The sequence below is a fragment of the Chrysemys picta genome, chromosome 1 (genome assembly GCF_011386835.1).
Source record: "Chrysemys picta bellii isolate R12L10 chromosome 1, ASM1138683v2, whole genome shotgun sequence".
NCBI lineage: Eukaryota > Metazoa > Chordata > Testudines > Emydidae > Chrysemys > Chrysemys picta.
Window position 1 is genome coordinate 302,963,486 of NC_088791.1, and position 268,231 is coordinate 303,231,716.

General features: G+C 43.0%; 3 protein-coding genes across 44 annotated transcripts; 2 read left to right on the top strand and 1 right to left on the bottom strand.

The window, feature by feature from the left end:
• The first annotated feature begins 112,235 nt into the window (after positions 1–112,235).
• SUPT20H (SPT20 homolog, SAGA complex component) lies at positions 112,236–173,184 on the top strand. 41 transcript variants are annotated; one of them, XM_005286576.4, is made up of 25 exons: positions 112,236–112,362; positions 113,859–113,963; positions 118,434–118,469; positions 119,599–119,657; positions 119,737–119,803; positions 139,281–139,410; positions 141,651–141,754; positions 142,457–142,573; positions 142,767–142,820; positions 143,692–143,831; positions 145,487–145,643; positions 145,752–145,808; positions 146,211–146,282; positions 147,636–147,793; positions 150,055–150,087; positions 151,317–151,434; positions 153,839–153,947; positions 154,207–154,365; positions 156,159–156,471; positions 158,068–158,222; positions 161,326–161,381; positions 163,776–163,901; positions 171,040–171,145; positions 171,714–171,841; positions 172,645–173,184. In XM_005286576.4, exons 2-25 carry the CDS (start codon positions 113,961–113,963, stop codon positions 172,780–172,782), a joined length of 2,595 nt encoding a protein of 864 aa, XP_005286633.2. In that variant the 5' UTR covers positions 112,236–112,362; positions 113,859–113,960; the 3' UTR covers positions 172,783–173,184. The 41 variants fall into 41 exon arrangements, 38 of the variants coding, with proteins under 38 accessions (XP_005286633.2, XP_042698708.2, XP_023960676.2 ...); XM_042842774.2 differs by having other exon boundaries at positions 172,648–173,184; XM_024104908.3 differs by having other exon boundaries at positions 156,402–156,471.
• Positions 173,113–195,041, bottom strand: EXOSC8 (exosome component 8). Its single transcript, XM_005286572.3, has 11 exons — positions 194,941–195,041; positions 191,607–191,643; positions 189,745–189,808; positions 187,392–187,465; positions 185,994–186,039; positions 183,878–183,983; positions 183,745–183,790; positions 177,757–177,853; positions 176,718–176,838; positions 173,921–174,027; positions 173,113–173,324 (listed from the first exon to the last, which is right to left on the bottom strand). The coding sequence occupies exons 1-11, from the start codon at positions 194,955–194,957 to the stop codon at positions 173,209–173,211; spliced, it is 831 nt and encodes a 276-aa protein (XP_005286629.1). The 5' UTR covers positions 194,958–195,041; the 3' UTR covers positions 173,113–173,208.
• A 4-nt stretch (positions 195,042–195,045) lies between these two features.
• Positions 195,046–238,608, top strand: ALG5 (ALG5 dolichyl-phosphate beta-glucosyltransferase). Of its 2 annotated transcripts, XM_005286570.5 has the most exons (10): positions 195,046–195,181; positions 200,832–201,003; positions 207,997–208,043; positions 209,032–209,100; positions 211,029–211,121; positions 214,283–214,396; positions 216,413–216,472; positions 219,746–219,897; positions 236,449–236,534; positions 237,368–238,608. In XM_005286570.5, the coding sequence occupies exons 1-10, from the start codon at positions 195,116–195,118 to the stop codon at positions 237,478–237,480; spliced, it is 972 nt and encodes a 323-aa protein (XP_005286627.2). In that variant the 5' UTR covers positions 195,046–195,115; the 3' UTR covers positions 237,481–238,608. The 2 variants fall into 2 exon arrangements, with proteins under 2 accessions (XP_005286627.2, XP_042698718.2); XM_042842784.2 differs by lacking the exon at positions 216,413–216,472.
• The last annotated feature ends 29,623 nt before the right edge of the window (positions 238,609–268,231 follow it).

The window sequence follows — 268,231 nt, forward strand, 5'->3', positions numbered from 1 at the left end:
GAAACAACTACATGGAAAAACAGTGTTATCTAGTGGGTAGGGCACTGGCCTCAGAAGAGCTCGGTTCTATTCCAGGCTCTAGCACTGACCTGCTGTGACCTTAGGCAAGACCGTTCTGGGCTTCTGTTTCCTGTCACTCTGTCTGCAGTATCTGTTTGGACTGTAAACACTTCAGAGCAGGACACTTTATTACTATGTGGTTGTATAGTACCTGGCATAGTGGCATAGGTGCCAACTCCATGGGTGCTCCTTGGCTAGAGCACCCATGGGAAAAAAATAATGGATGCTGAACCCACTGGCAGCCCTACTGATCAGCTCCTCCCCCTCCCTCCCAGCACCTCACATTCACTGCAATCAGCTGTTCAGCAGCATGCAGGAGGCGCTGGGGGGAGAGGGCAGATTTAGGGCGGGGCATGCTCAGGAAAGGGGGTGGGGTAGGGTGGGAAGAGGCAGGGTGAGAGTGGGGCCTTGGGGGAAGGGGTGGGGTGGGGTGGGGTGGGGCAGTGCGGGGGTTGAGCACCCCCAGGGAAATGAAGAAGCCGGCACATGTGCACAGTGGGGACCCACTCTTTTGGGGACTCTAGGTGCTGCTGTAATCTTAACAGTGAAGCAGTAAGATAAAAATTAGGCTGTTTTCTTCCTACAATTAATGGATACAAGAAAGGGTTTTGTATAAGGGAAAGGTCTGAATATGCCTGTGGCTTGCATACTCCCATAGTAGGCAATGCATGCAGCTAGCTTAAGAGCTATTAGTTAATCCACACAGCTAATGTGCACAGCTCTTAATGTTCGTAAAGTAGTTTTGAAAATGAAAGGATAAGTGCTATGTATTGATATTTAGATTCTTCATTAGAGGACTCAAGTACCAGTCTTGCCTGGTTGTTTGTTTTGGTTGGATAGTTTTAATGCTCAATAGTTACACTGCTGTTGCTTGCAACTTATATAAATAAGGTGGCTATTTCTCTACATTCTTTCCTTGAATCTTCTGTATGCTATGCTGTTGTAGCTATGTCAGTCCCAGGATATTAAAGAAACAAGGAACAAATACAAATATTTAGCTGTGACAAAATATTTAGCTGTGACACTCTGAGAACCTTTCCCAGACCTGCGGAAGAGCTCTGTGTTGCTTGAAAGCTGGATGGATGGATCACTTCATGATTACCTGTTCTGTTAAATGAAATTAATAGGCAGCAGGTCTAAAACAAACAAAAGGAAGTATTTCTTCACACAAAGCTCAATCAACCTGTGGAATTCCTTGCCAGAGGATGTTGTGAAGGCCAAGACTATAATAAGGTTAAAAAAAAACCCTAGATAAATTTGTGGATGACAGGTCCATCAATGGCTATTAGCTAGGATGGGCAGAGATGGTGTCCCTAGCCTTGGTTTTGACAGAAGCTGGGAATGGATGACTGGGGATGATGGATCACTTGTTCTGTTCATTCCCTCTGAAGCACCTGGCATTGGCCACTGTCAGAAGACAGGATACTGGGCTAGATGGACCTTTGGTCTGACCCAGCATGGCTGTTCTTATGTCTCTCTCCCCAACAGAATTTGGTCCAATAAAAGATGTTATCTCACCCATGATGTCTCTTGAATCTTCTGGCATTCAGGGAGGCAACAGAACTGGAGGGGTTATATGAAGGAAGTTGACAAGCCACAGCATATCTATTGGCTCTTGATTTCAGCAGTAAGCGGATGCCATGAAAGAGGGAAAGTGTAACAATAAGGCTGAGAGCTTGATTGCACAAAAATCAGGACAACTGGTGTTAAGGTTCCCAGATGAAATTTAACTCTCTCATTTTAGGAAACGCTCTCTATCTCCCCTATTTCTCCTCTGTGCAGCTGCAAGAGGCCCTAAACCCAGCAGAAATGCTATAGTGTGAGGGCAAGACCACAGAATATGGAAAGTCTGTGCAAATGGATTCCACATCCCCTATCTGTTATGGAGCACTGATCCATGGAACTCCTCTCCCAACTGTAGAAAGGGAATTGGGCATAAGTCACATGTCCAGTAGGTCATGAATTATTCAAAATCCCTGTGTAAAAGCAATGAGCTATGGCTGCTCTATCTATCTAGACTTTAGGGTACTGTCCACAGTGTGGCTGTGTAAATGCTCCATGTTTTGGCCTCACGTTAATGGAAAATTCCATCTCCCTGCCAACTCCCATATAATTCCCAAGTGCAAAGCCCATTTATTTAGGTAAAATTCACCTGTGGTTCAGAGGGTCAGTGCAAGGCTGTCTGTTTTATTTAAGTATCAGAGGGGTACCCGTGTTAGTCTGGATCTGTAAAAAGCGAGAGTCCTGCTGTGGCACCTTATAGATTAACAGATGTATTAGAGCATAAGCTTTTGCGTCTGACGAAGTGGGTATTCGCCCACGAAAGCTTATGCTCCAATACGTCTGTTAGTCTATAAGGTGCCACAGGACTCTCTGTTGCTGTTTTATTTAAGACCCACATAGGAGCTACTTAGGGATGACGGGGTGGTGACTGAACACCCTAGTAAGGACTCCTTAATGACATCTTGGTACAGTGGAAGGTAGGCTACTTGGGCTGGTGCAAAGGGTGGTAGTAGGGAGGCAAGAGGTGGGACCATCGGATCTGCATTTATGTTTATTATATGGCTCCACCACATTGTGCAAGTGTCAGAGGCATCTACTGATGCTACTCCAACCTGTAACTGCCCCTGGCACACTCTGGTCCCAGGTGTTGGCTTTCATTAGCTAGCTCAATGCACTTGTCCTGCCTGGATTCTGAATATTCTGACTGCAGTAGATTTCACTCTGTGGGACTAACTAGCACTATGCAAGAACTATATATTCATTTAACTTTTAAAATGTCCCAAAAATTAATACAGAAGCAGCAGAAGTGCCTTGGGGAGGATCTAGAAAATTATTGAGTCTTACACTATTTGATTCTTTCAAATAGGGAAGATCTCTAAGTGTGACCAGCATGCCAAGTATTTTTCTGGACAGGAGGAATCTTTTTTAAAATAATGTAAATAGTCTGAATAGCCAATTTTTTCTCAAAACAATTTCTGCTAGCTAAGACTCTGTTCTGTGTTTATTGCTTTGTGATTTATGATGGTCTTTATGATTATAATTGATGACAAAAGGTAAGGCTCAAAGTTAACATCCAAAATGTCTTCGTCTAGTGGATATTCTTCATTCTCTTTTCAACATTCCTCTAGATAATAAAATCCACCATGAAAAGATAGAGGAAATCAAAGGGAAATAGCCTAGTAATGATAACAGGCCAGGATCCAGATATAGCTACAAATTTATCTCCACACCATAATGCTGTTCTGCTGAAGCAGTGGGAGGATGGATAAGGAAAAGAATAGAAAGTTTACCTAGTAGGCATATCACTCACCATATGATTAGACCTCAGTAATCCAGAGACACGATGTACAAACTGATCCAAAAAACTGTTCAACGAAAACAATTTGTTCCACAGGAAGGACATGTTGCAAAAATTGGAGACATCTATCCAAACTAAGGGCTAGTCTACACTTACCGGCTGGTCCGGAGGCACGCCATCGATGTTCTGGGATCGATTTATCGCGTCTGGTTAAGACGCGATAAATCGATCCCGGATCGATCCCGGAAGTGCTCACAATCGACGCCGGTACTCCAGCTCTCCGAGAGGAGTACGCGGCGTCGACGGGGGGAGACTTCCGGCCGCGTCTGGACCGCGGTAAGTCCGGACTAAGGTACTTCGAATTCAGCTACGTTATTAGACCAGCCCTAAGGAACAATGTAATTTTTCCAAGTAGAGTATATCAAATAACAGTGGTCTGCTCAAAGTAAGTGGTGAGCCAACCATCCCTAGTGGCCCATATTGTTAACACCAGGTCCCAAAAGAATGTAGACCAAGGCTCCTGTTATAGCAACATTTGTAATGTGAATAGAACCATCAGAGTCATAGGCAGGGTCAACACAATGGGAACATTTTTTAAAATAAGCTTACATTAAGATACAAAAAAAGCAAACCAGGAGCCTGATCTGTCTCCCACTGAAATCAATTACTTACATAGGATCAGATCTCAGGAGTTTCATTCTTCTCTTAACTACTCTGGCATCAGGCAAAAAACTGTTATGAATATGGGGAGAATTAGACTCCAAGCTCCTTTTGAGAATCATCATTTGTTCTATCATTCCATGACTCACCGACAAATAGAGTTTAGAGCCATTTTCTCTTTTACTGTTAGTTTTAGCAGCTGCATCTGTCACCTAAAATTCTTGGAAAACTGGCAAAACAATAAAAACATTCAGAGTTTGCAACCACCTACAGCCCGAGTCTGCTCTCATCTACACAGTATAAATCAACAGTAACACAGCTTAAGTCAGTTAAGCTACCTGGTGATCAAACTAACATACGTGAGATCAGAAATCAAGCCCATGCTATTTTTCCCCCTTTGCACTATTTCTCTTCCCCACCACAGCAAAGATCAGCTGAGGACAGGGGCACTCATCTGCAAACAGATCACACTGAAATATTTTGCAATTCATTTATTTATTTTTGTTCTTTATTTGCTTAATTTTGTACCCATTGTACTTGTTATGCTGTATTTGTCTGGCAGTATGCAGGCACGACTGCCAGCATGCTAAGACGGAAGCCAGATGCTTCCAAAGAAGGCCAGTTTTTTTAAACTACATCCAGAGGGTAAAGACGTCAGACTGGCAGTTACCACTGCAATGGGGGGTAGGGAGGGGAGGGAGGGAGGAGAAAAACCAGAAGTGGCTTTCTAAACTTTCAAGTCTAACACTATGGAAGTCCTAAATAAAATGGAGGGCGTTCTTGAAAGTGCTGGTAAAAGAATACAGTGATGTTATTTCGAGCTGACTATGGGCATATGTTGTGAGATGCTGAGCCACTGCAAAATTTTGAGCAGCCTCTACTACCACGGATTCCACTGAGAACTGAGGGCACCTTGCAGAAGGCACTCAGCACCTTGCTTTATTACACCTTACGAGTAACTTATAGACTCCTTGTGGTGGCATTGGCAGTGCAATGTGACATTGATCTGTGCATGAGGACATTTGAATTCTTTTATTAGCTTTGCCACGGACATATTAGGTGTCCTTGGGCAAGTCACAACCCACCCCTGCTTCAGTTTAGCCATCTGTAAAATAGTTATAATATTTAACAACAGTACTATACCTTACAGGGTGAAATGAGTGTTCAAGTACTTTAAGATCCTCAGCTGGAAGGCATTATGTTAGCTAAAATTATTATTAATAAAGACAAACCAAACGTTCAAAAAAGTGAATCTTTCATTAGTATCATGACCAGTGCCAGCTAGATAAATGTCACTTGTAAAGGTGTTCCATTGAAGATGTTATGATGTGGAAAAATATATTTTATTTTGACTTTACAACTCCAAAGGTGTCAGGAGAAAACCTTAGCAGGATTTTATCTTAAGTTCACTGAACTAATTACACATTTGTTATGCTGCTCCTGAACGTTTTGGTTTGTCTTTATTTTTCCCCCATTTCTTGGTTTCAGTGTGTTTTTGTACAATGAGATCCTGCAAATATGTGCTCTTGTAAAAGAACAAGATGCTTTAGTAGAACTTTACGCCTGGCAGAATTTTCACTTCCTCGCATATCGGTTCCAGCCTTTATAATTTGTGCTAGAGATCATTTGGCAATACTGTCTCTGGGTAAAATATTTTTAATCTACAACATTAATAACCTTCTGAGGGCCCACCCAAGATGTTATTTGCATATTTACTGCCCACTTATAAGGCCAGATTCAAAATGTTGAAATCAATGGGAGTTTTCTCACTGACGTTAAGGGCTTTGGATTAGGCCTAGTACAGTGACTGTTACTGTGCTGGCTGCGTCTGTGTTTGTTCCACATACTCAGACAGCCCCTAAAGGGTCTGGCCTCTCCCAGTCTTTGGAAGTAACTGAGAGGAAGTTGAACATATGTGTTTCCTGCCTTTGGCCTGGTCCACACTAACCCCCCATTTCGAACTAAGGTACGCAAATTCAGCTACGTTAATAACGTAGCTGAATTCGAAGTACCTTAGTTCAAACTTACCGCGGGTCCAGATGCAGCAGGCAGGCTCCCCCGTCGATGCCACGTACTCCTCTCGCCGAGCTGGAGTACTGGCATCAACGGCGAGCACTTCCGGGATCGATCCGGGATCGATTTATGGCATCTAGACAGGACACGATAAATCGATCCCAGAAGATCGATTGCTTACCGCCAGACCCGGAGGTAAGTGTAGACCTACCCTTAGAAGCTGTTTCTACCAACAGCAGGAGGGTGAGGGCTACTTTTGTCCCTTTGTCCACGAATTAATGGGTAGTATTAAACTAATTGGGGCTCCTGCAGGAGCACCAGAACCTGGGTAGAAGGGGGCGTGACCGGTGCTGGAACTGTGGCCCTGCCCCCTGTTCCTCTTCTTCCCCCATAACCCCACCCCCTGGACAGGCCAGAAGCTAGAGCCAGGCCATGGTAAGAGCTGCTCAGGGAGACCAGGCCACTGTGGGGAGCCCTGGACCCTCTGCATGCCTTGGGCAGGGGCCAGCATGCCCAAGCAGCCCCCAGCCATGTTCCCTCCCCACCCCCGCCCAGGCAAGCCCCTGCCAGTGGGACCCAGGGCAAGGGCTCCGTCCAGCCTCCTGCCCACTCCTTGGGACCTGCAGACATGCTCTGTGGGCAGAGGAGGCCCTGGCCTGGCTGGGAGGCAGCAGGGAACCCCGGGAAGGTCACAGGCAGTGAGAAGCCGGGCAGGGAGGGCTCCTCTGGCACAGCTCCTGTTGCTACTGGCCGGGCCTCAGCAGCCACCACATTCTGCCTGGATTCACTCAGTGCCTGAACCCGGCTCCCACTGCCAAGCTGCCCCTGCCAGGTCCCTCCTGCTCCTGGTGACAGGCTGCCCCTTCTGCTGCCTGGGCTTTGTGCCCAAGGCAGCACCCACATGCAGCAACGCTCCTCCTGTCACCTCTGGCCTGAGACTTGCAGTTGGGGAGGACAAAATTATGCCCATGCTGTTGCTGCCACTCAGCACCTACCCAAGGCTACTACACCCATGTTAAAAAATGGGAGGGCATGGTCCTCCCACTTTTAAAAGTGGGGGGCATGGCTCCTTGGGTCTCCCCCTGGTTCTGGTGCCCTTGACCCCTGCAGAGTGTGGAGGTCCCAAATGTTCTTTGTGCTCAGGGCCCCAATAAATCTTAATCTGCCTTTGGTAGCAGGCATTTACTGCACCCCACTCCAGAAAGTGGCAATTTAAGAAGAGAAAGGCAGTGAGTTGTGAACTTCTGGGGTTGCCTAGAAAGGCTTCCTTGGGTCAGGCGCTGATGGAACCAGTGAGACTCAGCCCTCCAGCAGCTAGCAGGACTGGACTCAGGCAGCTGCCAATCAGGGTCCAGGAGTCCAAATAAAAAGGGTTGGCTGCTTCTATCAAATGGCAGTTCCTGGGTAATTACCTACTGGAGATGGTGCAGCTCTCTCTTTAGTCTGCTTTGGAGATATTTGTCAAACTATTATCCTGGGGTTTTTTTCTGTGCTAGACTAACGTAGTGTTTTATTGCAGATGAGGGAGAGAATAATTGGTCATCTGAACCATAATGTTCACATTTCCTGACTGATTTCAGCAATCTCAGATTAGATGACAAAATGTAAGGGCTCATTTCCCTTCCACTAAGCATATTCCAGGCTGCTGGCCCTCAGGAGAGCTAAATCTGCCCCAATCACAAATGCTGCAATGCAAGCTCCATGAAACTCCCCCACTGTGACTGAACCTGGGAGCCACCCAAAAGTGAGTAGGGCTGGCCTGGGAGGGCTTCATGTCAGGGCAGCCAAAGAGGCACTGATCCAGCATGTTCTCTGGGTAGCCTCCACTGGCAGGGCTCCCTGGGGATACCTGCTTGATTAAAAACTGCCCTCATCCTCCAGACCCCTAGTGCTGCTGTCAGCCTCTCAGAGTTGAATCTTCCTTCTACCCCTATATTTACAGGGATGAATCTGGCTCTAAATATTTTTGAAACTAGAATATACTCATCTTGCATCACAAATACCACTTTAATTAAAAAAATCCAGCAAAATTAAGAGTAACCCTAAAGGAATACTATGGAGCAGGTAGATGCCTCATCTACATGTGTATATAACACCAGTTAAGGATGAAGCTAGCTTCCAAGCCTGATTTTTCAATACCCCACACCCAGCTCCCAAAAAGAAGACTGTGACAGTGGCAGACCAGGTGCCAGCTCAGGCCAAAGCCCCAGGCCAGTTTACTTGTGTATTGGTATAGATCAGTGGTTCCCAAACTTGTTCTGCCGCTTGTGCAGGGAAAACCCCTGGCAGGCTGGGCCGGTTTGTGTACCTGCCGCCTCCGCAGGTTCAGCCGATCGGGGCTCCCAGTGTCTGCGGTTCACTGCTCCAGCCGCCGCTTCCAGCAGCTCCCATTGGCCTGGAGCAGCGAACCGCGGCCAGTGGAAGCCACGATCAGCCGAACCTACAGACGGGGCAGGTACACAAACCAGCCCAGCCCGCCAGGGGCTTTCCCTGCACAAGTGGTGGAACAAGTTTGGGAACCACTGGTATAGATCAATGTAATTGTTGAGTGTGTTTGATGTTTAAACTTCATGAAAATTAATGGGATGTTACTTGCATTGTTTTCACTTATCTGTATCCTGCTATAACGTAATATCAAATATTTACATTGTGTATACCCCTGTAACTAAAAAACCCATCAAACGAGCCGTTAAATGAGAAAGAAGCCTTGTGGAATGGAAATTAAGAACTTTAATGGAAAAGTGCTAATTTCAAAACTAGTGGTCATTTTGTGTGATGATCGGTGGTCAAAGACTCTAAAAACCTTCCTCGCTCTCAGTTAAAGGAAAAGCCCACATGGATAATGACCCTGTCATATCCTCTTCTCACAGAAAAGAAGCTAAATATGGGTTTAGGGAAAGATCCTGCATCTCTGGATTGTTTGGATTCTAACAGAGCAGAATAACTAAATGAGAAGACTGAGATCCCCAGAGTTATTCTGGGGGAGCCCTGAGAAACTTTTGTGAAACTCTGCTACCATTTGGAATTACAAACCGTGACTCACCTGTGCATATATTTTACTTGCTTTAACCTCTCAGTAATTCTCATTTCCTTTTCTTAGCTAATAAACCTTTAGTTAGTTTACTATAGAATTGGCTACCAGCATTATCTTTGGTGTAAGATCTAGACTACTAATTGATCTAGGGTAAGTAACTGGTCTCTTGGGACTGGGAGCAACCTGATGTAGTGTGATTTTTGGTTCAAGTGACCATTTATCACTAAGTCAAATTGTCTGGGTGGCGAGATAGACTGGAGCATCTAAGGGAACTGTCTGTGACTCTATCGTAAGACCAGTATAGTGATCCAGGTGTTCACATTTGGTACTGGCATGGTGAACTCTAATTCTAGAACACATTGCCAGTTTGGGGTGTTTGCCCTGTTTTCTGTCAGTCTGCCTTGAGGTAGGCACTCACACTTGTGAGCCACTCCAGACAGCGTGACAATGATAATACCTCTGACTTTCACACATTCTCTCATCCCAGGGTAATATTTTGAGACATTTAGGAAAAATAAACAGTTTTCAAGCTATGACACCTCTCCCCTGCCTTGTACCTGTGTACACCTGTGCAAAGTGGGTATGTAATGCTACTAAATCAGAATGGTGGCATTTCACACCCACTTTGCATTCAGTTTGCATTGACGTAAATTACATCACAAGGGACAGGGCAGTAGAGAATCAAACTGATAGTAAGGAAGGCACCTGGCTTTATGGGTGGAGAGATACTAAATACATAAATACTAGTAACATTTTTTAAAACTAGCTGATGCATTTTTGAAGTAGTTTGCAGAATATATGGCATATACAGGACATGTGAGGGTGTGGAGAGCCTTAAAGATTTTATCATTTGATGACCTGCATAACTCATTTGTGCTTCCCGCAAATACGAGTAATGCAGCTGTCCCATACTCACACCAATAAAATTTTCTACCACACTACATCATCATATATTGCCTATATACATGACATAACACACACAGCAACATTGCACTGTTATATTCTTAACCAATAAACATGTTTACACAAAGGTCCAAATTCACCGGTACACTCCAGCTTCTTTCCACCAATTCAGTGATGAAATGAAGCTATTGTGCTGGCTATGTCTACACTAGGAGCTAGGGGGTGCAATTCCCAGATCACAGAGACATACCCACACTAGTATTAGTAGCTGAGGTCGCATGGGCAGCCACAAGCAAAAAGAGAGTACTGTAGTGAGGTAGTGTGGGCAGCAGCAAGCCTAGGCATGGGCTGGCCACACCGTGTACATACCACAAAGTGCAGCCGGGTCTGTTTCCCCACATACCACTGCCCATGTTACCGTGGCTACACTACTAATCACTGAAAGCTGTCTAGTACTGTATGATGTTCATCGCAACTACAGATATACCAACACCAAGCAAGCACATCATTTCTTAGATTCCAAGGCCAGAAGGGACCATTGTGATCATGGAGTCTGACCTTCTGTATAACACAGGTCACCCTAAATAGTTCTGTGATGGGATGTGCAAACCCCCACACTGTGCTACAAGGGGTTAAGGGATTATTTTGGGCCGAGTCAGCCCCACCCCACCACCCCTGTAGCAAATGTTCCATCTGGTGCAGTAATTGAAAGGCAGGGAAACAGCTCATTTGGTGGCAGAGCTGGAAGAGAGCAGACCTGCTCTCCACATCTCCAACAGCACAGAGCAGAGGGAAGTCTGAAATCTGACACAACTGCCCCAAAGGTGTCCTCCCAGAAACAGAGAGGGAAGTATTCCCCTCTCCTCCTCACGTACATTGGCAATCCCCTCTTATTTTCTTGATTTGGACACCACCAGCAGGGGAAGCCTTGGACTAAGCTGACCTGGGGAGGGTGAGGGGGAGAGATAGGAAGTGGCCCAGGGACAGTAGTCTTAAGCAGCCTCAGTTGCCTGACCACTGGTAGCCCAAAGGGCCCTGGGTCAGAGCCCGGTAGAATATGAGGGCCCAGGCTCCCCTATCAGCAATCCCCCTGCCAGCCATGGGTTGCAGCCTTGACCACTAGGCCACACTGCCCAACCAAACCCCAAGAGAGGACTGTCACAAATTCCTAGGGCATCTGTTTTAGAAAAACATCCACTAAAAATCATCAGTGATGGAGAATCCACCACAACCCTTGCTCAGTTGTTCCAATGGTTAATTATTCTAATTAAAATTTATGCCTTATTTCCAGTTTGAGTTTGTCTAGCTTCAGCTTCCAGCCATCGGATTGCGCTATACCTGCTAGATTGAAGAGTCCATTCTTAAATATTTGTTCCCCCTGTAGATACTTATAGACTGTAATCAAGTCATCCCCTAACCTTCTTTGTTAAGCTAAATAGATGGAGCTCCTTGAGGCTATTACTATAAGGCAGATGTTCTAATCCTTTAATCATTCTCACACCTCTTCTCTGAACCTTCAATTTATCAACATCCTTCTTGAACTGTTGGAACCAGAACTGGGCACACTATTCCAGCAATGATTGCACCAGTGCCAAATACAAAGGTTATATCACTTCTCTACACCTACTTCAGATTCCCCTTTTTATGCCTCTGTAACGGGGCAGGACTCACCACCACAGCACCTCCTGCTGGCCATCCTGGGAATTAGCTCTTGTTTCACCAGAGTGCCCTCATCTAGTGGTGTCTCGCCCGTCATCACTCTCGCCTCCACCTCTAGGACCCAGATCACTCCCCAGATCGTGGCATCCTCTTCTGGACACAGCCCTCTGGCTGTGCCCCACTAGATCTCTCCCCACTTCCAGGGGACCCAACAGTCCTCAGTCCAGCCACTCGCCTCAGTGGCAAACTGCAGTCCATGCACTGGCCACTCCCCTCAGTGGCAAGTGGGTGGGGCAAAAGGGGGAACCCAGACCCACTCTCTACTCCAGTTCCCGGCCCAGGGACCCCTATAGCCGGCAGCCATGTACTGCCCCTCCTCCTACTCTGCCATCTGTTTCTTTAGGCCACTTCCCAGCAGCCCTGGCACCTTCTTCATCCTTGTATCAGGGTCTCAGTCTGGCAGCTGTCAGGCTGGAGCTCCCTCTTGCTCCCCTGACTCTGCCCAGCACTGCTCTGTCCATGGTACTGTCTCTCTCAACCCTCCTACAGGGCAGCCAGTCCTCTTCCTTTGGCCTCCCAGAAGAGACTACCTCTATTCTGCTCAGCAGCCCTTTTTATATGGTCAGCCTGATTCTGACTGGCTGCACCACTAAGCCTTCTCCCTATTGGCTGGCTCAATAAGCCCTCTTCTAATTGGCTGGGTTCTACGCAGCCTCCTCAAGCCTGCTTTAACCCTTCTTCTGCCTGTGTGAGGCAGCCACCCCACCACAGCCTCCAAGGGTGACTGTAGCCCTTTTGGTCACAGCATCACATGGGAGTGCATGTTCAGCTAATTATCGACTACGACACCCAAATCCTTTTCAGAGTCACTGCTTCCCAGGGCAGAGTCCCCATCTTGTAAGTATACCCTACATTCGTTGTTCCTAGATGTATACATTTACATTTAGCCATATTGAAATGCATGTTGTTTGCTTGCACCCAGTTTACCAAACAATCTAGATCCCTCTATATTAATGACCTGACCTCTTCATTATTTATCACTCCTCCAATTTGTGTCATCTGCATACTTTATCAGTGATGATTTTATGTTTTCTTCCAGGTTATTGATAAAAATGTTAACCAGCATAGGGCCAAGAACAGATCTCTACATGACCCCACTAGAAACATACCCATTTGATGATAATTCCCCATTTACAATTATATTTTGAGACTTAACAGCTAGGCAGCTTTTAACGCATTTAATGTGGCCATGTTAATTTTATATCATTCTAATTTTTTAATCAGTCTAACGGAAAACAGTGGGAAGTGGCAGCCAACTTTATTAGGGGCAACCTCACTTCCAGTGCAGATAGACTATGAGGAAATGGCAGCCATATTGCTGACTTCAGTCCCATTGACAGTAATAGGTGATGCTGTCATTTTAAATGACGGAAAATTTGTGAGTTGGCAGCTTTTCATCGTATTTTCAAAGGACAGGTTAAAAAAAACAAAAATCACTAGAGTCGTAATAAAATCATGAGAGTTGACAAAACTTTCATTCCAGGGATTCTGAAAGGCTGTGCTAACCCCCTACTAAGGGGACCACAAGGTCATGTAACAGCATCTGTAAGGGTGCCTAAGCACTGCACAATACTTATTGGTGTGGAAAAGTTCAAAGCCATAAAGGTCAGTTACAGACCGCCCAACAGTCCGAGGTCTCACAGGACTGTCCCACTTTAACCCACAAAACTCCACAAAGCTCCTGTCCCACGTGGCTGGCTGGACTTGGCTCACTGCTCAGGCGTGGTGACCTGGCCCCTGGTTCATGGGTTCACAGTGCTGTTAAGGTGTGGCCTGGCTCCCTTGAGGGGGACATGGCCAGGCCAAATTTGAGTGAGTGGGGTTGTGACCCTGCATTCCAGGAGCTAGGTCGCAATGCCCAGAGCAAGGAGCTGAGCCCAGCCAGCCCCACGGGACAGGAGGCACCACTATGATGTGAGTACAAGGCATGGTCACTCTGACTCCATCCTCTCCCCTGTGCCTCTGACTCCCCAGGGGCAGAACCCAACACCCTCGGGGCCTTCCACATTCCAGGGGAAGCACCCACGGGCAGAACCCATCCCACTTTATCCACTTGAAATGTTGGGAGGTATGCAATTAGGTACCTTTTGGTAGCTCTTCATACAGAACTATCCTGGATTAAGACAACCAACAAACCAGAAAAAAGGAAAACAATGGAAACAAATTAGTGATCAACCAAAGTTCCCTGTAAACAAACCAATTACATTTAATTGTTTGAGAGGAATTGGAATTGCATGTATTTTCTTTGTTTTCCCTTGTTTGCAATGGAAATTTATAAGGAATTAATTACCTTCAAAAACGCAAAGGGAAGCTTTGTGGACCACCTGCCACTTGTTGTGTAATGTAATTCTACAAGATTAATTAAAGAATTTGGTTCAGACTATACACATGAAAATGGATCCCTCCGCAGAGGCGAAATTCAAAGGACATCTCAGTAAAAGAACAGCTCTTTACTTGTCACATAACCCTAGAACAAGGGAACATACTGAAGCTGAAAGGCTACACATTTAAAACCAATCCTCTTTTTGTGACATGCATTTAGCCTGTGGAACTCATTGCCACAAGACTTCACTTATTTCAAGTGTTAAGTAGGATTGTAAATAGGATTAGGCATCTGTATTTTCAATGAGAGCATCCAGTTATGTTAGACAGGATAAAAATGTCTAAAATTGTTCATACCTAAGAGCATAAACCAACTGCTACCAGCCAGGGTTAGGAAGAAATTTCTCCTGTGGGCATATTTTTCCATAATTGTTCACTATGGCATTTCTTGCATCTTCCTCTGAAGCATCTAGTACTGGCCACTATCTGGGATCAGATACTGGGTTGGATAAGTCAGTGGTCTGAGCTCCCCCATGGATGACACTGGAGTTCTACCCTCTATCCTTGAAGATCTCAGATATCTGGAAGGAGAACAAAACCTCTTGCCTACATGTTGCTGTCTGACCCTCCAGCTCTCAGCACCACGCCCTGCCTTCTCTGACTCCTAAAGAAGTCATACTTCTAGGAGCTTCCCCAGCTGCCCACTGAAGAAGCTACCGTAGGTTCAGTTTGCAGTAATGGACACTCATTTCCAGCCCTTTTGTGAGGGAAGAACCAGACAGATTTGTTTGTAGTCCTGCCCCACTCTCCCCACATGCAGAACTGGAACTCGGGATCAACTCAGAAGGGCTTCCACAACGTTGGGTGGATGTATGCTACAGAAGTGGCTTTCTGCCAACATCTACAAGTGCAGACTTCCCTTGGGTCAAGAAATTGGTAGAGAGCATAAGAGCATCCCATGTAGTGGAGATGCATCCAAACCAAAACCCCATATTCAAACCTCTCCAAACAAGAGATGACTAGAAACCCAGCTCAGGAATCATTTGCAAAATTTGGATTTATCTTTCTAGTGGGCTAACCAAATGTCCTCGTAAAGTGGAGGATGTTCAGAATAGGCCCAAGCCGCACAACTTGAATCTGGATCCCTGTCTCTAATATTTAGGCACATTACACTGACTGTGTAGCAGCTCAAAGGTCAGTTTTTCCTTAGGGAGCTCCTTTCTAAATTGTTCAGTAATGCAATGTCATTTTGGAAACCAGTGTTTTAATGAAACTGGGGTCTCTTTCTTCCAAAATATCTTTTAAAAAATCAGAATGGTCCAGCAATAGATAAAGCAATGTTTTCATTAAGCAAACAATCAAAATGCCAAGTTTATATGTCCCTGAGAAACCAGAGCCTGGCTCTCTAAAGGATGTAGTCACTACTAGTAACTTAAGCAACTACCACTACACACAGAACAAACAATTTTTCAAATAGATCTCTATTTCTGCACAGCGTCTATTCTCTAGAGGAACTCAGGCAGAGAATGCCAGCAAGACTTTCCCAGAAACAAGTTGTTCTTAGAAATAGTGCTCACACTAGAGGGGGGGGGGGGGGATGAAATCAGGAGGCCAAAGGAAAATGAGTACAACGTCCCATGATTTATAGTGTCTGTCAGGAGGGCAGTGTTATTACAAGAAAATAAACATGGAAAATGGTAACCGAATGCACTCCAAGCACTTACTGAATATACACACACTAACACCTCATACCCCGCATGGAAATCTGAAATTTTAAATGCTGGAAAAGACAGAAAGGAATCCATGACAGGATTGGGGGGGTGGGAAACAAATGCCATATTGAGCAAAAGCTACCAGTAGTCATCCACAAAAAGCTGGTCAGGACTTGAGTTTGACTTCGTTTTGCATATTGTTGCAAAAAAATGTGACACCCCTCCCTCCTCCTGTGGAATTGTGGTACAATAAAATATGGACTGTCTTTGTAATGGAAAAGCTCTCACACCAACTACATACACAAAAGACGCACCAAAAAGAGGATAGGTATATAGAAATTTGGTCATCCTTTCTAGCACGCTCAGTGGAAGAGGACTTCCCAGCCAGCAAGCCACAATCTGTAGCCAGGTTCTTTGACTATTAATCTGATCCTGAATAAGTAACATACAATGTAATATGATGTATTATTGTAATTTTGCCTTAATAAAAAGTTTCCAAAAGAAAATCTGGTCAGGAAATCAAATGAAACCAATTCTGAATACACAATGAACTGCTTCCTAAACGCTCCAACCAGCTTGGCATGAGCTTGCTGTGCTGTCTCTGTTCCCTAGCTAATTCTTAGCCATTGGCACCAACAAGTGGCTGTGTTAACATGAGCAGCAAGATCAACAGGTCACAGCTTGTAGGTTCTCTTTATTGATCCCCTCCTCCAGGCTGGAAGGTCATTATCTTTGCAAGTTTTCGATGCTATGTGGTTTTAGAATATATTTTTTTAACTTGCTTGGGGTGTGTGACGATGCTGCTTAAATTCAGTAACTCTGCTTTGTTGCATTACAGGAAAGCTGCTATTTCTCTGCAGTAAAAAATATGCCCCCTAAATAAGAAGTTTATAGAACTTCCTCAGGCCCTCTGTCTTTATTGACTAGAAGCAGACCTATTGCCCAGCTAAAGGAAATTATTTATGACTGAATGCACTAGAAGAAGGTCCTTCTTCCTCTTTGGTGACTTGAATAAGCAGACAAAGAAGTTGGTGTAGAGTGGGCAAAAGGCGTAACAGAAAAACTAAGCTCTACGTGAGAAAATGGAGGACAAGAATACCAATCTAAATTTAGAGGCGATGCAGAAGCTATAAAATAACAACACCAGAAGTCCCACAGCTGCCTTCAAGTTTACTGCAGAATTTGACACAGACCATAAGAAAGGGGGAAATTATATTGAATAATACTGTAGCAGGGTGCTGGTGCAAAAGCACCTAATTAGCCCCTGCCCAGTTAGCTCCAATCAGGGGAAGCAGATTGGGGCTGATGGAAAAGGCCTGATTCTGGCCTGAGGATTGGCAACACCTGCTGGCCTGACAAGCCAAGAGCTATAAAGGCTGGGAGGGAGCCAACAGGCAGTGGGCAGCCAGGGAGAAATCAGTCAGGGAGGGAACTGGAGGCCTTCTAGCCGAAGGTTGATTCTGCCTATAAAGGAAGTGACTAATCCTGTAAAGTTTGTATATAGATAGACACTGGTGGTGGGATAACCTTAAATAAATAAAGACATGGGTGTTGCACAACCCTGAAGCCTCTCTGAGCCTTATTGGGGGCAGCAAGCAGTCCCCAGGAAGAGGGGCGGGTCATGAACCCTGTTACAAATACCATTTTTAAAGGCATCCACTGCTTTGTAATCACTGCCCATTGATAGTGATCATGCATGTGCTGTACATGCCACCATTCAGGCTGCTGTTTGAAAGAAAAGGAAGACATAGTACTGAAATTGTACTGTGTACAGTACCCTCAACAGTCGTGGGGCAAGGTTCTAGCATATTTCAGTAAATTTCTGGTGCAGCAGAAATTCCAGTTGGTTCTTGAGGTTCAATGGCAGTGCAAATATGCTTGGTCCATCTTCATGGCTGACCCATCCATTCAGCAATAGGAAGAAGAATGACCATTAGCAGAAATATCTCTCTGGCATAGATTGCCAGATTTCCTCCACAAGACTGGAAAGCCGCCTCTCTTTTCCATACTGGTACCTTAACAATTGCTGTGTTCTCCAAACGTAAGACAGCTTTAAAGAAGAAATTGCAAACTGGTAACATAGTCCTTGGAAAGAATTGTCATCTCTTCCACCAGCCCACCTGTGAAACATTATGAAAATTTTAAATTTTTTAAGCATTAGTACATGTTGTCATTGTCTGGAGTGGCACACGACTGAGTGCCTACCTCAGGACAGGCTGTCAAAAACTGGGAACATACCCCAAACTGGTGGTATGTTCTATAATTAGATTTCATCAACACAGTAACAAATGTGAACTCCTGGATCACTATGTTATTCTTACCTTGGAGTCACAGACAGTCACCTTAGACTCTCCAGTCTATCTTGCCATCCAGGCAAGCTGGATTTAGTGATAAACAGTCACTTACACCAAAAATCACAAAATATTCAGGTTGCTTCCAGTCCCAAGAGATCAGTCACTTACCACACATTGATTTGTATCTCCACTTTTGTCCTATGATGGCCACTTAATTTTTGATGGGCAGGAGGGATGATTCCCCTGCCTGGGTTCACAAGTTCGGAGCAAACATTTTCAAAGTTATACAGCAAAACTTACATATTTCCTTATAGAATGGAAAATAAACATTACAAGTGAGATTAATGCACACAGCAACTTACAAACATTTCATAGAATCTAAACAGTAAATGCATTCTGATGAGACTAATACCTATTTTCAACAAAACTAACATAGGTGAGCTGGTTTAGCTTCCAGCTATGAGTTTGTCAGTTCTTAGCTAATGCCTATGGCTGTGGCCAGAGCTGGCACTTGGTTTATCAGCATCACACATGTATCTTACCATTAGCAGCCTCTGCTCCTTCCACAGGAGCTGCAAAAGTTGTCTGAGAACCAAAGACACATTAACAGTCACATTCCTGGAATGCTGAAAAGTATCAATAGTGTGGCCTTCTACAAGAACAGTTTTGCCTCCATCATTCCCCGTGGTCAGGGAATGAGAAAGGAGATGTTTGCAGAGACATTAACATTTGGCTGTGGTTCACAGACTCGGTCCTGTTATGTTATGTTGGTCTACATTTCTTTTTTTTTTTTTCTAATTGTATTTGCTTGTTCCATATGGTACTTCTAATCAATGTTATCGTTTCCTTGACTTGTGCGTGGACCCTCCTTCCTAAATATGATGAACATGAGATGTTTTCAAGTTTGGGATGGAGCCTCACAATTCACAGCACATGAACTGGAATGGTGTAATCATCTGGTGCCATCATTACAAGGGAGGGATGGAGAAAGTGCAATTATAGATTCATAGATTCTAGGACTGGAAGGGACCTCGAGAGGTCATCGAGTCCAGTCCCCTGCCCGCATGGCAGGACCAAATACTGTCTAGACCATCCTTGATAGACATTTATCTAACCTACTCTTAAATATCTCCAGAGATGGAGATTCCACAACCTCCCTAGGCAATTTATTCCAGTGTTTAACCACCCTGACAGGAACTTTTTCCTAATGTCCAACCTAGACCTCCCTTGCTGCAGTTTAAGCCCATTGCTTCTTGTTCTATCCTTAGAGGCTAAGGTGAACAAGTTTTCTCCCTCCTCCTTATGACACCCTTTTAGATACCTGAAAACTGCTATCATGTCCCCTCTCAGTCTTCTCTTTTCCAAACTATACAAACCCAATTCTTTCAGCCTTCCTTCATAGGTCATGTTCTCAAGACCTTTAATCATTCTTGCTGCTCTTCTCTGGACCCTTTCCAATTTCTCCACATCTTTCTTGAAATGCGGTGCCCAGAACTGGACACAATACTCCAGTTGAGGCCTAACTAGCGCAGAGTACAGCGGAAGAATGACTTCTTGTGTCTTGCTCACAACACACCTGTTTATACATCCCAGAATCACGTTTGCTTTTTTTGCAACAGCATCACACTGTTGACTCATATTTAGCTTGTGGTCCACTATAACCCCTAGATCCCTTTCTGCCGTACTCCTTCCTAAACAGTGTCTTCCCATTCTGTATGTGTGAAACTGATTTTTCCTTCCTAAGTGGAGCACTTTGCATTTGTCTTTGTTAAACTTCATCCTGTTTACCTCAGCCCATTTCTCCAATTTGTCCAGATCATTTTGAATTATGACCCTGTCCTCCAAAGCAGTTGCAATCCCTCCCAGTTTGGTATCATCTGCAAACTTAATAAGCATACTTTCTATGCCAATATCTAAGTCGCTAATGAAGATATTGAACAGAGCCGGTCCCAAAACAGACCCCTGCAGAACCCCACTTGTTATGCCTTTTCAGCAGGATTGGGAACCATTAATAACAACTCTGAGTACGGTTATCCAGCCAGTTATGCACCCACCTTATAGTAGCCCCATCTAAATTGTATTTGCCTAGTTTATCGATAAGAATATCATGCGAGACCATGTCAAATGCCTTACTAAAGTCTAGGTATACCACATCCACAGCTTCTCCCTTATCCACAAGACTCGTTATCCTATCAAAAAAAGCTATCAGATTGGTTTGACACAATTTGTTCTTTACAAATCCATGCTGGCTATTCCCTATCACCTTACCACCTTCCAAGTGTTTGCAGATGATTTCCTTAATTACTTGCTCCATTATCTTCCCTGGCACAAAAGTTAAACTAACTGGTCTGTAGTTTCCTGGGTTGTTTTTATTTCCTTTTTTATAGATGGGCACTATATTTGCCCTTTTCCAGTCTTCTGGAATCTCTCCCGTCTCCCATGATTTTCCAAAGATAATAGCTAGATGCTCAGATACCTCCTCTATTAGCTCCTTGAGTATTCTAGGATGCATTTCATCAGGCCCTGGTGACTTGTAGGCATCTAACTTTTCTAAGTGATTTTTACTTGTTCTTTTTTTATTTTATCTGCTAAACCTACCCCCTTTCCATTAGCATTCACTATGTTAGGCATTCCTTCAGACTTCTTGGTGAAGACCAAAACAAATAAGTCATTAAGCATCTCTGCCATTTCCAAATTTCCTGTTACTGTTTCTCCCTCTTCACTGAGCAGTGGGCCCACCCTGTCTTTGGTCTTCCTCTTGCTTCTAATGTATTGATAAAAAGTCTTCTTGTTTCCTTTTATTCCCGTAGCTAGTTTGAGCTCATTTTGTGCCTTTGCCTTTCTAATCTTGCCCCTGCATTCCTGTGTTGTTTGCCTATATTCATCCTTTGTAATCCGTCCTAGTTTCCATTTCCAATTAATGTTATGTGCTCACAGAAAGCATTGCTAATCCTAAATGCAGCAGAACTCACAACACAGAAAATGGGTAGATAAACATCTTTATGGCTTGGTTCACACGCAGAAAGATGAAACACAATTCAAGTAACACTATAGGCATCTGCCACTACCCAGTGATTAAACAGACATTCCTCCCCCAACCTGGACCAGTTTCAACCTTGGGATTAGTGCATCATAACAGTCACTAAGTGCAGTTAGCATTCCTGACAAAGAACTGTTTAAAAATTAAATTGGTGCATACACGCGGGTGCACACACACTCCCACAAATGAATGTTGATACGTTTGTTAAGAGAGATTGAGTGCTTCTGATAAGAGAATTATAAACAAGTGTGAACCATTAAAGCAAAAGCACTGCACAATGACCATATTACACCACCCTCCACAGCACAAATCCAGCCCTTGTCAGAGACTGGGACATGGGCAGTCGTGCCTCATGGTTAGAGCAGGAGTCAGGTCTTCTGGTAGAGCAGGAGTTGGTAACCAGGAATAGGAGCCAAAGTGGGAGGCCAGGTGCCAGAGCCAAGGGTCAGAGCTGAAGTCAGAAGTCCAGAGTCAGAGCTGAGGTTCAGAACCAGAGTCAGAGGCCAGATGCTGGATCTAAGGGTCTGAGTCATAAGTCAGGAATTCGGAGCAGAGGGTCAGAGCTGGGTTACCTGGAGTGAGGCAAGGCTGGGACCAAGGCAGGAGCAGGAGTGGGAACAAGCAGGCACAGGATCTGTCACAGCCATAGGCAAATGTATTGAGCAACTGCTGCGCATCTGCTGCTGCTGGCCTTAAGAGCTGGTCTGCTGGCCCTTGCCACCAGTAAGGCAACCAACTACAGGCCAACTGTGCCCATTAGTCTAGGCCTGGTTTGGCATCAGTAATTGGACATGGGAGAGATCTCATTTCTTGGGAGACAGGATTAGGGAGGTAAATGGATCAGCAGCCTAAAAACAGAAAGTCTGTATTAGCTAAGATAAAAGGGAACACCCAGGGAGCCATTTATAATGGCCAGGATAAACCTAGAACATGAGATGAAGTAAAGAGGAAGTTGTGCATGGACAGAACATGAGGTACAGGGATTGGTTCCTACAAAGCAGCCAATCCGAAAATGTGTGACGCAATGTATAATAAATGCAATGCAATGTGGAAATGAATATAAAGGAAGAGGTTTGCTGTGTAACTTTTGATGTATACTATGCCCTATACCCTCACCAGCCCCCATGTTTGAGTCTGATCAACTCAGCATAGCTTTGCCCTGTGCCAGATAAAGGAACCTGAGTGACAAGACTGGAGTCGAACTGAGTTCCTCAGGAACTAAATGACGCCAGGAGGGAACACTTGGCTCATGGAACAGGTTGCCCAGAGATTGACTCTGCTGCCAGCCCTGATTCCTAACAACCCTAAGGTTGATAACCCAGTGTAGGTGCCCTGTTCTAATTGTCTGAAATGTGTGAATTGTCACAGGAATGAGTGGCTAATGGTTGTTGGCTACAGGGGAACAAAACCCTCACAATGCTATGTAGCCCCACAAGTATGTGCCAATGTTCCCTCATGCACTTTTCCGGCAGCTACATGGGGTGTGAAGGCGTCCCTTGGCACAGGCAGATTGCACTATCTGCTTCCCTGCTATGCCAAGATTTGTGCACATATGGCATCCCTGATTTCCCTTGCCCACTGGGAACCAGGACCAGTGTGCACGTGGGTGGGATCTGGCTGCTAATACAGAATTTGTGAACCAGACATAGTGTGTCTATTTGGAATGGAACCACTCCCCTTTACCCTCACAAACATTAGAGAGTGGGTAGCAGGTAATGATTATGCAACTAGCATTGGCCACATTGGCATCCAGACAGATGTTTAGGCAGCACCAGATGTCAGCCTACCAAAGAGGCACTACACTGCCATTCTGCAGCTACACAGTTTGTCACTGATTTCTCTTTTTCCTGGGTCACTGATGTCAGGCTAGGGGTTCATAAGTTAGGAGCAGGTAAGCAGGGTCCCCCAAAATAATGGTTAGCAGAGACATACCACGGAGAACCACATCATTCCTAAGGAATAAAATCCTTCCTTCCCCTTCAAGTACAATCCTGATCTCCTCAGCAGCCTGTCATCATGACCCTTTCCAGTGTTTCCCACATGAATCTGTCTCTATGGGCCACAAAACCTTGCAGAACAGGTGAATAGTAATCTTTTCAGTTTACATACTCGCCCCTTTTGGAGAGCAAAGTAATGGGATATGGGTTCCATCAATCGCCCCTGCACAGTTCAAAAACCCTATCTTCTGAAATCCAGCTATTATTTCTGGAACTTTTCCTATGGCAGTCACCCATGGACAGATCGGTGTTAATTTCCTTGCAAACCTGCACAACCATGACCCTGTCAGTGGACTTTCCAACCTGGAAGTGGTTTGCAAGGGACCGATAGCAGGGCCAATGCAAGGATATTTTGCACCCTAGGCGAAACTTCCACCTTGCGCCCCACCCGTAACATCGGTTCATTGAGGGGCAAATCCCAGTGAGCCTTTCTAGACCCCAGGGGCCAGCCGTGCCCAGGGGCTGCTCCCCAGGCCAGGTTCCTCCCTCCCCGCCCCCTGAACTCCTCTGGAGGGTGCACAGCCCCCCCATGAACCCTCCCCACCCCACCCCGGCGGCCCCTGCCCCAAGTCCACTCACTAGCTTTGCCAGGCTTGGGCTGCTGCAGCAGCTTGGCAGGGAGGAGCTGCCTTCTGGGGGCTCCTGCAGCAGATGCATGTGGGCAGAGGCCCCCGTGCGCCCCCCCGGCTCTCCCCTTGCCATGCTCAGGCTCTGCGGCTCCCGGGAGTGTGAGCCACCACCGCCGCTGCCCCTCCCGGAGCAGACTCAGGGCCCCGCGCCCCGACGGCAGCTCACATGCCCGGGAGCCGCAGAGCCCAAGCGTGGCGAGGGGGGAGCTGGGGGGCGCACGGGGGCCTCTACCTGCATGCATCTGCTGCAGCCTGCAGGAGCCCCCCGGGGGTGCGCCAGGCCACAGCCTGGGCAGTAGCGGCAGGGGGCGCGGTTGCTTCATGCTAGTGGCGCCACAGACTTTGCTGGGCTCCTGTTCCCCTGCGCTGCACCAGCTCCTCCATGGCTGGGGCTCGCCGCCGCCGCAAGCTGACGCTCTGGCTCTCCGGTGGCTCCGGAAGGCAGCTCCTTCCTGGCAAGACAGGGCACTGCTTTTTGGTGCTCCCCCAGGGCCGGCCTTAGAATTTATGGGGCCCTTTGCAGTATTATTAAACTGGTGCCCCAATGCCCGACGGCAGCCTGAGCTTGCAGCACGGCAGGGGCGGAGGGACAAGGCAGAAAGAATAACAAGACGCCCGGCCCACCTCACAGTGGCAGAGAGTCACAGTTCCCCGCAGAGACCCCTGTACCCTCTCCCTCACGCAGAATGGACATGCAGAAGGTACCTAATTAAAAGCACTAAACTTGGGAATAAAAAATGTCAGTCACAGGTTTTTTGATATGCCCTGAAGTTTGTCAGACATTTATTTGCAAAAACTTTGTAGTAAGGGCGAGTCAGCTGTCTTGCTGAATACAACATTAAATATTATGGAATACCTGATGCAGCTCTTCTCTGTTTTACATTTTCTTAATCAGTATTTCTAAGCTAATTTTATATTTTAAATGTACTCTTAAGCCTTCATAAAGTAATTCCAGATTACTACATATTTAGCTCACTGAAATAAACATTATTTTAAATTAATCAGTCACAGAGGTTTAGTGTGTTCATAACAATGTTCATTGCTTTTAGAAAAAGGGAACACTAATTTACTGTGTGTGGTCTCCATAACAATACACATGTTGATGAAATTTCACCAACTTTAAAAAATATGTTTCCAAAGATTTTAGGCAGAACAAAGGATTTGTATCTTACTAAGGTACTGATTTTGCTTAAAACTAGTTAATCAGATAGAAGTAAAGAAAGGGAAACTCTTTGTCCAGCTATCTGGAAGCAAAGGGCTGTTGCTTCCTTCAATGGGCGGGGGAGGGGAGGAGGTGAAGGGAGAAATGGATGGACAGAAAGGACAGGAAGACTTCGGAAGTAAGTTTTTTTACTATAGTAATTAAAATGTGCATTTTAGATAAGGGTGGTCTTTTGAAGGATTTATTTAAAAAACTGTATGTCTGAAGATACAAGCATTTAAGGCTAAAGATGATTGTCCATCTAAAAATCTATGCAAGGATTTTTTAGAGATGTGATTTTATCATCGTCACCAACTCACTAATGAAATATTTTTAAAGCAAATTTTAAACGAAGGTCCCGTAGACTGACATGTTCTGAGTAAATATTACAGTCATGCACAACTGTTTTTGTCAGTACATTCAGAAACTGACAGTAGATACCTGGGGGTTGCCAAATGCCTGTTAAATGTCTTCATTACATTTAAGAACCTTGAATGGCTCTTTAACAGTTTCAGTGTTGTGCTAATAGGTCTGGCAGGCTGGAGACTTTTTCTCTTTTAACTACTAGATCCCCTTCCCAGGAAGACTCAGAGCCTGCAGGAAGGGTCAGAACAGAGATAGGAAAACCAGTAGGGTGGACACTAAGACCCAGTGGTGCCCCCAACCACTTGCCGCCTGAGGCAACTGCCTAGTTCGCCTAGTGGTTGTACCGGCCCTGCACACAGAACCCTGCAATGCACCTGAAATGTTGTGTAACAAAACCAGCAGCGTGGATGCAGATATACGTGTGTACACTGCTTTACGCTCATGTTCAGCACAGCAAATGTCGGGACACAGCAGAGGTATAGGGAACATGTGCAAGTATGTACACAATTAAGTAACCGAGTATGTGGGCCAGTGAAGACCTAGCCAAAGAGCAGTTAGTTCCATAACGTGAGCTAGCATGTTGTCCTTAGTTAACAGCATAATAAGCAAAGCTAAGAGGGTTTCTTATCAAGATTAAGTCTCAATGATGCATTTAGCGGCTGGTTTACATAATTTGAAATGAACTGTAGTGCAGAAAGAAAGAGCCTTGATCTGCTCTTTTTTGCCAACAGAAAATTAATTACTATAATAATGGATGTGCTTCAGGGATCTGATGTCACTGATGGAAAATTAGATAATAGGAACTGGTAAAGAAACTCAGCTTGGATTTCAAACACTTATCTGCAGTATTCTGGCAAAAAAAATACATACATATATATTAAATCTGTACTCTAACTAAAGACTGCACAGCCCAAGGGGATTGGTAATGGGATATAATGCACAGCCTTTCACCTCTTGACTGCTGGTCTATGTCCAGCCCAGATCAGTAGTGAGTGAAAGTTGTTCTCATCTGGTGGCTATTTAGTAGCCAATGTGACACACCACACACACACATGGTAGTCTTAGGCCACTCCCCAAAAGACAAACTTTCACATTACATATGGACTTAATCTCTGCACAGACACCATGAGAACCGACATGGCCCAGATTGTGTCCCCTAGACCTGTGCACGTGGCAGCCCACAGAAAGTGCGCAGAAGGAGAGGTCAGCTGCCTCTGCAGCAGCATTCCCCTCCCTGGGAACCCAGGGAAGGCAGCCAGGGGCAGAGAGTCGAGGGAGACACCCTCACCGGCCCTACAGAGATTATCTGGAAAAGTCTACATGGTTTCAACCTGTTCTATGGAGCTTCTCCACACTGGGGAATCCTCTATCAGTGGGGCTCTAGGGTCAACAAGTGCCAAAGAAAGCCCGTGAAGTGCAGGACCGATGGAGCGGTGCTACCAAAGAGCTGGGGGAGAGATTCCTGGTGAGGCCCATAGTCAATGTGTGAAGTTTTGTGTCTCAGGTATATCCCCTGGACTTGTGGACAGAACCACAGCTCATTTGGAGGGGTGTGTTTTGTCACCCTGCAAGACAGGATAAATTGGGGGATGCTTTGAATGGACATCTTAAGGAGCTTCTCTCCCCTCCTACACTCTCCAGTACCTCTGTGGGAAGGATGATTTAGTGCCAGCGACAGTAATGGTACTTTGTTGGCAGTCTCAGTAGATAGGCCAAGGACTGAATGAATACAGAGCCCGAACTCTCATCCCTAGAGTAGAGCTGCAACACATTGGCAGAGCACGGTATGAAGATGCTTGTAGTGCCACTGCTTGTGATGTGGATAAAGAAAGAACGGTAGTCCATGGAGGTATCAGTCTGGCACCTTTCATGAGCTCTTCAGTCACACAAACAGTTTGCACCTTTAAAAATAAGTCAAATCTGTGACTGGATGGTCAGAAAAGGATAGCATGGCACTCCCTAGTGTAGATGTGAGATTTGATTTCTAAGGCTCCGAACTGCTCAGGTGAGAGGTGCTTAAAGCTCCTAGTGCAATGTGATGATATTTTATGCAGAAGTCTTCTCTGCATGAAAATTCTTTAAAACCCTCCATTTTTAACACTGTGGTGAAAATTGCCAGCTGTGATGGGGTGTACTCCCCAAACCGGCCCTGCAAGAGCTAAATTAGGTCAGATGGGCCTAATCCAGCCAATCAACCTACAAAGGAGGGGAAGAGGGAGGATTTAGGCTGTGTAGAGGTTGCTAATTAGGAGGAAGCTCACCTGGGAGGGAAGAGACATGGCTTCTAGAAGAGAGTGGGATCTGACTAGGAAGGTTGGAGAATGAAAAGCTTGGAGAAGCATGGTAGGAAGTAGTTCAGGGGCAAGAGCAGTAAGGTAGATGTAACCAGGGGTGATTGACCCTTCCTAAAAGTGGAGGGTCATGAGGCCCTGCACTCTATGTGGCTGAGGCGCTATGGGGAGCCAAGCCAGAAAGCCTGGGCCCTCCACCTGCCTGGAGTTGGGGGCCCCGAGAGCAGCCCCCAGCTTGTATCCCAGCCCTCTGCCCAGGGCAGGTGGAGAGTCCATGGCATCCCACAGCTGCCTGGGCTCCCCAGGCAGCTCTTAACAGGACAGGCTCCAGCTTCTGGCCTGGCCAGGAAGAAAAGCCATGTGGGGAAGAGGAGGGGCAGGAGTCTGGACCCGTGGCAAAAAGTGGATGGACCAAGCCTGTCCACTTGCAAAAGTGGGAGGGACACCCCTCTTCCCCCCAGGTGTTCTGGCACACTTGGATGTACCTGTAGACCTTAACTGCTCGCTGTAGGGCTCTGGACTGGAACCCAGCGGAAGGCTGCCGGGCAGGGCAGTGGGGTGAGGACTGCCTGATGCTGCTGGTGCAGAAGGACTTTGAAAGACTCCCCCGGAAGGGGAAAAGACTGTCCTGGCCAGAGGGCTGAGTAGGGTTACCAACTTTCTACTCTCACAAAGCTGAACACCCTTACACCCCTTTTCTGGGGCCCCCCACTCCATCTGCCCCCTCCCCATCGCTTGTTCTCCCCACCCTCACTCACTAATTTTCGCCAGGCTGGCTCGGGAGTTAGGGTGCAGAAGTGGGTGAGGGCTCTTGCTGGGGCTGCGGGCTCTGCGGTGGGGCTGGTGATGAGCGGTTTGGGGTGCAGGAGGAGGCTCTGAGTTGGAGGGGGCAAGGGGTTTGGAGTATGGGGGCTGCAGGCTGAGGCAGGGGGTTAGGGTGTAGGAGGGGGTGTGGATTCTGGGTGGGGCCTGAAATGAGGGGTTCAGGGCACAGGAGGGGACTCTGGATTGGAGCTGATGATTTAGAGTGCATGAGGGGGCTCTGGGCTGGGAGTTGGGGTGCAGGGGGTGAGGACTCTGGCTGGGCATGCAGGTTCAGGGGTGAGGCTGGAGATGAGGGGTCTGGGGTGCAGGAGGGTGCTCTGGGCTGGGATCGAGGGGTATGGAGGATGGAGGGGGATCAGGGCTGGGTTAGGGGTGCAAGAAGGGGTCAGGGGTGCAAGCTCCAGGCGGCACTTACCTCAAGCGGCTCCTGGAAGCAGTGGCATGTCCCCCCGCCCAGCTCCTATGCAGAGGCGTGGTTAAGCGGCTCTGCACGCTGCCCTGTCTGCAGGTGCCACCCCTGCAGTTCCCATTGGCCACAGTTCCCAGCCAATGGGAGCTGCAGAACTGGTGCTTGGGGCAGGAGCAACATGTAGGAGCCAGAGGTGGGACATGCCGCTGCTTCCGGGATCCACACGGAGCCCATGGCAGGCAGGGAGCCCTGCTGCGCCGCCGACTGGATTTTTAACAGCCGGGTTGGCAGTGCTGACCGGAGCCTCCAGGGTCCCTTTTTGACCAGGAGTTCCAGTTGAAAACTGGACACCTGGCAGCCTTAGGGCTGAGTCATGAAGTAGCTGTACTGTGCTCCTATGAGTGGAAGGAAAGCTGTGTGTTGCAAGAGACCAAAAAGAGTACTGAACTGGGTGGAGCTAATCCCCAGAATCACCAAAGGAGGCGTCACTCAGCAGTGAGTAGAATGCCCCATGACACCGGCTAATTTCCTTTTCCAAGGTGTTTCTCTCGGCAATGATTGTACGTAGCAAAAATAATTAATGGTGTATTATTTAGCCCATTCTCTTGCAGCCCTGTCTACTCCAAAAGGAATGCAGTCTAGGGAGAAAAGCACTTTATGTCTTTAAAAAATGAATGCAGTAGTTCAGGTCAATACAGTATTTCTGGTAATTTCTAGAAAATCAAGAATCCTCCCATTGGCAGAATTTACCATTCATTACCACAATAGAACGCAAAAGGGGAAGTCTTTAAAAGCGTTACGCACAGTATCATTTATAGGCATTTCTGTCGAGAAGGCAAGAAAAGCCGAAAGGGCTTTGGCTTTGTGCTCCTGCTATCTGATCACAAAACAGCTGGCTCAGTTTTTTCCATTCGATTGAACACTGTCCCGTGAAGAAAAGCAGACAGATAATTCACGAGGGCTCCTCCCAGGAAACCGCCTGTGAAGTTAGAAATGTTACGTAGAGGCATAGCACACACTCAATTTAAACTGAATGCCAAAAATATAAGAAAAAGGGCACTATTGCTGAGTCTCTAAAGCAAAAGAGTTAATGCAACTGGGATGAAGTTAACCGTGGGGTGGTGGGTCAGTGCAGGCTCTTAAGCCCTGTGTTGGGGCTGTCTATCAAAGGTACTTGTGTGGCCTTACACACAATCCTATGAGTGTTATTATGCCCATATAACAAATGGGAAATTGAAGCACAGAGAGACTGTGTGACTTGCCCAAAGGGAAATCTGTGTCTGCCCTAACCACTGGACCATCTTTCTGTGAGCTGTGCTCAGCCTCCATGCTCCTTGCACAACACAGAAGGGATCGCCAAACCAGGCTCATACACTGCCTTGTGGAGTGTGCTGATGCAGGAGGATCAGGGGTCGGGCCATGTGATCTATATTGAAATAGTTCCCGTGCCTCACCAAAGTACATAAGTGGTGCAGAGGGGCTGCAACTGCTGCTCCCACCTATACAGGAGTAGCATGTGAGGCAATGCACTGTATCTCCATGTCTGGTCCCAGATTTGGAGATGATTTCCCCATCCCAGCTCCTTCCACATACATCACCTGCATAGAGTCCAGTTACCCGAACTGTATTTGGGTTAAATTAATTTCACACGAAGGCCTGATCCAAAGCCTATTGAAGTCAATGGCAGTCATTCCATTGCCTTCAATGGGCCTTGGATCAGCCCCCAGGAGAACCAGGGAGATTTTATGTAAAAGAATCATAGAACTGTAGGGCTGGAATGGACCTCAAAATTATCAAGTCCAGCCTCCTGTGCTGAGGCAGGACCCATGACACCTAAACCATCCCTGACAGGTGTCGTCCAACCTGTTACTAAAAGTTTCCAATGATGGGGATTCCACAGCCTCCCTTGGAAACCTAGTCCAGAGCTTAACTACCCTTATAGTTTTGGTCATATCTAATCTAAATGTTACTTGCTGCAGATTAAGCCTATTACCTCTTGTCCTACCTTCAGTTGACATAGAGAACAGTTGATTATAATCCTCTTTGTGGAAGTGGAGAAAGGGATAAAGGGATTTTGAACATAGAGATTTTTGTCTCTAGGAATAGAGCAAGAGTCAGGCTAACAAAGTCAGGCTGACACTGACTCTAATAACGCGAGACTTGAAGGCAGGGCCAAGGCGGGTGGAAGGCAAGTAGAAGGCGAGTGGGAACAGACTGTAAGAGATACTGTTTTGACCTTGTGTTAGATAAAAATAGAATGTAGACTGTGGCAGAAATTAATGAGAAAAGTGAGCTATCAGGAAGAAATATGTATAACAAAATGCAGCTGTTGCTCATTATTGTATGTAATGAAAGGTATAAAAGCTTGCTTAATTGTTTATCTAACGGAGATCTGCCTCGGGAGGGGGAGACCTGCCCGTGTGTACTCTCCCGTGCATATTGCAATTGCTCAAAATAAACCTGCCTCTGGCTTGTTGCTCCAAACTCAGAGTGAGGACTCGTTTTTCTCCCACATCTTTATAACAGCCCTTAACATACCTGAAGGCTATCATCGGGTCCCTCCTCTGATTTCTTTTCTTGGGACTAAATATGCCCAATTATTTTAACCTTTCCTCATAGGTCAGGTTTTTTAAACTTTTATCATATTTATGCTTCTCCTCTGGACTCTCTCCAATGTATCCACATCTTTCCTATAGTGGGGTTCCCTGAGTGCAGGACACAGTACTCCAGCTGAGGCCTTTCACATTGCCAAGTAGAGTGGGACAATTACCTTCCATGTCTTACATACAACACTCCTGTTAATCCTCCCCAGAGTGATATTGAGCTTTTCCACATCTGAATCACACCAACTCATTCAATGTGTGATCCAGTATAGCCTCCAGATGCTTTTCAGCAGTTCTACTACCTAGCCAGTTATTCCCCATTTTGTAGTTGTGCATTAGATTTTTCCTTCCTAATTGAAGTACTTTGCACTTGTCTCCATTGAATTTCATCTTATGCACTTCAGACCAATTCTCCAGTTTGTCAAGGTTGTTTTGAATTCTAATCCTATATTCTAAGTGCTTGCATCCCCTCCAATCTTGGTGTTATCAGCACATTTTAAAGCATACTCTCCATTCCATTATCCAAATTATTAATAAAATTATTGAGTAGTACTGGACCCAGGACTGATCCCTGTGGGACCCACTCTATGCTCTCCAAGTCTGACTGCGAACCACCGATAACTACTTTGAGTATGGTTTTCAACCAGTTGTGCACTCATCTTATAATAACTTCTAGATCACTTTTCCCTAGTTTGCTTATGAGAATGTCATTTGCCAAAAGCCTTACTAAAATCAAGATATCACATCTACCGCTTCCTCCCACCCACTGGACCAGTAATCCTATCAAAGAAGGAAATTAGGTTGGTTTGGCATGTTTTGTTCTTGACAAATCCATTCTGGCTATTTCTTATAATCCTATTATCCTCCAGGTGCTTACAAATTGATTGTTTGATAATTTGTTCCAGTGTCTTTCCAGGTATCAAAGTTAAGCTAACTGGTCTATAATTCCCCTTTTAAGGATATGTATTATGTTTTCCTTTTGCCAGTCTTCTGGGACCTCACCCATCCTCTAGGCCAGGGATCGGCAATCTTTGACATGTGATCCGCCATGGTAAGCCCCCTGGCGGGCCAGGACGGTTTGTTTACCTGCTGCCTCCACAGGTTCAGCCGATCACGGCTCCCACTGGCTACAGTTCGCCATCCCAGCCCAACAGGGGCTGTGGGAAGCGGCGGCCAGCACATCCCTCAGCACGCGCCGCTTCCCGCAGCCCCCGTTGGCCTGGGACGGCGAACCACAGCCAGTGGGAGCCACGATTGGCCGAACGTGCGGATGCGGCAGGTAAACAAACCGCCCCGCCAGGGTACTTACCCTTTCAGGCTGCGTGCCAAAAGTTGCCGATCCCTGCTCTAGGCATTCTCAAAATTCTAACGGTTCAGAGATTACTTTAGTTAGTTCCTTAAGTACCCTAAGATGAATTTTATCAGGCACTGCTGACTTGAATATATCCAACTTATCTAAATATTCCTTGACCTATTCTTTCTCTATTTTGGCATGCATTAACAGCCTGCCAAAAGCAAAAAAGAAGTATTTAAATTGTTTCCATGACTAAAATGGCATCCTAGATTTTGGTCTAATACTTTTAATGTTACTGAGTAGTCTTTTCAAACAAGAATATGCAGAACTGTGAAACAAAGTGGCCCATTTTGTGGCAGAAAATCTAGTGTATTCCAAGGAGGCCCTCTGCAGGTATCTTTTTTAAACTACACTCACTAGCTCAAGCATTACCTTTGTATCCCACCCCAGCTGGGACGATTTAAGGGATTTTTTCCCCTCAAAACAGGCTAAAGTTCAATGCATAAACAAATGTCTTTGCTATCTGTATGTTAACCAAATTATGATTCAATGCAGGCAATAGAAATGGTGTGGCTTTTCCTTGTCAAGAAAATAAACAGAATTGAATGACAAAGTCCAAACCACAATATGTCTCAGAGAAACCATCATCCTTTGAGACTAATAGAGATTGGGGGAGAGGCATAATTAAATATTCCCTCTAAAAGCAGTTGTATTTTTTTCCTAGAAATGTATATGTAAAGGCACAGGACTCACCCCTGCGGCGCCTCCTGCTGGTTGTCTCTGGGAATTAGCTCATCCAGCCTCCGGAGCACCCTCTGCAGGCAAGTGTCCCGCTGCTGCTGTCCCCATGTCCCTCCCAAGACCCAGTGCCCCTTGTCTTTGGGGTGCTGCCCCTTGGCAATACACCTGCAGTCTCAGGGTCTCCCCACTCAGGGGAACCCCCAACCCTCTATCCCAGCCTTGCCTCAGTCATGGGCTTCTGCCAGTCACCAACTAGCCCCCATTCCCTGGGGCAGACTGCAGTATAGGCCACTCATCATCAGCAAGGTTGGGTTTGGACCTGCTGCCTTGGCCTAGCCCTGGGCTGCCCTCTGCAACCCTCAGTAACCATTGGTCTTCTGCTAGGCCACAGCCTGGGGCTTTCCAGGCTGGAGCCCCCCAGCTCCTCTGCCTTTCCCCAGCCCTGCTCTACTCGGGTACTCTGCTCAGGTCCCTCCCTCTCAGAAGCTAGAGGGAGTCTGTGCCAGCTCCTAGCTCACTGGCCTTTTATACAGACCAGCTGTGGCCTGTCTGGGACATGGCCGCAGCTGCGGCTGCTTCCCCAATCAGCCTAGTAGCTGCTTTCTCCCAGCCACAGCCCTCCCTAGGGCTACTTTTAACCCCTCCTGGGCAGGAGCGGGTAATCACCCCGCTACAGTATAATGTATGCTGGGATGAGGGCAGCTAAAGACAGTGTGTGACTTTTGATAAGTGCCTGTCTCCTCAGAGAGAAGAAATATTGTGTATCATAAAAAGATTGACACATGCTGTAGATCTCCTCCCTCAGGGAAGAGTGCAGAGAAAGCATCTTCAAAGAAAACCAAGCATCTCACGCAAGAAAAAAATCAATCCACCTTTGCCTTAGTGAATCTGAATTGCCTTTGGTATATTCTAACGCTCACTGCTACCCACAGAGCTCTCATGACAATGAAATACCTTCTGGCTCTGATGACTGACAGCCCAGGAGGAGACTGGTGACATGAAGTGATGGGGGAAATGGCAACTCACCTACTGCACTGCAGTGTGATTGCTTGCCTGTAAATAAAATAGACACCTGAGATACAGTAAGAACATCCAGGGATATTGCTGTTCTATTATAGTAGAGGATGCTGTTTTCCCATAAAAAGAGTATTTTGGCTTCATTTTATGTTTACTTGGCATTTCCTTGAAGTTTAGATGGAATTGATAAATTAAATTATTGCGAATTCATTTCCCGCATTGAGCTATGATGACGAATCACTGAAAGTTAATGGCACAGATCCGCAACTAGTGCAATGCCATAGCTCTGACTGCAGTTTACACAAGCTGAGGATCTGGGGCAATAAATTTCAAGAAGAATGTAGCAATGTCTTCTAGGAAGACACGATGGGTGAGGCAATATCTTTTAATGGACCAACTTCTATTTGTGATTTAAATAAAATAATAAAATAAAAGCGATTTAAATAAAATATTTCTCAGGGGATTTCAACCATGTAAATCCTGCCCTTTTAGGGCTACAATGGTCTCAATACAGCCCTCTACCTAAGCAGAATAAACTGGATGGATATATAGGAAAGATAGAGTAGATCAAATAAACTTCCCTATCTTGGATTCTCAGCTGCAGAATAGGTTGAATGAGCCACTTCAGCTTGAGGAAATCCATTGCAGCTCAAACAAGACAGCTCCCTGGATCCAGATGGGTTTGGGTGAAAATATATAGCTCTTTAGTACCAGTCCTCTTAAAAGTACACAACTAGTGGTCTGAAAACAGCTTCCTTCCCAGGCCCTCTAATCTAATCTCTCCTTCTTCCTAAAGCCAAGAAGGATCCTCAAGTGTGTGACTTTCACCACCCTTTCCTCTCTTCCTGAAGCTAGGCATCAAGACACTTGCTAAGATAATGGCTGATTGACTCAACCCATTTCTCCTCATCTTGATGAAGCAGTTTTTGTTTCTGACTATCATTCACGCATCACTGTCAGGCAACCATTGCATTTCCTGGCCTCTCCATATACTCCAAATGATGCTTGAGTAGTGGCATCCCTGAGCTGCAACTTCAAAGTGCTGTCTATGCAGCTATTTTTAGAGCACTAGTGCAGTCCCCACTAGCCCAAGTTTATCAACCTGGACTGGGAGGCTCACTCCAAAATGCAGTGTAGACATACCCTGCCAGGTGGGAGATGGGTCCTGGAAAAGCCAAAATTCAGGTGAAAAAAAATCAGTAAAACCCAAATATTGGCTGTTTCAAAACCCAGGAATGTTTTAAAGAAAACTGGTAAATACCAAAACCAAAGGGCCCTAGAATCATATGGTATCACATTTTTCAGCTGCTCATAACTTTCTTAAGCACGTTCTGTTTCAATCAGACATTTTTCCTGTTTTGTCTCAGCCTGAGGATGTGGGGGGATTTTTGTTTGTGTTTGTTTTGGGTGAGGAGGGCAGGGCATGGAAGTTTGCCAAAATCTGTTCAACTGTTTTTGAGTTCTGCATCTGTATACTTGTCCCACATGTTCCAATCAGAAACATGCATAATGGAGATCCAAGATGGTTCACACTAAGCTTGTTTGTAGAATTCACTGAGATCTAGGAAAATAAATCAGGTTTCAAGGAAATTGGTTCAGAATAGTTTTGTGGTTATGAGGGATACACTTTTTCATGGACCTGCAAGGCAGCTTTATTGCAGGGTTTGTTTGTTTTTTCCTCCATTTAATTTAGATCACAAACTGCCCACTTTTGGAAGGGAGAGAACACCTTATAGTAAAGAGAATTTTATAATCCTCAGTGGGATACCAGTGTGATTTTCTGTTTGGATTTTTAAATGGAAAGCAGTGTATTTTTAAAGGATTAAGCAGCAGTTCTGCAGAAAAGGACCTGGGGATTACAATGAACGAGAAGCTGGATATGAGTCAGCAGTGAGTCCTTGTTGCCAACAAGGCCAATGGCATATTAGACTGTATTAGTAGGAGCATTGCCAGCAGATCGAGGGAAGTGATTATTCCCCTCTGTTCAACACTGGTGAGGCCACACCTGAAGTATTGCGTCCAGTATTAAAGGGATGTGGACAAATTGGAGAGAGTCCAGCAGAGGGCAACAAAAATGATCGGGGGCTGGGGCACATGACTTACGAGGAGAGGCTGAGGGAACTGGGCTTATTTAGTCTGCAGAAGAGAAGAGTGAGGGGAGATTTGATAGCAGCCTTCAACTACCTGAAGGGGGATTCCAAAGAGGATAGAGCTAGGCTGTTTTCAGTGGTGGCAGATGACAGAACAAGAAGCAATGGTCTCAAGTTGCAGTGCGGGAGGACTAGGTTGGATGTTAGGAAATCCACTATTGGATCCAGAATCTCCATCCTTAGAGGTTTTTAAGGCCCAGCTTGACAAAGCCCTGCCTGGGATGATTTAGTTGGTGTTGGTCCTGCTTTGAGCAGGGGGTTGGACTAGATGACCTCCTGAGGTCTCTTCCAACCCTAATCTTCTATGGAGTTGCATCTTAGCACTGCAGTAAAGATATAGGTGTCTTCTTGTTATAAGGGGCCTGCTGATATGACTCTGTTACTCTAGTCTTACATATTCAATGGTGTAACTCTATTGACTTCGGTGGAGCTCCTCCTGAGTCAGATCAGTGTGAGTGGGTGGAGAACCAGGTCCCTTGGTTCCTCAAGGCACTGAAAGCCTTGTTTTGTTCTTGTTTGTATAATTCCTTAATTTTAATTTGCTGACATAAACTTGTGCCAGATTGCTCACGAGATTTGAACTTTTGCCTGCATTTGATTTAGTCAGAGAATTACTGTTCCCAGAGTGTTAACTGTTTTTTTAATTAAATTATAAACTCTTCAGGCCAGGGACCTTCTCTTTGTTTTGTGTTTGTACAGCACCTAACATAATGGGAGCCTGATCCCTTACGTGGTCCATAAGTGCTACTGCGATACCATTTGACAACAAAAAATGATAACCAGGCAGCCTTTAATGTGTGTAATGTCTTATTTCACTTTCTTCAGCCAACTTTTATCACAGGCAGCTCACATGCTTCTCAAGTTTTCCAAAAGGCAATTCAGTTTTAAAGTGCTAGTTTTGAAATATGAGAAGTTAACTATTTCATTACCTTTTCAATTTCTTGCATCAGATTATAATCCAAAACATCTTGACATCTTAAATGACCGCTTCTTGACGCAGCTAGTCCTGGAACCCACAAGAGGAAGGCAATTCTTGATTTAGTCATAAGTAGAGCACAGGATCTCATCCAAGAGGTGAATGTAGCTGCTTGGTAATAGTGACCATAATATAATAAAACTTAACATCCCTGTGGTGGGAAAACTCCACAGCAGCCCAACACAGTAGCATTTAATTTCAGAAAGGGGGATTACACAAAATTGAGGAAGTTAAACAGAAATTAAAAGGTACAGCGCCAAAAGTGAAATCCCTGCAAGCTGCATGGAAAATTTTTAAAGACACCATAATGGAGGCTCAACTTAAATGTATACCCCAAATTAAAAAACAGAGAACCAAAAAAGTGCTACCGTAGCTAAACAACAAAGTAAAAGAAGCAGTGAGCCGCAAAAAGGCATCCTTTAAAAAGGGCACACTGTCGACTCATATCCAGCTTCTCATCCACTGTAACCCCTAGGTCCTTTTCTGCAGAACTGCTGCCTAGCCATTCAGTCCCTAGTGTGTAGCAGTGCATGGGATTCTTCCGTCCTAAGTGCACGACTCTGCACTTGTCCTTGTTGAACCTCATCAGGTTTCTTTTGGCTCAATCCTCTAATTTGTCTAGGTCCCTCTGTATCCTATCCCTACCCTCAAGCGTATCTACCACTTCTCCCAGTTTAGTGTCATCTGCAAACTTGCTGAGAGTTCAGTCCACGCCATCCTCCAGATCATTAATGAAGATATTGAACAAAACCGGCCCCAAGACCGACCCTTGGGGCACTCTGCTTGATACCAGCTGCCAACTAGACATGGAGCCATTGATCACTACCCGTTGAGCCCGACAATCTAGCCAGCTTTCTATGCACCTTATAGTCCATTCATCCAGCCCATATTTCTTTAACTTGCCGGCAAGAATACTGTGGGAGACCATATCAAAAGCTTTGCTAAAGTCAAGGAATAACACGTCCACTGCTTTCCCCTCATCCACAGACCCAGTTATCTCCTCATAGAAGGCAATTAGGTTAGTCAGGCATGACTTGCCCTTGGTGAATCCATGCTGACTGTTCCTGATCACTTTCCTGTCCTCCAAGTGCTTCAGAATTGATTCCTTGAGGACCTGCTCCATGATTTTTCCAGGGACTGAGGTGAGGCTGACTAGCCTGTAGTTCCCTGGATCCTCCTTCTTCCCTTTTTTAAAGATGGGCACTACATTAGCCTTTTTTCAGTCATCCAGGACCTCCTCCGATCACCATGAGTTTTCAAAGATAATGGCCAATGGCTCTGCAATCACATCCACCAACTCCTTTAGCACCCTTGGATGCAGCGCATCCGGCCCCATGGACTTATACTCATCCAGCTTTTCTAAATAGTCCCGAACCACTTCTTTCTCCACAGAGGGCTGGTCACCTCCTCTCCATACTGTGCTGCCCAGTGCAGTAGTCTGGGAGCTGACCTTGTTCATGAAGACAGAGGCAAAAAAAGCATTGAGTACATTAGCTTTTTCCACATCCTCTATCACTAGGTTGCCTCCCTCATTCATTAAGGGGCCCACACTTTCCTTGACTTTCTTCTTGTTACTAACATACCTGAAGAAACCCTTCTTGTTACTCTTAACATCTCTTGCTAGCTGCAACTCCAAGTGTGATTTGGCCTTCCTGATTTCACTCCTGCATGCCTGAGCAATATTTTTATACTCCTCCCTGGTCATTTGTCCAATCTTCCACTTCTTGTAAGCTTCTTTTTTGTGTTTAAGATCAGCAAAGATTTCACTGTTAAGCCAAGCCGGTCACCTTCCATATTTACTATTTACCATCTTTCTACACATCGGGATGGTTTGTTCCTGCAGCCTCAATAAGGATTCTTTAAAATACAGCCAGCTCTCCTGGACTCCTTTCCCCCTCACGTTATTCTCCCAGGGGATCCTGCCCATCAGTTCCCTGAGGGAGTCAAAGTCTGCTTTTCTGAAGTCCAGGGTCTGTATTCTGCTACTCTCCTTTCTTCCTTGTGTCAGGATCCTGAACTCGACCATTTCATGGTCACTGCCTCCCAGGTTCCCATCCACTTTTGCTTCCCCTACTAATTCTTCCCGGTTTGTGAGCAGCAGGTCAAGAAGAGCTCTGCCCCTAGTTGGTTCCTCCAGCACTTGCACCAGGAAATTGTCCTACACTTTCCAAAAACTTCCTGGATTGTTTGTACACCGCTGTATTGCTCTCCCGGAAGATATCAGGGTGATTGAGGTCTCCCATGAGAACCAGGGCCTACACTCTAGTAACTTCTGTTACTTGCCGGAAGAATGCTTCGTCCACCTCATCCCCCTGGTCTGGTGGTCTATAGCAGACTCCCACCATGATATCACCCTTGTTGCTCACACTTCTAAACTTAATCCAGAGGCTCTCAGGTTCTTCTGCAGTTTCATACCGGAGCCCTGAGCAGTCATACGGCTCTCTTACATACAATGCAACTCCCCTATCTTTTCTGCCCTGCCTGTCCTTCCTGAACAGTTTATATCCATCCATGACAGTACTCCAGTCATGTGAGTTATCCCACCAAGTCTCTGTTATTTCAATCACATCATAGTTCCTTGACTGTGCCAGGACTTCCAGTTCTCCCTGCTTATTTCCCAGGCTTCTTGCATTTGTGTATAGGCACTTAAGATAACTTGCTGATTGTCCTGCTTTCTCAGAATGAGACAGGAGTCCTCCCCTCTTGTGCACTCCTGCTCGTGCTTCCTCCAGGTATCCCACTTCCCCACTTACCTCAGGGCTTTGGTCTCCTTCCGGTGAACCTAGTTTAAAGCCCTCCTCACTAGGGTTAGCCAGCTTGCTTGCGAAGATGCTTTTCCCTCTCTTTGTTAGGTGGAGCCCAACTCTGCCTAGCAGTCCTCCTTCTTGGAACACCATCTCATGGTCAAAGAATCCAAAGCCTTCTCTCCGACACCACCTGCGTAGCCATTCGTTGACTTCCAGGATTCGACGGTCTCTACCTGGACCTTTTCCTTGCACAGGGAGGATGGACGAGAACACCACTGCGCCTCAAACTCCTTTATCCTTCTTCCCAGAGCCATGTAGTCTGCAGTGATCCACTCAAGGTCATTCTTGGCAGTATCATTGGTGCCCACGTGGAGAAGCAGGAAGGGGTAACGATCCGAGGGCTTGATGAGTCTCAGCAGTCTTTCCGTCACATCGTGAATCCTAGCTCCTGGCAAGCAGCAGACCTCTCGGTTTTCCCGATCGGGGCAGCAGATAGATAACTCAGTCCCCCTAAGGAGGGAGTCCCCGACCACCACTACCCTCCTCCTTCTCTTGGGAGCGGTGGTCATGGAACCCCCATCCCTAGGACAGTACATTTCATGCCTTCCAATCAGTGGAGTCTCCTTCTGCTCCCTCCCTTCCAGATGACTGGAGGATAGCTAATGTGAAGCCAATTTTTAAAAAGGGCTCCAGAGGTGTTCCTGGCAATTACAGACTGGTAAGCCTAACTTCAGTACTGGGCAAACTGGCTTAAACTATAGTAAAGAGTAGAATTATCAGACACATAGATGAATATAATTTGTTGGGGAAAAATCAACATGCTTTTGTAAAGGGAAATCATGCCTCACCAATCTACTAGAATTCTTTGAGCGGGTCAACAACCATGTGGATATAGTGTACTTAGATTTTCAGAAAGCCTTTGACAAGGTCCCTCATCAAAGGCTCTTAAGCAAAGTTAGCTGTCATGGGATAAGAGGGAAGCCCCCCTCATGGATCAGTAACTGTTAACAGTAACAGTTAAAGATAGGGAAAAAAGGATAGGAATAAATGGCCAGTTTTCAGAATGGAGAGTGGTAAATAGTGGTGTCCCCCGGGGTCTGTACTGGGACCAGTGCTATTCAACATATTCATAAATGATCTGGAAAAAGGGGTAAACAGTGAAGTGGCAAAATTTGCAGATACAAACTACTCAAGATAGTTAAGTCCAAAACAGACTGCAAATAGCTACAAAGGGGTCTCATAAAAGTGAGTGACTGGTTAACACAATGGCAGATGAAATTCAGTGTTGATAAATGAAAAGTAATGCACCTTGGAAAACATAACAAACATAACTATACATATAAAATGATGGGGTCTAAATTAGCTGTTACCACTCAAGAAAGATCTTGGACTTATTGTGAATAGTTCTCTGAGAACATTCATTCAATGTGCAGCAACAGTCATAAAAGCTAAGAGAATGTTGGGAATCATTAAGAAAGGGATAGATAAAAAGGCTGAGAAGATCATATTGCCTCTCTATAAATCCATTGTACGCCTACATCTTGAATACTGCGTGCAGATGTGGTCGCCCCTTCTCAAAAAAGATATATTAGAATTGGAAAACATTCAGAAAAGGGAAACAAAAGTGATTGGGGTATGGAATCACTTCTATATGAGGAGAGATTAATAAGACTGGGACTTTTCAGCTTGAAAAAGAAATAACTAAGGGGGGATGTGATAGAGGTCTACAAAATCATGACTGATGTGGAGAAAGTAAATAACGTGTTATTTACTCCTTCTCGTAACACAAGAACTAGGGGTCACTAAATGAAATTAATAGGCAACAGGTCTAAAACAAACAAAAGGAAGTATTTCTTGGGACAAAGCTCAATCAACCTGTGGAACTCCTTGCCAGAGGATGTTGTAAAGGCCAAGACTATAATAGGGTTCAAAAAAGAACTAGATAAATTCATGGATGACAGGTCTGTAACAATGCTGGTTCTGGCGGGACCCAACTGAGAGTGCCAATTCAGGACAAATTGCTTAAAACAAGGCAGTTACAGCCCAAGACTGGGGGTTTTCCACCTCTAAGGCAAACCAAACCAGCCAGACAAAGAGGAATTTGGTCTCACCCCACTGGCTAACCACAAATCACACAAGCAATTCCCTTAGACACACCAGTTTCCCAGTATCACCACCAGTGCCACTTGTTATGGGGACAAATGGTTATGAAAACCAATACCCCAGTAAAAGAAAAAAAAGGTTCTCTTGATCCCAAAGGACCAAGCCCCAGACCCAGGTCAATATACAAATCTTATACAAAATACAGATCTTACCCACAAATCACACTGTTGCCAATCCTTTAGAATCTAAAAACTAAAGGTTTATTCATAAAAGGAAAAAGACACAGATGAGAGCTAGAATTGGTTAAATGGAATCAATTACCTATAGTAATGGCAAAGATCTTGGTTTACTCTTGTAGCAGTGATAAAATAAACTGCAGGTTCAAATCAAGTCTCTGGAGTACATCCCCAGCTGGGATGGGTTGTTCAGTCCTTTGTGTAGAGCTTCCGTTTGTAGCAAAGTCCCTCCAAAGGTATGAAGCAGGATTGAAGACCAGATGGAGATGAGGCATCAGCCTTTTATAGTCTTTTCCAGGTGTAAGAACACATCTTTGTTCTTACTGTAGAAAATTACAGCAAAATGGGGTCTGGAGTCACATGGACAAGTTCCTGCATACTTTGCTGAGTTATAAAGCGTATCTGCCTTCTCTCAATGGGTCAATTGTATAGCTGATGGTCCTTAATGGGCCATCAAGCAGGCTAGGCAGAGCTGACACCAACTTGTCTGGGATGTCACTCAGAAGCATAGCAGAAGTTTGAAATACAGACAGTATAGGGCCAATATTCATAACTTCAACTACAAAATGATTCACATATACAGATAGCAGAACCATAACCAGCAAACCATAACCTTGTCTTAGATACCCTATTTGACCCCCTTTATACAAGATTTGGTGCCACTACAGGACTTTGGTTGTAACAATGATTTATACAGTCCCAGTTCAAGTCAATAACGTGACAAGGTCCATCAATGGCTATTAGCTAGGATGGGCAGAGATGGTGTCCCTAGCCTTGGTTTTGACAGAAGCTGGGAATGATGGATCACTTGTTCTGTTCATTCCCTCTGAAGCACTTGGCATTGGCCGCTGTCAGAATACAGGATACTGAGCTAGATGGACCTTTGGTCTGATCCAGTATGACTGTTCTTATGTACATAGCTCCAAGACCCTAATCCAGCAATGAGCTATGTGCAGGAGAAGCCCTTCACCTGTGGAGATCATTTCATGGCTGACACCCAAGAAATTACACTTGGTACAACAGCAAATGTTTGCTTTCCCCAGAACTGCTTTGAAGGATTACTTTCCCTCCATAATCTCTCTTTATATGGGAAAATAGACTATACAAAGAACCAATTCAGAAACAGAAATCTAAGAATATTGGGCACTGAGGAGGACATCCCAGGAATAGAAATAATACTGGGAATTTATGATTCACTAACCACTATTTTTAAACTAAATTTGAACCCTCATTAAGCATTGAAAAATGCAGCTGCAGCTCTCTTTAGGCTGCTTTGGAGATATTTGTCAACCTATTACTCTAGGGGCTTTTCTGTCCTAGACTAACATAGTGTTTTATTGCAGATGAAGAAAAGAATAATTTGTCATCTGAACCATAATGTTCACATACTTCCCAACTGATTTCAGCAGTCACGGATTAGGTGACAAAATATAAGGGCTCGTTTCTCTTCCACTAAGCATATTCCAGGCTGCTGGCCCTCAGAGGTGTGAATGCCCCAATCACAGGTGCTGCAATGCAAGCTGCTTGAAACTCCTCCACTATGATGGAACCTGGAGCCATGCAGCCCCCAAAGTGGGTAGGGTTGGCCAGGATGGGCTTGGTGTTAAGGCAGCCAAAGAGGAACTACTTCACTGGGCAGCCTCCACTGGCAGGGCTCCTGGAGAGTACCTGCTTGATTTAAAAACTGCCCTCCCCTAGCCAGACCCCTAGTACTACATTCATCCTCTCATGGCGTTGAATCATCTTCCTGCCCCTACAGTTACAGTGATGAATCTGGCCCTAAATGTTTTTGACACTAGAATTTACGCATTGGGGTACACATTTAAAAAAAAAATCCATCCAAATTCAGAGTAACCCTAAAGGAATACTATAGAGCTGGTAGATGCTTCGTGGTTAAGGATAACTCATAGAATCATAGGACTGGAAGGGATCTGAATAAGTCATGTAGTCCATTCCCCTGCACTCATGGCAGGACTAAGTGTTATGTAAACCATCCCTGACAGGTGTTTGTCTAACCTACTCCTAAAAATCTCCAATGATGGAGATTCTACAGCCTCCTTAGCAATTTATTCCAGCGCTTAACCACCCTGACAGTTCGAAAGTTTTTCCTAATGTCCAACCTAAACTGGCCTTGCTGCAATTTTAAGCCCATTACTTCTCATCCTAAACTCAGAGGTTAGAGAATATTTTTTCTCCCTCCTCCTTGTAACAACCTTTCACATACTTGAAAACTGTTATGCCTCCTCTCAATCTTCTCTTCTCCAGACTAAACAAACCTAATTTTTTCAGTCTTCCTTGATATTATGATTTCTAGACCTTTAATCATTTTTGTTGCTCTTCTGTGGACTCTCTCCAATTTGTCCACATCTTTCCTGAAATAATAACTGGACACAGTACTCCAGTTGAGGCCTAATCATCACAGAGTAGAGAGGAAGAATTGCTTCTCATGTCTTGCTTACAACACTCCTGCTAATACAGCCCAGAATGATGTTTGCTTTTTTTGCAACAGCGTTACACTGTTGACTCATATTTAGCTTGTGATCCGCTATGACTCCCAGATCCCTTTCCGCAGTACTTCTTCCTAGGCAGTCATTTCCCATTTTGTATGTGTGCAACTGATTGTTCCTTCCTAAGTGGAATACTTTGCATTTGTCCTTATTGAATTTCATCCTAGTTACTTCAGATCATTTCTCCAGTTTGTCCAGATAATTTTGAATTTTAATCCTATCCTCCAAAGCACTTGCAACCATTCCCAGCTTGGTATCATCCGCAAACTTTATAAGTTTGTGTTAAACTGACTCATTTAGCTTGTGATACACTATCACCCCCCAGATCAGCTAGGAGGCTAGCTTCCAAGACTGATTTTTTTTTAATAGCCCACACCCAGCTCCCCAAAAAGAAGGTGGTAACTCACACACACTATCTCATCCCTGGGTAATATTTTTGGAGACATTTAGAAAAATAAGTAACAGTTTTCAAGCTATGGCACCTGATTCTCCCCTGCCTTGTACCTTGTGTACACCTGTGCAAAGTGGGAGTGTAATGCTACTAAATCAGAATGGTGGCATTTTGCCCCACTTCGTATTCTGTTTGTATTGGTGTAAATTACATCACACGGGGCAGAGCAGTAGAGAATCAAACTCATAGTAAGGAAGGCACCTGGCTTTATGGGTGGAGGGATACTAAATACATAAATACCAATAACATTTTTAAAAACTAGCTAAAGCATTTTTAAAGTAGTTTTCAGAATATGTGGCATATACAGGACATGTGATGGTGTGGAGAGCCTTAAAGATTTTATCAGCATTCATTTCAGATGACCTACATAACTCATTTGTGCTTCCTGCAAATATGAGTATGGGACAGCTGCATTACCCATACCAATAAAATCTTTGTACCATACTACACCATCATATATTGCCTATATACATTATATCACACACATAGCAACACTGCACTAATATATTCTTAACCAATAAACATGTTTACCCAAAGAGCCAAATTCACTGGTGCATTCCAGCTACTTTCCACCAATCCAGTGATGAAATGAAGCTATCATCCTGACTATATCTACTCTAGGAGCTGGGGGAGTGCAATTTCCAGCTCACACAGACATACCCACACTAGCTCTGCTCAAGCTAACATGCTAAAAATAACAGTAGCTGAAGTAGCATAGGCTAGCTACCCTGAGTACATACCACAGGTTTGTACTCAAAGTGGCTAGACTGTTTCCCACTCACCGCTGCCCACGCTACTCTGGCAACAATAGTGAAAGAGTCAAAGAGAACAATAGCATTGTGGAATGCTAGTTCAGTGACCGTTAGTGTGAATGTCTACTTGAGCTGGGAATGACACTCCTACCTGCAAGTGTAGACATACCCTGTGATGGTTTAACTGGCCAGTTTGCGGCAAAGTATCTCACAACAGCCAGATTATACCAAAGAAGCTTGCCCAGAGTATGTAATAGGTGTATATACACACACAACCAATGCTTTTCAATGTGCCACTCTTTTCCCCTCTAGTGGCTGGGCTACACACACAGGTGATCAGCCTGCTACAGCATTGGCTTCACAGCTCTATCTTGTTTAGCTCAGGCAGTATAGGCCCATGTTTATAGAACCGGAGGTCCTGGGCTCAGTGACCCACCCATGGAAGATTACATACACTGTTATCAACAAAGCTTTTTTTATATATCATTGAGCTTCACACCGAAGTGCCAACTTGACTGGTGCTTTAGCCATCTCAGCCATGGTGCCAAAACTGATACAGACGCTTTTGCATTTTTTAAATTATCATCATTGTTTATCAGACATAATTTTAATGGCATCACTGCCATAGATATCTCAGTTGCATACAATAAGACACTGCAGACAGGATTGTTATGATATATACACACTTTGTTTTATGTTGTTCATGACAAATAGTCTATACAAAAGGTTCCCCTTCTGAGAGCAGAGGACTGAAGTAGATAGAAATAGACCAGAAATGTTCAAAGAGAATTAGATTCAAGGTTATAAAGTCAGAAGGGACCACTATAATCATCTAGTGTGACCTCCTGTATAACACAACCTATAAGACTTCTCTGAATTAATTGCTGTTTGCAATACAGCTTATCTTTAAGAAAAACATTCAATCTTGATTTAAACATTTCCAGTAATACAGAATCCACCCCATCCCTTGGGCAGTTGTTCCATTGATCACCCTCACTGCTAAAAATGTGTGCCTCATTTCTCGTCTGAATTTGTTTAGTTTCAACTTCCAGCCTTTGGATCTTATTATACCTTTGTCTGCTAGGTTGAAGAGCCCCCATTATCAAATTTCTGTTTCCCATGTAAGTACTTATATAATTGAATTTGCAAATCTTGTGTTTTATTGGCATGCAACCTTGAAATCTCTACTGGCTGTTAGAGTTCTAACAGCTACAGCCTGACAGTTGACAGTGAGCATAAGTCAAGTACCAACAGAATATCTTGTGTTAAATCCAAGTTTTTAACTCCTGGCAAGAACTCCCAGCACTGGACCAAATTCAGAACCGGTCAGTTAGACTCAAGAGACTCATAACTAAGTATTCTGTGCCTCAGCTTAGAGGACAGGAATGATATTCTGACTTTATTAAAGCAGAAAAGGCATATAAATCAAAAGCGCAAACTAGGAATAAAACAGAAGGAAATAAATTTAGCAGTGATATAACTGTATAGAATATTGGGGTGGGGGATGAAGAAAGGAGAAAATTAAAAGTATAGAGCAAAACTACCTAGAACCTAGGTTGTTTCCATAATGCAACTGTTATTCATTATGAATTTGAGAAATGCTTCTATGAACTGATAAAATGCAGTTGCATTGTCTGATATATTGACTATTAAAGAACACTATTAGATTACTCTAACTGTGCAAAAGAAACCTAGTGTCATGCACAAATCACAAACTGTAATTGGCACTATTCTTTCAGAGTCCCTTCCAACCTAGGTTCAAACCTATTAATCAGGTGGCCAATGGGAATAAGAACAAACCTTTTAAAAAAAAACCTTGAAATTCATGCCACTAAACCAGACAGACATTCAAAGGTTTTCATGCTCAATGCTATGACTAAAACAGAATAGTGTGGGGCTGATTCTGATCTCATTTACACTGGTTTCACAGCTGTGTAATTTCAATAACTTCAACTCCTGCTGTACACCTTTGCAAGTGAGATCAGAATCTGCCCCACTGTTCATTCTGGTTTACATGACGTTAGAAATAAAAATTATACAGTTGAGAATTTTATAGATGCATTAGCCTGAATAGATTCCAGCAGGCCCTCCAACGGGAGGTGGAGAGCAGGAGGTAAAGGGGGCAATTGCCCAGGGGCCCAGGCAATTTAAAAGGACGGGATTTGGGGGGGGCCCCAAAGGCTAGTGTGATTGGCCAGTGTGCGCGGGTGGTCCTGGAAGTGACCCCAGCTCTCTCCCCAGAGGTATAGTGGCTCTTCAGTGAAAAGTAATCAACGTGGGGGGTTTTTATCCTCAAAGAAAGCAAATATGAGTCAAATTCTTTTCTTTCTTCTTCAGAGCCCAACGATGGGTGGTGAAGATCAGTGTAGTTCCACTGACTTTATGCCAGTTTACACCAGCTGACTACCTGGCCAAATAAGATTGTTCCTTAAAGTAATGGAGCTAGAAGAGAGAATTTTGGTTTCTTTTCATGGAAAGCCTTCAGCTACCTCGGCGATGAAGAATTGTCTCCAGGAGCACTGGCTGAGCAGCAAGCTGGGGTGTAAATCTACAGTGCTCCAGCTTGCCATGCACTAACTATCCATGTGGACCCTGCTGCTGAGCACTAAAAGTTCCCTAGGCTATGACCACACTACAGCTTAAGTCGACATGAGTTATATCACTCAGGGGTGTGAATTAGCCCCCGTGAGCTGCTGTAAGCTCTCTGTATAGCTGCTCTAAGCCATCAGGACAGAACTCTCCCATTGGCTTAATTACTCCAGCCCCCACGAGTGGCAGTAGCTATATCAGCAGGAGAAGCTCTCCTGCCAACATAGCGCTGTCCACACCAGCGCTTAAATCAGCATTCATTATGTTCTCTGGCTAATTCACAACCCTGAGCGACATAATTTATGTCGACTAAAGCTGTAGTGTGGCCATAGCTCTAGTATGCTTTGACCTACTGCTGTTTCAAACTGCAGTAATAAAGTTCATGTTACCGCATATGCACTTTAAAAGGCATGCAAAACTGCAGGACTTGATAGGTAAATGTGCCTTCTCTCTACTTCTCCTGTTGTGAGTTGAAGAGGAAAAGAGCTAAGAAGTTGCAGCAGAGCACCACTGTTTCATCAGTTGAGCGCAGTGTACTAGAGCCTGAGCTGGCGTAAGTTGGCATATCTCCATTGAAGTACATGGACCTGACAATTCTCATTTCTTTGGAGGGAGAACCCCAGGGTTTTTGAGTAAGTTATAAACAGTTTTTAAAGGATTTCACTTATGGGAAGAGTTATGCTGACCCTTTAAAACTGTAAGAGTAGTCAAAGAATCCTATATTGAGAAAAATTCTTCTTGATATGAAAAGTATCAGAGGGGTAGCCGTGTTAGTCTGAATCTGTAAAAAGCAACAGAGGGTCCTGTGGCACCTTTGAGACTAACAGAAGTACTGGGAGCATAAGCTTTCGTGGGTGAGAACCTCACTTCTTCAGATGCAAGTGAGGTTCTCACCCACGAAAGCTTATGCTCCCAGTACTTCTGTTAGTCTCAAAGGTGCCACAGGACCCTCTGTTGCTTGATATGAAAACACACTCTTAACTAAATAGATAGTGATGACCCCAAAATAGTTTAAATATCCACTATCATCCTAAAAGAATTGTTGCACCTATCTGATCACCCATGTGCAATCCAGATGAAACAGAACAGATGGTAAATAAGCCCTGAATATTTTAAGTTCTAAGGCTTCTATCTTGGATCTGTTTACAGATATGTAGCTTATCTTAAATGCATGGAAAGAAAAATGGGTTCGTGGTACTGCAGTGTTCAATTTAAAACATATGCATGTGTCACCTCACTAATCCCTGAAACTCCACAGTCCTTGGTAAATCATGAAGAAATGATAATGATGATGATGATCCACGTACCATTTATCCATTTTTATTTTTTGAAAGTAGAGGAAGCACAGAGGAAGAAAGAGGAGAAAAAGAATGTTAGCAAAAAAACTGAAGAAAAAAAATCACATAAAAATGTTCTGATTCACATGAACTGCAGTGTCTAGACAGAAAATATGATAAGTTATCAGCAGCCCATTAACTTAACATATGGAGCTAATGTAGTCAGATGTAAGCAATGATTTTTTTTATATTTGCACCTGGCATTGTCACTATCATTATAAGCCAGCAACTGTAGACAGACATCAGGTTTGCAAGTAGCCTACACTCTTTGTTTAACCAGTCATCTGTCTGCTTTTCATAATTCTTTGTCTGTGAAACCTGTGTACATTGACAGCTTACTACATGAACTCTTCCATTTAATTCAGACCAGATCCAATTGAAGAAGCTATAGAGTAAAGCTGCTTCACTAGAGAATATAGAACCCCTTGAACTCAAAAATTGTAAGAAACTTTCCTTGTTGCCCAACTCTGGCTTTGGAGTTTTCCTGACTGAAAACAGGCCATTGGGCAGGATTCATCCCTAGTGTAACTTCATTAGGTCCAGAGGAGATACACCAGGGAAGAATTTGGCCCATTATGTATCAATGGAACAGAGTATAGAATCATAGAAGGTACCAGAGGTGGAAAAGACCTAATTCTTGTGACTGAAGCCTAGGGCAGTGAGATCTGGGCTCTATTCCTGGCCTTCCCACAGACTTCCTGTGTGACCTAGGTGGGGCAAGCCATCTGGGCCAAATTTTTCAAATTTGAGAGCATTAAAACAGGCAATAAAAGTCATATTTAAATATGCAGCTTCATTTTCAAAGGATCTGAGCACTCAGAGCTCCACCTGACTTCAACTGAAAGCACCTTTGAAAATCAGACCACATATTTTAAGTGCCTAACTAGATTTAGACATCCATGTTTGTCCTTAACTTCTCTCTAACTCAGTTTCCCTACCCATAAAATTGTATTAATATTCACCTACAATACCTCATGGAGGGGGAAAAAGGGGGAATTGAGGCTTAATTCATTCATGTTTGAGATTCTAGGATGAAAAATGCTAAAGATCAAAGTTTTATTATTGCATATTGCTCCTCTTATATTTTTCTAGTGCTTTATGCAGTACAGTTTTTAAAGTCTTAAGCAATGTGGTTGTTTACATCAAGCATTTAAAATGCAGCACATCCCTATTGTTTTGCTAAACCCAGAACTGCTAAATCACACTAAGGAGTTGTCGACACAGGGTGGGGAGTTAGTTCACAAAGTGGGTCGACAAGCATTAGTGCACAATACACAACTCACATTAATAGTGGGTGCACAGGACAGCTGTGCTCTCTTTCAGTTTGCATCACTGTGTATACAGGGTGGGGGCTTGCTGCATACTAACCATGTGGCATTCTCAAAGGGTATTCCCTGGTCCTTTGCTTCACTGCTGAGCTCTGTGCATTCTGGGATTTTTTCACTGTGCATTGTGGGATGCATAGCGGAAGCCAGGCAAAAGCCAGGGGGATTCTGGGACTTGGGGAGCAAATATTTTAAAAATGCCATGATTCTGCTCTCTCCAGCCCATGTGGCCTCTCTTTCTGAGTGGGCTAGTGCCATTTTTGAATTGCTGTCAGCCTGCATGGACCCAACAATGCTTCACATTGATATGCTGAAAACTGTGAATAGGTAGAGGCTGCTTGAGTTGTACTTGAGGTCTTGAAGCTAGCTGGCTTCAGTTTTGGACTTCACCCACCTCAACACTGAGCTGATTATGTAGCTGCAGCAGCAGCTCCTTCTCCAACAGCAGCAGTTTCAGCAATAGTAACGGAAGGAGGACAAGGAAGAAGAGGACAACACCAAACAATTGCTACTACAGGAGCTTTCCCCCGAGCAGCTTCACACCATGCAGCATTGTTTCTGGGCTCAGGAAACCAGCATCAGCTGGAGGAATACAGGAGTGAATGCACAAATCTGGCCCCATACCAGTTTTTAAAGTGGGGGAGCAGACATCCAGTCAACTTCCTCCAAAAGCAATGGAGGTCACACAGGTAAAGAGACAGTATTACTAGACAAAACAACGAGGATTCCTTGTGGCACCTTAGAGACTAACAAATTTATTTGGGCATAAGCTTTCGTGGGCTACGAAAGCTTAAATTTATTTGGGCATAAGATTTCGTAGCCCACGAAAGCTTATGCCCAAATAAATTTGTTAGTCTCTAAGGTGCCACAAGGACTCCTCATTGTTTTTGTTGATACAGACTAACACGGCTATGACTCTGAAACCTGTCAGTATTACTAGAGAAATTCTCCAGTCTCTACTTTGATTTTTTAATCCTTATTCTGAATAAGCAAAACTCACTCCCTGAGATGGATGTTGCGGACCCTCAGCTTGCTCAGTGAAAACCTAGGATTGCTAAAATGATGCCCTGGCAAAAAGTGTGTGTGTGTGTGTGTGCGCGCGCGCGCCTCAGCAGAATCATACCTCTGAGGTAGACAACAACAGTAAGCATGTGCAAGATTGGCTACTGAGCATACGCAGTAAGGGGTGAGTTAACTGAGTAGCTAGTTGGTCATACCCCACTCACACCAGTCACAACTTGTTTTAAAGGTCAAAGCTGTCAATTATAGCTCTGAGATAATAGTTGATACTGAGCATGTGCAAAACATGCCCAGACAAAGACCTGACAGCCAGTTGCACAGTATATAAAGCCAGACACTTAGAGCAGGGCAGTCTGTAGACAGGGAGAGACGAAGATCTGTACTGGAGAGAGAGAGAAATGCAATCAAAAGAAGATGAAAATCAGCAAGAGGAGCTGTCAAGGCTCCTTCCCCACTCTGAACTTTAGGGTACAGATGTGGGGACCTGCATGAAAACTTCTAAGCTTAACTACCAGCTTAGATCTGGTCCCCTGCCACCACTCCCAATGGGCTAACTCCCTTCCCTGGGTAGCCTTGAGAGACTCTTCCACCAACTCCCTGGTGAACATAGATCCAACCCCTTGGATCTTAATACAAAGAGAAATTAACCATCCCCCCTCCTTTCTCCCACCAACTCCTGGTGGATCCAGACCCAACCCCCTTGGATCTAAAAACAAGGAAAAATCAATCCGGTTATTAAAAAAGGCTTTTAATTAAAGAAAAAAACCAACATCATCTCTATAAAATCAGGATAGAAAATAACTTTACAGGGTAATCAAACTTAAAGAGCCCAGGGTACCTCCCTCTAGCCTTAGGTTCAAAGTTACAGCAAACAGAGGTAAACACCCTAGCAAAAGGTACATTTACAAGTTGATAAAACAAAGATAAAACTAACACACCTTGCCTGGCTGTACTTACAAGTTTGCAATATGAGAGACTTGTTCAGAAAGATTTGGAGAGCATGGATTGATGTCTGGTCCCTCTCAGTCCCAAGAGCGAACTCCCCCCAAAACAAAGAGCACAAACAAAAGCCTTCCCCCCACCAAGATTTGAAAGTATCTTGTCCCCTTATTGGTCCTTTGGGTCAGGTGTCAGCCAGGTTACCTGAGCTTCTTAACCCTTTACAGGTAAAAGGATTTTGGAGTCTCTGGCCAGGAGGGATTTTATAGTATTGTACACAGGAGGGCTGTTACCCTTCCCTTTATAGTTATGATAGGAGCCAAAGAAAAGCTGCTGCAGAGAAAAAGAAGAAAACCAGAGCAGAGCAAAGCTGACTGACCATGAGCTAAACAGCAACAGTGATTAAAGATTAACAAACCAGCAACAGTGATTTTAAAGCAGTTGTCCCCAAACTGCAGGGCTTGCATTCGGAACATTCAGGGGGCACGGTGGGGCCTGGGCCAGCCCTCACGGGAGGTGTGGAGGAAGCACCACCTAGCCCTGCTCTGCCCCCAGCTCCGCCACAGGTCCGGCATCAGCCACCGGCTCCTGGTCCCAATCCCAGCCGCAACTTTGCTCCCATCTGCGGCTCCCGGCTCCTATATCTGACTGCGGCCCCACTCCCAGCTGGGGCCCCAGCTGCAGCACCAGTCCTAGCTCCCAACCCTGGCAAGGGGTGGGGGAAGGGCATGGACAAAAAAGTTTGGGGACCACTGTTTTAAAAGGATACCAATAATTTATAAAGTAAGCTTGCCCGTTTTTAATATAATTTTAGTGGAGTATAGTTTAGCATAGTATTTAATATGCTTGAAGTGAGTGTGATTTAATTGTATCTTACTTATGTAAAATTTAGCTGTTCTTAAAATTATACTTTATCAGTGATTTATTACAAATTGGCCATTTGTAACAAAGCACTTCACTTTGAATCATTTAAACTATGCGCTATGGCAGTTTGAATACTCTTTAACTTGCAATAAAAGATTGTGTAAGGGATTTTGTGCATTGTTTAGGATTTTTAGATTACCCTTGAACTGAGTACATTTTGAAATAGGATTCCAGCATTCACAGAAATGTGGAGTTAGTGCACTGTAATTAACTCAAGTTAATCCAGAGTAAAAATGCCTGGTGTAGACAAGCTCTTAGAAGCAGACAGATGGTTTTATAATTAGGAATCAACCTACTTAGTCAGTTAGATAATCATATTTACCAGAATATGTGGTTTCATGTTCATAAGAATTGGCATCTGGATTAATCTTGGATTAATCTTGGCACTTAACTAGCAACATTCTTATTAAAATAGCAGTTCATTCCCACCTTCCTCCTCCTCTTGACTGTCTTCTCCATTTCCTGAGAAAGCCCAACTGCCTGACCTGTTGCTCATTGTCCCCACTGACTGAGATTTTGTAGCTGTAAAAAAAAAAAAAAGCAATTGGAAATGCCTGGGATGGTTGTTTCCCCCTCCCCCCTTCTTAAGAAGGTTTATTACATAGGCAGATAAATATCATAAGAATGCAGTCATGTGCTTTCACTAACTGAAATTATTTTCAAAGTCAGAAGATGCAAAAGAAATCATGTGAGGAAGCCATAACACAAAATAAGGATGATTCACACTACTTTGAGAAGGTTTGGACAGTCATCAAACCAAAGTATTCCCCATTGGTAAATATTTTATTGTTCACTCCACTTTCACCTGTCATAATAAAGTCAAACTATCACATCTATGGACCATGTTCAGCCTTTACTCACAGCCCATACATCTTGGAATTTGTCAGAATTTTAGAACAGTCACTAGCTGCAATTGTCATCAATAGTAAGTCTCCATGAACTTGGTATTCTGTTCTCTTTTATGTGAAGAGAAAGTGCACATCCTTCAACCACATACAACTAGGTGGAACTCTAAGGAAAGTGAGCCACTTACTTTATGGAAGCAAATTGGAAAAAGAGGCACATAAGTTAAAGCTGCTGCTCATATCACTCCTCATCCATTAAATGTAAGTCCTGCCCCATGATTCAGACATATACAGCTATATTATTTTTATCTTTAGTATTGATCCAAGTATTTTTAAATAAATATAGGCTAGATTGACTGTAGATCCTATTACAGCACCAATAAAGGGTAAGAATCCTGCAGAGATGAGCAGACTAGGGTGGTTTTGGATTCAAAGTCCTGAAGAATATCTAATATCTCAGGAATTATGTTTATCCCAGATTCCTCTGTGACTATTCTATTTGTGTCTTTAAAGTTGCTTCTCCCTCTTCCCCTCTACCTCACTCTGGAATGACTCACCTTAAGAATTTCTTTTCTTACTCAGCATCCCATGGAATCATAAAAGTGTAGGACTGGAAGGGACTTCAATTGGTCATCAAGTCCAGTCCTCTGCACTCAAGGCAGGACTACATAATAACTAGCTTGCTTCCCCGACACAACACAATTGGCACTGAAAGTGTGGTGTTGGGCAGCTGTTAGCATGAATTGCTACAAGAACAGATGTGCTCACAGAATTTGTGTTTGAGTTGTTGAAAGGATCCACTCCCTCAGTTATTTGCAAAGAGCTGGGAGAGCAGTATTTGGAAGACATCCTGTCCTAGTTTGAATTTAGGTGATGAAAACACACTTGAGTCAGCTCTGCAGAGGAAGGGCCACTCCCAAACCCTGCTTCTTAGAAAACATCAAACTAATAGAATCTGTTAGTAGTGATTACCTTACATAACACTGTACAAAAGTTAACTGGTTAATTTATTACTTGTAAGATGGTAGTACTCACAAATCCCAACCAAAGTCAGGCCCCCATCATGCTAGGTACTGTACAAACACAAAGTGAGAAAAAGAGCTGGCAGTCTAAAGAGGAGAGAGATAACTAACAATGGATGGAAGTGGAACAGAAGCACAGGAGGTAGAGTGATTTTCCTGCAGTCGTACACCAGGTTAATGGCAGAGCCAGGAATTAGAACCCAGGCTCCTGACTTCCAGACCAGCTCCCCAAACCATGATGTCTCCCCAGATCATGCTCCATCCTCTTCAATCAACTGAGTTTAATAAGACTTTTAACTTAGTAAGGAATATAAATAATGTGGGTAAGTGATGCATATTGTATCAAAATACAATACATATTGGAACTACATAGTTAGGCTTGGCAGAACTTGTCAAAATTCTAAAAAGAATAAAAATCAACATTTTAAAGCATTTTTTCCAATTTTATCAATTTAAATTTTCACAACTGTGGAAAATTATGGATTTTAAGCAATTGTGTTGGTTTATTTAAATTTTCAGTTACAGGAAATTATGGGAGACGTAAGTGTAAGCAGGTTCCCCCTCCAGCCCTGGAATTCCTAGCTGGGAAGCCCTTCTGGTGATTAAACAGCACACACACTCTGCCAGGGTATCTTCACCAAGTGTTATTATTTATTGCCTTATGCTCCAGATACAATGCAATAAAGCAGCAGACAGAAGGGGCCTCCATCCTGTTCCCTGGTTCAGCCTTTTATACTGCTTAATTTCTTCTCTGAGCTATTCAGCCAGTGAGCTAATTACCTCCTTAGCTCATCAGATTCCCAACAGATACAAGTGATCCCCCCCTAACCTTCAAAACCCAGTAAAACTACCTACCTCCTCCTACTTTAACTAACCAGTGCTTGTTGTGTTCTAAGTGACCAGGGTGCTGGCTCCCAAAAGGGATTCTATTTATCATTATCAGCAGGCTATGATAGATGGCTTTTAGCAGCTGCAAATAGAGCCCCTTTGGAAAGTCACACAATAATTATTTGATAGTAGATGTTGACATTCAAAAAGTTAGTTTTATAAATGGTAAAACACAAATTGTTAACATCACAGGTGAAAACATACGAAGTAAATATCCTTAAATCAAATTCTAATAAGTTCTCAAGCAGCATTTTTCTTATTTTGCCTCCCTGTAAATTTGATTATTACCAATGGAAATATTTTTTCACCAGTTTCTGTGTGTATAGTGAAATTGAGGTTTACTGACATTTACCAATAAAAATCAAATCCTTCCAAGCCGGTATGTTATCTGGCCTTTTCCCAGCCCTGCTCCACTTTAGGTACTTGCATCAGCTTCCCAGCAGCCAGGCCCTTCTCCCTCTAGAGACAGAGAGAGACTCTCTGCTCCTGGCCCACTGCCCTCTTATAAGGGCCAGCTGGGCCCTAATTGGGGCCTGGCCCCAGCTGAGGCTGCTTCCCCAATCAGCCTTTCCCCAGCTACAGAGTTGTTTTTTAACCCCTCTGGGCAGGAGCAGGGTGACCACCCGACTACAGTAACAAGTAAATATACATGTGTACACTAGGTACCCTTCACTTTATTTCTTTGTGTCCATACCTTACAAATTAGTTTTAAAAAAACAAAAGGAACCTACCATATCAGGCTTTCATATAGACACCACTGAGACTAGATTATGTCATGTTTCTATTTGTTTCACTGTTGTAACAAAAGAAAATGTAACGGCTCCCTTTCTAAGCTCTGATCTTAAACTAATGGACCTTGATATTGCAAAAGCTTCAGTAGATTGTGATCAAAAACATTACAAGCCATATAAGGCCTGATTTTGCTCCGACTGAAGTCCATGGCAAAACTCTGACATCAGCAGTTCAGGGTCAAGCCCTCAAGGTTTATAGGCACCTCCCAATGATGGAATTCTGAGCACACAAAAGGGATAGTATATGGCGATACATGTGTTGCTATTTTCAAGGTCCATTAAGGATGGAGTTTCAGCCTTAACTTTAAGAACATAAGAACAGCCATACTGGGTAAGACCAAAGGTCCATCTAGCCCAGTATCCTGTCTTCCTGCCAGGTGCCCCACAGGGAATGAACAGAACAGGTTATCATCAAGTGATCCATTCCCTGTCACCCATTCCCAGCTTCTGGCAAACAGAGGCTAGGGACACCATCCGTGCCCATCCTGGCTAATAGCAATTGATGCACCTATCCTCCATGAACTTATCTAGTTCTTTTTTGAACCCTGTTATAGTCTTGGCCTTTACAACATCCTCTGACAAAGAGTTCCACAAGTTGACTGTGCGTTGTGTGAGGATGTAAGGATGGAGTTTTATCCTTAACTTTGCATTTCCGCGATTAGGAGTAACTTAAGTCAGATCATAGAACATAAAATAGATTTAATCTGGCCAAGGTAGGAAAATTGTAGATATTTTTGAACTAGTGAGATTGTGGATCAAAACTCCTGAGTATACAGGTCACCCCACCCCCAATGCTATCTCCAAATAATATGAATGCTGCATCTTCAGAAAGTACGTAACCAAAAAGCCCCTTTCAGGCACTAAAAAAATACAATAATAAAATAATTATTAATAATGTGCTAATTGTCAGGAATTATATTACAGTGTCAAAAAATGCTCATTGACTCACAGGATGACAATGTAATTCCCAGAAATACTGTGTTCCCAAAAAGGGCAGAGCCAAATCTTTCTTTAATACAGTGCAATTAAAAAAAACAAAGCTGTAACTAACAACATCATCAGTTATCCTCAAACTGTTTAATGAGACTGTAAAGAACATCTACTTGTCATTCATTTGCATATTCAGCTTGGTTATAAATAACAGATTTCCAACTAGCTTGTTTAATACAATAATCTAAATGTTTCCATATGTGAGTGACCTCATTCTAGTAAACCCAGAAAAAGGCAAGGGATGCCAATGCAGATTGTTAAGCTTCTTCCATAACAATATTTATGCAGAGCAAATAATTAAACACTGCAAAAGCATTATTAGAGATCAGTAAAAAGAAACAGCTGTATGGTTCTACAGTTCAGATCTATGTGCAGCTAATTTCTGCACCTGTACTAGCTTAAGTAAAACTAAGGAGCAGTGACCTGCTCACAAATGAATCAAAACTGGTAAACGAGAGCCTCAGATTTCTCAAACTTTCTAACCTGAGTTCACTGCTGTTTCAAAAGTATGTAAAAAGTGAGCTTACATCAACCCTGCTAGAATTCTTACCATTGCTGTGCCAGGAAATATAAAATTCTCCAGGTCTGGGAGCCAACAGAGCTGCTAGAGTTATATGGTAACATGCAGAGTAACGAGATCACTGATTCATAAGCTCATTGGGCCACATTCTCAGGTGATATAAACCAGTGTTGTTCCATTGACTTCATGGGGGCTATATCAATTTACACACGCTGAGAATCTGGCTTTATTGTGTATTGAGTTTTGAGGTAAATATGAACATCAGAGAGAGAGAGAGAAAGAGGAATGATCAAACCCCAAAGGGATAGAGCTTCAGAGAAACTGAGAGAGGACTGTGCCCCCAGAGGAGTTGGGGTTTGTGTGGGTTGTTTTGTTTTGCATGTGAGCTTTAGACTAAAAGATGTGGGGGAAAGAGAAATAGACAAGTATCATAATGACTCACCCCCAAAAAACCCATATTAGAGATCTGGATGAGTAGTAAATTATCTGACACACCTTTTTGTTTGTAGGTTTCTACCAATACCCAATCAATTGTCTGAAGCCAAGTATATCAAATACACACATGCTCAATGATATCACATCCAAAAGTGCCACCATAGGAAGCAACACGTCCTGGAATTAAGTCACCACATCAGTGATCAGTCACATCACTGCTGTCCCTCCCAGATACACTACTGTCAGGAATAGTAACTACTTTGAGTATTCAAAGCTAGATCAAGTAACTAGTCACTCAGCCTGCATTTTCCCAGAGAGGCTTAAGGGCTTTTCTTCTGAGGGTCAGAAAAACTGAGAACAGAGGAAAGAAGCACACCAAATACAGATCCATTTATATGAACAATAAAGGAAGAAAATAAATGTCTTCTTCATAACAGAGAGAGAACATTAATTGTTTGTATATTTTATTCTTTAGGATTTATTTTGTTTTATTACATTGGACACAAGTTCGTACACAATACAGTAGAGAAAATCTTAGTGGTGATTACAGTGTAAACTTACTGTACATGAAGGGCCAAATTCAGACATGGTGTAAACAGATGCAGCTCCATTGACATGCAGACAAGACCTAAGAGGAGTCAATGGAGCAGCACTCCGCTGGACCCACTCTTTCATCTCAATCAGATCCCAGAAACACATAATGAGGGGCTACTCTACTGCACCAAGGTGCCTCACATGGCCAGTCCCACAAGGTTCAGTGCTTTCACCCCCATCTTCAACATATGTATATGAAGCTGCTGAGAGAGCTTGACAGACACCATGGACTCCATTATCCTCAATATGTGGATCACACGCAACTATATAAAGCAACAGAGGGCCCTGTGGCACCTTTAAGTCTAACAGAAGTATTGGAGCATAAGCTTTCGTGGGTGAATGCCCACTCACCTACGAAAGCTTATGCTCCAATACTTCTGTTAGTCTTAAAGGTGCCACAGGACCCTCTGTTGCTTTTTACAGATTCAGACTAACACGGCTACCCCTCTGATACTCAACTATATGTCTCCTCAGCTGAATAGCCTCAGCTATTACCAAAATGTCTCAGTGGCTGGAAGAAAAACAGCTGGATGAAAAACAGCTGGCTCATATTTAATCCAGGAAAAACAGATGTGATGGTGGTAGGAAGAGAGAGCTGGTTGATACACTAATTTCACACTGTAACAGAGGCCTGGTCTACACTAGGCGTTTATGTCGAAGTTAGCGCCGTTAAATCGAATTAACCCTGCACCCGTCCACACTGCGATGCTATTTAGTTCGACATAGAGGTCTCTTTAATTCGACTTCTGTACTCCTCCCCGACGAGGGGAGTAGCGCTAAATTCGACATGGCCATGTCGAATTAGGCTAGGTGTGGATGGAAATCGACGCTAATAGCTCCGGGAGCTATCCCACAGTGCACCACTCTGTTGACGCTCTGGACAGCAGTGCGAGCTCGGATGCTCTGACCAGCCACACAGGAAAAGCCCCGGGAAAATTTGAATTTGAATTCCTTTTCCTGTCTGGCCAGTTTGAATCTCATTTCCTGTCTGGACATCGTGGCGAGCACAGCAGCACTGGCAACGATGCAGAGCTCTCCAGCAGTGATGGCCGTGCAGTCTGTGAATAGAAAGAGAGCCCCAGCATGGACTGATCGTGAAGTCTTGGATCTCATCGCTGTGTGGGGCGATGAGTCCGTGCTTTCCGAGCTGTGATCCAAAAGAAGGAATGCAAAGATCTACGAGAAGATCTCTAAAGACATGGCAGAGAGAGGATACAGCCGGGATGCAACGCAGTGCCGCGTGAAAATCAAGGAGCTGAGACAAGGCTACCAGAAGACCAAAGAGGCAAACGGACGCTCCGGATCCCATCCCCAGACATCCCGTTTCTACGAGGCACTGCATTCCATCCTCGGTGCTGCCGCCACCACTACCCCACCAGTGACCGTGGACTCTGAGGATGGGATACTGTCCACGGCCGGTTCCTCGGACATGTTAGGGGACGGGGAAGATGAGGAAGGAGATGAGGAGGGCGAGGCAGTCGGCAGCTCTCACAACGCTGATTTCCCCGACAGCCAGGATCTCTTCATCACCCTTACAGAGATCCCCTACGAAGCGTCCCCAGCCGTTACCCCGGACACAGAATCTGGTGAAGGATCAGCCAATAAGTGTTGTAAACATCTAAACATTTATTTTTAACAAAACAGGAATATTAACAATTAAAATAATGGGTTGTTCATGATTAGTGTGCCCTAGGCGCTTAACGGTTTAGTAAGGGGCAGTGCAAGTTTTGAAAAGAAATCTAGCAATGTCCGGTTTTCAGTGATTGTCCTGCACAAGCCGCTCTACTGTTTATTCCCTGCTACTGCAGCTACAGTAAAATGTGGTCTATGTGTCCGGGGATAGAGCAGTAATCCTCCTGGGACATCTCGATGAAGCTCTCCTGGAGGTAACTTGAAAGCCGTTGCATGAGGTTCTTGGGGAGAGCGGCCTTATTGGGTCCTCCGAAGTACGACACGTTGCCGCGCCACGAGATTATCAAGTACTCGGGGATCATTGCTCTGCACAGCAGGGCGGCATACGGCCCTGGTCTTTGGAGGCTTTCCCGGAGCATTCTCTCTTTGTCGCTCTCGGAGATCCTCATCAGGGTGATGTCGGCCATGGTGACCTGCTTTTAATTAGGTAGGGGAATGTTAGTGTTGGGACTGCTTTCCCGTTCCTTTACAGAACTGTAACCGCTGGTTTGCAGCCACGCGGTGGAGGCGGGAGAGGGGCAGCCGAAAGGGATCGTTCCCGGGGACAGCCGCGAGGGGGTGGGACAGGGGCAGAGTTCCCGCTTGCCGGATTGCTGGCAGCAGGGACTGACATTGATTTAAATGTGAAATGAGGCCAGTGGTAATATAAAAGTTTTAAACTGCCACAAGTGTACGGCTTACCATGTCTGCCTGCAACAGAAATTCCGTTGTGCTGCCTCGCTTCTCAAATGTGCTGTTCAAGACCTCAGGCACTGAATGCGAAGGCCGAGAATTCGACCTTGTGCTGAGTGTGCATGTGAAAGGTGCTGTGCATGGTCTTGTTCACAGAGAAAGACTATGTTCTTTGTTCACAACTACATTTATCTTTCTGAGGAATTTACTCCCTTTTTCCCATTTCCACAGCCCCGTCTGCGACTGTCTCACAACCTAGCCTGGAATCACACTCCCAGAGGCTAGCGCGGATTAGGCGTAGGAAGAAGAGGACACGGGAGGACATGTTCTCTGAGCTTATGGCCTCTTCCCAAGCCCAGGCAGCACAGCAGACCCAGTGGCGGGAGAACTTGACCCGAATGCACCAAGCCAACATGGATCGGGAGGAGAGGTGGCGGCAGGAAGACCAGCAGGCGACTCACACGCTGCTTGGACTACTGAGGGAGCAAACGGACACGCTCCGGCGCCTTGTGGATGTTCTGCAGGAACGGAGGCAGGAGGACAGAGCCCCGCTGCAGTCCATCTCTAACCGCCCTCCCCCGCCACCAAGTCCCATACCCACCTCACCCAAAGTGCAAAGAAGGAGAGGCGGCAGAGTCCCTGCTAAGTCTCACTCCACCCCTGCAGAGAGCTCTAGTAGCAGAAGGCTCTCATTTCCCAAAATTTGAAAAGTTCTTTCCTTCCCGCCTGACAGAAGCCCACGTCCAAGTTTCACCTCCCAATGCCATGTGTAGTTGATAATAAAAAATTCGTTTCTGTTAACTACTGTTTCAATCATGTTCTTTTGGAGGAGGAGGGGAAAGGGGGTTGGTAATTGGACAGGACAGTCTCCTTTGGCAGGGTACATAGTCGGGGGCAGGCACAGCAGCAGGGCACATACACAGTGCAGTGATGCAGTGACTAGTTACCCCGGTTAGTCTGGGAGGTTGTTTTGATGTAATGTTGGGGGGGGGGGGTTGCTCTGTGACTTTGTGGCGGGGGAGGGCAGTTACAGATCTTAAGCGCCGGTCCTTAGGCAGGATCACAGAGCCACACAGCATGGGATCTGTAACCGTCCTCCCCCTGCCACAAAGTCAAATAGACCCCCCATACACACAGTCCCGATCAGGAGGGTTGACAGGCTCCGTTGAAACAAGCATCCCACCGCAGCGGAGCCTGTCAATCCTTGAGTTTAGAAGCTGCATTCGCGTCACAACACTACACCCGCTCCGCACCACAGTCTGCGTCCCAGTTTTAAAAAATTCCCGCGAAAACAGTATTAAAGAAAACGGTGTGCATTAACAAAGTAGAACTATTTTTATTTCGACACGTGTGTTGGAGGGGGGGTGAAGGGGGTATGTAACTGGATAGGATAGTCAACATTACCTGGGTAAAGAAACGGGGGCAGGTTTAGCTTCTCAGTACACAAACTATAAAGTCACAGGTTACCCTGCTCACTCAGGAACTTTGCTTTCAAAGCTTCCCGGATGCACAGCGCTTCCCGCTGGTCTCTTCTAATCGCCCGGCTGTCTGGCTGTGAGTAATCACCAGCCAGGCTATTTTCCTCAACCTCCCACCCCGCCATAAAGGTCTCCCCCTTGCTCTCACAGAGATTGTGGAGCACACAGCAAGCTGCTATAACAATGGGGATATTGGTTTCGCTGAGATCACAGCGAGTCAGTAAGCTTCTCCATCTCCCCTTGAGACGGCCAAAAGCACACTCCACCACCATTCTGCACTTGCTCAGCTGGTAGTTGAAGAGTTCTTTTTCAGTGTCCAGGGCGCCAGTATAGGGCTTCATGAGCCAGGGCATTAGCGGGTAGGCTGGGTCCCCGAGGATGACTATAGGCATCTCCACATCCCCAACAGTTATTTTGTGGTCCGGGAAGTAAATACCTTGTTGCAGCCGTCTAAACAGACCAGAGTTCCTGAAAACACGAGCGTCATGAACCTTGCCCGGCCATCCCACGTAGATGTTGGTAAAACGTCCCCTGTGGTCCACCAGTGCTTGCAGCACCATGGAAAAGTAGCCCTTTCGGTTAATGTACTGGGTGGCCTGGTGGTCCGGTGCCAGGATAGGGATGTGAGTTCCATCTATGGCCCCACCGCAGTTTGGGAATCCCATCGCTGCGAAGCCATCTATGATCGCCTCCACGTTTCCCAGGGTCACTACCTTTGGCAGCAGTACATCAACGATTGCCTTCGCTACTTGCATCACAACAACCCCCACGGTAGATTTGCCCACCCCAAACTGGTTCGCGACTGACCGGAAGCTGTCTGGCGTTGCAAGCTTCCAGAGGGCTATGGCCACTCGCTTCTGTACACTCAGTGCAGCTCGCAACCGGGTGTCACTGCGCTTCAGGGCAGGGGACAGCAACTCACAAAGTTCCAGGAAAGTTCCCTTCCGCATGCGAAAGTTTCGCAGCCACTGGGATTCATCCCAGACCTGCAGCACTATGCGGTCCCACCACTCAGTGCTTGTTTCCCGTGCCCAGAATCGCCGTTCCACGGCATCAACATGACCCATTGCCACTGTGATGTCCTCGGTGCTGGGTCGCCTGCTTTCTGACAGGTCTGTGCTACTCTCAGACTTCAGGACATCACCGCGGTGCCGTAGCCTCCTCGCCTGACTTTTCTGCATCTGCCTCAGGGAAACCTTTATGATAAGCTGCGAGACGTTGAGAGCGGCCACAACTGCAGCGATGGTCGCAGCAGGCTCCATGCTCGGAGTACAGTGGCGTCCGCGGTGTCAATGACTGGAAAAGCGCGCGAACTGTTTTCCCGCCGGCGCTTTCAGGGAGGGAGGGCGGTAGTGATGGACGGATGACGACAGTTTCCCAAAAGCACCCTCGACTCATTTTGTTACCCAGAAGGCATTGCCGGCTACACCCAGAATTCCAATGGGCAGAGGGGACTGCGGGAACTGTGGGATAGCTGACCACAGTGCACCGCTTCGAATGTCGACGCTTTCACCATTAGTGTGGACGCACAAAGTCGAATTACTGTCCTTAGTGTGGACACACACGTTCGACTTTGCAATATCGATTACAAAAATTCGATGCAAGTAAAATCGAACTACTCTCGTAGTGTAGACAAGGCCAGAGACAAGGAATGTCGTCTTCTGTCTTCTGCTGGCTAGGAGAATCCAATCCTTCATTGCTGATGAGGTCTTTGCTACAGCATGATCTTTACAGTCATCATCTCTGGATTACACTATTGAAGCTCACTCAACCTGGGGCTGACTGTGCCTGCCACATAGACAACTCATTCTATACACAGCAGTCCACTTGTTAAATGACACAGGCTGACATGAACACATCATGTCTGTGCATACACACTCTATAGCTCTTTCTGCACCAAATTTGTGATATTACTGCTAATTTAAGGGCCTCAAAGTCATGATCCACTAAAACAGATGCCACTCCACATAAATACTGTGTTGAGAGAAATACCAGAAATTAAAGCACTATGGTCAAACAGTTCTCAGCAGGAGGTCCCCGAATATGTGAAACAGCCTAAATCTTACCATATTTAGATCAAAATGCAAGATCCACATTTTTGCTCAAGCTTTCCCCAGTAAGAAAATTAGAGTATACGAGGGAAGAGAGGAGGAGGAGAAGAAAACGGGTGTATTAAATAAAATCAAAAATGAAAAGCTTGGAATTATGGAAAGGCAAAGGGACAGATTCTTTGCTAGTGTAAATCAGCAAAACTCCATTGAAGTTAGGGGATCTGGAATTTGAATTAAAAAGCTAATTTCCTTCTAGTCTTTGTTAATTATTGTTGCAATTATTATTCCAGCAGTGCCCACAATGTGCTAGGAGCTGTCCACACATACAGGAAGATTGTACCGGTCCTGAAGCACTTACACCTACTGGTTTACATTTGTATTCATACACTGACTTTAGTGGAGTTCTGCCAACAGAGCATTTTGGCCCTGAAAAGACAAGCCGCATAGAAACATGTGTGGCACAGGGATTCCATCAACATATATATATATATATTTCTACACATTTTTAAATACAGTTGTTTTGTTTCACATCAGCGATACCTGGCTGCCCCTCAATTTATTCTTCAGCTAATTTCCTATAGACACCACAGGAGAGGCAGGTCTTGGGGAGAGATGTGAAGGAAAAGAGGGTAGTGGGTTTATGGTTCAGTGCAAACTATCTAAATTGATGGGGTTGGACCTGGGCCCAGATCCTCAGAAGTAATTACATGCCTAACTCTGATTTCAGGGGAAGTTATGAGCCTGAATACCTTTGAGAATCTGGCCCATGGGGGGCCTAATCCTGTAACTGACAGCCGACATATGGACTGCTGTCCATGTTGTCAGTTGCAGGATTGAGGCCATAAACACTACAACAAGTGTCTTATTATTAGGAACTATCTCTTGAATACCAGCAATATTCTTGGCACTAGGGCTGGCTCCAGGCACCAACTAAAGAAGCAGGTGCTTGGGGCGGCCAATATCAAGGGGCAGCACTCCAGCCACTATTGGGGCGGCACATCCGGGTCTTTGGCGGCAATTCTGCGGCGGGTCCCTCGTCTCTCTCGGAACGAAGGACCTGGCGCCGAATTGCCGCTGAAGACTGGAGCGGCGTGATCGCTCTGCTGCAGCTTTTTTTTTTTTTTTGCTGGGGCGGCGGAAAACCTGGAGCCGACCCTGCTTGGCACTGTACAAGACATGACCTGAAAACAGTTTATAATCTAAAAGACAAAATCAGGGGAATAATCATTTCCCTCGATCTACTGGCAGTGCTCCTACTAATGCAGCCCAATATGCCGTTAGCCTTCTTGGCAACAAGGGCACACTGCTGACTCATATCCAGCTTCTCCTCCACTGTAATCCGCAGGTCCTTTTCTACAGAACTGCTGCTTAGCCAGTTGGTCCCCAGCCTGTAGCAGTGCATTGGATTCTTCCGTCCTAAAAGCAGGACTCGGCATTTGTCCTTGTTGAACCTCATCAGATTTCTTTTGGCCCAATCCTCCAATTTGTCTAGGACACTCTGGACCCTATCCCTACCCTCCAGCTTATCTACCTCTTCCCCCAATTAGTCCAATTTAGTTCCAGACAAAAACAGCCTCCCACTCAGAGATGGAGGCAGTTAGAAAACTGGATAGTGACTCAGTGAAAGGAGGGAGAGGCGAGAGAGACAGGGGGATGTGAGTCAGAAGCAAAGTCTGGTATACAGACAGATTATTGACAGCAAACTTCTGCCTGTCTCTCTGGTAACAAAAGAAAAGGGATGTTGTGTCAAAGTGTGGGTTGCAAAACAATCTTCACTTCATGCAGCAAATAAAATATGAAGTGAACATATTTCAGCCATGAGTCTATCTTCAGTCAGGATCTGAAGAGGGAAATGTAAAGTTAGTGCAGGGAACTGTGAACTTAGTTAAAGCAAATAGTAATACATAACTTTCTATATATAAAAGTGGGAGTGTCCCAGATAAAAAAGCATTCAGAAACAAGCATAGAAATTAAGGTTGAGGAATGCCGCAAACCTATTTGAGGCTTAGTACTAAGAAATAGAGCTTGTCAAAAAAAATGGAAAAACAATTTTGTGGGAAATGTCAAAATTGATTCCATTTAACAGGGTTCAAAACAGAATATATTTTTCATTTTAAATTTATTTCTATAAAGTATTTTTTGAAAAAAATTGAATTTCCAATTTTTTGAATTTTCTGTTTTTTTTCCCACGCCCACTTTTCCTTTTTGCCCCCGAGAGCAATAAAATGGATGAAGTCCATGGTTTTTCCCCAAACTTTTTCATTTCTCTTTTTTTCATTTTCTCTTTTGCCACTTTGTAACTTTTCCAAAGTTGAGGGAGTTTTGAAAAGTTACAGAGAGAGGGAAAAATTGAGGGGGAAAAAAATGGAGAGGGAAAAAAAAAGTACAACCAAAAGAGAATAAATCTACCCATTCTATTGTGCTCATTGACAAAGAGGAATAAAGGACAAAAGGAGGGAACAGGGGGAGAAAGAAAACAAAATCAAAACTATTTAGTCCACCTCATGCCAGGATTGCAGGGTTATTCCATTTGGAAAATCTGTCCAGTCAATCTCCCAAGCAAGTAGGCATCTAGCACTTATCCATCTGCAGTGCATCTAAAATAAAAGCCATATGACATTTGCTTTTCTTGATGTGGGCCAGGAAGGGGAAAGTCTATTCAGCAGTAAAGTGTACTAGCAGAAACATTGCTGCTTTCCATCTAATGACCATTCCTCAGTAGCAGTAATTATATCCCTTCTGTAACGTATTTACTGTCTTTTGAAGCTATTGCTTTCAATTCTGTAGAGCTATATAAATAATTCTCTTTAATAAAACTTATCTTTTTATGACATGCCTGTTCTTTGTTGCTCAGACAGCCTAGTCATACCTCTCAAAATAACAAGGCCCAAACATGAAACGCAACATGGGACATAGACCCAAAATAAGGGACAGAAAGAGAATATTCTTGCAAGAAACTTCAAATTCAGCGGGATTTGGTCCTTTAGTATAAATAATTTTCTATAGCTGTTTCATGAATAATTTTTACTGATGTAAATAATGTTTACCGTTAAAAGTAAATGTTCTATTGGTGTGGGCAAGGGAAAATTTGGAAATAAAATGAGTGGTGTCCATCAAATTGTAGGATATTTAGACATTTGAGCCTAGGCCTCCATGGAACACTGCATTTTAGGTGTAACCCTTCTGCCAGTCTGAGTTGGCAGCAACAAGGGCCTGGTTCAGTATCTAGGGGTTCCGTTTCAATAGCGCAATGCAAAACCAGCTCGAGCCCCCACCCAGTGACCTGGGACAATTACATACCACCCCCCGGGTACCTCTAAGAGGCAATACTTCCCCTCTCGCAAGCACAGAGTCTGAGTGTAGCAAAATCCTTTTAATAAAGGAGGGAAACAATGCGGCATTATGTTGGGGAAACACCACAAACAGGATTCATAACACAAACCATGAGCAAAAGACCCACCCCAAGTAAGTTTGGCAGTATCCTTTTCCCCTCAGGGTCTTAGGTCCAACACACCAAAAGATTACCCCAAAGTTCCAAAAGTCCAACACCCCAAAAGGCTCTTGAGTCCAGCAACCCAAAAATCACCCAAAAGTCCAACAACCCAAAGACTCTGTCCCTGGTCAGTGCAACCCCAGAGTTCAAAAGTTTATCTGCAGAGTTTTACCCCCCCAGCCTGGGTGGAAATGGGGGTGGGGGCAGGGGCACACGGAGTGTTAAGGGGCACCTTACGTAGTCCGAGGCCGACTGCCCTGCCTCTCCATGGGGTTCTGCTGCAGCCTTCACCATGAGCCACTCCACTCCACCAGCTGTCCCCTTAGGGTGACCAGATGACAGAAGTGAAAAATCGGGACGCGGGGGGGGGGGGGGGGGCGGAGCAAAAAACAACAACAAGCCCCTCCCCCGTGCGCGCCTGGACCCCCCCCCCCGCCCCCCCCAGCACCAGAGGGTGCGCTCAGGCCACGTCCCCCAGCCCCCTCCCTCCACCCGCTCTCGGCCAACTGCCACTCGCCCCCTCCCGCTCTGCTTGGAACGTACCAACGCTGCAGATGGGGCTGGGGAGCCGATGACCAAACACACGCCTCCCCTCACACCCCACACTGGGGCTGGACCGGCACGTGTGGGAGAACCCGCCCGACAGGACGCCGGGCTACTGGCCCTTTAAACGGACGGAGAAACGTCCGGTTCATGGCCGGATCGCGGTGCCCACAAGTGCAGCCCCATGGCCCTGCCTGAGGGCCGGCCCCGAGAGCACTGCCTCCACCGCGGCCTCCCCATGGGTCTCCCGTCCCTGCAGCATCATCACCCCACCCCGCACGGGCTACCCAGAGCGGCATCGGACCCCCCGTCCTCCCTCCCAGAGCCTGCCTGGCACAGCCCCTCCCCGCCCCCCCCCTCCGCCCGCAGTGCTAGCCTCAGGATCCAGCAGGCAGGTCCCGTCCGGGGACCCCAGCACCCCGCACCCACTTACTGCTGCACTCTGGGTCGGTGCAGCGCTTGCACTCGGCGAAGCACTGGTCCAGGTGCTTGGCGGCCAAGCAGAGGGGCCACTGTGCGGGCAGGAGCAGGGCAACTAGGGCGAGGAGCAGGAGGGAGAAGCGGGGCCGTGCTGCAGCCATGTTCACAGGGCTGGCAGCGGGGGGAGGAGGGAGCGTCCCTCTGGCTCCTGTCCGTGTAGCTCCGGCACGGGTCAGGTTGAGGGGCGAGGGGGGGGGGCGGGCGGGGGGGGAGGGCTCGCTGCTGGTGCCTACAAGCCCCGCCCCTGCCTTTGTGCGTGCCTGGGGAGTGGGGCTGCAGCACTCTGCAGGCGCCTGCCAGCCAGCAGAAACTCAACTGCACTGCCCCAGGGCCCGGAAGAAGACATGAGCAGTGCTGGCTTGCCGCGGTGCCCCCGATATCGGGACAAAGTGCGTCCCGACCGATGTAAGGTCGGGACGCGGGACAAGTCCCCTAAAATCGGGACTGTCCCGATCAAATCGGGACGTCTGGTCACCCTATGTCCCCATGAACTGTTCCACTCTGCCCCGCTTCACTCCACTCGCCGTCCTGTGGGCCACTCCAACCGTCCCACAAACTGCTCAGCTCCACTCCGCTTCACTTCACTCCACTCACCATCCTGTGGGCCGCTCCAACCGTCCCACAAACTGCTCTGCCAGCCGCATAGCAATATCTTCAGGCTCCCCCACTAGTTAACACAGCACTCAGTGATCTCAGCTCTTAGTAATTTTAGCTCTTTAGTAATTTCAGCATGTAGTTGGGGAGCCTCAGTGCTGGTGCACCATTGGCCCAAGGTGAATTCAGCACAGCAGCCTGTAACTAGACTCTTAATGGAATCAAAATTAGCTCTGTCATTCAACAGTGGAGGGAGAAGGAGATACAATTGGTGTTTCAGGCCCTCAAAGGGGACCCATACCATCATATACAAATACTTGCACCCAACCTCTCTCAATTCACTGGGTTTTGGAACCCATGTCCCTTGTCTAACGAGTGCTACTAAGGCCTGGTCTACACTACGACTTTAATTCGGATTTAGCAGCGTTAATTCGAATTAACCCTGCACCCGTCCACACAACGACGCCATTTAATTTGAAATAAAGGGCTCTTTAAATCGATTTCTGTACTCCACCCCGATGAGCGGAGTAGCGCCAAAATCGATTTTAGTATTTCGAATTAGGGTTAGTGTGGCCGCAATGCGATGGTATTGGCCTCCGGGAGCTATCCCACAGTGCACCATTGTGACCACTCTGGACAGCAATCTGAACTCGGATGCAGTGGCCAGGTAGGCAGGAAAAGCCCCGGGAATATTTGAATTTCATTTCCTGTTTGCCCAGCGTGGAGAGCACAGGAGACCACAGATAGCTCATCAGCACAGGTAACCATGCAGGCCGATAATCGAAAAAGAGCACCAGCATGGAACGTACGGGAGGTACTGGATCTGATCGCTACATGGGGAGAGGATTCAGTGCTAGCAGAACTTCATTCGAAAAGACGAAATGCCAAAACTTTTGAAAAAATCTCCAAGGGCATGATGGAGAGAGGCCACAATAGGGACTCAGATCAGTGCCGCGTGAAAGTCAAGGAGCTCAGACAAGCCTATCAAAAAACAAAGGAGGCAAACGGTCGCTCCGGGTCAGAGCCGCGGACATGCCGCTTCTATGCCGAGCTGCATGCAATTCTAGGGGGGGCTGCCACCACTACCCCACCTGTGACCGTGGATTCCGGGTCGGGGATAGTCTCATCAGCTACACCTGAGGATTCTGCGGATGGGGAAGAGGAGAAGGAGGAGGAGGAGGACGAGCTTGCAGAGAGCACCCAGCACTCCGTTCTCCCCAACAGCCAGGATCTTTTTCTCAGCCTGACTGAAGTACCCTCCCAAGCCAGTATCCAAGACCATGACCCCATGGAAGGGACCTCAGATGAGTTTACCTTTTAAAATATAAAACTTGTTTTAAAAGCAAGCATTTTTTAATGATTACTTTGCCCTGAGGACTTGGAATGCATTCGCGGCCAGTACAGCTACTGGAAAAGTCTGTTAACGTGTCTGGGGATGGAGCGGAAATCCTCCAGGGACAGCTCCATGAAGCTCTCCTGGAGGTACTCCAAAAGCCTTGCCACAAGGTTTCTGGGCAGTGCAGCCTTATTCCGTCCTCCATGGTAGGACACTTGACCACGCCATGCCTGCAGCAAGTAATCTGGTATCATTGCCTGACAAAGCCTGGCAGCGTATGGTCCCGGTGTTTGCTGGCATTCAAGCAACATCCGTTCTTTATCTTGCTGTGTGATCCTCAGGAGAGTGATATCGCTCATGGTAACCTGGTTGAAATATGGGAACTTAATTAAGGGGACAGAGGTGGCCGTTCCTACTGGGCTGTTTGCCTGTGGCTGAAAAGAAATCCTTCCCTGCAGTTAGCCAAGCGCAGGGTGGGGGGGTAATTGGCCCTGAGCTTTTCGCGTTTGGCTAGCAGGGATCTTCCCTGATACCAGCCATGCAGTGGGGGGAGGGGTACAGTGATCATCCCAGAGAATTCATGGCGGGGGGGGGGGGGGGGGGTTAGTTTGGTTTCTGCAGGGATCTTCCCTGATACCTGCCACGCAGTGGGGGGAGGGATAAAGCGATCATCCCAGAGAATTGGATGCAGGGGGGTTAGTTTGTTTTCTGCTGCTGAAGGTTAACAGGAAAACCGCAGCAGTCAACGGGCTTTGCTTGGTATATGGGAAAGGAGGGCACAGAAGCCGAAAGACAATGGCTTACCATGGCTGCATGCAAGCTGAATTCTATTGCCTGGACCTGTGTCTGTGATCTCTAACACCAAAGCCACAGGCACTCAATATTAAGACGGAAATTGCGACCTTGTACTGAAATCACATGTGCTATGTAATGTGAATAGTGTTTTTCACCAAGAAAGAGTATAAGCATTGTTCTGTAAAATGTATCATTTTAAAAACTTCTCTCCTTTTTTTCAACCCTCCCTCCAGCAGCTGCAAATTTTTCAAGCCTCCCTCCTCTGTCCCGAAGGCTATCTCAGATAAGGCGGCGTAGAAAGAGGATAAGAGACGACATGTTCACTGAAATAATGGAATGCACCCGCAATGAAAGAGCTCATTTGAATGAGTGGAAGGACACTGTAACTAAATTTAGGAAAGATGCCAGTGAACGCGAGGTCCTGAGGGACGCTCGAGATGAGAGGTGGCAGGCTGCAACGCTGGGGCTGCTGCGTGAGCAAACGGACATGTTCCGGCGTCTGGTGGAGCTTCAGAAACGGCAGCAGGATGACAGAGTGCCGCTACAGCCCCTGTATAACCTCCCTCCCCCCTCACCATGTTTCATATCCTCCTCACCCAGACGTGTAAGAACGCGGGGGGGGAGGCTCCATGCACCTTCCCACTCCACCCCAGTGGACAGCCCAACCAAAAGGCTGTCATTACATTGAATTTGTTCAGCGGCCTTTTACTTCCCTCCTATCCTCCTCCCAAACGTCACCAGATTACCTTGTTGGTTCTCTCCCTATGTTTATAATCAGTTAATAAAGAATACATGATTTTTAAATGATAGTGACTTTATTTCCTTTGAAAGAAAGCTGGGGGAACGGGGAGGGTGGGTTCCTTACAGAGAATGAATGAGTCAATAAAGGGGGCGGGTTTTCATGAAGGAGAAACAAGCAGAAATTTCACACTGTAGCCTGGCCAGTCATGAAACTGGTTTTCAAAGCCTCTCTGATGCACAGCGCTTCCTGGTGTGCTCTTCTAATCGCCCTGGTGTCTGGCTGCGTGTAATCAGCAGCCAGGCGATTTGCCTCAGCCTCCCACTCTGCCATAAAGGTCTCCCCCTTACTTTCACATAGATTGTGGAGCACACAGCAAGCAGAAATAACAATGGGGAGATTTCTTTGGCTGAGGTCAGAGCGAGTCAATAGCGATCTCCAGCGACCTTTTAAACGGCCAAATGCACATTCTACCACCATTCTGCACTTGCTCAGCCTGTAGTTAAACAGCTCCTGACTCCTGTCCAGGCTGCCTGTGTATGGCTTCATGAGCCATGGCATTAAGAGGTAGGCTGGGTCCCCAAGAATAACTATTGGCATTTCAACATCCCCAACGGTTATTTTCTGGTCCGGGAAGTAAGTCCCTTGCTGCAGCCCTTTAAACAGAGTAGTGTTCTTGAAGACGCGAGCATCATGAACCCTTCCCGGCCAGCCCGCGTTGATGTTGGTGAAACGTCCCTTGTGATCCACAAGTGCTTGCAGCACCATTGAAAAGTACCCCTTGTGGTTTATGTACTGGGTACCCTGGTGCTCCGGTGCCAAGATAGGGATGTGGGTTCCATCTATCGCCCCACCACAGTTAGGGAATCCCATTGCAGCAAAACCATCCACTATGACCTGCACATCTCCCAGAGTCACTAGCTTTCGTAGCAGCACCTCAGTGATTGCTTTGGCTACTTGCATCACAGCAGCCCCCACAGTAGATTTGCCCACTCCAAATTGATTCCCGACTGACCGGTAGCTGTCTGGTGTTGCAAGCTTCCACAGGGCTATCGCCACTCGCTTCTCAACTGTTAGGGCTGCTCTCATCTTCGTATTCTGGCGATTCAGGGCAGGAGAAAGCAAGTCACAAAGTTCCAAGAAAGTGCCCTTACGCATGCGAAAGTTTCGCAGCCACTGGGAATCGTCCCACACCTGCAACACTATGCGGTCCCACCAGTCTGTGCTTGTTTCCCGGGCCCAGAATCGGCGTTCCACGGCTATAACCTGCCCCATTAACAGCATGATCTCCAAAGCACCGGGTACCGCGGTTCAATAGAATTCCATGTCCATATCCTCATCACTCTCCTCGCCGCGCTGCCATAGCCTGCTCCTCGCCGCCTGGTTTTCCAGGTTCTCGTTCAGCATAAACTGCACAATAAGGCGCGAGGTATTTACAATGTTCATGACTGCTGTCTTGAGCTGAGCGGGCTCCATGCTTGCCGTGGTATGGCGTTTGCACTGTTCACCCAGGAAAAAGGCGCGAAACGGTTGTTTGCTGTTGCTTCCTGGAGAGGGGGGAGGATATACCCAGAACCACCTGCGACAATGTTTTTAGCCCCATCAGGCATTGGGATCTCAACCCAGAATTCCAATGGGCGGAGGAGACTGCGGGAACTATGGGATAGCTATGGGATAGCTACCCACAGTGCAACGCTCCGGAAATTGACACTAGCCCCGGTACATGGACGCACACCGCCGAATTAATGTGCTTAGTGTGGTTGCATACAATCGAACTTATACAACCTGTTTTCCAAATTCGAATTATATAAATTCGGATTAATCCCGTAGTGTAGACATACCCTTAGTTGATGGTGAGTCCCTCTGTCATAAAACAGTTCCACTGGCCTTGATTCACATAATCAGGGTAACAACACTTTATTCTTCCTGCCCCAATAACAGAGAAACTGGGGATCCCACAGCAGCCAAAGTGACCATTTGGGTGGCTGTGGGCTCATGCTAGGTGGGGTGGGTGTGCCTATGCAAACAAGACCAGCCCCTGAAGTTCTTTTCCACAACTCGCCACAATTCACCACCAGATGTCAGGGTAGAGCTCATCCTGACTCTGCTTACATAGGTATATATTTATACAAAGCAGCCTGCTACTTGTAACAGAATGTGCTGAGCCTCTAAGGACATTCTATGCTGCGATCAGGACAATCTGTGTAGGCAAAGCCAAGCTAGCTATACTCAAGCTAGCTCACTAAAAATAGCAGTGTAGCTGCAACAGCATAGGTGGTGTCATGGGCTAGCCATTCGGGTATGTACTCAGGGGCTTGGGCAGAATTGTACTCGGGTGGCTAGCTCATGCTGTCACAGCTATACTGCTATTTTTAGCAAGCTAGCTGAGGTATGCCTACCTGTGCTGCAATCACACCTCCCGATGGCAGTGTAAACATACCATTAGGTTTACAAGGGGAACCTCCTGAGCCACTACTCCTCCATTCCAGGAACAATACTTTTTGGATAGAAGACGCAGTCACTGAGGGAGTGAAAGCAACCTCATGTGTGGAAGTTGTTATTATTACATGTATTGCAGTAATACTTAGTGGCCCTAACCAAGATTGGGCCCCATCTGTGCTAAGCATTGTGCACACATACAGGGCCGGCTCCAGGCACCAACACAGGAAGCAGGTGCTTGGGACGGCCAACGGAAAGGGGTGTCACGTCTGGGTCTTCAGCAGCAATTAGTCCCTCTCGGAGGGAACAACTGGCCACCAAATTGCCGCCGAAGAATGAAGTGGCGCGGTAGAGCCAATCGCGGCTTTTTTTTTTTCCCCTTGGGGCGGCAAAAAAGCTGGAGCTGGCCCTGCACACATAAGAGACAGCTTGTGCCCAAAGAGCTTACAATCTAAACAGACAAGGCTGAAAAAGGGTGGGAGAAATGGAGCATAATTATTCCCATTTTACACATAGGGAACTGAAGCACTGAAAGATTATAATGATTTGCCCAGAATGTCTGTTCTACAGCTAGAAATTGAATCCTCATTTACTGACTCCCAGTCTAGCATCTTAACCATAAGACCATCCTATCTCTGCACTTTTAAGTCTTTCTTGCAGCCATGATGGCTTGGACTGTGATCTTATCTGCTCATAACCTAAGCAGGATTGGACCCAGACAGTATTTGGATGGCTAATCTCCAAAAAAAAAAAAAGCCAAGTGCAATACAGGAAGTGGAGCTGGTGAGTCAGTATTGAACCAATGCTCTGACATTTCTGGTTCTGGAGGTGTCACCGTTTGACTCAGATAAGATATATAATAACCTAGGTCCTGACCATTTGCCCCTTTCATTACACTTTATAGAAATCTAGGGGTACTAACCATAGGGTCCTGACCAAATTCCAACTGAAGTAATAACATTCTGCATATGCTAATTCCCCTCTATTTCAAATGGATGCTATATTCTCCAGCACTTACTGTCTTAAACTACTGTCACATACTGTTGTCATGTGCTGTTAAATAGATGCTGCATTGCAACACAGAGGCAACTGCCATTCTGTGCTGCTTGACACTATATAAAAGTAAGTTATTGTAGTGAGCATACATTTCAGACAGGAATGTTAAGGGACTATGCCTGACTCCTCCAGCATACAGCTGGACTAATTTCAAGAATTTAAATTTTATGTCTAGTGATTCAGACCAATGTTTGCTGAGGAGTGGAGAGATGTTTTATGATGAAGTCTTGTCACAAAACTTGCAGAACAGGCTGGTAACTGGAAACAGCTGAATTTTTGCTGGAGAGGTTGAGAAGGTGAAGTCATCTATTCAGAGATGGACCATCAAGAATTTATGAGCTCTACAGCACTAAAATAATCAAGTTTTTGCTAAATCTTTATTTATATTAAAATAACAATGACATAATGGCTTAAATCTTTCCTATAGAATGTTCCTAAAGCTCATTACAAAATTATGATTAATAATCACTTTATACACAACTGAAATGGAGCTGAAATGTATAATAAATAATAATGATGTTTTACTGTATGACTTTTCTATACCAGGTCTGTAGCACCATATTGGCTGACTTCACTTCAGAGTTACTATATTTTGTTCATAAAAATAAAATATTTTTAATATTGAATGTAGTTTTATATCCATGGGTCTCAGAAGCACATCCAGATTTTAAAAACTTCGTGGCATACAAAGAAGGGGGCAAAGGGATAGGGCTCACGATGGGTTTGAGAATAAGAACAAAGGCTCATATCCTCAAAAGGCTTGAGGCTTTTACCTCCCATTGAAATCACATTGAGGATATGTGCCCAATGTCTTGACACAAGCTATTATGGGACCCTAAAAAACCCCGATCCATCAGTTTGAACTTTGCTGTAGTTCAATTTTCAATGGGATGCTCAACTTCTCTCCAATTAAGAATAATAAAGCTTGATCCTGCAGTCACAAGAGGAAGGGTTAGTGAGATAGGCCCATATTCTGCATTTATATTGTACTTTTCATCTGTGGATCTCCAGGTGCTTTACAGATATTCATTAAGGCTCCCAACACCCCAAAAAAGTTGCAGTACCATTTTACATACAGGTAAGTTAAAGCACAGGTAGGTTCCATATCATATCCAAGACCAGACAGTGGATCAGTAAAGAATTGATTTAGCTGCAAGTCCTGTGAATAGAATGAGTCTTGTGGTCTAACTGGAAGAACACACTGCCTGCCCTTCCTCGGTATTTTACTTATGAAGTGATAGAGAAACTTCTTTGACTATGCACTGCCATTATTATATATCAGCTAAGGCTTTTATACCAGGTAATTTAACTCCTAAGTGATGGGTCAAAGCTTCACCAGATGAGCAATTCATCCTCTTGATACCAATGCCACCAGAAATTAAAGACGAGGGTGCTGGGGCCAGAAGGAGTATGGCAAGGAGTACAGACTTTGGAATTAGAGAGTGGAAAAGCAGCAGGTTCCACTGGGGAACCAAGAAAACCAACTGGCTCTGGTGAGAGGAAGGGAGCTAGGCCTGAGCTCCTGAAGTGCTATGACAAAAGCCCAACCTAGTATGTGGGACAAAGTAACCAATTGCTTCCATCACCTCACTGATTTGCTGAATTCTCCCGGTCAGTCACAGCTGCAGAGGGTTCTGTCAGTTGGAAACCATGCTGCATCATGCAGTAGTTTTTTCCCTGTGGGGACCCTGTATATTACTATCATGTTCTGGGGTGCAATCCAGACCAATGAGGGGTTGTCACCACTTGCCCTGTAATCCTGGGTGCTTTAAATACTCCGTTGCTGACGCTCCCTGCAGTTTGCCTCCTGCAGCAACACAGTTATTCCTTGGTTTCCTCCAGTTTGGTTACACCTGGCAAGATGACCCCAACACCCTTCAGTCCCAAAATTTTCCAAAACTGTGTGCTCTGCAATGTCCACTCCATTCCTGGACCATTCAGAGGAAAAATAAGGTTTGCTTGCTTCTCTGAAGAGACAAAATGCATAGTTTATCACCAGAGACGACCTGTGCCTGCTGATATTGGGGGCAGAGTGAGGGCATCCGGCTTCAGCAATATTACTGACTATGCTCAGTCTGTGTGAGCATGCTCAGTACAAGCCAAGCAGCAAATCTAGGGGGGCACGTGGCCCTGCATGCCCCCCCACATGTTGCCTCTGCTTATCCCTTTAACTGTAGTTAACAATCACTTCCGTTCAAACACGGCATTGGATGGGGTTAGATTAAAGTAAATTATGTTCTTAAAACAAAATATAGATTATGTTCTGAAATCAAGTTTATTTAATTACCAAGTGATAGGTTTTAAGTGAGATCAGGTATAAAAGATTGAAATGGTTACAAACAAATAAAAGTGACAATCACTTTCTAATGCTAAGATTTTTCCAAGCTATTGTCTGGGCATTGGGTAAGACTTTTACCACACACTTCTTCCAGCAAGATGGCTGATCACCCTGGGGGTCAGGATCTCTCCCCAAAGACAAAGTGCTCAGTTCCTTTGTCTCCTTAGGTGAAAAGATAACTTGGGATTTTTTGCCCCTCTCTTTTATAGTCCAGTGAACCTTTGAAATGGATCCTTCTAAAGGTTACCCCCCAAAATAAAGTTCATTCAAGCTGTGAGGAAGAAGACATGGAGTCTGGTGATGAAGGAAGTTCCATGTTGGTTTCTTTCCCCACTGGTGTTATAATGCAAATTGATCAGTTCCTGTCCCTCCAATGCAAATGAATGAGCACTTGACATGTGTGATGCTGTATGATTGAAACATGACCATTTATATCATTAACATTGCCACTGTTAGACAATTGCAAAAAATCTTGTAGAAAGCATATCAGGTAGGGTGTCAATGGAAAAGTTATGACTTGCTGAGTATGATTATCCTTTATATGCATGTATTATTTTTCTATCTATAATTATAATAATTAATGGAGATATCCTATCTCCTAGAACTGGAAGGGACCTTGAAAGGTCATTGAGTCCAGCCCCCTGCCTTCACTAGCAGGACCAAGTACTGATTTTGCCCCAGATCCTGAAGTGGCCCCCTCAAGGATTGAACTCACAACCCTGGGTTTAGCAGGCCAATGCTCAAACCACTGAGCTATCCTTCCCCCCTGAAGTTATAGATATTGACTATGGCCTTGGCTACACTGGCAATTCACAGCGCTGCACTTGCTGCGCTCAGGGGTGTGAAAAAACACACACACACCCCTGAGCGCAGCGAGTGCAGCACTGTAAAGCGCCAGTGTAATCAGCGCCTGCAGCGCTGCACGCTCGCTCGCAGCGCTGCAAGCTATTCCCCTCGGAGAGGTGGAGTACTTGCAGCGCTGCGAGAGAGCTCTCACAGCACTGGTGTAGCCAAGGCCTATGTACTGGCATCCTATATATGTACTGTATTCACAAGTAGCACCCACGAGGTAAAATCTACATTGAAGCCAGACAGCACATTGTGAATGAGCTATTCAAGTTGATGGCCCATTAAAGAACACTTAGCTCTCACAATGAATCACAAAAGAAGTTTGTCCCCGTCTGATGAGCCTTCTTGTGGGTGCTTTAACCAGAATATGGGTAATGGCTGCTCCTGTGAGTCATGTAAGGGCATGTGACTTGTTCATGTGAAGCTGGACTCCATCTTGTGCCTGTAATTTTCCACAAACTAAGACTGAGCTGAGAGCATTCCTTCCACATGTTTAAAGGCATAAAAGACCCTGGAAGCATCTCCATTTCCCTCTTTCCTGCTCTGATCTCTGGACTATGAATTTACATTAAAAGGGGCATTCCAACCCATGGACTGAGGACCTTCCAATCTTTTGGAAGTTACCAGAGACTTTACAAGCCAGAAGTTTATTCCATCACTGCTTCAAACCTGATACAAGACCTCTGAAATGGTTGTTATTTGATTTCCTTAACCATTTTAACTCTCTCATCTTTCTTTTCTCTTATAAATACATCTTTAGATACTAGATCAGGAGTGGCCAAACTTATTGACCCTCCGCGCTTCATACGATAATCTTCAAAAGTTCGAGAGCCACAAGACACGCACAACCTGCCCCACGGGGTGGTGCCTGCCAGGGCACAGGACTTCTGCCCCAATGTCCCTCCCTGAGGCTAAAGCCCTTAGACCACCCTCCCTGCAGGGCAGAAGCCCCCAGCCCCACCACCCCGACGCAGGGCAGAAGTGCCGAGCTCCCCCTCACCTAGTCTGGTAGGTGGAGAATGGGTGGTGGTGCGGTGCCTGGGGAGCTCCATGAGCCACACTTTAACCGTAAGAAAGTCACATTCTTGGCCATGCCTGTAGTAGATACTAAAGCAGGGGTAGGCAACCTATGGCACGTGTGCCGAAGGCAGCACACGAGCTGATTTTCAGTAGCACTCACACTGCCCGGGTCCTGGCCACTGGTCCGGGGGACTCTGCATTTTAATTTAATTTTAAATGAAGCTTCTTAAACATTTTAAAAACCTTATTTACTTTATATACAACAATAGTTTAGTTATATATTATAGACTTATGGAAAGAGACCTTCTAAAAATGTTTAAATGTATGACTGGCACGCAAAACCTTAAATTAGAGTGAATAAATGAAGATTCGGCACACCACTTCTGAAAGGTTGCCGACCCCTGTACTAAAGGATTGGCAATAGCATGATTATTGGGTAAGGTCTGAGTTATATATTGACATGGCTGTGTAGCTGATCTCTTGGGATTAGAAGGACCCTTTGTTTGATTAAATTGGTTTTAAATAACCACTCATCATTAAGTCTAGTGTCAGGATGGTGAAACAGGAGCTGGGATGCCAATGGAGACTTCAGTTTGGATTTCTTGTTAACCAATGTAGTGAGAGAGAAGTTTACTTTTGTTTCTGGCTTGTTATGTCTAATAATAGAATAACCACCAGTTTGGAATGAGTTCGCCGTATTTCTCAGCAGTTCATCCTGAATTTGGAATCTCAGCTGTGACCCGCTGAGGCACAGTGACAACATGTGACTGTCAATCGATTCTGATGACACCTGGCTGGAGTGTCATATTGTCCAACCTGCTTACCCACTCCCCAGACTTTTCTGGTAAATACATTTTAGTGCCACATTTTCTTTACATTTATATCATCCCTTGGTCATTTATCGTACATACACCACACAAAAATATTAATGATCACTGTGTTATTATGTAGTGTTCCAAGGATACTCTACATAATTTATATCAGATACAATGTATTACATTAATGAATTGGGGTACACTGAACTGATCAGGCCAACTGAAACTCTCTACCAGATATCAGAGAGCCTCTTGCCTTCTGGCACTGGGATGCTCTTAGGGTACACCTCTCCCCTTACAAAGCTGCAGGAGGGTTAGCCACTGGCTGAACTAGAGAAAGTAGGTCTGAACCATCTCTACTGGATAGAGCATCTGCCATCATATTTTCCTACCCCTTCATATGTGCCTTCTCCATGTCATATTCTTGGCACATCATGCTCAATCATAGTAGTTTTGAATGAGATCCTTTAGTTGTATGCAATCAAACCAATGGAGAGTAATCTGCCCTTAGATTACAATTATCTCAGTTATACATGCAGTCTGTCCTCCAATCATCCATCTAATCTGACTGAATACAAGGTCATCCAGAAGCTGATGGGTCATTTTCCAATGGAGACCACCACTTCTGCCCCACACAAATACATTTATATTACAATGGCTATGCTGCAAGATTTGTAGTAGTTGTCCATATAGTCTCTGTTATGATAATCTGTACCATTTTGCCCTGCACAACCTGTAGGTAATTTAATTGTCTCCACATAACTTCTCTTAAATTTTGTCCCTTGGGAACAGCATGATATACTGATGATGATAAAGCTCTGAGGATGGACATAAGGACTTCTTATGCTAGGTATGCTACTAAATGTGCAGACCCCTTAAATATTATTTCAGCCCCCAAAACATTATCATTAAACTGCCCAGAAGCATAACTACAACTTACAGTATTACATTAATTAACCTCCATCCCTCATAGCACTTCTACAAGAATAGTTCTAGCAAATATTATGAAAGTTCGCTGATTTGTCCTGGTGAGTATGAGTTAGGGTTTTTAAGTTTTAAATTATTAATATTTAAAACATTAGGAAGCAGAGAAATCTTATTGTATCCAGCATTTTAAACACTTTTAGACATTTAATCATAGGGATGAAACCAATAAGTTTCAATAAGACTGAAACAGGGACCTATAGAGACATTAGAAACTTAAAAATGTATTAAAGGTTCAACCTTTCTCTACTTTTTAAATTGTTCTGCAGAATTCCATGGCAGGGATATAATTCTCTATTAAGTACTATGTGATGGTAAAAAATGGAAAAGTGATATTTTTCTATTAAATTCTATAGGACATTTTCATAAGGCAAAGTTATTTCTTAGATGTGAATGTAATACGAATTCTTCAACCTAAAAAGTCTATTTTGCCAGTCATGAAACTGTTGGGACTATTTAATACTAACTGAATGAAACAGAACATTTTTACTTGTCTCTAAAATTTATAAACTGCTGATAAAATTATCACTTGCTGTGACAGCTTTTAAAAAAAATTAATACAGATCGCTGGTCAACTGTACCTTCGTAGTACCGCCCTGACCTCTAGTGGATTGAATGAGTTAGCTGTAACAGCAACAGTAAATGCTAGGTAGGATTCTTGAATATTTTCCTTTCAGATTGGAAAATACAGAAGTCACAATGCAGGCAAGCCAGAAGCCAAAAATCTGTGAGTTGAATTACATGAAATGAAATTAACAACAGGCCAACAGCATTTCTGCCCATGCCTTATGGCAACATCCAACTGGTTAATGAGATCTTTATGAGAGTCAACACATGAATGCTAATTCCCATTCTGAATTCTGTCTACTAGATAAATTAGCTACTTCATCGTTCTATTTGCTTTCTGCAGTGGAAGCACTACCTCTAGTTTGATTTGCTGATCTTTGACCTAGATTGGATTCAGTGGAAATAAGGGCAGGGTAAGGAGTAGGATACATTGCAGGTTCTTAAAACCTAATCCCAAAGGAGATGTGAAATAATCAATTTTCATTAACTTCAGTGAGAGTTAACAACACTGTGCATCTCCCAGGATACACCCCATTTTGTATAGTGACCCCCCGAAGGGTACACCACACAGTCTACTTACAGTTACCGCAGAACATAAGGACCTGTGCACTAGAACCCAGGTTGGCAAAGCCTAGAGTGGCTGATATTTCCTCATTGCCAGCAGGAGGCAATGCAGAGGTACACCCAGGGAGCACTGTGGAGAGTAGGTGCTGCAGGAAGTACCATCTATGAGACCCAGAGTGACACTACCTTGCAGACCTCTGATTGGCCAAGTGCCCCTACTTATCCCCCGAGGTTGCCCAAGGAAGTTGTCTGGGCAACCACATGGACCTTGGCCTGCTGCAATATCAGACTTCACTTAGTCTCCTGATCTTTGGTCCCTGACTCCAGCCTGACTCTGACCTTGTTTCCTGCCTCTCAGTTCTAACCCAGTACTGCCTCTGATCTCCCATCCCTCATGGGCATACCTCTGCCCATTATGACCTCTAGGCAAGACTGCCTATGCCCTGGTCCCATACACAGGCTAAAGAATATGCTGCTTTATTGTTGGAATTACATAGTCAAAATGGTGGTACAACTCCAACCAACAAACTGGAAGTAAGGTCAAAAAGTAAAGCCAAGCTCCAGCCCATAATACTCTGAGTGACTCAGTTAACCCCTTAATAGTCACTTTACTACATCCCTCCTCTCCTAATTTACAGCATGGATGAGGTCCATTAAATAACCTGCTCTTCTTTCTTTCTTTCTTTCTCCGGATAGCAGACCTCCCCAACTGCCAGTGAAATCTCAGGTTTTGGGGAAACTCTTCCTCCAGTCTTTAAGTTTGACAATTCAGTAGATAGCTCAGTGGTTTGAGCATTGGCCTGCTAAACCCAGGGTTGCAAATTCAATCCTGAAAGGGGCCATTTAGGAAACTGGGGTAAAAATCTGTCTGGGGATTGGTCCTGCTTTGAACAGGGGGTTGGACTAGCTGACCTCTTGAGGTCCATTCTAACCCTGATATTCTATGTTTGGCCACCACACATATGTCTGAGCCAAAGATTTCATGCATGAAATGCCCGGATGTGCTTCATGTAATTCAGTCAGGACTTGATCCCATCTTTGTGGGGGGATCACAACTCTTGTGCCCCACAGTATACATCCATTCTGTATACTTATTTCTGTACCCCTGGTCCTAAGTAGGTGAAATTTTTTTCCTCTTACTCTGATTTGGACACCTGTGTGATATGAGCTGAATTAGCTGGGACAGAATAGGATCCCATCTAGAACATTTTCTTATCTGGGGAGCCTTTACTGGGGTCTGGTCTAGGTCTTCCATGAGTAGCACAATTTCTCCTGGTGGTTCCATAGAACCAAATGGTTCTGGTAATGGTAATCAGCGGAGGGCATCAGCATTGGCATGCTGATGTCTGGCCTTATAAACTATTTTATACTTATAGGCAACTAATGTCAAAGCCCAATGCTGTAACTGGGCTGCTGCCATGATTGGCACTCCTTTACTTTCATTGAAGAGTCCCACCAATGGTTTGTGATCTGCCAGAATAGTAAAAGCGTCTCATATACATACAGATCAATTTGTTTTATATGCCCAAAACAACAGTGAGACTTTCTTTTTCCAACTGGAGTAACCCCATTTAGCTTTTTTCAGAGTCCTGGAGACATAGTCCAGTTGGTCTTTTTCCAACATCTCTCATTTTATGAGACATAACTGTCCCCATCCCATATGACAAAGCATTGCAGGATGAATTAATTCTCTGCTCGGGTCAAAATGAACAAGGAGCTCTGAGGATTTGAGTAGCTTTTCTGACTCCTGGAAGGCTTTCTCCTGTTTCTTTTGCCAATGCCAAGGGATCACCTTCCTAAAACGGTGGTGTATTCTAAATTTATCTAGAATATTATCTAGAATGTGTCAGACCTATCTATCTAGGTCTGACACATTTGGAAGAAATCTGTGATAGGAATTTTACATATCTAAGTAGGCTTTTAGCTCAGTGGTGTCCTGGGGGCTGGTGCTTGTTCAGTAGTCATGACCTTGTCGGCCAGGGTGAACTCCCTCCTTGTCTATCCTGTAACTCAGTCCTCCTCCTATCTCATTTGCTGGTATGCCTGTGACATGTCCAGCTGATTGAATTTTTGACCTCCACCTAGCACTGCAAGTCTTCTATTCACGGAATGAGGTAACTGTCTAGCTTAGGAACTTGATTCACTATTACTTTATAATCCCCACAGATGCAAATGGTCTTGTAGGTTTAACTATTAGTAATATAGGATAGCCCATACCAAAACTGCGCTGGTGAAATAATGCCCTCCTTTTCCAACCTGTCCAACTCAGCCTCGATTTCTCTGACAGCATGAGGTGTAACGCTGAGCCAGCGAAGGTTAAACAATCAGCAAGCTAGGTGACCTGTAAGCAACACTTAAGGACATATCAAAAGGGTATTGCAATAGAAACCAGGGACATTCCTTGCAGATAGTTATCAAATCTATGTTAAGTAGACTAGAATCCTTAAGGTTTGCTTGTATTGTTAGAGAATCAAAAGGTGGATGCTAAATGTATTTGTCTGTGTTTACCTATATCTTATGAGAAGTTTACCTATATCTTATTAGAAAAACAATGTAAACAAATTAGCTTGTAGATGCTAATTCACTTTCATGTCTTAATTGCCTTCTATTATGCATGCAGATGGTTCAGTTAACCTGAGGATCAAAGATGTAAAATACTGCAGGAAACTAATAGTATTATTTACATAGTTAAGATTAAGACAATGTATGCTGTAATGTAATAATGGCTAATTGCCTGATGTGAATGAATGCAACTAGTTTATCTGTGCATGCATAGGAAACAAAAGATTAGCTTCAAAGCAACGCTCCACAGACAATATACACTGGCTATTCTTCCTTGGGGGTCGGGAGGGGGAGGTCCTGTTGTGACAACAGGCTTATCAGCTTGCTTAAGAGCTATAAAGGAAAGCCCCAAGCCTTATCCTGCCATCTGAGGTTGACTTAAACTTTAACAGGGAAGATCTAAGACATAAAACTGAGGTCTTCAGGTTTACCCTGATTACCCTGGAATTCTCATGGAAGAATTTAAAGAGATTCTACACCTGGACTGCCTATTGGACTATAACCTTTTAAACTGATTCCAGAAAGACTTTTACAAATGTGCAGCCTCATCAGCTCTACTACCACACTGCATAGCACTTCACAAGCCTAGCATCACAGATCCATGCTAAAATCTATGCTTACACATTGCTGATAGACAAACATAAATAACATGTAAAATTAAATTGCCTTCTTCAACACAAAAGTAATGTGTTTCATAATTATATTTATCTGTTCATATTTCAGCATTAATTTGTTTTTTCCTATTACTGAGAAAATGAGTAATTGTCAGAATTTGTCTGTTAGACCTGTGAGTACGTGCCTGTGGGCATGTTGCTGTGTTAGGCAGGAAGAAGGGAAATACGTGGCCTAAATTGTCAGAAGTGACTTGTGATTTTGAGTGCCTTAAATTCAGAGTACCTAACTGGAGACACTTTAGAAATACAAGAGTGCTCAGCACATTCTGATAACCAAGACTTTTTAAGATGTTTCAAGTCAAGCACCCAAAAATGGAGGCACCAAAACCACTAGTCATTTCTGAAAATTTAGGCCACAGTATTTATTGGCTGGCTGATCTCCATTGTTTAAAAACAATGGAAGTCCTTTTTGTGTTCTTTTTCCTGTGAAGCTGTTTCCTTGAAGGTAAGTGATTCTTGGGGGCACCAAACTGAATCTACAATGACTGAAAAGCTGTCCAATGTTTATTTTACTACTGGTAAAACTCTCTCTCAACACCCAAACTATAAATCTCTGTCTACGAAAGCTAACTCATAGAATCATAGAATATTAGGGTTGGAAGAGACCTCAGGAGGTCGTCTAGTCCAATCCCCTGCTCAAAGCAGGACCAACACCAACTAAATCATCCCAGCCAGGGCTTTGTCAAGCCGGGCCTTAAAAACCTCTAAGGATGGAGATTCCACCACCTCCATAGGTAACCCATTTCAGTGTCAGAGGGGTAGCCGTGTTAGTCTGAATCTGTAAAAAGCAACAGAGGGTCCTGTGGCACCTTTGAGACTAACAGAAGTACTGGGAGCATAAGCTTTCGTGGGTAAGAACCTCACTTCTTCAGATGCAAGTAATGGAAATCTCCAGAGGCAGGTATATATCAGTGTGGAGATAACGAGGTTAGTTCAATCAGGGAGGGTGAGGTGCTCTGCTAGCAGTTGAGGTGTGAACACCAAGGGAGGAGAAACTGTTTCTGTAGTTGGATAGCCATTCACAGTCTTTGTTTAATCCTGATCTGATGGTGTCAAATTTGCAAATGAACTGGAGCTCAGCAGTTTCTCTTTGGAGTCTGGTCCTGAAGTTTTTTTGCTGTAAGATGGCAACCTTTACATCTGCTATTGTGTGGCCAGGGAGGTTGAAGTGTTCTCCTACAGGTTTTTGTATATTGCCATTCCTGATATCTGACTTGTGTCCATTTATCCTCTTGCGTAGTGACTGTCCAGTTTGGCCAATGTACATAGCAGAGGGGCATTGCTGGCATATGATGGCATATATAACATTGGTGGACATGCAGGTGAATGAGCCGGTGATGTTGTAGCTGTTGTCTCAGCTACAACATCACCGGCTCATTCACCTGCATGTCCACCAATGTTATATATGCCATCATATGCCAGCAATGCCCCTCTGCTATGTACATTGGCCAAACTGGACAGTCACTACGCAAGAGGATAAATGGACACAAGTCAGATATCAGGAATGGCAATATACAAAAACCTGTAGGAGAACACTTCAACCTCCCTGGCCACACAATAGCAGATGTAAAGGTTGCCATCTTACAGCAAAAAAACTTCAGGACCAGACTCCAAAGAGAAACTGCTGAGCTCCAGTTCATTTGCAAATTTGACACCATCAGATCAGGATTAAACAAAGACTGTGAATGGCTATCCAACTACAGAAACAGTTTCTCCTCCCTTGGTGTTCACACCTCAACTGCTAGCAGAGCACCTCACCCTCCCTGATTGAACTAACCTCGTTATCTCCACACTGATATATACCTGCCTCTGGAGATTTCCATTACTTGCATCTGAAGAAGTGAGGTTCTTACCCACGAAAGCTTATGCTCCCAGTACTTCTGTTAGTCTCAAAGGTGCCACAGGACCCTCTGTTCCATTTCAGTGCTTCACCACCCTACTAGTGAAATAGTGTTTCCTAATATCCAACCTCCCACTGCAAATTGAGACCATTGCTTCTTGTTCTGTCATCTGCCACCACTGAGAACAGCCTAGCTCCATGCTCTTTGGAACCCCCCTTCAGGTAGTTGAAGGCTGCTATCAAATCCCTACTCACTCTTCTCTTCTGCAGACTAAATGAGCCCAGTTCCCTCAGCCTCTCCTCATAAGTCATGTGCTCCAGCCGCCTGATCATTTTTGTTGCCCTCCACTGGACTGTCTCCAATTTGTCCACATCCCTTCTGTAGTGGGGGGACTCATCTGTGTTTGACAATGGGTATGTCTACACTACAATGTAAGCCCAGGGCCAGTGAGACTTGAGTCAGTTGACCCTGGGTTAGAGAACCCCAGGCTTGTGTGTCTACACTCATTGTTAACCTAAGGTTAGGGTGACCATATTTCCCAAAGGGAAAATGAGATACTCCCAGCAGCTTGTTTGAGCACCCCTCCCCCCCATACCACCCCTGCCTCCGCAAGGCTGTTGCCCGGTCACTAGAATGCTGCCACTTTCACCCCCCCAGCCCTGCCCCCTCTGTGCAAGTCTGGCATTTCTGCTCACACCTCTGCACATTACTCTTTTACAAAAGTGGGCATGTGTCCCATTTGCTCTTGCCAACTGATCAAGTCGGCAAGAGCAAATGGGACATATGCCCACTTTTGAAAAAAAAAAAAAAAGTTGGGATGGCCGGGACAAGGCTTAAAAAAGGGACCATCCTGGCCAAAATGGGATGTATGGCCACCCTACCTAAGGTTAAGAATTTTCTAACCAAGGCTTGAACGTGGAGCTCTGGCATCCACACCGCAGCATGCAGACCTGGGTCAAACCAACCATATCCCAGACTCCCTAGCGCCCACCTGAAATGTAGCTGCTCTTGCCCTTCTACCATGATGCACTATGGGGACAACTGACTGTCCACCCTGCACATTACAGGAAGTTTGATCAGCCTTCCAACACATCCTGCTGAGCAGTCATTTTGGTCAATGCCCTTCCAGCTACCAGACCCAGCAAGATGGAAGAGGCACTTTTTGAAGAAACTTCTCTTCCTTGTGTTTTCACTCCTGTATCAGGAAATGGACAGAGCTTCTATGAGATGCTAGTGGACACTTCAACATTTTCTGATGCACTAAAAGCACCTGATAAAACTTATGATGGAGAAGGAGTCAGAGGAGGAGGAGTACCCAGGCATGGCAGCAGGGGCGGCCCTGCCAGCAACTGGCACCCTAGGCAAACCATGCAATCGGCACCCCACTCCCCAAACCCCAAGGGCAGATCTAGGCTGAGGTTTTTGGTAAACATTTTGACCCTTTTTTCCTTTTAATGATTAAGCGTTGTTGGTTTTTTTTAAACAGAGGCTTAATTATTTGGTTTGTCCGTCTGTCTGTCCAACCAATGTTTCTGAGATCAGATAATTTCATATCTCTATTTTTTCAGAATAGATTTGTACACAACAGCTAGCTGATATTTCAGTTCGATTTTAAATAAAAATGCATTAAAATATTAATTATAATTACTATTACAAATCCAAAATAACCCATTAAGCTATTCTGCTTTAACTGCCATTACCACCACATCCAATATAGAAAGAAATAAGAAAACTCTTCAATGAACTTTAACCTGTATTTACAAAATAATCTGGAAAAAAAACACACTGTGCTCTTAAAACATGACTTTTCTTGCTTTAAGTTTTGAAAATTCAGTCACTAGTTCTTTTAGATCCAGTTTTCAGGGCCGGCCCACAACATTTTGGCACCTGAAGCAGGGAGCACAAATGACGCCCCCATGCCCCCTCACTTGGGCCAAAACTTTGAAAGGTCTCAATTCTGCCTTCTTCCTCTTCTACTCCTCTCATGGTACTGCTCTGCTACCTACCCCAATAAAGGAGAAATAACAACTTAAAATGCCTTGTTCAAAAATTATTAGTAACACTTAACTTTCAAATGCCTGAACAGCAAATGTAACTTTTTTTCTCTGCATAGTAAATACTGTCATTTTTATCTGTTTGAATAATCAAAGTGGTGCTTTCCGTGCCTTCTTGGTTGCAAAGATTTGAACTTCTTCCTGCTGAAGGTCCACAGTCTGGGCCAGCTCATGCTCTATTGAAATGGGTGCAAGGCCGACCAGCCTCTCCTGTGTCATTGTGGAGCATAAATGTGTTTTTATTAACTTCAGCTGGAGAAGCTGCGTTCTCCACTGGCAACTGTTACAGGAAGTCTTAGAAGTATGTGCAGGGCAACAAAAGCATTTGGAAAGAGGGTGGTCATCTTATTTGTGCACATATTCCAGAACAGCCTTTGGAGTTGATCCTGCTGAAATGTATCTTGAAAGGGCTTTCAGTTCCTCACCTAAATCACTCGCATCAATATTGCGCATGTCATCATGTGTCAACACTGTCTCTAGTGCCCTGCATTGCTGGTGTAGGTCTTCTTCGGGTACAGTGAGGAGTTTTGGAATATCATACAACATCCCAAATATACTGCTGTGTTCCTTGAGCTGCATGAAACATTCTTCAACTAAGGCTGGGTCTACACTACCCGCCTGAATCGGCGGGTAGAAATCGACCTCCCAGGGATCGATTTATCGCGTCCCGTTGGGACGCGACAATCGATCCCCGAATCGACGCTCTTACTCCACCAGCGGAGGTGGGAGTAAGTGCCGTCGACGGGAAGCCGCAGAGGTCGATTTTGCCGCCGTCCTCACAGCGGGGTAAGTTGGCTGCGATATGTCGAATTCAGCTACGCTATTCACGTAGCTGAATTTGCGTATCTTAAATCGACTCCCCCCTGTAGTGTAGATGTAGCCTAACTGTATTGCACAATCTAGCACCTGGTTAAAGAATTCAACTTTTAATTGTTGTTTCGGTTCTCTTATGGGATTATCCCATGCCTCGTAATCAAAATGTCTTCTTCTTTGGTGACTCTTGTATTCTTGAATGGGTGGGAAAATAGCTTCAGTGTGAAGTTCCTCTGCCAACTTCTGTGCACTCTTCAGAACGTTTTGAGATCCCTCATCTGACCGGTAAGACTGTAGGTATGATTTTGCTTTGTCCAGTTGTTCCATTGCTCCAGATATATCAGGGTCAACACCTTGGAGTCTCTTGCTTACAACATTTATTTCAAACAGTATATCATGCCACAGCACTAAGCCACACAGAAATTTGAAGTTATGTATGTTTCTGGTGATTCCATTTCCCTCTGCCACTGTTCTCCCACAAACAGTTCCTGTCATAGCATTATCCTCCATAATGGCAACTATGGCATCATCTATCTTCCCAATTTGGTGTTTGATAGGCTTTATCGCCTCCACTCGACTTTCCCATCATATGGCACTCTGTGGTTTCAGTGTCAGAGAGGATGTTCCCAGATGTTGCTTCAAAATTTGCCATCGATGAGTTGATGCAGAGAAAAATACATAGATGAAAAATTCAGCAGCCTCACTGGAAGCTGATGCTGCATCACTGACCAGCAAGTTCAATGAATGAGAACTGCAAGGGACAAAAAAAGCTCAAGGGTTTAACTCTCAGATCCGTGTCTGCACTCCTCTGTTCTTTCCTCTCATGTTGGCACCATTATCATAGCCCTGACCTCTCATGTCAGCTATCGCAATTCCCATATCTTCCAGCTTTTTAAGAAGCACATTTGTCATACCAGCTCCTGTAGTATCATCAATGTCAATACATTCTAGAAAATGCTTTCTTACATTCACCATTGCAGGGACATTTTCACTAGGTTCTGTTGTTGTTACAAAACATACCATTAAAGTAATTTGTTCCATATGGCTGATGTCAGGTGTGCAGTCCAAAATAACAGAGTAATATCTTGCTTACTTCAGATCTGCCACAATCTTCTGTTTGACTTTTGTTGACAGTAACTGTATGATCTCATTTTGAATTGTTTTTCCAAGGTAGTGGTGTGTGTACATTTCTTCGGTGGTGACTCTTCTTAGATGCTCCTGGAGTACAGCATCAAACTCAGCCATTAGCTCCACAATTTTAAGGAAGTTTCCATTGTTTGGCACATACCGCTGATCTGAAGTGCTACGCAGTGCTAGGTTTTGAGTAGCAAGCATTCTCGCAATGGCAATGAGCCTTTTCAGAACATTTTGCCATGTGATACAGGAGGGCCAGGGATCAGTGGGAGAGTGGGAGAGGGGAAGTATATAATCCCTATGTTAATTAAGGTGTGGTTCCCTGAAGACTAGGGAGGGTTGCTACAGGTTAATTGGAGTACCTGTAGTCAATTAAGGCCCTGTTAACAACCTAATAAAACCCCCTGCTTCAGGCAGTCAGGGGAGAAGGAGGAAGAAGAGAGGACTGGAGCTTGGAGGTGTGCTGTGAGACTTGGAAGATCAGAAAACCGGAGTAAGGGAGACCCTGCCCCAGGAGGGGCAAAGGGTGGCATCTTAGCCCCCCGCCCCTCCCCCAAGAAAAACGCAGGACCGGCCATACTACATCTGCCATCTTGTCACAGCCAGTAAAGAGACTCTGATGCTGATGCTGTCATCAATCTTCCCTTGATGCTCATCATCTATGGTGGCCTTTAGCCTTAGTCTCATCTCAAGCTCTTTCCACCTATGGAATGCTCTCTGGTGATTTGCTGCCTTCTCATGGCATGCCAGATTTCTAGTCAGATTTTTCCAGTCCTTTGTTCCTGTAGAACCCAATGTGGCTGGAACATTAGACTGGAAGAGTTTGCAACAAACACAGTATGCAGGGTTCTGGGTTTTTGAGTACATAAGCCATAGCCTCTCCATTATGTCACCATTGGGGATTTCACGCCAGTAATGTGTTGGATGGAAACTTCTATTTTCATTGTCTTTGGGGAACATAAAGTTTTTCACTTGCTGTGGCCAATGCATTACAAGGAAGTCCCTCAGGCTACTGTTCAAGTGGATGCACAATCCTGGATCATCTAGACTTAAGGAACTAAACTCAGCAGCAGCTGTTTCTTGTGCCTCCACCACACTCTTCTCTGATCTACACTTTTCTTCAGGAATGTGCATAGTTACATCCATTTGAGATGGAGATATGGATGCTGCAGTAGCTGCCAGGTCACCTGCACTCTGACTAACTAGAAGATCAGGCATCTCCTCACCACTCACATCCTCACTGGGGCCGGAAGGCTCACTGTGAACATTTGTGTCTATGTATCTCAGGAGAGCTCCTTCCTGCTTCGATAGAAAGCAAAGGAAGCTTTTCTTTCTTTTTCTAAATGCTGCCCCAGAGGGGCGTTTTCTTCTTTCACTCATGACTGCAGTTCTGTGCCAGCTATAGTGGCTCTCAACACTCAGTTGAAGGGGACAAATAAACAGGCTGGTAGCAGGGCCTGAGTGAGGGAAGATATCAGCGTCTTAAGGGCCTAACTGGCTCCTACTTCTTCAGTTGACTGCCTGTTCTCCTCAAGTAGGTTTAGGGAAGCAGCAGGAAATAGGAGAAGTTGGTGTTAATCAGTCCAGGCTCCTGGGGGTGTTAGAGAGGTACATAAGAGGCTCCTCTTCCTCTCTCTCTCTCTCTGCAGCTCCTGCTGTTGTCTGTTTGTGACATTGCAGTCTATATAATTTTATAAAAATAGGCTAATGAGTGAATATAATGTAACTGGAATATGCTTCATGCAAAAGGTCTCTTGTAAGGTATCATTACAAAGCTTATAATCTACTGAGTGTGATCATCCTATTTGTATAAATGTACCACTCTTGTATCTGAAACTAGAAATATAAAATATAACTCTGAGGGCCTATTGTAATTATGCAAAGTGTGGGCCATTAATGGTGGTTTGGAATCGTGATGACTCCCATTAACCAGGACAATTGTCTGCAGATGGGTGTGTTTTACCTGTCAGTCTTCCTGTATACCTGTGTGCTGGCAAGTGGACAATGAAGTCTTGCAGTGACATGTGATCACCTGAACTGGAATCCATCTTTAACCCGGTGTCTCTCTCACAACGGCGTGTTGAGACAGAAAAAAACATAAACACGTTGCACCAGGTCAAAGTAACTGTTTGCCTCCAAACAGCATCTAACAGCTTCATTGACAACCAAATTCAGAGAATGCACACTGCAAGGAATGAAAAAGGCTCTAGGATTTATTTCCATCATTCTCCTTTGCACAACATTGTCTTTACCCTTTTTATTACTCCCATTATTATAGCCTTGGCCACGTAAGTTTTCAACAGATAATGACATTGTTTCAAACTCTTGTCGAATAGTTTCAGTCATAAATGCTCCAGTCGTCTCCTTCAGTGGTACGAAACCTAAAAAATGTTCCTTTATGAGCACTTCAATATTGTCTTCATCTGCAGACTTTTCCATATCCACAAAATGAATGATCATCGTCATTTGTTCAACATGACTCACATCTGGTGTACAGTCCAGTATTATTGAAAAGTATTTTGCAGAATGGGCAGCTTCTACAATTTTCTTTTTAATGGCATTTGCTAGGATTTGAATCAGATCATTCTGCATATTTTTCCTAAGTAATGAACCTGTGTTTCATGATCAGTTATTTTATGTAGATGCTCCTTCATGACTGGATCAAACAAAGCTAGGTATTCAACAAATTTTAAAAAGTTTCCATTACCTGGAGTGTATAATTTTTCATTTCTACCGTGGCATGCTAAATTTTGCCCACTGAGAACTCTCACTAAAGCAATCAGATGCTATAATATTTGTTGCCAATATTCTTCTTTTTCCCTGATCACACACAAATTTTCTTCATTGATAGTTTTTCCTTTTTTCAATCGTAATTCGAGTTCTTTCCAATTTTGAAAACATTCCAAATGTTCTGTACTTCTTTCATGTGAAGAGAGAATTGATGATATGTTTTTCCAGTCCTTCGAACCGTTTTCAGTAAGTGATGTACCAATTGCTTGATTTCTAAACAACTTGCAGCAAAAGCAAAACATAGAGTCCTTCAACACTGAATATTGTAACCAGTTTCGATGAATTTCTTCCACATTCATGAGTTTTCTTTTGTAATGCTGAGCAGAGAATTTTCTTTTATTTCCATCCTTAGGAAGGGAAATTCATGAACTTGTTTAGGTCCATGTTCCATGAGAATTTGCCACACACACTCATCACATCTGGGCCATGAAGCTGGGGTCCCCATATTGTAACTTGTTTGTAACTTCCTCATCCTTTCTTCCTTCTACTTCATTTACTTCAATTTCTGAAGGTAAATAAATTTTCTCCACTTCCATATCAGTCTGATGCTGTGAGCTGCCTTCATCTAGAAGTAAGTTTCCATCATCTTGAATTTTCAAACTGTTTTTTTGTGGATGTGAGCTGCTCTCATCTCAAAGTAATATACCTTCATCTTGATGTTCCAAACTGCTTCCATGCGGATGTGAGCTAACCTCCCTCCAAGTAAAATTCCTTCATCTGGATGCTGTGAACTGCTTCCATCTTTATTTGGATTAAAGAGAAGATATTTCAGGAAGGGTCACTGCTGTTTTGCTTGGTCCTTTTCCTTCTCAGCCTTTTGTTTATGATACTCAGCTGCTGAGGGTTTTCTTTTTCCTCTTTCTGCCATGGAGCATTTGAATATTGTTATGTACTGTGCTCCCGACTGCAAGCATTATAGTGTTAAGGATGGCTGACACACCCACCACATGGTTGGTGATTTAAACCACATTGCAGCCATCCCAACACATCTTTTCACTGCTTAAAGGTTCAATGAATAGTAACATACACTCACTTACCTATTAAACAGTTAGTTACAGTGTTTACATGGAAACAAAATGACCTTTTTTGACGTTATAACCCGACACAGGTTGTTTGGAAAGTAATCCCCTTCCTCACGGTTACCTGCTTCAAGTGTGGCGTCATCACTTTCGTAGTGTATTAAGCATTAACACTGTTACTTTTCTTTTATGGACCTTATTTATTACATGTGAACCAGTTATAACAAAGAAAAGTTCATAATTATACAGCCCGCTAATAATGCTAAGGTTTAATAACGCTTAAAGATATTCACATTTTGGATTTATAATGCTGAAAGATGTTATTCTTTATTATTTGGCACCAAGAAACACAATTTTCCACAGTAGTCACTCGATTCCTAACCATCTACCTGTGACGTGTGTTAAAATGACCATTTGACATGTATTGACTCGCGATATCTCCGCTCTACATGAATTTCTGGCTGTGCGACCTCGATGTATATTCGAGTTAGTGTCACTAGCATTGCAGCTCTTGCCACTAGCGGATGTGTTTCATTGTGGCTGAGTTATTGCTTATCAAAATTGCAGAGTGTCGCAAATTGAAAACAAAATCACTAAAATATTATTTATTTTTGCAGTAAATAAAAGATTTGACATATTAATAAATTCTCAGAAATGTAGAGAAATGAATTATCATTCATATTCCCCCTGTACGCACATGGGAATTGAAATAATGACATCTTTGTAATTTTATTTGTATTTTTTTTCATCTTTCTTTTTTTTTTTCTTTTTCTTTTTTTTTTAAAATTTGATATTTTTCCTTGAATTTGGCGCCCCATTTAACTTGGCACCTTAGGCGACCACCTAGTTCGCCTGTATGGACGGGCCGCCCCTGCATGGCAGACTCAAACTGGCTGATGTTTCTCAGTATAGCCTCTGATGCCCCCTATGTAGACCAGAGCTTCTGGAGCAGGGCCACAAGCACAGACTGGTGGGATCACATCATCATGCAGACCTGGGATGACCAGCAGTGGGTTCAGAATTTTTGCATGAAGAAAGCTACATTTCTGGAGTTTTGTGAGCCACTTGTCCTGACCCTCCAGCATTAAGTCACACTCATGAGGACAACCCTGCCAGTCCAGAAGCAGGTTGCACAGCTGTCTGGAAGCTGGCTGTCCCAACCGCTACAGATATGTTGCAAACCAGTTTGGTGTTGGCAAGTCAACTGTGGATAAAGTGGTTGCGGAGGTTTCTGAGGCAATCAGGTGTGAGGTTTACCCCAAAGTGGCAGGAGCCATTAATGGGACTCGCGCCCACAGTTTGCCCTCCTCAAGGAGCACGAGAGTACATAAACTGCAAAGGGAACTACTCCATTGTTATGCAGGCCATTGTGGAACACAGAGAGTGATTTATGAATGTCAATGTGGATTTCACCGGAAAAGTTCATGAAGCCAGGGTTTTCCACCAATCAGAAGTCTACATTCATGGACAGGCTGGGACACTATTCCCATCAAATGACATTGTCATTAATGGTATTCCTGCCCCCACTGTTATTCTGGTGCATCCTGCATACCTCCTTTTGCACTGGCTTGTGAAACTGTACCCTTATTTCAGAGGCCCTGGAAAAAGACAGTTTAATTACACTTGAAGCAGGTGTACAATGGTTGTTGAAAGTGATTTTGGCAAATTCAAATCCCATTGATGATGTTTACAGACTCATTTGGATGCCAGTGTCATCGATTCTGTCTGCTGTATTGTGGCTTGCTGTGCTCTTCACAATGTTTGTGGAGCCAGAGGAGAGCCATTTCCGCCTGAATCAATCTATGACAGTGAGGGACCACTGAACTGGTACCATCTGCCAGAAAGTACATCTATCACAGCTGGAGCTGGTTGCATCTGGGCAACAGAAGTCAGGGATGCTTTGTGCTCCCATAATTACAGACTTGCATGGTCCAATGGAAGAGGGGGGATAGTACCTCTTTGAATGTGCTTGTGAGGGGTGTGGTAGGAAGCTGTGGAATTTTAGTGCCATACAATGTGCTTATGAATGACATGATCACTTATGAAATGTGGGGAGAGTGGTTATTCACAGTATGGGTTGATGTAAGGAAGTGATTGAAGTATGAATTGCTATAGGTAACTATGTTGAGGGATAGTCTGCGTACTAATTTCTAATTGTCCCTGATCATGTGCTTACCTTTATTATTTTGAATACACATTGTATGGAGTGAAGCAGTGATAGAAATAAACTTTCTTGATGAAATAAAAAACTTTATTTATAAACATGTATTAGAAAAGGACAACATTCACTCATTCCCAGGCAGGCCAGCTGCTATTACCATGCCAATATACCAATAACAACAGAACCTTACAGAAACCCCCCCCCCCCAATAAAAACAAAGTACACGAACAAGTAAGAACAGTGAAACCACATAAAAGACAGAAACCCTCTGCCACATCCCTGACCTCTTGGCCACCAGTTCTCCTTTCCCAGTTTGCCTGTACACAGGGGAGGAGGTCAATATGGAAGGCTGGATAGGCAAGGTTGCATGGATCACCCAGCCATGGAATCTTCCAAGCTGCTTCTGGACTGCCGCACAGGGTAATAGGCAGGGGACTCAGGCCATGGTGTGGGTGATGCAGCAGGAGCAGCTACTCTTGCAGTCACTAGTGATAAGAGACACTCAAACAGCTCTTTCTGCTAAGCTCTGTCCTCCTCCCTTAGCCACCATTCCTGTGTATGGCATAAGTGCCTGCTCCCATGCTGAAATTCCATCCTCAAGCTGTGCAGCCAGCCTGAGCATTTCCTCTAGCTGCAAGTCCCTCTGTCTTTGGTGCTGGGCCTGCTTTTGGCCCTCTCCAGAATTTCAGCCATGAGTTCATCATAGAAAATTGCAGCCAGTAGAGGTCATGGTGCCTGGAACAGGACAAGACACAGAGGGTTATTGACACAAATAGCTCACTACAGGCGCACAGAAAAAATCCTAATGGAATGTCATGTCAAGGGTGTAAAATGACACTTTTACAAATTGAACGTCCAAATATTGTGAGAAGGATGCTTCAGACCACAGAAGCTCCCTAGACACAGCTTGGTTAATCACAGTGAAAGAATTGCAGGCACAATAGTAAGTTAAAAATGCAAAGCTGCTTTTTTTATTTTTAGAAAATTGCAAAACTACTTGGGTTTGGGCAGGGGTTGGAGGCAGGGCTGCTCTCAGTGTCTGTGCTACAAAATCTTTTTCTATGATTTCAGGCCTTCCACATTTTGGAGGATATATCATTTTTGTGGTGCCCAACTGGCAAAGGGAGATGCTATTCCAAGCTTGTGGTGACAAACCAGCAGTCTATGCCACAGAAGTATTCAAACGTACAGTGACTGAACAGGACACCTATGAACAGTGTGGGCTGATCAGTTACTGAGGTGGCACTGGAAAACACCATTCCCCGAAATGTGACTACCTATCTGCAGTTCCTGCTTCAGGAAAAGTTTGCAGCTACCAGTAACCAGGATTGGGTCAGAATTCATGAGGGAATCAACAGGATGCTGCATTAGATTCCATGTGGCTTAACCTGTTATGACTGCGCACAAACACTCAGAAATCAACAGCCTTTCTTCTCCACGTCCCAGCACATTTCTGGACAAAATTGCAAACCACAGTCATATTTGAGACAAATGCTTTTGTCACCTATGGACTTCATGGACTACCTCTAACTGAAATGGACTAGATTTGTGAATAGAACACATTTCCCCAAACATACACACACAGTTCACTGTATCCAAGTGGCTCGATAGAATGGTTACAGAGTCGCATACTTATAGGCCCGTCAATGTACAGTTATTATTTTTAAGAAACAGGAATGGCCCTAGTAAAAATCTGTGCCCTTCCAGTAAAAATACACTTTAAAGGTGTTCTTTACAGTTACCATGTCCTGGTTGCCATTTTGAACTCCATGTGGTGGTTGGGAGAGCCATGTCGCTGGCATACAATCCACCATTAGCAGATATACACTCCTAGACGGGGCTTCTCAACTTTTGCATTGGTTCATAGAGGGGAAATCCCTCCCATTACTGTATTAGTGAACATTAAAATGGAGCCAGAAATTTGCCACCTCACTGTTTACCCCTTTCTCCAGATCATTTATGAATAAGCTGAATATGATTGGTCCTAGGACTAACCCTTGGGGAACACCACTAGTTACCCCTCTCCATTCTGAAAATTTACCATTTATTCCTACCCTTTGTTCCCTGTCTTTTAACCAGTTCTCAATCCATGAAAGGATCTTCCCTCTTATCCCATATCCCATGACAACTTTGATGAGGGACCTTGTCAAAGGCTTTCTGAAATCTAAGTACACTATGTCCACTGGATCCCTCTTGTCCACATGTTTGTTGACCCCTTCAAAGAATTCTAATAGATTAGTAAGACATGATTTTCCTTTACAGAAACAATGTTGACTTTTGCCCAACAAGTTATGTTCTTCTATGTGTCTGACAATTTTATTTTTTACTATTGTTTCAACTAATTTGCCTGGTACTGACATTAGACTTACCAGTCTGTAATTGCCGGGATCACCTCTAGAGCCCTTTTAAAATATTGGGGTTACATTAGCTATCTTCCAGTCATTGGGTACAGAAGCTGATTTAAAGGACAGGTTACAAACCATAGTTAGTAGTTCCGCAATTTCACATTTGAATTCTTTCAGAACTCTTGGGTGAATGCCATCTGGTCCCGGTGTTACCAGGGCCGTCTTTAGGCCAATTCAGCCGATTCGGCTGAATTGGGCCCCGCGCCAAGAGAGCCCCGCGCCACAGCTCTCCACCCCGCCCCCAGCTCACTTCCCCCTCCTCCCCTCTCCTGAACGCTCCGCCCCCTGCTCCTCCCCCGCCCCTGCTTCCCGCGAATCAGAGGTTCGCGGGAAGTCTGAAAAGAAGAAGGGGCGGGCAGGCAGCACCTGGTAAGCTGAGTCAGGGGTGTGGGAGGGGGACGTGAGAAGCGCTCCGGGGAGGCGCAGCGCGGCCCAGTCCGGCCCCGGCCAAGCACCTCCGGCCCCAGCAGCTCCGGCCCCGGGGTGCTGTTCCGGCCCGCTCGGCTCAGCTCAGCTCCGGCCCCCGCAGCTCGGCTCGGCTCTGGCCCAGGCCCCACAGCTCGGCTCCGGCCCAGCCCCCCGGCCTGGCTCGGCTCGGCTCGGGCCCGGCCCAGCTCAGGTCCGGCCCCTGTCCAGCCCCCCGGCTCAGCTCGGGTCTGGTCCGGCTCGGGCCCGGCCCCCCCCGGCTCAGCTCCAGCCCAGCCCCGGCTGAGCGGCTCCGGGCCAGACCCAAGCCCCACAGCCCCGGCTGGAGCTCCGGCCGGAGTGCAGCCCGATTCCTGGGGGCGGGGCTTGCGGCAAGCCACGCCCCCAGGAATCGGGCCCCGCTCTTGCTAAAGCCAGCCCTGGGTGTTACTGTTAAGTTTATCAATTAATTCCAAAACCTCATCTAGTGACACTTCAATCTGTGACAATTCCTCAGATTTGTCACCTACAAAGGACGGATCAGGTTTGGGAATCTCCCTAAAATCCTCAGCCGTGAAGACTGAAGCAAAGAATTCATTTAGTTTCTCCACAATGACTTTATCGTCTTTAAGTGCTCCTTTTGTATCTCAATCGTCCAGGGGCCCCACTGGTTGTTTGGCAGGCTTCCTGCTTCTGATGTACTTAAAAAACATTTTGTCATTACCTTTTGAGTTTTTGGCTAGCTTTTCTTCAAACTCCTTTTCGGCATTTCTTATTACATTTTTACACTTAATTTGGCAGTGTTTATGCTTCTTTCTAGTTACCTCACTAGGATTTCACTTCCACTTTTTAAAAGATGCCTTTTTATCTCTCACTGCTTCTTTTACATGGTTGTTAAGTCACGGTGGCTCTCTTTTAGTTCTTTTACTGTGTTTTTTAATTTGGGATATACATTTAAGTTGGGCCTCTATTATGGTGTCTTTGAAAAGTGTCCATACAGCTTGCAGGGATTTCACTCTAGTCGCTGTACCAATTTCTGTTTAACTAACCTCCTCATTTTTGCATAGTTCCCCTTTCTGAAATTAAATGCCACAGTGTTGGGCTGTTGAGGTGTTCTTCCCACCACAGGAATGTTAAATGTTATTATATTATGGTCACTATTTCCAAGCGGTCCTGTTATAGTTACCTCTTGGACCAGATCCTGTGCTCTGAGGTGACATGTACCCAGTCAATATCAGGATAATTGAAATCCCCCACTATTATTGAGTTCTTTATTTTGATAGCCTCTCTAATTTCCCTTAGCATTTCATCGTCACTATCACTGTCCTGGTCAGGTGGTCGATAATAGATCCCTACTGTTATATTCTTATTAAAGCATGGAATTACTATCCATAGAGGTTCTATGGAACATGTGGATTCATTTAAGATTTTTACTTCATTTGAGTCTTACATTTTCTTTCACATATAGTGCCACTCCCCCCCCTTTTTCCCTCCCTCCCCCCCGGCACGACCTGTTCTGTCCTTCTGATATATTTTGTACCCCGGAATGATTGTGTCCCATTGATTGTCTCCACTCCACCAGGTTTCTGTGATGCCTATTATATCAATATCCTCCTTTAACACGAGGCAATCTAGTTCACCCATCTTATTATTTAGACTTCTAGCATTTGTGTACAAGCACTTTAAAAACTTGTCACTATTTATTTGTCTGCCCTTTTCTGATGTGTCAGATTCTTTTTTATGTGAATGTTTCTCGTGTGATCTGGCCCATACTTTATCCTCTTCCATCCTCTCCTCCTGACTAGAACCTAGAGAATCTCTATCAATAGACTCTCCTCCAAGAGAAGTCTCTGTCCGATCCACGTGCTCCGCTGCAGCAATTGGCTTTCCCCCATCTCTTAGTTTAAAAACTGCTCTGCAACCTTTTTAATGTTAAGTGCCAGCAGTCTGGATCCACTTCGGTTTAGGTGGAGCCCATCCTTCCTGTATAGTCTCCCCCTATCCCAGTTCCTAATAAATCAAAACCCCTCCTCTCTACACCATCATCTCTCTGCCCCTTACACAGGGTTTTGAGCAAACAGTCAAGCTAGCTCTCAGTAAGTACAATAGAGAACAATGTAAAAAAAAGCGCGTGGGAAGGGAGTACCATAGCTGAAATGCTTTGCAGAAGAGGTAAGTGTTATAGAAGATGAGAAGGGAAGGATCTTGGTCTACAGTCAATGGAAGGTTATCGCAGGCACACTGAGAAACACATACGAAGGTATACAACTTACCATGAGCCCACCAGCAGGTTTGGAAAGTGAGGATCCAAAGGTAAAAGTTACAGAAATATTTTCAGTCTTTAGAAGTGAAATTTAAAACAAGTATCAGGAAATGCTACCCATGACCCACATCTGACATGCCTTGTTGCACCAGTCAAATAAAATGTTTCATCCAGTTATACTTTGTATTATAAATAAATTTCCCTAAAAGTGAAGTACAGTCTAGCAAGAACAGTATGTGCTTGGAAGGTCATTTTGGAAAACTACATATTCTTAAAGAAAATGTTGAAAGTGTTATTGCCCATTAGTCATCTGATCTACTGAAGTTGTTCATAAGACTGAGGTTTTTCATGCTTTCAGCTTGTACTCTGTAATCAGAACACAGGCTTGAAGTTTAAACTGAAGACTGAAGGGAAATACGAAACACAGGACTAAAGAGATAGCACGTCTAGTTAGAGGTTATAAACAGTGGTCAGGAAACCCGAGGTTACCTTCACAACTCCTCCAATGATTTGCTATGTGACTTCTAGTTAATCACTTAGTTCAGGATTTTAAAAAGCTTGGATAGATGCAAATAGCCATCTGGATGCTGCATCACGACACCTATCTCTGGGCTCAAGTAGGAGTTGGGTATCCATCCAGGGGATTTTCAAACTGGAGGTTGTCCATGCCTAAATTATCTCAGGCCAGAGGTTTGAGTGCTCCAGGAGGTTAGATTTAGGGGCACAATCTGAATCCAAAGAATCCACAGAATGGATTCTTTAGCAACATGTTCAGGAGCACTCAGGAGTTGCTCCAGGTGCTCAAAGTTAAACATAACTGAGCATTTATATATTTTTAAAATAATATTCCCTTCATTTAAAGTATTTTATATTTAGCAAGAATCATGAGTGTCAGAAGTGTGTGAAACATACATCAAGTTTTGCAGATGGAGTAACTGAGGTAGTGCCCAGCTGCCCAGAGGCAAATTCTTTGACACCTCCTACGTTACATTTCAGAATGAGAGTATAAAGCTAGTCAGTTTGCACATTCAAAGTTTAAAAAAAAAATTCACATATGTCCAGGATCTAAGATCTTTTTGCATATGTGAATGTTCCACAATATAAGCAATTTTCTTATTTGAAACCACTTACTGTGATACTTTACAACAGCTCTGGCTTCAGTGAACTCAGACTATTTTATTGAGTGTCATACACCTGATCATTTAGGTTGGCTCCAGTGACAAATTATCCCCAGTGAAAAGACTAACTTCCAACACTGCACATTCAATTAACATACACCAAGCCAAACCAAAATAAGCAGAATGACTATAATAGATTCATTTTCCATATAGACAATGGCAAGCGTTCAAAACACCATAAAAAGAATATTCTTTATAGCTATAGTCACTACATGAAAAAGATTGCCATATGCATTGCTAATTTTTAATAGTGAGGGTAATTAACCATTGGAACCATGGGCGGCAGTTATAATAGGCCAGGGCCTCCCCTGGTGCTGCCGCTGAACCCCCAGTTGCGGGGTTTGGCTAGGGTTGCCAACTTTCTAATCCCATAAAACCGAACACCCTAGCCCCGCGCCTTCCCTGCCTTACCTCCGCAGCACTGCCGACTGGACTTTTAATGGCCCGGTCAGCAGTGCTGACCAGAGCCGCCAGGGTCTCTGTTTGAGTGGGTGTTCCGATCGAAAACCGGACACCTGGTCACCCTACGTTTGGCGGGGAAGTTTTTGCTTTATTTGACAGCGTAACAAGCCTTGTGGATGGGGGGGAAGTGATAGACGTGGTATATCTTGACTTTAGTAAGACTTTTGATACTGTCTTTTGATGACCTTTTCATAAACAAACTAGGGAAATACAACTTAGATGGATCTACTATAAGGTGGGTGCATAACTGTTTGGAAAATTGTTCCCAGAGAGTAGTTATCAGTGTTTCACAGTCATGCTGGAAGGGCATAACAAGTGGGGTCCTGCAGGGATCGGTTCTGGGTCTGGTTCTCTTAAATATCTTCATCAATGATTTAGATAATGGATAGAGAGTACACTTATAAAGTTTGTAGATGATACCAAGCTGGGAGGGGTTGCAAATGCTTTGGAGGATAGGATTAAAATTCAAAATGATCTGGACAAACTGGAGAAATGATCTGAAGTAAATAGGATGAAATTCAATAAGGACAAATGCAAAGTACTCCACTTAGGAAGGAACAATCAGTTGCACACATACAAAATGGGAAATAACTGACTAGGAAGGAGTACTACGGAAAGGGATCTGGGGGTCATAGTGGATCACAAGCTAAATATGAGTCAACAGTGTAACACTGTTGCAAAAAAGCAAACGTCATTCTGGGAGGTATTAGCAGGAGTGTTGTAAGCAAGACAAGAGAAGTAATTCTTCCGCTCTACTCCGCACTGATTAGGTCTCAACTGGAGTATTGTGTCCAATTCTGGGTGCCTCATTTTAGGAAAAATGTGGACAAATTGGAGAAAGTGTAGAGAAGAGCAACAAGAATGATTAAAGGTCTAGAAAACATGGCCTATGAGGGAAGATTGAAAAAATTGGGTTTGTTTAATCTGGAGGAGAGAAGACTAAGAGGGCACATGATAACAGTTTTCAAGTACATAAAAGGTTGTTACAAGGAGGAGGGAGAAAAATTGTTCTTCTTAACCTCTGAGGATAGGACAAGAAGCCACGGGCTTAACTTGCAGCAAGGGCAGTTTAGGTTGGACATTAGGAAAAACTTCCTGTCAGAGTGGTTAAGCACTGGAATAGATTGCCTAGGGAGGTTGTGGAATCTCCATCATTGGGGATTTTTAAGAACAGGTTGGACAAACACCTGTCAGGGATGGTCTAGATAATACTTAGTCCTGCCTTGAGTGAAGGGGACTGGACTAGATGACCTCTTGAGGTCTCTTCCAGTTCTATCATTCTACGATTCTATGCCCCGTGCAGGTTCTGGGGCAGCTGAGGAGGTGGTATGTGCTATTTAGCTTCCTGGGGTTCATCAGTAATCTCCCTGGACTCCAGAGAGATTACTGATGAATCCAGGAGTTAAGTAGCAAACACTGCCTCCTCAGCCACCCCAGAACCTGCATGGGGCATAGCAAGAGCTTCTTCCAGATGAGACGCTTTTCCCTGGGGTGGCTTGGGGTCTAGGGAGGGGAGGCATGGCTGGTGTGGGGGTAGGGGACTCGGGGCTTCGACTGGCCTGGGATGCCACTAGCAGGGGGGTGCTCAGGCCTCTGGCCAGCCCGGGGCTCCTCTGGCTGATGGGGGGGCGGGTGCTCGGGGATCCTCCGGGCAGGGGGGAGCTTGTGGCTCAGGCCATGGGGGGGGAAGAGGTCAGGGGGTCTCGGTGCTCCGGACATGGGGGTGGGGAGGCGTGAGCGGAAGGGGCAGAGCCAGGGGCTACCCTCCCCAAAGGGGGGGGGGGCTCCACCTGCCACCCATGATTGGAATAGGTGCTAATTTTTAGACGCTAGGGTAATTAACCATTGGAACAACTTATCAAGAATTGTGGTGCTGTCTCCATGACTGGCAATTTTTAAATCAAGATTGGATGTTTTTCTAAAAGATCTTCTCTAGTTTCAAACAGGAATTAATTCAAGAAAGTTCTATTGTCTATGTCATTGGTCTCCAAAGTGGGGTGTGCGCACCCTAGGGGGTGCGCAAGAGGCTCCTCGGGAGTGCGCGGCAGGAGGAGCATTTTTTTTTTTGCTTCGTCAGTTTGGGTTGGAGTCCAAGCGGCTTTTTTTTTTTTTGCTTTGGCAAAAATGGTAGAGCCGGCACGCCAGGGGGTACGTGCTCAAAATTTTTTTACTGATAGGGGTGCGCGATCAAAAAAGTTTTGAGACCATTGGTCTATGTTATATAGGAGGTCAGACTAGATGATCACAGTGGTTCTTTCTCTCCTTATAACCTATGAATCTATGTACATCATTTGTCCCAGCTGTGCATGACAAAGATTACATATTGTTACAATGTCTTTCCTGTGGGGCAAAAGGGTAAAATATACAGAGAGTATGTTTGAAGAATATGTAATCTGATTCCAAAATTCCCATGGCCAGCTTTAGGAAACCTAACAGATTCCCAAGCCCAGCATCAAGAAGTACTTTTAACACAAAACTTTTATTCAACTATTAAGAACATATCAGGCCGGATTCACCACTGTGTTACTCAATCTTTATGCCGGTGTAACTCTAGTGATTTAAGCTATGAATTTTCTCTGGGGCTATTTGGGGGACTTCCATGGTTCTCGGCTTCAGAACAATCTCAGAGGCCCCTATGAAGTCTGGGAAACATAGAATAGCTGTAGCAGAGGATGCTTTGGCTACACCCCTTCATCACCTCTCCCCTCCCATTACCCTACACTGATACACTCCCTTGTTCTGAGGCTGGGATGAGGGCTAGGGTAGGGCTGCCCTTAATGGCTCTGTGCTGGTGTAGGAAGCCTCCTTATGTGGGGCGTAGTCTCAGAAACCACTTCCTCTAGTGACATAAAGAATCCCTAGTGCAATAAAGAATCACCCTCTCTGTTCCCCCATGTATAAAGTGGGAATAATAATACTTAACTATCTCATAAGCATGTCATGGTAATTATTTACCATTTGTAAAGTTCTATTTATGTGCTAAGTACAACCACATTATTTTATTGGCTGTATATTATGAAGGAATGGTTACTCCATAGTTGAGGCTGGAGCTACCCCCCAACCTACACCTCTATTTTTGATTTATTTATAAGACAAAATCTTAGGAAGAGACTAAGTTTTGTTTCTGCGTAGCATGTGGACCAAGTTGGGAAAGACACCTCCCCCCACTCATCAATTATAAAGCAAAATTTTAGATATTTTCAACTTTTATATATTCCTAATGAATTTACTATTAATTTGTAAGATCTACTAAATATAGAGTCTTCAACCCCTTTTTACTTCAGCAGGCATTGGGGAACACCAGCACTTTGCAGGAGGAACTCAGGACCTCACAAGAAATGACCCTCAGCTATTACATTTGGAAAAATACATTATCACAAGATATTGGCTGCTTGACAGAACCTTCATTATTAGACAATGGAAAAATCGTATATAGACAATGAATGAGATGGAAAGATTAACATATTCAGCGAATAACTCTGTTCCTAGGTATTATAACATATGGTCTCCTTGGCCAGATGCTTACAGAATTGCTACCATTAATCAATGTTGCAATGTTACCAACACAGTTTAAACATTTTTTACAATTCTTGTGCTTTAAGGGATCCAATTCCTACCCCAAAATCTGTATTGCTTGATTAATAAGTTGATATTAGGCAGTAAGGAGCTGTTTTCATTCTTTCATTACTTCATTATTTTATCATCTAATCCTGGTAGATACTCATCTCTAAATATACCATTTTACATTTGTAGCTTGATCTTGATGCTCCTATCTTACTTATTCTATAATTCATAGAAATTTTAAATGTGCGCAGGAATATACATACACTACTCTGTATCTGTGTTTGTTGTCTTCTTTGTTGTACTTTTATACATAATAAAAATGTTCAAGTAAAGCAAACAGACACACCACTTTCCACCTATGCCATCAGTATATTTGTAATGCAATCTGAGATCAGCCCATTGCCTCTGACTCCTGCAGGGATAGTGTCAAGCACCACAAAGATCCTCATTGTTTGGAGCACCTGCCTGCCAATGAATATCTGCCACCCTTACCAACACATACACTGCATCTAAGTAGTGATCAGAATGAGTATTAGCCTGAATGTTGCATCATGATGAGGTCTGCCCTTGAACTGCCACCTCCACTGTTGGTTTAGAGATGGCTATTTGTAGACCCCTGCAAATCCATGGATATCCACTTTATATCTGCAAATATTTGCCTCTGCGGATAGCCGCGGAGCATTTTTGCAGATGCAGATGGATGCGGATCCAAATTTTATATCTAAAACCCTGCAAATCTGCAGATATCTGCTTTATATCCATGGATCGTTTTTGCAGATTGCAGATCAGATGCGGATACAAATTTTGTATCCATGCAGGGCTCTAGGTATTTGCAGGTTTTGTACTGTAGAATTTGTAGAACTCTGCAGAAAGCCATCAAACATTTATAGAAAACCAGCCCTCATACCAAATTTGTAATTCTAACAATGAAACAAAATTCATCCCACTCCATGCATAGAATCATTGCCACCCCCCACCAGAGTCACCACTGTGCCCTTCACAATTCATAGATTCAAAGGCCAGAAGGGCATTGTGATCATCTCATCTGACCTCCTGTATAACACAAGCCAGAGAACGTCCCCAAAGTAATTCCTAGTGCACATCTTTTAGAAAAATATCTAGTCTTGATTTAAAAATTGTAAGTGACTTGGTAATTTATTACAAATGAACTGCTGCTACACCAACCAGACATGGGCTTGCCCACTAGCACTGAAATACCTGTGCCCCCCAGGAATTTCCACTAGTATGGGCATCAAGCCTTATCTATTTTAGGAACTGAAATGGTCCTCATTCCTGGGATAATCACAACCTTTCACAGTTGTCCTCACAACATCCGGGTGTAGGGTGACCAGAGGTCCCGATTTTATAGGGACAACCCCGATTTTGGGGTCTTTTTCTTATATGGGCTCCTATTACCCCCCACCCCGTCCCGATTTTTCACACTTGCTGTCTGGTCACCCTATCCTGGTGAGGTAGGGAAGTACTATTTTCCCCATTTGAAGTGTTCTCCAGGATGGCAACGTGAGGTACAGAGAGTTACTACGGGCCAGATCCTCCAAGATATTTAGGCTCCTAAGATCTGGACATAGGCGACTTGCCCAAGGGCACACGGGAAGTCTGTGGCAGAGGCGGGACTCAGGGTTGGGTCTGGCGAGTGGCAGGTGAGTGTGGGAACACGGTGGGAGAGGCTGGAAGGCTGCAGGGGTCAGCGCCTAATGCACATGTAGGGAAATAGGCGACGGGGACAGGGAGCCTACACACGGCTTGCTCACCATGGCAACACGGCCGAATCTCCCCCGCCCCCCGTCCCGTCTCTAGGGTAACTCGCCCCGCCCCTTCCGGGCCGCGCTCGGAAGTTCCGGGGCGGAAGCAGCCGCGGTGCCGCGGGCTGGGTGGGGGGCGGATGAAAGGGCCGCGGGGGCAGCTGCGCGGGGGGCAGGACCCGACATGAGGCTGGCAGGTAAAGGGGGCTGGGGGCGAGGTCGAGTCTAACCCGCCGCGTGCCCTTCCGGCGGCGCCTTCCCCCGGGGTCGGGCCGCTAGGGCCTCCCGTACCCGCCTCTCTGCGGCGGTGGTGTCGCCTGGGCCCGCCCCGGCCCTCCCCGTGCTGTCTGGGCGGCTCTCGTCGCTCTCCCGGCTGGGATCTGCGGCTCGCTCCCAGACCTGCCAAAGGCGACGCTGTCAGTGGTGGCCGCCGCTGCCGCATCCCCCAACGGGACTCTGGCAAGGCCTGGGTTTAACCTGCCTCTCCCCGTCCGCGATCCCGTCGTCATGCCCCTCCCCGCGCCCCTGTCAGCCCGCCGGGAGTGTAGCCAAGTGCTGCCGTGATCTCGGTCCTCCTCACCTCTGCCTAACTGTGGGTTGCAGGGTCTCTAGGCCAGGGATTGTGCCTTCGATGGCTTGGAAAGCGCTTAGCACATCCTGGCCACTAACTAAAGGCCAGAGCTGTAGCTTCCTTGTTGGAGACGCAGCATCACTTACCACCAGTACCACAGTGTGTCGCTGGAATTGGGACCAAAAACAAACAAACAAAGGCTGAACAGATTTCTAAGGAAAGAGGTTGGCTAGCATATAGCTAATAATAGAGAGACATATTTGTCAATTTAAACATAATCTGTCATTTAAAATATGTATTAAAAAGCTTTATAGAGCCTAAAACCAGTAGGAATGTTTCCACATTTCAAAATAAAACCCACTGGAAATGGTTAAACTGCTCCCCCACTGTGTTTGAAATTTAACATTAAGAACCACAAGTAAAACTGATCTCTTTGACTTTCAAGTTTCCTCATTGAGAGAGAGGCTGAAAGGGAATGGAGCACGATTAGTAAACAGGGTTTAAAAACTTTATATTTAAATATTTGTATTAAAAAAACAGAAAAGTCTATTATCTAGTTGAATTTAAAAGTGAAACAGTGCTGGACTTGGTTAATAGTTGAATGAAGAATGTCTAAGGAGCACCTATGTGCTAAGTAAAATTGTTAACACCTCAGTAGTTAAGTATCAGAGGGGTAGCTGTGTTAGTCTGAATCTGTAAAAAGCAACAGAGGGTCCTGTGGCACCTTTGAGACTAACAGAAGTATCATTACTGAATGAACATCTCAAAATGGTGCAAGGAGGTGTAGTTGGTGGAGCTGCTGTTCTTTGAGTATTATATAAAATCAAAGCCATCAGCACTGGCTCTTTGATACATAAAATAAATGTTCTAACCACTTACTTCATTATATATTCCGTTTTACTGTACCTATCAGAGACACGGGTGATATTGGTAGTCTGCCAAGACACCACAGGTATGGGTAATGACATTTGGCCCTGTAATTTCTTTTCAGTGGTAACTTCTGTATTAGTGGATGAAAGATGCTATATCAATTCAATATAATCTGCCGTTAAAATGTCTAGTTTACATAATTATAATGCTTGTTTAACATAGTTGGTGATTGTATTTTTTTCTTCCCCCCAGCTTTACAGTATCTCTTGTGACCCTAAAAATATGACTGTTTGCCTACTGCACCAAAACTCCTAAATATTTCATCTGCCATTTGGACACCTGGCTTCAACTACAATGGTAAGATACAATTCATGTCATGTTTTTAATAACACTTGCCTTTAGGGTGGTGGGTATTTGGCAGGTGAAGGTGGAGAAGGGAAAGTCCTTTGTGTCTCTGACATCCTCAGAAATGTGACTTAGCAGTGTAACACTCTCCAGTTGATGGTGGGGCTCTCTGTGGAGCTTGTGAATGCTGTGCCTAAATCAGTTAGTCACTGCTAATAGAATATAGGAATTGTCATATAAATCTGTTCTTGTGTCTTGTCTCCAACAGTGGCCAGTTCTAGATGATTCAGAGGAATGTGTAAGCCCTACTCACACATCTATAGTGGGCAGTTAGGCAGTAATATGCCTATAGGGTATTTTCTTAATGTCAAGCAGTCAGTGGATGAGTTATGCCTAAAAGTCTGTGGCTTGATATCCCTTATGCACATCTATCCTAGAAAGTATAACTCTCTGTATTATTCATATAAATATTTAATGTCTAAATATCTTGAATCCTGTTACTTTCTGTCTCGATGTTTTGTAGCAGTGGTTTCCACAGTTGAAAGGCACAGCATCAGCTTGAAAGTCAGGCTTCTATCTGAAAACTTCATACCTACTATTGTTACAAGTAATTTTGCTGAAAGATTAGGTGGGGGGAAGTATTTTATCTTTTACTGCACTCTTTTTCTAGCCAGTTTCTCTTCCTGTGCACTGCACTAACATGATGAAATCATATGTTTGCTCAGATCTGGAGGGAACTTGTATGGACATTCTTCTCTGGGACTTAAGAGAGAGAGTATTTTTAGAGCCCTGCACAGATACAAAAAGGCACCAGGCCCACACTGGGAAGGAGCACATTATGGACTCTTCTAACCCATCCACACAGCCAGGTCTGGCCTCTCACCTGGGGCAGTCCAGCACCCAGGCCTTGCTGTGTGAGCGGCTCCCAGCCAGCAGGTCCCACTCGCCTGTAGGGGGCTTCCCGCCCAGCAGCCGGGCTCTGCCATGCAGAGTGGGCATGCCTGCTGGCTCCAGCCGGACTGGGCAGGCTCTCGGGGGTCTACCCTGCTCCCCAGCGCAGCTTCAGCTCCAAGCGATCTCTGCTGCCCGCCACCTATGGGACCCTGCCCGCCTCACTGGAGCCGAGCAGCCTTGGACCGGTGCAGAGGCCAGGCTGGTCTTGGCCAATAGGGGTGGGGAGGGCAGTGTGGGGGGGCTTGGCTAGGCCCCGCCAGGCAAGTGGGTCTTGAGTGAGCCCGGCCCGGGCAGGCCCCACTCCTGTTCCAGCCTGGCTGATGGCGCCACTCTTGAGGGGCCAGAGTGATCCCCACGCTGCTGGCTCAGCCCAGCGGACATAGTCACCTCCCAGTGGGGGCAGTAAGTGCGAATGAGGGATAGGGTGAGGGGGAGTGTCTCTCTTTGGGGGGGGGGCCTGAGTAGTGGGGGGTGGAAGGGGTTATGTGTTTTGGGCGTTGGGCATAGAAGGGATGGGGGGGTGCTGGAAGGTTGGGATGGTCTGTGTGTTGTGGCACTGAGTAGTGGTGGGGTCTGGTGGCAGGGGGTGGTGGTGTGCAGGGCGCTGTGCAATTGTGGTGGTGGGGTCTTTGGGCTGGGGAGCACTGGGCATAGTGGGTCAGAAGAGTGCTGAGTGCAGGGGTCTGTGAGGGATCTCAGCGGGGGATTCTGTCCATAAGGGTCTGTGGGGAGGGGCTGGGTGAGGGGGGCACTGGGCATAGAGATTGGGGGGCAATGAGTGGGGGGGCCGTGTGGCGTAGGACCACCCCCAAGGGGAAGGAGCGCGTTCGCAGTGCAGGGCCGAGTGGGCCACTGTGCGTCTGGCAGCTGCCAGTTTGTAAAGAGTGCCCTTGCTTTGGGCTGGGCAGAGCAGATCCACGGTGAGGGGGCCCACATATGTTTGGCACCGGGCCCACAAAATGTTAAATCTGGCCCTGGGAAGAAGAGCTAATAACTGATGGCATCAAGAAAGCTGAGGTGCTTAATTCATATTTTGCTTCAGACTTCACTAAAAGGGGTTTATGATGACCAGGTATTCAACGCAATTAATATTGGCAGTGAGGGAAATGAATGCAAGCCAAAATAGGGAAAGAGCAGGGTAAAGAGTATTAACATGTATTCAATTCAGCAAGGCTTGATGAAATTCATCCTAGTTCACTTTTGGAACTAGCTGAAGCAATCTTGGAGTCATGAGCAGTTATCTTTGAGACCTCTTGGAGGATTGGAGAGGTCCCAGAAGACTGGAGTAGGGCAAACATAGTATCTATCTTGAAAAAGGGGAACAAGGAAGACCTGGGGAATTATAGACCAGTCAGCCTGACTTCAATACCTGGAAAGATACTGGAGCAAATTATTAAAAATCAGTTTTTAACACCCTTGGAGGATAATAGGGGTATAAAGAGTTGTTGGCATGGATTTGTCAAGAACAAATACCAAAACCAACTTAATTTTCTTCTTTGATAGGATTACTGACCTACTGGGTAGGGGGGAAGCAGTAGAGATGATGCACCTTGATTTTTAGTAAGGTTTTTGACACCGTTCCACATGACATTCTTATAAGCAAACTAGGGAAATGTAGGCTAGATGAAATTACTATAATGTGGGTGCACATCTGGCTGAAAAACCGTACTCAGAGTAGTTATCAATGGTTTGCTGTCAAATTGGGACCGTGTATCTAATGGGGTCTCTCAAGGATCAGTCTTGGGTCTGGTACTAGTCAATATTTTCAGTTAATGACATGGATAATGGAGCAGAGAGTATGCTTATAAAATTTGCAGATTATACCAAACTGGGAGGGGTTGCAAGCACTTTGGAGAACAGGTTTAAAAATCAAAATGACCTTGACCAATTAGAGAATTGGTCTGAATTCAAAAAGATTAAATTCAATAAAGACAAGTGTATTGATTTTTCCTTCGTAATGCACTACAAAATGGGGAATAACTGTCTAGGTTATAGCACTGCTGAAAAGGATCTGAGGGTTCTAGTGAATCACGAACTGAATATGAGTCATCAATGTGCTGCAGCTGCAAAAAAGGCTAATATCATTCTGGGGTGCATTAGCAGGAGTGTTGTATGTAAAACACAGGAGAAAACTGTCCCGCTCTACTTGCGACTGGTGAGGCTCCCGCTGGAGTACTGTGTCCAATTCTGGGTACCACAATTTAAGAAGGATGTGGACAAATTGGAAAGTGTCCAGAGAAGAGCAACAGAAATGATAAAAGGTTTAGAAAACCTGACCTACAAGGACTGGTTGAAAAAACTGGGCATGTTTAGTCTTGAGAAAAGAAGATTGAGGGACGAACTGATAAGTCTTCCAATATGTTAAGGGCTGTTATAAAGAGGACAGTGATCAATTGTTCTTCATGTCCACTGAAAGCAGAACAAGAAGTAAGTAGTTTAATCGGCAGCAAGGGAGATTTAGGTTAGATATTAGGAAAACGTTTCTAACTATAAGGGTAGTTAAGCTCTGGAATAGGCTTCCAAGGGAGGTCGTGGGGTCCCCATCATTGAAAGTTTTTTAAAAAAAAAAAAAAGTTGGCCAAACTCCTGTTAGGGATGGTCTAGGCTTACTATGACTTCTCGAGGTCCCTTCCAGACCTACATTTTTATGATTCTGTAAATCAGCTACAATAAGTATTATCTAGTGAATTCTGCTATCGGATGTTACGAACAATTTGCAGGACTTTGAGTTCAGTATGCAATCATGGGCTCTGACGTACTTTTCAACCCACCTCAAAGGGAATCTTTGGGAGAGGAACTCTGCCAAAGCTCAGTTTTTGACCAAATGGCTGCTTTTATGTCTAGGGAAGGGGCCTAGACCACATCTCCTTAGTGGCTCCATGTTGATAGGAAAAGTGTATTGTACTGAATCTGAGTGATGGAGGTTTGGGTTTTTGTTCCCATCTCATGGGAAGATGACCTACTTTAATGCACACTCTTTGGTATCAGTGGCTGTGGGCTTTGATCTGTTTCTTCAAGACTACTCTGCTTTACAGTTAGCTGTTACTAAGTCTTTCTCACTCTCTCTCTCTCACACACACCCTTTATCCCACTAGTGCTACTCTTCCTGATGCAATAGATGCAAGCAGGCAGTTGTGCTAAAAGATGTTGTATTGGCAGCCAGGGTAACGGCAAAGAACAGCCTTGCCTACCTGTTTTTTCTCAATTTTTTTAAAATCAAGTTTTGATTAAAACTTGGTATTGCCCTCCTTACAGTTTTGCATCACTGTCCTTCTAACACTTAATAATTCAGTCAAATCTACACAAATCCTGTAGTGGAGTTAATTACTGTTAATGCAGTTAAACAGAGTGCTGAATTTATTGGTAGAATTCTGTACATGCTAAAGAATCCTACATTTGATCAGCTAGTCCTGTAAAAATAACAAACTAATATTTGAGTCCTAGTCATAGAGTTTGGGGTGGTTGTTACAGTACAAGGTTTTCATCAGTTAACACATTTTCTAAGAAAGCTGTTTATAATTTTTGCAGCAACAAGCTTTAGAACTGGCATTGGATCGTGCAGAGGTAAGGAGTAGCTAAGTTGCCTATTGATATGTAAATAATATACCAGGCTTAAATTTAAATGTCTGTTTACATTCTGTGCATTTATATTATATGAAGGTGTTTTTTGTGTAAACTATGTATAAAACATTAGTTTTGCAAAATTGTCACTAAAATTACCAGCCCAGGCACAGAATCTACTTGCCTGGTCTTTCCCATGATGAAAATAAGGTCTTAGTTTTCCTATTTGTAAAACAATTACGTATTCTGGTCATGTAGAATCCTACAAGGCTGCTATTTATATAGTCTACATAAACCTAGTGTGAGCAATTTAAGTCATCCCACAGCCAACAAAGAATATATCAGTAATTTTTAATATATATGTTCTCCTACACTATATAATACTGGGTTCAAAATATTTGGGGGGGGGAAAGAGGGAGAACCTATCTCTATTTAAAATAAACCAAATGATCAATCAGCACTTTGTCAAGAATGGAAATGTTTCCTCCAGAATTTGTATTTTGTGAAAGCTTGTCTGTGTAAAACCTAAATCAAGTGCTAAATTTGACCTGAGAGTATCTTAACTAACATTTACTAAAATATTGTACACATCTTGCATTTGCTTAGAATTACCCTGCTTTCTAAAAAAATGTTAGAGAAACACAGGAACAAAGTAGGCCTTCTAAAACACAGTTGGCTGTGTTCAAAGGGAGTGAGTTGTACCAGGACAACAGCATTATATCTGAATGTTGCAATTGTCTTGGTTCAAATACAGTGAAATTTCAGGTTTCTGTAAGGTTTTGTTACTGTAAATATAAAATTTTGGCATAAAGTGTCGTAGACTTCAGAAACTACTTCTTAACTGCGATAGTGATAATCATGAAACATACCACTTCGTTTTAATTTTAGCTATGAAATAACTCCTTTGTTAGCTGGTGGTTGGAATTAAGCACTCCTTTGTAACTACCACTCCTATAGACCACTCTAGAAGTGAGAGTATTTACTCCGTTTAAAAAACTACAGTTTGACATGTTGTTGGCTGTGTAACACAGAATAACTACTGTAACCTAAATTTGCTTTAATGATACTAAGACTCTTAAAGTAATTTGTACATTGCTAGAACTGTTGAGTTTCATGCACCTTTCTCTTCCAGTATGTCATTGAAAGTGCCCGTCAGAGACCTCCCAAACGAAAATATTTATCCAGTGGAAGGTAGCAAATATTCCAATATTTAACTTTTTATTGTATTGATTTAACACAATTTTTATGTTAACATTTTCCTTAATTTCAGAAAATCTGTATTTCAAAAGCTATATGACTTGTATATAGAAGAATGTGAAAAAGAGCCTGAGATAAAGGTAAGTGGAATTTATTTAAGCAGCCATTCAGTGCAATCTCTAAATAGGTAAATAAGCAAGTTTAGTAGGCTCTTTAACAATGAGGAGACAGCAGCAATGAGGAGACAAGAGATTTGCAGAAATCTTTTGACTGCAGCACTTACATCTGAGCCAATGAATAGCCTAGAAATCACACATTATTTGTACAGACTAGGTTTATAAGATAAGTGTCTTTTCAGTTCAGTATGAAGTAGAAAGAATAATAGGACTGGTCTAATAACTAATCAGTTATTCCAGTGTAATTTAAAAGAAGCCAAAATAGAATTTCAGCCAGAGAAAATAGATTGCTACTATCCTGGTGCTGTGGTGTGCCCCTGAGCTACTTTGCTATCCAACGGAGTACCAGAGAGCCATAAAAGTGTCTAACAAGTTCACTGTAATAATAGTATCAAAACAATAACAGTATCAATACAATAAGAGCCTCGGTGTCTGGGGCTTACTGAGAGATCTGAGAGTTAGTGCTAGAACCTATACCATCAAAATTAGTGAGAGCATGTTTGGGGCCAGTGTTTGTACCTGGAGTCCAGTCCTATTAATATCACTACCTTCAAAGGACCTGCAGTGTCGTTTCTGCTTACCTTGGCTACTAGTGAAGAAGTAGACTTGACTGTCTTCGATTTTAAATTGCCATCTTGTTCCTGGGATAACTGCTGCATTGTTGTCAAATATTGAAGTCTTTTTCAAACCTAAGAAAAGAGCCTCATCTGACCAATTTAAGGCTTAAAAGCCATGGATGAAATGTCAGTACACTAAAACGTACTTCCCTTGGCATGTCTGCTAAAAATAGCATTGGGAACCTACTTCAACACCACTCTCCTTTAAAAAAACAAAACAAAATAAAAACAAACCTATTGTTGGGGGCTGGGGGAAAGGGGAGAGGGAGAAACTGTAGGAATGGTGTATATATGCCAGTCACTGAATTGCTGTTGTTTTGGTTTGCCTGATAGTGGCTTTGGTTTTGTGGTTTTGAGTGCTGATTGTAATCGAGATTATTTGGCATCACAAATTCTAGTGAATACAGATGCCATTTTAATCTCCTCACCTGCACTTTATTCACAACTTTAATTTCATCCGGGGAGTGGGCTGGGTGAATTAGGTTTTAGCAGCATGGAGAGGAGGAGGAGGATTAGGTTAGTTGCAGCAGCTAGTTAAGGGGTCTAGAGGAAATCAGGAGGATTATGGCAATAAGGCAGGCAGCAGTAGGTTTGTATGTGGGTGGTTTTTTTTCTGTAAGTGTACTAATTTCCTAGAGAGCTAGGAAGGCACTGGTGCTCTTGCCCACTTGCAAGAGAGTAGGGCTGAATATGTAGAAGAAGGTGTGAGACTCAACCTTGATGGGAAGGATGGGGTGGTCCGGAGGCATGGAGATGAATGTTTGGGTGGGGGGAGAGAATCAGGTTGTAATATCTGGAAGCTAGGTAGGAAGGAGCTGTTGAGAAGGTTGATCAGTAGACTGAACCATCATGGAGGGTTCAAGTAGAAATCAACTGTATAATCCAAGTGCGGCAAAAGAGGAAGGCACTCAGCAAACCTGTGTTTACTCAGCAATTAAGATGAATCACAAGTGGTGAAATGGAGTGAAGGATTAAAGTGAAACCAGGAATACGGTTGTAAACTGCTGGTCCATAAGAATACGAAGGGGATTATTTTTGATTTAGAAGATACCTTAGACCATGAAGCTCTGTTTAGTGCCCTAATTCACTAAATTAAAATGCTGGCTATTGGAGTAGACATCCTGACCTTATTTTCAGTAATGGATCTCCACAGTACAAGATGTTGGTCAGGACCTTTGGAAGATATTTTCACTTAATGGGAAGATAATGTTGGAAACCATTTCTACCTCTACACTTATCAACTTCAGTATGTGTAAGGTGTTGCCATCCAATATGGATGTGCCAAATACTATATTGGTAGGCTTAGAAGGGTTAGATTTTTCTTGGTAAATGTCTGTTTCGCCATACACGCACAAACTGATGGAAAAATATTTCCACTGATAAGAACATAAGAACGGCCGTACTGGGTCAGACCAAAGGTCCATCTAGCCCAGTATCCTGTCTACTGACAAAAGCAACAGAGGATCCTGTGGCACCTTTAAAACTAACAGAAGTATTGGGAGCATAAGCTTTCGTGGGTAAGAACCTCACTTCTTCAGATGCAAGTAATGGAAATCTCCAGAGGCAGGTATAAATCAGTATGGAGATAACGAGGTTATACCTGCCTCTGGAGATTTCCATTATTTGCATCTGAAGAAGTGAGGTTCTTACCCATGAAAGCTTATGCTCCCAATACTTCTGTTAGTCTTAAAGATGCCACAGGACCCTCTGTTGCTTTTTACAGATTCAGACTAACACGGCTACCCCTCTGATACTGTCTACTGACAGTGGCCAATGCCAGGTGCCCCAGAGGGAGTGGACCTAACAGGCAATGATCAAGTGATCTCTGTCCTGCCATCCATCTACATCCTCTGACAAACAGAGGGAAGGGACACCATTCCTTACCCATCCTGGCTAATAGCCATTAATGGACTTAACTACCATGAATTTATCCAGTTCTCTTAAACGCTGTTATAGTCCTAGCCTTCACAACTCCTCAGGTAAGGAGTTCCACAAGTTGACTGTGTGCTGCGTGAAGAAGAACTTCCTTGTATTTGTTTTAAACCTGCTGCCTATTAATTTCATTTGGTGACCCCTAGTTCTTGTATTATGGGAATAAGTAAATAACTTTTCCTTATCCACTTTCTCCACATCACTCATGATTTTATATACCTCTATCATATCCCCCCTTAGTCTCCTCTTTTCCAAGCTGAAGAGTCCTAGCCTCTTTAATCTCTCCTCATATAGGATCCGTTCCAAACCCCTAATCATTTTAGTTGCCCTTTTCTGAACTTTTTCTAGTGCCAGTATATCTTTTTTGAGATGAGGAGACCACATCTGTACGCAGTATTCGAGATGTGGGCGTACCATTGATTTATATAAGGGCAATAATATATTCTCAGTCTTATCCCCTTTTTAATGATTCCTAACATCCTGTTTGCTTTTTTGACCGCTTCTGCACACTGCGTGGACATCTTCAGAGAACTATCCACGATGACTCCAAGATCTTTTTCCTGACTTGTTGTAGCTAAATTAGCCCCCATCATATTGTATGTATAGTTGGGAAATTAATGATAATCAATTCACAGATAGGCAAAGTAAGAAAAGTGCTTCTTGAACTTTTATTAGGTTTTGGTATAAGGTTATTTACTATGTATATTTTGACATGTGATGTTGACAATTTGAGGTTTAATGGCTATAAAGCTTTAACTATTTGAATCTCAACATCTATTGTCATTAAATAATTCTCTGAGCCTGCCATAACTTCCCACAAATGTGAAAATTTAAATAGATAAAAAGAGAAAAAATATTTTAAAATAAATATTGTTGGAATATCTGCCAAGCCTATATATTGGTAATGTATCTCTTTAATTTCCAGAAATAAAACTAAGTTAGTGTGGTTGGCAAAACTGAGGAGCTGGGGAAGAAAACAATATTCTGAGCCAATGGGAGCTGCGCTTTGATCATATAAGTGCTATATAATGCCAAATACTCTGAAAAATCAGGTCCTAGATATCTCAAATTGGGCTCCCAAAATCATTGGAAACTTTAATCTCGGTCCCTCAGCTCCTGATCTGTTTTATGGGGATTATATCCTTCAACTCACAGGAGTGTTGTGCAAATAAAATGAATGTTTGTGAAGTTATGAATGATTGGATACTATAGTGGTGAGTACCATAGAAAAGTCTATGAAGAAACTAATAATTCTGTCTTCGGGGCAGGGTTTGAGTACCATGAAGTAAAAATGCCTTGAGCCACACATTAACGTTTTGATTTTTCATGGTTGTTCAAGTAGTTTATTAATGAGCACCATCCATCCTATGCCCTGAATGAGGCAGGAGTCTTGTGAGGAAAAATACAATGTGATCATGTAATTAAAGACTATATCATAATGCATATGCACAAGCAGGCCAAATTGAAATTGCACAGGTAACCTTAATTCTGCTGTTTCCTAATTTTTGAGTCCTTGACTTTGCGACCTTAATACTTTTTTGCATGGCTTCCTAAATTTTAATAAAGCAAACTGAAAAAAAACATAGGAGCTATCATGTGGCATCAGATTGACACCCATAGGGTTCATCAGAAGGGTTGGAATCCATCACACAGACCTCTGCCACTTGAGTGAGCAGAGTATCTGATGGAGGATGACTATTTACTACTGCTATGTGGACTAGCAGTACAGGGGGTTGGGTACTTTGCCAGTGATTTTTCACAGATATTTGCTGACAGAAGAGAAATGGTGAGATTTGGGCACATTGTGTTTCATTCCCAGCTCTGGAGGTGCATGTAGCTTTTGCCCATTTTCCCTCAAGCTTGATCCCTCTTTCTCCATCGCCTCAAGCCCGTTCAAGCCCTCACTTCCGGACCCCTGACTCCTTGTCCTACTCTCTACTCCTTAGGCTTCTCATCCCAGTCTGTTTCCTTGCCAAGCCAGTCCTGTTTCCCCCTTCCAGCTTTTTATCTAATCTGTCTGTTTTCTCTACCCCCAGCTCCTTATCCCAGTTTCTTTGCCCTACTGGTCCCTGTTCTCCCCCGTGCCCCAGATTCTTGCCAGATCTGTCTCCCTTTCTCCTGTCCCCATTCCTCCACATTGGTGTTCAGTTCTATTTTCCTTGCCCAGCCAATCCCACTGTCCCCTCTCCCAGCTTCTTGTGTGATTTCTATGTTCTTCCATCACCAGTTCCTAGTCCCAGTCCCTCCATGCCCACTGGCTCTGAGTCTGGGTAGTTGAAGTCCCCCATCACCACCAAGTGCTGTGCTGCCCGCTTCTTGTTTACAGTGTCACCTGAAAGTGAAAACAGATGTTTGCATGGCACAGTTGTAGCTGGCGTTGCAAGATATTTACATGCCAGATGCGCTAAAGATTCATATGTCCCTTCATCTTCAACCACCATTCCAGGGGACATGCATCCATGCTTATGACGGGTTCTGCTCAATAATGATCCAAAGCAGTGTGGACCAACATATGTTCATTTTCATTATCTGAGTCAGATGCCACCAGCAGAAGGTTGATTTTATTTATTTACTTTATTTTTTGGTGGTTCGGGTTCTGTAGTTTCTGCATCGGAGTGTTGCTCTTTTAAGACTTCTGAAAGCATGCTCCACACTTGTCCCTCTCGGATTTTGGAAGACACTTTAGATTCTTAAACCTTGGGTTGAGTGCCGTAGCTATCTTTAGAAATCTCACATTAGTATCTTCTTTGCGTTTTGTCAGATCTGCAGCGAAAGTGTTCATGAAATGAACAACATGTGCTGGGTCATCATCCAAGACTACTGTAACATGAAATATATGGCAGAATGCAGGTAACCAAGCAGGAGATGTACAATTCTCCCCCAAGGAGTTCATTCACAAATTTCATTAACACATGATTTTTTTCATGAGCCTCATCAGCGTAGAAGCATGTCCTCTGGAAAGGTAGTTGAAGCATGAAGGGGCATACGAATGTTTAGCATATCTGGCACATAAATACCTTGCAATGCCGGCTACAAAAGTGGCATGTGAATACTTGTTCTCACTTTCAGGTGACATTGTCTCCCGTAACTGTAAACAAACTTGTTTGTCTTAGCAATTGGCTGAACAAGAAGTAGGACTGAGTGGATTAATAGGCTCTAAGGGTTTACATTGTTTTGTTTTTGAGTGCAGTTATGTAACAAAAAAAATCGACATTTGTAAGTTGCACTTTCACGATAAAGAGATGGCACTACAGTACTTGTATGACGTGAATTGAAAAATACTATTTATTTTGTTTATATTTTTCTAAATATTTGCACTGTAAAAGTAATAAAGTGAGCACTGTACGCTTTGTAATTGAAATCCATATATTTGAAAATATAGAAAAACATCTGAAAATATTTAATAAATTTCAATTGGTATTCTATTGTTTAGCAGTGCTATTAAAACTGCGATTAATCACGATTAATATTTTTAATTACGATTAATTTTTCTGAGTTAATTGCATGAGTTAACAGCGATTAATCAACAGCCATAGTTGTTATACATATGAGTTCAAAAACTCAACCATACTTTCTTATTAGACAATTCTTGTGCTTGTTTGTTTGAATAGTGTGACTGTTTGATTGTGTTGGTGTTTGATTGAAAAGTGTGAATTGGGAGTGTTTTGTTCCAGGTGGGCCTTGAGTGGTTGATTGGAGGGAAGGCTTTGAGCCGGGCCACCTGCTTCGAGCCAGCAGCCTTATAAAAAGGCAGCCAGTTGCGAAACGAGTGCGTAGTGAACAGAGGACAGGCAAACAGAGGAAGTTTGCCTGGGAGTTCGCACAGAGTGTTTTTTGCCTTCAGGCTCCTGTGAGCAGTACATACAACATCTGAAGAGCCTCTCGGAAGGAAGACATGGATAGTGAGCGATCAGTTGCTGTGGCCTGTTCAGAATGTGCCATGTTTGTGTTTCTCCCAGAGGACAGAAGCGACTTTGTCTGTATGAAGTGCAAGCTGGTTTGCATATTGGAAGAGAAGGTTAAAGGACTAGAGAAGTATCAACCCTGAGTTGCATCAGAGAAAATGAAGATTTTCTGGATAGAAGTCAGGGTTTGGTTCTGGAAGCAAAACGTGCTGAAGGTTCAGAGAGTGCAGTGAGGAGTGGGGAAGAATACTGGCAGCATGTGACCTCCAGAGGAAGAAAGAGGAGAACCTATGTACCCCCAATGCAGATGGAGGTGCGAAACAGTTTTCAGGCTCTCTGCACTGGTACTACTGCGGAGAAGGATTTAGAAGAGCCCTCTGAGGGAAGGTATCAGAAGGAGACCCCATCGGCTGGAAGGCATGGGATGCATTGTCTTAGGGATGGGGGGTTCCATGACCACCACTCCCAAGAGGAGGAGACGGGTGGTGGTAGTCGGGGACTCCCTCCTAAGGGGGACGGAATCATCCATCTGCCGACCGGACCGGGAGACTCAAGAAGTGTGCTGCTTTCCTGGAGCTAGAATCCAGGATGTGACGGAGTGTTTGCCGAGACTGATCAAGACCTCGGATTGCTACACCTTCCTACTTCTCCACATGGACACCAATGATACTGCCAAGAATGACCTTGAGCGGATCACTACAGACTACGTGGCTCTGAGAAGAAGGATAAAGGAGTTTGAGGCACAAGTGGTGTTCTCGTCCATCCTCCCTGTTGAAGGATAAGGCCCAGGTAGGGACCGTCTAATTGTGGAGGTGAATGCGTGGTTACGCAGGTGGTGTCGGAGAGAGGGCTTCGGATTCTTCGACCCAAGGATGCTGTTCTGGGAAGAAAGAGTGCTAGGAAGATATGGGATCCACCTAACGAAGAGAGGGAAGAGCATCTTTGCAGGCAGGCTTGCTAACCTAGTGAGGAGGGCTTTAAACTAGGTTCGCTGGGGCATGGTGGCCTAAGCCCAGAGGTAAGTGGGGGAGTGGGATACCAGGAGGAAACATGAGGAGGAGGGTACAAGACGGGAAGCCTCCTGATCCCTACTGAGAAAGTAGGGCAATCAGCTAGTTATCTTAGGTGCGTGTACACGAACGCAAGAAGCCTGGGAAACAAACAGGAAGAATTGGAGGTCCTGGCACAATGAAGGAACTATGACATGATTGGAATAACACAAACTTGGTGGGGCAGTTCACATGACAGGAGCACTGTCATGGATGGGTATAAACTGTTCAGGAAGGACAGGTGCAGGAGTAAAGGTGGAGGAGTTGCACTGTGTGTAAGAGAACAGTATGATTGCTCAGAGCTCCAGTTTGAAACTGGAGAAAAGCCTGTTGAGAGTCTTTGGGTTAAGTTTAGAGGCGAGAGCAACAAGGGTGATGTCCTGGTCGGAGTGTGCTATAGACCTCCGGATCAGAAGGATTAGATAGACGAGGCTTGCTTCAGACAACTAACTGAAGTTTCCAGATCACAGGCCCTGGTTCTAATGGGGGACTTCAATCACGCTGACATCTGCTGGGAGAGCGATACAGCAATGCACAGACAATCCAGGAAGATTTTGGAGAGTGTTGGGGACAACTTCCTGGTACAAGTGCTGGAGGAACCGTCTAGGGGCTGTGCTTCTCTTGACCTGCTGCTTACAAACAGGGAAGAACTGGTAGGGGAAGTAGAAGTGGGTGGCAACCTAGGCAGCAGTGACCATGATATAGTTGAGTTCAGGATCCTGACAAAAGGAAGAAAGGAGAGTAGCAAAATACGGACCCAGGACTTCAGAAAAGCAGACTTTGACTCCCTTAGGGAACTGATGGGCAGGATCCCCTGGGAAGCTAATATGAGGGGGCAAGGAGTCCAGGAAAGCTGGCTGTATTTAAAGAAGCCTTATTGAGGGCGCAGAAACAAACCATCCCGAAGTGCAGAAAGAATAGCAAATATGGCAGGCGATCAGCTTGGCTTAACAGTGAAATCTTCGGTAAGCTTAAACTCAAAAAGGAAGCTTACAAGAAGTGGAAATTTGGACAGGTGACTAGGGAGGAGTATAAAAATATTGCTAGAGCATGCAGGGGTGTAATCAGGAAGGCCAAGGCACAATTGGAGTTGCAGCTAGCAAGGGATGTGAAGGGAAACAAGAAGGGTTTCTACAGGTGGTCAGGGAAAGTGAGGGATCCTTACTGAATGAGGGAGGCAACATAATGACAGATGATGTGGAAAAAGCTGAAGTACTCAATGCTTTTTTTGCATCGGTCTTCACAAACAAGGTCAACTCCCAGACTGCTGCACTGGGCAACACAGTATGGGGAGGAGGTGAGCAGCCTCAGTAGTGAAAGAACTGGTTGACTATTTAGAAAAGCTGGACGTGCACAAGTCCTTGGGTCCAGATCTAATGCCTCCAAGGATGCTGAGGGAGATGGCTGATGTGATTGCAGAGCCATTGGCGATTATCTTTGAAAATTCGTGGCGATTGGGGAAGTCCTGGACGATTGGAAAAAGGCAAACATAGTGCTCATATTTTAAAAAGGGAAGAAAGAGAACCTGGGGAACTACAGACCGGTCAGCCTCACTTCAGTCCCCGGCAAAATCATGGAGCAGGTACTTAAGGAATCCATTTTGAAGCACTTGGAGGAGAGGAAGGTGATCAGGAACAGTCAACATGGATTCGCCAAGGGCAAGTCATGCCTGACCAACCTGATTGCCTTCTATGATGAGATAACTGGCTCTGTGAATATGGGGAAAGCAGTGGATGTGATGTATCTTGACTTTAGCAAAGCTTTTGATACGGTTTCCCACAGTATTCTTGCCAGCAAGTTAAGAGTATGGATTAGATGAATGGACTATAAGGTGGATAGAAAGCTGGCTAGATTGTCGGGCTCAACAGATAGTGATCAACGGCTCGATGTCTAGTTGGCAGCCGGTATCAAGCTGAGTGCCCCAGGGGTCGGTCCTGGGGCCAGTTTTGTTCAACATCTTTACATAATCTGGATGATGGGATTAATTGCACCCTCAGCAAGTTTGCAGATGACACTAAACTGGGGGGAGAGGTAGGTACGCTGGAGAGTAGGGATAGGTTCCAGAGTGACCTAGACAAATCAGAGGATTGGGACAAAAGAAATGTGGTGAGGTTCAACAGGGACAAGTGCAGAGTCCAGCACTTAGGAAGAAAGAATCCCATGCACTGCTACAGGCTGGGGACCGACTGGCTAAGCAGCAGTTCTGCAGAAAAGGACCTGGGGATTACAGTGGACGAGAAGCTGGATATGAATCAGCAGTGTGCCCTTGTTGCCAAGAAGGCCAAAGGCATATTGGACTATATTAGTAGGAACATTACCAGCAGATCAAGGGAAGTGATTATTCCCCTCTGTTTGACACTGGTGAGGCCACACCTGGAGTATTGCATCCAGTTTTGGTCTCCCCACTACAGAAGGGATGTGGACAAATTGGAGAGAGTCTAGCGGAGGGCAATGAAAATGACTTATGAGGAGAGGCTGAGGGAACTGGGGTTATTTAGTCTGCAGAAGAGAACAGTTCAAGAGTGTTTGGAAGCAGATGTGCTAAAGACTTGGAAAGTAACTAGAAGCACCAAGAGTAATGCTCAGTGGTGTGTTAATGTTGCTAATTACAAAAAAATAAATCAGTGTTTATTATTATGTTTCTGATAGACTTAGCTGGATGTTTCTGCTAAGCCTGTGTGCTTATCAAGAGATCTTGGATGTACTATCCAGGAAATAAGTTTGCAAGCATAAATTATGCAAAAAATTAATTTTCTATTACTTTGGGGAGAGAAGGCGAGGGCTTCAGGGAAGTCATATAAATAGGCCACTTTCCTGCAGAATTACTAATGTCTGTTTACTAGGAAAGCCTGATTGGAGACTACAGCATCCCCACAGGCTATATTTGAAACCCAGTTGCAACATAACTGACTGACTGGCTGGACAACATCTTTATCTCACTACAGTCGTGATGCTGGCATCAGGGGCTTCCACAGTTCCATGCACAACCTGCCAGCCTTCATTCATTGAACTTCTATGAAATCATTGGACTACTATGAGTGGCCAAGGTGTTGCATGATCTAGTGTGTTCCAGTAGTTGGAAGGTGCTCATGCCACTCCTCACATTTGGCTCAAAGGGCAGGTGGTGCGGCAGGGGCCAAATGTTTGAAGGGGAAAGGGCAAGAGATGTTGGGAAACCAGTTTGCATTAGTATTTCCCCTGCCGTATTACATTGCCAGTTCAGGTCTAACATGCTGTCCATTATCACATCTAGGTTTTCCTATCAGGATTGACTTATCTCTTTTTTGATGAAAATTTGATATTTTCTCCAGATGTACTGGCTTGTATCTTTCTACATTTTCTGCCCAATTTTCCAACCTCTCTTGGTCCTGTGTGTTTCTTGGTCCTCAGCAGTGTTTGCAACTGTCCTGGTTTAGTAGCTGCAAACTTCATTTATAGTGTTTTTACTCCCTCTTCCAGGCTCGAGGAAGGGATAATGATTGGAGTTAATTTCATAGTCCGGGGTAAAAGCATCCCATAATGCTATGTGGTATCCCTAAGAATGTATGACGGTGTTGTATTGGTAATGTCACTCAGCCCCTATTTTGTTTTCCTTTATTTTGTCTCCCTCAATTTACACACTTTTTGATTCATCGTGGCCTCCTGTTATATGTCTGTACAATAATCCTGCAGAAGTGACTCCAATCTAGGGTTGCCGGCCCTCCCAGTTTCACTGGGAGTCTTCTGGAATCAAGCCCTATCTCCCGGAGGGTACTGAAGCCAAACTGGGAGATTTTAAGTGCTAAAATTCTGGTGGCACAGGGGACTAAGTCAGGTTCCCTGCAAGCCCTGGCCCTGCGCGACTCCCAGAAGTGGCCAGCACGTCCCTGTGGCCCTTGGAGGGGGGAGCAGGAGCGGTCTCTGTGCACTGCCCCTGCCTCCAGCGCTGACTCCGCAGCTCCCATTGGCTGGGCATGGTGGTCGCTTCTGGGAGCTTGCACGGAGCCAAGGCAGGCAGGGAGCATCCTTAGCTCCCTGGGCCACCAACCAGGAGCCACTCGAGGTAAGCACCTCCTGGTCGGAGCCTGCACCCCCTCCTACACTCCTGCCCCAGCCCTGAGTCCCCTCCCAGAGCGCGCGCGCGCTCTCTCTCTCTCACTGACACACACACACACACACACACACACACACACCCTCCAAGCCCCAGGTTCAGCCCGGAGCCTCCTCCCACACTCCAAACCCCTCGGTCCCAGCCCAGAGCCTGCACCCCAACCCAGTGAAAGTGAGTGAGGATGGGGGAGCGTGTGCAACAGAGTAAGGGGGGACGGGGTGGAACAGGGGCCAGGGACACGGTGTTTGGATATGTCTGATTAGACAATTGGCAACCCTACTCCAATCAGAAATGAGGGGCCCCTAGAACTATGACATTAGTTGCAATACCACCCTATCCCCAAGCAAATGTTTATTTTTTACTTAATCTTTTGTGGTACTCCCGCCATTACTGTCATCTTTTCTCTGCCTCCTCTCAAGGACTAGTATTGTCTTCTGGTGAGCTGCTCCCTCCCTGATGTGGCAGGGAGAGAACGGGCTGAGTTCATGCAATTCCCAGAGCCATTTGCTCCCTCTAGACTTTGGCCTACAGCACTCCTCTGTCTGAACCCTAGAAGCATCATAAGACAGAATATTTAGTTCATCTTCAAAACTGGGCCTATGTGGTGGGAAGATCAGGCCTACATCAAGTAAAAATCCCAGGATCACCACAGCCCTGAGATGACAATGTTTGTAATGCAGGCTGAGAGCCTATCTATGGAGGGGAGCCTCCTGGCCACTTGCCCGTGTGCAACTGTGAAAGCATTTCATGCCTTAGGTGAGGCACAGGGTTAGTTACTGAAAATCATTTGAATAAGTCTTTGAACTTCATGTTAGAAATTATGCAATACTAGGTACAAATGGGGTAAACAAAAAAACAGCTTCTGGGCTATAAAGCTGCTTTTAGGAGCTAATGCAGGAGCTCTGAGGCAGGTGTCATAACAGTAGCAGAGGTTGGAAGGACCTCTTTCGCTGGATGCACTTCCCCATTCTACTAAAAAACAGGCTGGTAAATAGAGACAAACTAAACTGCTGCAGGAACAAATAACACTGAGCCACAATTATCTGCAATGCTTATCCTTGAAAGCATTAAACTTAGACTTTTTTAAATCAGCAGGTCCAGATAAGTGTGTGCAAGGATAGGTCTACACTATGGGGGGTCGACCTAAGATATGCAACTTCAGCTATGTGAATAGCATAGCTGAAGTTGCGTATTTTAGGTCGACCTACCTAGCTGTGAGGACGGCGGCGAGCGACCACTGCCACTCCGCCGTCGACTCCGCTTCCGCCTCTTGTTGCGGTGGAGTTCCGGAGTCGACGGCAGAGTGATCAGGGATCGATTTTATCGTGTCTTCACTAGACACGATAAGTCGATCCCCAATAGATCGATTGCTACCCGCCGATCTGGCAGGTAGTGAAGACGTACCCTAAGAGCTGCCTGAGGAGCTGGACTGATAATGTCGATTTTTCAATAAGTGTTGGAGTATTATGGAAATTCTAGAAGACTGGAAAAAGTTAATCTTGTGCCAATATTTACAAAGGTTAAATGGCATGACAAGGGTAATTTAAGCCTCTCAGCCTGACGTCAGTCAATCAGAGAAAGGTATAACATGATCCAGTGGCTGGAAGTTGCAGCTAGACAAATTCACACTGGAAATAAAGTGTGAATTTGACTGTGAAGATAACTTAACGTTGGAACAATTTATCAAGGGTTGTGGTGGATTCGCCATCACTGACAATGTCTAAATCAAGATTGATGTTTTCTAAAAGCTATGCTCTAGGAATTATACAGGGGATGTTCTATGACCTGTGTAATACAGAAGGTCAGACTCCATGATCACAATGGTCCTTTCTGGCCTTGGAAATGATGTGCTTGCTTGGTATAGGCAGATCTGTAGCTGCAATGAACATCATACAGGGCTAGACAGCTTTCTGTGATTAGGTAGAAGTTCACTCTCCAGGCCTGTTTATCTGGCTATAGAATTATGAACTACTGTTAGCATGAGGAAGAAGTTGGGTGAGAATACAGTTGGTTACAAGAATGTATGTGTGAAAATATATTCCCCCTAATTTAACTCTAGTAATCAGGCAAATGTTGTTTAGCACATAGCTTTTATTTTGAGTTTATTCTTAGAAAATTTAGCTTTAAGATTAGCTATAAAACTAAAACATTTTGTCAAACATTGCTCCTTTATTATACATGTAGGCAGCCTCAACAGTTAAGAAGTCTGTTGTTTTAAATTAAGAATATTAAAGCCTGTCTCCTTTTACTTAGCATCTGACATTCTACACACCAAATTAAGCTCTGGAGGAAGCAAGCACAACTGTAATTGCAGTCTGTGTGAGTTGTACTCTCTTTCAGTAAGGCTTAATTTGGTCCTTTTTTCTCCTCCCCTATTATCTATGGGGCTGGGTCACCAGCATCTGAAGCTTCAACCTCTTGGTTCTGTTAGCTTCTGTGACCTCTAACTATCATTCCAAAGTCATAGAATCATTGGGTTAGAAGGGCCACAGGGGTAACTGAAAAAATCATTTGAAGTCCCTCCAGAAGAGAAACCATGACCTGATATTTCTAATGACTTTATATTAAAAAAAAAAAAAAAAAGGCAAGCAGAAAAGAATCCAAGGCAAATGAATGCAGGAATTTGAAGCAATCTTTATACATTCTAGAAGCATAGTACATGGCACTAAAGAGTGTGACTGGTTCAGAGGTGGTCTCCCTCAGGAAGAATGGGACTAAGCCTATTCTTGTCACTCTTGGCAGGAAATTGTGGAGAAGGGAATGAGATCACTCTTAATGTCCAAACAAAAATGTTAATTTTTTTTAGGAGTGTTAGATCCCTACTGCACAGGCAATTCCTTATAAAGAAGAATAAATTAAACTTTGAAAACAGACTTTTATCATGGAGATAGCAGAAGTTTAAAAGGCTAATCTGCATATTATAGTGAAGCGGTAAGTGTAATTAATAGATACATATTTACCATGCTAAATAGCCTCTGGATGCTTCATAGTCTGTGGATCAGATCTTGATTACTTTAGGAAAATAAAAACTCTAGATAAAACTCTTCTGCCATTTTGATCAGTAGTTTTCAAGACTAGAAGGGAAATGTATAGTCTAATCCTCCTGCATAACACAGGCCACAGACTATTCCTCATTAATTCCTGTATTCAGCCCAATAATTTGTGGCTGAACTGGAGCATATATGCTATATTTTTACAATGTCTCTGGACGTGTAGTCTCTTCAAGAGTGGAAAACCAGTTAAAATGTAGTCAAGGGAGAATTCCAAACTTCTCGGTTTAGCTACTTTGAGCCATTCCCTACCCTCCACCCCACTCTCCCCCCCAACTGTAGACTTCATATAGAGCAACACAAGTGACTTATTTTTGGGAAGGAAGATGCTATATGAAGACTTCAGATCTCCATTCTGTGAACAGAAGAAAATCTCTGTCACCACCTGAAGAAATAAAACAAATGTGTCAAATAATTAAAATGGAAACAAATTATTAACTGCGTGTCCTGAATGAAGTACTTTTGAATACAGAGTGCATAAAAGAATTCCAGGATTATAAAAACTTATGGAAAAGGTCCTGGCCTATAAATTGCTTTCTGTCTTAATTATACTGCTCTCAGTTATTATGGGATATAGATCAAAGCACAGCTCCTGCGAGGAATCAGTTTTTAAACAAAAATGCTCTTATGGTTTTCTTTCTATGTTCTGTCCTCCTTACCTCTTTAAATATGTTAATATTTACATATTTTAATTGGAGCATTTCATTAGTTGTGTTAATATGAATTCATATTTTGCATAATGTCTTCTGCAATTTCACAAAAAAATTATTAGGAACTGTTGGATTCTCATCTTTCTGTTACTAACTTGTGTGACTGTAGGGAAATCAAGTGCCAGCTCTGCCTTATCTTTATCTTTCTGTAGAAGAGATATAAAAATGCACAGGCATTGTATGAGGCATAATTGATGTTTCAGAATGCTGTATAAGTGCTGAGTATTATGACTGCTTGAATAACATGTATTAATAAAGTTTTTAAAATCTTGTATATAATAAGCCATACAAAAAATGTTTGCAGATGTATCAGTGAGATTGCATTTCTGTATAGAAGATAACATAGGGTTAGGAGGCCCTTTGCACTATGAAACTAAAAAGTGATGAGCAGTCTCTTTGACTTGTATAACTACAAAACAGATTGCTGAAAATAATCCAGCCCTCTCTCGTTTATCATCCTGATTAGCTCTGGAACAGACTAGGCCATTTAGTATAGCTTTGCAGTAGGTTTTTGACACTAAAAAAGGTTAGTCTTCAAGGCTGAGAAAGTGACAGGACTAAAATTGTGGTATGTCCAGAGGATGACATAACTACACATCTATTCAGGGCAGATCTTACGCTATTAATTTCTGTTGCCAGTAGAATCAGGTATAAATTTGCTGGGCTTTATATAAAGATTTTTCTAAACATGATAAACTGAAAGAGAGGATTTTTTAGGCCCGTTACTGAACCTAAAATGTCCATGATGGAGTTTGCCTGTGTTTGGTGTGAAGCGGTAGCCTTGTGTTTCAGAAATAGCCTCTAGTTATGGTAATTGTACCAATTGGTCTTTGTAAAGCTGTGACTATCAGCCCAGGAAAAAAATGAAGCATGACCTCAGAGGGATGGCAGTAGCATTTTTCCATATGTGCGTACTACCAAATAACCTGACACCTGATAAGCAGTGAGAGCAGCTTTTCAGAAACATTGACTTTAGCCATGTTAAGAGAGCTGACCAGTCATAAAAATAAACTTTGACAGTGTACATTTAAATTATTTATGTATGGGTCCAGGAGAAGGACAGTAACAGATAGTCTTGGAATTAATCTTATTTGTCTCCAAATGATGTTCCGGTATGCTAATAAAATACTTGAGTGAAGGCTTTACTGTTAGGCAGGGATAGGAGAAGTACAGACGTACAAAAATACAGGGATAGGAAAAATAAACACCACTTCTCCTAGATTTGGTTTGAGACAGAAAAAGGGTAGCTATCCTTTATAGTATGTAGTAGTTATTGGGCCCCGGCAAAAGACGGGAGGGAAAAGAAGCAACTCTCTACCTCTTGCTTGCTGCTGTCAGTGACCCCTCATCCTTGGACCAAACACAATGAAGCTGTCACTCTCTGCTCTTGCTGAGTGCCAAGTGGAGGTAGGCAGGGGAAAACAGAAAAGGGCCTGTTACCCCCAATCTGGCAGCAGCAGCAGCCAGCGGGCCCACTGGGACCAGCTTGAGCCAGCACTCCTAGCAGCCAACTCAATGGAGAAATTGATGTTTTTACTGGAACTGATTCTGAAATCTTGTACTTACAAGCGCCAATTCGTATTGCAAACTCACTTTAGGCTTCAAAAGTGAACTATTTAGTTCAGTCCAGAATGGATAATCTGAACCTGATGTCAAAAATACCTTCTTATTTTAGCCTCAGAGGGCCGAAAACGATAAGAAAATGTAACTGAACAACTACTTACTGGCAAGAATATATTTGGAAAAAATAAAATTAATTTGTCATTCACATACAATTGATGTGGTTAGCTGAATTGAATTAGATTTACAATGGAATTACCATTATAATTGTACTCATCATTTCTTAGGGGACAACTCCCTCCCTTAAAAATATAGATCCCTTTTTTCCATTATTAGTGGGACTCTTAGATACACTTCTGAAGTGAATTATGTATCTAATTCTGCCTGCATTTAGTAATTCTGTCAGAAGTGGTCAGTTGATGAAGTTACTCACTTAGCATAAAATAGTGCTTTTCACTAGATGAACTGAGTCTCTGCTGCATGGTATTTACACACCAGAACAGAATTAGAAAATGAATTATGTTCCCTTAACACAGAGATGGAGATCTTGTTTATACTTTGGGTGCTTTAGATCATTGTGACAATATATAAAAGACTATGTGGTATTGAGTATTATAAAATCCAATTATCTGAAATTCATTTCCTGTTGATCTCTGTTAAATGACAGCAAAGACTTTGTTCCTGAGTTTAGTCCTGCAGAATGTGAATGCTCTCAAGTTAAAATGCCTTGTCATGTGACTGGAAATCTTGAGCTATAGTAAAGAATGAAAGGAACATAATTATCTAATACTGAAAACACCTTTTCTTGAAAACAAGATCAACATTTGATAAGAATTCCTCCCAAAGGGAAGCAATCCTAAGCTGATCTGCTGTCAGAGACAGGATACTGGGTTAGATGGACCATGGACGTGACCCAGTATGGGTGTTCTTGTGATTGTGGAAAGTTTTTTTAACAAAGCACTACACATAAGGAAAACATTGCTTGAGCTAGGTGAATGGGTTGGGTTGAGACTGTTACATCTCCCTCTCAAGCACACAAACGAAGTGTGCCATTTCGTTGCTTCCGTAGGACAGTCCTTGTGCTCCTACATCATTCTTAGAATCTCAACTCAGCTGAAAGCATAGCAGCCTCATCCCCAATTCTGTAAGCACTGAGCTTCTGTGGAAGCAATATATGTGCAATCTGCTGTTCCTACTTGGGGCTGGGGTGTGATGCGAGTCTGGTAGATGGTAAGGTTTGCATTGCTGGCAGGTTATGTCTCTAGTGCCACAGGGGAAGAGTCTAATCTCTTGAGCAGCCTAACCCCTTGCCCTGCTGCTGGCAGGAGCTGCTTTCTTCCCTGTCTCTTTTCCATGCAGCTGAAGCACTATGCTGTTTCATCTGTTCCTCTGCTGTTGCCTGCATGGCTCTCTCCAGTGCATTACATAGGGGAACATGCAGTTGTTGCCACCATTTATGAGTTTGAGAGGCATGAAAAGGCTCCTGGCAGTCAGCCCAGGGCTAGGCAGAGTGAGATCCACAGTTTTCCCCCCATTCTTCCTGCAGCCCTGTTAAAATAGCCTCTTGGCTTAGCAGCAACACTCCTTCCTCAGTCTGTTTTCCCTTTCGCCTCAGAAATATTTCCCCTAGAAAAAATGGTAGCACATTGATGTTTTTCCCCCCCAATCCTCCCACATCTGATGTGTTGGGTCCTTGTAGGAGAAGACAATGGTGGTGAAACTTTTGTTTACTCCCTTGATGTGACTCATGATGCATTTCATTTAAGCAGCACCTCTGCCCAGCCTTAGCCTTCAACCATAAAATGAAGATAGAAGGAGAAAAAGAGAAATCTCAGGCTTACAAAATTAATACTCTTTTGTTGCCAAGGACTTTGAATAGCTGAAAGTGTAGTGGGCACAGGGTGGGGAAGAGGGAGAAATAAGCCATTCATATCTAAAACTGTTGTTAGTGAACAGGAACCTCCTTACAAATAATAGTGAAAAGTTATTATGGCACTTGAACCAGATTTCAGCAAATTTAGGCAAGGCAATGCAACTAGAAAAGCTTCCAGATTCTACAGTCATACTGTAAATCTGGAAGGAAACTTTTGCTGTTAAGAATTTCTGAAGGCCTGTTTGTTCTTTGATCAAAAAGTGCCAGTTGGTTAAATTTACAATTTATAAAATAAATGTACAGAGTAGGTTTTATGAGGTTATAACCTAGGGGTATTCTTAGATTATAACCATATTAACTGTGGACCTAGGAGTGAAAAGGATTAAAAAGACCCAAATGAGTGATTTTTCTCAAATCTTCTTTTTATTTTAAGGTATGCAGTTTGCATTACTTTCATTCATGAATGTACCCTATTGTGTGTTTAATTAAATACTGGGCTTCTTTAAATCTATACTTTGACACTGAGGTAGACTATGTTCAGTGTTGTCTAATAATTTCACCTTTTGGTTTATTTATTTATTTTGGTTAGTCAATGTCATATTATTAATTACTTGATTTTATTGATTATTTTCATGAGCACACTTTACTTTTAAAGCAGAAGCTGAGGCGAAATGTGAACTTACTTGAGAAGCTGGTTATGCAGGAGACGTTGTCATGTCTGGTAGTGAACCTCTATCCAGGGAATGAGGGTTATTCGCTGATGCTCAGGGGGAAAAATGGATCAGGTAATATTCCTGCTGCTTAACTATTTTCATCTTCAAAGTGCTTTATTAGTGCTAATTAATCAGTATGAGCCATGCTGGCTGCTTGCATTTGGTGCTTGTTTCTGTTCTAAAGCAATCTTCTATACAATTCTGTTCTTGAACTAAAAATGTCCAAGCACCTGATCATGGATGATGCTCATATGAGCATAGGAATAAATTCTAAATTAGCAAGCTTTAGCCCTCTGCATAGTCCTTATTTCTGTATATAACATTTATTTATCCAGAGACAAATTCATCCCTTTTCAAGGGTGTGTGGCCTCTACTACTTAAATCCAGCCTATCCCAGTCCTTCATCCCCTACCAGTCTTCTTGTCCCAGTCTTTCCAAGTCTCTTTGCCTAGCCAGGCCCTGGTCTCCCTATTCAAGGTCCCTTGCCCAGGCAGTCCCACTCTCTGCTGCCCCCAGCTCCTCATCCAGTCTCAGGCACTTCCCTCTCTGTGCTCCTCATCCTAATCTTCCTTCCTCCTCTGGGCTGCTTGTCCCAATCTATTCCCTTCACTACTCCTCCACACTCAGTTCCAATTCATCCCCTCTGCACTCAAGTTAAGTTGCTTCCTACATGCTGCCTGAATGCCAGCTGGTTGAGCATTGAGGGCACTGGAAAGACAGGTGTCCAGCTGTCTGTTCTGTGCTGGATGCTATGACGGCCCACAGCAGCTGGGTGCAGCAATGGCAGGGGAAGATCTTCTCAGCCCATGTAGCCCTGGGCTGGAATGTGCCCAGTCAAGATAGACTCTTCAGAGCATTTAGTTGCCAAATTCTACTAAGGCTTTACTGAGTATGTGTGAACTAAATTTTTTTCCGAAGTTTTATAACTTGGCCCAATTTGGGAACTTTTCCAGGGGAACAGCAAAAACAAATGCCCCTTCCAAATTTCAAGTCCCTGCTTCAAAGCACAGAGGCACTAGGGATTCTTAGTGAAACAGTTGTAAGAATTTTTTTTAACTTGGGCAAAACAACAGTTTTTTCTCTAATCTCATTTTTCCCTCATCTCACTGAGCCATTTTTAAAAAAAACTTTCTAGGAAAAATCAGCCTTAGGCAGACACAAAACATAGGAAATTTCAGCCCATATAGTTAAATTTGGTAAAATTATAAGAGCTAAAAAAAGGGCCTGAAAATGGGAAATGTCAGGTAACCTTAATCGTAGGTGGTAGTACCCACTGTGCTTATAATTAAGGAGGAACGTTTTCAAAAGTAACTAGTGATTTTACGTGCCCAATTTGAAACACCTAAAATGTCCTGATTTTCAAAGGGCTGGCTCTCAGTATTTCATGATAATCAAGCCCTTTTAAGTTGTATCAAGTTGGACACTCAGAAACTGAGGTACCCAAAATCACTAGTCACTTCTGAAAATGTAGGCCTAATTAAAGCTGTTTTGTACCTTTTAGCCAGGAACAGGAACTTCAGAATATTAATCATATTGTAGTGCACCCTTTGGGAAAACAAGATATTTAAATACAAATTTCTACAGTAAAATACAATAAAATAATAGACAATTTCTAGGTGATTTCTTAAAAAATAAATTAGCAATTTCTTTAATACTTTGTGTTGTTTGTGTCACACAGTTCAAGGCAAATATCAGGTGAGACAGATTTGGAAAGCAGCTTTCTGCACTTCCTACAACAAACAGGAAATTTAGTTTGTCTATATAGGGACTGTGTTATTGTTGAAACATGTAGCCCTCGATCCTGCAAACACTTATGTACATAGTTAACTTTCAGTACGTGAGTAGTCTCATTGAAGCCAATGGGATTACTTATGTGCTTGAAGTTAAGCATGTGCATAAGTGTTTGCAGGATCAGGGATGAATACTTTAGTTTGCACTAGTTTGCTTGTTTTTTAATCGTTTCTATCATTTATTGCTGAATTAGTTCTACGTGCTGATACTGAAAGAGACATTTCCTGTCTCCCTGTAGTTTAGGTTTACAGAGAACTCATTTTGGGGCCAAATTCTGCTCTTACTGAGATAAATAAGAGTTTTGCCATTTACTGCAATGAGAGAAGGATAAAGCCAATATTAAATGGCTTGGAAATACAGTCAAAAGCATGATAATGGATATTCTGCAAAGAAAATTGGGATTTGGGATAGTTTTCAACAGCCCCACTTCTTTTTTTTAATATGCTTATAATTAGCATTTTACTTTTGAAGCTGTAGTGGGAAGAAATAGATAAGGCATTGCATTCTTTTTTTGAATTCAGATTCTGAGACCATTCGAATGCCTTATGAGGAAGGTGAACTCCTTGAATATTTGGATGCAGAGGAGCTGCCACCTATTTTGGTTGATCTTTTAGAAAAATCTCAGGTAAGAAAATCTTTACAATTAAGGGTTATTCTTTTAATCAGTCTCTGATCATGTGAAGGGCACCCCCGGGGGGTTCTGTACATCTGCAGTGAGCAGTTTGAAGCATCAGGGTCATAATGCTTTTAGTGTCCAAAATAAAACATCTTGTTAGCATCCAAAACAAATAAATTCATGCACATTTTGTGTTTTTACCATGGTTTAGTCTAACATGACAAACCGCTATGGCTGTTATGCACCAGAAAAGTGCGCTTTAGTGAAATGTTTGAGATTGGAATTTCATAAATGGTAGGTAGTCAAGTTTTCTGTCTTAACGTTAATATGCTTTTTTGGAGCTTGGGTGTTGGAACTGTTTGGGTGTGTACTAAAGATCACTACACTTGACTATGCCTAGTGGTTTAGAACTCTTTATTGGTTTAGCTATTGTAATAATAAGCACAGCAACAAGGACCATATTATGCAAGCAGAAGCAACTGTAGAACACCCACTGACCTCAGCAGAAATGACACCATCCTGTGCTAGGGATGAATTTGGTTTTATGTCTGGATGGGGTATATATATTTACAGAGTGAAAACACAGCAGGAGTTCACAGCTAGCTATAAGAGCATTGCATGAGTGGCCAAAAGAATCAATTCCAATGGTGGGTCCTGCGACAATTCCATAATATATATATTTACAGAAATATTTTTGTTTGTTTCAAACAGGTTAATATTTTTCATTGTGGGTGTGTCATAGCAGAAATACGTGACTACAGGCAGTCTGGTAATATGAAATCTCCAACATACCAAAGCAAACATGTTCTTCTGCGTCCAACAATGCAGGTAAGAGGTACATCAAATTAAATGGTTTAAACTACCCTGAGTGGGATCTTCTTTTTCTCACTCTTTAAGATAAATGTCATAATAGAAATTAGCCATCACTTTTAAATATTTTATATACTTTATATACAAATATATTACAGTTATATTATCGTATTTATTTGAAAAGTAACCAAAAATTTGCCTGTTTTTCCAGACTTTAATTTGTGATGTGCATTCTATAACAAGTGACAACCACAAATGGACACAGGTGAGTTTCCTTGTCAATTTAAATCTTACAATGATATAAAGGATGGAACAAAGCAGTTTTGAAAAATATATTAAACTGACATTGTACAGACCTTGGATTGTTTTAGGGTGATTGAGAGTCTGTTTAATGATCCAGAGATGTGCCAAATTAGCTCACTAGCAGCCTGATCTTGCGAGATGATGAGCACCCTCAACTCCCACAGAAGGCAATAGGTGTTGAAGATGCTCAGCACTTTAATCTTTGATTATATAGGATAGTCTAACTAGTCTACCCTCCTCACCCTCCATCATCTTCATCATGTAGGCCCAGGTTGGCATCTGAAGAAGGGCTCCATAACACTATACTACTCTCCTGTGTAGAAGCACTTTCCCACTGGTACTGCTGGCAGAGTGAAACTGACTAGGATTATGCAATTCTAGTTGGTTTAATACATCAGAAATTACTAGTGGCAAAGTACATCTGCTGAGAAGCACAGACATATTCAAGTTCTTTGCCACAACCAGTATCTGTTGTCTCATATATATTAGTTGTGATAAAATAAAACTCTGCCACCTCATCAGGATACATCATTGACAGACTACTGATTTGCTTATTTCTTGTATTTTGTGTGTATGTGTGTGTGTCTTTCTTTTTTTGCTATAAAAAAATCTAGAAGTTCCTCAATCTACAATAGAGCATAATGATTCCATGATTCCTAAACAATAAATATTATATTTTCCTGGGTTAACAATCCAAAACAAAGTTATCAAATTGTGCGTGCTTATGTATACACACAGTCAGATACCATGATGATTAGCATGAAATAAAAGCCTATATAGATATACAAAACTTCCAGTTTTTTTCACATAATTATAATTTGCATATATTATAGGAAGACAAACTTCTACTTGAGAGCCAACTTATCTTAGCTACAGCAGAGCCTTTGTGTCTTGATCCTTCGATAGCAGTAACCTGCACAGCAAACAGACTCCTCTATAACAAGCAGAAGATGAACACTCGCCCAATGAAACGGTAATCATTAGTCTGTGATATGTCAGGACATATATTAACCTGTTTAGAATTGTACAGATTATAGAAAAAATAAGAAAAATCATGCACTAACATGTTGTTTGTTCATAACCATGATAAAATTCATTTAAATTGAATAAGCTTTGAAACTCTTCGGAAATTTTTATTTTACTTTTAATACATTAATGTTTTAAGAAGGACTCTTGGAAAAAATATTTTTAAGGTAAGTCAAAAGTTTGTCTTATAACAGTGTCCGTTATTATTTGTAATCTGAATCTTATTAAGTACTTGTTCTGTGTAATGCTTTTGCAATCTCTTCCAAATAGGAAATACTCTAAGGCCTAGTAAGCCATGGATTATACTAAATTGCAGCTGTTAATATATTAAATGTATATTTAATGTGTGTGTGTGTGTGTGTGTGTATGTATATATATATATAATATATGCACATGGATTATTTTCTTACAATTCCATACTGAATGAATACCAAATTGTATTGCTCTCTTATGATCATGTCCATATTTTCTCCATGGCTTATAATCAAAATGTGAGGTGAGGCAGACAGCAGCTGTGAACAATGTTAAATATGAGTATATGGTGTTAAAAATGTTTTATCTTAAACCTTCCTTGCACTTTGCCAAAAATTAATTAAAGGCTGTGGTTCACCAGGATAATGTTTCACAGGTTTTATTTTATGAACATGGGATCTTATTTTCATGACCAGACTTTAATTTATAAATTAGAAAAAATATTCAACTATATAACAGGATAAAATCCAGCAAAATTAATGTGATTTTCTATTTCTTAAATGGTTCAACAAACTTAGAGCATCAGTGTCATGCAGAAGGTCTCGATCCTGTAAACATTTATGCACAAGTTTAATTTTAAACAACCAGTGGAATTGTTCATGTGCTTAAATTTAAGCATGTGTATAATTGTTTGGAGGATTAGCGTCTGAATGGTTTTAAGAGCAGTGTGGTGCCAAACTACTATTCAATCTGTTAGAATAGCTTCTTTTTTGTGGATGGTTGTGTTCACAACTATTTTACAGTAGCCTAAAATGGTTCACTGTTATTTTACTAAGAAATACATATATGTATGCTCAGTAATATGTAATATGTAACAAAGTAGGTGTCAAAATGGATATTAGGTGCTCAGGTATGCAGAGATTAGCTAAATAAATTCATATGCTAGCTTCAGTATGATTGTAATTAGTAACTTTTATATCTACAAGTGTATGGTATAATACTAACATAGCTAAGGATCCTGTCTGGGCTGGAGAGAGTGGCAGCGCTGTCATATTTTTTAATGTAATTTTAACTTTTTGTAGGCTTTGCACAAAGATTTGGCAAGATGAAATAAATCTGAACAATATTCAGTTTTTAATACATTTTTTGTAATATTTTAACTGTTGTCAAAATTTTTATTCCAAGAATATTTGCCACAAATATTGCTCATAAGAACAATAACATGTTTAAAAGTAGATGGATCACAATTATGTGTTATGCAACAACATAAAAGATGACCATTTAAAAAGCATATTACATAGCACATCTTTTTGTTACAATGTGACTGGCTTTTTCATGTGTGTATTAGCACACATGTGGTAGCATGTTTCAGTCTGTTGTTTTACAAGCACATTTCTCAATATGCCATAGGTGTTTCAAGAGATATTCCAGGTCATCTCTGAATCGGCAGCAGGATGTGGCACATTATCCAACTCCACCTCAGCTCAGACTACTTGACTACTTACAGAAAAGAAAGGAAAGGAAAGGAGCCCAGCAGTATGACCTCAAAATTTCTAAGGCTGGAAATGTAAGTATATTGCAAGTTAGAACGGCGAACATCATTATTCATTTATTTATTGTTAATCATTAGAATACAGATGCTCACATTGTTTTGTACTTTTCCTCCACCTCTCAGTGTGTAGATATGTGGAAACAGAACCCTTGCTACTTGACTGCACCTTCTGAAGTTGATGTAAGTTCAATTGTTTCTAACCACATTTGGGTCAGTAAAAATTTCACTTATTCAACATTTTGTGTATCAAGCAGGAAGATAAATGATAAAGCAGTGAGCAATGATGGCCGTCTTTGGGACGTTGTGCTGGGTTTGGGCACAGTGCCTTTGGGAACAGCTGCTAGAATGCAATTGCTTCACTCTCAGTGTGATGGGATCCCACACTTATTCCACAATGTGAGCCACACTCTTAGGCAATAGATTTTTCACGGCTAAATAAAGCTCTGCTAAATCTATTTAAAGATTATGAGAATTCCTCAATGAAAGCATTAGAGCAAAGTAACAGAAGTATGAAATCATTAAGGCTCTTCTCTACACTTGTTTCAAATGCATTATATTCTGATATCTGCTTTTTCTTTTAAGGTGGAAAAATATGCCAAAGTGGAAAAGTCTGTCAAACCTGATGACTCTCAACCTACTGTCTGGCCAGCACATGTGAGTAATTTAGACTTCTGGCCAACCTTTTCTCCCCCTAGTTAAGATGCTGCTTCTGTCAACAAAATGTAAATGAGATCATAAAGAACATTTTTTTCTACAGTTTAGTCTTCTATAAAAATTTGGAAGGGAGATTGTCACGGGGAAGTGTGATTTCACACATTGGTGCATTGGGGTGATTATCAAACTAAAAGAATAACTGTAATTTATTACTCATTGGCACACAAAATAGTAAAAATAATTTACTCTTAAATTCCAGTCCTTAACCTCAGTTTTGTAGTGTGAGTATGATGCAATGGAATTTTGGCTTTGCCAAAACTGCCTACCCACATTGCAATAATCAGCTAGCCAAAGTACTGTAATTTCCCTGTATAATAGCAGGACTTTGAGAAGCTGCTGCCACTACTGTAGTAACAAAAATGTAATAATTTACAAGAAGCAGTGTTTCTTGCTTTCAGTACACCTTTGTCTTGTTTCTAATCCTCATGTAATGGGTGAGTCAGGAGAGCTGCCTTTACAGTAATAACTCTTGCAGTAGATTCTGGAAGGGAGGTCATAGAATCATAGGGTTAGAAGGGACCACAAGGGTCATCTAGTCTAACCCCTGTAGCACATCAGCACATAGAGCTATTTTAGGCAGAATGCTCTACAGGTTTTTTTCCTTCACTGTCCCAATGAAACCTATAGATCAGCAGCAAATTGCATGATCCAATACACAAGAAAATGCTTAAGTTAATTAGAAACCAGTTTATAGATACTTCATAATGGAATCGCCAACATACTGTGCCCTCTTTATCTTCAGCATCCATCTCTTTGTCCTTGTAGGTTACTTTATGTTACCAAAAATCTACCATCTTGGCAGTATGCTTTTCTTGTAGTACCTAATTTTCATCCCTATGGCATCCTAGTCAACCATTGTTCTGTGTTGTGTATATAACTACTTTTAGATATTTGCAGTGTTGTAGCTTATTGGCCCCTGGATATCAGAGAGACAAGGTGGGTGAGATAATACCATTTACAGTTGGTCCAATAACAGATATTCCCTCACCCACCTTGTGTGTCTACTTTTAGATGTGTTTCTTCTGTCTGCACTTCCAATATCTATCATAAATAGTTATGGGTTCTCTATGTTTCTTGTTTTTTAAGTAACTTATTTATCTCTCCCATCCTGTTAGTTAGAGAATTTCTTCTGGAAATCATTTTCCATTCCAGCTGAGCAAAGTGACATTTAGGGACTACTAGATTGTGTTACTTGCAATTTGTATTTTGTAGACTTCTGACATATATTGATCAGCCTTTTCTGTTGACTTGTTTTTGAAAAGATTCTACGTATAATGTCGTTCTGTCTTTTAGGAGATAAGAGATGATTATGTGTTTGAATGTGAAGTTGGTAATCAACTTCAGAAAACAAAACTGACCATTTTTCAGTCCCTTGGTAATCCGCTGTACTATGGTAAAATACAGACGTTCAAAGGCAGTGAGGAGAATGACAGCCCAGTAACTCCATCACAGTAAGTAGTGTGTATATTTAAAAAGGTCTATTCTATGATAATTGAGGGAAAACCAGACATATTTACCTGCTTAGATCATACTGACAAATGTGTACCTAATTACACTAGAAAACTAAAAATGTGGTTTAAGGATTTCATTTCAGAAATTTAAAAATATTTAACCTACATGTGCCAATGTCATCTTAAAAAGAAAAGTAGTAAATTGTGTAATGCATAAATTCAGATACAACCACAAGAATCTCATATCTTCCCACATTAAAGTTATAGTGGAACAAAAATCTCCATTTGGAGGGACAATTGAAGACATTTCCATGACACGTTTCCAGTGGTGTTCCTATTTTCAGTACTTACATTATGGTCGTGCTGAAAATGTGTCTGGCACTGTACAAACATATAGGAAGGGACACAGTCCTTTATCCAAAGGGTTTACAATCACGAACAAGGATGATGACTGGTACATATGTTCATAATTCTGTTTTAAAATATATTGACTATATATAGCTGGCTGCAGCTGTCCCTTTACCTACCCGTTGTTAGTTCTTATTTTAGGCTCCAATCTTGCAAGGTGCTCTGGATACTTCGACCCTGCACCTGCGCAGACTTCCATTGATTTCAATGGGATGTAAGGGTCTGCCCACTTGCACAAAGCAGCTAGCAGGATCAGGTTTTGTTAACTGCTACTATTTTGTATAGTTACCTAGTGTTTAATCCTTCTCTTTTACTTTTTAATTTTAACCATTTCATACTGCCAAGTTTTAGTTATTTTTAACCCTTGTCTCCATCTATGCCCATTTATTTTATAGAGCTCTGTGCTAATCTTAAGAAGTCACTAAAGGTTGTGCACTGGAACTGGAATTTTCAAAGGCACCTAAGGGAATTTTTGATTGAAATTGGCTCCTTTGAAAATACCAGTTTGGTGCACAATGTTAATTTAATAATTTATTTATTATTTAATTTTTATTTATACTATAATATAGTAAACTATTAGTTTAGTAAATAAACTATTTATACTATTTATTTAAACTATTTATAATTATTATTAAAAGTTAATTTAGAATTTATTCGGATTTGGTTCCCTAAGTCTCTGGCTCCATTTGAAAATTCCAGCCTCAAAAGTCAGGGATGCAAAAAATGTATTCCCCTTATTTTCCTGTAAAGTAGTTTGCTTTTTGAATCCATGGAAACAACATGAATAATTCTGAATTAACCCTAACAATTCTCATTGCAAATTTCTTATCTGAATGGAATGAGATAAATTTTTCAGTAAAATGTGAACGTGATTAACAAACTAGAAATATTTATTTAGAGCTACATCTTGTGAGAAAGCATGATTGGGAAAGATAAATAATGAGAGAAATCAGGAAAACTAAACATTTCTTTTAACATTCTAGTGCTTTGGTGTTTCTTGACATACACCCAAATCACACTCTCATTGCATCTGAAATCCTCTCCACACCATGAATCTGCATGAGCCAGAAGAAGCAATAGATTGGTCATATTTCCCAGGAGAACTGTACAAAGAGAGAAAAAATAGTAGATTACTGGGAAAAACCTGGGAGATCTGTAATCCTTGATTTATATTGGTTATAATTTCCATGCTAATTTCCTAAATTGGTCTGAATTGGACCAAAAAACTTCCTTTAAGGGGTATGGGTATTACATTAAAATGATATTAGTGAAACAGATTTCATGTTCTATTTTTAAAATATATTTACTTCAGACTGAATCCTTCTTTCTTAGCAATATGAATAGCTAATTGCTGGAGCTCTTACATTTTTTCCTTATATGAGCAAATTGTTACATTTGTTTACTAAATGGTAAACCAAATATATAATGCCATAGTGCTTAATACAAACAATATGCAATGCTACTTTTAACAGCATAGAATCTATAGCAAACTGCCACTTCCTGTTTTTAGGTATATATAAAACTAGTATTATTTTGTCTTTTACATTGGTGTAGATTCACTTTTAAAGGGACGGTATCACAATAAAACCCCCAAATTCTTGTCAACCTTAATTGTGTCCCTCTAAATATATTCTATTAGTGATTATGAAGCAGGGTTAGTGTTTTATACTTTCCGAAGTCTCCAGCCCACCAAGTAAGACTTAAGTGTTAACTGTTCTCATCAATTAGCTGGCAGCAGAGAGTCCCGTTCCAAAAGAGAGTGGTTTATTTGCTGTTTTTCAGAGTTGTGATCTTTGAGGAAAGCTTTTGAATTCCAAAAATAATAACTACATTGTTTTATGTTTTACATTTAGGTTCCTTATTGGTTCCAAGACTGATGCTGAAAGGTAAGTAGTTCATATCTTTCTTTTTTTACAGCCCGAGTTTGTCCGTTTCAGCCATAATGTACCTTACTTTCATTACCATGGAAGCAATGGCATGTGACATGGATATTAAATAGAAACAGTCAAGATCTGCAACAAGACTAAAAACGTTGCATCTCTTGCACTTTACATTTGTGGGAAGGGTGGGGGAAAGAGAGTAACTCCACACACCTTGTCCCATTTTTCTGTTAAATTCTGAAGACCATACTATGCCTTTGGATGAACCCATCAGCACTAGTCTGGCAAGAGCATTCAAGAGAAGAGTTTGGCTGTGAGACTTTGTACAAGTAAATTTGCTATCAAGTATAGCTTTAAAGAGAGTGGTTCTTTTGAACTTTAACTGTAGTGTCAAACTTCTTCTCAGTTGAATATTTTTTATTCAGGCAATATTGATTTAGCATTGTGATAAGTATTCTATCACTCCTAGAGCAAGAAGAAAAATAGTCCCCCCAATATATTTTAGCTATAGAAGGTTTACGGTTGTCTGCTGTGGTTCATTATAAAACATAAAGTAGACTTCTCCCATACTCAGTGGATTTCTCCAGACTTATGTTTCTCAACCTTTTCAGGATGGTAACCCCTAGTTCAAAGTCAAAAAAATTTCACAACCCCCTTACATTTATTATAAAAGTAGGAGTGAAAAATGTAACAATGATAAGCCTATATAATTTATTTGTGTTTCAAGAAGACTGACCGCATACTTGACCTTGAGGGGTAAAGGTGTCATGGCAGTACTGGAGAGAGATTGTCTTTGCTTTAGAGTGTAATGGGATTTTTAGTGGCTCGCAACAGCCCTGATTGCCTTTGGTATCCTCACTGAGGATCGCAACCCACTGGTTGAGAAGCACTGCTGCACACAAGTGGATATTTTATTCTTCAAACTGATAGAAAAAATTAAAATATTGTGGTATCAGCTGTCTCTGTAAGGGAGTTCATATTTCTATACAATGTTATTATGTTGCAGATCAATTTACTGAAGTTTAAAGTAAAACTGAATCACAATTCAAACCATTTTATCTAAGTGCTTGCAGTTTGCATTTCAGAATAGTGAAACAGTAGTAAGTAGGCAAAGAAAATTTAGAATATAATAAAGTTAATCTACATCTAGAACAAACAGTATAATGTTAAAAATAGTGCAAAATTGTTAATCCTTTTTCAAATCCTGTGCTGAAGTCTTTAGTGGTGTATTTCAGGGTAGTGAACCAATACCAGGAACTAGTTCAAAGTGAAGCTAAATGTCCAGTGAAGATGGTTCATAATTCAGGTGGATCAGTCAACCTAAGTCATCTTTCTCCAGGGAAGGAAATGGAAGTGAGTTTGCTCAATGTTTCTTTCTTACATTTACAATTGCTTATTGAGTAATTACAGTTCCCTAAAGGGACTCAAAGGACAAACATCTGTCTGAAGTTTTTAAACCTACTGTTATTACAAGTCTGTAATGGAAGAAATTAGAGAAAAATGCTTTTCTCAGATTTTTCTTTTTTTTTTAAATGTGTCTTTGATAATGCTATGTATAGTCCATTTTTTCAGTTCATCAAGGTCTTTCATACAGCAGCAGAGCAGAGAAAAGCATTTTTAAAGACAGGAAAATACAGTTCTAAAACCAATCTAAAAATTGGCAAGGGAACTTGGAGGCAGGCGTAATGCCTGAACTGTTAACTCTTCATAAAAATGGTTTGGAGATTTTTTTTATTAGATTTCAAAATGACAACATCCTTCTAAGGCAGGGGGTCGGCAACCTTTCAGAAGGAGTGTGCCGAGTCTTTATTTATTCACTCTAATTTAAGGTTTTGCATGCCAGTAATACATTTTAACGTTTTTAGAAGGTCTCTTTCTATAAGTCTATAATATATAACTAAACTATTGTTGTATGTAAAGTAAATAAGATTTTTAAAATGTTTAAGAAGCTTCATTTAAAATTAAATTAAAATGCAGAGCCCCCCGGACTGGTGGCCAGGACCCGGACAGTGTGAGTGCCACTGAAAATCAGCTTGCATGCCACCTTTGGCACGTGTCCCATAGGTTGCCTACGCCTCTTCTAAGGGATACATGCTCTTGGAGTGTATTCCTCTGTGCATGTCTGGCAGGAATTCCCGTAGCTGAAAGTTTGGTGCTGATGGACCCCTCAGGCCATCTGTTTTGTTATCTCTGCTGAGCATTTTAGATTGATCCCACTACTCTAGTTCTTTTTTTAACCTCAGCTAGCATTTGCTGCTTTGCTGGTCCTTTCCTTCTGGCTATCTATGTTCTCCCCTATGGCATCCCTTCTTTTTAAATAGATAAATAAAGCTGTCCAGTTTGCTAGCCATGAACAAAGTTCTGCCGGAGTCGTCAGAGTCATAGCAAGGAAGCAACGGATCACCTTCTTTTTTGACTATCTAATCCTATATGGATGGTAAAGCAGTTATCTTGAGTAGTGAAGAAAGAGTTTGAAAAAGTAAAAATAAAAACTAAGTCTTTAGGGTTATCATCAACTGGAACTTAAAGGATTTTTAAAGAAAAAAATAGAAGCGCATAAAAGGAAAATAGTGTCTGATTGCTTTTCAGAGCCATTAAAGACCACAGAATTGTATACTCTGTAAAATACAAAGAGCTAAGCATCAGCTCTTAGCATGTGTGCCCAACTTGAAAAGAACTTCAGAGGAACCATAATTCAGCTAAGAAAACTTTTGAAATTACTCTTCTAACTTTTTTTAGTGATGTGGTTAATTTTATTGTTAAAGTTAACCAGGTGTTTTTTCTAGGGCACTGATGAAGGCTGACTTAATTTCCTCTGTCACAGTCTTTTGACTCCTTTGACAGGGAGGGAAAATATCAAGCACTAATTTTATTAAGAATAATAAAAATAAATATGCAAATAATAAATTGAGTTTTTGAAGTTGTATATCTGATATTGTCTTCTGTGTGTTCTGTCATCTCCCTGAACCTGAAAGCACAGACACTATGTTTATAATACTTCTTTTATTCTGAATTTATACTCCATGCATGTAAATTAAATATTTGGCCTTAACCTGTAAATTTATTTTCCCTGAAACAGGTTGTCTGACAATCTGAACTAGTAGTTGCATGGATCTAGAGGCAATTACAGCCAACTTCTCGGTAGCCTGCCATTTGTAATTCAGGACTACATATTTGAATAGCTGTAAGGCAATACTTGAACTTTATTAATTCATCTTAAAAAATTCTGTTCATAATTGGTAAAACAAAAAGCAGAATACCTTCATTCTAAATATAATGGTGCAATCATGGCAAAACTTCCATCAATTTCAGTGGAGCCAGGATTTCACCCAAGTATTTATATTCCTGTTCCCATACTCTGATTCTGTACCCTGAATCCCGAGTGGGTCAGGATTGACAGACAAATTTATCGGTAAGACCAAGTTTTCCTTTCTTTCAAGAGTATGTCTGTCATTCTTCTACTCCTGGGATGTCATTAGCAATGAATTCAGGATAGGGAATGAAGCAATATAATTCCCATTGTTTGTTTTATTTTAATTTTGCCACCGGGTTGGAGGCCTCTCCTGGAAAAAACTGCATCTGAAAAGTATCACAGATTGTGTTTCTAATGTCTCCCACAAAGGGAGACCACTTCCTGAAAATTGCTTTATTTTAGAATTCCAATAGAAATGCTTTAATTTAATAGTTACTTATTTCTAGCATGTATGATGTGATCTCATATTGGAATAATATATCTTGAATTTCTGTTTCTTCTTAGCAGCCAGAGAGTCTATCAGGGTCTGTGCAGTCTTCAGTATTGGGGAAAGGTGTAAAACATCGACCTCCTCCCATCAAACTACCTTCAAGTTCAGGAAGTAGTTCTTCAGGTAAATACTTTTTAGCTTTTTATCCTCTCCCTCCTTCTGTCTGTTTCCCTTATTTTGAAGTGTGAGGTTTAACTACTTAAAGTAATAATTTTAAATATAATGGAAAAACTTTACCTCTATAGGTCATGGAGAGCGTTTTTCAAAGCTGATCTTACTGCTTTCTGATTAAACAGTATTGTTCAAGGATGTATATAATGGAAAATATTCTGACTAACATCCCTCCACAGAACCATAACGTGTGTTAATTGTGCTTTTTCAGGTAATATTTTTAGTCCACAGCAGTCAAGTGGCCACCTAAAATCCCCAACTCCTCCTCCTCCTTCTAAGCCTCCCAGTCTTTCTCGGAAACAGTCTATGGATCTTAGTCAAGTTAGCATGCTTTCTCCAGCTGCCATGTCTCCTGCGAGCTCTTCACAAAGTGAGTCACGAACTAAATTCTCCATTAAATCTTAGGCTTTTGCATAATGTCTTGAGATAAACTTAACCAGTGGAATGGTGAAACTTAAATGTACAGTGTACTCTAAATTGTATACGTTGTGGAAAGCTTCAGGCAGGTCTCTTGTTGACTGTATGTATTTTATGTTTACTGTAATTGTGTTTGTTTTTCTGTATATATATATGTATGCACCCTTTGTGTATACGTTTTAATACATTTTATGCGACCAGTATGATTCTCTCTTTTTTTTAAAAGCCTGATAGCTAATGTGACAATATAAGATTCCAAAGTGTGGTTCTTTCCTCCAGTGTAAAAATAACAGTATATGAGACCAATTTGCATTTACATAATTTAAGCAACTGATTCTTTTTAAATGTCATAGGAGCTGGTACAGTTGTATCTCTATGTATGTATATAACCTGATCAGTCCCAAGGTGGCAATACAATAAACTATGAGATGATTTTTTACAACACTCCAACACTGTTTTACAAATCATTGCTGATTACTAAAGTGTAATAATGATTATTATAGCACCATAATGTAAGGTGTTAAAATGTAATTTTCTAAAATGAGTGACATCTAAGTTTGATTTTTTTTTAATTAATGACAGGATTATTGTAATTATAGATCATAAACAATTTTTAAAATATGCGTCTTGAGGCCTTTCATGAACAGATTTGTACAGCGAAAGAAACCACAGCTATAGTTTTCCATTTTTTTATGAATAATTGCACACTGAACATTTCCGTATGCTGCACAGTGATATACTATGTTTTTTGCATTAAATAGTTTAAAATCTTCTGAATAGCTCAAAAGGTGTAATTTTTCTGCCTTCTTGTTTTGCACAAAGAAAAACATAAGAAAGATTTTGTAAATTTTCTAACAGTTCTATTCACACTTTTTTATGTTGCTGGTATGGATTATGTAAATCTACTGCACACAGTTGTTACTGTAAGTAAAGCTCTGGTCACAGCTTTTGGACATTCACATTTCTTTCCTTTCTTTCTGCAGGACATGAAAGCTAAAAAAGAGAACACCTCAAGAGCTTTTGTTTTTTTTTACTTTTTCTGTTTTTTGTTTTTTTCTATTGTTAAACTGTGCATACTGCATTCACAACAAATTTATCTATACATTCTACATTTAAGCAGAAGGAATTACACAGTAACTTTTAAAGATGCAGTATTATCTCCTGCAAAAAGCATTTACTTTATTTTCTCTTTTGTGATTTGACTGAAATCTGGCAAATACAGTTATCGATATCTATTTAATAGAATTTAGATGGTTACCTTTGACCCCATTTGATCACTGAAACTGTCTGTTCTTTGTTGAATCTGTTGTTTTCCATATGTTTTAGCATGATTCTGTTATACAGACAGTACATACAGCCTATATATTTGACATTTTAGAATCAAAACCATTAACTGGGTTAAAATGATCACTCAGAAAAATTGTACTACATTGACTTAAAAATATTTCCAACAGTCATGATTTAGTGCACTATAAATTTTAAAAGGGCTTAATGGACGATACAAATTTATGTTTTGGTTAAAGAGTTAAGCATGGCAATGGGGTTTCTGTGTGATATACTGCATCTTTAATAATGAGCGAGTGCAGCAACACTCGTGTGTCATGGGTAGAAATTAACACTTGCAGTTTACTGCTTTAAAAAACTGGAACAAATTGTCAGTGCTAAATAAGATTCCATTAACCTTATTTTACAAAAGGACTGGCCTTTTATAACAAACTAGCACTTTTTATTTTTCTCAATGAGCAGGGTCTGGAACTCCTAAACCATCTACTCCTACTCCAACCAACACCCCTTCATCGACCCCACACCCTCCTGACGCTCAGAGCTCAACTCCTATTACCCCTTCTGCCACCCCTACTCCCCAAGATTCAGGCTTCACCCCTCAGCCCACTTTGTTAACCCCGTTTGCTCAGCAGCAAATGTCTCTGAGCCAGGCATTGCCTGTAATGACCATTCCTCTTTCCACCATGGTAACATCCATTACTACAGGAACCACCTCCACCCAGGTCATGGCAAACCCTGCAGGACTTAACTTCATCAATGTAGTGGGCTCTGTGTGGTAAGTTCACTTTATTTTTAATGGCTTCTTAACAACCTACCTTATGTTGATTTACAGAAATGTTCAATATTCATTAAGCCAGGTTTTTTTCAAAATGTCCAACGGAAATGTATCATTTCTCCATGTAATGGCATAATTCAGTTAATGCAGTTTTATGAGGTGTTCAAACAGAAGAAACCCAGTATTTGAATGCTGATGAAGTTGAATGAGAACCACTGAACTGTGTACTTTGAGTTTTTAAGATGTATAGGGTTTAATTACACTAGAACTTACCTAGCTACAAAAACTATGATAGCTCTTGAGATTTTGTTCTTACAATTTTTCCACTTGAATGTTATCTTTTTATTAATCATTATGAAAGAGGAGATGGAATATGCAAACCATTCCAAATTAAAAATAATCAGACAAAATTCTGTGTAAAAGCCCCTGTGAGTGAAACACTGTGTAAAATGTTTATAATATAAGAACTTAAGAATGGCCATACTGGGTCATACCAAAGGTCCATCTAGCCCAGTATCCCTGTCTTCCGACAGTGGCCAATGCCAGGTGCCCCAGAGGAAATGAAGAGAACAGGTAATCATCACGTGATCCATTCCCTGTCGCCCATTCCCAGCTTCTGGCAAACAGAGGCTAGGGATACCATCCCTGCCCATCCTGGCTAATAGCCATTGATGGACCTATCCTCCATAAATTTATCTAGTTCTTTTTTGAACACTGTTATAGTCTTGGCCTTCACAACATCCTCTGGCAAAGAGGTCAACAGGTTGACTGCGTTGTGTGAAAAAATACTTCTTTTTGTTTGTTTTAAACCTGTTGCCTATTAAATGGAACGTCAGTGAATCTGATTTATGAGTACTTGACTTTATTAAGCATTTTTACACTTATTCTGAGACTTAAATATTATTCTGTATTTTTTAAAAGCACTTCTGCCAACAGTGGAATTTATTCTGTTATTACCAAGGTAGATTTCTATTAACTTAAAGTAGCTTTTGCTATTTGCTGTGTAAAACACAGAGTGTACCCTAACGATGTCAGATGTGTGAATTACTCATCTGAACTCTCCCGCAGCAACTCATCACTCCAAATCCATTAAACAGATTTTTTCAAGTTGCTGAAGGAAAACATGAGCCTACTCTCCAGCTTTTACGTCCTGTCAGTGCTGCTGTATTTAAGGTTGTGTTAGTCTTTGTATTTGGAAACACTGCAGGCTTAGAATAAAAGAACCTGTACACTTTATTCTTCCTGTGATCATTGATATCACAGTGAGTTGTGTACACAGAAGGAGGGTAGGATATGGACCTATATATTCCAAATCCTAGGTACTTTATGATACTCCTTTATATGTTTTTCTAAATGTCTGGGTTGTGGAGAACACGGAGCATGTTTCACACTCAGCTTTAACATTCATTTAATGTTAGTTTGTGATGAATTAATCAATAGGGTGACTATAAATGTTGTTCTGATCAGTCACCTTAAATATAACCTCATTTAGAGTGAACTGTTGATTGTGTTGTTAAAGACTGGAAGGCAAAAATCTAGTTGTTCACACACATTTGTGCCACTTGGATTTAATGTGTTTTCTTTCCTCTTCTACAGTGGAGCACAGACATTGATGAGTGGCTCAAACCCCATGCTGGGGTGTAATACTGGTGCCATAACCCCTGCAGGTATAAATCTGAGTGGCATTTTACCATCAGGAGGTCTGGTGCCAAGTGCACTGCCAGCTGCAATGCAGTCTGCCTCTCAAGCAGGTTAGTATGAATCAGCTAAAAAGCTGTCACGAGGAACATTCAGATCAGGTTAAATAGCAAGAGCCCTTTAACCACAGTGGGCAGAAGAGTTCAACAAGAATTTGTGCGCGCCAGTGAATGGATAGTGTGTACATTCAGGCTTGAATCCACAAAGGGACTTAGGCATTGCAACACTCAGGTGCCTAGAAAAATCACAAGAACAACATTGGCATCCACAAGGCCTAAGTTAGGCACCTAGACTCCCTATGCAATGAAGCGGGGGGGGGAGGGGAAATAAGTGCCTAAGAATGGGATCCACAAAAGCCGGCATACTAGATGGGGAGCTGTCTAACTAGCCAATGGGAGATTCTGATGAGAGGAGTTTGTCTTAAACCCCTCCCTAGAGATAGAAAGAGGTGGTAGCCCAGTGGAGACAGCACTCATCCCGAATGTGGGAGATCCAGATTCAATTCCCATCCCAACTGATGGGGAGAAAGGATTTGAAGAGGGGTCTTCCATGTCCTTAACCACTAGGCTTTGGGACCTTCTGCTATGGGTCTGCCTTAGTCTCTCCTGTCAAAGCTGTTTCACTGTGGATGAATAATTATAAAGTCATTGGAGCATGGGGACTGGACCCAGGTAAGTGTGCTATCTGCCAGGCTGTAGGGTCATTCTCTCTCTGGCCCAATGACTATTTATCCAAAGTGAACAGCCTCAACTGGAGAGACTGAGGGTGAGCCCACATCAGAATAACACAGCTCAGCGGTTCGAGCACTCTCCTGAGAGGTGGGAAACCCGTGTTCAAATATTTTCTAGCCCTCAGGCAGAGGGGAGAATGAACCTAGGTCTCCCACATTCAGGTGAGTGCTCAGACCACTGTGTTAGAAGTTATAAGTGAGGTGGCCCTGCCACTGCTGGATTTTGAATGGAGCCTGATCCGGCAGGTGTGTTTGGAGTATGTTTGGATCAGGCCCAAAGGCAAGATAGGCATTTGCTTGCCTCTCTTTTCCTGGTTTGCAGATCACACTGGGGCAGAGGTGTGCAACATATGTGAGGTGCGCATGACCAGAGGCAGAAACTTAGATGCCTAGGCAACTTTTACGTTTAGATGGCAGCTGAGGGGGGCTGGTGTTGTAGATTGCTGTGGCACCTAAATCTGAGCATCTGGCACCTAAGTCCCTTTAGGATGCAGGCTTACTGAATTTGGGGATGATCTCTACATTCTTAGTCCCCAGGTCAGCTGAGGTTGAGTGTGTCTGAAGTAGTTATTTTAAGGGGCTAGGTTAGGGTTGCTAACTTTCTACTTGCACAATAACGAACACTCTTGCCCTGCCCCTCATCCGAGGCCCCAACCCTTCTTCAAGGCCACGCCCCTGCTCACTCCATCCCCCCTCCCTCTGTCGCTTGCTGTCCCCACCCTCAGTCTCTCACTCATTTTCACCAGGCTGGCTCCAGGGGTTGGGGTGCGGGAGGAGTGAGGGCTCTGGCTGGGGGTGCGGGCTCCAGGGTGGGGTCAGAAATGAGGAGTTCAGGGTGCAGGAGGGGGCACTGGGCTGGGGCTGCAGGGTTCGGAGTGCAGGAGGGGGCTCCAGGCTAGTGCAGGGGGATGTGAGGGCTCTGACTGGGGGTGCAGGTTCTGAGGTGTGGCTGGGGATAAGGGGTTTGGTGTGTAGGAGGGTGCTCCGGGCTGGGATGAGGAGTTCGGAGGGTGGGAGGGGGATTAGGGCAGGAAGTTGGGGCGCCAGGGAGTGAGGGCTCTGGTTGGGGGTGCGGGGGCTGGGGATGAGGGGTTAAGGGTGCAGGAGGGTGCTCTGGGCTGGGATTGAGGGGTACGGAGGGTGGGAGGGGGATCAGGGCTGGGACAGAGGGTTGAGGCACAGGAGTGGGTGCAGGCTTCGGGCGGCGCTTACCTCAGGTGGCTTCCGGAAGCAGCGGAATGTCCCCCCTCCGGCTCCTATTCCAAGGTATGGCCAGGCAGCTGTGTGCAGCCCACCCTCTGGCACCGCCCTCGAGCTCCCATTGGCCGCAGTTCCTGGCTAGTGGGCGCTGCGGAGCTGGTGCTTGGAGTGAGGGCAGTGCAAGGAGCCCCTCGCTGCCTCTACGCCTAGGAGCCCTGAGCGGGGACATGCCTCTGCTTCCGGGAGCCGCGCGGCGCTATGGCAGGCAGGAAGCCTGCCTTAGCTCTGCGGTGCTGACTGGAGTCTCCAGGGTCCCTTTTTGACCGGGCGTTCCAGTCGAAAACTGGACACCTGGCAACCCTAGGTTAGGTTAGGGAGATGTATTATATATCTGGTTATACATTTGGATCACCCATCAGGGGGAGTTTCTGAGGTAGGTTACGTTGCAAGTTCAGAAGTGACTATGGCAATCATCACTACTAGAAGAAAAGTAAAATATGAAAACATCCCAGAATTTAGGAAGAGGACCCACACTTCAGTGCTTCAGGCCCTTATTCTTTTACTAGACTGTGTTTTAATCTAGGTATGTTTTTAGCTTCTTAACTGCCATAAAATATTACGGTAGAAATCAATATGCTTCAACATTCATAAATGAGAAGTGTTTAAGTTCTTAGGCTCCAACCTTTTTGAAAACAGGACAGAAAAACACCTAATGTTTGTTAGATGTTTATCCTCTCAGAAATGCTTTTGGACTTGGAGATCTTAAAAAAAAAAGCCATTATAATTTGCAGCATTTCAATATTTTCCTTTCTCTAATGCAGCTATCAGTAACTGCTGTTTCATTGGGATTCCAGACATATCCATGTGTGGGATGCAAACTGTAATGTATTTTAAAAATAGAGGAAGAACTACAGAACATCTGGGAGGATGCTCTCTGCATACTTTATCTTGTCCAAACACAGTAGTAGTATTTGCAATGTACCATGTTTAATACTGGTAGAACTTCCTTTCTAATCAGTCTGTTCCCCTGAGCTGCGTCTAGATAATCGTGCAATTTACAGTTCTACAGAGAAAATACAATATTCTGCTAAAGTATAAAACTTAACCTTGCCATGCTGCAAGCTTGGAGTATTTAGAAATAATCCCATTGGCATGGTGTGGTGTGATGTATTTGATTTGATGATGTGCATCTAACTAAGTAATGGTTGCCTACTTTTAATTAACAGGCAGCCCTTTTGGTTTAAAAAATGCTTCAGGTCTTCGGCCCTTAAATCTACTACAGGTAATTAATGTATTTGGACACATTAATAATTGTTTGCATAATTCTATATAGATGTGTTGATTAGTGCTTTTGGTCACATAGACCTCCAGCTCCTTGGAGCCAGGTGGTCCGAGACATGCCATTTATTGAAAGTGTTTCATTTTATTATTTTAATTTGAATGCATAAGACAAGAAAAGGTCTGTACTAAGAGAATAGGTGCCTTAAATGATAACTAAAATCAGTCTATAGAACAGCAAACCGGAGGCCATCCTTTCCCCACTAACAAATCAACCAGTCTTGAATGACATAAAATAAGCTGTAGAAATAGTGAAATTTAAACTTGAATTCAAGTGGCTAATTGCATAAAAAAAAATCAATTTTTAAGCTTTTGTTTTTGCTTTCACTGAAAAGTAGTTGTTTTCATTTTTAGTTATGATTGTTTGAAAACTGCAAAATTAACAGTGCAATAGAAATCCCCTGTAAATTAACCAGCATAGGTCTTAAGAACGATGAACTATGCATGTGCAGCTGGGTTACTAATTGATACAAGGAACTTGCAGTCTCTACTATCAGAAATAGAAAGCTAGGCAACACAAATAGTTCTAGACAAGGAGTTTACAAACTCTGAATAAACAAAAAATAAAACCCAAGGGGGAGATTTCTTGATTGCATCTGAGCTCTGATCAAATGCAGGGCGGGGTCGGGGGCAGCTATCAGGCCCAGCACAAGTTAGAGCTGCAAAGGAGCAGCTCTAAATTACACCAGTGGTGCAAGATCCTTCAGGAACCTTACATCAGAGTAGGATTGATCCCCCACGCTGCTTTCCTGTACTCCCTGCTGCCAGGAGCATGGGGTGTGGCTGGCACAGGAGACAGCTGTGTCAGAGGAGAGTTCCTCTGCCGAGGCGGGAATTCTCCATTGACTGTAGTCAGCTGTTTTAAGTCCACTTTATGCCACTTATACAGAATATAGTGGATTTAGTAGACTAGAGGATGTGGCACTAGGAAATGAAATGTAAATGTAAATTAAGAGTCAGGTTGCGCAGTTAAACTCAATGCAGTTCACAAATGCACAAGTCAAATTTATATCTGTATATGGACTCTTCAAGTCCTGGTTAAATGTGCAGCTTATAATAATAGGATATCTCCATTAATTATAATTATCTCCTAGAACTGGAAGGGACCTTGAAAGGTCATCGAGTCCAGCCCCCTGCCTTTACTAGGCAGGACCAAGTACTGATTTTGCCATAGATCCCTAAGTGGTCCCTTCAAGGATTGAACTCATAACCCTGGGTTTAGCAGGCTAATGCTCAAACCACTGAGCTATCCCTCCCTGTTTGTTCTAAAATATATATTATAAACCAGGGGTCGGCAATGTTCGGCACGCGGCTCGCCAGGGTAAGCACTCCGGCGGGCCGGGCCAGTTTTATTTACCTGCTGACGTGGCAGGTTCGGCCGATCGCGGCCCCCACTGGCCGTGGTTCGCCATCCCGGGCCAATGGGGGCGGCGAGACGGACGCGGGCGAGCGATGTGCTGGCCACGGCTTCTCGCCGCCCCCATTGGCCCGGGATGGCAAACCGCGGCCAGTGGGGGCTGCAATCGGCCAAACCTGTCGCATCAGCAGGTAATTAAAACTGGCCCGGCCCGCCAGGGTGCTTGCTCTGGCGAGCCGCGTGCCGAACGTTGCCGACCCATTATAAACCATGGAGGATTTAGTATGCTAATTTAACATTGCTCTTGGAATCTTAACTTTTTTACATTTCTTGTCTTCCTTGAGTTTAATTGTGTAACCTTCATATTGCAGTAACAGTTCTTTGTGTGTGTGTGTGTGTGTGTGTGTGTGTGAGAGAGAGAGAGAGAGAGAGAGAGAGAGAGATTATGAAGATATTAGTGACAACCTAACGCTGTCATTTCAGGCTATGCTCTTGAATCTCCTCTCTTACACTGTTATAAATCAAGAATAATTCAGTTGAAATCAGTGCAGTTGGTAAAACTGGTGTAAGCAAGAGGAAACAGGCCCCATATTTAATTAATATCTGTTGCATCAGATTCTCCACAATTTACTACTAGGAAGCCTTCATCCAAATAAAATAAAATGGTTTAAACATGGAATTAATGAAGTATTCTGATGTTACAGGGATCCATTAACCTACATTTTTATTAGCAATGTGTAAAATCTGCACAATTGTATTGAAATAGAACAATGATAATAATATACTTTTCTCCCTAGGAATCTAGGGCTACAACTTATGCAGACTATTTCTGAAAAATGAGGCCTTTTCAAAAACAGCAGCATTTTTAAAATATCTGCAAGAAGTAATTTAATATCTAGATCTTTATTTGCGCTCATCCCTGGAGTCTGGCAGGCTCATGAATGTGATTGAATTATGTCTTTTGTTTTTAATCTGGAACAGCTTCCTGGTGGCTCACTTATTTTCAACCCACTTCAGCAGCAGCAGCAGCAGCAGCTCTCTCAGTTCTCCCCACAGCAGCAGTCCCAGCAGCCTGCAACCTCTAGTCCACGAGAACAGGGAGAACAGGTGGGCCAGTTACCCTCAGTCTGAGTTCATAAATACATGGGAAACCTGTTGGACCGCATAGTTTACTCACAAATGATTATACCTTTCAGGTGGTGAGTGGTTGGTTGGAGTAGTTGTTTAAAGGAAGAGAAAATGAACAATTCTAGTTTACTGAATAACAAGGATCTATTTTTGGATGGTAAAAGTCATTCATAATTTCTCCTTTTACAAGATCTAGGAATATAAAAATAAGTTGTGTTGCCCAGTTAGTATACTGTCCCTTCAGCTCTGTAGTCATGCCAATACTGAAAAGACCATTATGGTTTGCTTCTAACAATTCCTGTATTGTTTAACTTTGTTTTAGTTAGCAAAGAACTGGCAAAGATAGTGTAGCCCTCTGGTGGTTCGTATTATGCCTTGCACATTTACTGTAGGATATCAGCTGCATAGGTTTGTATGAATTCGCTAGCCTTACATTGAAATAAGCATTCATATAGTAGAATGAAAGTGGAAAGACCCATTGCATTCTAAGCTCCACTTTGACTCCCCTTTTAACTTTGTCAGAAACATCTCCTCTTTGGCCTAAAAATTGTTCATTTCAGATCAGAAGAGAATTTTGTTTTTTAACATTCACATGCATGTTGGGTAAGCAGGCTTTTAGTTACAGAGTATTGGAAACTTAGCATTTTAAATAAACATAACTTTTTTTCTCTAACTTAAAAAAGAGCTGATTTTAAGGTATTGGATTTCTCATGCATTTAGTCCTCCATGAAGACAGGGCTAATATTTTATTTAAAACCACGTTTTCTAACTATTTCATTGACAACTGAAAGGTTGTTAGTTACTTGTGAGGAACGGGATCTCTGAATGTTGTAGAGATCTAGATACGTCTGTGAGTCCTTCAGAGGTTACAGGATCAGTTTGAAGATTGTAGAAGTTTTCTGTGGCAGTTACAATGCATGGATTAAATGGTGTCTCTCCTTTTCCCCAGAACAACAAGTAAATGGCCTTTACACAGAAGGTCTCAATCAGGTTAAGGAGAAAGGAAGCCTCGTGAAGAGTGCAGTCACTTTGTTGCCACTGCTGTACATAGGTTGTAGTTATAGCTGGCTCCTCTATCCCTTTGGTGATTTTTTGACATGGCAGATAACCTGGTCTTGCATCATCCTGCACTAATGTGGATAGAAGCCATTCAGTGTGTTCTTGCCCCTCCATACACAGAACCACAGCACAGGAATTGCCATGCTGCATCAGAGTAGTGCTCCAGTTAGTCCACTGTCCCGATTCTTAAGGTATGGCTACACTTGCAGATGTAGAGCGTTGAGAATTACCGTATTTTCCGGCGTATAAGACGACTGGGCGTATAAGACGACCCCCAACTTTTCCAGTTAAAATATAGAGTTTGGGATATACTCGCCGTATAAGACTACCCCTCTTCCAACGAACACCAAAAAAAAAAATTTAAAAAACATCAGATTTGATTTCAATATGGTAATTTTAATTCAAATGCTTATGACATGCAGGTACTTAGCAGGAAAACTGTCACTTATAAACATAAGGCTGTTTGTCATCAAACATGTAAACATAAAACAGTGCAAGTGGATTAAACTTTTCCTAATTCACTCTAAAGCTGAAAGGAAGGATAAGACAATAAACCCTTGGGAGCTGCCATGCTGTTTGTTTTCTAAGCTGTCAACCAAACTGGAACTGATGATGATAGGAGGAAGATAACAAACAAGAGAGAGAGAGCAAGTGCCGGGCAAGTCCCTGGCGAGTTAGCAACGCCCATCATAACTGCAAGCTACGGTATTTTTACAGGTTTTGCTGGCGTGACAGTTTCCCTTTAAAAGCCTTCAAAATCCTCCTGTTCGTCATCTGATATCATAAGTACATCAATGACATCTTGTGATACATTTGTAAGGCAGTCATCGTATGGATCGAATTCCGTATCAGATGGTGTGGTCTCAGCTTCGGCTTCCTCTTCATCTTGCCACAAGTAGTCGTCCTCCATACCATCTAATGAATTTGATATGCCACACTTCTTGAAAGACTTGATTACTGTTTCTGCATCAATATCATTCCAGGCTTTTATGACAAACTTGCACAAAACATCCAACTGTGGAGCACGCATGTTTCCTCCTTTTGTGAATGACTTTTCGCCGCTAACCATCCATTCATTCCACTGTTCTTGAATGCGATCTTTAAATGGCTTGTTTAGGCACACATCCAGTGGCTGTACCAACGATGTCAATCCTGCAGGAATAACTGCCGCATCTGTGTTTAGTCTTGCAAGCATTTGCTTGGTGCTGGGAGTTAAATGAGCCCTGAACATATCCCAAACCAGTAGACTACATTTTTGAATAAGTCCACCTGGTTGCCTGCTCCATACATTATCAAGCCATAGCTTTACCCCTTCTTCATCCATCCAGCCTTTTTCATTCACATGTACAAAACAACCAACAGGGAACTTGAATTTCGGCATTGTTTTTCTTTTAAAAATAATCATTGGTCTCAGTTTGGCGCCATCAGCTGTGCATCCTAGTACCACTGTAAAACTGGACTTCTCATGTCCTGTTGTTTTAATTAAAATTGTTTTTTCACCTTTTTGATGGACAGTTTTATTTCCAACCATATCAAAATTAATTGGAGTTTCATCCATATTTCCAATACTACTTAACGCATAGCCATGTTTAGTGCGCTGTTGTATTACGTATCGATGGAAACTATTTACTTTGCTATCAAGATCTGCAGGTAATTTTGGGGCAATTTTCATCTTTTGCCTCAGTACCATATTATGTCTTCCCATGAATCTAGTACACCAGGATACAGTGGCCTTAAATCTGTTGCTGTGATCTGGGTTAGATTTGGCCCACTGAAGTGCAAACAAATGTATTTTATTTCGTGTCACTACATAACCGTTTTGGCGATGCTCATTCACCATGTCTGCTACATGTTTTTCGAGTTCTGGCCAATGTGGAGTGCCTCTTCTTAATGCACACTTACCCCTTGGCATACTCTTTAATGCTTTTTCATTTGCTTTCCAGTCCCGAACCATCTTTTCTGTTACTCCATATTGTCTTGCAGCAGTGCAGTTATTATGTTCCATGGCAAAGTTTACAACTTTAAGTTTGAAACTGGCTTCATATTTCTTTCTTCTTGCTGGTGGAGCCATGATGGGGTTTTGACTGTTGGACATTTGTATACTGTACTGTATGTACTGGTGCTATACTGTATGAACAGGTACAGATATTGGTGCTGTACTGTATGTGGTACCCAGTATACAACAACCAGCCAATCACGGCAAGCGATGTACCTTACCGGCGATTGGCTGGTTGTTGTATACAAAGCCTGCTTAGATTGGTCAGCTCTCCCTGCCTGCCCAGCCCTCCCTGTCTCCAAGACTATCAGAGCGGTAGCGCAAACACGCCTCTTTCACCCGTCTGGCCCGCCCTTGTATCCTATTACCTCCTTCTCTGCCTCTCAGATCTCGCACATGCGCGCCTGTGCCGCTTCACTGCAGTCCTCAGGAGCGAGATCTGAGAGGCAGAGAAGGAGGTAATAGGATACAAGGGCGGGCCAGACGGGTGAAAGAGGCGTGTTTTTCTGGGCACAGCGCCGTTCTATCTCTTTTTTCCATACCCCGGGCGTCCCGGACGCCTGCAGCTTGCTCCTCCCTTCACTTACACCTTCCCGGTGAGGCGCCCCCTCACCTCGTCATCGGGCGGGGATGCGGCCGCGGCCGTTTTTGAGCTCCCCCCACCATATGCGGCGACCGCAGATTCTCCAGTCCGGCTCGGAAGTTTCAGCACCCGCCCTATAAGACGACACCCGGCGTATAGGACGACCCCCGATTTTTGAGAAGATTTTCCTGGGTTAAAAAGTAGTCTTATACGCCAGAAAATACAGTAAATCTGCCTCCGTACAGCACAGTGGGAAAGCGCTGCAGTCTGTCCACACTGACAGCTTCAAGCGCACTGGCGTGGCCACATTTGCGACACTTGCAGCGGCATTGGGAGTGGTGCATTATGGGCAGCTATCCCAGCATGCAAGTGACTGCAACGTGCTTTTCAAATGGGGTGGGGGGTGGAGTGTGACAGGGAGTGTGTTGTGTGTGTGGAGGGAGAGAGAGTGGGTTTGTGGGGGGCTGAGTGTGTCAGCATGCTGTCTGGTAAGTTCAGACCCCCTCTTCCCCCCGCCTCTCTTTCACTCACTCAAAGCAAACAGTAAATGTTTGCTTTCTTGGAGCCGATAAGCAGCCAGCTTCTCCGAAACACTTTGAAAGGGCATTTCCTCATTCCTGCAGCTGATTTCACAACAATGACAAGAGTGGCCACTTAACTTAAGGGGATTACGGGACGTTTCTGGAGGCTGATCACAGCGCAGTAATGCAATACCTCGTTCACACTGGTGCCGCGGTGCTCCAGCGGGGGTGCAGCAAACATTATTCCACTTGCCGAGGTGGAGTACCAGCAGCGCTGTAGCCGCAGAGTCAGAGTGCTCTACGTGCCTTGCCAGTGTGGACGGGGAGTGAGCTAGGGCGCCTGGGGCTGCTTTGTTGTGTTGTAACTCGCAAGTGTAGCCAAGGCCTTAGTGACCAGTACCAGCTGCTTTAGAGGAATACACATGAAACCCTCTACTGTAGAATAACCAAAGTTTCTTCCTAACCCTGTCAGTCAGCAGTTGGCTTACATCCTAGCCGTTACAATTGAGTTGGGATTTTTGTGCTAGTGAAGGGTAGGGCTCCATTTGGCCCTAAAATTGTAGATTGTAATCTTGGATGATTGTAGACAGATAGAAAGCTGAGGCAGCAAGTACAATCACTGTGAAAGGCGTTAATCTTTATAGATGATTTCTTTGTAAAAGTCTGCAACAGAGTTTAGCAGTTAACCTCAGTCCATTCTCATATACCCAGTCCCCTTCCCTTGGGGCATCAAGACCTTCCCCTACATTTTATCTATCTGATAGCGTATTTAGTTCTCACCGTACCCACAATGTGGCCAGTTTGGGAAAGGAAAAGTACAGTCTGCTCTACTTTCGTATCCCTTCTGCCAGTGTAGTTACCAGCTCCTTTCTAGTCTTACTGCAGAGGCCAAAGGCCTTTTGTGTGTGCTAGTTAGTCTCTGCCTTCAGCCCAGATACCTAGTTCAGTTTGTCTTAAAATAATTTTATTTTGAATAGTATGGAAGAATCATCAGTAAGGTGGCTCTAGGGGTGAAAGTAACTTAAAGGACTTACCGGTACGCCAGAGTCCTGAGCGGGGCGTGGCCTCAACCAGAAGAGGCTGTGGCTGGGAGCTCCAGGGCCTTTAAATCACCCCGGAGCTACCAGCTGCAAAGGTGGCTGGGAGCCCCGGGGCTCAGGGGCGAATTAAAGGGCCCGGGGCTCCAGCTGCCGCGGAGCTCTGGACCCTTTAAATCACCACGGGAGCCCTGCTGCCACTACCCCGGGGCAGCAGGGCTCAGGCTAGGGCTGAGGTAGTGGCGACAGGGCTCCGGAGGCGATTAAATCCCCGCCAGGGCCCTTTAAATCATCGCTGGAGAAGCCAGTCCAGTCCAGCACGGCATACTGGCCCGTACCGCCTTACTTTCACCGCTGGGTGGCTATGAATACTACATAAAGACTGACAAAAGCTCACTTACAAGGTAACAGGCCCCTCTACCTTGAATGGTCTCTTACAATATGTGCTAATTATCTGTGCTAAACAATCTGTTCCACCATGGATGTAGCTGTGACACTGGGAGTACCTTTCCCAGACCTGAAGAAGAGCTCGGTGTGGCTCGAAAGCTTGTCTCTCTCACCAACAGAACTTGGTCCAATAAAAGATATTACCTTACCCAAATGGGTAATGTCAGTTTCCTGGAATCCCACATGGTAGAAAAGTTCTCCTATAGTGTCATCTCTGTTCACGCAGGTCTTTAAGCTGTTATGTGTGGTGGTGTGACAGCAGACCACTGTAGATGTATTCTTAAGGCACTTGGAATCCAACCATCGAATCTCTTGTTATTTGTAATTACTTTGTTCTTTGATCAGTAAGCCAATACTCTTAGGATTTCCTCGTACAGACATTGAACTATGAACTTAATTTCTTCAAGCATGTAAATTGAGCTGAAATCTAAGTGCTTAGTGAAGAAATAATCAAAATAACACTTTTTATTCCATTGTGCAAAATATACATACATTTATCACAAATTTCTGTAGGTTTTTGGTGAGAGGTTGGTACCATCATTGTATAGTATCCTCAGTATGTCCTAACCTTATAGCACTGTTTCTTTAGTACAGTGATTTTTAGCTGAATTCTTTCCCTGTTTTCTTTTTCATGTGATTATTTAACATGGTTATCTTGAAGAAATCTTGCATAACTCATGACAATTTAGCAGCCTTAGTCACAAGTTCTGCCTTCTTACAATTTTTTTTTTGGTCTGGTGTGTGTTAAAAGTCTGTTTGAATTATGTAAGATGTACTCAGACAATATTTTCATTCCATGTAGGTACTCTAGTATAGCGCACGATCCAGTACACATAGATTTCAACGGCCATTTGATCAAGCCCCTCATGATCCAATCTGTGTAAGAAATGAATGGAGGTGGGGGAAGTTATTTTGTTCCTGAGTGAAGTTGTTGCTTTCAGAATATTATTGGGGTGGGTTTTTTTAAGATAAGAAAGGATGGCACAATCTGAAGATGTAAACATCTTCACTTTCCCCCCTGATGTTTAGGGTCTATAGTGATTAGTATTCTTGCCTGTGAACTGCGTGTGGACCACCATTTCAGGTGCAACACAGATTCTTGTGGGATTAGGAGATGAAGTACCACCTGATTGGATCTAAACTATAGTTATTACTACTAGGTTGCCCATGGTGCAGTCAGAGATGCCATGGGACTTCTATTAAAGAACAGAGATAATCCTAATGTCCTGGAAAACATTCCCTATCTATGTAAAACAGGTTATAGAATCCAAAATTATAGAAGCGCTAGTATAGAGCACATAATGGCTGCTCTACATATCTGAATAGTCATTCCATTACCCGCATTTAACACTATAAAAAGCAGAATGTGTTTTTTAAAAGGGAAATAAAAGCGGTACTCAGATCTTTTCATGCTGATTTTTTTAATTTATTCATTCAATGGCACAATAAGTATCAAACTTCTCATTTTTGCCAGAGTGCTGAGCAATGTCCAGCCAATCAAGACCAAGCCTTATCTGCCCAGCAAGCCGCTGTTATTAACCTGACTGGAGTAGGGAGCTTTATGCAACCTCAAGCAGCAGGTATGTGGTGGCAGAGTTTCCTTCTGGTTTTTTTTAGTGACATTGATAAATTTCATACTGGAATGAAGTTTGGTGTTTAATATAAGCCTTCCCCTTACTCTAATTAAAGCAAATCACATATCAAGGTATCATGACAGAGTATGGATTACATAAAAGATGCTACACTTAATTTGACTTGCAAATTAAAAGCATGCACTTTTCTGCTTCTTTGTCTTGTGTATGGTAGTTTCATAAACTGAATATGCTCTAAATCACAATTCCTGCCAAAACTGTACAAAGCTTCCATACCAAACTTCATTAAGGAGTATTTCTTTAAACTGTCTGCTTTAAAGACCAGTATGAGAAATTTGTTTCATGTCCACAAGCTCTTCATAATCTAACTGCATGTTCCAACTAACAGTGTCTATACAGTGTATACTTTATTCTGCACTGTTTCTGATTTTATTCTGAGATTAATTCTACTGATCCCCTTTCTGTTACACTCTATTCCTATGTCTTCCTTTCCTAACCCTGACAACCTCCACCCAACCTCTTTGACCTGCCTGCTTTCCCCTTCTCCTTTTCGTAGTGTTGTCTCAGCTTGGCTCTGCCGTGAACAGACGTGGGCAAAGCCTTCCTCAGCAGAGACTCCAGCTCTCCTCTGCCTTACAGCAGCAACAACAACAAGCCTTGCAGCAGCAGCAGCAACAGATACAAGTAATCCAGCAACTTCGCTCTGATTGCATTAAAAAAATACAATTCTCAGCTCCAAAAACAAAAATGCTGCCCTTTAGACTTTTACTAATACCATATGGAATTTTTAAAATGTTGCAGTGTGGCAAACTAAACTCAGAGATCCGATGCCTCTTGTTCTACCAACTTGGAGCACTGAATTTATTTTTATACATTAAAGCCATCCGCTTTCCTGATTTGACAACATTCAAGGAGTGCTTGTGGCACGTTACTAAATAAGCTTGGCCAGGTGCCATTAGGGTTTTGAAGCAACAGCATGTCGAGTGCCTGGTTAAATTCAAACACAGTGCACAGCTACAGTTAATACATTAACAAGGAAGCTCTGGCAAAGCCTTCTTTTAACATAGTGATGTTCTCCATCCTGATATTTATATAGGGAGAACATTATTGCAATATTAGGACAAAAATATATTGCATGAATGAGGGAGACTTAAATAGAGAAATGATATTAAGTATTATGCTGAATATATCATCTGAACTAAAATGTTTACTGAAGTTGCTGAGTTACTGCAGTTACTGCGACAGACACAAAGGGCAAAGTTTAACTGTGAAATGTTTGAAACGCCCTCAGCAGGCTTCTGTGCCACTGGTGCTGCTTGACTGTACTCATTGTCCCCGTATGTGGTATTCCTTTTTGATGCCATTTCAGTGCTTCCTCAGTTTAATTACCCCATCTTGTTCTTTCCTGTCATTCTTCCTGAGGTAAAAGGTAGCGTTAAATTTAATATAACGAGCTTTTTTTTCCTTTCCCTTCTCCCCCACGGCAGCAGTTGCGATTCTTGCAGCATCAAATGGCTATGGCAGCAGCAGCAGCACAAACAGCTCAGCTACGACACCAGCACCATTCAGGCAGCCAGTCCAAAAGTAAAAGGAAACGAGGCACACCGACCCCTCCCAAGTCCTGAGTCTTGGGGGGTTTATATTTAAAAAAAAAATAGACGCAGAGGTGATTTTTAAAACTTTTTTTTTTTTTTTAAGAAAGCTCAAAAAAAAAATCAGTGTTTGAAATGGCTGATGGGAAAATGAATTTTTGAAGTAATGCTGATATGTATAAACTGTATCGGGAAGCCAACTCTATGGAAAATAGGAATTTCATCTAACAAAAAGCTAGGGTTTGTTTTTTGCAAGTCACTTCATATTTTTAATAAGATGTTTTACCTTGTATTTTTTACCATTCAGCAGCACTGTACATAGTATAAGGGTGATACATTTTAGAAAAACGAACTTTGTAAATGTAGTATTGATATCTGTTTATTTAGTATAAAAGGTTGGTGAATACTCTAACAAATACAGTTTTTACAAATCCATTTTGAAGAAACCTTGCCGTATGTTTATTTTGGTTTTATACTTTTTATCACTTTATCTATCAGCTTCTTCACTTCTTTGTGTCTTGTAACTGCCCGGGTGATACAGTCTTGAAGTTTTGCTGCTGTTAGGCCACTTCCACCTAAAAAAGAGGGGGGAGCCCCCCAAAATTGAAAGTAGTAGCTTGGTTTTCCATTTTGTTTTCTTTAAAATGTTTATCAAATGGAAACATTAAAACCTTTCAGTCATGGGGGTTACGTTACTGTTTAAGAATCAGGGTGGTCTAATTTGCAATTCTGCTTAAGAAAATTGTTTTACTTTAAATATCAAATCTTACCAGCACAATAGAAGACCTATGTTCAAGATCCAATCTCTACAAGAAGTTTGGCTAAACAAGTCATGAAGACGATTTATGCAAGGAAAAGATTATTTCTTGCAGCAGCCACACCAGCTCTTGCAAAATGCAATACTGTAGATTATTTTTAAGAAGACTGCAGTAGTAACATTAATTTAAGAAACAGTTCAACTAAGAGTGAAGAAAAATGTTACTTGTTTTGAGAGCACTGTCTGACACAGGTGCAGTATTAAGAGGGCACTACATGCTAAAGGCCAATAACGTTACTATCTATGCAGCATGTACTACTGAAATAACAGCCATCTGTAGGTAGAATTTATTCCAACCATTTAATTTTAAATTTGTTGCCTGTCAAATTAACTTGTAGTAATTTTGCAAAGTACCTGGCTTATGAACAGAACATAGTCTGCCTTCTTCATCCATTACAATGGTTACAGTTCCAGTTGCCAGGTCCTCCTCTTCTGCCGTCGGATCAACAATGAGTATTGTTCTTTTAAAAGAAAAGAATCCAGAGGTGGGTGGGATGTTTGTCTACAAGTTATTGGACCTTGACATACAAAACAATCAGTTAGGAAAAGGTTCATCTAAGATGAATTTGTCCAGGGTCATTTAGGCTAACTTTTTTAAAGGTTTTATTTATAGCGAGTATTTTTTTAGCTGAATATAGTACTTCTGGAAGCATTCTATAAACACCCAATGTTCTGTCATCAGGATGCCCTAATTTAAAGAACATGGGGAGAAGGCAAACCCTTACTGAACCTCAATGCTGAACTCAATTGGATGTTTGAGGGTTTGTAAATAGAAATAAAATTTAAATGTAGGGGTTTTAAAAATGTATTCCCTAATCAGGAAACTACAATTTGCAACACTAAAACAGCTACTACAGTAACACTCAGACAGTAAAACAGTTTAGAATTGTGGTAAAACAAATCTTTTAAAACGGTGACTACATGCTGTAAGACTGTTTACTGTTAACAGAAAACTAAGTGAAAACACCATTATTTCCATTTGCTGTAGATGTACTTACAAAATCCATTCCTCTTATTTGCATGTATATTTATTTTAGTGAATCCTTTGAAAGAGAATCAAGGACTGTATTTTGATCTACTACACTGTTCAATCAAGGAAGCGATCAAAAATATTACCCCTGTGATGAAGGCTATTGAGTTCTCAAGACCCAGAATTAGTTTTTTCCACAGCAAATAATGCAAAGTTCATAATATTTAAAGGGAAAATTGACTAAATATCCTTTATTCCACAATAAAAATTGTTGGAACCATTTAATAATATCAAATAGTTTAGTCCTTGAGAAATCTATACTACAATGGACAGATACAGAGCCAAATAATAAAAGTTCATAGAGTCGTCAATGGGACAGGATGATAAAGACCTCAACTTTTACTAAAAACCTTAAACACTCACAGGTTTTCTCAGAAATCATGGTCATTACATACAGCCTTATCCATACCTTAGTACAACCTTTTTGAACGTGCAAAATGTTTATAAACAACAGTGCAAATTATTATTGGGAATATCTGGTGTGAATTCCTAATTCCACACTGTTAAAAAAGTGTATTTTAAAGTCCATGTAATTAAATTTGATCTACTGAATATAGTGACACTCTGCCAAGGGAATGCATTTATTCTACATGTTACTTACAACTAATTTTTAAAAAGTGGGGAGCTCTATGATTTGGTAATGCTTTTCATATTATCTGCATCATAAAAAGTGGGCAGTTGCCTGAACTTTCACAAAGTAGTGAACAGAACAACTCAATCTCAGTACATAAACCCCCTAACCCAGGGTAGCTGCTCGCTCCCTCCCCACCCCTAGGCTACTGCAAAAAACATTTGCTTGTTCTACATGAGACAATTTAAATAAAGGGAAGGTTGGAGGTTCTTTCATTGTTCACTTTTCCAGTTGCTGATTGATATTTTTGTGCCAGAGGCACACACTCCTAAGCATTACTACTGCTTTGCACACACTGCCGTTCATCCAAAGAGTTCTTACTGTTTAGGTATTTGTATACCATGTTTTCCAACCCTCCTCTCTCTCACATTAATGATATTAAGGAGTTGCCTGTAAATACTTCTGAGAGGACAAACAGAAAGAGATATTTCTGTTGACTGTGGCTATTGAAGAGATGCAGCATACTATCAGCACTGCTCTGCAGCTAGTTTTAGAACCTCTCTTATCTGGCAGTTATTATACGTAGCAGCTTACACACTTCCATTTTACTATTGACAAACAGATGCTAGGGCCTGAAGTAACTGAAAACAGTCTACAAGTAATTCATAGCAGATGAATCCCTCAAGAGTGAAACAGACTTTACATTTACTCTTTGGGAATTAACGGCCTCTGTAATTCAGGGCTTGCCAGAGATGTTATAGCATGGGCTATAACAATTAGGAAGTGCTGGTGACGACAAAACTCTTCCGCCCAAGAGGCAAAGTCTGGCCTGGGGGACCACTTGTATCCCAATCCTGCTATTTTAGTGAAAAAAACAACGAACAAGAAAGATTTCAAGTAAGGAGTCTTTCAGATAGATTTCAAAATAAAAAGCCTGACAACATGCGACCCTTTTAGGTCTGAGGACGTTAACTTGGAGAGTTGGCCAAATTTTAATTTGAGTAATGACATTCCATCTATATCAATCCCTGGATAAGTTCTTTACTTTCTGTCCTGAAACTGTTGCTATGAGCTATTGAAAAATTGTCACCTTGTAGGCCACAGATATTTGCATTTCAGTAGTGGATGTAGTGATTTGTATATGTTAGTTTGTGTTAGTAAAGCTCTTTGGGATGAAAGGTATATAAATACAATAACATCGTGCAGCTACACCTCTCAAGTCCATTTTAATATTAAAATACTTTCCAATATGGCTAAGCTGTGAAATCTGGAGATCAAATCTGGCTTCAGTTGCAGAGAAAAGTTTGGTAATATTAATTCTGTTCTGGTGGTCATTTGTTCATATTATAAAACTATGTAACAGTTCAAAATAATCAGCCCTGAATTCGAGTAGCTGAAAAGTCAGGTTGGTCCATGAGGTGCACTGACATAACTGTATGAGGATTTTGCCACAACAGCTTCTTGGCAACACTGTCAGTTTTTCACCAGTGTGTGTGTCACTAAACAAATTTTTTTTTTTAAAGTATACATTTTATCAGTTCCCAACTTACTCGTCAAATATAACAAACGATGTAGCAACTGGATGCTTTCTGATATTCAAAGGATTTGTCTGTTTTAAATCAACTTCTGCCAAACCAGTTTCTTCATTTATAGTAACTTTTGGCAACTGTACTGAAAGAGAAGAGGCCAATTAATTGTATGATATTAAACTAGCTGAAGATAATTTGGGCTTTATCCCCAAAGGAATACTTTATGAACTGTTCTATGTTAACATCCATCAATCTCTATGGAACTGAGCAACTGCAATTCCTATTGACTGCAGGTCCCAAATCAGACAATGTGGGACACCTGTTTTCTATAAAAATAACAGATGCCACTTTTATCCTTTTTGAGCCCATTATTTTGTTCTGAGTGAGTCAAGTATAAATGATCAGTTGTAAAAAAAAAACCAACCAAACAAACAACAAAAACACCATACTGGCACTTTCTACGTTGCAAGTACATTCTCTGTACCACATTGAACAAAAAAAAAATCCCACAATCGCATGTCTTTTTCCTATCACTATATCACTTCTCTCTATTCCTCTATGATCCGGCTTTATGATCTCTTCAATTATAAATGTGAACATGTATTAAATAAAAACGTAGTTTTCTTACACTAAATAACACGAACAGATAACACTTCATTTAGATGTTGGTGTATTGAATATTACAATTTTGCTTATGATCAATAGTGGAGTGTCCAAACTTCTGGTACGCTGAAAGCAAATACCATTGCTCTGAAAAACTAAGGTATCTGGTGGAATGGCTATCAGTCCTATAATAGATTAATACAATGTGCAAGAAGCATATGTAAGCAAGGTAGCCCACAGCCTGATCAATAACACGTATACAAATCTATGACATCAATTTAGTGACATATTTCTTCTTTGTGTTATTGCTTCAGTAGTTCAATAAAAAGATGGGGGTTTTAGCTGCTGAAATATTCTGTTCTTGGGGAAATTAAAATCATCATGATTCAGATTCCTACTAACACATTTATCCCATGAATGTAATTTGCTTAACAATTGTTTGTTATAGGACACTTACCATTTTTTAAAGCTGCTAACAAAGCAAATGTGCAGGCATCCAAAATGTTTCCATCATAGTCCAAGCATATGAAATCGCAGTATAGAACCCAAGCAAGCTAAGAAACAAAGTTTGCATGTGTGAGATCTGATATATCCTTTGAACTGCCGGTATCACACTAATTCGGGTTACAGGCCAATGGTAATACACATTAAGCTAGAGAACCATCCTCTTATTCTTTAATAACAAATATGAATACATGGCCTCTGAGCTCCCCACAACCCAATTCACTAAGCATAGCACCAGATTATTAGGATGGATATTGCTGAGAAGTGGCTGAGGAAGCAATTGTACTGAGGGGGCAGCAAAGAACATCACACACATTTATGCATTATGGTCACATCAGAAAAATTCAATTTTTTTAAAAGGAGTTATTTATGTGCAAATAGCAATCTGTAGTCAGCCGCTGTATTGTATTTTATCAACAAAGAGAAAGATTTCTGCCTCCACTAGAAAACCATGGGTGAGAAATTCAATTAATATTTGGTATGTCAGAAAAAAAAATATATGGACTTTTTACACTTGAGCTATTAACCATAACTAGGGCCCTACCAAATTCACGGTCCATTGTGATCAATTTCAGGGCCATAGGATTTGAAAATTGGTAAATATCACTTTTTCAGATGTTTAAATCTGAAATTTCAGGGTGTTGTAACTGGGGGGGTCACGACCCAAAAGGGAATTGTGGGGTGGGGGGTCGCAAACCTGTTGTAGGGGGGGATCATGGGATTGCCACCCTCACTTCTGTGCTGCCTTCAGAGCTGAACAGAGTGGGGATGAGAGAGTGCGGAGCTTTCTGCAGCTGGGAGAGAGACCCAAGAACAACCCTGCAGGGAAAGAGCAAGTCCTGTCCTCCCACAGCCCTGCCCGGACTAGCAGCTAGGAGCCCCCTTTGCTGGGGCGCTCCCAGCAGTACAGGGAAGTTTGGATCCAACTCCACAAGCCGCCTCCAGCTGCAGGAACCGGCTGCAATAAGGGGAGGCATCCGGAGGTGAGTCTAGTCCCCCCCCAGCCCAGCTGGAGCTAGGAGCCCCCTTTGCTGGAGTGATCCTAGGAACATGGGGACATTGGAGTTCACGGTGAAGTGCTTATTTCATGGTCCGTGGCGTGTTTTTCACGGCCATGAAAACATAACAGTCCAGAAGCCAAATCCAGCCCATCAGTCCTCCATGAGCATTGGATCTGCCCTTTGAAATAAAGTTTGCTGTCCACTAGTGTGAGCAGCAGTTAAACCTGGCAAGAAGCATTTACAATTCAGTTTAAAAAGCAGGATAACACAGAGATAACTTGGATACAAAAATCTGAACTGAAGATGGGTGGATCAAAGCTGCAACATGGACCAATTCTGTTCCCTACCCAAAATACCTCCTTATTGTCAAAGGAAAAACAAAACACACCCCTTGGAATTCAAGGAGGTCTTTGTCATCCCTCTAGGAAAAGTAAGTAAGTGATACCCAGATTTAAAACTGGCTGGAGAATTTCAAAATATTTTTGAAAAATGAAAAACTGGGTTTTTTTCCCAAAAATTTTCATGGAAAATTTTCAGGTTTTCAATGAAAAGCAGAAAGCCAGGGTTCCACTTGACCAGCTTAGCATGTTTTAAACATCTACCCTGCCTTGTCCACACTGGACTTTTAGTTAACATTAGCTAATACCTTCTGACAACGCACCTTTAAATCCTAGTCAAAACAAACTCCAAAGGGTGAATATACCCTTGCGTGCAGCAAGCATGGCAGGCACACCACAGGGGTATTCTTTACACCTCCCTGCAGCTTTGCTAAATGTGGCCATGTGATGGGGTGTAACAACACTGCACTGGGCCAACAGGGCTGACTAATCACTGTGGGCCCAGGAGACCATGCCTCCTCGCCCCTGCTGCGTATACTCCAGGTGGAAGGGACAGATAAAAGGAGGCAGCCCAGTTCAGTCGGGGCTGACTGAGGAAGAGGAAGGATGTTTGATGCACCAAGACCTTTGACTCTCCAGGCTGTCAGGACCCTGGACCCAGATCTGCTGACCGTGGAGACTGACGGGAACACCGAGCTGCTGCCAGCTGAGGAAATGCCTGAGATGGGCCTTATGATAAGAAGTGACTGAGGGAACATGTTAGAAGCCAATGCTTTAACCCTTAATAGGGAATTTACAGCTTCATAGGTTGGAACCCGGTGGAGTGGGGTGGGCCTGGGTTCCCCTACTTCCCCCCTCCCACCTTGCACTTGCCATTAGGTGTGGCTACTAGGGACTCCCAATATAAACTGATTGTTTGCTCTACCCTGCCCAGAGTCAGAGCCCCAACTGCTATTGTTTGCCCCAGCCAGGAGGCTCAGGGGCTACAGACTGAGCGTTTGCTTTGCCCTCCCAGAGGGTCCAAGCCTTCCACTGCTATTGTCTGTTTGTTCTGCCCCACCCCAGGGTCTACGGACTGCTTGGTTGCTCGGCCCCGCCAGGAGTCTTGAGTTCTCCGACCACAACTGTTTGACTCAACAGGGAATCCCGACAATCGTGTGATGGGGTGTACCAACCTTGCACTGAGTCAACTGGGGTAGCCCGCTTGCCACGCTGTGACCCCATGACAGGCCTAATAGTTTTTACTAAATGCAAGATCCAGTGCTTCAAAAAGACAATCAATTCCTAGTACAAAAGCAGGAAAGACAAAGTAGTTTTATATGAACTCTGATGACAAACACAGGATTGCCATACTGGATGGGACCAGTGGTCCACCAGCTTCAGTATCCGGTCTCTGAGAGGGCTCAGCACCAGATGCTTCAAAGAAGGAACACACATCTCACAGTGCACAGATGTAGGATAATCTGCCCCTTGTGACGATCTCATAGGGACTGGTTTAAACCCTCCAAAATTTGTTTTCTGCATTAGCTATTTTATCTCTGGACATTCGAGTTATCCATGTCATCACCTGTTCCTTCTTTGAATCTTACTAAGCTCTTGCGTTTAAAGACATGCTGTTGCAATGAGTTCTTGAATCAAACACTACAAAGCAAGAATGTACTTAGCATTCTAGGAGTTGCATAAAGAGCATAATGTTTTCAAATATATACTTGATACACCCATAGATATTGATTTCAGTAATCAGATCACGTACACCTTATACTTTGGATGTAACCCAAAGAATGTGCAGGTACCAAAATTAACAAAAAACAAGAATAGTAGCCCAAAAGCCCAAGGATTTTCTTGAAACCTGCTCACAAATGATTATCCCCGTTGTGGAAGCAGAGAAAGAACTGACAGGAAGGGGACTGCAATGCATGACAGTTTGTTAGCAAGAGTTAGGCTAACTGTAACCCTAATAACGTGAGATTTGTAGAAGCGAGGAATGTGTGAGGCGAGTGGGAAAGAACTGTGTGAGAAGTTGTTGCAACCTGGTGTAGATAATATGGAATGAAGACTAAGAGTCTACATTAGTGAGCAAAACAAGATATCAGAATGACCTATGTATAAACAAAATGCAGCTGTTGCTCATTATTGTCTGTAACAAAAGGTATAAATGCTTGCTGTAATTGTTTACCTGTTGAGAGACCTGTTTAACTCTCTCCCTCTATGCAACTGATAGAGAGAAAATAAAGTATCTGATTTGCTGTACCCAAACAAAAAGTGAGAACTCTGTTATTCTCCGTCAATTTGGGGGCTCGTCCGGGATGGCAACGCCCACAGAGGTACCGGCAACTGCTACGGATCGTTCCCCTTCGAACCCCATGGCGCCACAATAGAGGTAGGAGACGTTTTGAAATCTCTATTGGGGTGTCGGAGGAGGACTGTCCGTGGGGCCGTCTGTCCCTGTTGGGCTCACGCCATCCGAACTTATTGACTGTGCAGCAAGGTCAGATGCAGAGCGGTTCTGTGGAATAGTTTTGCCGCCCCCAATAAGGTAGTTGTATGCGGTTCTGGGGACCTGTTAGTTTGGCCGCCCCCATATATGCATATGAGAGATGCATGGGTATGCACCAGTGCTGAGGGGTTGTTACCGCCTCATAGTGTGTTGAGTCCGGACAGAGGGGTTGTTTACCGCCTCATAGTGTAGATGCACCTTGGTACTTGGGAATAGAGGCTGGGGGGGGGGGGGGGGGGGGAGTGAGTGAGTGAGTGTGTACCAGTGTGAATTGAGAGTTACCGGAAGATGCCCAGAGTACTCTGCGAAGTCTTTTGGCTCGTGACCAGAACTACTCTAACGCAAGCCCGGTAACTAGAGGATCTTTTAGGAGATCCGACCCACGGGCTAACTCGGCCTGGCATCGTCCGGCGAGGAGGCTACCTGGGTCTAGAAGTGTGTGAACCCATCTTCCCTCCCCCTTTCCTCTCTGTGTGAGCCACTGACAGTCTGATCATCTCACTGGATGCAACAAGAGTAAGCAGCGCCATCTCTCTGAGACTAGCCAACGCTCTTTGCTGAAGGGAGGTGTAGGAGGGTCGTGGCCATCCTCGTTAGTCTCTCCTGTGTGAGTACGCTGTAGGGAGAGATCCTTAGTTTATGTGCCGCTAGAGCGGACAGGGCATCCTCCCTGTGTGTGTGATTGGAAAATGGGTGGGAGACAGTCTAAGCATTCCCTCTCACCCCCTAAGGGTACTCCAGCTTATTTCATGTACGTACATTATGGTCCTAAAACCTGCAGGTATTTAGAGAATTGGAATCATTACACGCGTGAAAATTCATCTAAACAATGCCCACTAGAAGGTACCTTCAATCTAGATAAGATCATACATCTCAGAGGAGCTTTTAATCACCAAAAAAGCCTCTGACACACAATGGGAGCAATTTGTCTATTGAGGAAAGGAACGGGTTAATTTGAAATTCAGCTTGGTCCAGAGATAAAGAGAAAGTTAATCTGCGTTCAAGGTCAAGAATCAATGCAGACCAGGCTAAGTACAAAGAAAAACTGCTTTCGGCCCCAGCTGGCTATGAAAAAAATATAGACAGAGTCAAACCAAAGGCAATACAAGTTACAGTGCTGAGATTACATTTGCAAAGCTTAACTGTCCAGTGAGATCCAACAGTCTGCCTTTGCGATCCTGGAGCCGGCGTGGTTTGGGGACGCTGAAGAAACCACAGGCAGTCGGCCTGGAATCACTGAAAAGACGCCCCAGGAGACCTCAGGGTGTAAAAGAACTGCCCTCCCAAGAGAGGAAGCAAGTTGGAGATTGCACAGCACCTTCTCTGAACATTATACACAGACGTGGCCAGTCTGGACGTACATGTGTGAGTATGAAAGTGTGCCTACTCTCAGCCGCAGTAAGTCTGAGAACCGGAGAGGGATTTAGCATTCCTCTTTCCACCCCGGTTGACCGAGAAGGGTGTCAGGTGGATCTACCCCAGTCGTAGCAGGACTGGGAAATAGAGAAGTTGGAGTAATAGGAAGAGTTGTGTACCTGATAACTAGAATTGAGCAATTAAGAGCATAGATCATGAACCAGGCAGCAGCTCAACCTTATGCCCAGGGCAAGTTGCAAGCCTTGAGACAGGACTTCCAGGCAGAAAAGGAAGCACTGGCTAAGCAAGTGCCAGTCCTTCAGGGACTTGTCAGAATTTAACCATTTGTGTTTGCATAGTGTGTTTGCCACAAGAGAAACCTGAATAGTTAAATGCCAATGGGCCATGTGTTTTGCCTAGGTGGCAAGCCTCATGAGAGAGGACTCGGGTAGCCTTGTGAGTAAGAATGTTTAAGAGAAGAGACCAGGAAGGGTGGGGACTAGTTGAGAAGCCCACCCTCCCTAGCTAAATTGGTAGTGAAAAAGCCGGTGCCCATGGAAGGGATGGTTCAGCGAGAAAAGCAGGATCGGGCCCAAGCAGGCAGGCAATAAATAGGGAGATTGGAAAACAGGTTGGAAATTTTGAGGGCATAGTGGAAGGAAAGGAGTAAGTAATTATAAGCAACCTCTTTCTCTGCTTCCACACCCTTCACTCTGAGACATTGGCATTAACACCAAACCTTTTCTTACCTTGCCATTGGCAATGCACAGATCTTCTTTCATTATTATTTCTGAACTAAAACAAAATGACACAGAAAATTAAGAAATAAAATTCTTCCCCATAATTGTGTTCATAATTGAACTGTAGTATAGTGGTTCTCACTTTTCAATCACATCTGCAATGAACTGACTAGCTGCTTGAGCCTCTTCCCCAGGAGGTCCGGGGCGAAATCTTGATGAACAGAGGGGTGATAGATCCACATTAGGAACTAGAAATCAAAAATATTTAGTTATGAATTAAACAAAGAAAAAATACACAGTCTGTTATAATAATAAAAATGCATACCGCAGTTTTATGTTCTTACTTAGTACCATGCATCTCAAATGAAAGCCAAGATCATGAATTGTTAACATTAATCAAGTCTGCATCTAAGTTCCCTCTAAGCTGCGCGGCCACACAGCCGCCTATTAAGTCCTGCTCAGGACTGCAGCAGGGAGAGATGTCTCTCCCCCAGCATGGACCTGCTGCGGTGGGGAGAGGAGGCTCTCCCCACCAGCCCCAACACGGACTTGCCGTGGCTGGGGGAGAGGAGGCCCTCCCCATTGGCTCCAACACGGACCTGCCCCGGCTGGGGGAGAGGCACCCCTCCCTTGGTCCAGTCCAGCCCAGCTGGAGCTACTGCAGCTGGTGAGAGGCGCCTCTCCCCTGGCCCCGAGCTGCTGCAGCGAAAGAGGGCCGGGGGGAGTTCTCTCTCCCATCGCAGGTCCGGGACAGCCTGCACCCCAAGGCCCTCATCCCCAGCCCCACCCCAGAGCCTTCACCCCTAGCCAGAGCCCTCACTCCCTGCACCCAACCCTCTTCCCCAGTCCTGAGCACCTTCCCGCACCCCGAATCCCTCATCCCCGGCCCCACCCCAGGGCCTTCACCCCCACCTTCTGCCCCAGCCCTGAGCCCCCTCCCACACTCCAAACTCTTGGCCCCACCCCCACCACATGAATTTTGTTGTGTGCCACATTACCTTCATATTGGTGCACATAACAAAATTCATTCCGCACATGGATGTAAAAAATTAGAGGGAACACTGGTCTGCATGATTTTTCTTCCAAAATTACACAAAGTGATATATGATTCAGGGTACAGATCATTTATTAGTCAGTCAGTGTTTCATAAAATAGCATGTACATTTACAGAATGAAATAAAGATATACTCCTAGCTACAATAAATTAAAGCATTTTACCTGTAGTCCTGCTATGTAGATCATGAATCACAAATTATTTCTTAATATCGTAATTGGATAAACAACAACTCTGATCTTTTCATTCCAGGAGTTTGATTTTCCTGGTATGATACATTCCTTTTATTAATTGCCCAAATTTGCCACTTTGGACATAAAAGCAGCAAAAAATATTTGAGAACAATCACAGAAAACTGAGAACACAATCTAGTAAATTCTCCAAAGACATCACATCTTGGAGAGATACTAAACCACCTTTTTATAATGTAAGTCCTCAATCTCACAAAGGGATGCTCATAAGTGGACCCCATTTATTTCACTGGAACTCCATATGGAAATAAGGGTCCGCCTGCAAAGATCCCTTCCAGGATCAGGGCCTACATCAGTAGCATCCCTAGTTAGTTAGACTCAATTTCAGCAGAAGTCTCATTTTTGTACTTCCCTCTCACACCATTTTTGAAGTCAAGCCTATTTTTTTCTTGGGAATTATCAAGACACAAGGGAACACGCAATTTATTGCAGCCCTTCCTAAACCATCAGACCTCACCTTCCACTGCCACAACCATCTCACCCCCAGCAAAAGTTCTCTGGCACATTCCCATCTAATGCTGGCCCTACTCTGAACATCAGCTCACCTACCTGTCTCCTCAGCTATCTTGCTCCTCCCATTGTTTCCTGGTAATCTGGCAGTTAGGGCTGGAATTGGCAGTGAAAAAGCAGTTTCCATGAGGAGAGGTTTCTAGCAAGCGGAAGGCAGAGCAAATCCCACCTTGTGCCTCTGCCTTGTGCTGCTTCTAGAAACCTTCAATCCCATAACTAGTGCTCCTTAGCTAACCTGTCACCTACCTCTAAAAAGGCCAGTTCCCATGTGTCATCTGCCTAAACTGGTTCTGTGCATTGTAATGCAATTATTTAATGTGATTTATTTGTTTTAAATGTCTACTGCACCGGATTCTTCCCACTCACTAAAAGCATTTAACTCAAATAACTAATGCTGTTGTTTTTCTAAAAAGGCAGAAAACTGACAAAGCTCTAAAACTTACCAATATATCCCTTATTAGTGGACTCTGCTGGGGGTTCTGCAAACTCCTGTAAAGGCAAAAACAACAACAAAACTCAGGGGGGAGAACAACTTGTCTCTACAAACTGGTTTGAAAAGATTTTTTAAAGGATGTTAAATATAATTTAGAAATCCTATTTCCATAAGGGCTCAAAACTTTGTCTGGCCAAAATGCTTTTATAAACCAAGCTAGATTTTCCAGCTACTCTACTTATGATCATTTCTTCAATGAACTGCTTGTTGTTTTATGTTAGACTATTATAATTAGATTTTCCACAGCTATACTTATTACCATCTCCCTTGAAATAAGAGGATTTGTTTCATTATCAGTGATCACTAATCATCACAAAAACTAAATAATTAGTACACAAAAATAAGGTCTTTGTTTTCTTTAAGAAGAGCCAAACAACTCTTTACACAAATAACAATGTGCGCGCACACAAACACTCTCTCTCGATTGTACCCTAATTCTTTTGTCCAATTCTACCTGTAATATTCAATCCTCAAAATAACTCCTGTGAAAAAATGTACGTGTATTTGACACGCATATCGATTTCAACTTAATAAATAGGGGCTTTATCAACTAAGTTACATTAACTATTATTAAGGCTGTGAGTTTGTCATGGAAGTCACAAATTCCGTGACTTTCCGTAACTTCGGCAGCGGCCACCAGCCTGCATGAGTTTCGGGGGGGAGGAGGCTCAGGGCTGGGGCACGGGAGGGGGTGAGGGCTCTGGGCGGCGCTTACCTCGGAGGGGCGGGAGGGGGTGCTCTCCAGAAGCAGTGACATCCCCCAGCTCCTAGGGGGAGGCGCGGCCAGAGGGCTCTGCACGCTGCCTCCGCCTGCAGACACTGCCCCCCGCAGCTCCCATTGGCCGCAGTTCCCGGCCAATGGGAGCTGTGGAGCCGGCGCTCGGGGTGGAGGCAGCACGCAGAGCTGTCTGGCCACACCTTTGCCTAGCAGCTGAGGGATGTCGCCATTTCCAGGGAGTCGCAGAGTCGGGTAGGGAGCCTGCCAGCCCCGCCAACCCCCTCCCCCAGCACCAGCAGGGATCCTGGGCCACGCACCGGTCCCAGTGTCCCCCCCCTGCACTTGCGGTGCCCCCCAGGCACCCGTGGCACCCCCAGGCCGTCCCCCCCAACACCAGAGTACTCATGGTGCCCCCTGGGACACTCCCCCACCCCAAAGCACACATGGCAGCCCCAGGTCGCCCCCCTCCCCAAGATTTAGTCAGGTGTCTATAGTAGAAGTCATGGACAGGTCACGGGCTGTGAATTTTTATTTACTGCCTGTGACCTGTCTATGACTTTTACTAAAAATACCCGTAACTAAAACATAGTCTTAACTATTATTTCTCAGTCTCAAAAAAAGTAAACGTACCGCTTTAATGCCACAAATTACAGTAGTATTTCCCAACTTCACCAGGGCAGAGCCATCTGCAGTAGTAATTGAACCTGAAAAGAGAAAGTGTATAATAAAATCTCAGTCTGCTCCCTCAGAAAGCTCTTTAACACAATATCCATCTTCACATGGACAGTCACCAGTTTTAGCTTCCTTACCACTCACTGAGACTGAAAGACATGGTACACGGTGTGTTTTAAATGTTTGGAAATTCCAAGGGTGAGTGGAATATGTTCCTACCAGAGATTCAAAGTACTGGATTACCCAGAACTTTTCAAATCTAATATGAAGACTTTTTTATGCACTTTTCTACTTGATTCTGTGAGAAACCATAATATCCTCACAGACTGCTGAATTTATATTATAAATTAAAATGCATATACCAGCATTTTCCCCTATCTTGCCTGTTTTACAGACAAGGTTACCTTGTATTTCTCCTCTGGTCCAATTCCCTATCTCCTGAATTTCCTTCCAGTTTTGTGAGGCAAAACAAAGATCTTTCAGCAGTCTGCTAGTGAAGTTATTGGGGTTACTGTTATGAGGAAAACAACAAAGAGTTTGGTGGCACCTTAAGGACTAACAGATTTATTTGTGCATAAGCTTTAGTGGGTAAAAACCTCACTTCTTCAGATGCATAGAGTGAAAGCATCGAGTGAAAGTACTTTCACTCTATGCATCTGAAGAAGTGAGGTTTTTACCCACGAAAGCTTATGCCCAAATAAATCTGTTAATCTTTAAGGTGCCACCAGACTCCTTGTTGTTTTTGTAGATACAGACTAACACAGCTACCCCCTGCTACTTGTTATGAAGAAGGACATTTGTCTAAGTAAGGGGTTACAAGATCTGTTAGTTTAGCACTGCTGATTTGTTTTCCATTCCCTACCTTATCATATTCTTATTGGGAAACTGACGTAGTCTGGATGTGCTAGAAAGATCCAGCAGAGTACTTAGTAAAAAAAAAAAAAAAGCACTTTCCATTCCAGCTGACATTAGGACATCGGGGAAAGCGATGAACAGAGCAGACTCAGCAGTATAGGAGTTGCATGTATAGCAGGGAGACTAGAGAAGGAATGAAAGGAGAACCACAGAGAAGAACTGGGTGTGAGAGCAAATTCATGAAAGGAGGGACAGAAGAGAGGGGAGCACCCTCCAAAGGAGGTGTAATGAATAAAGGAGAAAGTGGGTAGAAGTGTGTAAGCCATGATGGAAACAGAGCAGGCAGAGAAGTGGACAGAGTGCACGCGCACACAATATGGAGAAAAAATAAAGAGAAAGTAAGTGAAAGAGACCATAGGGGTGAAGCGAGATGGCCAGACAGGAGAAACTGGCAATTTTGCTAAATAATGCAATTTGATTTCCACCATCGGGGAACCACAATTTGCTTTAAGCACTACGATTTGGCAGGTGGGGCATATTGTGGGGCTTAATTTGCTTTTTGCCAAAGCAAAGTGACAAACTTCTCACTACATGGAAAGAATGGGAAATGCACCACTAAATAAATATATATTTTAGACTGGTCATTTGTTAATTATTTAAAAAATGAGACAAAAAAATTCGTTTAAAAATACATAATGATGGAATGTCCTATTTGGTTTTTGGCACTTACCTAGCAAAAGCTTCAGTTCACCTTGGAGGGCTCTTTTTTTTGGCTAAAATTAATTTTGAATGGTTATATATACAGAAATTATATTTAATTGTGTTTTTAACTCACTAATGCATTTTTTATATTTCTATTTTAATTAGCAAGTTGTGAAGGATTCTTTTTTCTAAATTAGAAATAGTCAAAACTTTATTAGATGAAAATTTACCTTTATGCCAGGTAAAATGGCCAAAGCATCATAGAAGGGCTCTAAATGCCCTGGATCTGGTCATGAAGAATTCCCTCAATGTAGGAACTGTGAAAGCCATAATGCACCTTCTGACACACCCGTGCAAGTCCTGATATAGGGGTGTCCTAGAAGCAATGCTGGAGGCAGGAGTGGTACATTGGGAATGGGACCACAGTGATTCAGGGAAATGCTGTGGCCAGAGGCAGATAGGGAAGCTACCTTAATTTAGACAGCCACCCATGCTGTTTAAACTATGCTTTGGGGGAGCAAAGGGGGTGTTCACTGAGTAGCCCCGGAGTGAGAGGGTGCAACAATGGCTTAAAACTATCCCTGGGCTACAGAGTCTGTACTGTGCCTCTTTGAGGCGCAACACAGAATGTCAGCCCTGGTTGTTCTGAACTCAAGCTCTGTGGAAATAGTTCAGCCATTCATTAAAGACTCCAGGTATAAAAACTGACTCCATTCGATTCAGTCACCAGCACTTCCCAACGTTAAACACTTACCTATGTTGACAGTGGTTGTTCTGAATTCACCTAGCTCCCTTCCATCAGGTCGGCAGTTCTCTTTCTAAACAGAAACATTACACAATTCAAGTTAAATGACATTTTCATGGTGTTACACAATCAAGAGTATATAATGATAAAGTTTTTGTTTATCTTCAAATGGGAATTTGCAATGACAAGACCACAAGGATAAACTCAAAGATTTGTATGCTGGTGAGCTTTTTGGTCTAATTTAGTGTGATCTGGGTTACAGGCCCAAAACTTAGCTACTTTAAAAAATGTATAGTCCAGTAGGAAAAAGCATCTCAAGGCTCAGTACTATATGCCTTTCCTACAGCTATTTAGGACATTCAGCAACAAAAGCAATACCTCATATCAGTGGTGCAGTGACAAAGCAATCAGTAAATTGCTATGAATATAGTGGGAATCTGTGAATTTTGTGGCACTATAAGAAACTGAGTCACAGGTGTGACATCATCAAAAAGGCCAACTAATTTTTCAGTACCCAGAGCCAACTTGAGAAGAAATATTCATTGATAACCTTGAATGAAAATTTCCAAATGTTTGCATTGTTTAATTTTTGCAACTAACCCTTTTTTCCATTGCTGATCTTTTAAGATGGAAATACTTTAGAAATCTAAGTAGGGCCCAAGTCCAGAAAAGCCAATCAACATAGTTATTCAGATGATTCACAACATAAACTGAACACACAAATTCAATCAGAAAGGGTGTTGGTTCATTCTGGTGATGTTTGCTTTTTTGTTGTTGCTGTTGTTTTTTACAAGAGTGTTACACTGTTGACTCAATTTAGCTTATGATTTACTATGACCCTCATATCCCTTTTCGCAGTACTCCTTTCTAGGCAATCATTTCACATTTTGCATGTGTGCAACTGATTGTTCCTTCCTAAGCAGAGTACTCTGCATTTGTCCTTATTTCATCCTATTTACTTCAAATAATTTCTCCACTTTGTCTATATCATTTGGAATTTTAATCCTATGCTCCAAAGCACTTGCAACCTCTCCCCGCTTGGTATTGTCCACAAACTTTATAAATATCTAAATCATTGATGAAGATATTGAACAGAACTGAACACAGAACTGATCCCTGCGGGACCCCGCTCAAGATGCCCTTGCAGCTTGACTGTGAACCACTGATAACTACTCTCTGGGAACAGTTTTCCAACCAGTTATGCACTCACCTTACAGTAGCTCCATTTAGGTTATATTTCCCTGGTTTGTTTATGAGACTGTCATATGAGACAGTATCAAAAGCCTTACTAAAGTCAAGATATACCACATCTACTGCTTCCCACAAGGCTTGTTACCCTGTTAAAGAAAGCTATTAGGTTGGTTTGACACAATTTGTTCTTGACAAATCCATGCTGTTACTTTCATCTTCTTATCTTCTATTATCTTTTGTTTAACATGCATTATTAATGTAGACTTAGAATTTGTCTTTTTCAAGGACACTGTCAGTGATATTATTTATTATTTGTATTTTGGTAGCGCCTAAAAGCCACCACCCTGGTCAGGCTCCCATTGTGCAAGGCACTGTACAAACCAAGGCCTCAATCCTGTACGCACTTAAGCACGTTTAACTTTATCCACATAGCAGTCCCTTTGAGGCTAATGAAACTAGTCACATGTACATAAACACTCACAGGAGCACAGCCATAGACTAGAAAGTCCCTGTCCTGAAGAGTCTGAAAGATTTTCTTTTACGAAAGGCTTTAAGGAAAAGCAAAACCCCACTGGAGTTTATGTATAATTTAAAGAGAACAGCAACAGAGATACAGTAGCTGTACGAGAAAAATATATTCTAAGTCTATTTAACTTATGTATAGATGATGTTTTACTCACCAAAAATCGCCTGTAATATTCCAAAGGTTCCACAGTTCTAAAATAGACACAAAATTTAAAATTCATATGCATAATCTGTTTTACAAAGTAAATAGCTAACTAAAGTCTAGCAGAAAAGCAAGTGTTACTCAGTGGGCATCTGAGTTTCAGAGTCAAGCTCTGTTTTTGTTCCTTGGCTGACAATGCTGTGGAGACAGCACATTAGCCAAGTGAGTGACAATTTCAGAAAGACTAGAGCCCTCTACAGTGTTCTTTCTGGTCATTTTGACACCAGAACTCATAGGTTCCGGAGGCATGGTTGCCTTGTGGCAAGGGCTTTGAAAAAGGGTTAGAAAGAGTGAAGTTTGAAAAATGGGAGAGAAAGAGAGATCCCACAACAAAATCCACCCTTTACTGCAGCTTATGTAACTACATACATAAAAAACCCTAGCTTGAAAACGGAGAATCTGTAAAAGCTAATATTATGGTGGAGTTTGTAGCAATACCATAGTTATGGCTGCATAAGAGATTTGATTGAAATAGGAATGTTAAATATTTTTTAAGAAATGTTGCAAATTAAAATTGATGTAGTATTTGAATTTTTCAGGTTACTGTGATGATTAACTGGTTTATGCATACACAACATGACTGCTTCAAAAATTACCACTTTTTAAAATTTTCAGTGGGGTGTCACCTTTGTATTATTATTTGGTACCTGAAGAGTTTACAATAATAATAATTATAATAATTAATGGAGATATCCCATCTCCTAGAACTGGAAGGGACCTTGAAAGGTCATCGAGTCCAGCCCCCTGCCTTCACTAGCAGGACCAAGTACTGATTTTGCCCCAGATCCCCCAAGTGGCCCCTTCAAGGATTGAGCTCACACCCCTGGGTTTAGCAGGCCAAAGCTCAAACCACTGAGCTATCCCTCACCTGGGTTGACATAGGCTTTAACACTGGTGTGTGGGTTGGTGAAGGGCCGTGTTGGCTCATTTTAAGATAGATTCTCTTTATTTGATTTAAAACCATCTGCAGTCACCCTATTGGTCAGAGGCCGCCTTTTTAGAAACTTCCCCTTATCCCATAAGTTATTCTTTGAACCACACATCCTCCCCTCTTTATTCCTTCTGGCCTTATCACTTCTTATTTTCCAGGCCTTCCCTTTACTTTGCTTCTCAGGGCCTTTCTTTACAACACAAATGTATTGCCTTAACCAAATTTAAGATAAAATTAAAGAATTCAAGTTATATTTATCTTACATCTACCTATGTTTATTTGGAGCATAAATAAATAATCCTTTTCTTCATAGAAGTTACAAATACACCAATGTATGTAGTATGACAACAGCATTTTTAACATAGAATTTAATGCTGCAGGCTGTTTTCTGCATAGCCCTTATGATGACACAATTTTTCAAATCGGAGAGTTGCTAAGATATGGAACACAGAAACTAAAACAGAATATTCCATAGCCAGAAGTTGTTAAGACACTGCAGCACAGACATTAAAATGACATTTCCAGGAGAGAAGTTAATCTTTGGCATAAGGCCTTCTCAAGTTTTGTTCAAACAAATATTTTTGGAGAAAAGTCATGGAAATGGTAACTCTGAGTGAGAACTTTTATTATATTTTCAAAGACAACATAAACCCAACATAGTTCTGACAATTTACGAGCACAAGGGTAATGTTAATCCCTGTCGGTGTTCCTTGAGATATCCCCAACTAGCATGGACATAAGGGCTATTCGTCACTGGCTCAGACAATACTGTCTACTATGCCCCATTTAATTGATTGAGAGACACAGGGGAGAAGCAAAAGATAGTTGGGTCAATGCAGAAACAACCCTCCCCCAAATGCCTGGGAACAATCTCCTTGTCCAACTAGTCCTTACACTTAACACCCACTTTCCTCTAACTATCTACAGATGGATCCCTCCACTCCAGCAACTAATGCCTGGGCCTTGTTTTGATTAGGAAGAGATTATAGTTGCTATGACTTCCACCAAGACTTTTCCTCTGGCATAGACAGAGATCCACATGTTTCAAAATACCTTAGCTCGTTAAGATTAGCTCTCACTTTTAAAACAAAACAAAACAAAACAAACAAACAAACCCTTAACGTGCAATCTCACTTTCCCCAAAAAATATTTCACATATCTGGGGGGTCAATAATACTGGGAATGAAATGCTTTTTGGCAAAAGTATGAGACAGCAGTTACAGGTGTGAGTTACACTACAAGGCTTATGAACGTGGGAAGAAGAGTGTATTTCTGTAACTCCTTGAAGCAGAAGGGACTTTTCTCTGGTAGACTGCAATGTTGCATTGAAAGTGGATAATTTGAGAGGGGGTGTAGCGAGGTAGAGGGCTGGTCTCTCCCCTTAACTGGACACTGAAAGGGCACATTCCTATTATTGACCCAAAACCTTAATACCTTTAACTGCCTCTGAACTAAGTTTTTAGTTTTGGAATATAGATACATTTGGATGGAATGAAAAATAAATGGAGTTGCTTTTTATATGTTGTGTAAGAGAAGGGGAAAATAAAATGTTGATTTTCTAACAGAGAGTAAGGGCCACAAATAGCATGATACCTGTGCAGAATTGTAATATATATGGGGAGCCCCAGTGAACTCACTGGGATTACTCACATGCATAAGATTACACATGTGCCACTTGCATCTGAAGAAGTGAGGTTCTTACCCAGGAAAGCTTATGCTCCCAGTACTTCTGTTAGTCTCAAAGGTGCCACAGGACCCTCTGTTGCTTTTTACAGATTCAGACTAACACGGCTACCCCTCTGATACATGTGCCAAGTGCATGCAGGACACATGCCCTTAGCCTCACGATTTCCACGATCACCAGTAACAAGGAGTGGGTGGATCAGCTGCGCACGGGGAACGTAAGGGGCGAGGGGGGGGGGGTCTCCTAGGCTGTGTGTTTCTCTCCCCCCCCCGCTGTTGAGAGCAGGCGCTGCAGATCCCGGGGGAGTCGCTCCTGGCAGTGGCCGGGGGGCGGTTCCCAGCCTCGGGGCCTGACAGAGCTCCGGGCACGGCACGTTACGAGCAGGCACCCGCAGCCATCGCCAGGCCTGAGGCTCGGCAGCGGCCTGGGCCCAGGGCAGCTTCCAGGCAGACGCGTGCCGCGTTCCCGGCTCTTCGCGCGGCCAACGCCGGGGCTGAGAGAGCCCCGCTAAGGCGACTGACGGCACCGGGCCCGGCGGCTGCATCGATCCCCCCAGGGCCAGGGCGAGCCCGGCTCAGAGCCCGCCCGGCCGGCGCAGCTCGGCTCCCGGGAGGGGGAGGGGAAGAGCGAACGCTAGGCCGGGACAAGAAGCTGCTTCGCTCGGTCACTTACTTGAATCCGGCCGCCATAGTCTCACTTCCGCCCGTCGCGATCTACTTCCGGGGTCGGGAGCGCACTTCCTCTCCCGCGTGACACCCTGGGAGGACACGCTGGTTGTCAGCGCCGCGTCCGGGAGCCGCTTCCGCATCGCTGGAGCTGCTCCATAGGGCCGCGCCGGGCATGGACCATGGAGTCGCTCCTGGCTGACGTGGTCGCGGTGCTCGCTGCCTTGGCGGCCGCAGCCCTGATCCTGGTGAGTGCGGAGCCCAGCGCCCCCCATCCCCCGGGAGTGGGGAGAGACCCCCGAGGGGGGAGGGAGCGGGAGCCTCCGGCCCCAGGGGGCTCCGCACACACCGGCCCGGGCGGGGCCATTGCCCCGCAAACAGAGCAGCCCCTGAGAGAGCCGAGAGCCAGAGCCCCTCGCTGGGCGAGGCCCCGCTTATCCCTTCCTAGGGGGGAGCAGCCCGGAGCCCCGGCGGGGGGCGACTGGACCCCAAACCGGAGTGGGAGCACTGAGGAGGAGCTGGTGCCTGGGGAAGGGCCACGCACCTCTTTGTAATACCCCTTATGGTATTTGCAGACTCTCATCTGGTCCTCTTCTTTTCTCAGGACTAAAGCCCCGTGTTTTTAACCTGTCCGCATAGATCAGGTTTCCTAAACCCTTTATAGAATCATAGAATCATAGAATATCAGAGTTGGAAGGGACCTCAAGAGGTCATCTAGTCCAACCCCCTGCTCAAAGCAGGACCAATTCCCAGCTAAATCATCCCAGCCAGGGCTTTGTCAAGCCGGGCCTTAAAAACCTCCAAGGAAGGAGGTTTCCTAAACCCTTTATCATTGTTGCTGCTCTCTTCTGGACTTAATCTGATTTGTCCATATCTTTCCTAAAGTGTAGTGTCGAAAACAGGGCACGGTGCTCCAGCTCAGGCCTCGCCAGTGCTGAGCAGACCCAGGACAGTTACTTCCTCCACCTTGCATCTGACACCTGTTAACAGTAGCTGCATCCTGGTCTTTTTTTGCAGCTGCATCCTGTTTGTTGGCTCAGGTTCAGTGTGTCATCCACTATAAACCCCGGATCCCTTTCAGTAGTACTATTAGCTAGCCAGTTATTCCCCATTTTGTAGTTGTGCAATTGATTTTTTTCCCCCCTAAGTGTAGTACTTCGCATTTGTCTTTATTGAATTTCATTTTGTTGATTTTAGACCAATTTGTCAAGATCATTTTGAATCCTACCTTTGTCCTCCAAAGTGCTTACAACACTTAACAGTTTGGTGCCATCTGCAAATGTTATAAGTATACTCTCCACTCCGTTATCCAAGTTCTTAACGAAAACATTGAATAGTTCTGGACCCATGACAGATCTTTGAGGGACCTCACTAGGTATTTCCTCGCAGCTTTACAGTGAACCATTGATAACTACTCTTTGAGTACGGTCTTTCAGCCAGTTATGTACCCACTTTATAGCAATTTAATCTAGACCACATGTCCCTAGTTTGCTTATGAGACTGTCAAAAGCCTTACTAAAATCAAGATATATCATGTCTGTCACTTCCCTCGCCGGCCACTAGGCTGGTAGCCCCTTAAAGAAGGAAAGTAGGTTGGTTTGGGATGATTTGTTTTTGACAAATTCATGTTGGCTATTACTTACTGCCCTAATAACTTCTAGGTGCTTACAGATCTTTCCAGGTATCGAAGTTAGACTGACTGGTCTATAATTCCCTGGGCTCTTATTTCTCTGCCCTTCCCCTCTTTTGAAGATAAGTACTATGTTTGCCCTTCTTCAGTCTTCTGGGCTGATAATCACTTCCAGGATTGCCCCAACTAGTTCTTTAAGTAACCTAGGATTAATTTCATCAGGCCATGCCATCTTGAATATATCTAATTTACCTCAATATTCTTTAACCAGTTCATTCCCTATTTTGGGTTGTGTTCCTTCTCCCTTGTTCTTAATATTGTGTTACGTATCTGGTCACCATAAAAACTTTTAGTAAAGACTGAAGCAAAATAGTCATTATACACCTCAGACTTCTTGATGTTATCTGTTATTAGCTCTCCTTCCTTGCTAAGTAGTGTGTTTCCTTCATCTTTCTGTTTTTCCTAATGTATTTATAGAGCCTCTTACTGCCTTTGCTAGGTGTAACTCATTTTGTGCCTGAGCCATTCTGATTTTGTCCCTACATGCTTGTGCTATTCTTTGTACTCCTCCTTAGCAATTTGTTTATATTTTCACTTTTTGTAGGATTCCTTTTTGATTTTCACGATGGTCATTAAAGAGCTCGTAATGCAACCATATTAGCCTCTTAGTATTAGTCCCGTCTTTCCTTTGCATTGGGATAGTTTGCTGTTGCACCTTTAATATTATCTCTTTGAGAAACTTTCTCCCCTGAACTCCTTTTTCCCTTAGATTTTCTTCCCGTGGGACCTTACGTACTGTTCCCTGAGTTTTGATAAAGTCTGCTTCTTTGAAGTCCATTGTCCTTATTCAGCTGCTCTCACTCCTTCCTTTCCTTAGAATTAGGAAATTTATCATTTCATTGTCACTTTCACCGAAATTGCCTTTAACTTTCAGATTTGCAACTCATTCTTCCCTGCTAGTGAGAATCAAGTTTAAAGTGGATGTCTCCTGGTTACTTCCTCTACCTTCTGAAAAAAGTAGTTGTCCCCAATACAGTCCAAGAATTTATAGGACACTTTGTGTTATGTCACTTTACTTTTCCAACAGATGTTTGGGTGGCTCTTGTGTTTTGGATATTTCTGTTATTTGTTCTAGAAATAAATCATCCATTGTCTCTGATGTGGTTGTTTATTGTAGACCCCTAATATGACATTGCCCCTGTTTGTTTGTTTTTTTGTTTTTTTCTGTTTTTATCTTCACCCCGGGACTTTAACCTTGTGTGCTTCTCACCACCACCTGGACTTCAGAACAAGTGTATATATTCTTGGTGTGTAACCCAACATCTACTCCCTTGTTTTTGTCCGCCTGTCCTTCCTGAACAAGCTATACCCCTCTATACCAATATTGCAATTGAGATTCATCTCACCCACCTATTAAATCATAAGTTAGCTATTGTACTAATACTTCCAATTCTTCCTGTTCATTCCCCATACTCCTTGCCTTTATGTATAGACATGTAAGATGTTGAGCAGATTCTCCCACTCTTTTACCTCTTGCTGCTCCTATGACCCTATTGTAATTCTTCATTCCATCCCAAACATCCAGCCCTCTGGTAAGAGCACATTTTCTTTATATCTACATCTTTTGTCATCTGTCCCCTTTGAACCTAGTATAAAGACTTTCCCACTGGGTTGGCAAATTGGTGTGGAAAGGTGTTCATCCTTCATCTCATACATTGTTATCTAATCTCAGTGAAGTGCTTTCTCACCTGACGAAGTGGGTATTCACCCACGAAAGCTCATGCTCCAATACATCTGTTAGTCTGTAAGGTGCCACAGGACTCTTTGCTGCTCAAAAAATGTGGTGGTCATTGTGGATAATAGGCTGAACATGAGTTCTATATTTGGCACTGATGCAACCACTGCTGGAATACTATGTCCATTTCTGGTGTCCACAATTCAAGAAGGGTGTTGAAAAATGGGAGACCATTCTGAAAAAAGAGCCACAAGAATAATTAAAGAATTAGGAAACATGCCTTATAGTGATACACTCAAGGTGCTCAATCAATTTAGCTTAACAAAGAGCAGGTTAAGGGGTAGCTTGATTATAATCTGTAAGTACCTACATGGGGAACAAATATTTAAAATGGGCTCTTTAGCAGAGAAAGGTATAACAAGATCTAATGACTGGAAGTTGAAGCTAGCCTGGAAATACAGTGTAAATTTTAAATAGAATAATTAATTATTGGAACAATTTACCAAGGGTTGTGGTGGATTCTCCATCACTGATAATATTTAAATCAAGAATGGATGGGTTTTTTAAAAGATACACTCTAGGAATAATTTTGGGGAAGTTCCATGGCCTGTATGTTATAGGAAGTCATATCAGACGATCACAAAGGTCCCTTCTGGCCTTGGAATCTATGAATATTCTGTCAACTGACAAGTGCCTGCCTATTTGTGAACATGTGAATAGTGTTTCTCTGTTTAAGGCCCTGATCCGACAAGCTAACCTGCAAGGGTGGACTTCTGAAAACTTAAGTCAATGGGGCTCCATTCAAAGTTTTGCCTGCTTTCCTTAGTGTGTGGTATCAGAGCCTAAAAGTTAGGTTGACAGAGCTAATGGTGATTAGTGTGTGGAAAAATTCACACTGCTGAATGCTGTAGCTATGGCGACTCAACCCCCACTGTAGGCTGATGGCAGAATTCTTCCATTGACCTAGCTATTGCCACTCAGAGAGGTGGATTATCTGTAGCAACAGAAAAACTCCTTCCATTCCTGTAGGAAGTATCTGCACTACAGTGTCATAGCTGCAGCACTTTAGCTAGGCTGCCGTAGTGTAGACATGGCCTAAGTATACACCTGTAGATTAAAAGAAACTTTCTGAGGTGTATGCAGATATTGAGCGTCTTCAGCTACCACTGAAGCCAATGAGAGGGAGGTCACAATGCTCTGTAGGATCAGGTCCTATGCAATTTTCAAAACTTCATTATTTTGTGAAATTAAAACCCATTTCTTTCAAACAAAGTACTGAAGACTGCCCTTGCTAACTTTCAGACTTCAACCATTTTTGCTGTGACCCAGTTTTAAAAGGAATGTTATTTAGAATTTAAGCTATAAATAAAACTTAAATTTAAAGCTAGATTACATTCCCTGGAGCCATTACAGTATTTAGTTTGAGGATAAAAGCACACTTTTCTAATGTTAAGAAAATCTAAACTACAACTTCATTTAAGTATTTTATTTTGTTCAGAGAACTTGGAAGCTCTGTTGGAGAAGCCAGCAGGACTTATTAGTAAGTGCCAGCAGTGTGTCTGGTGCTGCACAAGACAGATGTCAACAGTCCCTGTCCCAAATTCATTACAAATAAGAAGGTGAAAATAAGACTTAAAACACACACTGGAGACCTAGAAATAGGATTTAGAAGACATGCAAACTTATTATCTATATATTTAATTGGTTTGTTTTTTTTCTCCTCTTTCCCTATTCAGTTATGGTCATACTTCTGTAAGCCCTAAGACATCATTCCGTAGTTACTGAAGTTTGTGGTTACTGAAGATTATGGTGGCCCATCTCTTCTTTACTAGTTAGTCTGTTCATAGAGGTAGAGATATGTGGGATATTTGTGTGTGTGTTCCACTCTGTTTATGAGTATGTGGCATTTTTAATGGTAAACAAAAGTTTTTACACATAATTCCATAGTTTAATATCAGTTTTATATGTGATAAGATTTGCTTCTTGTATGGAATTGCTTAATATTATAGTTGCTGCTAATGCTTGCTACACTCTATGATTTTAGTGACTAGTTATCAATAAATACAGTGGACATAGCTACAAGGTTTAGACCTGGTGGGCACCATGGTCTAGAAAATGTTCATTGAGGCAAGTTTATGGTAGCTTGGGCCAGTGCCTTATCACAGAGCAACTCAAACCTTTTCCAGTTGAAAATTTCACTGGTGACTTGCCAGGAAACTTAGGCCATGCCTTGTCTACATAAAATAGAACAGCTTAATGCCATATGAAGACTATAAGTCCTGACAGGTAAAATTCCTTTTTGATCTGGGTAGTAGATAAAAGAGCACTCCTCAATAGACCACTCCACCGTGTTTGTAATAGGAATGGCTGTGGATTACTGGGCTGTATCAGTGGGCTACATTTGATCCTCCCTTGTTCAGCCAATTAGAATAGTTTGTTTAACTCTTAAACAGAATCCTGTTATGCAAACAATTAATATAGACTTTGCTACTGAACCATTGTCACTAATACCATTTGTTTTTTTTTATGACAGATTACTATTGTTGCCCATATAACTGCCACCAAAATGCCAAATTTTCATCGCCATGAAGAAGAGAGGTTCTTTGTAAATGCTGAAGGGAAGAAGGAATCTATACCAAGCATACATGACCCTCCTACAAAGGAGCTCTCTGTTGTTGTGCCTTCATACAATGAGGAAGACAGGTGTAAGAATACTTCCTTGTTTTCTTTTTAAAGAGTTAAACTTAGCTCTGCATTATTGGTGAATGTCAGCAACACAAAATTGCAGGCCAGATTCTGTAGCCTTTTTGCATACCCAGTTCCCAAGTCACAATCACATAAATGGGAGTTCTGCACATAGAGCTACTATAGAATCTAGCCATGTGCTTTTTTTTAGCAACAGAAATTGAGCTACTTTCTATAAGAACCCAGTGTCACTAAAATCTTGTGAAATAAGGGTAGATGTTTCTGTCAGGAGTATTAGTTAATAATTCTGCTCCCCTGTGGGGGCACAGAATTCATATGGCCCGCATATTTCTGTGCCGCCCACTCAGAAAAATGCAAAAGACATCTGCGGGGGGACATGTGCCTCTTCCCTCGCAGCGCATCTGTTCCAGTGTGCCTGCAGCAGCCTGAGACACAAATCACTGCAGGGGAAGGTGGCTGGGCGTGCATGCCTGCGGCGGAGATGTTGATCACTGTCAGGAGTCGGGGTTGGGCGTGCCAAGGGAGAGACTGTCCCTCCTGCTTGCTACTGCAGCTCACCGGGCGTGGAGGGGTAGGGCTTTTATTTATGCAGAAGGAAGGCTCTGTCCCGGAGGCAGAAATATAGCAGCCTGCCTCCTAGTTAATTGATCTCATTTTCTGAAGCAGAAATGTAGCAGCTTGCCTAGTAGTAACATTGTTAATGTTTCTATTGTTAATTAACTGTTCCCATTCTCAGTCAGTTTCCCCCAGGAGCATAAAACCTGTAATAGTTTTAAGGCTCCTACATTGCCAGAGTGATGTAAAGCCTTATGAGACCCCATCTACATTGGCAATTTGTGCGCAGTAAAGCAGTTTTGAGCGCTGCAACTCCCGAGGTGTACACACTACCAAGCCACTTAGTGCACAGAAACTGCGCAGATGCAGCACTGTAAAAAGACCACCTCGATGAGAGGCGTAGAGCTTTCTGTGCCATGGCTGCGGTGCCAGTGTAGACACACGGTGATTACAGCACTGCGATTGGCCTCCGGGAGGTGTCCCACAATGCCTGTTCTCACCTCTCTGGCCATCGGTTTGAACTCTACTGCCCTGCCTTCAGGTGACCAACCGTCAGCCCCACCCCATAAATTCCTTTGCAAATTTGAAAGTCCCCTTCCTGTTTGCTCGGTGATGCGTGCAGTGGTTTCAGCGTATCTTTCCAGGCGGCCATGCGTGCTCTACGCACCAGGCAATCCCCTGCTTGGAGCAATGCCAAGCTGCTGGATCTCATCGGCATTTGGGGAGAGGAGGCAGTGCAGTCACAGCTGCGCTCCAGCCGTCGGAATTATGATGCCTATGGACAGATTTCTAGATGCATGATAGAAAAGGGCCATGACCAGGATGCATTGCAGTGCAGGGTCAAAGTGAAGGAGCTGCAGAACGCCTACCATAAGGCACGGGAGGCAAACCGCCGCTCCAGTGCTGCACCCACAAGCTGCCAGTTCTACAAAGAACTGGACGCGATTCTCGGTGGTGATCCCACCTCCACTGCAAAGGCCCCTGTGGATACTTCGTTGGCTTCGTTGCCAGTCGAGAGTGGACTGAGCCAGGAGGAAGCAAGCTTGGATGAAGAGGGGGAGGGGGAACCAGAAGCAGAGGATGACTCGGAGGCCAGAAATGCATGCAGTCAGGAGCTCTTTTCTACCCTGGAGGAACCTAGCCAGTCACAGCAGTCAGATCTTGGCAAAGGGCAAACAGGAGAGGAGGCTCCTGATTTTGGGAATTGCTGAAGCGAGTTGTTGGGGGCAGGAGGGTTGCAGAAAGCAGGCTTGTCTCTCACCTCCTGCCTAGTTTGAGCGGCGGAATGGGCTGTTGATACACTCCCTCACTTCACGTGAATCTCCCTCAGAGATCTCCAGGAAACTCTCATGGAGATACTGGGCAATCCACTCCTGCAGGTTCCTCGGCAGAGCTGCTTTGTTTCTTGCCCCATTAACGGTAACTTTCCCGCGCCATTGTGTCGTCACGGGCGGGGGGGGCGGGACCATAGCTGCACACAGGCTAGCCGCATAGGGGCCAGGGCGGAAGCCGCATGCTTGGAGAAGACCCTCTTTTGATTCCCTGCTCACCCTCAGCAGCGAGATATCTTCCATAATGAACATCTCGTGTGGAAAGTGTGGGAACAGGAATGATTATCAGGCCCTCCCTACAGTGCTGGCTCTCCCTAAGTGCCCAAGAGCCACGTGCCCGTGTACAGCAGGGTCCAGGAACAGTGATTTACCCTGCCCCTACTCACCATTTTGGGGGTCTTGTGGCTTATGTTTTGCTTGCCTGGGGTCAGCCAGTTATTGACAGGTGTGTGAGTACTGGCTTGTGTTTTAAAGTACTGAAACAGTGTTGTCTGTGTTGCAAACAATACTGCTTCTGTAAAATGTTGCATTTAAACTTCACAGAGATGACCTTGGGAGGCCAGCCTCCCTTATCGGTGGCAGAATGGTTGCAAAGAATTAGAAAGCGTCCAAGAAGAACTAAGGAGGACTTTATGCGTGAGGTTATGATGCACTCCGCCGCCGAGAAACAGGAATTGAAGGAGTGGTGAGACTGGGAGAAGAGGGAACGAAAGGAGAGCACGGCACACCAGAAAGAAGCCACAGAGCGGCTCTTAACAGTTATGGAGCGCCAAGCAGACATGCTCCAGGAGATACTAGCTCTTCAAACCGAGCAGCTCCGCGCCCGCCCTCCCATGCAGCCACTGTCGCAAAACTCTTTCCCATGCGCCCCCACACACCACCAACACACTTCTATCAACCTCCTGGCTCTGCTCTCTACTCGCAGCATTCCACTCCTCCCTCCTCACAGTCCAGCAGTGTGGACTCCCAATACCCACTGTACTCAGCACCCATCCATCTGCAGTTTGGCCCTGCTGAAGTACAGCACCCGGTGCATCGTACTCCAAAGGAGAAGGTTGGGTATGATCCCTGGACACTCCCAAATCTGTAGCCATCCTGGGACCCCTCCTCTTCTTGAGACCTTCACTCCCCCATTCCTTCCATTCCCCCAGCCTCCTCCTTGCTGATGAATTTTTTCATTTGACTCTCTCCTCTCCCTGATCCTTATGGCCCTGCGCTGTGCCTCTCTAATAGCCCTGGTCTCTGGCTGTTCAAACTCAGCCTCCAGGCGCTGAGCCTGTGCGGTCCAGCCCTGAGTGAAGCTTTCACCCTTCCCTTCACAAATATTATGGAGCATATAGCACACGGCTATAAGCATAGGAATATTGTCACCGGCCATGTCCAGCTTCCCATACAGGCATCACCAGTAGGCTTTTAAACAGCCGAATGCACACTCAACAGTCATTCTGCACTTGCTCAGCCTGTTGTTGAACCGCTCCTTGCTCCTGTCAAGTTGCTCTATGTATGGCTTCATGAGCCATGGCATTAAGGGGTAGGCGGTGTCTCCCAGGATCATGATGGGCATTTCGACTTCCCCTAGGGTGATCTTCTGTCCGGGAAGAAAGTCCCTGCTTGCAGCTTCTTGAACAGGCCAGTGTTCCGAAAGATGCATGCATCATGCACCTTTCCGGACCAGCCTGCGTTAATGTCTGTGAAATGCCCACGGTGATCCACAAGTGCCTGGAGAACAATTGAGAAATACCCCTTGCGATTAATGTACTCAGTGGCTAGGTGGTCTGGTGCCTGAATTGGAATGTGCATGCCATCTATCGCCCCACCACGGTTAGGGAAGCCCATTTGTTCAAAGCCATCCACAATCTCTCACACGTTGCCCAGAGTCACGGTCTTTCGGAGCAGGATGCAATTAATGGCCCTGCACGCTTGCATCAACACGATTCCAACGGTTGACTTTCCCACTCCGAACTGGTTAGCGACCGATCGGTAGCAGCCTGGAGTAGCCATCTTCCACAGTGCAATCGCTATGCTCTTCTCCAACGGCATGGCAGCTCTCATTCTCGTGTTCTTGTGCCATAGGGCTGGTGCGAGCTCATCACAGTCCCATGAATGTGGCTTTCCTCGTGCGAAAGTTCTGCAGCCGCTTGTCGTCATCCCAGACATGCATGACGATGTGATCCCACCACTCAGTGCTTGTTTCCCGAGCCCAAAAGTGGCATTACACTGTGGTCAGCACCTCCGTGAATACCACAAGTATTCTCGTGTCATCGCTACTATGTGTGGCGAGATCAATGTCACACTCCTCTTGCCTTTGTAGTTTAAGAAATATCTCCACTGTCACCCGTGACATGTTGGTCAGTGCGAACAGCATTCTTGTCAACAGCTTGGGATCCATTCCTGAAGCCAGAAAGAGGCGAGGCAGGGCAGAGCGCGCAGTACACAAACCGTTGAAAGATGGCGCCAAATGTGGATGGAAGCACAGGGATTGCTGGGATGCGAAGTAATGCATCATGGGGCATTGGGACAGGACCCAGGATGCCCCGCAACCCCTTCCGCCTTTCCACAAGTCTTAGCAGCAAAAGAGAAAGAGGTGCTCTGTGGAATAGCTGCCCACAGTGCACCGCTCTGAATAGCACCGCAAGTGTGAATATGCTATTGCACAGGCAGCTGTCAGTGTGAACATACAACAGCAGTTTTCCTTCTGTGCTATCTGAGCAGCGCTGTAACTGCCAGCACTGTAACTTTGCCAGTGTAGACCTGCCCTAAATGACAGTAACAGAATCAGCTAGGAAGATCTTATGTGCTTTCTCACTCTTTTCCTGTGCCAAAGTGGGGTTAGATTACAGCTCAGGATTTATTTTACTTATCCATTTAAAAAAAAAAGACTTTGAGGGCAAATAAAATACTTACCAAGGAGTCAATAAAATGTCAGGACAATCAGAACCGAGCACTTCCCAAAGTACCCAGCCAGGTTCAGGACAATGATTAGCAAAACTGTACGACTTTCATGTGTGAAAATCTGAGCAGTTTAAAATGACATTCTACTTTTTTGTTTGTTTGTTTGCTGTTTGGTGTTCTGTAATGTAATTTAAATGAAAATCCAGGACTATAACTGGAATGCAGGGTATTAGTTACCAAGTGTTCGTAACTTAACTTTCATGTGTTTAGGAAATGCTGAATAGTTATTGTGAAATTTCTGTATTATAGTTTAAACAAATTACCGAAACAATTGGAACTGGTGTGATTATATTGCATTATTTTGATAAAATATGCGGCATTTTGCAGAATTTCTTTTTTTTTTTTGGCACAGAATCCCTCCAGGAGTAAACTAGATTGCTTAAAGATTATAAATGCCACTTTTAGCTGGTCTTTAGTGGCTATTAAAGTCAGTATGGAGGTTAGGAGTAAAAATGTATCTTTATGCTTTAATTGTTTTAGAATTTTGCATTCTGGAGCCCGTACCAGTGGCTTTAATCAGGCGGAAGGAAGGAAGGAATGGTCTTGTTGTTTAGGAGATATGGGTTCTAATCCTGGCTTTGCCATGCACTTCCTGTGTGAACTTGGGCAAGTCATTTAACCTTAAAATGGAAAGGTCCTTTTGATGTGAAGGAGCTGGATGCTGTCTACTTATTGTTGGCACTTCAGACCATGTTGTTGTCTTTTCTCTCTCTCTCTCTCTGCAGAGAGAGCCACCAGGATGCTGTGTATGTATGTCCTTGTCTATGAACAGATCAGCCACAAGAGCAATAAGTGCTGTCTCGGGGTATGTCTAAACTGCAGTGAAAAACCAGAGCTAGCCCACGCCAGGCAACTTGGGCTCACAGAACTGGGTCTGCGGGGCTTTTTCATTGCAGTGTAGACTTCCCGGCTTGGTCTGGAGACTGAGCTCTGGGACCCTCCCACCACACAAGGTCCTAGAACCCAGGCTCCAGCCCAAGCCCAGAAGTCTGTGCTTTAGTGAAACCAGCCAGAGACCTATGAGCCTGAGTTGGCTGGCATGAGCTGCTGTGTAGACATACCCTCAGTCGCATATCCTGGCCTGAAACCTTACCAAGAGTGATCCAGGGTACTAGCAGCTGACAGGTAGTGTTAGTAACGTATTTTGCTGTCTTCTGTTAGCTCGCTTAGAAAAAAGGTTGGACAGCATGTGATGGTTTGCAAGGTCACTAGTGTAGAGTATTGGTTGGATTGTTGCTTTTTTCAGGATAGGTAGTAGATTTCCCTTCTCAAAGGAAATTTTACTACCCCCTGATATTGGGGAAGGGAGGAGAGTGACCCAGATGTTCTGTACTCTTTCTCTATCCAGAAAGGGCAGGGGTTGGAGTCACAGATGGTCACCCTGTTTGCAGAAATCAACACTTTTTTGCTAAGGCAATTTGCTCTACCTATCTACCCAGTTGCTGTTAGCTGGCTCATGCTGGTAATATTTAGTGCTCAGCCTAGTGCCTCGGCTAATTTGCTTTTTCTAATCATATTTCTTTGCATAGTTATTTTGTGCCTGTAATTTAATGTAGCCATTTTATTAATAATTAAAAATTACCCCCAGTGTTAAGTACAAACCAGAATTTAAATCCTATAATACGTGTGGTTTTCACTCGTAGAAGTCAAGTCTTTATATTAACAGTAGCACCCAGAGGCTCCTGTCAGGCCCCATAGTGGTAGGCTCTGTAAAAACTCATGAAGAAATGGTCTTTCCTCCCAAAAGACTTTACAATACACGGCTCCAGTTCTTTGAAGACTTAACATGAGTTTAACATTACACACTGTGAGTAGCCCCAGTAACTCCAAAGTGCACAAGTCTTTGTAGCATCAGAGCCTGTAAAAATAATTTACTATCTGGGAAGAGGGAAACGGGCATACAGAATTACATAATGCTAGAGACTGCATAATGATTTTGGTGGCAGAGCTGGGAGTAAAATACAGTTAACCTAACTTTTAATCCAGATGGGATTAAATTTATAACTGTAATTTTGTTTTTTTGTTTCCATATTTTCAAGTCAATGGTATTTTTTATCTGGAGACCTGACTTCTTTGGGATGTGAAAATATTTTAAAGATGCCTTTATTGATGCTTTGTTTAAACCAGCTTTTGTGGTATTTTTTTTCCTTCCAGTGCCTCTTATGATGGATGAAGCTTTAGACTATCTTGAAAAAAGACAGGTGTGAAACTTTCATTTTCTCATTTAAAATATAGTATCCTTGTAAGTATATGAAAACAAACTGCCTGTTTGGATTTCTGTGATCTGTCTAGAAGCAATATAAAATTATCCAAATAAAAGATAAGCACTCTAACCTGGCAACATCTCTTCATGAGTTCTTTTTCAGACTGTATGATGGAAGGCAATTTTTACTGAAATATAAAAATTAAGTGTTCCACTTGGAAGAGACTTGTACCCACATGATACCTATCCAGGATAAACACGGGTGAGGGATAGCTCAGTGGTTTGAGCATTGGCTTGCTAAACCCAGGGTTGTGAGTTCAATCCTTGAGGGGGCCATTTAGGGATCGGGGCAAAAATCTGTCTGGGGATTGGTCCTACTTTGAGCAGGGGGTTGGACAGATGACCTCCTGAGGTCCCTTCCAACCCTAATATTCTATGATTCTATTCTATGATCTAGGAGAGTAAAAGTTAGCTGATGATATAATTTAGACTATCTATTCCCACGAGGTTTTTAAAATCCTGCTTTTCTAACACTGTTACAGTTGATCACCTGCTTATGAGGCAGCAAGTTTCAGAAAATATGGCATAGTTTGAACTCTTTCTGATCTTTAACGTAAGGGCTTCTCAGAGCCTCCAAGTTCACTTCATAACAATATTGATTTTCAACATTTTATAGCAGCTTAAAAATAAATAAGACTACTTATGATGGAGCAGTTAGCATGTAATCTGGCAGCATTAGAATAGCATATTGGTAACAGACTGATATTGCTTTAAGGATGTTTATCATCATAGCAAATTTACAAAATGATATTGGTGCATCTGTACAAATGTATATTATGACATGAATGAGGAAGAAGGCTCTGGGGCAAAAAAACATTCTGGTGGCTGAAATTTTGCCAATTTGAGTAAGGGGGTGAAGGGAGATGTGTATGTGTGAAAGAGACAGAGATTGGACCAAATGCACAATTTCCATTTTTATTTTTAAGAAACGAGATCCTGCGTTCACTTATGAAGTAATAGTTGTTGATGATGGCAGTAAAGATCAGACCGCAAAGGTAAGAAGAGAATATTAAAGTTTCTCAGCTGGCAGTCTAGGGGAGCAGATGTGTATATCACTGCTTTACCTTTCATAAAACATAACAAACCTTTACCTTTTGTTCTACCCATCTGCTGCTCATTGTTTTTTAATTGTTTATTTCTCAGATTCCTTCTGCCATTCTTGTCCATGCCATTCATAGGATAACCTTCCTATAGCACAATTGTTCTCTTTTGAAGAGATATAGTAACTTGCTGAATTTCCCTCCACAGTCCCCTCTGTTCATCCAGTGTGTCTCCTTTCCACACAGTCTCACCTCAAGAGCATTGTCCTGTGTGATTTCTCTTACCTGAAACAGCATCACTATGTGTCTGCTTCTTCAAATCTCCCCTTCTCTTTCCAGATCTCATCTGAGACCATAATTCTTTCCCATCTAAGCCTCTTAATCTCCCACAATTTTAAATGCCATTTTATTATTCTGTAAAGTATTTTGGCATAGTTTGTATAGAATTTGTTATACAGCATAAAGTTGTGTATTCATTTAGGAACATTAATACTGAAGTATTAAGGGTAAGATTTTCAACAGCGTTCTGTACTTCTGCTTCTGTTGAAGTTAATGAGAGTCTTACCATTGACTTCAGTGGGAGCAGAGTCAGGCCAGCTCTGAGCAACTTCTGAAAATACCACCCTAGATTAATGTCTAGGTTAGCCACAAGCATGCCTACTTCTGTTTCAGTTTTTCCTTTCAAGCTTGCCTGATAAGGTTATGTGTCCTTTCATGCATATGTGTTCAGTAGCTTACTAACCTGTTTACTACTGCCAGTGTCAATGATGGATGAATCATATTATCTCTTATGTAATATCGTATAAAGATTGAAAAGCCCTCAAAGTAGTAGCCATTGTCTGTCTTGTACAGTGATGAACATGTCTAGCCTTATAAGACATAGGTGTTCTGCACTTTCATGCCTGACTACTCGAACGCTGAAATTGCTTTAAGCTGATGCTCAACTTTATTAAATATTTGTGACACTGTAGTCTCTTAGGGCCCCATTATGCTAGAAGAAAAATATGATGAAAAGCACTATATAAGAGCAATTCATGTCTCAAAGCACTTAATTTTAATTTAAAAGCAGACATAGCAGTGAAACAAATGGGAGACAGGTAACAGTAGTGAAAGCATGTTTTTCATAGACTAGCTTTGTGCACTGGTATAAATACGTGTGATATGGTTTTCTAGCTTTAACTTTGGCAGGTGGGGTGAAGGGGACTTAGAACAGCTATAGCTATCCTCTCTGACCACTACCTGATTTTAGTCGTCTTGTTTCTTGAGTTTTCTGGCTGTTAACCTTCTTACTCTTTTTTTATTTTCCTAAACAGACTTCAACTCTGCACTGGACAATATATTTCCAATTTATGCAGATTGAAGTGGTAACAATGCCAGGGCCGGCTCTAGGCACCAGCAAAACAAGCTAGTGCTTGGGGCGGCACATTTTTAGGGGCGGCATGGCCGGCGCCAGAATGCCGCCCCTAAAAATGTGCCCCGGCCGCCCTAGCTCGCCTCCGCTGCTGCTGCCACAGCGCGCGAAACAGCTGATTCGTGCATCGCTACTCGCCCTCCCTCCCAGGCTCTCAAACCTGGGAGGGAGGGGGAGACTCCGAGCGGCCGTTTCGCGCACCGCTGCTCCCCCACCCTCCCTCCTAGGCTTGAGAGCCTGGGGGGAGGAGGCAGGGCTGGGGATTTGGGGAAGGGGCGGAGTTGAGGCGGGGCGTGGGGTAATTAAAGAACGGGGGGAAGGAGGGGCGGCCAAAATTCTTTTTGCTTTGGGCGGCAAAAATCCTAGAGCCAGCCCTGAACAATGCTATTGAAGAAAAAGGGATGGAAGAATAAGATCTCTATCTTTCACTTGAGGTTCCAGTTTTGTTTTATGACTTTCCTATGTCTTACAGGTTGCAATGAAGTACTGCAAGAAATATGGAAGTGACAAAGTACGAGTCCTAACATTGGTAAAAAATCGGGGAAAAGGTGGAGCTGTCAGAATGGTAATGAATACTTTCAATTCTTTCTCTATTTTGAACTAATTCTAGTCTTGCCAAAATAAGCAGACCTTCTGTGGATTTAATTTAATTTAAAGATTTTAGATTAATACAACCATTTTGAAAAATATTGAATTCTTCCATAAATCGTCAATGCAAAAATGTACAAAATATAAACTCATTGCAAGGAATTGATAACACATTGAGTAATAACATTGAAGAATTTTTTTCATATGAGAATTTAAATTAAAGTCAAACTACATCCATTAGTTAATTTAGAATTTGCATCGTCAGTGCAAAAAAAACAAAAACAAAAAACCGTTATAAGATGAAAATCAAGCTCCGGTAATAAGATAAGTAAATATAGATATTCCTCTTCAGATTATAGCTCTGATATTTAGAAATTGAATAAAGAACGAAGGCCCAGGTCCAGCAAAGTTTTGCTTAAATGTGTGTATTCCCACTGAAGTCAGCTGGGCTTGATTTTGATGGGGCATAATGTGTGTGTTTCATATATTAACTTACAAATAGATATTTCTCTTCACAAGAGAAAATATATTTGTGTGTGTGATTTATGTAAGTGTTTAGAGTGAGTGAATGATACTTTATTTTTTTTACTTAAAAGGACTGCATCAGTCTTGGGTTGTGAGCCATAAATTTGGATAATAGGTGACTGTCAAGAGTAAAAATTAAACTTTTCTCTCATGTTGTCAATACACTTCATTTATTATTTCTGGAATCTATCTTCATGCATTTATTTTTTTCAAATATTATCGTATTAAAGCTACATCTATAACTTGTCTGTCTATCCTAAGGTTTTTATATGGTGAACGTAAGAATGGCCATACTGGGTCAGACCAAAGGTCCATCTAGCCCAGTATCCTGTCTTCTGACAGTGGCCAATGCCAGGTGCTTCAGAGGCAATGAACAGAACAGGCAATCATCGAGAGATCCACCCCCTGTCATCGACTCCCAGCTTCTGGCAGTTAGAGGCTAGGGACACTCAGAGCACGGGGTTGCATCCCTGATCATCCTGGCTAATAACCATTGATGTACTTATCCTCCATGAACTTAGGTGTTTTGTTTTTTTTTTGTTTTTTGTTTTGTTTTTTTTAACCCTGTTATAGGTTTAGCCTTCACAACATCCTCTAGGAACAAGTTCCACAGGTTGACTGTGTTGTGTGCAGAAGTACTTCCTTTTGTTTGTTTTATAACTGCTGCCTATTAATTTCATTGGGTGACCCCTAGTTCTTGTGTTTATGTGAAGGGGTAAACAACATTTTCTTATTCACTTTCTTCATACCAGTGATTTTCAACCAGGGAGGGGTATGCAGAGATCTTCCAGGGGTATGTCAACTTATCTAGGTCTGTTTCTCAACTGTGGGGGGGAGGTAGAAGGGCGGATCACAAGTATAGGGCAGGCATTATGGAGTGGCAAGCAGGGCAATTGCCTGGGGTCCCACGCCACAGGGGACCCCATAAAGCTAAGTTACATGCTTCAGCCCTGGGCAAGTGGTGGAAGGGGCTCCTGAAAGGGTTACAGTAATCTGGAAAGGTTGAGAACCATTGCTCCACACCAGTCAAGATTTTATAGACCTCTGTCATATCCCCTCCTACTCATCTGTTTTCCAAGCTGAAAAGTTCTAGTCTTTTTCATCTCTCCTCATACGGAAGCTGTTTCCATACTCCTAATCCTTTTTTGTTGCCTTTCTCTGTACCTTTTCCAATTCTAATATATCTTATTTGAGAAGGGGTGACCAGATCTGCATGCAATATTCAAGATGTGGGCATACCATGGATTTATATAAAGGCATTATGATATATAAATCCATGGTGCCTATGATTATAGTATTTAGGTAGTACATGGAATGATAAAGCTCAGAAGTTCTTTGGGGGTTTTTTGTTTTTTGTTTTTTTTCCCTCCCTCAATTCTTCCAGGTGAAGGAGCATGACTTTGTGTGGGATATTTTAATATTGAAGTGCATGGAATGTTCTCATTCACTAGTGCCTCCGCCCACTTGCTTAAGAGAAAGAGTTTATTCTTTGTGTAGTGCATATGTGAGGTGTGTTTGTACTGCTGTATGTAGCAGGCAGGAAGAGTGTAAACGGTGCATGACCACCAGAGAATATACCCCCATCAACATTGTACTTTCCATCAACATTGAGGAAAAAAGATGATTATGGTTTACACTTTGCATAGATGATAGAACTGCAGCAGTGTTTTTAATTGGTTTTAGTACATAGCTGATGGTTTGAGACTCTTAGAAATTAATTAGGTCAGTAAATCCAGGAAATCTCTGCTCTTATATTTAAAAAAAAAAACACTTAGACCCTCTGTTTAATTTTACTTGAAATGGAAGATTCCATGTTTGTTTCTGAGTTAGAGCATACAACATCTTGGGTAGGACAGTTAGGGTATATTCTGGATGTATCTTCAAGAGCCTGCAACATACTTGGTACAGAGTTAAGCATGTATGGTGGCAACAAGCACAAATGCCCTTGTGCATCTGCACGTGTCATGTAGCACCTAGACTATATGGAGCCAAGCTCCAGGTCTGCTGCAGTTGTTGCCCCAAGCTAACTGCAGTTATGTTGTACTTTATCTTTCTCAGACACATTTTAGAGATTTGACTCTTGAAGATGTATTAGGAGGTAGCATCCCACACCCTATCCCAATGCTGCATGCTTTGTCCAAGGAACATGGATCAAGTGACGAGGAAAAACTGTACAGTGATTAGGCAGCTGGTGTGCTTTGACAGCTGTTTATCATGCCTCCTTGTTTCCTTCTGCTTCCCCCATCTATTTATTGTATCCACTTGTCTCTTGTCTTACATACTTGGATTGTAAGCTCTGTTAGTCAGGGACTGTCATTTGTTATTTGTACGGTGTCTAACACAATGGCGCCCTGATCAGTGATTCAGGCACCTGGGCGCTGCTGTAATACAAATTAATAACCTCGAACACTTGTTTTTTATCAACAAAATGTCAACATAGGAAATTGCAGGCTCACCTGTTCGTTTAGTTTAATTCCTTTCTAGATTTCTATTTAGGTTAACGTTTTAGGGATTTGCTTTCTTAATTTAGACTCCTGGGGCCTGGAAGCTAGTTTATCATGATGAAAATGTATTTGTATTGGTGCAGGTTTTAACTTGCTGTTTCATCTGCAGGGTGTCTTCAGCTGTCGAGGGGGAAAAATCCTTATGGCTGATGCAGATGGAGCCACAAAGTTTGCAGATATTGAAAAAGTAGAAGAGGGTCTTAGAAATCTCCAGCCATGGCCAGTAAGTATAAGCTTCTGTCATTTTAGCTGAAGCACTTTGTCTATGGACTCATAGTTGTATTTCTCTTTATTAACAAGTTTCTTGCATACATACTGAGAATCTTTAAGATAGGCTTAACTTTAACTTGACATCAGTGGTGTACGGGGAGACTTTGGCAAACCAGTAAAGTGCCTAAAACCACTATGGCTTATTGTTAAAAAGCAACCTAGTCAGCAGGCTGTAAAATGGCCATGCAGCTTGACCAAGGCAGGAGGGGAGGGGTTTTTGGGTGCCACGGAAAGGGCAGCTTGACCCCGCATCCTTCCTGATGAGAATTGTGTTGAAGTTGCTGATACATGTGTTTTAAAAGAGTAGGCTATGCCCCAGGAATGTCTATTGAGGTCTCAAGGCTGCAAGTTCTGGAAAAACGCACACCTGGTTAATCAATAATCAGAAGGAACCTCTTGCTTGAAACTGCTTACTTAACAAGGTTTCTTTAAGGGACGTGTCATTCTATTACTAATGTATAAATAAGGGGACTCATTTGGGGACTCTTCGGGACTGGTCTCTCCCTCTGGATGCATCTTGTGTTCCCCACCGGCAGACGGGCTGTCACTGTGCCACTCAAGGGCCACATTCAGCTTTGGTAATTATCAAGGGTTGGGGGTGTTTTACTAATCTTGTTGTGGACATGTGTAAATGCTTGAGTCTAAGTAAAGTTTAGCTTTAAGTGAAAGCACTCTTGTGTTGTCCTGTTTGTGCCAGCCATCTATCGGTCAGATGGCCGTGTCTCCTCTGATTTATTTCCTGACACCTCCTCGCACAGAGTAAAAGTTACCAAGAGCTTTGGGTTGAAAGAACCCCGGGTAACAGTGGGACTACTTATAGTGCATCAAGTTAAGCATGTGCATATTTTTTTGCAGGATCAGGAACCTTAATTTGCACATTTTTGACACTTGTGCTATCTCTTTCATTGAGTCTTTAAACTTTTGTGGGATCCATGTGTTTTGCGTTGCTAGCCCTTTTTTCTTTCCAGTATAACTGCTCACTGTGCTGCCTACTTATTTAAAAATTTGCTTTCTCTACCCTTATTAATTTGATATGTTGCTTAACCTAATTTCCTCCCACATTATTTTGAGAATGACTCTTTTTATTTTATTCTAATTGGTCTATTTCCTGTTAGCAGATGGCTAACTTTTAATTTGCAGATATCCGTTCATTCAGATTGTGTCCTCTCTGAAGACCAAATAAGTCATATCGGCTCACAGTGTATTCCTGAATAGGGTAACAGTGGCACTTAGTGCTGCTTGACTTGAAGAAACTCATTTTCAGTTAACATGGTGCTTAAAGACAAGTCGATGTGGAACCTGTAACTAGCCCCAAAATGGAGGGAGCAATATGTAACTTAGCTTTTTTCCTCCCCCATTTGTACCCCCCAGTTGTTGTTACAAAGCAGTCACTGAATTATGTTTAGAATAACCATTTGGTCAAACCGATAAAGTTCTGACCCCACTAGATGGCGCTAATCGATTAACATATCTTTTAAATCTCTGTGCTATTGAAAAGGCAGCAGGCCTTAGTTCTTCAGAATTTTCCTAAAGTCCAGAAATGATTCTTTCATGTCAAAAGTAGTAATGTGAGAGTAATTTTAATACAGGCCATTGGAAGTGCCTCTTACAGTTTAATTGGGGCTTAGAGATGTGACATTCCTACACAAATAAAATAGTGCCATCTCAGCAAAAATCAAGTCTTCTGTTCTGTTACCTGTTCCCTATTGCAAATCTTAGGGCAAACATGCCCATACATATTAAGTGTAACTAGATACTTTGTTGTCTGCACTGTATTCAAACGATAAGATTTGTGTAACTCGCCAAAAGCAGACGTTTTTATTGCTTTGACAAATTCAGTGGACAAGATTAAGCCATCATGATGCTTTAAGATTTCATATAAAAACCTTAATAGAAGAAGCCAGTGATTCTGAAAACACTAGTGGTGGTGTAGTTAGCTTCCAATTCTCTTGTGTGTGTTCCTTTGCAGAACCAGATGGCTATTGCCTGTGGCTCTCGAGCCCATTTGGAACAGGACTCAATAGCACAGGTAAGTTTCTCTTTCCTTATATGAAGTAGACTCCTAGAACTGCTGTTTTTTCATTAACAGTTTTTAAATTAAATCAAGACACACAAAATGAATGGAGGCTGATAGTGGGGAAGGCAGTTGCCATGAGCCTAGCAATAGTCCAACATGACTAAAAGCTCTCTGTTCCCAGAGTTCAAACACCACCAGCAGGAAGTGAGAGCTAGATTTCAGCTAACAAGGATTTAAATCAGCTGCTCCAGCAGAGGATGGGACCTTTGGTCCCGACCGCAACCGACCGCATGTGTGCACAAATGTGTCCAACATGAAACCAAAAAGGGCATATACTATAATCACTGAGTGGAGAGCTTTAGCCACAGTACATTCAAGCAGATGCTTTGGAAGCCCTGTGGTTCTACAATGGCTCTGCAGCTCATAGTTGGAACAGTCTCTTCACACACATGCACAGGCTCTTCAAGTACTGGGATGACAGGGAGAAGCAACTGACAGCTTGACTTTAATTTCTTTCCTTTCAGTCCAACAATTTGTTAGTCTTCAACTCTTAAGACCTGAGTGAGTGGTAAAAGTTTTGTTGTAAGTAGTAATAAAATGTTTGAAAGGGTATCACAATTCTCTTGCAATCAGCATTACGAAAATTAATTTCATGTTAATGATTGAAGGGGAAGACCTCACCCGCCACCCAGACTTGCCCTAGCAAATGTAGATTTGGACTTCAGAACTTCCGCAAATGTAGCTAATTTGGAAAACTTGCATTTCTTTCCCTGCCTTTAATTGAGAATCATTTGCAATGCAAGTGCCTTCCTAAAGCTCCTTGCTACAGCTCTGCCATGGAAGACTCTCGGATTAAAATTGGAGAGGCCAAGACTGCCTCACGGGTCTCATGCTTGCACGGTTCCAAAATTACTACAAATGACGACAAGTGAATCTTGCTTCTTCTGGTGGAGTATGCATACAGAGGAAATGAGCATTGTGTTTAGTCTTGAATGAGTTCCAGGCAAAGAGCCTCTGAAAAGATTCTTGAGAGAAGACTACAAGGTTTGTTTTGTGGAAATATCGGTAACCCGTATGAAAGTAGAATTTCAATATGAACAGGAAAGCGGCAGTAGAATAGAGTATTGAATACACACTAGACAGAACAACTTAGTATGTGACTGTTATGCAACAAACTTGCATCAGCGCGCAATCTTGTCTTACATCAGTTTTACTGATGTTTTGGCAGACTGTAGTTGACATAGCACAGACATTGCACTTATATTGCAACAAACACATTGCTGGACTAATTTCTCTAACATCGTTCCATGAACTCATAATGCTGGATTTTCTCTACAACAAGCTATGTTTACACTAGCGTGTGATACTTAAAATCATTCTAAAATGTTTACAAAATACTGAAATAGCTGCAAAAGTCCAAGAGGAGAGAGAATGGAGTTCAAATCCTGGTATAGCTTCTACTTTCCCCAGTGCTTAATTTGTAATGAAAGAGCTGCTGGGGCTCAAGCAATTAGGTGCCGGGGCCCAAGCTATTTTTTTTACATTCCTAACTCATGCAGCAAGCCCAAAGGTGCCAGGGCTATGAACTGCCAAGCCTAGAGGTGCCCTGGCACAAAGTAAGCACTGCATTTCCCTCTGGATTATGTAATAGTGTTAGGGACCTAGTCTCCTATCAATGCACGGGCAAAGTTTGCATCATAGTTGACAAGAAACCCTGAAGCTCTCTCAGTAATGGGACTAAATCCTGGACCCTGTGTTCACAACATGAATGGGTACAGAAAACTATTACTGTCTACGTATGCTGGCTTTGCACCAGACCAACTAATCCTGGGGATGGTTGGGCCTGATGAATGTAGAACTGTGGGGCACACCCCCCTAGGGGGTGTGGAAGAATGTTCCTGGGGAAGGGCACAGTGGGGCCTGAGCGAGCCCCCACCGGGGGCAGGGATAGAATGCTACCCAGACCCACTCTGCCCCTAGCTCTGCCCTGCCCCCAGCCGCAGCACTGCACCCGGCCGTGGCCCCAACTGCTGACTCCTGCTGCAGCTCCACTCCTAGCCTGGCCCCAGCCCCCCAGCATCGGTCCCTGGCCGCAGCTGTGGCCCCAGCATCAACCTCCTTACCCCTAGCTGTGCCCCACCCCCCGGGAGCCAAGGCCTTGCTCCCAGCCCTGGCTCTTGGGGGACTGGGGGCACAGACAGGGCAAGGGCGGGGAGGGGTGATGTGAAAAATTTGGGGGCTGCTGACATAGAGGGTGGAGGGGCTCTCTGATTCTGTGGTCATGTGATAACCTGCTGAGGGATCATGTACAAATGAACTCCCTTCAAGTGCATCCAGCTCCCTCTTTCCTCACAAGGTTTCTGCCCGGGAGATAGGGGAGAAGAACTGAGATAGAATAAAAGAAATCGAGCAATGAGCAAATAAAAGGATACTGTTTAGGTGGTGGTGGGGTGTGGGTGGAGGGTTGTTGTTCTTTTAAGGCCTGACATAAAGCTACCTTTAATTTACATATTAAAATAGTGGTTGGGATCTTTTTACACCTTAAGTAAACTTGTTTAAATTTTTAAAATCTAGGCTTCCAAAAACCAATTTTAAAAGTGTTTGTTTGTTTGTTCAAAACAAAAATCATACTGTGATGATTATGTCCTAATATGTCTCTGTGATCTATACCAAGTTCTGTATGTGTATTTGTTTAAATTTGAGTCATAGAAACAAAACTTTAAAATACATAGTTGCAATAAGGATCCCCTTCTGTACTGTAACATACACCATTATTGTAAAGTTTCATGTGTAGCTAAAATGATTCAAATTTAGAGCTGGCTGAAATATTTTTGCCTAAATGAAATTTCAGCAAAATATGGTGTTTCATAAAAGCCAAAACATTTTATAGAGACATCAGTTTCCACAAAACTTTTGTTTTGGGGGTGGCGGAGGAGGGAGACCCTACAGATGGGTGTTTAGGGTGTTGGCCTGGGATTTGGGACACCCAGATTCAAGTCCTTGCTCTGCCTGATTTGGCACGATCTGGGATGAAAAACTGTTCTGAATCAGGCAAAGCATGGACTTCGAGCTGAGTCTCCCAAATCCCAGGGGAGATCCTAAGTGTGACTGTCTGACACACCTTTCCCCCACCACAATTCCCCTTTTGTTCCAGAGCGGAACAAACACACATTTCTAACTTCAAAATTGTCATGAAGTGGAATTCTCGTCCTCTGTTCAGATCAATTCAGATGTTCCTTTTGTCATATAAATGAAAACATCTAATTTCTTGTCTTTTGTTCACAGCGATCTTACTTCCGAACTCTTCTCATGTATGGGTTCCACTTCCTAGTATGGTTCCTCTGTGTCAAGGAAATCAGGGACACACAATGTGGGTTTAAACTGTTAACCAGAGAAGCGGCCTCACGGACTTTCTCAGCTCTTCATATAGAACGCTGGTAAGTTCGTTTAGCTTAAATTAATTTTTCTATTTTTAATGTTTATAGCAGTTGATTGAAGTTGTGAAAATGTAACTCCCACATGGAAACTGCAATAAACAATTTGTGCGTATATAAAAACAGCTGCTCAATCAGTTTTAATCAGTTCTAGTACTTGTTTTTTGTATTGCACTTCACATTTCTTATTGTTTTAAACGATTACATGTTTGCAAAGCAATTAATTTTATATTAAGAACTACATTATTAGATATAGTTGGATATTTGGATGTATTTCTGTTAACTCCATTACCCTTCTTAGAAATGTAGCACTGGAAGAGATTTCAAGAAATCAAGTACAGCCCATGTGCTGAGGCAGGATCAAGTAAATCTGGACCATCCTCTAACCAGTTCGTAAAAACCTCCAGTGATGGGGATTCCACAACCTCCCTTGGAAGCCTATTCCAAAGCTTAACTACCCCTATAATAGTTAGATTAGATTAGGTTAGGTATTTGGAATTTTTTTTCTAACTCTCCCTTGCTTCAGATTAAGCCCATTACTTCTTGTCCTACCTTCAGGGGACATGGAGAACAACTGACCACAGTCCTCTTTATAACAGTCCTCAACATATTTGAGGACTGTTATCAGGTCCCGCCTGAGTCTCTTTTTCTCAAAATTAAACATGCCCAGTTTTTTCTCACAGGTCAGGTTTTCTAAACCTTTTATCAGTTTTGTTGGTCTCTGAACTCTCACCAATTTGTCCACATCTTTCCTAAAGTGTGGCACCCAGAATTGGACACGCTACTCCAGCTGAGGCTTCACCAGCACAGAGTAGAGTGGGACAATTCTCTCCTGTGTCTTACATATGTTACTCCTATTAATACTCTCCAGAATGACATTAGCCTTTTTTCCAACTGCATCACATTGACTCATATTCAATCTGTGATCCACAATAACCCCCATATCCTTTTCAGCAGTACTACACCCTGCTCAGTGTATTCCCCATTTTGTGGTTGTGTTTTTAATTTTTCCTTCCTAAGTCTAGTGCTTTGCACTCGTCTTTATTCAATTTTATCCTGTGGATTTCAAACCAATTCTCCAATTTTGATGTCTAGTCCTGTACTTGTAAGTGCTTACAACCCCTCCCAGCTTAGTGTCATCTGCATATTTTATAAACATACTCTCAAGTTATTAATAAAAGTTTTGAATAATATTTGACCCTGGACTGATTCCTATGGGACTCCAGTAGATACCCCTTTCCAGTCTAACAGCAAACCATTGATAACTACTCTGAGCACAGTCTTTCAGCCAGTTGTGCCCCACCTTTTAATAATTTCATTTAGACCACATTTCCCTGGTTTGCTTATGAGAATGTCATGGAGGACTGTGTCAAACCCCTTACTGAAATTAAGAGCCACTGCTTCCCTCGCTCCACTACGCCAGTAACCCTGACAAAGAAGGAAATTAGGTTGTTTTGGCATGATTTGTTGTTGACAAATCCATGCTGGCAATACCTTATAACTTTATTATCCTCTAGGTGCTTACAGATTGATCGTCTTGTGTCCAAAAAGCATGTAGAAAACACAATTTTATTTATTTTAGCATCTTTCATGTAAATTATACCCCAAATCGGTTAAATAATGCAGTTACGCAGAATTTCTCTTCCTCAATAATTAAGAGGCATACAGTATGCAAGCGGGGAGAGATGTGTTAGCTAAGTTTTAATATTTAAATGGAGTGTCTGCGATAAAGATACAAGAAGGCTCTTGGGCTACACTGATGAGACTCCCAGTGAATGGTGATGTCTGGAACCCTGCAGTCTATCCTTACTCTGGCATGTGATATGATAAGAGATATCTGATAGTTAGAAACTTCATCAGCCTGTGTTGCTCTCTAGTACAATTTTACAACTCATTACTCCTCAACCAACCAACCAACCCTCCCTCAAATCATTACCTTATGAGTACCTTAAAAGTACACCAACAAGTGTCATTAAAGGAAGTCTAATATGTTCTGTTTCATAAAAGTGGGCAGTAAGTTGGCTCTTGTTAGTCTGGAAGAAGGGCAGTAAAAACCATGAATACAATTTGAATTGTTTTAGAGCTGCCTTTCATTGTAACTTAGCATTAGAGAGGGTGATGGTCCATTATTAGAGTAGCATGGTGAGGACAGCTACTGTGATACATGGGGCCGGGAAGGGGGGGGGGAGGGTAGGAGGAGGAGCCCCCTTTGATGGACAGCCAGTTAGCTGTAAAATCCCTCGTGGTCTGTAATCTGCTTGCTTTACCTGTAAAAGGTTAACAAGCAGAGAACAGACCAAGAAGGATTTTACAGCTGGCTGGCTGGGTGTCCATCAAAGGGAGCTACTCCCCGCTCACCCCCCTTCATGTGTCACAGCTGCGATGGGTATGTCTACACTGCGATAAAACACCCACGACTGGCCTATGTTAGCTGGCTGAGGCTCGCAGAGCTTGGGCTGTGGGGCTAGAAAACTGCAGTTGGCGCCCGAGCCCTGAGGTCATGTGACTGTGGAGGGTCCCAGAGCCCAGGCTCCTGCCCAAGCCCAAACATCTACACTGCAATTTTATAGCCCCGCAGCCTGAGCCCTGCAAGCCTGAGTCAGCTGACGTGGACCAGCTGCAAGTATTTTATTGCAGTTTAGACATGCCTATGAAACTGAAATGCTGTTTCCGCATTAAGTGTCATAGTTTCTGTAGACTTTTTGCACCACCTCTCTTGCTAAATGGACACTATCATGGCTGACAGGCCCAAGTTTAATTGAGTATAATCTAATCTTTTCAAACTGTCTTCATCTAGGAAAACCTCTCGTAGAAAGAATTTGTTTGTCTCATTAACCTACCTGCTCACAAGAATAGAGTACAGCATCCATGCACATGCTGAGAACTTTTGTCCAATTGTGCTAACCTAATCAAAGCCAGTAAGTTTAGTTTTAGGTTGAACTTCAGCAGTTGTGGCCAAGCCATGTTGTTTCTAGGATGGAGATGCAAAAATGTCTGGGGGCGGGCACTTCAGGGATGTGAAAAATCTGGTATTGAGTTAGAGGGGAAATACACGCTACAAGAACTTTAAAGCCTATTGCAAGCTATGAGATCTCCTCATCTCTTAAAGATGAGGATATGAAAGTACAGAACTTAAGGACCCAATTTTTAGAGGTGCAGAGCTCCCACAACTGCTATTGACTTAAATTGGAATTGTGGTGCTCAGTACCTCTGAAAATCAGTTTCTAGGCGAGTGATTTGTCCAAGGTCACAAAGGAAGACTGTAGCAAAGCCAAGAATAGAACCCATAATCTTAGAGCATAAGACTACTCATCTGTTCCTAAGGGGAAAAAAAAGTAATTAAATTTTATAGACCTATTTCTATTAGTTCCTTTGCATTAATGTTAAAGAAATGTCCATGATAAGCACAGCCCTAAAGTGTACTCCCTCAAAATATATTATTTTCTGACAGTCTCTTTAACTTCAAGGAGTATCTATTACTTCAGGAGGCTGACACAACAGCTGTGCTGCAAGCAGGAGGAAACCAATGAGTATAGTTGCTGTCTGGTCTTTTCAAAGAAAATACAGGTGCCCTTAAAGGGGAAACGATCAATCTTCTTTTGTTTGAAATTCATCAGTTTCAAATAACTCCAGTTGCTGATGTCCTCTAAATAGTATGTAGTAAATAGTATAAATTCCTTTTAAAAACATATGAGGATTTTGCGGCTCCTCTGACTGTTTAAGGGACTCTTCCAGCAAGAGAGAAATGAGAGAGAAAGTGAAAATGACTATACACCACATACAGTCAAATATGCAGAATAAACTGGGTGGGGGGGAGGAAATAGAGAAATATGACTTCACTTTAATAGGGATTTTAGGTGATGTGTGTAACTGTAATAGGTACCACATTTTCAGGAACTGGTGACTTTTTCAATTTGGTGTCCTAACCTGCTTTAGTCAAAGGTACCGCTGTGAAGTTAGCCTTATGCTATAGCTTGCTTTATGGTAATTTACAGAGTAATACCCCTCAGGCTTTCTGATGTTTATAAAACTTGGAACCCCTTATCAAGAATGCTTGCTGTGTTCGTGGAGAAAAGAGTGACTTATATTTTTCCATGACTCTTTGCAAATATTCCAAAATGGCAAATTTGTCTAAAACAAGAATAATTTAGTTTTTTTTCCTTTGATATCTAATGTAGCTTTCAACTAATTTCTCTTCTAGTTTCACTGTGTATATTTGCATCCAGTCATTGCATGTTTTATTAATAGATTTGCCCTAGTTAGCTATTTGGAAGCATAATTCACCCTTTAGAAACAGCATTAATTATTAAATAAAACAATTTCTGCACAAAACTATGGGGCTCTTACAATCCAATAACTGAGACTCCCTTTGGATAAATCTGGGCCCTGATGCATTTGCCATGTGTAACTTGGCTGGAGCTGAGCAGCCAGTCTGGCTGTGTACCATGGAGGCTGTATGCATCTCCTGAGAGTGAGTGGAGATAAGGTGGGGGGCAGGGAGAAACCCAGCTTCTTCCTGCTGCTGCCCAACAAAGTCAGTGATTCCATCCCAACAGGCCTCTAGTCAATATTAGGGAGACAGTTTGTATTCATGGTGCCTCCACAAGGTCCCTGCAAGTGGGGGAGGGGTATGTTCATTCTGGCTCAGAGCAGCAGGGAATCCTTAATTGACTCATATACCACTCCCGGCTGATGATCTCATTCTGAAATTGTCCACTGGGGACTGGAGAGAAGCTGCTGTCAGAGAGGAAGGATAGTTTTGATGCTGCACAGGGACTCTGGGATCTGCATTGTATTACCATCTCGGCTATGGGTTTCCTGCAAGATGTGGCCAAGTTACTTAATTTCTGCGTGCCCTATTTCCCCATCAGTAAAATGGGGAAAGTACCTCCCTGGTATTAATGAATTTATCCTCATGACACCCTTTTGAGTTAGGAAAGTGCTCCAATACTATAGCGATCGGGGGGAGGAGGGGCAGCGGGGTGCTGTAGAAAAGCCAACAAATAAGAGCCTATTTCAAGGGCACACCTGTCTGAGGACACTGATCCTGGCCTCCCTACCCACCCTTCATCAGCTCAACTCAGAGGAAAGAGGGCTGCTCCGGAGAATTGCAGAGTCCTTTCATATGAGCACTCAACTTCTGCAGAATCCTCCCCTGCCCTCTCTGCTGGGCTGACTGGATTCAGGATCATTTGGCACAGTGTAGAGCTGAGTTACATAGGAGGGAAGAGACTAATATGTCCTTTCCTCCTGTGTAACTGGGATCCAGGATTTGGCCCTTAGCTCTCACTTTGAGAGAATAAAACTAAAGCTGGCATCAGTCTCCACTTAGAACTTCCTTTTAGGTTGTCACAGCCTGAACATTAACTGCAGCTTTGCATATTGATTTTAAAAAATACCCACTCTGCCCTTCTTTCGCAGAATGTTCTAGCCTTTCAGATGAATCTTTAAGTAGGCTAAAAATTAGGAAATAGTGTATTGATCTCATGTCTTTTTGGTAAATAATATTTTATAGATATTTTGTTGTCGAAGACCTGAACTAACAATGGTGTTGTAGTGATTTGTCTAGAAAAACGTACATGGCGGGTACACAATAAATCTTTTACACTTTCAAGTTTTTCCTCCTTTTTTAACCTTTCCCCCGTCCCCGCCTCCCCAATATTCTAAAAGCATTAAGGGGCTAATCCTGCAAAGTCATAGTCGAAGTCAGAGATTAAGGATAAAACCACCAGATCTAGTCCAACTTCCTATATATCACAGGCCAGCACCCGCCCACTAAACCAACTCCCAGTAACATCAGGAGGAAGATGTACAGCATCTGGCAGGACTGTGTCCTGACATTGCACAATCACTCTTGTGCCTCTCACATCACCTACACATCATACAAATATTACCACTCCTCACTTAGAGTTCAAAATTATTTTACATCAAAAATAATCACAACTAAAGTTCTAGAAAGTAACTTGGACTAAAGGAATGAAACCAACATAATTTTAGGTTTCTTGCATGAATAATTTTTTGTCCAATATTTTTGGAGCTTTGTTGCACATTTGAGCTTCAGTAAATCAAGAGATATGTCATGCCCAAGGCTAACTTCTTAAAGCAGAACAATCTTCACTCCAAAAAGTTAGTGTTCAGCATTTAACACTATTCAAAATTAATAGCTTTTTTTAAAATGGAAGTCTTCACTTCATTATTATCGACCAGTATTCTGAGTTGGTGTCTACAGTGAGCTATCACAGCTGAATACTTAATAAACCCTTTAGACGTTTGAGATTTCTAATTTAGTTAGTACCAACCCAACTGTAACTGTGCAAAGTGCCCTTTTAACTGTAACTTGAATTTCTGTCACATCAAACACAAAAAGATGAACCGTTGAGAAAGTCCTGAGAGCAGTGGAGTCGGGGGAGAAACTACTGAACCAACATCCAGTTTTGTAGTTAAAAGTGACTCCATGCTGAGCTTCTTGCATATATGGAGGAGGCCAGCTGCAGGCAAGGCCCCAGGAATTCCTCCCCTCAGATAAAGGGAGAAGCAGCCTTTTGTGCATGCTACAGAGAGCAAGTGCTGAATTAGCAGGGCAGCAGGAGAGAGTGCCGCGTCTTCTTTTGGAGCACTGGACCCTGTCAGTGCTGCTCCTGAAAAGAGAGAAGCAGTTATCCAAGAGAGAGCTAGATTTTATTTTTGTCTCTCTCAGCAGCCTGTTAACATACCTCGCTGAAGGAACGAGTGTTGAGAGCACATTCTCTCTCAGTTTTGAGCCAAATATCTTTTACTAACAATAAATGTGGCAATGTAAACAATGTAGATGTCCTGCTGCTAGACTGGACGGAGTGTAAGGTTTTAAAACTTTAATTTTTAAGTAGCTAGCAAGCCACCGAATATGAATGGCTACAGTATTTTCAGTGTTTCTTCACCAACACCTTTTAATTTGGAGCTTTTTATTTCTGTTTTCTCATCCCACACCATGGGAGGGTGGGGGGGGAGGGTGGAGCGGAGCGGAGGGATGTCAAAAAATGATCCTGAAAATCAGATCCAAATGTTTACTTAGATTGGATCTCTTTGTGTCTTACGACTTCCACCTTTCTATTTCTGTTTCACAGGTATTGACCAGAGTATCTCCTTCTCCTTAATGTTAAATCTTTCAGCAGTCTGAGTGTACAATTTCTTATTTGCTATATCTGAATTTGATGTATAGGTGCTCATAAACAGGAAAACATAGGTAGAATTGAAATACTTTAGGTGCTCAGATACTATCATGATGAGGGCCATAGAAGTGCCTAGATAAACTAGCGTGGGGTGCTTTTAAACTCCTTTCATTAATGTTTGTGAAGTGCTTTGAAATCCAGAGACAAAAGGTATTATAGACATGCACAGCCATATAAAGGAGTATTATATTGGTCTTATAGCATTATAAATTACTATGTATGCATCCTATTTAGAATTTAAGGGGAGAGATTTTGTTGGGATTATTTTTAGAACTGCCTTTTGAATAGTCTTTTGCATACATACCAGTACAAGCCAAATGTTTTTGAAAATTTTTTCCAATACAGCTAAGTTTTAACATTGATCTGAAATGAGAGCAATCTACAAACAAAGAGCATATGCTTTATGTTTTAGGCTTTGAATCTGATTAACCACTAATCTATTTCTCAGAATTAGATGAGGCACATTTTTTAAATTAAAACTTAAAAGAAAGTTAAAAGGCTTAAGTTAAAAGCATAACGGAGACAGTTGGGAATTACTTGTTTCCAGATTCCAGATAAAGAGAAGATATTTCTATTTCTACAACTACAATCCTAACCGGAGAGATTATTAACTTTTTTTTGGTTTTGTTTTTCTTTTTTAAAACCATAAACCACTGAAGGAAGTTTAGCCAATCAGATGGCTACACTGGCAGATAGTAAATTTTAAGTCAGACATATTGGCCTTTTCTGACCCAAAGGGATCTCTTAAAAGTTCCTTGCATCTTGGATTCCTTTTCCTGCAGGAAGGAGTCAAATATGCCAGGTGTTATTTGATGAATCCTTGCTAGTCAAATGAGGGAAATTCCAAGTGTATTTTTATTCCTCTCAGTGATTGACAGTTAGATGCTTTATGTACCTCTATGACTGGTTAAATTTATGTTTATTAGGCAACTCACAGCTGATTGATGGGAAGAAACATTTTGTTTGTATAATTTTGCCTGAAGAGGGTGCCTCATGTTGTGGTACCAACTGTTTCTTTTTAAAATGATGCTGAGCTAGTGAACGTTTTAAATATAATTAACTTTCATTTGTTTCTCCAGTATAAACACTAAGTGTGCACTTTTATCTCAGATATTACTGGTAAAATGGCACCTTCTTATTCCACAGATCCGAGTCTTGCTGTATCTGCTCACTTTAGTGACACAAGTTTGTCCCTCCTCTTAGTTCTGCAGAGCCAATACAAGTAAGGGAATGAGTTGGATTTGCTGCAGAGTTATTTGTTAACTAAGGCCTGGCCTAAACTTAACTGTTGGCTAGGAGAGTTTAAAAAAACAACAACAACAACAACAAAACAAACCACATCCCTAACCAACATAGCCATACCAGGGGAGGGGGGAAACAACCTTGTGTAGATGTTGGCATACACTGGCAAATTTTTGCTGGTATCTTTTCATTTGGGGGACTCTTGCTAGTATAATCTATGTCTCCACTAAATAGGCTTGCCACTATAACTATACCGACAAACCCTTGCCGGTCTAGATAAGGCCTACATTCCAGGGCCGCCCAGAGGATTCAGGGGGCCTGGGGCAAAGCAATTTTGGGGGCCCCTTCCATTAAAAAAAAATGTGCAATACTATAGAATACTATTTTCACGTTGGGGTCTAACTTTGTCCTGGAGAACACTTATTGCTGGTGATGATGCACAAACAGGAAAAAGCCCAGCTGGAGTTTCAGAACCCAGGGTGAGTTTGCAGGGCCAGCAGGATAAACATATTGGAAGTTGAGCACAGTTGATTTGGAAATTGATAAGATTGCTTGGATTCCCGGGGTGCAGCCTGGGATTGTGGGACTGCTGCGCCCCCGAACTCTCTCCAGCCTGGGCTGTCTCTCACAATGCCTTGCTAGTGACAAGCAGCAAACCCCTCCAGGCGCTGTTATCACTCAGCACAACAGCATGTGAAGCCCCACACCCAGCTATATTGCCTTTCTCTGTGTGATTCATATATTCATGCATCAGAGCCAAATCCCTCCCAGCACTGTACCCCAGGAATATACTGTCTTGTACTGCTCAAGATGAGTAGTGCAACTTTATTAATTGGTTCACCACTTCATCAGTGGAAAGTGGATATACACCAGCCTTTGTAAACCTGAGCAGATCTGCCACACACTTCATACAAATTCACTGGTAAAGATAAACACTTAAACAAATGTATTTACTATAAAAGGTTTTATGTGATAGGCAAAAAGTCAGTTAGTTACCAAAAGAAATAAAATATAAGTACGCAGTCTAAACTCTCAGCCCTATTAGATTGGGCAGCAACTAGATTAAGCAGTTTTGCTCACCCCACTGGATATTGCAGTCTTTAATATACAGATTTGTCCCTTAAATCTGGGTCAGTCTCCTCAGTTGGAGTCTTCAGTCTTCTTCTCAGTGTCTCTGTTGTTTGCAGCATAGGTGGGGGCAGGAGAAAAGGCCCCCCATGTGGGTCACTGTGTCTGTTTTATAACCTCAGTCCGATGTGCTTGAGGAGCACAAGTCCAGGCATGTCTGGGGACATTGCTGAGTCTCCAGGCAAGGTTGAGCAATTCCCCTGGTGTGGCCTCATGCATGTGAGTCATTGAATTGTAGCTCCCTTGCTGGACAATGGTTGTTGATGGGTTGATTGATACCCTGCCCAGATGTTGGTTACTTTCCTTGCTGTTGCCTCTGGGGAGCTAATATCTGGCTGATTCCCCAATTTACAGCATGTTTTAGTGACAACCATAGAACCCAATTTTCATAACTTCATATGCATTAATGATCTACATATATGGATAGAGAAATGACTTGCAGCAGATCATAACCTTTCCCCTGATACCTTACAAAGCATGTTTTATATGTTAGATCAAAATCATATATAAATGAGGAATTGGGGGTTACAGGGCGCTCCCCCAAGGTACAGAATATCACACACTCTGTTTCAAATTGTGTTCTAACGTGTTAACTAAAACAATCTTAACTTGTGGCATAGGTAAAGGAACACATTCTGAGGGTTAAATACAACCAGGAACAAATGTTTACTCCTTTGTCTATGCTACAATTTAAGATCATGCTCGTTAACCTGTGTTAGAACACAATTAGAAATAAGTGCACTACTGGATCTCCCTAAAACAATCCTGGCTCTCATAAAACTCCAAGATTATGAACCTGAGTCACAAATGGCAGGTGCACTCCCTTAACCTGAGTGCAAATATCACACTTGCCAACTAATAATGTTACGACCTCCAAATCCACCAGCATCACTTTGCTCTTTCCCAGATTAAGCCTCAGCTAGTTCACCCTTGTTCATATTGCGATTATAGAAAGACTCTAGGTTCCAGTGCACCATCTGGGTCTGACGAGATGTAGAACTGGTTATCATCAGCTTATTGAATACATTGCAATCTATTTCCTCACTAACTCTAGTAGTGGATGTGCATACACATTGAAATGTACACCCGTAGTATCTCACCCATGAGTCCTTTTCCTTTAGGCATTAAACAGGGGAGGAGGAGTGGTTCAAGGTTAGGACATGTTCATCATCACATGTAGGGGGGGCGGGAGGGAGTACCGTCTCTGATTTTTGCCAGGGATGTTAGTCCTTTACTTTCCTGGTCACTAAAATTTGCTCGTAGTTTTTTTTAATGTCACTCCAGCAGGATAGTGGTGTCCTGGCATTGCATTAATCAATTTCTATAAGGTGGTAAAACTTACAATAGTGTATAGCTGATGATTGAACTCTGTTCATTAGTTCCCTAGGCTGAGCAGCATTTTTAGACCAGTTAGTGCAGTGTAATTCATTGGACAATTAAATGAACGGTCTCTATTAAGATTTCTAGTCAGTTAATACATGTAATGGGTATTATGAGAATTATATATATTAGAGCAGTGATCACCAACCTGTTGATCACAATTGATGGGTCGATCCTGGAGACTCTCCCAGTTGATTGTGATCTCTGGCCCCGGAGGTGCAGCCGGGCTGCCTGCCACTAATGCACCCTCCCTGCCTGCAACGACCCCACACCACTCCTGGAAGCAACCAGCACGTCCCTGCGGCCCTGTGGGGCCAGGAGGGGGGGGGAAGAGACAGGGGTTTCCAGGCTCTGGTCCTGCCTGCAAGCACAGTCCTCGCAGCTCCCATTGGCTGGGAACGGGGAGCTGTGGCCAATGGGAGCTGTGGAGGCGGTGCCTACGGGGGTGGTTCCTGCAGGGGCCGCAGAGGTGCACTACTGGCTGGCAGGGTGGCCTGGCTCGTGATGGGAAGGAGGTGCCAGTGTGCCTAAGTGGGGCCAGGACAGGCAGGGAGCCTGCCTTAGCCCCACTGTGCCATTGGCTGGGAGCCGCCCGAGGTAAATATCCCCCTCCAGGAGCCAGTACACATACCTCAGCTCTGAGCCCCCTCCTGGAGCCAGTACCCAATATCCCCTCCTGCACCGCAACCCCCTGCCCCAGCCTGGTGAAAGTGAGTGAGGGTGGGGGAGAGCGAGCGACGGAGGGTGAAGGATGGAGTGAGCAGGGTGGGGCCTCAGGGAATGGGCGAGGTAGATCCTGGGTTGCCCTGAAATTGAAAAAGTGATCTTGGGCATAAAAAGGTTGGAGACCACTTTATTAGACCTAAAAGATCGTTTGCAGCTATTTTGAGGTGAATATAACAAATGAATATATCTTTGCTTACAAATCTAAAATGTCAGCCAAAAATGACAAGTAATACAAATCTAGAATTTCAATAGAAGAAACTGGAGTAATTATGCAGGGTTAATAAACAGTGTTCAGTTCTCAGTTGTTTGTGGGATGGTGGCTGGTTTTTTTTGTTTTTTGTTTGTTTTTTTAAACAATTTTTAAACAGCAACATCACTTGGAACAGATTCAGCACATTCAGACAAATGCATTTACTGCAATAATTGCTTTTGTGGTAGATAATAGGTAGGGTGACCAGATGTCCTGATTTTTGGATCTTTTTCTTATATAGGCTCCTATAACCCTGTCCTGATTTTTCACACTTGCTGTCTGATCACCCTACTAATAAGCCCTATTCCCACTCAAAAGTCATCCTGATTTGAGATTATTGAAAACCCCTGGTTCCTTAGCTAACTTAACTCTGCCTCCTTCTGCGCCTATTGTATTTTTTGTTGTTGTACAGGGTAATGTTAATCGTTTTTCTTTTTTAATATATATGTGCAATGTGGCTGAGTTACAGTTGCCATGGGAACCATTAGTTTGAATTTACTATTTTAGTGATGTAGTGAACAGGCCAATGTGTGATCACTTGTGTTTGACTGTGATTGGCAGTATCTGACTGTATGTGTGTTCTATCTATGTAATCTATCTGGATTACTACACTAGCACCTATTTTGAGGTATAGTCTTGCTGCTTCACTAAGTGTAATGTATTATTTTTAATTATGCTAAAGTCCTGTAGGTTTTTGTCTGAAAGGAGGGTGGTTTGGAGAAGAATGGGGGAAGCAGCATTTCTAACTCAGCTGACAATCTGCAAAAGTTTGTGTCTTTTGCATGCTACTGACCACTTTTTTCCAACAGCCTCTGTCAAAATACCATAAAGATTAGAGGAAAGATTCAGAGTTTGCCGTCTAGGGGAGTGGAAACTGCAGCTGCTTTAAGACATCTTTGCACCCTCTGATCCTGAGCTGTTATGGGGGCTGGAGAGGCCCTCAGCATAATTTAGACAATCCCTCCAAGTTACAGCAGCCTCCCCATGCTGTCCTATGAGTTAACTTGCAGCGCTTCCTGGAATTTCCACAATGTCTTTTGATGCAGCTCCTCCCACCTCCAGCACACCACCTGCACAGGGACACATAAGGGGATCATGGGAGGACAGCTTTATGGCTACATTCTTCAATTCTTGCACCAGGGAATCCTCCCCATGCCAAATATGGGACTTACGGGCCCCTTTACGCTTCTCTGGCCAACACTTTTATGTAACATAAAGTGTCTAGAGCAGAGGCAAGGATCTTGCCCTAGATAGGGGGAAGGGGGCAGAAGCAAGGCAGGTATTTAAGAATTTTATTTAAAAGCAAGAGTTTCTTTTAAATCTTAAACCCTTTAATTTCCCCCAATCAAACTCTCGTTTTCAAAGAGGCTGTAATAAAAAGGTAATCAGCAGCAGTGGGGAGTGATTTAAATGATTGATTTGCATTGCTTAACATTTTAAAATCTAGTTGAGGTTTTGTAAAACTAATTTCAAAATTTGTGCTATGGCAAATTCAACTTAAAATATATAACAAACTACATTATAAATGGTTTTGTTTATTTTCTTTGAATGTCAGCACTGTAAGGGTTTGAAAATTACTTACATTTTACAAAACTGCTATAGGGAAAATATAAAATACACCTCTACCTTGATATAACGCTGTCCTTGGGAGCCAAAAAAATCTTACTGCGTTATATCGAACTTGTTTTGATCTGCCGGAGTGCAAGGCCCCGCCCCCTCGGAGCGCTGCTTTACCGCGTTATATCCGAATTCATGTTATATCAGGTCGCGTTATATTGGGGTAGAGGTGTACAGAGTTAAAGCTCTGATCCTTCTAACACTTAAGCTGGTACATAGCTGTCTACCTGAACAATCAAATTGACTTCACTGGGACTGCTGGTACCTAAAGTTAAGCATGTGCATGAGCGTTTGCAGCATCATGGATAAAATTTATTTTTATTACACGCTTCCTAGCGACATAAAACCTTTGTCTCATCAAAATAAAATTGCTTCAGTGTTAGCAATGAAAGTTATTTATACTCTAACAGTGATTGAGAGGGTTGGTGGAATTAGATTGTTATTGGTAAATGTCGATCAATGTCATTTCCACAGTACACACACACACCGCAAAAAAAATTTACATCAATAATCATCTAAATTTACAAATAGGCCAAGAAAAATGCCACTTGAGAATTTAGAGTTTGATTTAAGAATATTTACTTCGTATATTTTGATGTGATGTTGACAATTTGTGTTTTAACAGTTAAAGAGCTTTAACTTTTTGAATTGCTACTTCTACTGTAATTAAATAATTGTCTGAGCCTTTTCCCATAACTTCTCATGACGGTAAAATTTAGATAGATGAAAATTGAAAAAAATGCTTAAAAATAAACATTGATATTCTCCACTGAAATTATCAAAAAATAAAATTTGAATTCTGTCACATCTAGTTATTGTGAACTCTTTATGCACAGAGGCCAAAATTGTTAAGCCATATTTGAGGACCTAATGGTAGTATGTGACTTGGGAGCACAAATCCCATTGACTTCAAACTGCAAACCGTGATGGAGGAGTACAGCCTGGTTATGTAAAGTATTTCAGCTGTCTTGACTTGTGGAAGTTCAATATATACAGGAAAGTGGTGTTGGTTGCAAATGTAGCTGGGACTATTAACTTATCAGTCTTGTATTTGTGTATGTGGTATTCTTCCAGTAAATATGTTAGAGGCCCTGGACTTTCCTTCTTAAGCACAGATGAGCATTTTAAGTGTGAAACTTTTTTTGTAGAAAAAAAAATCCATGTAAAATCTGGAATTCTACTAATAATTAGGAAACCAATTAAGGAAACAGGTACAGAACACCCACTTCAGCAATTTAAGGCTATAAAATAGGAAGAAAGTAAAGAATTAACAACATGAAAATAAAATCATGATTTTTTTTTTTTTAATCCATTCTGCTCAGTAGCAGCTAACACCTCTCATTAGTTTCACATATTGGATGATATATGAGAGTTACGAGGTATGCACTCTTTAGCTAAAGCTGCCTTATGGCCTCTAAGCTCCTGAAGTTTTCAACAGGTACCCTCTTCCTCTCCCACCCCCAAGAAAACCTTTTAAACTTGAAAAATGTCTTTACTTAAACTTTTAACTTCCCCCCAACCTTTAACAATGGTTCTATGCCTTCTTAAAGAAATATGGTAATGTATATGTTGTCTTTTAAATCAAAGCAAGAGTGTACTTCAAATAGGACTATAATGGATATCTTGGTTGGACAGTTGAAGGCACAAATGTCTTATGTAACTATATATTTTTATTAGTTAGACAATGCAGTTGCTGAAAAGGAAGTGCTAATGTTTTATATCACTCTAAAAATCAATAACAATTGATTTAGAGCATAAGTGTTTGCATTCTTTAACAAATTTTTGGCATTTAAAATAAGCCATTGCCTAGAAAATAGTCAAGAAACAGGGACTTTGTGAGTGACCTATATGAAAGTCTGAAATAAAATTGTCTTAATTCAGATAAGACACTTAATATTCATGAACTGTTTCAAAAAAGAACTCTGTTATTCTTGGCTGTCTTTCTAAGAACAAATGTTAAAGTGTAAAGAGAAACCTAATGACAGGTGAACAAGAAGTCAGAATATTTTAGGTTCAGTACTTAACTATATACAACTAAATATAGAGAAATACTGACTTACTAGAGATTTAGATTTATCTCTAGTCACCCTTGCAATGCATAAGTTATATGTAGATAGCTATTTACTGAAAATCACGTCCTTGATGTCTAATAGCGATCATCCATGTATCCCATTGACCTCAGTGAGAGCTGTGGATGCTCAGCTGTTATGAAAACCAGGCCTGAAGAATGCTGAGCAGATGAGGAATTTTAGCTGTACAAGTGAGGTGAAGAAATGAGTGAATCTTCATACTTAAAGTGTAGGTCTTATGATGTTCGTTAGTGCTAGACGTAGTGCAATGAGAAGCTGTGTGAACTTGGCCAATGCACCTACTCCTGACTTCTGCTACGTCAACTATTCTAGTAGTGGATCTCATCTGAGCAGAGCCTGCCAGTAAAAATGATAGACTTGAGGAGAGAAAAGGCTCTATGCTGGTTGTTTATATGCACTCCCAGCTGTTCCTCAGCTCCCATTATTTCTCTGCTTCCTCACTTCCCTTCTGCATTGGTTTTTTACTCAAAGAAAACAAGGAGAGTGTATCACATCAGCATACAGCAGCATCAAGAAAGGGAAGAGGAGCTTCCGGTGCAGTTGAAATCCGAGAAAGCACTAGAGAAGTAGGTCGGTGCTGCGAGGAAGCTCTGCTGCCCCAATCTTTACAAAGATCTAAATCTCAACTGTGATCAAATGGAAAGTGTGAGTGCTGATATGAGCACTTCATCCTTTCTTTTAATGTATGTGTTGTGCAATGAGGTACTGGAATCTGTACCCTACCTAGCTTCTGTCATTCAGCTATATAACAAATTGATCTTTCATGTGAATCTGACTTTCCGAGTATCAGTATAAACTTGATAACTGCACACTAAGTGCCTTAAATTACAGAACAGAGATTTAATTAACACTGCAATGTTCTTTTTTCTGAAAATAAATACCAGTGAATTTATTATTTCCTGTTCTATTTCAGGGCATTTGATGTGGAACTTCTTTACATAGCTCAGCGCTTGAAAATACCAATAGCAGAGGTTGCTGTCAACTGGACTGAAATTGATGGTGAGTAAATTGCGTACCCACCTCCCACCCCCATGAGTATCAGTCCAGAAAGCAATACCTTTGTATCGTCCTCTCAAACACTTTTTTCCAAACTTGAGGACGTGTTGCATTGAGCCTTCTCTTCATACAGCCATCCAGTTGTAAAAGACCTGAATGCAATAAGGCTGGCCAGCTTCCCCTGATGGCTCCGTTTCCAATTCTTACTTTCTCCGGCCCCTTCTTGTGATGGGAGTGGTGAGAGTTTTGGAGTCAGGTATAAGCTCCCCTAGGGCACCCTCTTTGCTTCAGGTTTCTTACAATGCCTGTTGCTTTCCAGATTGTAGGGAACTCTGCTATGAGATACAGAGAGAGCATATTCTACCTAGCATGATTTCTAGCCCTACTGAAGAAGGGTTAATTAAATTGTTTGGATATCTTAACTTGCTTGGAGATTAGTGGGTTTGTGCTGGTGCTCTTAAGATTGTGTCTTGAGTGATTTAGAAAAGAAAAACAAACACACGCTTTCTTCCAATGACCTTTGTTCAGCTTCTAAGTCTAATTGCCTGAACAAAGTTTGATTTATTGTCCAGCAGTAAGTTTGTGTCCATATGCCACCATAGCATATGTTGAGCCACTATCTATTTCTGACCTAGAATGTCCCACTCTCAGTATAATTTCAAATATAATTTAAATTTTAAAGCATTAACTTTTCAAGTGGAAACGTTTATTAAAGTCAAGGGCTAAATGCAGATGTTCTCTGGTTAAATCTCTCTTATTGATGCTAACTTTATTTAAGGTGAACACTTGTTTAAACATTGTCCGTCTGATTTTTTTGTATCTTTTATTAATCATAGGTTCGAAGCTGGTTCCCTTTTGGAGCTGGTTGCAGATGGGCAGGGATCTTCTTTTTATACGACTGAGATATTTGACTGGTGCCTGGCGTCTCGAAACAAGCAAATCTAATTAGGTTATTTACATTCTCCAAATGCATTATTACACATAATGGAGCATGAGAACTATTTCAGTGAACTAAAATGTTGAAGAAAGATGAGGTAACTCTTCATTGCTGCTCTTACGTACTGCATTTTTGCAATATATGTATATTTTATAAAATTGCCAATAGTCAAATGTTCCTATAATCTGAAAGAAAAAGCATCTTTAAAAGACATACGTTTTGATCCCAGCATCTGTTTTTTCTTCTGTAGCAGCTTTAAAGGTTCTTGCATAAATTCACCCAGATTAAATAAACAAATCTGCTTTTGTCTCGCTGTGCACTTGGAATTCCCGTTGATGCACATTAAATGGAGCCCATATCCCATGATGTGCAATATTGTGGATGACCAAAGCTCTTTTTGTTTCTGTGTATTGGAACACACAAATACATTGTGATTTGGAACTGGTAATAGTGGTATTAAATTACTTGTATGTATTTAGGCTATTATTTTAAATCTTTAAATGGTATAGCTGGTATTAATGGATTTTACTGTGTTATACAACTAATGTGCTGTTTTCCTGAGAACTTTCAGTAATCTCATAACATTCCAATTGTAATCTGTTTTGACCTGCAGTTTATAACACTTAAGTCTGAGATTTGACTTCATATTCACTCCCCATGGACCATAAAATTTCCAAAAGAAAGTACATTTAATTTTAAAATGCTGTCTTTCACAATTAGATACAATCTATCATATGTGTTAAGTATGTTTGGTTTTTAGCTGTGAAGCTCATGAGCTTTCAGCTTTAAGGCCTGGGCTTTCTATTGATAAAGTATCTCAACCTATCATGCAGCATAACTTTAAAATGGCAATGTCAAAAATACTCATTTCTGATTGCCAAACAAGTAAACCGGTTTCCTGAAGCTACCGTAAAGGGTAATAGGTTTCCCACTTTGGGAAGAAGTTGTTCCCAGGAGCTCGTTTAAAGCAAAGAAAACTGAGTGTACAACCAGTTGTACCTTCAGATATGTTACATTGGAATCTGTCTTTTCTCAGTTTACAAGTTGTTATACACTTCTAGGATTTGGTTCCTTTTAGAGTTAACTCAGTTTTCTGGAGGATGAAGAAGTACTGAAATAAATTCTCAATGAACATGTTCAGTTTTTGTTTTGTAGTCTTCACTTCCTTTGGTATTCCGGTCCATATAGATCTGTCACTTCTGCTGAACGAGTTATATGACTGGTTGCTGCATTAACCAGAATAAAGTGATAACTGCTCACTTGTGCTAAGTGTTCTATGCACTACTGATGTGATAGGCAGGGCTGGTAGTGCCACCTGTTAAGGTTGTTTGATGCTTCCCATTATAAGATCATGTTCTCAGTAGCTTATAACTTTGTCAAACTAACCATTTGGCTGAAGTTTTCCATGCAAGATGTCTGCTTCAGTCTGACTTTGAAAACTTCTGCCAAAAATATTCAGTTGCTTCTTAGAAAGAGGCTAGGGAAAACTATGTGTAAAACATAGGTAGGGGAATTCAGTTGTTGGATTTTTCTTTAAACCAAGAAAACTACACACAAAATACCTGCATTAAAAGAATATTAATAAGCAATCCTTCCAGATTAAATATCACAGGATTTATAAGTAAATACCATTCTATTAGATTATGGAAATTACTATGCATTTGAGCAACACTGATCATAAATCTATATTTAACAAAATAAAAATGAGGCTTAATAATTAGATCTCATCATAAAGCAGGCAAAAAATGGAAACTTCAAAATTATTTGTTTCACGGCATTCAAAATTGACCTACTTTAATCCTCTCCAAAATTTTCTGCAAGACTTTAATCAATATCTTCAAGTTTTGAATCATTACCCAAATTTTCTTTTACTGAAAATAGTTTTCTGTAATAAAATGAAGATTTCAGTAAACGAAAAACTTCAGTGATTTTGAAAATGGACAAAAATTGATAAATATGGTAGAAAGTTTTGTAAAAGAGTAAGTTTTTAATGAAAAGCTGTCAACTTTATTAAAAAAAATTTCACGGGCCATTTTCTGGAGAAAAATAGCCTTTCAAAAAGAAAACAATGAAAATTCTTGCTAAAAATTTTGACAAGCTCTAAAATTCATCTAATTCTTTTACTCAGGATCCTTCCATTGTTATTGAATAATATGAAGCAATGGTGGAGCAGAGACTCCATCATTAGGGATGTGTATAGATATCCAGTGTAATGCAACTTCACAATAAATAGTTTTCCCTGAAATTTTCCATATGTTGTCTTTTAGCACACGCACCTTATATATAATCTGACGACATTTGGAACATGACTGCTGCAGGAAAAAAACCTCAGTAGTAATTCTATTAATAAAATATTCTCAATTTTTTTAGTGACTTGACCTGGAAATTACAAATTTGGTCTGAAAAATGTTCATATGCAGCATTTTTTGAACAGTTGGAGAGTTAATTTTGTAAACTGTTCGCTACAGAAAATGTGTGGCACACTCAAGACAGACAAACTGAAGTCCACAAAGCTCCTGGTGGTGTCTGAAGTCTACATGCTCTCCTGCAGAGAGGAGATAGGGACCGGAGGGGAAATGGTGGCTGTAGATCTTTCTTATACTCACTCCTGATACTGTGTTCTGCAAGACAAGTACAAGGGCAGCCATTACAGTATTTAATTGCTAAGCAGTTCCAAATGTGGCTCAGCAGAGGCAAAAGACTCCAAGAACTCCCATTACAAGTGAATAACTACCTATTTACTGTGTTTAACAATAAAATGACATGATTCTGATACTTTGTGGGAGGTTTTCTTTTTTTTCCCCAGTAAAGGACAGTGATTCACTTTGCTCTTTTTTGATAGGTAACCTTTTCTGCAGATACGCAGTACATCACAGGCCAAATCCATCACTGCTATAACTCCTGAATTTAGCTCTGTATTCTCAGTCCATGGGCTCAATGACACTGCAGCATTATTTCAGGGCAGTGCACCTCTGCACAAGTAATAAAGCAATTTCAATCAATTTAGAATGTGCAGAATGAACAAAATCATGAAGTGTCAGCAACGAAAGGCAGGAGATGGCTCCAGTTCACTCTGCAGAACGATATTCAATATACCAGTTACAGAATTCACAACAAATGTCTGAGGACATTCCCATACCAACTGGAAATAAATGCCCAGATTAGTCTTACAACTAGTTTTTACACAAGTGCTATGCAAATTTAAACTGAATTAATTAATGTTTGGAAAGTACAGACACATCTTTAGTTGTGGCATACACACCTTCAATATCTATTCTCGAATCTCTATGCTAGTATTGCTTAAGACAGTGGAACCTACCTGTAATTATCAATTTACCTAGTACCCAAGAGTGTGCTAGACGTTCACAGACAGAAGACAAGTTACAATCTACAAATACCAAATACAGGCAAGAGAATGGGAGAACGTAATTTTTCTTTATCCCAATATTTTTATTTACCACTTATATTTTAACATTAGTCCCTTAGCCTTTGTTTAACGTTGTCCTATTAAGCCCCAGCCTCTTTCTTACTCTTGCTATTTTTTCAGTATTATATAAAATAAAACACATATATGAGATCATATGATGGCAGCCACGCTCACGTGTGAATCTATTTAAAAGATTGATCGCTGGAAGGGGAAATAGAAAATATTATAGCTATACTGTACATTGTTCTACATTTCACCATTTTTATTATCATGAACCATTTCTGCCTTCCGTTTGTCATTATAGTTATGTGATTGTCAAACTGCTCATTTAGATATGTTTAGACAATTATCCTTGTCTGATGTTTTTTAAGCCCCCTTGCCTTCAAGCATTCTGCAAACCCTAGTGCTTGCATTCGAGCACTCTGCAAATCCATAGTAATACTTCTGGGGCTAAGAACAAATCCATTTTTAACTTGTCAATATAGTGTGCCACTTTTTAGCAGGCTACCAATCCTTTCAGCAACTTCATACATAAGTATTAAGCATTTATTTACATGTTGTAAATAAGATAAAATGCATACGTGCCTTTTCCAAAGTGTGCAAGTGTTTCATTTCCCTGAAACAGAGATGAACTGCAGCGAATGTTCCAGTAGTAAGCCTGCATACTTGCCATAGGGTGGCCCATTCAGCTTAAAGGAGCATTAGATGGTCCAGCTTCACTTGGGGTCTCACCCATCTCACCAAACACATTAAGTTGATCAGAATAACATTTCATCTTTTTAATGCATGATGTTGCAGTGCAAATGAGATATTTTGAAAGATGAGCGATATTGCAGTTCTGGTATCATTCTCATTGTTCTTAGGGTGGTTTTGCCAATTTTCTGGGGAAATCTGTTCATTAACTTATTTTCTAACATTTATAGCTGCAGATTTTCAAAGATGGGTGTCTAAAATTAGGCTCCTAAATCCACATTTAGGCACCTTAACAAGTGACCCTATTTTTCAAACATGCTGAGCACCCTGCAGCAGACACTGAAGACCATGAGAGCAGCTCCATTCACAACACCTTTGAAAATCAGGTCACGTGTTTAGGACTGATGTGAATTTAAGAGCCACTTTGAAAATCTTGGGTATTCTGTTCCCAAATGACTTTCTGAGCTTTCAGTGCCCATGTAGTGAACACGTCAGACAAAATTTGGCTGATGAAACAACATGCAAAACAGATAAACGTCCATAGTCACCTATGTTTAATAATTTGGGAAGTTTCATTTTTGTCTTTGGCACATATCCATGTATAACAATATTTGATGCACCATTTACAGTAACTATGCAGAAGATCTGGAGAAGAGCTCTGATTAAGCTTGAAAGCTTCTCTCATTAACAGAAGTTGGTCCAATAAAAGATATTACCTCACCCACCTTTTCTCACTTACAGTGAGGTTTTTAAGGTCAGACTTGACAAAGCCCTGGCTGGGATGATTTAGTTGGGAATTGGTCCTGCTTTGAGCAGGGGGTTGGACTAGATGACCTCCTGAGGTCCCTTCCAACCTGGATATTCCATGATTCTAAAGTCAGTTGGAGAGGAATCTTGCTAGATCATTATTGGAAAGGACTTCTCAGAGTAAATAATATTATATCCCTTTTCATCAGTTCTCTAGTCTGTCTGAAGCAAATTGTTCAGACAGTCCAGTTAATGCTAATTCTAGCAACAGGTTTGAATATAACTTGATCCAGTTAATAGTGCTTCTGCCAATGTGGTTTTTACAGATACTTGAATCTGAACCAAAAAATCCCAATGAACTGAATGTATTGCCTTTTTGGTATTTGGTATTTCAAGTAGCAAAGATTATTTATTTTCCCAAATTGTACCTGAGTAAGATGAGATGACACATTCCTTAAAGCATTAGGGGTAACTGGCAGTTCTTTATTATTAACCTTGCTAGCACTAGTGAGGCTGGACTAAAGTGAACAATGGTGGGAAATTTTTGAAAAATTCCCATGTAGAGGGTGCTTTTCCTGAATTTCCTCATCTGGAAAACATTTGCCTACCTCATTCATGTGGTGTTTGGTGATCCTGGAATGAAAGATACTATGAAAGAGTAATTAGTAAGGAAACTATGCTGTCTTTATCAGCTTTGCCTTCCCTTGCACCCACACAAAGTAACAACTGAGGAGAAGAGAGCAAGTTTTCCTGCCCACCCCAAAAAAACACTTACGTGAGTCCCAAAGAAGGTCTAACACATGAGCCGTTAAGAAACTTTTCAGTCTCACTTCTAGAGAGTATCAGCTTCCTAAAATTCCTATCTCTGCTGACACCGATGGTCTCACTTCCAGCACCTTGTATGTATCCCACAGTATTACATATCGTTCCAGTGGCCAAACAGGAGGGAAGGCGTCCACCCATGATGCCAGTTGGTCCTTGCTTATTCCTGAACCCAAAGATGCTAGCAATGGGACAGAGGGGCACCTACCTGGGCTTAGGCAGCACTGTACTAGCTGCAGTTCTAGTGGTACAATGATTGGATGTGTGTCAGTAAAATATGGGTGTTTAGGGGATAGCTTAAAAAACAGCCCCTTTAGCGATTAGAGCTTTTATAAATGGCAAAGAGTTTCATTTTCTAAATTCTAAGACACATTACATATAAACATGCTTGGAAGGATTAGATTTTTATTGATAAAAGTCAATAAACATTGATTTCATTGTACACAAACTGACAAATATTTCCATCAATAATAATTGAAACTTACAACTAGGCACGGTAAGAAAAATGCTGGGTGAGAACTTTATTAGAGTTTGATTTAAGGGTATTTACTTTGTGTATTTTGATATGTGATGTTGACAATGTGTCCTAATGGTTATAAAGCTTTCAATTTTTGCATCTCAGTGTCTGCTGTCATTAAGTAATTATTATCTGACACCTCCCCCCATAATTTCCTGCAACTATGAAAATTTAAATTTAAAAAATGCCTAAAAACAAGCATTGACATTAATCTGTAAAATTTATAAAAAAAATAAAAATCAAAGTTCGCCAAGGCTACATATAAGCTTGTCTGGGTCCAGGATTTTATATTCTATAAGGTTATTTCAGGGGAAACTGGTGTGGTATAGTGGATTGAGTCAAGAAATCTGGGTTGTGCTTCAAGTAATTTTCCACATGGATTCCACTTCTGACATGCATGTGCCCTGTGCCTGTGAGACTGGACTGGAGCATCTGTTGGGGTTGTCCCTGTGCCCTGCATAGCCTTGCACACCCCCACCTGAGGGCATAAAGGGCAGAACAGCCCCAAAAGTTACTTCTTACTGCCCCTGAGAGCAAAATGGAACCCTGCAGCATTCCCTTCTCTGCACACTGTTTCATCTCTTATTCTTTCTAGTTTGTACTGTTACTGTTAATTAGCTGTAGTTATTAATGTTGTGTAGTTTAGAATACTGTCGCTTTACTGCCCATTATCAAAAAAGACAAAGGCAGAAAGAAACTTCAACTTTAGGGAACTTGCTCCGAGTACCGGCACTCTCCTGAGGTAGCAGAATCCAAATCTTCAGGTCTTAAACCCTGTCTCTCTTGTGAGGCAGCTATTCCTATCAATGGAGGACACAAAGAGCCCTTCTGCCTCAGTGACATGTATATCCCCAATAAATGCTCGGTATGTTCCTCTTTTTCTATGAGGTCACAAACAGTAAGGAAATTCCTCCTTAATTTTTTCCCCTTGGAATATTCCATGAGGGTCTCCTCTGAGCCCCAGGGGAAGAATACCACCAAACCCGAGCAGACCATCTCTGCAAGTGCTCTGGTAAGCTGCGGTCTACCCTAAGCTCCAGGTCTCACTCGTCCTCAAGAAAGTCTCATTGTCAACTATGGAGTCAGTCACAGTTGCTAACCCCTCTTCTGCCTCCTCTTCAGAAGAAAGGGATCAGGAAAAGTATCACTTAGCGTGACCGCGGAGACAGGTTTCCCTCCCTGGGACCAGGTAGATCCAAGCCAGGAGGGCAGTTCAAGGCCCAGATCAGGTCTCCCTGACACCTCAGTACTTATGGATCACCAAATGACCTCAGCGACACCTTAAGGAGCCTATCTGTGCCTCTACAGGTTCTTCCATTGCTCCTGCATCTAGAGTCAGGTCTCCTTCTCCACATATGCCATCTTATGAGAGTCAGCTGATACATGGTATATCGCACATAAAGAGCAGGACATAGATGACCATCCCATCCCAATGAGGATATCCTCCTTTTTGCCCAATGAAGCTTTTCACTGCAGCCATCCCAACCCAGCCCAACGATTACCATATTTTTCAGGAGCTTTTATGGCAAGTGGCCAATACCCTGAAAATTCCAGCAGAGAGCGTGCATGAAAAATCACACAAACTGTTTGTTCCTGCATTCCTCAGTCCCTTATAGACTGGCAATGCCAACAAATGATGGCTTGTTGGAGCCAGCTAAGGACCTTTGGCAAACCCCAGCTTCAACCCCCCAGGATCTTTGCTGACTGCAGCAGACCACAAAAGATCTGTGCAGCAGGGACCACCCAAAATGATACCATTGGATAAGGTTCCAAAGAAGTTTGACTTCTCTGGCTAGAAGGCTTATTCCTCAGCCAGCTTATAGATGTGCATATCAAACTCCAAGTGCTGCTGGCTAAATAGGACTTCCTAAACTGAGACCAATTGTCCCAGTTTGTGGAAAGGATCCCACAGGAGCACAGGGAGGAGCTAAAGCAACTAGTAGCCCCCACCTCTCTGCAGGCTGCTCTCGATGCCTCCAACATGGCAGTGCAACCTATGGCAACCTCATCACAATGTGCAAGGCTCCATGGGTGAGTCTGTGGGGATATCAAAAGAGGTACAACCAACCATCAAGTACCTACCTTTTGAATGCTATGACCTTTTCAACACGCACAACAATGAAGCCCTGTACACTTTAAAGGACTTGAAAGCCACCCTATGGTCCCTGGGAGTAAACACACTAGCCCTAAGAAGAAAGCAGTATAGGCCTCAGAGCTACCCTAGACAGAGGCAGACTTCCTTCCACTACTATGGCCCACAGAGGTCTTCAGAGCCTTCCAGAAAGAGACAAATGTTCCAGAAGAAGAGTCCGTCTGCCCTTTCCTCTTCTACCACACTTTCTGCATCAACCTTGCATCAGCAGGTTTGATGCCATGGTCAAAAGCTGCACAGAACCACAGGGTCTCCCACCCCCAGCCACACACCCCAGTTTGGGAACCATCTGTGTTTGAGAGACCTGAAACTGGATAACCTCAGACCAATGGGTCCTGGAGACTGTGGACAAGAGGTATTCTATCCAATGCCAGGCCCCCACATCCTCTCTTTCCTGTGTCTCTTTGGGGACCCCCCACATCCTCTCTTTCCTGTGTCTCTTTGGGGACCCCTCTCACAAAATATTGCTAAGGAAGGAGGTAGATTCCCTTCTGCAACTCAGAGCAGTGGAAGCACCCACTGGAGTTCCAGGGTAGGAGGTTTTACACACACTACTTCCTAATCCCAAAGAAGAAAGGGGGTTGGTACCCCAATATGGGCCTCTGATGACTCAAAAAATTCATCAATCATTTCAAATTCAGTTTGGTGACCTTAACTACCATAATCCACACCATAGATCCTCGAGACTGGCTTGCAGCTGTCCACTGACAGGACACCTATTTCTGTACAGCAATTCACTCAGCGCACAGGAAATAGCTATGGTTCCTGATGGAAAAGTCAAACTGCCAATGCAGAATACCTCCCTTCAGTCTCTTCATGGCTCCCAGAGTATTCACCAAGTGCCTAGCAATTGTAGTGCCTCATATAAAGAGGCAAGGGGTATAGGTCTACCCATATTCAATGACTGGCTAATTTGAAGCCACTGATACCAAGGGTATGAAGCCTGATACTGATAGCTCCAGGATGGCCCTGTTGGTTCTGGTATTCAGATGAACTTATCAACACAGGCACTACTCACACTTACAATTCAGCCCAATATGATTATGCAGAGTGGAGGCCAGAGTCTACACCCACATGCAGCATAGCTGTTTCTGACAGCCTGGATGCTGGCTGGCCACAGACAGAAACTACTCTATTGAAGTCCAGAACATTTTGGCTTGTAGCAGTACTTGCCCAGCAAAATGGAAGAGGTTCTGTATTTGAGCACTATAAAGACCCCACTTCGAAATCCCTATAGTGGCTATTCTAGGTTACTTGTTAAGCCCTAAAACATTCAGGATTCTCAATGAGCTCCATAAGAGTCCATTCAGCAGAAATTTCTGCTTATTGACCTCCCGTAGAGGGTCACACAGTCTTCACACACCCAACAGTTTGGTAGGTTCCTCAAGCATCTCGGTCATGTCTCCTTCAGTCGGAGAGAGTGCTGAACAAATCAATTCCTGGCTCCAAGGAGCTGTTATGCATGTCGATTTCTTTTTGGGGAATACAATCTTTGTATTTAGTGGCAGTTTATAATGTCATAAGACATTAATTAATGTGTGTGAGAATGCTTTTATTTTTCTCCATAATCTCCCCCTCCCCAAACAATTAAAATACTTCTGGAAAGTAAATACAATTTTAAAGCGGTAAATATGTGCACATATAACCACCACTGCTGCTTGGTACTAATTACAATTTACAGTCAATGCAGAGCAGACAGAATATTTAAGAATCAGGATGGAAGGGTTAATAGCTATCTATGGTGGGATTTTCAAAAGCACTTAAGTGACTTAGGAGAACAACTCCCTGGAATGGTCCTTGCAATAGGTTAACGCCTTCTTATGAAAAAAGAATGAAGAATACTTGTGGCACCTTAGGCCTTGGCTACACTTACCCAGTAGTTCGGCGGCGAGCGATCGAACTTCTGGGTTCGACTTATCGCGTCTAGTCTGGACGCGATAAGTCGAACCCGGAAGTGCTCGCCGTCGACTGCGGTACTCCAGCTCGGCGAGAGGAGTACCGCGGAGTCGACGGGGGAGCCTGCCTGCCGAGTGTGGACCAAGGTAACTTCGAACTAAGGTACGGAACTTCAGCTACGTGAATTAGGGGGTTAGTGTAGACCTGGCCTTAGAGACTAACAAATTTATTTGGGCATAAGCTTTCGTGGGCTAAAACCCACTTCATCAGATGCATGGAGTTGAAAATTCAGTAGGAAGATATATATATATATACACAGAACATGAAAAGATGGGGGTTGCCATACCAACTCTAATGAGACAAATCAATTAAAGAGGGCTATTAGCAGCAGGAGGGAAAATAACTTTTGTAGTGGTAATCAGGATGGCCCATTTCAAACAGTTGACAAGAAGGTGTGAGTAACAGTAGAGGGAAAATTAGCATGGGGAAATAGTTTTTAGTTTGTGTAATGACCCATCCACTCCCAGTCTTTATTCAGACCTAATTTGATGGTGTTCAGTTTGCAAATTAATTCCAGTTCTGCAGTTTCTCGTTGGAGTCTGTGTTTGAATTTTTGTTGTTGAAGAATTGCCACTTTTAGATCTGTAACTGAGTGTCCAGGGAGGCTGAAGTGTTCACCGACTGGTTTTTGAATGTTATAATTCTTGACATCTGATTTGTGTCCATTTATTCTTTTGCATAGAGATTGTCTGGTTTGGCCAATGTACATGGCAGAGGGGCATTGCTGGCACATGATGGCTGATACAGACTAACACGGCTACCACTCTGAAATCTTTCTTAATGAGTTTCATATTATACATTCACAATGGAAGGCAGATCATGCACTTAACTTTCTGGCAGATCTAGAGATGATTTTCCCAGTTGGAGCTGTTTTTATAATTACAGCATGTATATAGTTGAATGCTGTGCAGTCCTTGTTCTGTGCAATAAGCCAGTGATTCTCAACCAGGGGTTTGGGGGGCCCTGAGCAGGTTTCAGGGGTCCACCAAAATAAACCACAGAGCAGGGTCGGTGTTAGACTTGTTGAGGACCAGGGCTGAAGCTGAAGCCCGAGCCCTGCCGCATAGGGTTGAAGCTAAAGCCTGAGCAGTTTAGCTTCGCGGGGCCGCCTGCGGGGTTGGGCCCCGGGCGATTCCCCTGCTTGCTATCCCCTAATGCTGGCCCTGGCTTTTAATCTACTGGATATGCAGAAAAACAGTTATTGTAGTAAAGGCGAGTCGTGGAATTTTTATAGCATGTTGAGGTGGGGAGGCTCAGAAAGAAAAAGGTTGAAAACCCCTGCAATAAGCATTGATCTAGCGGTAAATGAGCCGTGTGCCCAAAATTTGTGTTGTCCTTGTAGATTGTCAGAAGCTTAACAAGCTTAGGGAAACTAATTGGCTCCAGTTTCCTAGTGTTTTGCATTAGATGGAGGCTGTGCCTTAGTTGAGTAACATTTTATACTATTAGTCCCTGGATCTTGTAATCTGATCTGTGTGGATGGACCACTGTACGTATGCAGCACTCCACTGATTTCTGCGGGACTCTGCTCAGTGTTTAGAGTTAATCCACACAGATCAGACAGGGTAGTCCTAGCAGCGCTTTGTTTACCATTGCAGAGGAATGATACATGAACATAGCTTTCGAATACAGATGCCTTTTAGACGATTAATTATATGATTACATTAGTACAGGGATTCTCAAACTTGATGATGGTCTGGCTCTTACCCAGTCGCAGTGAACAGTGTGAGAACCTCTTACAGATGTAGTATGCTTTTGGCCCCAAAGTGAAAGCTGACAGCTTGAAATATGAATGCTACAATAACACACATGATCATAGAGCTACTGATTAATAAAAACCATGGTGGCAAAATATTTCCAGCACAAAGTTTAAATCTTCGGGTATCTGTGATGGGGTTCACTCACCACTAGGGGTGCCTGGGCCACGTCTAGGGATTAGCTTCACTCAGGTCTGAAGCCCCCTTCCTTGCACCGTGGCCCCTCTCTTTCCAGGAGTCGAGGTGCTCCTTTGTGACTCAACCCTCCAGCCAGGTCACTACAGTCCTCCCCTTCTTCTGTCAACCTAGCTGTGTCTACACTGGGGCTTAGGTTGGCTTAATTATATCACACAGGGCATGACATTTTTTCATAGCCCTGAGTGATGTAGTTAAGCTGATTTAACTTTGTAGTGTAGACCAGCCCTTTAATTAGCTGTTTTAGAGCACCAACTCTCAAATGGCAATCCATGCACAACTAGTGGTCCACAGAGAGCCAGCTAGTCACATTTTGCTGGCTTGCTCTCTTTTTTCCAGCTGCTAAACTGCATTTTTAAAAAAGGCTAACAATACATCTAATGCTTTCCTAATTATTTGTCCATCTATCGACTACTGTGGGGATGTAATACAGCCACAAACAAAAACGGAAGAGGTTCTTGCGATCATGATCGCCTCATGGATCACCTCCTTTCCTGATCTCTTTATTAATATATAAAAGCTGGAGAAGTATTGCTCCAAAAGCTGGTGACTGTCGAAACAGTAACAGGAGTCTTTCACCTCTTGATCAGTGTGAATCAATCCCACCTAGGTTGATAGTGATGAAAGAGGCCTGGAGGCTGTCCTAGTAGCCTAAGGGAAATTAGTTGTTTCAATCCAGTTCCTTATGGACAGGCACCCTCATCACAATAAAGAAACATCACGGAAGCAAAGATGCTTAAGTTAAGGAAAAACAGAGTAAGTGTCACAACAATCTGGTATCATGGTGTTAAATCACTTCTAGAGAGTAATTTCTTCCATATGGCCCCCCAAGACCAGTCCATGATATTCAATTGCCACACACACACCCCAACACATACACACACACACACTAACACCTTTTGCTGGGTCCTCTGTGTCTGTTTTCTAGACTGCACATTTTTGGGGATAGAGAATGTCTTATGTAACTTGTGTAGGGATGAGCTCATCCGTATTTTATAATAATCACACAAATTCATTTTGAACAGTGCAACTTGGCTAGGATAGCTGTGATCCCTAATCAAGCTGCACTGTCCAGAATGAATTTCTGTGATTATTATTAGGGCTCCATGTCTGTCACGGAGGTCGCGGAAGTCACAGATTCTGTGACTTTCTGCAACCTCCGTGACTTCTGCAGCAGCCGGTGTGGCTGACCCCAGAACCGCCCAAGCAGCTGGCCCCGGGGACAGCCACACCGGATGCTGTTGGAGCAGCTCCGCAGACAGCCCCGGGGCCAGCCGCACCAGCCACTGCTCGGGCGGCCCCAGGCAGCTGGCCCCAGGACCGCCTCAGCAGCAGTCTTGGGGTGGTGGGAGCAGCAGTGTGTGGGCGGTCCCGGGGGGGGCTGGAGCAGCTGCTGCCCTCGGTGGCCCCCCGGCAGCTGGTGCCGCTGACCCCTGGGCCCCCTGTAACCATGCCTTTGTGGGTCACAACTGAGACTACCTAAATTCAGGCAAACGGCTGAGAAATAGGGCGGCCATCCCCCAAAACTGGAGGTTATTCTCCCATGAGGTATAGCAAATCAGCAACAAAAGTAAACTGGTTCACCACACTGGCTAACAAGAAGTCAGAACAGCAGTTTCCTTAGGCATTCCAGTCCTTGTATCACCACCAAAAACACTAGACTTATAGATGAGTGGGTCTTTAAAACCCATTTAATCAAACAACAGGTTCTTCTGATCCCAAAGGACCAGCCACACACCCAGGTCAATATACAACTCAGATCTTACCCAAAAATCACGCTGTTGCCAATCCTTTAGGATCTAAAATCTAGAGGTTTATTTATAGAAAGAAAGAAAGAAAGAAAGAAAGAAAGAAAGAAAGAAAGAAAGAAAGAAAGAAAGAAAGGTGAGAGTTAAAACTGGTTAAAGGAATCAAATACATGCAATAATTGCAAAGTTCTTGGTTCAGGCTTGTAGCAGTGATGAACTAAACTGCTGGCTTAAGTTAAGTCATTGGCTGCTTCCAAATCATTGGAAGGTCCTCAGTCTCTTGGTTAGAATGCTCCCATTAGTATAAGTTCATGGTCCAGAGGCTTGAGCAGGAAAGAGGCAAAATGGAGGTGTTTCCAGGGCCTCTTATAGCTTCTGCCATATGGAGGGAAACCCATTGTTTCAAACAAAGGCCCTCAGCACAGCCAGTGGAAAATCACAGGTGACAAGATGGGGTTTGGAATCACATGGGCAAGTCACATGTCCATGCATATTTTTGCTTAGTCACAGCAGGAAAGTCCATTATCTGTACATAGGCATCTCCCATGGTGAGTTAAGTATTCTTTAATGAGCCACTTAATTTGAATAGTCCCTTCAAGATGTGCAGGCTAAATACCTTATGGGCGTACCCCAGGGGCAAACATTTGAAATACAGCAATAGAGCCAATACTCATAACTTCAAATACAAAAATGATACATGCATACAGATAGCATAATTATATTCAGCAAATCATAACCTTTCCATAGACACCTTACTTGACAAGCTTTGTACAAGATTTGTTGAAGATGTATAATAGTGGTTGCAACAATGATCTATATGGTCATATTTTAATCAGATAACGTCGTCGTCATCCCCCCCAGAGCAGCAGCTTCCCGGCCCCCCAAGGCAGCAGCCCCACCCCCAACCCCCAGCTAAGATTTAGTCAGGGATACATATTTCAAGTCATGGACAGGTCATGGGCCATGAATTTTTGTTTATTGCCCATGACCTCCCAGGACTTTTCCTAAAAATATCCATGACTAAATTATAGCCTTAATTATTATCAAATTCTGATATGCTCAGCCATATACAGTGACTAGCTAGGAATTGCGCACATCCTCTTATATTTGTTCCCATCCTTTCCTGCACCAATCTGAACCCCACACCAGCCCGTTTGCTTGCCTCAACAGCTGTAACAGCTTGCCTTTTAAACTGTAATGTCTTTGGGCCAGAGACTGTCATTTATTATAGGTTTGTACAGCACCTTGCACAACGAGGTGCAACCTGGCTGTGGCCTTTTGCCTCTACCTCAATATATATGTTAAATAATAATAAAGATCATGCATTTCACCCTGGAACTTCGTATTTTACACTTTTGTGGTTTGTTAAGCCATTCAAAGGCAGAGATTCACTCGCTTTGTCACAGCATCCCCATTTTAAGGCAAAAAAAAACAAACCCCTCTGGCTTCCCTAATTTTAAAAACTGAGGTGCTGAGGAAGAATAGCTTTTTGATTGTTGTGGCAAGATGTAATCCATTTGGGCCAACTATTTTAATACTGTGAATCCTAGAGCAGGCTGCACGTTTTTTCTTGTTGAGTCATTTCCACTTGGAGTTGGCAAATGTGGAACTACTGAGGAATTCAGAGTAGCAGCCGTGTTAGTCTGTATCCGCAAAAAGAAGAACAGGAGTACTTGTGGCACCTTAGAGACTAACAAATTTATTAGAGCATAAGACTACAGCCCACTTCTTCGGATGCATATAGAATGGAACATATATTGAGGAGATATATATACACACATACAGAGAGCATAAACAGGTGGGAGTTGTCTTACCAACTCTGAGAGGCCAATTAATTAAGAGAAAAAAAAACTTTTGAAGTGATAATCAAGATAGCCACCCGCAGGTCTGTCATTGAATGACCAGACAGGTTAAAGTGTTCTCCCACTGGTTTTTGAGTATTTTGATTCCTGATGTCAGATTTGTGTCCATTAATTCTTTTGCGTAGAGACTGTCCGGTTTGGCCAATGTACATGGCAGAGGGGCATTGCTGGCACATGATCACATTGGTAGATGTGCAGGTGAACGAGCCCCTGATGGTATGGCTGATGTGCGGGTGGCTATATTACAACAGAAAAACTTCAAAAACAGACTCCAAGGAGAGACTGCTGAGCTGGAATTGATATGCAAACTAGACACAATCAACTCCGGTTTGAATAAGGACTGGGAATGGCTGAGCCATTACAAACATTGAATCTATCTCCCCTTGTAAGTATGCTCACACTTCTTATCAAACTGTCTGTACTGGGCTATCTTGATTATCACTTCAAAAGTTTTTTTTCTTAATTAATTGGCCTCTCAGAGTTGGTAAGATAACTCCCACCTGTTTATGCTCTCTGTATGTGTGTATATATATCTCCTCAATATATGTTCCATTCTATATGCATCCGAAGAAGTGGGCTGTAGTCCACGAAAGCTTATGCTCTAATAAATTTGTTAGTCTCTAAGGTGCCACAAGTACTCCTGTTCTTCTTTTTACTGAGGAATTGTTTAAGTGCTTTAAGTAAACTATTCAATACTGCACTTTAGTTATTACTCGTGGGGGAATTCTGTGCCAAAAAATTAAAAATTCTGCAAAATTTTGCATCTTTTAATTGTCAAAATAACACAATATAATCGCACCAGTTTCAATTATTTTGGTAATTTATTTCAAAATACCTGTCAGTAAGTATGCCTGTACAGTGGAGTCGCATCATACGTGCATTTAACTTACACAAATTCAACTATGCGTGGTGTGGGGTTCCGTCCGCCGGCTCCTGCCAGCCGGGGGATGCGGCCCCGCTCAGTCCGCTGCCGGCCCGGGGTTCTGTCCATCAAGCTGAGAGGGGCCAGCAGCTGGGACCCCGGCTTGCAAGGGGCCGGCGGCCGGAACCCCAGACCGGCGGCGGGCTAAGCAGCTCAGCCAGCTGACAGTCTGGAGTTCCGTCCGCTGGCTCCTTGCAAGCCGGAGTCTCGGCCTCCAGCCCCGCTCAGCCGGATGGACGGAACCCCAGGCCGGTAGCAGACTAAGCGGGGCTGCGTCCCCCGGCTGGCGGGAGCCAGCGGCCAGAACTCCAGACCGTCAGCTGGCTGAGCCGCTCAGCCTGCCGTCGGTCTGGGGTTCCGGCTGCTGGCCCCCGGCAAGCCAGGGTCCTGGCCACTGGCCCCGCACAGCCCGATGGACGGAACCCCAGGCTGGCAGCGCGCTGAGCGGGGCCACGTCCCTGGCTGGCAGGAGCTGGCGGACAGAACCCCAGACTGGCAGCGGGCTGAGCCAGTCTGGGGTTCCAGCCGCCAGCCCAGCTCAGCCCGCTGCTGGTCTGGGGTTTTGACTATACGCGATTTTCACCTTACGCTCTGGCTTTAGAACCTAACCCCTGCATAAGATGTGACAGTTCTGTAATAGTACAGACAATGAAAAAGATCCAGAAAATGTTTTTTGACAAATAGATTCCTTATTAGACATATTAATACAGAAGTGAGTAATAATTCACGTAAACTACAATACAGAAATGTATTTCCCACACCCCTCAGAAGCAGTGCAAAGGCTTGGGGGAGTCAGCGGTAATGGAGGAGCTGAAGGAGAAGGAATTAATTGCTGGGAAGGAGCCTGGGTGTGAACTTGGAGTGTTATTAGGTGTGGGTGGGAGAAATATGGAACAGGTTTTGAGGGGAGGGAGGGATTGTTAGGAAGCCTCCCCCATGCAGACGTTGGCTGACCCCTAGCCTCTCCCAGTTAGACAGGCACATCTGCCAATGTCCACATGTGTCCCTGCACCCTCACTCCCATTCAACCCCCACCCTAGTCCCCCAGTCTGACCCCCCACTTGCTCTTCTGAACCCCAGTCTGTCACCCCCCACAAAACCCCCATGTGCCCTACACTGTCACCCCCCATATACTGTGTCTCCAGACCTGGCCCCACAGGCAGGTCGCTGGGAGGAACACAGCCTCTTCTCTTCCCTATCTGTAGCTGGGGTTGCTCCCTCCTGGCACCAGATACTATCTGTTCTGGTGCCACAACAGCCTCTGGTGGGCAAAAGGTGTAATTGCATCACTTCTCCAGCAGAATGTATTTTCTGTGGAGAAAAAAACATTCTGCACGGGACATGAATTCAGCACATGCACAGTGGTGCAGAATTGCCCCAGGAGTAACTCCGTTTTGGTGAGGTCTAACCCAAAAAGAAAGATCATTTATTTTCTTCTGAATTTCCCTGGGCTTCTTTAGGCAGCCTCTGGAAGAGGCTAGAGTGAGCTTAACTTTTTAACATGTGTGATGGGGTGCACAACCCCACACTGGGCCCAGAGGGTTTAAAAGGCAATACTGGGCCCACGTAGTCCCACCCCTCCAGCCTGTTGAGGATGCTCCGACTGGAGAAGCAAATTAAAAGGATCTCAGAAGCTCAGGCAAAGGGTGGTGGACAGGTTGCAGGAGAGAGGAATCCTTCTCCAGGCAGAAGAGTGAGCCTGAGAGGAGGCTACAGAACAGGAAAGGCCTCAGGCAGTGCCTTCTCCTACCACTACCCCCCTTTGTGAATCAACAGGTCCTATAGGGTCCTGCTCCTTTGGACTGTTTTGGTTGTAAGGTGATTGACTGTTTGTAGACACCTGTGCCAGCTGACTTGGGTTTGTGGGGCTCAGGCTAAGGGACTGCTTAATTGCCCTTCAGGTATTTGGGCTTGGACTGCAGCTAGAGCTCTTGGGCCCTCCCACTTCTCAGGGTCCTAGAGTCTGGGCTCTTGCCTGAGCCTGAATGTCTACACTACAGTTAAACAGCCCCTTAGCTTGAGCTCTGCATGTCTAAGTCAGCTGGCACAGGCCATCTGTGGGTTAACTGCAGTGTAGACATACCCTTAGATTTACTGCAGGGAGGACCCTGTTGGTGTCACTTCCCTGGGCTGGGATTTGGTGGAATGTGAGGGCCCAGGTCCTCCTGCTGTACTCCATTAAGGGCCTAGTTCCAGATGTGAGTGAAAAGCTGAAGATCCCTGGCTTAAGGTCAAAATAGGTACCCCATCACCCTGAGAGACATGGGGCTGGAAGTTGGGTGTTCTAATCACTAGGCTGCCTGGCTCTCCAAGCCCCCCTCTCTCCACGTGGCTCTAAAAGCCCATTCAATGTGACCATTCCACCCAGTTCCAGGAAGCTGGGAATCTCTGAAGTCTCCTCTGACTCCCTCAATTGGCATTTTGTCAGATTTGTATACAAAATATGTACATATGAGTCATGTTAATTTCTTGCCCTTTGTGAGAAAAACCTGATACCTTGTGCATACTTGTGGTATTTCTATACACAGTTTACATACTTGTCACCAACCTAGTTTATTTTGCCTTTGATTCTTTTCATACATAAATTGTTGTTCTGCAGCCTCCTGCTCAATGAGGAGTTTATTCAGCATCTATGCCTTCTAAATATTTAGAAATAAAGATAATTTTTAGAATTTTTTCCTTTAGTGTTTTCACTAGCCAACATATCTTCTTCCATTTCTTTGATCCTGCAATCCTCTCTTTTTTAAAAATGATTTTTTCCCAGCTGCCAAAGAAACAATGTGGGGCTATTTACAAAAAATAAAATAAAAAAACAACAGTTAAAAAGATATTGGTTGTACACCAAAGAACCCCTCTGAACTATCTGTTTCCTACGCAGTAAAACCTCTGTCTCTGGAGTAACCAAGTTTGTCTTCATTGTACATTCAAATAAGATGTTATTACAGTAGTGACTTTAATTACATTTCTTGCTATTACATTAGTGCATAGTTACATGGGGTTTCACTGGCTCTAAATGTGTTAGTTTGTAGAACATGGTGCCTTTAAGTCTTGTGATAAAGGGAGGGCAAACATCAAAAGACATTTGGCCCTAAATTTATATGCCATTTTACTCTAGATTGGCAATGCATCTACCTAGGGAATGTGGTCCTAATCCTAAATTATTTTGTGATAAAAGATTTGGAAAATGGCAAAATATAAAGTGATAAATAAAAAATAACTTTTATATACGTAGACATATGCATAATACAAGAGTAGCAGGATTCTAGAAATGTGTGACTGTTTATATTATCAGTGTAAACAAACTGATTTGTTCCATGTTAATCCAATGATCTACCTAGAGGTAAGTTTTAGTGATCCATGTCTAAAGTTGGATCCGTTGTCCTCATAGTGAAAATTATCTGGGCTACCAAAGTCGGGAAAATTCTTTGGGGATTACTATAGTCTTCTGCTCTATTTCTTCTGTCTGTATCTGTTTCTTTCCTCTTCAGAGCATTGCTTGTAGAAGAAAACTAGCTCTACTCTCTGGTACTTTGCCTTTGGTTCCTGTTAAGTGAAATTGACTTGATGTGTACAATCCTAAGCAGTTGCCCTCAGGAATGGAGGACAAGGTACAGTGGTTTTCTACAGGAGTACAGCATGGCTATTCTGGCTGTCTAGCAAACATCAGATAAGAAGTGATTCAGTAAAATCACCGAAACATAGGGCTGGAAGGAACCTCAAAACATCTAGTCTAGTCCCCTACACTGAGACAGGATTAAGCATACCTAGACCATCCCTGACAGGTCCATGTTTGAAGGTTTTTAAGAACAGACAATGATAGGAATCCCCAGGTAACTTGTTCTAGTACTTAACTATCTTTATAGTTGAAAAGATTTTTCCTAACAGCTAACCTGGGTGGCCCTTGCTGCAAACCAAACCAATTACTACTTGTCCTACCCTCAGTGGACATGGAGAAATTGATCACCATCCTCTTTATAAGAGCCTTGTACAATTTCAACATTGTGCACCCTCTCAGCCTTTTCTTCTCTGAAGTAAAACATGCCCAATTCTTTGAACCTAAAATGAATAGCTTAGTCTTATTACTTACATTTAGTCAGATATCTATGAAACTAAGAGATGATAGTTAGTATGGGATCTGGCTATTCCTGAAGGCGTGAATTTGTCACATCCATAAATGCCAAATCCTGCAACCCTTACTCAATCAGAGCCTGATCCAAAGCCCACTGAAGTAGGTGGAAAGACTTACTGACCTCAAAAGTTTTGGATTAAGTCTTAACTATGTAAACACCTTTCTCTGAAGGATCTTAAAGGGCATTTGTGGCATCAATGATTCTATAGAATAGATGCTACCTTGGTCTATAAGAGAACAGCTATCATTGTTTGTTATGGGTGGACGGCTATGTTGGGACACACTTTTTGGAAGTCACTGGGCTAAGTACTTGATTGGTCCTACTTTTAAAAAAAAAGCATTGCTTGACACAGCTGGTTTCAAGCACTAAATTTTCACGGATGCTCTTTTTCTCTTTACTTCTGCCAGATAGTGTAAACAGAGATAAATTTGCTCCACATAAATCAAGTTTTTAATTAAAAAAATAGTCTTCCAATACAAATGGCATATCTCACTCCACTTGTTGAATCCTGCTTTGATCCCAGCTCTGAACAGACATGACATGCTAATGAATATTGTCTTGCCAAAGATTTTTCTTTTGTGTTTTGGGTTTTAATGAATTTATTTTATAAATATCTTTTACAGAGGAAATATACTGTCCTTGTTGGAAAATCTGCATCTTTTAAAATAAAAAAAATTGATGGCTGCCCTCATCATTAATTGTGATCATGCTTGCATGTAGGAAGGAAGGTCAGTATACCATTAAAAGAGGGGGTTAAACTAGATGAATGTTTCTCAAACTGCTAGGCTCACATCCCTGGTGATGCTCCTGTTTCTTCTGAGAGAGGCTGGTGTCAGCTCCATGAAAAGGAAAAAATAATTTCTTGCTTACTTTTTTTCATACTATTGTTGTATAAGGCAAAATACACAATAGGAAAGAACACATGGGCATGGTAGACTCAAAAAAAAAACCAACCCCAACCCTAGGATATACACACAAAGCCTACGTGTACATGTATACACACACATACACACACACACACACAGAGCTGCTCTGGATGATTTCTAAACATACGATGTAGTAAGCACCATTAGAGGGCTCACAAACTATTTAAAGGGATACTGACCTATTCTCATACAGTACAGCTATAAACTCAGCAAAAGCAAAGTCATCTATTATGTACTGAGTATTCTCTAGAATAGATGCTTCTGCCAAGTCTTAAGAGGAAACAAGCCAGGAGGAAACAGAAGTTAGCAAGTTGTCCTGTCCATATATTTAAATACTTCCAAAACACACTAGTCTTCTTTCACTATGTCTCCCTCATGTTTACTCCTCCAAAGCCCCCCAAAAATTGTGAAGGAAAACATTAATCTGAGAAGGACACCTGGACATGTTTCATGCTGCCAGTACTAAACCATCCTTGGAATTTCTAAAAGTTAGATTTCCTCATGCAAAAAAAGTTTGTATCCAATAGAGTTTTAACAGATTAAACAGGAATTGATCACAAAACTAAAAGCTAGTGGTTGCTTAAGTGTAGTTGATCCTGATTTGATTACATTTGTTATGTGTAAACAGAATTAAGTCCAATCCAATTCTACTTGGTACTTTTCAAGGGCCAATTTCACATAGCTGAAAACAATTATGAGCCAAAGAGCTGTGTGAGAGAATTTAAACAGAAAATGTGAATAATTGGGAACTGTTGAAGAACATTTTACTATATGACCCAAAAGCCACATTATCACAAATTGAGAATGAAGACTATGTTGGGTTTTTTTTTGTTTTTTTGTTTTTAAACAGCCTGACTTAGAAGGGAAATGAAAGCAACTATTAAAAAAATTGATAGCAATGAATATAAAGTACAAGCCAAGAATTTTAGGAAAATTGATAAGGGAGCAAAAGGACATAGGAGAAATCTATAGCCAGCAGAGTTAAGGACAATAAGAAGGAGTTTTGGTACATCAAGAACAAAATGAATCCTAACAATGGTATTGATCCATTACTACATAGAAATGTTAGAACTGCCAATATTAACACAGAAAAGGAAGAAGTAATCAATAAACATGTTCTATATTTGGGAAAAAGCAAGATGTATTTATATCATATGATGATAAAATACTTTCCATTCCTACAGTAACTAGGATGTTAGAAGAACAGGAGTACTTGTGGCACCTTAGAGACTAACTACTGCCAACTTCTTCGGATGCCGAAGAAGTGGGCTGTAGCCCACGAAAGCTTATGCTCTAATAAATTTGTTAGTCTCTAAGGTGCCACAAGTACTCCTGTTCTTTTTGCAGATACAGACTAACACGGCTGCTACTCTGAAACCTGTGGGATGTTAGACAGCATCTACTAAAGTTAGACATTTTTTAATCACCAGGTGCAGATATCTTGCATCTAAGAGATTTAAGATCTGGCCAAGGAGCCATCTGGCCATGATTTTCAATGTCTTATTACCCAGGAGAAGTTATAGAAAACTGGAAGAAAAATGTTGTCAATAATGAAAAGGAGGGTACCCAGGATGATCCAAGTAACAACACACCTGTCAGCCTGACATTGTTCCCAAGTAAAACAACGGAACAGCTGTGTCAAAGAATATAGCCTGTAGCACGCCCTATTGGCTAGCATGGCACTACTGAGGCCTGTCCGTTTCCCCCTAACTCTGCTCCCCTCCCCCTTAATTCCCTACAGGCTAGATATTCTGGGGTCCAATGAACCTTCTGGGGTCCAATTTTTTAAGTTCTGCAGAGTCTTTCTAAAAAAAACTAAAATATAAAGCCTTCATCCCAGTTTCAGCTGGGCCCAGCCCCTCCATCCTAAGGAGGTATCTTCCTCTCAGTTTCAACACTCCCTAGAGGGAACAGACTTCCTCCCTGTGGGTCTGTCTTCCTGCTCTCCCAGCACCTCCTGCCTGGAGTTTGGCCTTCTCCACAGACCTTCCCCCTGCTGACTGACTCAAGGCCCTGCAGGAGTCTTCTTACTCCTGGCAGTGTCTGCAAGCATCTCCCCACAATCTGTGGCTCTCAATCTCCCACCCTCCACACTCCTGCTTTATAAGGCCCAGATGCCTTAATTGAAGCCTTATTGGGCAGCAAGTAATTAGTCCAGGTGCAGTGGACCCCGCTCCCTCTTGCGGGCCAGTCACCTGTGGCAGGCTGATATGGAATAATGCCAATAAATACAGGCTTATGGAAAACAGATCTTGTCGAATTAACTTTTTAAATAAGTTTACAAGTTTGGTGATAATAGGATTACCATTCGTCCGGATTTACCCGGACATGTCCTCCTTTTTGTGCTAAAAAAAGCGTCCGGGGGGAATTTGTAAAGCACTCACAATGTCCGGGATTTCCCCCCTCCCCCGGCACAGCAGAGCGAGCGGCTGGGAGGGCTGCAGGAAAGTCCCGGGCTGGACTCCGGAGCAGCTGGAGAGGAGCTCCGCCCTGCATTCTGAGCAAGTGTCTCAGCACAAAGTGCAGCCCTCCCCTTTTGCAACTGGGAGCGGTTTCTGCCATGCAGCGTAGCAAAACGGGAGCGAGAGCACTTTGTGCTGATACAAGGGCAGCTCTCCCCTGCAACCCGGTCCGGACCAGGGACCGGGTTTTGTTGTGCAGGGCCAGGGACTGGGTTTTGTTGTGCTGGAGAGCTTAGCCACGTGTCCGGCTCGCACAGAGCCCAACACCCTGTTCTGAGCAGCAGGGTAAGGGGGGGCAGGAGAAGGGGCAGGGAGGTTCTGGAGGGGGCAGTCAAGAAACGGGGGGGGGCTTTTTGGGGGGAGTGGAGAAAGTTTTGGGCAGTCAGGGTACAGGTAGGGGGTAGGGTCCTGGTGGGCAGTTGGGGGGGGGTCTTAGGAGGGGGCAGTTAGGGGACAAGGAACAGGGAGTCTTAGGTAGGGGGTGGGGTTCTGGAGGGCAGTTAGGAGCAGGGGTCCAAGGAGGGGGCAGTCAGGGGACAAGGAGCGGGGGGGGTGGGGGGCTGGGAGTTCTGGGGGGGGCTGTCAGGGGGCAGGAGTGCGGAGAGGGATCGGAGCAGTCAGGGGACAGGGAGCAGAGGGGTTTAGATGGGTTGGGAGTTCTGGGGGGGGGCTGTCAGGGGGTGGGGAGTTGTTGGATGGGGCGTGGGAGTCCCAGGGGTCTGTCTGGGGGTGGGGGTGTGGATAAAGGTTGGGGCAGTCAGGGGACAAGAGGCAGGGAGGCTTAGATAGTCCTGGGGGGCAGTTAGGGGCAGGGGTCCCAGGAGGGGGTAGTCAGGGGACAAGGAACGGGGGGAGGGTTGGGAGGTCAGGGGGGGCGGGAAGTGGGAGGGGCAGGGGCGGGGCTAGGGCGGGGCTCCTCCCGTCCTCTTTTTTGCTCGCTGAAATATGGTAACCCTAGGTGATAAAAATAATATTGATGATGTAATATACTTAGACTTCTGTAAGGCATTTGAGGTGGAACCACACAACATTTTGCTTATGTAACTGGAATGATACACACTTAACATGGCACACACTGAATGGATTAAAACTGGCTAATGGATAGGACTCAAAACTTCATTGTAAATGGGGAATCCTCATCGAGCAGGGGGTGTCTTGTGGGGTCCCACAAGGATCAGGTCTTGGCCCTTTGCTGTTTAACATTTTTCATCAATGACCTGGAAGAAAACATAAAATCATCTCTCTGCAGATTAAACTAAGTTTGGAGGAGTGGTAAATAAGGAGAAGGAAAGGTCACTGAAACAGAGTGATTTGGATCTCTTGGCAGGCTGGGCACAAGCAAACAATGTGTGTTTCAATACAGCCAAATATAAGGTCCTACATCTAGGAATAAACGCCATACTTACAGGATGGGGAACTGCATCCTGGGAAGCCATGACTCTGAGACAGATTTGGCAGTTAGGATAATCAGCTGAACATGAGTTCCCAGTGTGACACTGTGTGGGGGAAAAGACTAATGCAACCCTGGGATGTATAAAGAGGGGAATATCAAATAAGAGTAGGGGGGTTATATTCCCTCTGTATTTGGCACTGGTGGGACCATTACTGGAATACTGTGTCCAGTTCTGGTGTCCACAATTCAAGAAGGGTAAGGAAAAATTGGAAAGGGTTCAGAAAAGAGCCACAAGAAAAATTAAAGAATTGGAAAACAAGCCTTATAATGAGAGACGCAAGGAGTTCAATCTATTTCTCTTATCAAAGAGAAAGTTAAGGCATGACTTCATCATGGTCTGTAAGTACCTACAAAGGGAACAGAAATTTGATAATAGATTCAGTCTAGCAGACAAAGGTATAATAAGAACCAGTGGCTGGAAGTTGAAGCTAAACAAATTCAGACTAGAAATAAGATGCACGTTTAACAATGAGGGAAATTAACCACTGGCACAACTGACCAAAGGTTTGTAGTGGATTCTCCAACACTGACAATTTTAAAATCAAAACTGGATGTTTTTGTAAAAGAGCTGCTTGAGTTCAGCCACGGCTGTTGGACTGGAGTGAGAAGTTCAGGGAAGTCCCATGGCCCGTATTATGCAGGAGGTCTGACTAGACAATCACAATGGCCCTTGCTGCTCTTAAAATCTATGATTTTATGAATATTGATTTTTTTTGTTTTGCCCTATGGCAATATTTGACACAACCAGAAGTGAAGGAACTGGCTCAGACGAATTGGATAAACAGTTCAGAGAATCTTCACAAACACACAGGAAGTAGCTGCCCATTCATATTCCTTTTTCCCAATACCATGAATGAAGTTCAGGAAGTACACCTCTACCTCAATATAACGCTGTCCTCGGGAGCCAAAAAAATCTTACCGCATTATAGGTGAAACCGTATTATATTGAACTTGCTTTGATCCACCGGAGAGCGCAGCCCCACCCCCACGGAGCACTTCTTTACTGCGTTATATCCGAACCCATGTTATATCGAGGTAGAGGTGTAGTAAAGGCAGGGAACTATATTGGTTCTTGAACCAATGCCAACTGAAACTGAGAAACATATAAATATTTCAGCCAGGCCAGGCAACCAGCGGGGAAGTAATTTCTTATAACACATACTTCAGCCAGTGATGGCTAAAAGAAATGGAAACCTAATAATTGGAGAACATTACCATTATCTATCTTATCCAAGGGGGTTTTAAAGCATCAATACCATAGGTCACTACGTTGTGAACACCATCAAGTAAAAAGCTGGAAAAAAATCCCACAGTAGATATTCTTTTTTCTCTATCTCCCCATGGTTTCTGGTTTGGAGGTGTGGGTTGTTTTTCTGAGGGAGAAGCAGGGAAGGCAAGACTTAATAACACCGGCCTTACATTTCAGTCTCATCTCAGTTAGTCTTGGGCTCAGTCAGATCTCTTTGGACAAGTGGTTCTGCAGCTCAGGTCCCACCATCAATGCTCTGTCCTCAGTGCTTGAGAATCTTATCCTGGATTTCTTCAGCTGCATTTGCCCTGTGGAGGAACAGCTGTCTCCGTTGGTAACAAATAATGATAGGTAGCTGGGCCTTAACCTCTTACAGGCCTTGTAGATTAGGACCAGGATTTTGAATTGGGTCAGAAACACAGAATCTGTAGAGCACTGGTAAGATTTGATCATGACAAATTTGATGGAGTTCATTCAGATTTATACCATTATAACTGAGTAGAATTTGGCTCAAAAACTATAATCACAAATAGTAATACTTCATTCTTGAATAGCCAGTAAATGACAACTAATGCAGAAGGGTACTTACATAAACTGAACAACAAAAATCTTCACTAAGCCAAAGCTGAACCAGTGCAGTGTAGAAAAGTGCTCTATCAAGTTCTGGAACCTCAAGAAACCCAAAAGAGAGTCCCGTGGCACCTTTAAGACTAACAGATGTATTGGAGCGTAAGCTTTCGTGGGTGAATGCCCACTTTGTCAAGAAACCCAATAACTCAAGTCATCTTGAGTTCCTAAGTGGCTGATGGTTCATCTTCATTCCCTGCCAAATATTGTGCCCTCTTCATTCCTGCCATCTCCTTTGAGTCTAACAAGAAAAGTAGTAACATGATAAGTTTTAGTTCATTACTGTTTTGAACCAGCTTCTAATCCAGAGGGGACAGGCTCCATGTTCCATTACCGGTATCTTGAGCCATTCAGTCTGGCCACTATTTACGTTAACACAATTTACTCTGATAATTACTAACTTGTTGGCTTGAGCCTTATTTTTGCTGCTGCTGCCCTAACTTTGGCTTTTTTAGGTCTCTTTACACTTCTAGAATATTCTTCTACGGTCTTCTCAGATCCTTGTACATCATTCCACCACTGATGATTTCCCTTTTTCACTTTGCTCCTTAACTCCCCCACCACTCAACCTGTCCCACTACCTCCCTTATTGTGCCTTCTTCTTCTGTCTCTTTAGCTTTGTATTTTAGCTTTCAAAAGCTGCAGCAGAAGTTGTGAAACAAAGGTGGTTCCAATCTTCTCGCTGTGAGAGAAGAGAGAATCCAGCGACGCACTATGAGCACAGTACTGCTGAGCCTGTTGAGATGTTGCATGAGTTGGCAACTGCTTCACTTTGTAAAATGTCCTGTCTTTCTTTTAGGAACTGGCTTCTCAAGTCACAAGCAGGAAGAACAGATTGATGTGTCTAGGACAGAATGTGTTTGTTGGGAACAAATGTTTTAGTGTGACAATTTTAAAAAGGCTATATTTATTTGAAGATTGATGCTAGTTAAAAGTTATATGGCATACGTACCTGATCAGGGCCTTGTTGTTTTAGGTATGCAGAGGGTGATAAAGTGCCTGCTCTGAAGAGTTTACAATCTATTGTAACCAGAACACTTTAGTTCACATTATTGTATGGGGTTGTATTTAGTTGATATCCTAAAAGTAAAGAAAATAGAACATTCTCTAGAAGATACCCTGCTATATTTACTCTCTGTGTCTCCTATACAGCTTCCAATCTAAAAAGACAAAATACAGACATAAGAGTAAGGGAAGAATTGTCACATAGTTTTAGGGCTTGTGGGAAATGCGAGGTGTTGAGGAAGGATTTGAAGGAGAAGGTTACATGACATGTAGGATCAGGGAGTATGTTCCATACATAGGGGGCAACATGGGAGAAGCCAAGAACTTGGGGGGGGGGAAGGACAAGGCATGGAGATAGGTGGGATTAGGAGAGCTCAGGATTTGAACAGGAGAGTGAAAGGAGATGAGTGATGATGCGTAGGCTGGAGCAGAGCTGTGCAGAGCCTGAATGTGAGAACAAAGATTTTCAAATTGACACAGAAGGGGATCTGGAGCCAATGAAGGAACTCAAAGTAGGAAGGGGTGATACAAACAAGGGCTGTGATATATTCATGAGGTGTGCTATTCAGTTGCTTTCCTGGGGATTGAGGCAATGCATATCATATCTTCTCCTTGTGATAAAGTGACTATATCACTATTATTATTATTAATAATAATAATAATAATTATTATTAGGTGTGCTGTATAATCTGAACTGTAACTGGACATGCAAGAAACATGCTCACTGTGACAGATATTGCAATTCCACACAGTATCTTTGGGTACCATTGTATTAATGATTTGTGTATGATTGTGTTCTATTGCATGGGGGAAGGTTGCCACAGCTCCTACAGGAACTAAAAACAGTGGGGTCTCAGTAAGGTGAGTCAATAAGACTGTAAACAATTCAAGAGGGGTGGTACCACCCCCAAGGATGGTTTGCGTACCCTTTTTCAAACTGGGTTTTCTGGAGATCGAGAGAGAGATGGATATAAAGGCTGAGTTTAAACAGACTCAAGGTCTTCCGTTTAGCTTAGCAAATGAACCGGAGCTTTGGTCCTAAAGCGTCCCCAAACCCTTGCTGAAGAACTGGAAGGAACACTGGCCTCCCAGACTTCTCATGTGGAAGGGTCAGAAGGGAGTAGTACATGGGTCCCTATCCTGAGACTGATGACAGCTGGAGGCCTCTCACCTGACTGAGCACTCCAGGAGTGGACCATGGAGGGAAGATACAACAGGTGCACCTAGTTAGCACCACTGTTTCACTAAAACAATTTTTAAATCAGTTTAGTTAAATCTGTGCAAGGCTTGTGTGGACACATTTTAATTTGTTTACAACTGGCTTATATCAATTTAGCTTAAAGTCAGTAAAGTAAACAACTCTGCTGCTATAGAACACTGCAGCACCTTGTGCACCTTTTCTTTACGTCTGCGATGTAATGTTTTAAGTATATAAATCTTATAGATAAACAGTATTATGGGTGTAAAGGCTCATGTAGCACCTAGGTACTATGGTGACAGCCACTTTATAAATATTTATAATAGATTTTTTGAATAATAGCATCTGTTCAACCACTCATCTATCAAGAAACCTCCAGGTAGGTGATGGAAGACAGCAATAGCAGGGAAGTGGCAGACGCCTTGATGTGTAGGACCAGGCAGGGAAGCTGAAGCTGTCCTAAAATTGGATAGTTCTATTATTATCTCCCCATCTCCACTGCAAACTTTTTATTATGGAGCTATAATTCCATTTGTGGGGGTGGGGGTGGGCGGGATGTTCTAATGCCTACGAAACCACCTAGCTTTGCTGCTATGTTTTACCATGTAGACAGTTTGTAATGAAAAAGTTGGCAGCGTGGAATAAACTGACCACCATTTGGCAGGATCTTTAATCATCCGTGCAGACAGATTTCAGAGGTTTGGGCCCTAATTCAATTCAACTGGAACCCCTCAGTGCAACTAGATTTAGCCGGTGCCTGTTATGTATTATCAGTAAGGCTACAATTTAGTCATGGGTATTTTTAGTAAGTCATGGACAGGTCATGGGCAATAAACAAAAATTCACAGCCCATGACCTGTCCATGACTTGTACTATATACCCCTGACTTAGCTGGGGGCTGGGGGGAGGGGTGCT

Bases quoted from the DNA above. Each gene is read 5' to 3' on its own strand.
- SUPT20H (XM_005286576.4), top strand. The intron at 139,411-141,650 runs GTAATATTCCTG...TTTTGAATTCAG, and splicing joins CAGGGGGAAAAATGGATCAG to ATTCTGAGACCATTCGAATG. The intron at 147,794-150,054 runs GTAAGTAGTGTG...TTTTACATTTAG, and splicing joins AGCCCAGTAACTCCATCACA to GTTCCTTATTGGTTCCAAGA.
- EXOSC8 (XM_005286572.3), bottom strand. The intron at 177,854-183,744 runs GTAAGAAAAGGT...TTTGTTTCTTAG, and splicing joins TGTGCATTGCCAATGGCAAG to CTTGCTTGGGTTCTATACTG. The intron at 176,839-177,756 runs GTAAGTGTCCTA...CTTCTCTTTCAG, and splicing joins GTTAGCAGCTTTAAAAAATG to TACAGTTGCCAAAAGTTACT.
- ALG5 (XM_005286570.5), top strand. From the start codon at position 195,116: ATGGAGTCGCTCCTGGCTGACGTGGTCGCGGTGCTCGCTGCCTTGGCG. The intron at 208,044-209,031 runs GTGTGAAACTTT...TTTATTTTTAAG, and splicing joins ACTATCTTGAAAAAAGACAG to AAACGAGATCCTGCGTTCAC. The intron at 236,535-237,367 runs GTGAGTAAATTG...TATTAATCATAG, and splicing joins CAACTGGACTGAAATTGATG to GTTCGAAGCTGGTTCCCTTT.